Source organism: Dasypus novemcinctus, chromosome X, assembly GCF_030445035.2.
Source record: "Dasypus novemcinctus isolate mDasNov1 chromosome X, mDasNov1.1.hap2, whole genome shotgun sequence".
NCBI classification, from domain to species: domain Eukaryota; kingdom Metazoa; phylum Chordata; class Mammalia; order Cingulata; family Dasypodidae; genus Dasypus; species Dasypus novemcinctus.
The window spans coordinates 109690418-109978775 of record NC_080704.1 but is presented as its reverse complement, the minus strand read 5'-3'; the positions used below and the strand labels follow the sequence as shown (position 1 = coordinate 109978775).

The 288358-nt window shown below is 41.5% G+C and overlaps 4 protein-coding genes and 1 non-coding gene across 17 annotated transcripts; 4 read left to right on the top strand and 1 right to left on the bottom strand.

Annotated features, from left to right (window-relative positions):
- Positions 1-44424: 44424 nt before the first annotated feature.
- On the top strand, positions 44425-44528 carry LOC111764160 (U6 spliceosomal RNA). The gene has a single exon (XR_002796847.1). It is a non-coding gene; the product is annotated as a U6 spliceosomal RNA (small nuclear RNA).
- A 17638-nt stretch (positions 44529-62166) lies between these two features.
- On the top strand, positions 62167-76156 carry RAB9B (RAB9B, member RAS oncogene family). Its single transcript, XM_004458588.5, has 3 exons — positions 62167-62405; positions 70938-71010; positions 72687-76156. Exon 3 carries the CDS (start codon positions 72729-72731, stop codon positions 73332-73334), a length of 606 nt encoding a protein of 201 aa, XP_004458645.1. The 5' UTR covers positions 62167-62405; positions 70938-71010; positions 72687-72728; the 3' UTR covers positions 73335-76156.
- A 50712-nt stretch (positions 76157-126868) lies between these two features.
- On the bottom strand, positions 126869-247944 carry PLP1 (proteolipid protein 1). 13 transcript variants are annotated; one of them, XM_058292003.2, is made up of 13 exons: positions 247668-247732; positions 155765-155928; positions 153804-154485; positions 152259-152334; positions 148833-148909; positions 144756-144907; positions 142073-142216; positions 134431-134617; positions 133522-133678; positions 132171-132339; positions 131643-131716; positions 130122-130187; positions 126869-128966 (listed from the first exon to the last, which is right to left on the bottom strand). In XM_058292003.2, the coding sequence occupies exons 7-13, from the start codon at positions 142074-142076 to the stop codon at positions 128895-128897; spliced, it is 729 nt and encodes a 242-aa protein (XP_058147986.1). In that variant the 5' UTR covers positions 142077-142216; positions 144756-144907; positions 148833-148909; positions 152259-152334; positions 153804-154485; positions 155765-155928; positions 247668-247732; the 3' UTR covers positions 126869-128894. The 13 variants fall into 13 exon arrangements, with proteins under 13 accessions (XP_058147986.1, XP_058147988.1, XP_071069116.1 ...); XM_058292005.2 differs by having other exon boundaries at positions 247672-247726; XM_071213015.1 differs by lacking the exon at positions 155765-155928 and having other exon boundaries at positions 154113-154485; positions 247668-247757.
- LOC101447780 (glycine receptor subunit alpha-4) lies at positions 214263-233908 on the top strand. Its single transcript, XM_004469647.4, has 8 exons — positions 214263-214390; positions 214673-214740; positions 215363-215586; positions 215726-215808; positions 217290-217430; positions 220225-220439; positions 224645-224794; positions 230387-233908. Exons 1-8 carry the CDS (start codon positions 214312-214314, stop codon positions 230675-230677), a joined length of 1251 nt encoding a protein of 416 aa, XP_004469704.2. The 5' UTR covers positions 214263-214311; the 3' UTR covers positions 230678-233908.
- A 421-nt stretch (positions 247945-248365) lies between the features above and the next one.
- Positions 248366-259498, top strand: MORF4L2 (mortality factor 4 like 2). The gene is made up of 4 exons (XM_004469649.4): positions 248366-248475; positions 249779-249874; positions 256457-256575; positions 257949-259498. Exon 4 carries the CDS (start codon positions 257973-257975, stop codon positions 258837-258839), a length of 867 nt encoding a protein of 288 aa, XP_004469706.1. The 5' UTR covers positions 248366-248475; positions 249779-249874; positions 256457-256575; positions 257949-257972; the 3' UTR covers positions 258840-259498.
- The last annotated feature ends 28860 nt before the right edge of the window (positions 259499-288358 follow it).

Genomic DNA, 288358 nt, shown 5'->3' with positions numbered 1-288358 from the left:
CGGGGGACGCGCGGTGCAAGCAAGAACACCACGGAGACAAGGTCTAGGCACAAGTCTACTTTACTGTTGAAGGGGACATGGTTTTATAGGGTCTAGGGATACGTAAAGGGACTTGATTGGTGCCGGCAGGTGCTGTTGCTTGCGTAGGCGGTTACTGGACAGTAGGCGGTTACTGGACAGTAAGCTGGCTAAGAGGTTAGGAGCAAGGGAGGGGAAGGGGAAAGTGTGGGCTGTCTAGATAACGGCTAGGCGGAAGACGGAGAAGGGGAGAAGGAGGGGCAGCGCCGGCTGCCAATACTGGGCGGGAAGGAGACGGGGACACCCAGTGTCTTATTTTTTTTTTTTCATTTTATCTTCAAAGAAGCTTTAGTTTACAGAAAAGTCATCTACAGAATATAGGGGATTCCCACATACCCAACAACCTCCCCCTTTTCCCCTTTCCCCTAATAATAACATCTTACATGTGGGTGGTACATTTGTTACAATTGATGTACAAATATTGAAGCATTGTTACTAACCATGGTCAATGATTTACATTGTGGTTTACATTTTGGACCATACATTTTTATACATTTTGATGAAATTTAGCATGGCCTGTATCCATCATTGCAGGATCAATGACATATCCTTTTAATTCAAAACAATCTTTAAAGCAAAATCTTGAAAGTTTAGCAAGCAGTATTATGACAGGTGTAAAACAGTTCAACTTTCTTTGGGGCAATATTTCAAAGCACATTCATGCATTCTAAGCCAACAATATAAAATTTTGGATCACTAAAGTTAATTTTAACATATGTTCCAAACATGCACACACATTCATTCATTCTCTCCTTCCCTCCTCCTTTCTATTCTCCTCTTCTTCTCTCCATATACACACATATAGAAAGAAAGAGTATACATGGAAGAGCAGACACTCAAAACCTGTCTGTAGAATTTTTAAAAAGATATAAAAACCATAAAAAGCACTTACTTCATCAGCCACCATAAACCTGCCATCTCTTCTGAAGGCAAAAGAGATTCCATCTTTCTGGAAAGGAAGGAGCTTTGCTCTTCCTTTGTCAGGTAAATAATCCGGCTGTTTATCAGATTCACCTGTCAAAGATGAAAAGTGAGGTTTAAGAGACTTTTTTATGTTATGAACACTAGGCATGTTGAACCTTTCTCTCTATATCTTCTCTTATCTGTTAGGGCTGTGAAAAGGGTTCACTACGAGCTTTGACAGCACTCTGTCCAATTTTTCTCTTGTTTAAGCCCTTAAAACTTTCTTTCCTTGTTTTCTTTTTCCTTAATATATTTTTATTGACGTATACAATTTGTACTCGAACATGCATAAACAATACGTTTATACTAAAGGTAATGAACTTACAAAATAAACGTACATAACATCATACAGGGACCCCATACATCACTTGTCTACCAACACCCTGCATTTTTGTGAAACGTTTCTTATAAACTATGCAAGAGCATTGTCAAAATATTACTACAAACTATACTCCCTATCTTACATTTGGTGTATTCCCCCCCCCAACCCACACTATTTTTTAAAATATATTTTTATTACAGAGGTTGTGAAATTTACAAAACAATCATGCACATGTGTAGAATACCCATACAACACCCCTTCACCAACACATCACACTGTGGTGGAATATTTGTTACAGATTATAAGATAATATCATCAGGCTATTACCACCAGCCATAGTCTATAGCATACATTTGGCAAACTTTTTTCATACACCCAATTATCAAAGTCTTTGGCATTGATGCAAGAATATTATAGTGTTGCTGTTACTACTGTCCATAGATTACACCAACTAGCTTTTCCATGCTTCTCCATATTCCCACCACCCTGTAATAGTGATATGTATCTGCTGTAGCTCACGGAAGGACACTCTTGCATCTGTACCATCAACCACAATTCTCATCTACCTCTGGGTTCACTGTGTTATTTATTTCCTGAATTATTCTCTAGCTTTCTTTCAATTGATAGTTACTACCCCAGACTATGCTTTTCAGCCACAATCCTATTTATAAACCAGCTGCTACTCATTATAAAGTGTTATCACTAACTTTACCCATTTCCACACTTTTACATTCAAGTTAATTAAAACTTCTACATATATTAGTATCAGTAGTTCTTCTCAACCCTCCTATCTCCTAATAACCTATACTTTAGGTTTCAACTCCATGTGTTTATTTTTCATATTCAGTTCATATTAATAAGACAATGCAATATTTGTCCTACTGTGTCTGGGTTACTCTGCTTAGCATAAAGTCTTCAAGATTCATCTATGTTACCACATGTGTCCCAATTTCATTTATTCTTACTGCAGCATAGTATTCCATTGTATGTATATACATACATCCATTTATTAGTTGATGGACACTTAGGCTATTTCCATCTTTTGGCAATTGTGAGTAACACTGCTATGAACATCAGTGTACAGATGTCTGTTCTTCTCATAGTTTTTAGTTCTTCTGGATGTATTCCTAATAGAGGAATTGCTACATCTTACGGTAGTTTTACCTGAGGAATCATCAAACTGTCTTCCTTTGAGGCTGCAGCATTTTACAATCCCACCATCAGTGAAGGAGTGTTGTTATTTTTTCCTCCAGATCCTCTCCAGCATTTATTGTTGCCTGTTTTTTAATTAATGGCCATTCTGTATGGTGTTAGATGCTATCTCATTGTTGTTTTTATTTGCATTTCCCTAATAGGAAGTGATATGGAACATTTTTTCATGTGCTTTTTAACCATTTATATTTCTTTTTTGGAGAAATGTCTATTTAATTCATTTGCCCATTTTAAAATTGGATTCTTTGCTCTTTCATTGTTGAGTTGAAATCAACATAGAATGGAATTCAAACCCTTATCGGATATGTGGTTTCCAAATATTTTCTCCCATTGAGTGGTCTGCCTTTTCACCTTCTTGATGAAGTCCTTTGAATCACAGAAGTGCTTAAGTTTGAGGAGACCCCATTTATCCATTCTTTCTTTCATTCTTCATGCTTTCAGTGTAAGATTTAAGAATCCACCACCTACCACCAATTCTTGAAGATGTATCCCTCCATTTTCTTCTAGAAGCTTTATGGTTCTTGCATTTATATTTAGGTCTTTGAGCCATTTTAAGTTGATTTTAATATAAGGTGTGAGATAGGCATCTTTTTTCTTTCTTTTGGCTATGGATATCCAGTTCTCCCAGCACCATTTGTTGAATAGACTGTTCTGACCCAGCTGAGTTGGTTTGACAGCCTTATCAAAAATCACTTGACCATAGATGTGAGGGTCTGTTTCTGAACCATCAATTCTGTTCCATTGATGTATGTGTCTGTCTTTATGCCAGTACCATGCTGTTTTTTAACCACTGTAGCTAGGTAATATGATTTAAAGTCTGGAAGTGACAGTCCTCCAACTTCACTTTTCCTTTTCAAGATGTTTCTGGCTATTTGCAGCCTCTTACACATTCAGATAAATTTGATAATTGTATTTTCCTTTTGTTTAAAAAATGCTGGTGGAATTTTTATTGGCATTGCTTTGAATCTGTATAACAATTTGGGTAGAATTGACATCTTAGTGATATTTAGTCTTCCAATCCATGAGCATGGAATATTCTTCCAATTATTTAGGTCTTTTAAAATTTCTTTTAACAATGCATTGTAGTTTTCTGAATTCAAGTGCTTTACACCCTTGGTTCAGTGTATTCATAAATATTTGATTCTTTTACTTGCTTTTCCCCTTATTTCCTCCTCAGATTGTGCATTACAATTGTATAGAAATGCCACTAATTTTTGCATATTGATTTTGTATCCTGACACTCTACTCAAATTGTTTATTAGCTCTAGCAGCTTTGTTGTAGATTTTTCAGGACTTTCTAGATATAGGATCATATCATCTGCAAACAGTGAAATTTTTTTTGTTCCTTTCTGATTTGGATGCCTTTTATTTCTTCTTGTCTGATTACTCTAGCTAGAACCTCTAGCACTATATTGAACAACAGTGGTGACCGTGGGCATCCTTGTCTTGTCCCTGACCTCAATAGGAAAGCTTTCCATTTTTCACCATTGAGTACAATGTTAGCTGTGGGTTTTTCATATATGGCCTTTATCATGTTGGACAGTTTCCTTCAATTCCTATCTTTTGTAATATTTTTATCAAGAAAGGCTTTATTTTGTTAAATGCCTTTTCTGCATCAATCGATAAGATCATGCGATTTTTCTTCTTTGATTTGTTAGTGTGTTGTCTTATGTTATTATTTTTCTTGTGTTGAACCACACTTGCATGCCTGGTATAAAACCCACTTGATCTTGATTAATAAGTATTTTTATGTGTTGCCGGATTTGATTAGCAAGTATGTTATTGAGGACTTTTGCATCTGTATTCAGAAGAGAAATGTGTCCGTAATATTCTTTTTTCATAATATCTTTATATGGCTTTGGTTTTAGGGTTTTCCCTTCTCGTCTCCTTCTGGGACACCCATGACATGTATGTTTGCATGTCTTTTGCTGTCATTTAGTTCTCAGAGACCCTGTTCAATATTTTCCATTTTTTCTTCATCTGTTCTTTGTACATTCACTTTCGGAGTTCATGTTTTCAAGTTCACCAATCCTTTCTTCCTCCACCTCAAATCTGCTGTTATCTGCCTCCAGCTTATTTTTAATTTCATTTAATGCACCTTACATTCCCATAAGATCTGCTATTTTTTTGTGTATGCTTTCAAATTCTTCTTTGTGCTCACCTACTGTCTTCTTAATATCCTTAATCTCTTTAGCTATCTCATTGAATTTATTAAGATTTGTTTGAACATATATGATTAGTTGTCTCAACTTCATGTCATCTGCAGGCTTATCTTGTGCCTTTAACTGAGCCGTATCTTCCTTTTTCTTGGTATGGATTGTAATTTTTTGTTGGTGTCTTGGCATCTGTCTTACTAGATGTATTTACTCTGGATGCAGTTTCTCCCTTTAATTTAGTGTTTTCTTGTATTCTCTCTTTTGCTCATTGTGTAGTAGGAGTCAAGGATGTAGTTAGTGCTGTAAGCTATGGAGGCTGAAGCTGCCCACATTGCACCAGGAATTGATGAGTCTTCTCCCATCTTTCTCCTCTGTTAGGCGCAGGGACAGTGCAGCAGCCATGTATAATAATCAAGTTGAACAGGACAAGACTGTCTGTAGTTGCCTGAAGAGCCTAATGAAGCTTCGCATCCCTTCCTCCCCTACCTGGGGCAGGGATGGAACTGCAGTTGTGGGCAGAAATCTATGCCACGTGGGTCCAAAATGACGACAGTTGCCCACTTAAATTGATTTAGCACCAGCCTCCCCTCCCTGCTGGGGCTGTGGAAGGAGTACCCAACATTCTGTTCTTTGTGGACTGACTACAACTGCAGTTGTCCTGAGAGGCTGAGGGAGTACTGACCATCCTGCCCTTTAGTGGGTAGGAATGGAGCCACTGACGCCCAACATTTCAGTCCCTGTAGGCCAAAAATACCTGCCGTTGCCTGGAGAGGTTGAGAAACACCAGTCCCCTCCTATCCTATTACAGCGTGGGATTGGATTCACAGGCACCCAGCAGTCCCGTTCCTGTAGGCTGGAAGAACCCAACATTGCCCAGAGAGGCTGTGGAGACACCAGACCCTGCCTATCCTATTGAGGGTGTGGGAGGGGCACAGGCATCCAACAATCCAGTCTGTGCATGCTGAAAGTGTCTTCCATTGCCTGGAAAGGCTGTAGAAACATCAGCCCCCTCTTTTCCTATTGAGGGATGGGAGTGGATCCCCAAGTACCCACTAGTCCAGGCTGTGTGGGCCAAAAGCCCCTGCAGTTACCCAGGGAGGTTGGGAAAACACAGTCCCTCTCTTGTCCTACTAGGGATGAGGATGGAGACACAGGTGCCCAATGTTCAGGTCTGTGCAATCCAAAAGTGCCTGCAGTTGCCCTGAGAGGCTGAGTGAACACCAGCCCCCTCCTATCCTATGGGTGAGTAGAAGTGGAGATGGCCTTGAAGGCACTCAGCAAACGAGTTCCTATTGACTGAAAATGCCTGCAGTTGGTGGGAAAGGCCGAGGAAATTCCACTCTTCTCCTATCTTATTGGGGTGCCAGGATGTAGCCTCAGGCGTCTGACTATTTAGTCTGAGCTGGCCAAAGGCACCTGCAGTTGCCTGTGAGACTGGTGCAGGTCCTGCCAGCTCCTCCCTGTCAGAGGTTAGGGCTGGAGCCTAGGCTAGTTCTGCAGCCCAATCTTAGTGGAAAGAAGCCAGTCCCTAACTTCCCTGATTTTCAGTCAGCCAGGCTTCCCCTCATACCAGAGGTGGAGTAAAAATGGTGGCTACCAGCCTCTTTCCAACTTGGACAGGTTCAAATCGTAACTTGCCAGCTGAGTCCACCAATCAGTAGCTGAAGTTGGTGGACAAACATCTCTTCCTCCCCCATTTATGGAAAATGACACTTCTAAATCCAGCCACAGAATAGCTACTGAGGCAGTTTTTTGTGCCCCTAGAGCAGGATGGGCACTGGCCTCTGCTGTGTGACTTGCAGTTTCCCAGAGAGGTGTAGGTCTCCCCAGGTTCCTCCCTGCCAGAGGTGGGGCTGGGGTTTAGGCTAGAGCTGCAATCTGATCTGGGTGGAAAGAAGCAGTCCCTCCCAGCACTATGATTTTCAGTCAGCCTGGCTTCCCCTCATGCCGTGGGCAGAGTTAAAGTGGCGGCTACTGGCCTCTTTCTTACTTGGACAGGTGTAAACTTTAGCTGTTTTTAGGATTATACTTTAGCTTGCCAGATTTACTAATCAGTAGCTGAAGTTGGTGCCACACTGTGTCTTCCTCCCCAGTTTCTGGGAAATGGAGTTTCCAACTCCAGCCATGGACTAGCTCCTGAGGTCATGCTGGGGGCACCAGCCTCTGCAGCGTGGAGGGCTCTACTCTACCCATAAATCCTCTCTGCAGATGGGTAGTCTATTCCTCATTCCTTTCTTTCAAGGATGTTGCAGGACCCTCTTCTGGTCTCCTGGGGCACCCAAACAGGTGCTTTAGATAGCTCTAGGTGATTACTAAATACCCTGTAGAATGAACTGACTCTTGGAACTCCTTACTCTGCTGCTATCTTGGCTTCTTCCTGCCCCCATCCCATAAGTTTTGATATGTTGTGTTCTCCTTTTCATTTATCTCAAGGTATTTACTAATTTCCCTTGTGATTTCTTCTTTGACCCATTGATTTAGAGTGTGCTGTTTAATTTTCCATCTATTTGTGGATTTTCCAGTTCTCTGCCTGTTATCAATTTCCAGCTTCATTCCATTGTTGTCAGAGAAGATGCTTTGTATAATTTCAATCTTTTGAAATTCATTCAGACCTTTTTTGTGACCCATTATAACCTGAAGAATGATCCATGTGCACTCAAAAGCATGTGTATCCTGCTGTTTGGGGGTGCACTGTTCTGTACTTGTCTATTAGGTTTAGTTCACTTATCATATTATTCAAGTTCTCTGTTTCCTTATTACTCTTTTGCCTTATTACTCTTTTGATGAAAGTGATGTGTTGAAGTCTCCAGATATTATTGTAGAGATGTCTATTTTTTCCTTCAGTTTTGCCAGTGTTTGCCTCATGTATTTTGGGGCACTGTGTTTAGATGCATAGATATTTATGATTGTTATTTCTTCTTGGTGAATTGGCCCTTTTAGTAATACATAGTGTCCTTATTTGTCTCTTATAACACTTTTGCATTTAAGATCTATTTTGCCCGATATTAGTATAGTTACCCCAGCTCTTTTTTGGTTACAATTTGCATGGAATATCTTCTTCCATCCTTTCACTTTCAACTTATTGTGTCTTTGAGTCTAAACAACATATAGTTGGATCATGCTTTTTCGTTCATTCTGCCAATCTGTGTCTTTTGGTTGGAAAGTTAAATAACATTTAACTTTATATTCAGTGTTATAACTGTAAAGGTAGAATTTACTTCAGTCATTTTGTCCTTTGGTTTTTATATGTCTTATAATGCTTTTGTCTTTCTTTTCCATCATTGTAGCGTCCTTTTCTGTATAGTTGATCTTTTGTGATGTATCTGACTGATCTCTTTAAAATATACTTTCTTTGTGGTTCCCTGGGGTTTGTATTACAAAACCTACACCTATAACATACTAATTTGAAATATACCAACTTATCTTCAACAGCAAAAACATTTTCTGCTCCCATATCTCTCCATTTCCATACTTTGTTATTTCATTCCCACATTACCTCTTTATATTTTGCATGTTCATTATCAGGAAATATGACTTTCTTATTCAATTGTATTTAACTCTTACAGGAATTAAAGAACAAAGTTATGTAATGAGGATACAGTACTACTGAGTTTTGTATTTGCCCATTTAATTACTTTTACTGAAGGTCCTCACTTCTTCACATTGCTTCAAGCCTGTCTTTTCCTTTCAGCCTGAGGGGCTCCTTTCAGCAATTCTTGTATGGCAGGTCTTTTGTGATGAACTCTCTCAGTTTCTGCTTATCTGTGAATGTTTCAAATTCTCCCTCCTTTTTGAAGGACAGTTTTGCCAGATAAAGTTTTCTTATTTGGCAGTTTTTCTCTTTCAGTACCTTAAATATATCATACTATTGCCTCCATGGTTTCTGATGAAAAACTGGCACTTAATCTTTTTGAGGATCCTTTATATGTGATGACTTGCTTTTCTCTTGCAGCTCTCAGAATTCTCACTTTATCTTTGGCATTTGACATTCTGATTATTATGTGTCTTTGAGTAGGTCTATTAGGGTTTATCCTGTTTGGAGTATGTTGCAATTCTAGGATTTGTATATTTAAGTGTTTCATAAGAGTTGGGAAATTTGGGGCCATTATTTCCTCAAATATTTTTTCTGCCCCTTTTCCCTTCTCTTCTCCTTCTGGGATATCCATGATGTGTATGTCTGTATGCTTCATGCTGTCACTCAGGTCCCTTAGACTCTGCTCAATTTTCTATTCTTTTCTATATCTGTTTTTCTGACTATATCATTTTGATTTTTCTGTCTTCTAGTTCTCTGATTATTTCTTCTGCCTATTCAAATCTGCTGTTGTATGCCTCTAGTGTATTTTTAATCTCCATTATTGTCATTCATCCCCATAAATATTGTTATGTATCTTTTAAAATTTTCTATTTATTCTTTTAGCTCACACATTGTCTTCTCTTTTCTAAAGGAAGTACTTGGGAATTACCCCCAGGACCTTATGCATGGGAAGCAGGAGCTCAACCACTGAATTACACCTGCCCCCCACATTGTCTTCTTAATATCCTTTAACCGTATATCCACAGTTAGTTAATTTCTAACCACATCTTCTGTGATTTTCATTTAGGAGATTTGTTTGAACATCTTTGATCAATTTTTCTAAAGTCTGTGTCTCTTCTGAAGTTTTAATTTGTTCCCTTGACTGGGCCATATCTTCCTGTAATTTTTTGCTGATATCTGGGTATGTGATTAATTTGATGTGATATCTCTGAAGGTCAGTTTCTCTCCCTTGCTTAGGATTTTGTTGTAGATTGGCCATATGTTAAGGCTTTTCTTTGATGCTTGGTGCAACTTTTACTGGACCTTTAGAGTAGCCTGTGTTTAACTTTTCAGATTTTCATAGTTCTTCTTCATCTGATTTTTTCTCTGGACATTTGGTACAGTTTTTTAAGATTGTCTTTTTATGTGCAGTTGTTTCATCACTAGGAGAAAGTGTACTTTCCTCTGTGCCACTCTGGGAATCCTGATCTGTTCTGTTTCTTTTTATGCAGAATTTTCTCCCTAGCTCCTAGTTTTTATTTAACTTCTCTTCCTCACTCAGTGCCCCTTTTCATTACACTTTTCAGTTCTGGAATTCATTCTGCCTTACAGCAGTTCAGTTTCCCCCTTTTTCTTCATGAGGCTTTTCTGCTTCTATTTACTATCCTGTTAGGGTAGCCAACCCCAGGGAGCAAGATGGAGTCAATATTTAAAAGGTCCATTTTTCAAAATTTAGGTGATCCAGCAATCAGAGATTGAGTTTGTACACCTCTTGCCCACAATTCTGCCACATTCTCTTTCATTTCCTGGGGGCACTTTTGTATGCAAGGGCTTGCCAGCTGCTTATGCTTTGCTGTGGGTCTCTGTGGACTTGGATTCTTGTGTTTGGATATTCATGGGGTTCTAACTTGCTTCTATCAGTAGCTCTAAGGTCTGAATCCATGGTAGGAGGTCCCCTTCTGTGATGTTTCTGTGTGAAACTCTTAAACTGTGCCAGACTGAATGAGGGTAAGGGTCCAGATTGGCAGGCCTGGGTCATAAATCTCCTACCATTTTTTGGTGTGATTTTTTTTCTTTTCTTCTTTTTTTTTAAGTCAGCTTTTGCATAGTCCTTCTCTAGTCTCTAGCATCGTCCAGAATTCCAAGTTAGTTGTTTCTAGGGGAGGCTTTTCCAGGGGGTGTGTTGCATCACTGTGTTAATTATGTCACTCCCTTTACCCATTTTTGTAGTGAACCCTTTAAAATCCTTTCTCATTTCTTTCTGTGCCTATTTTTTTTAATAATTACTTTGTGGTTACCATAGGGCTTAAATGTGACATCTTAAATCTATAACAGTCTCCTTTGCTTTGATACTAACTTAACCTCAATAGCATTCACACACTAAGTACCTATAATCCTCTACAGTTTTTAAAAAAATAGGGTTGGTACACATTACTCATTAAAAGGACCTGTATGGCCCTGAAGATATTTGCATTTTGACCCTTATCCTATGGTATATTCATATATGCATCAACTTACTGGATGAGCAAAAGCTGTCCCATGGGATCTCTAAAGCATAGCATTGGCAGTGGGGCTATAGCAGAGGCCACGTGACTAGGGCACAGGTATTGAACTGGACATTTTCATGTCAACTAAGGAAGCCACAGACCTGGACCAAGCAGCCAATGGCAATGGGTGCTTCCTTGAAGGAAGTAGTGAAGATAAAATTTCTGGTGGTCAAACAGTCTCCTGTAATATAAAGATCTAGAATCACAAGGAAATGAACTTAGCTTTGATACAGAAATTGGACATGAACAGAAAGTACCTGAAGGTGAACCTGAATATGGTTAAATTCAACATTATGACAATAAAGGGAAAGACGAAGCATATACACAGATTCTCAATGTTAGAAAAGGAAATGATTTTAGATTGTAGGCATAATTAAGTTAGAGGGCAAAAGAAATACTTTTTTTTTTCAAAAAAGGAAGTAAACTATTTTAAGACATTTTATCAGAACTTACGTATGGGGGATAGGATAGGGGTGCAGAATGAGGATACAAATAAAAATAAGAACAATGAAACATACAAATCCCCCAAATCAAAAAGTATGCTCATCAGCACAATGAAGGATGCTATCTTGAGAAGATTAGGAGTGAGATCAGGGGTGCATGTGGACACTCATTTTCAAAATGAAAAGATAACCAATGAAAGGACAGGTAGCTTCCAAACCGTGGAGCGGCATGTGAAAACTGGAAATGAGACAGATCGTAGAAGCAAAGCTAATCACATGTGATGGTGGTTGAAGGAACTGGGGAGAATGGAGGGGGCACCAATCAGTGGGCTTTCCATGATCAAGTTATTTCAACAGGGCAAAGATTTCCAGCCTAGGTGATAAGTGTGTGCACATTGTGCTATGAGGAGGAGTATCTCATTCTTGACTTCTCAATTGTCTTTTATTCCTCTGATTTTAAAAGGCATGCAACTTTTAAACATCTCTGGATATTAAGTCCTCAGAAAATGTTACAGAATACTGAAAATTACCTATAATCTCACCACCTAGAGGCAACATTGCTAACATTTTGTCACATGCCCTTCCAGTTGTTTTCACATGAACCTTTGCTTATCTGGTATATTATTTTAAGCAACAAGATTTTCAAATTTAATGTTACTTAGTTGGCATTTCTTCATGACATAAAAACGTTGAACATTTCGTTCTCACACAGAAAGAAAAAAGGCTCTTCTTCCTGTTATTGCCTTCCTGATCATGGGATGCATCAAGACAGGGAACCAGCTGGGATGGTAGAACTCCTTGATAACCTAGTGCAAAGGTGAATTCAGGAACGAATAGGAGAGATCAAAAACATTAAATGAATTCTCAACCTTGGTGTTTTTGAGGACCACTTGAACATTTTCTTTTAATATGAAAAGGCCAGTAAATCAATCAATGGTCAATGCACTGTGTGTTCTAGGCATAACTAACAAATTGAATGTAAACAGGTCACTGGAACTTTGCAATAATAATAGTAATAGCAACAATAAAAATAACAACAATAATAATGCTTTCTGGGAAGTGGACTTGGCCCAGTGGTTAGAGCATCCGTCTACCACACGGGAGGTCCGCAGTTCAAACCCCAGGCCTCCTTGGCCCGTGTGGGGCTGGCCTATGCGCAGTGCTGATGCGCGCAAGGAGTGCTGTGCCACTCAGGGGTGACCTCCGCATAGGGGAGCCCCACGCGCAAGGAGTGTGCCCTGTAAGGAGAGCCGCCCAGCATGAAAGAAAGTTCAGCCTGCCCAGGAATGGCGCCGCACACAAGGAGAACTGACACAAGATGACGCAACAAAAAGAAACACAGATTCCTGTGCCGCTGACAACAACAGAAGCGGACAAAGAAGAATATGCAGCAAATAGACACAGAGAACAGACATCTGGCAGGGGGGAAGGGGAGAGAAATAAAATAAATAAATAAATCTTAAAAAAATAATGCTTTCATTTTCTATGACGGCTATAACAAATTATCACAAACTCAGTGGCTTAAAGCAATACAAAATTTTATCTTGCAATTCTGGAGTTCTGACAGATATCACTGAGCTAAAATCAAAATGTCAGCAGGACTGCATTCTTTTAGGAAGCTCTAGAGGAGAATCTTTTTCCTTGCATTTTCTAATTTCTAAGAGACTACCCACATTCCTTGGCTTGTGGCCCTATCTTCAAAATCAGCAGTGGCCAGTTGAGTCTTTCTCACATTTCATTATTTTGACACTGACTCTTCTTCTGCCTCTTGCTTCCACTTTTAAGGACCCCTGTAATTACATTGGGCCTACCAGGATAATCCAGGATGATCTCCAAATCTTAAAGTCAGATGATTAGCAAACATATTTCCCCTTTGCCATGTAACATAACATATTCACAGGTCCTGGGGATTAGGACATGGACATCTTTGGGGACCACTATTCTTTCTACAACAAATAGTACTTATATATCACTTACTATGTACTAGGCACTATTCTAATACACACACGTATGCACATGTGCATGTACACACATTGCATTTAATCCTCACAACACCCTATGAGATAGGTAGTATTATTTCCATTTTACAGAAGAAGAAACTGAGACCCAGAGAGGCTAAGTTTCTCAAAATTGCACATCTCAAAGGTGGAAACTTTTAGTCAAAATATATGACTTATTGTCATCCAGAGCCACCGTGCTGATAAATTGTCAGATAGCCAGGTGTTCTACACCCATAAAACTTGTTTTTGATAGAATCCTGAAAAGCAAAGTGTTTTAGTTTGCTTAAAGCTCCTGGGAGCAATATGTCAGAAAAGTGTTGGTTTTTACAATTGAAATTTATTAGGTTAAAAGCTTACAGTTCTGAGGTGAAAATGTCCAAACCAAGGCATCATCAGAGAAGCTGTCTCACTGAAGGTCAGCTGCTGGTGATCCTGGACTTCTTCTATGTGGTAAGGCACAATCTCTGCCTTCCCCTAAAAGCTACTTTCTCCCCAAGCTCAGCTGTGGGCCATCAGGCACATGGTTCATCTCTCCCATCTCCTCCAGGCCTCTCTCTCAGCCTCTTTCTGTGCCTCTGTGCTCTGCTAATTCTAGCCTCTGGCACCTGGGACCCCTCATTCAGCCTCTCAAGGTTTCTATGTATCTGCCACTTTTTTCTGTGTGTCTCTTCTTTCAGTCCTTTGTTTATAAAGGACTCCAGCAAGAGGACCAAGGCCCACCCTGGGTCATGCCTCACTGAATTAAGGCCCCCCAGCTGAATCTAATCTAACCAAAGGGTCCCACACCCACAGGAATGGATTGGCCATGAGGACATGATTTTCTGGGATCCACCCAGCTTCAAACTGTCACACAAAGACTGAAGAGTTTCATTTCTGTTATGGGATCATGGTTGGAATCTGGAATAAAAACTAACATTTATTTGATTTTATTTGTGTAGAAAAATACTGGAAGGATACACAAGAAACTCTAAGATTGTCTGCCCAATATAGTAGTCACTAGCCATATATGCTGTTAATGAGGGCAAGGGAATATGGTGTAAAGAAGGAAGAGTGAGGGAAAACGGACTTTGGCCCAGTGGTTAGGGCGTCCGTCTACCATATGGGAGGTCCGCGGTTCAAACTCCGGGCCTCCTTGACCCGTGTGGAGCTGGCCATGCGCAGTGCTGATGCGCGCAAGGAGTGCCGTGCCACGCAAGGGTGTCCCCCGCGTGCGGGAGCCCCACACGCAAAGAGTGCGCCCGTGAGGAAAGCCGCCCAGCGTGAAAAGAAAGTGCAGCCTGCCCAGGAATGGCGCCGCCCACACTTCCCGTGCCGCTGACGACAACAGAAGCGGACAAAGAAACAAGACGCAGCAAATAGACACCAAGAACAGACAACCAGGGGAGGGGGGAAATTGAATAAATAAATAAATCTTTAAAAAAAAAAAAAAGGAAGAGTGAAAGCAAAACATATATATATTTATATTTCATATAATTCTGACTTTGGGATCATGTAAATCAGGGGTTCTTAACCTTTTTTGTTCCACAGACCCCTTACTAAGTCCACCCTATATTGTATATTATTTGATAAATATATCACACCTGCACCAACACATCCCCACATGAATAATGTTTTTTTAAATTTCAGTTCAAGCTCATGGACCCCTTGTTAAGAATCCCTGATGTAAATGTATTATCTACTCAAGATTTTGATCAAAATGATATCTTAATAATTAAGCAAACATTACATTGTTGGGGATAGCAAAATGGAATTTGAAGTGGAAACTTATTTCTGACAGGTTTACTAATGTCTATTCCATCCTCAGCCCTTTTAATGGATCAGGTCATTATGCAGCATACTGCTGGGAGGATGTAAAAGCACTCTTCTCTGTTGTTTGCAAAGGCCAGTCCCTTGCTTGGCTATTTTGATGTATTTTTCCTTGTTTTCATCTACCCTGGCTCTGTACTTTGGCTACTGACCTCAACCTCCCCTTGTTTTGGAATGTGACATGTTTGGGCATGCCTTCCCCACCTGACCTTTGGCACTCTCTCTTAGACAGGATTCCACAGCAGCTGTACTCACACACGCACAGTTGAGGATGAGGTGCCCTCTTTGTTCCACAATTGCAGGGGGAGATTAGACAGCAAATTAGATGAAGAAGATAAAGGAGCTTGTGGAAAATGATACAATCAATATTTATTGGGGTAGGCAGCATCACATATGGGAGCTGGCCACCAAAAGGAGGCTATGGCTGACTGGAGAGAAAGTGTCCCATCTAAAGGTGGCAGCTATCCCTCAGCTGCAGTCAATGATTGCCATGTGGGACTGTGATTGGCTGGCCAGATATTCTTATTATTCGAGAGAAACTGGAAATCTGGATTTATGTTTTATTCCCTAAATGTTTAATACTGGCAACTAATTCAATTTTTAAAAAATCTTTGGCTAACATTTTGCAATCTCTAAATTACTGAGATTTTTAAAAAGCCAATGACATTTTCCCATCCAAAGCAATTCTTATCATTTTAAGATTTTCACAATGGAAATAGATTTCCTATTCTTTCTGGTTACCAAAAAAATGTTCATTGTAAAAACAAACTTACATTCATACCATCCCCAAGAAACCATTTTAACCTTTTGATGTATTTCCTTCTTGTTTTTTCTGTGCATTGAGATAATGCTATATATAGTTTTCTTTATTTTAAAATTATTTAATGAGCATTTACTCATCTTAGTAAATATACATCTACATCATTATATTTAATAACTATATGGTATTCTGTTGTGTGTTTATATCACACTTTATTAATCCAATTGTCTATTCATGGATATTTAGGTTGCCTTTTTACAAACTATACTCCGGTGCGCATTTTCCACAACTTTTAAAACAGTTTCCCTATATATGATGGAGAGATAAATTTGATCATAGTGTTTTGGGTTTTTTTAGAAGATTAATTTATTTATTTATCCCCCCCCCATTGTTGGTGCTTGCTGTCTGCTCTCTGTCTGTTGGTTGTGTGCTCTGTGTCTGCTTGTCTTTTTTTTTAGGAGGCACTGGGAACCAAATCCAGGACTTCCTTGTGGGAAACAGGCCCCCAACTATTTGAGCCACATCCACTCCAACAGTGGTTTTCTTTTGTTTTGTTTTGTTTTGCAGAGTAGAAAAATGTGGAAGTCAGTCCTAGGATCCATCTTAGTTCATACTTTTATAAAAGGCTTGGAAGAGAGAGTGAACATGCCATTATTGCAGTTCATGCTTTCAAATAGAAAATGCTAAGTCAGCAATAAAATACTATAGAAACATTTAATGAGTGGGCAAGAAAGTAGAAAATGAATCTTGCTGTGGGAAAGCCTATGGTAATGCATTTAGGGAAACATGAACCATACTATGCAGAGGAGTATTTTAAGATTAACTCATTGCACTCCTTGCTGCCACACCAGAGACATGATTCTGTTCCAGTGGAACATTTCTTAAGTTCTTTTATTATGTGTCAACTAAGTATAGCAAATTTGATAATGGTAACATATGTTGTAAATGTGCAAAATTAAGTGCATGGAGCACTGGATTAGGAATCACATCAAAGATTAGTACAACCTCAGCAGCTTACTGTGATTTTGAGAAATTTGATTAACCCCTATGAGTCTCAGTTTCCTTATCTGCATTACCTTCTTTTCAGGGTTATTATGAAGATCCAATAAACTATAAATGAAACTGTTTGCTTAAAGAATGTGATTGTGTTTGTCACAGGTTCTCAAGGAAAGTTGAAACGATAGATCCTTCTACCTACAGAGTAGGTAGGACAAAGAAAGGCAAGGCCAAAACCTGATGATAAGTCTTTTCAGATTTAGACTGTTTACTGCTTATATAAGCAATGATATATATATATGTGTGTGTGTGTGTGTGTGTGTATGCATATATATATATATATATATATATATATATATATATATATATATAATTTACTTAGGCAATGAAGGAAAGAATAGCCAAAGGTGCCAGCTACAAGTGGTCCCAGTCCTACACACCAAAAAAGACAAAACCAAAACAAAGGGGACCAGATGGCAATGCAAATTGAGGCCAGGGGCACCCCATTGCTGAGGGAGGGCAATATGATGCAGAAACAAAACAGTTTTATTGCCTGCAGTTGTACCCCATTGGAGTGAGATGAAACACCACATGTCTTATCAGAACCAGGAAAATATGAGAAACTGACTCATGACAGCCTCCTTGGAAATAAGGAGGCAAGTGGAGATGGCCTCATAGCAGCTCCTCACAAGCCTCCCATCCTCTGCTGCTCTCAGAGGATCACAAGGCACTCTGCCAATACACAATAGCTGAAGTTCAACCCTTGCCTATGTTGCCTAGTGCATCCATGCAATGTCACCAGGACACTAACCTGGAGCCATTCCCCTAAGTGGAGCAAAAGTTTAGTTGCTGTCTGACATGGGTTGATAGTATCAGGATTTTAATAGTTTCCAATGTGATAGGCAAAAAAAACACAAAAGGGTGTTTCAGTGATGCTCTATTATGACTCTATTAGTGAAGCTCTAGAAGAAAGTTTGCACAGGTCTTAAAGTCAGAGCTACCTGAGTTGAAATCCTAAGACCACTTAGTATTTACATTGTCTTAGGCAATTTACTAAATATTTCTAAGCCTCAATTTCCACATCTATAAACTAGGCACAATAAACCTTGTCCTAGGGGGTAATTATGATGTTTCAATGAGATGATGTATATCAATTCAATTCTATGTACCCAGTCTTTAAAAAAATTATTAAGTGTCTGACATAGTATCAGGGTACATAGTAATATAGTTATCTTTTATTTAATGTTTAACTATTATCATCTCCAAACCTTGGGATAAACAGAAACTGAGAGTTTGTGAACAAGAGGCCAGCCCTACAAGAAATACTAAAGGGAGTTCTGTGGCCTGAAAGGAAAATATAGGAGAGAGAGGCTTGAAGGAGAATGTAGAAATGTAGAGTAACAGGAAGGGTAAGTAAAAGGGTAAAAGATAGACAAAAATAAGATATGACATAGGAAAGCCAAAGAATAAAATGGGTGAATTAAGTACTGCCTTTACAGCAAAAACATTGAATGTTAAAGGGTTAAACTCTCCAATCAAAAGACAGACTGATAGAATGGATTAAAAATATGAGCCATCTGTATGCTGTCCACAAGAGATGCACCTTAGACCTAAGCTACAAATAAGCTGAAAGTGAAAGGTTGGAAAAAGATATTCCACGCAAACAGTAACCAAAACAAGAGCTGGAGTAGCTATACTAGTATGGGACAAAACAGACCTTAAATGCAAAACTGTTATAAGAGACAAAGAAGAGCATTATATATTAATAAAAGGGGCAATCTGCCAAGAAGAAATAACTATAATAATTATTTATGCACCTAATCAGGATGTCCTGAGATACATGAGTCACACACTGGCAAAATTGAAGGTAGAAATAGGTGTCTCTACAATAATCATTGGAGACTTCAATACACCACTCATCAATAGATGGAACAACTAGATAGAGATTGAAAAGGAAACAGAGAGCTTGAATAATATCCTAAATGAACTAGAAGTGGTGGCTTCTGCACCAGAAACATAGAGTCCTTTACTTTGTGCCCAGTTTATGATAATGAATGTGTTACCGTGAGCAGTATGGTGGTGGACCCAGGCAGCATTTGGTAATCTGGTCAGTGCAGATCTGATCAGAAGCTTGATTCCAGTCAGTTCGTCAGAGAATGGGCCCTTATGTGGGCAGTTACATACGTGATTCTGACCATTTGATCAACAGCCATAACTTGTTTCCACAGTTTGCAGTCCCAAAGAGGACACTCTTCAATCTGTAAGTCTTTAGTTTTCAAGTGGCGATCAAACAACTAGGCCATTGGCAATAGTAAAAAATATAACAAGTTTCATCAAGAAGAATATAGGCCAGAGATACGAGATTGGATTTGAGTTCTGCCCTCTGAGAAGAATGATCATGTCCGTAATTGGTACTGCATAGCTGATACTGAGGTTGAACAACTACCACTATCCATTGGTTTCAGATTAGCCTAACCATCATTGAATCGGGCTTAAGCATTTAGGACATAACTCTGTGAATTGGGGGCTCCAATTAAATTAGCTTTGTCTCAGGTGGCAGAATGGAGGATACATGTTATCCCAAAGGGACAGCTGACACTTTTTCACGAAAAGAAAAGGCTGCAATTGTAAATGTAACATTTCTAATTGAAAAGTGAAGCTGATTGGGTCCTTTCCACCTTATTAGTCATTGAGTTTGCGTTGAGTCACCTCAAAATGGAAATAGCAGACTGGAGAATCACAAAGCCTCCTTGGGTCAGGTGTTCAATTTTGACAAAGGACCCAACAGCAAGCTTACAGCTGCTTTTCAAAAGGTCTGTATCAGGGAGATGATGAGTCTAAAACCTCAAATACCCCCCCAGGTGAAGGTCATCTCTCTTTGTTAGAAGGTCTGATTGACAAAATCATCAGACACAGAGACTTGTAGCTCAAAGGGGTCGTTATGATTGTGGGAACCGAAATATAGAGTGTGCCATAGTTTGCTAGACAGGGCCCAACTCAGCCTGTTGGTTTGGGCCCCTTCCAAGGGATGCTGATTTATGGGCTAGCTGATATGAAGTACAAGTAGAATGTCCAAGTGGCACACATACTATCTGTAATACCCAAAGAGTCCAAAAATGTCTTCTTCTTTATGTGTGGGGTTAAGAGAACAGTTTTTCCTTGACTGCCAGAAGGATTAAGCATTGCAAATCTGCCCTCATAGTTTCAGGAAGATTTTCTTGGCAAGTAGACCGACCCCTGCATCTTGTTTGGGTTTACTAGCCTCCTTGCTGACAGAAGTGTGGTAACACCATAGTCAGAGCTGTTGAGACTGAGGTTTTCTGACTTGCCAACCAACAGGACATCATCTAAGAGTGAAAGCTTTGAACATCAGTGGGTAGAGGCACTTGTGCAAAATTCTGATCCACTAACTGGTGGCAAATGACAGGGGAGTTTGGCTATTCCTGGCAAAGTATGACAAATGTGTTTTGGAAGCCTTGTTACATAAATGCATACTTTATCTTGGAACTCAGATGCGATTAGTAGGCAAATAAAGCATTGGCAATGTCTGAGACAGCATACCAAGTGTCATCATTCTGTGCAATTGATTGGATTACAGTCACAAAGTCTGGAGCAGCCAGGGCTATGGAGCAAAAACTGAATTCGTGTAGCTGAAACCTTCAGCTCCTGCTAGCCTTTTTCACTAGCCACACAGGACTGTTGTGTTAAAATATTGTATCTCCTACTACCCCTGCTGCCTTTAAATCCTTAAGAGTATTCCTTTTTTTCTTCCTGGGATTTTATATTGTTACATTTGGACCATCCAGCAAGGGAGAGGGAGGAGTGATGGAGAACAATTTATGTATCCCACTAGCACTTCTCTACATATGGCTTTTTCTGATTGAGAGAATCCTTCCTGACAGGATGGGGAAGTACAAGTATATGACACATGAATTGCTATTATACGTTCAGATATAGAAGCAGCAACCATTATACACTGAATCAACCCAAAGGGCTCCACTCACAAGCTCATGTAAGCTTCCCTTTCCAAGCCTTGAGCCTTGCCCAAACCCCATTAGTTAAATTCGGACACCTTTTCCTTCCCTGGATCCTGATAGGATAGTGATATGGGCATCCATAATTGAAAGAACAATTAAAGCTTCTTCCAAATTCCCCAGCATACTTGTTAAGTAGGTATGGCCTTTGATCCCCTTTGAGGCTAGTCCCACCTCTGATCATTTTTATCCTTACAACAGCTGAGCTTGGGGTGGAGGGATCTGGCACAGGGAAAGAGCAGCTCTGTGCCTTTAAATAAGGTTTTGCATTTACTTTCAGTTTTCAAAGGCAAGGCAACAGGTCATGACAAAACCAAATGAACTTCCAATGATTTCAGCCTGTCTAATGCTCTGTTGTGTGGCAAGGACCTCATGGCTGACTTCTATTTTAGCTTTGAGAACCCAGTGACTCAGCAACCACAGCCACATTCCTTTTTGGCTGGTCCTGTGGAGTTTGCACCCTCTGGCTGACTCAGGCTTCACTTACACTGTAGCAAATTTTTTGAAGAGTCCACTTTAGTCTGGGGCATCACCTGCCCCATTGTCATGATTTTTTAAGTTTTAGATCAGTTTCAGCATAAGGGCTGGAGGAGTTTTCTAGTGCAGCAGGACTGCTTGCATGAACTTATCTGTATTTCTATGGGTCAGTTTCTCATTATCCAGTGGGTATCCTTCATTATGCATGCCCAATCCAGGGCAATAAGAGCCAGAATACCAGTCAATGCCTCATAGATGGTTTTCTTTTGTTTTTCCATGTCTGCCTCCTGAAAACCTCCCTGAGAAGGTGCAATCAGCCTGGATCTAAGGTTGAAATGATACACTGAGGAAGGGGTTGATCTGTAAGATGGCCCAGCTCTTGCCATTCTTCCTTAACAAACATTATGCTCTCCAAAAACTCCATCTCCTAAGTGAAGCAGCAAAGTTTTACTAAATCCCTTGCTTGCTAGTCAAAGAAGTTGTGTAGCTATTGTCTGAAAGGGAGGGGAAGTGGGGACTTCTTCACATCCAAGATGAATCTTAGTGCTAGTTGTTACAATAGGAAGGATTTCAGTGTGACCACTAGATTGGTGAAGACATCCTCTATTCTGTAGGAGAGCTGACAACAGTCATGGCATCGTCCAGGATCCTGTCTTTAAACATATTTCTCAGTTCTCAGCCTGCAAACTTCTCCCCAATTTCTCATTAACCGGAAATTTAAAAGTGCCATTTTTTCCTAGGTTGACCATAGAATCAGGTTGCTACCAATTCTCACGGACTTCCCCATGTAGTAGGGCATAGTCCTAACATGGTCTGCCACTTTTCCCTGGGACACACAAATACATCCTATGCCAGGACCAGACGAGTCTGCCTGGTGAGATAAAACACAATACCCTGTAGTTAAGGGAATTGACAGTGCATTCCTTCCCCTATTGTCCTTAGCATAGTCATTCAAAAAGAACATCTCCCTGCCTCAACCAGAGATTAAGACCTACTGGGTATGGAGAACTGATATCCACTAGTGAAGTTGACTACTCTGTCTCTTCTCTATGTGGTTAAAACATTGTTCCATTCAGTGATGTGTGAGTCACGTTTCTGATGGTGACTCCTTCACCTGTACTGGAGTGAGTGAACACTTTTTTAGGTAGCTCTCTTTCTGACCAACACCCCAAAACCTGTTCATTGGCCTATAAGGCCCTCATCCTTTCTTTTCCAGAAAACTATGACTTTGTTAGTAATATTGCCACTGTGCCACCATCTCATGGCTAAAACTGTCAACCTCTGTGAAGAACTATGAAAATTAGCTTGCCACAGTTTTGTAGGTGCTGGTAGAAGATACATCTCTGGGTCAGAGATGAAGGACTGTTTGTTACTTATAGCAATAGCAGTAGAGTATCAGCATTTTTGCATCAGTTTCCTGAACCCCAGTTCCCACCAGATGACACGAAACTGGCAAGATGACACCTTCACTCATAGTGGGCTGCCTTGAAAAAGAGGAAACTTTGGATTTAGAGAATGCAAATTTTTTTATTGGGAAGTAAGCATGTCTGCATTTTGCTCCAGAGGAAGACATTATCTTTATTATGCTAGACAGGAAGTATGCTTCTGTTCCAGAGGGAAGCATTCTCTCTATCTTCCAAGGCTTCTCCCCATTCAAATACCCTTGAAAGGATAATCCTGATAAGGGCAGTCAGTACCTCCCTTGTAAGACATGCAGAAACTTGAGAGACCCCCCTGGAGAATTATCTCCCTGCACGATTTTTTCAGGGTCAAACAAGAAAATGTAGACTGAAAATGCTATATACAGGTTATAATTCATACACAACATATTGAAGTCTTAGATTAATTTTCGCATACCAGTGTTTCAAATGGGCATGAGGGAAAGAGGAGTTATTATGAATCTATTGAAAATCCACTGTCTTTCTGATGTGGTCAGTTAAAATGTGTTTCTAAACGAAAAATAGTCAAGTTGAACAAATTAGTATGGTCTTTGAAAAACTGGTTATGGGGCAGGTTATAAAATTTCAAAATATAAAATAAAACAGCTCTTTGGTGTCACAAAATACCATTCTCCAATTAAAGGAACCAGGACTTCTTGGATAAAAGACTGATTCTACAACTGGAGCCGGAAATATGTAAGGTGATCCTGGAGCACTTTGTAGAGCAAGAAAGGAAGTGCTAAAAAAATAAAACCCCACAATGATGGGGCATGTTGAAAGGACATAGGAGCCAACTGAAAGAGCTATCAATGACTAAAACTGGAACAATTTGAACAAGAAAATAAAGTAGTATTGAATTATAACCCAAATTTATAAATATTCATGAGTCCATACTAAAAATATAAATGATTGGATAAATAAATAAATGGATTGGAGGGAGAAGAGACAAATTTCCCAAACAGAAAAATTAAAAATACTTCGTGCAGATACTTTGCTGTCAAGAAATTGGAGCATACCTCCCCATTCCTTAAGTCTGGTTTGTACTTTGTGACATCCTTCCAAAGAAAAAGTAGGGAAAGAGCAGCTTTACACTGAAGAAATCTGCCGCATATTACCGCAGCCAGCTGATCAAGGTTAACATCAACAAGGGTAAATAATGTTGACCATATGTACCCTGTATTAGTCAGCCAAAGGGATGCCAATCCAAAGTATCAGACATCAGTTGGCTTTTATCAAGGATATTTATTTGGAATAGAAGCTGACAGTTACAAGGCCCTAAAGAGTCCAACTCAAGGTACCATAAGAGGTACTTTCCCACCCAACTCAGTTGCCATGTGTTGAAGTAAGATGGTGGGCCTGGTCTCTCCTTCCTTCTTCCTCTTAAGGCTCCATGGGCCCAACTTCCTCTGATTTCAGCAGGAAAATGGCTCATCTCTCTTCCCAGGGCTTTAACTGTTTGAGCTTTCTCCTTTCTATCACATGGCAGGGCAGAAATGACCAAGTTCTCTCTTCTGCCGTATCTATGGAGCTCTTTTTCTTCCTGTTCCTCCTACTGTGTCTTCTTGAGTGAGTGCCTGTTTATATCATTCCATCAAGGGGGCAGGGACTTAACTTGAGATACACCCTACTGAGGTGGTCGAATCAAGCCCTAATCTTAACATAATTTAATCAAAGTCATCTCAGCTGAAGCTAATACAATCAAAGGATATCATGCCCAAAGGAACAGACCTCTCTTTTTGGAATTCATAAATTATCTCAAATGCCACAGTACCTGTCGCAGTGTGGGCTCGCCCGGAGGGCCGTTGCAGGGGCGGTGTGGGCTCGGGCGGAGGGCTGCAACACACGGAGGGGCCTTCCGAGAAGGCGCTCCGGGGCCGGCAAGGTGTGGAGGACGCGCGGTAGGAAGAAGACTACCGAGGAGACCAGGATCTGTGCGCAAGTCTGATTTATTCAGGAAGTACAGCGGTTAATATAGGGCGAAGATGGGGGAGGGGCAGGGGGCGTGGCTGGGGGGCGGCAGACGGCTGATAGGTTCGTGCAGGGGTGCATCACTGGTTGCGGGCAGAAGACGGGGTAGCCAGGGTTCTCGGCGGCAGCGAGGCGGGGCTGTCATGGCGCGGCGGTGGCCCTCGGGGGAGAGGCGGGGTTAGGCCACCGAGGGGGAAGCGGGCGCAGCTGGGCAGAGGGGTGGGCAGTACGCCCGAACCCCAAGCAGAGGGCCTTAACGCCTGTTCCCGCCACCCGGGTCCGACTCGCACCGGCGCCTGGAGATGAGCCGACCCTTGCTGTCGCCGCGCTCCCACACGGTGCCACCCTACAAGTACCCTTGATGTGATGTAAGGAAAATAATCTCTCTTTTTGGAATTCATAAATTATCTCAAATGCCACAGTACCCTTGATATGATATAAGGAAAATTTTGCCTCTGCAGTCTTCCTTCCAAAAAAACATAACCCCAGTCTAATTATGAGAAAAAAAATCAGCTAGGCTTAGAGCTGCAGGGTGCCTAAGAGTTACCTCCTGAGAGCCTCCATGTTGCTCAAATGTGACCACTCTCTAAGCCAGACTCAGCATATAAAAGCATTACCTTCCCCCAGTGTGGGACATGACTCCTGTGGATAGGATCAGCTTCCCTGGTGCCGAGGGATTACTACCAAGCACCAGCTGGTGATGCAACTAGAAAAAGACCTTGAATAAAAGGGGCAAGTGTAAAGACAAATGAGTTTATATGGCTAAGAGACTTCAAAATCAATTGGGAGGTCACACACATCTCAGCAGGACCTCAGAGACAGGCAAAGTAGATACAACCCCAGGTAGTGGTGCTCCTGAGGGCTATGGAGACACCCAGGTCCTACGGTCATGGCAGATGGCTCTGGAGTTCAGTGCCTTGCCAGTGGGCCCTACTTTGGAATTTGGGCACCTGAATGTGATGGGAGTTGGACTCAGATGTGACCTTTCTACACATGCCTCTTCTGTCACTTTTACTGAAACTGTGGTTGGCACTGGGGTTGGTGTAGCCCTCAGGAGCGCCACTACCTGGGGTTGTATCTACTTTGCCTATCTCTGAGGTCCTGCTGAGATGTGTTTAAGTGCAACCCCTCTGGTGACCTCCTGACTCATTTTGAAGTCTCTTAGCCATATAAACTCATTTGTCTTTACCATTTCCCCCTTTTATTCAAGGTCCAGCTGGTGATTGGTAGTAATCTTTCAGAACCAGGGTAGCTCATCTCCAGGAGTCATGTCACAGGCTGGGGGGAAGGTAATGCATTTACATGCTGAGTTTGGCTTAGAGAGTGGTCACATTTGAGCAACATGGAGGCTCTCAGGAGGCAACTCTTAGGCACCCTGCAGCTCTAGGACTAGTTGAAATTTCAGGCCCTACTACAGTTATCTGTGTGAATCTCATAGCTTTCTTATTGACTTATAAGTTCTTAGAGGGAACAGAGTGAATCTTTAATTCAGCAAACATTAATTTAGTGCCCAGTGCATTCAAGGCACTCTGCTAGGGCTTAAATGATAAGAGGATGAATGGGATTCTTCCTGTTCTTAAGGAACTCACAGTCTAAAGAGGGACATGGAATATACAAAGTTATAGTATAACTCACACTCTGGCAAGTACTATATGTACTAGGCACTTTATATGCCTTCCTTCATTTAATCTTCACAACAATATGCTAGATAAGCATTGCAATTCCATTTGTGAAAGAGGAAATAGAGACTCAGACTAAATAACTTGGCAGAAGATCAGAGATTCAAACCCAGGTGTATAGACGTCCAAAGCCTACATTATGCCATGATTTAACACAATGCTTGGCATCTAGTAGGTGCTCAATAAATATCTGTTGAATGAATGAACAAACACTAGCATCCACTAATCTCTAACTATACATATTAAATACATACAATATATAGAATCATTTAAACAAGAAGGCTAAATTTGGTAGTACCCACTCATTAATCCTCAATTGCTCTCCTTCACTACCTAATATGGTCTTTCAATTATTGATAACTCACCTTGAAGCCTACAGTTTCCTCCATGTCAACAACTCTGGATTTGCTGAAGAGCTGTGATCTCTTACATCAACAAATAAAGGATGGAGGAATAGAGAATGGATTAGAGTGGACTTAACTGATGTTCTAATATCGAACTATTGTGATTAGTAATGAAAGAATTTCGGAAGAAATTATAGCATTGATGTGGAGAAAGTGGCTATGGCAGCTGCTGAGGGTAGGGAGAGGGAAGAAGAGATATGATATGGGGGCATTTTCAGGACTTGGAGTTGTTCTGGGTGGTTCTGCAGGGATGGATGCTGGGCATTGTGTGTCCTGCCATGGTCCACTGGGTGGACTGGGGGAGAGTGTGAACTACAATGTGGACCACTATCCATGTGGTGTAGCAGTGCTCCAAAATGTATTCACCAAATGCAATGAATGTGCCACAATGGTGAAAGAGGTTGTTGATATGGGAGGAGTGGGGTGAGGGTGGTGGGGTGTATATGGGGACCTCTTATATTTTTTGAATGTAACATTTAAAAAAAATGGAAGGAAGGAAGGAAGGAAGGAAGGAAGGAAGGAAGGAAGGAAGGAAGGAAGGGGAGGAAGGAAGGAAGGAAGGAAGGAAGGAAGGAAGGAAGGAAGGAAGGAAGGAAGGAAGGAAGGAAGGAAGGAAGGAAAGGGAGGAAGGAAGGAAGGTTGGTTTTCTGCAACTGTTCCCCTCAACCAAATCTATCTGAAGGTTTGGTAAAGGCAACTAAAGACTTGTAAACAAATAGTTAAGAATTCTTTCATTTATTTCATTCATTTATTCATTCATCCAACAAATATTTATTTAACACCTCATTTGTGGCATAATACTCTGCTACAAACTCTCAGGAAAACAAATTTTGATTACTGCATGATTTTTAAGCCATCATTCTATCCAATTCCTTCAGACCTTAAATCCCTGCAGCAACAACTTCATTAGTCAATAGAAAAATGCAAATTCAATACACAATTAGATGCCACTACATATCCACCAAAATGCCCAAAAAGAAAAAGATTGATAACACCATGTATTGGCAAAGATGTGGAAAAACTGCAACTCTCATACACTGCAGGTGGGAGTGTAAATTGGAACAATCCCTTTGGAAAACATTTGGCATTATCTACTAAAACTAAGCATATACCAGTGATCCAGCATTTCCACTCCTGAGCTTATACCTAAGAGTAGTTTGTTTTATTATTCATGATAGTTCCAAGCTAAAGCAACTCAATAGTAGAACAGATAAATAGATTGTAGTATATTCACTTAATGGAAGTAATAAGTAATAATAGTAATAGTAATAAGAATGACCAATTGAGATTCATCAGCAAAATGAATGACTCTCTCAAAAATAACGCGGAGGGAAAGAAGCCAGGCACAAAATCGCACGTAGTGTTTCACTCCATTTACACAAAGTTCAAAACAAGGAAAAATAATACATGTTTTTAGAAATGAGGGTAATGGTTACCATTAACCACTGGTAATACTGGGTTGGGGCACACTTGGGAGCTTCTAGGGTGCTTTGTTTCTTCACTTGGGTGCTGATTACCTAGGTATGTTTGCTTTCTGAAAATTCATGGAGTGATTTGTGCACTTTTCTATATGTTTGTTATGCTTCAATTTTAAAAAATAAAGCTTTTCAAACAAACCCTCCAGCAACTTCTGTTCTTGTAGTAGTGTCTCCTAAACTTGCCTGATCATGAAAATTGCTTAGGGCCCTTGTCTAAAATAAAAATTTCTAGTCCTCACTCTCAGACCTACTGAATCAGAATCTCTGGAGGGATGGGAGTACTGAGAATTGACATTTTAAAAATGATCTTCTAAGGATATTCTTTTGTTTTTTAAATCCAGTAACTTTAATGGAATGGCTACAAAGCACAACAGCAGGATCACTATTAAATTTAGCATTTCTTTTAAGAAGTAAACTTGCATTTGAAAGTGATTTGTAGCTTTGGTTTTTCTAGTTTTGTACTTAGAACTTCCCCTTGCCAAAATGATTCCAGAAGCTATATCACGAAAGTCTCTAGTGATTTTTTTTGTTTTGTTTTTGTGGCTAGATAGGATGTCCAGAAAGGGTACGGGTGACCATGTTGGGGGCACTTCATCTGCTTAGGGCAGACTAGTCAGAGGGAACAAAGGAGAGCTATTTCTTGTTCTCAGAAACAAGAGAGGACCGTTGCAGCAAACACTTACCTGGGGCTCTGCTAAGCAGGGGCAGGGTCCCATCAGCTAGGCCAGGCAGTTCAAATGGGCTGCCCAGGAGCCCCAATAGAGCATGGATGCCCCCGACTTGAAGCTACAGCCCTGGCAGTCCAGAGTCCTGGAGAAGCTAATGCTGGCCAGCCTCAGGAGCCATAAGAGACTTAATATCTCTGGGTTCCAATGCTGAGTCAGTGGATTTCAGGCTCCATTTTCTCATCTTAGAAATGGGCACAATAGTAATCCTAAACTCTTAGGACTACTTTGGTCTCATTTTCTCCAACTGGCCCTCGCAACTAAGCATTGGCTCAGCCCTCACACACCTGGACCTTTAACCTCCATCTCTAGTATGGTCTGCAGACTGACCCCATAGGGATCTTTTCTTTTTTTTTTAATTGAGGTGAAAATCACATAACATAAAATTAACCATTTTATTGTATTAGATTCAGTGGCATTTAGTATATTCACAAGGTTGTGCAACCATCACTTCTATGTAGTTCCAAAACATTTCCATCACCCCCAAAGAAAACCCCAAACCCTTTAAACAGACACTAATTATTTACCCCACTCTCTAGTCCCTGGCAAACACCAATTTACTTTCTGTCTCTCTGGATTTACCTATTCTGGATAGTTCATATAAATGGGATTATACAGTATGTGAGCTTTCGTGTCTGGCTTCTTTCACATAGCACAATGGTTTCAATGTTTATCCACATTGTAGCACATATCAGTACTTCATTTCTAAGGATATTCTTGGTATGTGGCAAAATTTAAAGCCTTGTGCTATGTTATTTAGGAGTGTTTTGTTTGACTTAAGCTTGCTCCCCAGGGTCCAGCTCTGCAGTTCAACTATCCAGTCTTCTGTTGTTACAGACTGACTAGAAGGTCCTGTAGAGAGTCTAGTTTTCAGTCTTCTTTTTTTACAGGGTAGGAAATGGAGACCCAAGATAGCTAACTTTCCCAAGATTATAATAAGAATTGTAAAAGCTTAAGACATGGCAAGAAGATATCAGATAAAGGCTCTGTATTTGAAAACATAAAAGATCCCTGAAAAGGATTTGAATCTCTGAACTGACAATGTGATAGCCAGATCCTGAGCCTCAACAGACTCCAGCACCTACAATCTGATTTATTGGACTTACCACACTCAGCTAAGATGGAGGTGAAGAAGGACAACCACCACACCATGGAGCCTAGAGTGATTACAACTGAAAATGGGAGGATTGCATCCAGCATCCAGGTGGAATCTGAGCCTCCTCTTGACATAAAGGAGCAATGGACACAACCAATCCAGTGTCCACATAGAAGAGGTGGCATTGGATTGGGAAAAGTGGACATAATGGACAAAGGGTATGGGGAAAGGCAGGAAGAGATGAGAGGTGGAGGCGTCTTAGGGACATGGAGCTGCCCTGGATGGTGCTTCAGAGGTAATCACCGGACATTGTAAATCCTCACAGGGCCTACATGATGGAATAGAGGAGAGTATGGGCCATGATGTGAACCAATGTATATGAGGTGCAGAGGTGCCCAAAGATGTACTTACCAAATCCAATGGATGTGTCATGATGATGGGAACGAGTGTTGTTGGGGGGGGGGAGAGGGGGGGTGGGGGGGTGGGGTTGAATGGGACCTCACATATATATTTTTAATGTAATATTATTACAAATTCAATAAAAAATAAAAAAATTAAAAAAAAAAAAAAAAAAAAAAAAAAGATCCCTGAAAAGATCTATATAGGGGAAGTATAGTCTTTCTCCAAAAGACCGAGTATTTTCAAAAGACTTGGAAAAAAGAAATAATCAATATGATCTATTAAGCCAAATGGTTAACATTAGTATGATAAAGGATTGGAAAAACTGATTGAAATAAATTCCTGCCATTAACCCAGTCTATACTTAACCAAGAAAAACAAGACCTATACAATTGATAGTATTTATGTGAAAGAAGCAATAGATGTCAAGCAAAATGAAATGAAAGAAACCATCATTTCTGATCTTGCTGCAGCAAGAACCTAAATTAATTTATTAAAATATTGGAATATTAGAAGAGGTTTATGAAGGCTAAACAAATTCCTACTATTAGGGAAATTAAAGTGATTGATGGCATATAAACCCTGTTTGCCTTTCAAGATGTCAGAAGAGAGTGTATACATCTGTTTGCATGTGTGAATGTGTGTATTTAATATGTATGTTGGGAGGTGGTTAATGTAAAGCTTATTCTCAGGGAAAGGGTAAAGCCAAATTTTTTTTTAAAGATTTATTTTATTTATTTCTCTCCCCTTCTCCTCCCACCCCACTGCCCCATTGTCTACTCTCTTGTGTCCATTCGCTGTGTGTTCTTCCATGTCTGCTTGCATTCTTGGTGGCACCCGGAATCTGTGTCTCTTTTTTGTTGTATCATCTTGTTGTGTCAGCTCTCCATGTGTGTGGCGTCACTCCTGGGTGGGCTGTGCTTTTTGTGTGGGGCGGCTCTCCTTGTGGGGCGCACTTCTTGTGCGTGGGGCTCCCCTATGTGGGGGACACCCCGGCGTGGCATGGCATGGCACTCCTTATACGCAGTAGCCTGCACATGGGCCAGCTCACCACATGGGCCAGGAGGCCCTGGGTTTGAACCCTGGACCTCCTATATGGTAGGCAGATGCTCTATCAGTTGGGCCACATTCGCTTCCCCCAAAATTTTTAAAAAGAAAAGAGTTTCTTCCCTTCTGTACATCCAAATAAGAAGGGATATAGGAAAGATAAAGAAAGAGGAAAGAATGAAGAAGGCAAAAGTAATGTACTATCTGTAGATCTCCTAGAGCCTGATTTTCAAACTTTAGTGTGCATTAAAATTACAAGGCCCTATGGAGTTTTGAAAATAAAGATACCTGTACCCCTCTCCCAGGATACTAATTTAGCGTGTCTATGTAGATCCTAGAAAATGGCATTTTAACAAGAACACCCCCCACACACACACACATATCACACCAAGGAGTTTCTGATATACACTAAAGTTTGAGAACCACTAAGCCGTGCTATTGCCTTGAGAGTATGGTGAAACTTTAACTAATGAAAGACCACCAATTCCATCTGTATCCACTTCTTCCATAGTCAAAGTCCTGGGAAGGAGCTTCCTATTGGTTAAATCTAGATCATGTGACTGAGCCTAGATCATGGTGCATATATCCTAGCTGGGAGGAGGGAGTAGGAAAGTTTAGCTCCCCCTTGACTTCTGTAGTGAGATGTAGAGCTCTTTCTCTCACCAAGATGAATAAAATGGATAACTCTTCCCAGGTTTCAAGATGCTGTATAGTGGTAAAATGAGTGGCAAATATTTTTACGAAATTTCACAACAGACGTTACCTGTGAAAACTTGAACAAGTTGTTAAAAAGAACTGTTCTTAGGCTAGATGACTTCTTTGCTGAGCCATTTTGAGATCAGTAAATGTTGGTATTTCTAGATATGTAGACCAGCAATTGTTGTGAATTTTACAGTTGAGCACACAGGCCCAGAGAGTTTAGCCTGACTCACTGAAGGTCACCTAACTAGAAAGCAGCAGGACTAGGATTAGCTATACTTTATGGAGGAGGGAGGATTTCTTGTGGAATTCAAGTGAAAGGGAAGATTGGATTTAAACTAGCAAAGAAGAAGATGGGATAGGGATGGTGAAGAAAGTCAAGGCTTGGGGGACCTTTTGAGTAGATGGATGAGATACGACTCATCCAAGATGTATTCAGGGAAAACTGAGTAGGCCTGTTTGACTTGATTTGAAGGTTTAGTATAGGGGAGAAGTTGGAGCTAAAAGGTTGATAGGCACCAGATCCTACAGAGACTTGGATGAATGTTTTAGGAAGAATAATCTGACAATAGTATATGGTTTAGGGCCTGGATGCAGAGATACCACCAGAGTGGGGGGAAATGACAACAACAACAACAAAATAACATAATGTTTAGAAGCCGAAGCTCTAGAGTCAGCAGGGTCAAGGGCAGAGCAAGTTACCTAACCTCTCTTTGCATCATATTTATACAACTGTAATAGTGGACATAAAGGCCTAATGAGTGCATTAGGCAGGGTACTGGCAGAAAACAAATGGCACACTTAAATTAGGTAATTTAAGAGAATTTAATAAGGGACTATAAACAAAGATGCAGGCAGGGTGTAGGGAAATCACAAGGAATAGTACAATACTTTGGGGCAAATAATGTTAGGATTATTACCACCCATAGTCATCAAGCAGGGAGGAGAGGTAGAAGTTACTTGATTAGAGATAGAGAGAGAGAAATAGAGAGAGAGACTGAATACACTATCTGGTACTATGAATTTAGTCATCCCACAGCAACCCTATAGGAAGGGAAGTAGGTGAATAAATACCCTGGACTCACTCTCTTCTCTCCTTCAGATCTCCTGTCAGGGTTTCTCACTAGTTGAATTTCAACAGGAAGCCAGAATGTAAGAAAACCTGTTAATGATGTCCACATAGGTCAGTCTCCTGGGACACAAAGCAGTAGAGGGAAGGGGGAAGAATGAAGCTGGAGACATAATAAGTAAGTGCCTAATAATCAATAGCAGTATGGTTCAGATTTCAGGTCCTGCATGACCAAGCCTTCTGGCTTGATGGGGTCATCGTGACCTTTGAGATTTAAGTAAAAATTAAATGGGTACTCACATTCCAGCATCTCTCTCAATAATTTAGATTCTGAGAAAGGTTTGATGTTCGTGTTTCTTCTGGTCACTTTTGTCTGAATTTCTGCCTCCATTGTGCTCTCATTTTCTTTTCATGCCTCCTGGGTTTGTAGTTTCTTTTTTGCACTATGTCAACTCCCTGGTCACTCCTTGATAACTTCACTTCCCCATATACTAGCCACAGCAGATTTTACTGACGGATGGGGTACTCGTGTCTTTGGTACAATAGGAGACAGCTTCAACTTAAATATTAGACATCCCTGGCCTTAACATTTTCTAAACCATTCTATTAGGGCTTGAATTTTCCCCATGTTGTCCAGTTCTCCTCTCTCTTTCAACCTTCTCCCTACTTCCCATCAGATCACTAATCTCCAAACCGTGACACTACTGTTAGTTTCTCAAGCAGAGCAATCTATCCATGCCCCAAGGGTAATCTTTGAGCAATCAAAATGACCCTTCAAGGTGCTGGGCTTAAACACAGATCTCTTCCCCTAAGAGGAAATTTGACCAAGTTTGCTCTTAAACTAACACTTTTATTTTCTCCCCATTATATTAGTTGGTGTTTTTTTTCAGGCATGAGTTGATGAGTACCTTTTCTAATATGTGGCAAGAGGATTGAAAATATAAGGACAGATGTGAGGTGCATTAGATGAGAAAAATTAATCAACAGACCATGATGACTAACTAGATATGGATGAGAGCCCAGGAGAGGAAAGGAGACCATCCAACAACAGGGTATGCAGCCTGGATGACTGAGAGTCATCATGCTATCAGTTTCTCAAGCTAATGATTGGTTTGGTCACCATGAAACTTTGGATTTTGACACATATCCAATGCTAAGGGATCAAAGAGGCCGGTTAGAGGGTGAATGTGAGGAATAAGATCCCAAATCCAAAGCCATCTGTCCCAGAACCTCAGCTAGAATTAGTGAGGCAATAGAAAGCAGCTTCCCTGTGTGTGTATGTTTGTGCATGTGAAGGCAGTGAATTTAGCATGAAATGAGGAAATTCTTGTCAGGGAAGCCCTAACAGCAAGATCTACCTATCCCTTTCCTTGTTCAAATTTGTACTTTATTCATGCTTTATCCCTGTTGGAAAGAGATTACTATCAAGCTGATTTCTGGTCCCCTACAAAGACAGCTGAAAGTTCTATGATCTCACCTGTTCCATCATTTTAGGGTAAGGTAGTTCTAATCCCAGGCTAGGCCTCTTCTCTTTGGTATCCTTTTCTCTATCTTTTCCACTTTTCCTTGATACCCACTATCCTCTACTCTAGTTTACTGTCCTTCAGAAAGCAGAGAAGGGAGTCAGGGCCATAGCCACAGTTGGTTTTATCCACATCCCATCTTCCATAAATCACCCACACTAAACCATATTCCGTCCATGTGGAACAAACCTGATTTCTTACCATTGATCCGAGCAAGGGACTAAATATACCTTTATAAAACTAAAAACTTTATTGAGATATAATTCACATCATAAAATTTACCCTTTGAAAGTGAATAATTCAGTGGTTTTTAGTATCCTATTTCACCACAAGAAGAAACCCCGTAACCACAAAGCAGTCACTCCCTATTCCCTCATCTCCCTGGCCCCTGGAAATCACTAATCTATGTTCCTTCTCTATGGATTTTTCTCTTCTGGTCATTTCATAAAAAATGGTATCATACAATAAATGGCCTTTTGTGTCTTGCTTCTTTCACTTTGCATAATGTCTTTAAGATTCATCCATGTTGTAGTATGTATCAGTACTACATTCATTTTTATGACTGACTAATCTTCCATTGTATGGCTATACCACAATTTGTTTACCCATTCATCAATTGATGGGCTTTTGGGTTATTTCCACTTTTTGGTTATCATGAATAGTAGCTGCAATGAAGATCTGTATACAAGTGTTTGCACTGACATGTTTTCATTTCTCTTGGGTCTCTTATCTATGAGTGGAATAGCTGGGTCTTATAGTAATTCTATGCTTGACCTTTCGAGGAATTATCCATCTCTTTTCCAAAATGGCTGCACTATTTTACATTCCCATCAGTAGTGCACATGGTTCCTATTTCTCCACATCATTGCCAATAGTTGTTATTGTCCACTTCGTTGATTTTAGCCATCCTGTGGGGGCGGTGCAGTGATATTTCATTGTGGTTTTGATTTGCATTTCTTGTATGATTAATGATGTTGAGCATTTTTCAAGTGCTTATTGACCATTTGTATATTTTCTTTAGTGTAATACTTATTCAGATCCTTTGACCACATTTAATTGGGTAATTTGTGTTTTTACTGATGAGCTGTAAGAATTCTTTATATATTCTATATATAAGTCCCTTATAAGATTTATGATTTGCAGAAATTTTCTCTCATTTTTGGGGTGTCTTTTAATTTTCTTGGTGGTCTGCTTTGAAGCACAAAAGTTTAAATTTTGATGAAGTCCAATTTATTTATATTTTTATTTTGTCACATATACTTTTGGTGTCATATCTAAGAAATTACTGCCTCATTGAAGGTCATGAAGATTTACTCCTATGTTTTCTTCTATAAGTTTTATAGTTTTAGCTTACACTTAGTTAGGTCTTTGATCCATTTTTAGTTAATTTTTGTATGTGGTATGAGGATGGAGTCCAACCTGTTTGAACCTCTCAGGGTTCCCCAACTAATGCTGCAAAACAGGTTGTCCTACTTCTCAGCTTCAGAACTTTTGCTGGTAGTCAGCTATTCCATTCATGCCTGTCAGATTCTTACTGCACACAATAGGCCGGTTCTCACTACTGGCACAAAATCCCTTTCTTGCCACTTACTTGGGAAAAATGACTCAAGTAAAATCTGGTGACCTTAGGTTTCTTGCAGGGGTAAAAAAGAAAAGAAAATCCCTTGAAGTCAATTGGTGCCTCAGCACCTTTCCATTTGGAGGAGAAATGATAATTATACAGCTTACTGCTGCCACCTTCTGACAGGCACAGTTCAGGCAGACAATTGTTAGTCCCAGAAGTGAACAGGGCTCCCAAATTTAAATGCTTCAGGAATAATTGGGAGGTAGTCTAAGAGTGAGTGAAAGGTTCTTGTTGGGAACTATGCTGAACTGGCTAACACAAGCTTATCCAAGGGAGGCAATTCCTCACCTGCAGAGAATGATTGTTACAGGGGAACACTGGTCCAGTAAAGTCAGATCTTGTGATTTTTTCCCCAGGATAATCCATAAGTAGTTTTTTGAGCTCACTGTCTGCTTTCTGTGTCCATGTGCTCTGTGTTCCTCTGTGTCTGCTTGTCTTCTCTTTAGGTAGCACTGGGAACCAATCATGAGATCTTCCGGAGTAGGAAAGTGATGCTCAATCTCCTGCTCCACCTCAGCTTCCTGGTCTGCTGTGTCTCTTATTATCTGTCCCCTGTGTCACTTTATGTGGCTCATCTTGCTGCACCAGCTCTCCACCTGAGCCAGCACTCCTGTGTGGGCCAGCACTCCTATGCGGGCCAGCATGCTACATGGGCCAGCTCTCCACTCACACCAGCTTGCCTTCACAGGAGGTCCCAGGAATCAAACCCTAGACCTCTTATATGGTAGATGGAAGCCCAATCAATTGAGTCAAAGCCACCCCCCACCCTGCTGTTTTTGCTGTCTGTGTCCGTTTGCTATGTGATCTTCTGTATCTATTTCTCTTTTAGTCTTCTCATTTTTCTCCTCCATGATTCACCGGGATTCAATCCTGGGGACCTCTGATGTGGAGAGAGGTTCCCTGTGACTTGTGCCACTTCAGTTCCTGGTTTCTGTTGCACCTCGCCTTGACTCTACCCTTTGTCTCTCTTTTGTTGAGTCATTATCTTGCTGCATGACTCACACAGGCACTGGCCTGCCATATTGTCACTGGCTTGCCGTGCAGGCACTCGGCTTGCTGCATGGGCACTGGCTTGTTGTGCAGGCACGCTTTTTACCAGGAGGTCCCAGGGATTGAGCACAGGTCCTCCCATATGGTAGGTGGAAGCCCAATCACTTGAGGCACATCCTCTTCCCTCCATAGATTTTTAAAATGTGAACTTTCCCAATTTTCTTTTTTGACAGAGTGGGGAGCTTTTTTCCTCAATTGTTTTAATTTTTTTTTCATTTAAAAAATGTATCAAAGTGTATAATTCATATATAAACACACATAAGCAATAAGTATATAGTAAAAGTCATGAACTTATAAAACAAACATGCATAATATCATTCAGGGTTCTCATACCTCACCCCACAACCAATAGCTTGCATTGTTGTGAAACATTTTTAACAAATGATGAAAGAGCATCCTCAAAATATTACTAACTAACCACAGTGTTAGAGAAAAAAAATGGTGCTCACTGGGACATGGAGACTGACATGATTGCAAGCAGAAAGTTTATTGGGAAGCTCTCCCAACTAAGGGTGTCTGAAAATTAGACTTCACCAAGCCTCTAACAGATGTGGTCATGAATTTATATAGTACATCTATAAGCAGGAACATGCTTAGTTAATGAGAAGAGATTGGGGCTTGGATAAGGCCCAAGGGTCAATAGGGATGCCTAGGGGGTGGTGAGCTAAGAGTAGTGAATTCTAGGGGTGCGGGAAGGGTTGGTGGTGTCATGTGGTTTCTTTGTCTATTCCTGTGAGGAAATGAACTGTGTCTGAACTTGTAGTTTCTGGATGGGGAGCTGTTCTATGTCACGGGAATACAAGTTACTGTTTGATAACCATTGTAAACCTTGTGATCAGTTATTCATTATAAAACTTGTAAGGGAGAAACCTCTAACACAAAGTATCTTACCTTTGGTGTATTTCTGCCCTCCCCCAACCCACCCCATTATTATTATTTTATATCATTCATACATGAACTTACATAAACAGTAAGTGTATACTGACAGTTGTGAACTTACAAAACAGAAATACATAACATCATACAGGGGGCTCATACATCAACCCACCACCAATACCTTGTATTGTGAGACATTTGTTACAAATTATGAAAGAATATCGTGAAAATCTTACTACTAACTATAGTCTGTATCTTACAATTGGTGCATTTCCCCCCCAACCCATCCTATTATTATTTTTTAAAATACATTTTATTACAGAACTCATGAACTTACAAAACAATCATGCACATGTGTAGAATTCCCATACAACACCCCTTCATCAACACACAACACCATGGTGGAATATTTGTTACAGATTATGAGATAATATCATCAGACTATCACCATCAATCATGGTCCATAGCATACATTTGGCTCAATTTTTCAGTACTCCCCCATTATCAACACAGCGCATCTTTGGCATTGATGCAAAGAATATTATTACTGTTAACCACAGTCCACAGGTCACTCCAGTTGTATTTTTCACATGCTTCTCCACATTTCCATCACCCTGCAATAATGACATACACTTGCTCAAGCTCACAAAGGACACTCTTGCATCAACCACAATTCTCATCCACCTCTAGGTTTAATGTGTTATTCCATCCCTTGATTATTCTATAGCTTTCTTTCAACTGACGTTTACATTCATATGCTACCTTTTTCAGCCACATTTCCATTTATAAACCAGCTGTTACTCACTATAATGTATTACCATCAATTCTATACATTTCACACTTTTAAAGTCAAGCAAATTAAAACTTCTACATACATTAAGTATCAGTAGTTCTTCTCAGCCCTCCTCTTTATCTCCTTCAAGAATCCACCACCTACTACTAGGTCTTGAAGATGTTTTCCTACATTTTCTTCTACAAGTGTTATGGTTCTCGCTTTTATATGTAAGTCTTAGATCAATTTTGAGTTAATTTTTGTATACGTTGTTAGATAGGGGTCCTCTTTCTTTCTTTCTTTTGGCTGTGGACATCCAGTTCTCCCAGCACTATTTACTGTTTTGGCCCAGCTGGGTGGGTTTGACAGCCTTGTCAAAAATCACTTGACCATAGATGTGAGGGTCTGTTTCTGAACCATCAATTCAGTACCACTGGTCTGTGTGTCTACCTTTATGCCAATACTATGCTGTTTTTACCACTGTAGCTAGGTAATATGATTTAAAGTCTGGAAATGAGAGTCCTCCAACTTTTCTTTTCCATTTTTATATGTTTCTGGCTATTAGGACCCCTTAACCTTCCCAATAAACTTGATAATTGTGTTTTCCATTTGTTTAAAAAGTGCTGGTGGAATTTTTATCGGAATTACATTGAATCTTTATATCAGTTTGGGTAGAATTGACATCTTGAAATTTTGTCTTGCAATTGATGAGTATGGAATGTTCTTCCAATTATTTCATTTAAAATTTTTCTTTTAACAATGCATTGTAGTTTTCTGAATACAAGTGCTTTACATCCTTGATTAAGTTTATTCCTAAATATTTGATTCTTTGTTGCTGTTATAAATGAAATTTTTTCCTGACTTCCTCCTCAGATTGCACATTATTAGTGTTTTTTAAAATTTATTTAATCTGATATGAGTATTGTTACTCCATCTTCTTTTTTTTTTTTTTTTTTGGTTACTGCATGTGTGGAATAACTTTTTCCAGCCTTTCACATTAAATCTATTGGCTTCTTGGGTCTAAGGTGAGTCTCGTGCAGACAGCATATAGATGTCTCATATTTTGTTATCCATTCTGCTAGTCTGTGTCTTTTGATTGGGAAATTTAATCCATTAACATTCAATGTTATTACTGTAAAGGCAGTTCTTATTTCACCCATTTTGACCTTTGGGTTTTATCTGCCATATTTTATTTTCACCATTCTTTTGAGACTTTTTGTTACTTTTACTGATATAGTTTCATTTCTAGACCCTCTTCCAAGTGTATCTCTCCTGTCTTTTCTTTTCAGAATGTAGCACACCCTTTAGTATTTCCTGCAAGGCCAGTTTCTTTGTTATAAACTCTCTCAGTTTCTGTTTATCTGTGAGTATTCTAAACTCACCCTCATTCTTGGAAGACAGTCTTACTGGATATAAGATTCTTGGCTGGAAGATTTTCTCTTTCAGTATCTTAAATATACCATACCACTGTCTTCTTGCCTTCATGGTTTCTGATGAGAAATTGGTGCCTATTCTTATTGGGTATCACTTATATTGCTTTCCTCTTGCTGCTCTCAGAATTCTACCTTTGTCTTTTTGGCATTTGACATTCTGATTAGTATGTGTCTCGGAGCTGGTCTATTCAGATTTATTCAGATGGGAGTATATTGTGCTTCTTGGACGTAGTTATCTACGTCCTTCAATAGGGTTGGGAAATTTTCTACAATTATTTCTTAAAATATTCTGTCTGCGCCTTTTCCCTTCTCTTCTTCTGGGATACCCATGACATGTATGTTTGCATGTCACTTGCTGTCATTTAGTTCCCTGAGACCTTGTTCATTTTTTTTTTCATTCTTTTCTTCATCTGTTCTTTTGTATGTTTGCTTGTGGAAGTCATGTCTTCAAGCTCACCAATCCTTTGTTCTGCCTCCTCAAATCTGCTGTTATATGACTCTGGTGTATTTTTAAAATTTCATTTATTGTGCCTTTCATTACTGTAAGATCTGCTATTCTTCTATGTATGCTTTCAAATTATTTTTTGTATTTATCCAATGACTTCTTAATGTCCTTAATCTCTTTAGTCATTTCATTGAATTTATTAAGGAGATTTGTTTGAACATCTATGATCAGTTGTCTCAACTACTTTGTGTCATCTGGAGACTTATCTTGTACCTTTAACTAGGCCATATCTTCTTGATTCTTGGTATGGATTGTCATTTTTGTTGGTGTCTTGGCATCTGGCTTACTAGATGTAGCAGTTTGATATTATTGATGAATTCCAAAAATAAATAATGGATTATGTTTGTAAACTGATCTTTTCCTCTGGGTATATTAGATTATATTGGATTCATAGATTTACTTGATTAAGTAATTGTGTAAACCTCTTATGCCTGTAGGTCATTGAGTCCCCACCATTTGGTGTATAGGGACTCACAGATAAAAGGCATGGCAAAGGACAGAGTTAGGGGTTTTTGATGTTGGAGTTTTGATGTTGGAGTTTGATGCTGAATCCTTAAGCTGGAGCCCCAGGAGGTAAGCTCACAGAGGAAAAAGAAGCAAGCCATGGAAAAAGAGGAAGCCTGAACCCAGAGAGAAGCAAGAACCTGGAAGGGAGAAATCCAGGAAGCCTGAACCCTCACAGACATCAGCAACCATCTTGATCCAACATGTGGAAATAGACTTTGGTGAGGGAAGTAACTTATGCTTTATGACCTGGTATCTGTAAGCTCCTACCAAAAAAAAAACCTTTTATAAGAGCAAACTTATTTCTAGTATTTTGCATCAGCACCCCTTTGGGTGAGTAATACACTAGATTTATTTATTTATTCTGGGTGTATTTTCTCCTTTTTGCCCTTTCTCCCTTGCTGGTTGTGTAGTAGAAGCTGAAGATGTAGTTGGTGCTGTAAGCAGGGGAGGCTCAAGCTATGCACACTGCCCCAAGGACCAATGAAGCTTCTCCCACCTTTCTCGTTTGCCACAGCTGTGTATAAAAATCCAAGTCATGCAGGTCAAGAATGCCTGTAGTTGCCTAGAGAGACTGATGCAACCTCGTGCCCCTTCCTCCCATGCCGGGGTTGGGGATGGAGCTCCAGGTGTGGATGGCAATCTATGCTGTGCAGGTCCAAAATGACTTCAGTTGCCCAGGTAGACTTCTGACTTCAGTCTGTGCTAACTGAATGTACCTTTAGTCACCCAGAGAGACTGGTGCAGGTACCCCCAGCTTTATCATTGCCAGAGATAGGGCTGAAACCTAGACAAGGGCTGCAGTCTCATCTGGGTGGAAAGAAGCCAGTCCCTACAGTCACTGCAGTTTTCAATCAGTCTTACTTCCCTTCATGCCAAGGGCAGAATCAAGATGGCAGCTACTGGCCTCTTTCCAATTTGGACGGATTCAAACTTTAACTGTTCTTAGGGTTACACTTTAGCCAGCCGAATTTACTAATCAGTAGCTAAAGTTGGTGCCCATCCGTCTCTTCATCTCCCATTTTTAGGAAATGGAGCTCCCAATTCCCACCATAGAATAGCTCCAGAGGTGGCTTGCTCCGCCAGTGGAGGATGGGCCCTGGCCTCCCGGCGTGGAGTACTCTACTCCTCAATCTTCTGTGCAGATTGGCAGTCTTCTTCCATTCTTTCAAGGAGGTTGCAGGATGATCTTCTGGTCTCTTGGAGACCCCAAACATGTGCTGTAAATAACTCTGGGTGATTACTAACTGCCCTGTAGCACGAGCTGATTATTGGATCTCCTTTACTCTGCCACTATCTTGCTGATTTTCCTGAACTCTCCCAATTTTTAACTGACAATTAAAAAACAGTTAAGTGCCATGAAAACTGTCTGACTTAGTTTCGAACCTGAAGACCTAGATTTCCTTGAGGTCAGGGATCAAGACTTCTGCATGGTTATATCCCCATCTGTGAGTGCATTGCCCTGAGTGAAGTAGGTGCTCAATCAACACAGGATGGATAAACAAGTTTGTGCTTTAACCTTGCTGTAGAATAGCTGTGTGTGATCTTAGGTGTCTGATTCCTCATGTGTAAAATATGAGTTGTGAGGCTTTGTTTTTGTGAAAGTGACTTTTTAAAAAGTTATTTATTTATTTACTCTCCCCTCGTTCTTGTTGTTTGCACTCCCTGTCTGCTCTCTGTTTCCATTCCCTGTGTGTTCTTTCAGTGTCTGCTTATCTTTTCTTCTTGTCTTTCTCTTTAGAAGGTTCTGGGAACTGATCCTGGGACCTTCCAAGGTGGGAGAGAGGCACTCAATTACTTGAGCCACCTCAGCTCCCTTTTTATTTATTTATTTTCCAGTTTTTTTCTCTATTTTTTTAAAAATGTTACCTTAAAAAAATGTAAGAAGTCCCCATTTGTTGCATCACCTTGCTGCGCCAGCGCTCCATGGCACAGGCTGTCAACTCTCTGCAGCATGGGTCCTCAGCTCTTTGTGGCATGGGTCCAGCCTGCCTTCACCAGGAGGCCTCAGGAATTGAACCTGGGGCCTCCCATACGGTAGATGGGAGCCCAATCCCTTGAGCCACATCCACTACCCTGAAAGTGACTTTGTTCAAAGGAAGTTAAAAAGGTAAAAGACAAGCTGAATGAAGAAATGTTTAAATTCTCCAGGAAGTGTGTCCTGAGCATAATCTGAGTTAATCGCAGCCCAAAGGTCCTCAGATTCCAGGGAAACGAAATCCATTCTAAAAAGAACCCTAATGAAAATCAGCCTTGGGGAGCTGATGTGGCTCAGTGGTTGAGCACCAACTTCCCACATATGAGGTCACAAGTTCATTCCCTGGCTCCAGTACCTAAAAAAAAAAATCAACCTTGGAACAATCTAATATAGACTGAAAAGATATAATATTTCAGTTGAACACAGATTAAAGTAGATGTGCAAAGGTAAAAAACAATTTTTAAATCTTCTTCAAAAATCCTGTAGCTAATTAATTTTGAATTACAGATATTTCCAATCTTTAAAATGTTATAAATTGTGGTGCTTATGAGAGTCAAGTACATTTGAAGAACATTCTTGTATTTGTACTGTTAACCACAATCCTCATCCAGCACCGGGTTCACTGTGTTATTCAATCCGTAAATTATTCTCTAGCTTCTTTCAATTGACATTTATATCCTTAGACTACCCCTCTCAGCCAAAATCTGCTTTATAAGCCATCTATGTTAGTGAAAATATAATGTGTTATCATCAACTCTATCCATTTCCACACTTTTACTAATTAAAAATTCTACACACACATTAGGCATCATTACCCATTCTTAGCCCTCATGCTATCTCCTAGTAACTGTGCTCACTTCAGCAGCACATATACTAAAACTGGAACAATACAGAGGTTAGCACAGCCCCTGTTCAAGGATGACTCACAAATTCGTAAAGCATTCTTAGTAACCTATACTCTAGGCTTTAACTCCATGTGTTTATTCCTTGTAGTTAGTTCATATTAGTGACACCATACAATGTTTGTCTTTTCTGTCTGGCTTATTACACTCAGCATAATGTCCTCATGGTTCATCCATGTAATCATATGTGTCCCAATTTCAGTTCTTCTTACAGCAGCATAGTGTTCCATCATATGTAAATACCACATTTTGTTCATCCATTCATCAGTTGATGGACACTTGAGTTGTTTCCATCTTTTGGCAATTGTGAATAGCGCCGCTGTGAGTATCAGTATGTAAATGTCTGTTCGTGTCACTGTCACAGTTTTCGGTTCTTCTGGATATATTCCTAGTATAGGGATTGCAGGATCATATGGAGCTTCCATATTTAGCTTCCTGAGAATCCGCCAAACTGTGTTCAACATAGACTGCACCATTCTACATTTCTACCAACGGAGAAGAAGTTTTCCTATTTCACCAATCCTCTCCAGCAATTATTTTCTGTTTGTTTTGATATATTTTTTTCAAATAATGGCCAATATATGAGATGTGAGATGACATCTCATTGTAGTTTTGATTTATATTTCCATAATAGGTAGTGATCTTGGACATTTCTTCATGTGCTTTATTACCATTTATATTTCCTCCTTGGAAAAACATCTATTTAAGTCTTTTGCGCAATTTAGAATTAGATTTCTTGCCCCTTTATTGTTGAGTTTCATGATCGCTTTATGCAGTATGGGAATCAAACCCTTATTGGATATGTTGTTTCCAAATATTTTCTCCCATTGGGTGGGCTGCCTTTTCTTGACAGAGTCCTTTGCACAGAAGTGTTCAAGTTTGAGGAGGTCACAATTATCCATTTTTTCTTTCATCAATAATGCTTTCTGTGTAAGGTTTAGGGAACCATCAATTACCACAGGTTTTGAAGATGTTTCCCTACATGTTCTTCTAGGAGTTTTATAGTTCCAGCTTTTATATTTAGGTCTTTGGCCCATTCTGAGTTAATTTTTGCATAAGGTGTTAGATGGGGCTCCTTTTTTATTTCTTTTGGGTATGGGTATACAGTTCTCCCAACACCATTTGTTGAATAGACTGTTCTGGTCCAGCTGGGTGGGCTTGAGAGCCTTGTCAAAAATCACTTTACTGTAGATGTGAGGGTCTATTTCTGAACCATGAATTCAGTTCCTATCATCCATAGTCTATCTTTATGCCATTACCATGCTGTTTTTACCACTCTAGCCAGGTAATATGATTAAAAGTCTGGAAGTGAGAGTTCTCTAACTTTTTTCTTCTTTTTAAGATGTTTCTGGCCATTCAGGGTCACTTAATCTTCCAAATAAATTTGATAATTGTGTTTTCCATTTCTTTTTAAAAGGTTCTTGGAATTTTTATTGGGATTGCATTGAATCTGTATATCAGTTTGGATAGATTGACCATCTTAATGATATTTAGTCTTCCAATCCATGAACATAGAATATTCTTCCATTTATTTAGGTCTTTTTTTATTTCTTTCATCAATGCATTGTAGTTTTCTGAATAAAGGTCCTTTGTGTTCTTGGTTATGTTTATTCCTAATATTTGATTCTTTTAGTCGCTATTGTAAATAGATTTATTTCCTGACTTCCCCAAATTTCTCATGACTAGCATATAGAAACACTACGGATTTTTGCATACTAATCTTGTATCCTGCCACTCTCCTGTACTCTAGTAGTTTTGTTGTGATTTTTCAGGTCTTTTTAAGTATAAGATCATATTATCTGTGAATAGTGAAAGTTTTACTCCTTCCTTTCCAATATGGATGCCTTTTATTTATTTTTCTTGCCTGATTGCTCTAGCTAGAACCTCTAGCACTCTACTAAACAACAGTGGTGACAGCATCCTTGTCTTTTTCTTGATCTCAATAGAAAAGCTTTCAGTCTTTCACCATTGAGTAAAATGTTAGCTGTCGGTTTTTCATATGTAGACTTTATCATGTTGAGAAAGTTTCCTCTTTTCCTATCATTTGTAGCGTTTTTATCAAGAATGGATGCTGTATTTTGTCAAATTCCCTTTTTTTGCATCTATTGAGATGATCATGTGATTTTTTTTCTTTGATTTATTAATGTAATGCATTACATTGATTTTCTTGTGTTTAACCACCATTGTGTGCCTGGTATAAAACCCAGTTGATCATGATGAGTAATTCTTAAAATGCATTGTTGGATTTGATTAGTGAGTATTTTGCTGAGGAATTTTGCATCTATATTCACTGGGGAAATAGGTATTTAATTTTCTTTTTTCATAGTAATTTACCTGGCTTTGGTCATAGGGTGATATTGACTTCATAGAATGAGTTTGGTAGTGTTCCTTCCTGCTCAATTTTTTGAAGAGTTAGAGTAAGATTCATATTTAATCTTCTCTGAATGCATGGTAGAATTCAGTTGTGCAGCCATCTGGCCCTGGGCTTTTTATTTGGGGGATTTTGATTACTGTTTCAATCTCTTCACTTGTGATTGGTTTGTTGAGGTCTTCTATTTCTTCTAGGGTTAATGTAAGTTACTTTGTATGTTCCTAGCAATTTTTCCAATTCATCTACATTGTCTAGTTTGTTGGTATATAGTTGTTTATAGTATTTGCTTATGATCTATTTTATTACTTGTAGCCCCTCCCACACCTTCCCACATGAACCACATCCTTCATTAGTGTGGTACATTTATTACAATTGATGAGCACATATTGGAGCGTTACTACTAAGTGTTGATTACAGTTTACACTGTAGTTTAAACTCTCTCTTGCACAATTTTGTAGGTTATGACAAGGTATATAATGGCCTGTATCTGTCATTGCAACATCATTCAGGACAATTCCAATGTCCCAAAAATGCCCCCATATTACACCTATTTTTCTCCTCTCCCTCCCCTCGGAATCTCCAGTGGCCACTGCCTCCACATCAATGGTAAAAGTTCTTCCATTGCTAGAATTACAATGTCTAAAGTAGAACAACAATATGTCTACTCTAGTCCATTGTTCATTCCCCAATCCTGAGGATTCTGGGATGGTGATGCCCACTTTGTCTCTAATTGAAAGGGGGCTTAGATCCCATGGGACAGATGGATGGGGCTATCTTGCTTTGCAGTTGTAGACTCTCTCTGTTCCTTGGGATGGTCATTGTCCATCATCATTTCCATGTTAGTTGTCCTAGGTGAGCTGAATGAACTAGAGAGAAGATATTGCAACTCTGTTGAGATTCAGGGCCCAACTGGAACATGGAAAACCAAAGATTTAGGTCCCTTGGACATAAACCTATCAACCTACTAACTATAGGTTCAAATAGAAGGAATAGAAGAGCCATGTGTAGGGAAACCCACAACTGAGTCCAACTCTATCACAATGGAGAGCATAAATTCCAAAGTAGGGTCCACTGGCAGGGCACCAAACTCCGGAGCTGTCAGCCCTGCCTATAGTATCTGCTTGTCTCCAGAGCCCTCAGGAGACCTGCTATTTGAGGCAATATTTACTGCAGCAGTCAATGGCTTTATTTATTTGCATCATTTCATTTTTTTGTCAGTCTAGGTAAGGGTTCATCAATTTTTTTAATCTTCCCAAAGAACCAACTTTTTGTTCTGTTAATTCTCTCTAATGGCTTTTTGTTGTTCTCAATTTCATTTATTTCTGTTCTTATCTATGTTATTTCATTCTTTCTGCTTGCTCTGGGAATAGTAGCTGTTCTTTGAGTAGTTCCTCCAGCTGTGTAGTTCAATCATTGATTTTAGCTCTTTCTTCTTTTTTAATGTACGCATTGAGGGCTATAAATTTCCCTCTTAGCACTGCTATCTCTGCATCTTATAGGTTATGATATGTTGTGTTCTCATTTTCATTCATCTAGAGATATTTATTGATGTCAATTGCAGTTTCTTCTTTGACCCATTGATATTTAATACCGTGTTGTTTAATCGCCATATATTTGTGAATTTTACCTTTTTCTGCCTGTTGTTGACTTCCAGCTATATTCCATTATGATCAGAGAAAGTGCTTAGTATAACTTTGATCTGCTTAAATTTATTTGAGATCTGCTTTGTGACTCAACATATGGTCTATCCTGCAGAAAGATCCATAAACACTTGAGAAGAAAATGTATCCTGCTGTTTTGGATTGCAATGTTCTGTAGATGTCTATTAGGTTTAGCTCATTTATCATATTATTCAAGTTATTACTTTATTGATCCTCTGCACAGATGTTTGATGCAATGATAGATTGGGGTATTAAAGTCTCCAACTATTATTTTAGAGACATCTCTTTTTCCCTTCAGTTTTGCCAGTGTTTGCCTCATGTTATTTGAGGCATCTTGGTTAGGTGCATATACATTTATGATTGTTATTTCTTCCTAGTTAATTGCCCCTTTTATTAGTATATAATGACCTTTCTTGTCTCTAATAATAGCTTTGCTTCAAAAGTCTATTTTATCTGATATAATAAGTATAGCTACTCCAGCTCTTTATGGTTACTGTATGTGTGGAATATCTTTTTCCAGCCTTTCACTTTCAGTCTATTTGTATCCTTTAGTCTAAGGTGAGTCTCTTGTAGACAGTATATAGATGGCTTATATTTTCCTATGTATTCTGCCAGTCTATGTCTTTTGGTTGGGGAGTTTTAATCCATTAACATTCAATGTTATTACTGTAAAGGAAGTTCCTACTTTGCCTATTTTGTCCTTTGGGTTTTATCTGCTGTATGTTATTTTCACTACACTTTTTACACTTTTAGTTACTTTTGCTCTTATAATCTTCATTTCTAGAATTACTTCCAAGCCTCTCTCTCCTGTCGTTTCTCTTCAGGCTATAGCATATCCTTTAGTATTTCCTGCCAAACTGGTCTTTTGGTTAGAAACTCTCTCATTTTCTGTTTATTTGTGAATTTTATCAACTTGTCCTCATTTTTAAAAGACAATCTTGCCACATATAAGATTCTTAGCTGGAAATGTTTCTCTTTAGTATATTAAATATATCATACCACTGCTTTCTTGCCTTTATGATTTCTGATGAGACATCAGTACTTAATTGTATTGGGCATCTCTTGTATGTAATGAATCACTTGTCTTTTGTTGTTTTCAGTATTCTCAGTTTTGGTCATTTGGTATTAAGTTCAGTATGTGTCTCAGAGTAAGTCTGTATTTATTTTGATGGGACTAGATTGTGCTTCTTGGAAATGGCTATCTATGTCTTTCAGAAGGGTTGGCAAATTTTCTACCATTATTTCTTCAAATATTCCTCTTTCCCTTTATCCCTTCTCTTCTCCTTCTGGGACACCCATGGGATGTATGTTTGCATGTTTTTTGCCATCATTTAGTTCCCTGAGACTCAGCTCAATATTTTCTATTCATTTATTCTTCTGTTCTTTTGTATGTTCACTTTCAGAGGCCTTCTTTTCAAGTTCGCTGATCCTTTCTTCACCCTCTTCAAAACTGCTGTAATATGCCTCCAGTGTACTTTTAATTTCATTTATTGCACCTTTCATTCCTATAAGATACACTATTTTTCTATGTAGGCTTTCAAATTCTTCGTTGTGCTCACCCAGTGCCTTCTTAATACCCTTAATCTCTGTAACCATCTCATTGGATTTATTAAGGAGAGTTGTTTGCCTATCTATGATTAGTTGTCTCAACTCTTTTATGTCATCTGGAGTCTTAGTTTGTTCCTTCAACAGAGCCATATCTTCCTGTTTCTTGGTATGGATTGTAATTTTTTTTTGTTGGTGTCTTGGCATCTGATTTACTAGGTGTATTTATTTTCTGTTTATTCTGGGTCTTTCTATTTGATTGGCTTTGTGCTGCAGCACCTTAATTTGTAACTTTATAATGTGTCTTGCTTAGCAAATCTGAATAATTTTCATTTCATTTTCATCTGTTTTTTTGCCCTTTCTCCTTTTCTGCTTTCAGAATAGGAGCCAAGGATGTGGTTGGTACTGTAAGCCTTGAAGGCTGAAGCTCTATGCATTGCTCCCGGAACCAATGAAGCTTTTCTTACCTTTCTCCCCTGTCAGAAGTAGGGACAGAGCTGCAGCTGTGCACAGTAATCTAAGCTGTGCATGGCAAGACCATCTATAGTTGTCTGGAGAGACTGATGAGGTTCCATGTACCTTCTTTCCCAGTCTGGCAAGCATGGAGCTACCGGTGTGGACAGAAAACTTAGCTGTGCAGGTCAAAAGAGACCACAGTTGCCCAGGTAGATTGATGAAGCCATTGACCCTCTCCTTCCTTGCCAGGGGGAGAGATGGAGCCACAGTTGTGCACAACAATCTTGTCCAAGTGGGCTGAATGTGACTGCAGTTTCCTGGAGAGGCTGAGGGCACACTGCCCCTCCTCCTTCCTGTCAGGATAGGGGATAGAGCCACAAGATTCCCAACAATCTAATCCATGTAGGCTGAAAGCAGCTGCAATTTCACAGAAAGGGTGAGGGAGCACTATCCCTCCTCCTGCTCTGTCAGGGCTGGGGATGGAGCCACAGATGTGTCTAATAGTCTAGCTTTTGTAGGCTAAAAGCAGCTGCAGTTGTCCAGATAGGCAGAGGGAGCACTGTTTTTCCTCGGCCCTGTCAAGGGCAAGGATGGAGCCACAGATATGTCCACCATTCTAGTCCATGTGGGTCGAAAGTAGTTGCAGTTGCCTGGAAAGAATGTAGGAGCTCTGTCCCTGTTGACCTGGTAAGGGCATGGATGGAGCCACAGGATTGCCCAACAATCTAGTCTGTGTGGTCCAAAAGTGGCTGCAGTTGCCTGGAGAGGTTGAGGAAACACCACCCCCTCTTGTCTTATTGGGGGTGTAGATGTAGCCATAGGTTTCCCCAACAATCTAATCCTTGTGGATTGAAAGCATCTGCAGTTGCCCAGAGATTTTGAAGAAACATCCCCTCCTCTTGTCTTGTCAGAGGTGGGGATAGAGCCACCAATATCCAACAATACAGTCCATGCATGCTGAAAATGCCTGCAGTTGCCCAGAGAAACTGGTGCAGTTCCCCTCAGCTTCCTCCCTGCTGGCCTGCCATCTAACCTGGGTGGGAAGAAGCCAGTCTCTACTGTCACTGTGATTTTCAACCAATCCCACTTCTCATGCTGGAGGTGGAGTTAAAATGGGGCCTACCAGCCTCTTTCCAACTTGGACAGGTACAAACTTTAGCTGTTCATAAGATTGGACTTAAACCAACCAAATTTACTAATCAGTAGCTGAAGTTGGTGCCCGACCATGTCTTCCTCCCCCATTTTCTGGGATATGGAGCTTCCAATTCCAGCCAAGGAATAGCTACTGGGGAGTATTGTGCTGCCAGGAGGGAATGGGCACTGGCCTCCATGGTGTGGAGTGCTCTACTCATGAATATTTACTGCAGATGGGCAGTCTCCTCCTATTCTTTCAAGGTTGTTGAAAGATGCTCTTCTGGTCTCTTGGACCCCAAACAGGTGATTTAGGTAGCTCTGCACTGTAGGATGAGCTGATTCTTGGAGCTGCTTGCACTGTCACCCTCTTGACCCTTTTTCCAAATTGTTTTCCTGTAGAGTTCTCCTTACACACACACACACCCTCACCAGAACATCAAATCTGGATGCTGGTGATTGCATTCCTGTGATGTTATTTAAGATTTTTAGTTCAGATTCAAGTTCCATTTCTTTTCGGCAAAAATACTTCATAGGTACTGTTCTGTTTTTCTGTCAGGATACAAATAATTACTGAGTATAACCTTTTGTAATGTTAACAGACATTGCCTTCATCCATTAATTCATTTATTAGGGGTTGTAAAATTCCATCATTCTCTCTTAATTTATTAGCTGAAAAAACATATAAACATTGTGATGGAGTTGGACTCAGTTGTGGCCTCTCTACACATGCCTCTTCTGTCACTTTTACTGAAACTGTGATTGGTTTGGGGGTTTGTGTATGATCAGGAGACTTGAATCTCTGCACTGTCCATGTGCCAGCTGGGCCCTGAGCCTCAGCAGAGTTGAAACACCTACTCTCCAGTTCATTGGATGTACCCAGGTCAGCTGATGGGGAGGTGAGAATGGTCAACCACCACAACAGGGAATTGAGAGTGTCTACAACTGCAAGCAGGAGAATTGCATCCATCAGTCATGTGGAATCTAACCCACCTCTCAATTTACAAGTGGAGTGGACATCACCATCCCAGGATCCACAAGATGGAGGAATATAATATGGATTGAAGGGGACTTGCTGTATTCTACTATAGAACTGTTGTGACTCTAGCAATTGAAGTAATTGTATCATTGATGTGGAGACGGTGGCTACAGGAGTTGCTGAGGGCAGGGAGAGAGAGGAAGAGTTGTGATATGGGGCATTCTTGGGACTTGGAGTTGTCCTGAATGATATTGTAGGGTCAGATGCAGGGCATTGTTTATCCTGCCATAACCCACTGGATTGACTGAGGGAGAGTGTGAACTACAAAGTAAACTATGGTCCATGCGGTATGACAGTGCTTCAGGGTGTATTCACCAAATGCAATGAATGTGTCTTACTAATGAAAGGGAATGTTGATGTGGAAGGAGCGGAGGTGGGGTGGGGAGTGGGGCATATGGGAACCTCATGTTTTTTAATGTAACGTTTTGTGTGATCTATTTATCTATTTTTAAAAAAGCATAAAAACATTTTCCTTACCAACTATTTGGTAACACTAAGGAGCAGTTAGTATAAAAAAGGTGTATCATTCAAGGTTATCTATGGAAACAGAATTGACAGGAGATATATGTATATTATAAGATTTTTATAAGAATTGGCTCACATGACTGTAGGGATGGGGAAGTCCAAATTCCATAGGACACGTGGCAAGCTGGTAAGTCTGATAAAGGTTTTTTTGTTTTGTTTTTTTTCATTTATGTTTATTTTTTTTATTGACTTTGTAATAATATTACATTAAAAAAATATATATATGAGGTCCCATTGAACCCTACCACCCCAACCCCACCTCTCCCCCCCCCCCCAGCAACACTCCCTCCCATCATCATGACACATCCATTGCATTTGGCAAGTACATCTCTGGGCACACCCGCACCCCATGGTCAACGGTCCACACCATGGTCCACACTCTCCCCCGTTCCATCCAGTGGGCCCTGTGAGGATTTACAATGTCCGGTGATTGCCCCTGAAGCACCATCCAGGGCAGCTCATGAATTCCCCAAGAGAAGCTGGCTGGCTGAAGTAGAGATGGAAATTCTCCCTTCTGACTGCTGATACTATCTCTTCTCCTTTTAAGTTCTTCAGCAGATTGGATGAGACTTCTCTCATTGTTGAAGGCAATCTCCTCAGTTGAGTTTAGATGTAATCAGTCATAGATGCAATGAATTTACTGAAGATTTAAAGCGATGAAATAGCCTCACAGTAACAATCAGTCCAATACTTGCTTGACAAAACAACTGGACTCCATAACCTGGCCAAGTTGACATATGAGTGTAACCATCAAATTGATAAATTAACCCTTGTCAATTTGGTATCCATACACATCTCCTTAAACCATACTAAATCTCTAAACAAAAACAATAACAGTCATATTTTCACCTAAAAATACTCAAATGTCCTGTGTACAACTGGAAATGAACTAACTCTCCCTAGAAGAGGATGCAAATCCTTGGATAATGTTCACTCTTAAGCCTGATATCCTATAACTTAAATACTGTGACATGAAGTTAATAAAACTTATGTCATATGATAATGGAATAATATAAGAAAGAAAATAAATATATTTTGTCTATATATATATACAAACATAAAAAAACAAGGAAGAAATATTCATAACCATTATAGTCCTCATTTCTGTAGCTGGTCACATGGTTGTATCTCACATGTATAAACACCTTCTTCCCTTTGCACTCAGCAAGCATCTCAGCTGTCCAGGTTTTATGCCTGGTAGGGTGTAGTAGTTTGATATTATTGATGAATTCCAAAAAGAAATATTGTATTACATTTGTAAACTGATCTTTTCCTCTGGGCATATTAGATTATATTGAATTCAGAGGTTTACTTGATTAAATAATCAGGTAAACTTCTTGTGCCAGTAGGGCATTGAGTCCCCTTGGTGGGTGGGTACTCACAGATAAAAGACATGGCAAAGGACAGGGTTGGAGAGTTTTTGATGTTGGAGTTTTGATGTTGGAGTTTGATGCTGAAGCCTTAAGCTGGAGCTTCGGGCAGTAAGCTCACAGAGGAAACAGAAGCAAGACCCTGGAAGAGAGGAACCCAGGAAGCCTGAACCCTGTCAGATGTTGGCAGTCATCTTACTCCAACATGTGAAAATAGACTTTGGTGAGGGAAGTAACTTACACTTTATAGCCTGGTATCTGTAAGTTCCTACCCCAAATAAATACCCTTTATAAAAACCAACCAATTTCTGGCATTTTGCATTAGCACCCATTTGGCTGACTAATACATAAGGTGACCCAGACCTTCATTCCTGAAGTTTCCGGGTCATTAGTAGTCCTAAATGGATTGGATTCTTTCAGTTTTCCATTGATTTTAATCACTGGACATGGTAATACTAAGAAATGCCCTAGGGGATCTCCTGTATTGCAAGCAAACTCTTCTTTACCTTCAATGTGTAAAGAATCAATCACCCCAACCAGGACAGTAATTCCTTTCTTTGCCTGTTGATTTAGAAGCATGAGGAGCCCAAAGTGGCCAGGTGACAGTCTTAACTTCCAGTCCAATGGAATTATTGTTGTGTTCCCTGGTGGAAGTGCTCCTCCTTCTGGAAACTAAGTTCCATAGACCAGCAGAGCTTAAGGTTGTAGGCACAGGAAACAAAATTTTTTATAGGGGATCACCAGGGGTAATAGTGAATGGTGCCACTCCCATTTTCATCCCCTTGAGTCCTTTGAATCCTGGCTCTGTGAGAAATAGCACCATAGAGTGGATGCTGATTTAGAGCACATACAGCATCTGTATGGCTCTGTGAGAAATAGCACCATAGAGTGGATGCTGATTTAGAGCACATACAGCATCCTGGAGAACATTGCCCCAGCCCTGCAATGTATTGCCACCCAGTTGGTACCATAATTGAGTCTTTAAAAGGCCATTCCATAATTATCCATCATTCTATCAAGCCACCTGCTTCCGAATGATGGGGAACATGGTAAGGACAGTGAATTCCACAAACATGTGCCCATTCCTATACTTAATTTGGTGGATTTCTTGATTGGAAGCAATGATGTACAGACATGACATGGATAAAGCATTCTGTAAGTCCACAGATGGTAGATTTGACAGAAGCACTGTGTGCAGGGAAGGCAAACCCATATCTGGAGTATGTATCTATTCCAGTTAGAGCAAAATGCTTCCCCTTCCATGATGGAAGTGGTCCAATGTAATAAACACGCCACCAGGTATCAGGCTAATTACCTCATAGAATGGTGCCATATTGGGAGCTGCATGTTGGTCTCTGCTAGCAGATTGGGCACTCAGCAGTGGCTGTAACCAGGTCAGCCTTGTTGAGTGGAAGTCCGTGTTACTGAGACATTACATAACCTCCACCCCTATCACCATGGCCACTTTGTTCATGAGCTCTTTGGGCAATGACAGGAGTGGCTGGGGAAAGGCTGACGTATCCATAGACAAGTCAACCTATCCTATCCACTTGATTATTGAAATCTTCTGCTGAAGTCACCTTCTGGTGAGCATTCATGTGGGACACAAATATCCTCATGTTTTCTGCCCACTCAGAAAGGTATATCTACCTACCTCTCCTCTAGACTTCTTTGTCACCAATTTTCCAATCATGTTTCACCAAAGTCCCTGACAATCCAGTCAAACCACTGGTGACAGTCTGTGAATCATTATATGAACAGAACTCTGAGCATTTCTCCTTCCAGTCAAAATGAACAACCAAGTGCACTGCTCAAAGTTCCACCCACTGGGAGGACTCCCCTTCACCAGTCCCTTTAGGGCTGTCCCAGAAAGGGGTTATAGTGCTGCAGCTGTCCATTTTCAGGTGGTACCTGTATGTCATGTAGAAACCAGTCACAAGTTTTCACTTCCTCTGTCAACTTATCATAAGGAACTCCCCAAGAAGCCACAGCTGTGGACTGTAAAAGAGAAGGTAATGTGGCAGAAATGGGGGCCATGGGCATTTGGGCCCCTTCCTCATGTAGCTTACTTATGTCTTCAGGGCCTCCTCGAGCCCTATGTCGTGTATATACCATTTCCACTCCATTATGGAGTACTGCTATGCACACCCAACTTTATGGTTTTGTGGGTCAGACAATACCCAGTTCATGATAGGCAACTCAGGTCTCATTGTGACTTGGTGGCCCATGGTTAAGCATTCAGTCCTACTAAGGCCCAGTAACAGGCTAAAAGCTGTTTTTCAAAAGGAAAGTAGTTATCTGCCAAGGATGGCAGGTCTTTGCTTCAAAATCCTGTAAGTCTGCACTGTGTGTCACTTATAGGGGCCTTCCAAAGGCTTTAGACAACAACTCTATTTGCCATGGACACTTCCAGCACCCTTGGATCTGCTGGATCAGTGGGCCAAGTGACAGAGCAACTTGAATAGCAGCCTGAACCTGTTTGTAAAGCCTCCTCTTGTTCTGGTACCCACTCAAAACTAACAGCTTTTCAGGTCATTTCGTAAATGGGTTGTCCCCAAAATCAGAATGAGAACTGTGTTGTCCCCAAAACCAGAAGAGGCCAACTAGGCATTGCACCTCATTTTTGGTTGCCAGAAGAGCCAGATGCAACACCTTATCCTTCACCTTTGAAGGGATATCTCAACATGCTGGAAATGTTGAAATTTTACTGCAGCAGTAGGACTGTGAATTTTTTTTGGATTTCTCTTCCAACAAGTTGATATATCTCTGAGGTAGGACAGTGATGGTGTATTGCTAGCCTTGCCAACTGAAAACAACTGTTTCTGGTGGTCTTTACTAACAGAAATTGAGAAAAAATATAAGCATTCAATAGCTGTATACCAAGTACCAGGGGATGTGCTGATTTGCTCAAGTGATACCACATCTGGAACAGCAGCTACCATTGGAATCACTGCATGGTTATGTTTACAATATTCCACTGTCATCCTCCTTGCTTTCTGCACAGGTCAAATAGGATAATTGAAAGGGGATCTGGTGAGAATATTGGACATTTCTTGCCATAGCCCTAGAATCAACTATTTCTCTAAGGAAGCCTGGTTCCTTTCAGTGGGAAAAGGTGTTTAGAGTCTCAATCTGTGCTCTAGAGGTGTTCTTTGGCACTGGGTTTTTCATTGTTTCTAAGAATTTTCAGTGGCCAGAGCTAGAAAATATGTGTGTTTTGAAGATAAAACTGAGTTCACTTGAAAACATTATGCTGAGTTAAATAAGCAAACATAAGGAAAATATATGACTTCACTTAAATGAAATATCTAAAAATAGCAAATTCATAGAGACAGGAAGTAGTTTAGAAGTTATCAAGGGATGGGAGGAAGGAGGAAGGGGGAGTTGTTGCTTCATGGGTATAGTGTTTGTAAATTTTGGAGATTAAAAAAAAAGTAGTGTGCCTGAAAATTTTCATTGCCCCATTATTTAAATAGAAAAAAAACCTGAGTGCCTACTGATGATTTCAATATTTGCATGATCTTAAGGGATCTTTCCTTCAGGCTATGGAAAAACTTTCAAAGTATCCCTATTTCATAAGATTATCCACGTCTCAAGTGATAAAAATAATGTGTCACCAGAAATAGTGACTTGCTTTTAGACAAAGGTGGATAAATATTTACAACTCTTACTTTTCAATTTCCTTTTTATATGCCTATGTCTACCACATTTTTTAAATTAAAAAATGAGATTGTCTGATAATTATTATTGTACATATTGGGACAACAGAACAAAATGTTGGAAATCAAAAGCATCTGGAAAATACTCATAGAGTTGCCATATAAATACTCTAGGTCAAGGATGGCAAACACATTGCCTCATCCATGGCAAACAGCACTAACTCTTTCCTACTGTAGTAATTTGATATGGTTATGAGTTCCAAACATAGATATTGGATTATGTTTGTAATCTGTTCCATTCCTGGGCATGATTAAGTTATGATTAGGGCTTTGATTGGGCCCTGTCACTAGGGCATTTAGTCCCCATCCCTTGGTGGGTGGGGACTCAAAGATAAAAGGCATGGCAAAGGACAGAGTTGAGGGCTTTTGATGTTGGAGTTTGATACTGAAGCCTTAAGCTGGAGCCCCAGGAGGTAAGCTCACAAAGGAAAGAGAAGCAAGCCCCAGGAAGAGAGGAACCCTGAGCCCAGGAAGAAGCAAGCCCTAGGAAGAGAGGAACCCTGAACTCAGAAGAGAAGACCCTAGAAGGGAGTAATCCAGGAAGCCTGAACCCTCGCAGACATCGGCAGGCATCTTGCTCCAACATGTGAAAATAGACTTTGGTGTGGGAAGTAACTTATGCTTTTTGGCCTGGTATCTGAAGCTCCTACCCCAAATAAATACCATTTATAAAAACCATCCAATTTTTGGTAGTTTGCATCAGCACCCCTTTGGCTGACAAATATACCTACTAAGCCAAATGCACCTTGGAATTCTTCATAGCACCATTCTCCAAGAAGCCACTACAAATCAATATGAATTGCCATAAAAATGACATTTATCACCATTGATGTTCAAGACAAACCAGGGTCCTTCTATTGCCACATAATAACTTTGTACAATTAGTTAAGATAGCTATTAACAATTTTGGTTCTGAGGTCTGCTAGTCCTGTTAATAGGTGTTCCATAAAATAAAAGAAATTTGTGGTCACAGAAGTTTAGGAAACGTTTGTTTAAAAAAGTAAATAAAGCAGTTTTCTTTACTGCAGGACTCCAAGCGCCTCTAATGTGCTAATATGCATTGTGACTCTCTGGGAAGGCAATTGACATGCTTATAAATGTATTAAACTATGGAACACTTGTTCATAAGAATCTTGTGAATGCTGGACAAAGCTTTTCTTTTATATTAATTACATTCCAATTATGTCTTCTTAAAGCCCAGGTCAATATATTTCAAAATGACTCTGAATTGGGCACTTTGGGAGATAATTTTGTTCATTGACTGTTGAACTTGCATGTGTGTCTCTCTCAGAAGATATCTTTATTTCTAGTATTTTAAGGCAATCTTGGTGTAGGTAAAGTTTCTTATCTACTAACCACATTATGATTCTATTTTCTGGAGAAAAGTGTACATGTGTATGTAACTGTGTTTCAAAGATAAAATTCTATTGTTTCAATGTGTGTGAAGCATGCCATAGTCTGATATACTGATGTGGGCTATGGGTGGGAAGCTCTTTGTCTCTTCAGAGCTAACCTAAGCTATCTGACCTGTGGGTGTGAAACGGTAAGAGGCTGCAGTCCTGCCCTTGATCACCATGGCAATGACTCCAGTCCCAGGAAACAGTTTAACAATGTAAGGTCTATAAACTTTAAGTATTCAGGAGAAATACAAACCAAATATGCTAAAAGCTTATCTAAAATGTCTGAAGTCTATGCTAAAAGCTTATCTAAGATGTGGAAGATATATATGCTAATTCAAGACTATTGAGAACTGAAACAAAAGGACCGGTTAACCTTTCCTCTCTGTATAAAAGAAACTGAAGAGTCTTGTTCCAGGCTGGGATTTGCAACAGGAAGCTCCCGAGTTGGGCCGACCGTCAATAAACCATTTTTCCTTCTCAAAATCATTCCTGAGACCTGGCCTCTCTATACGCAAATAATTGAACCTCTCTCAAATTCTACAATACCTCAATGATGGATCTTTTGGAATAGACTCATCTGAGATCCACAAAATCACCCAGAGCTGTTACTTTGAAACTTTATGCTATTCTTTCATAACAATAGTCATGTTGCTGCTATTGCCAGAACATGGTAGTTGCTTTTATTTTATTTTTTTTTAAGATTTATTATTTATTTTTTTCTCTCCCCTTCCCCCCACCCCATTTGTCTGCTCTCTGTGTCCATTCACTGTGTGTTCTTCTGTGTCTGCTTGTATTCTTGTCAGTGGCACGGGGAATTTGCGTCTCTTTTCCGTTGCATCTTCTTGCTGCATCAGCTCTCTGTGTGTGCGGCACCACTCCTGGGCAGGCTGCGCTTTTTTCAGGCAGGGCGGCTCTCCTTATGGGGCACACTCCTTGTGCGTGGGGCTCCCCTATGCGGGGGACACCCCTGCATGGCACAGCACTCCTTGCGCGTATCAGCACTGCGTATGGGTCAGCTCACCACATGTGTCAGGAGGCCCTGGGTTTGAACCCTGGACCTCCCATGTGGTAGGTGGACACTCTATCCATTGAGCCAAATGCTTTTAATATAGGATTTTAAATTAGGGGCCTTTAGGCTAACAAAGGATTTTTGCTTACCCCTATGGATTCCAATATTCTACAAATGTGTGATGCTTTCAGCAGTTCTAAAATCTGACAGCAGATCTAGTTACCCAAGCCTAATTACAAGGTCCTTAAACCTTTCAAGTAAGTTTGGGACATTTAAAGATGATTTAATCTGTTGGAGCATTTATGAGGAAAGGACAAAGTAGTATCAGGAATTGTCCTAGGCCCTAGGCATATGATGGCGACCCCAAACAATCACAGTCCTTGAACTCACGGTACAATATATTTTCCTGGGAAGGACAGCTGTCAATCAAATAATCATATATTTAAATATGAAATAATAAATGGATAAATATAATAGAGGAAAAGTATAGCAGGCTATAGGGGCTACTAGAGGAAAAATTGGGGCACCATCTCTATTCTTGGGGTATGTGTAAAGGTTACCCTGAGGAGGAGACATTAAATTTGGGACCTGAGAGATTGGTTGAGTGGATGACTTGCGAAGAGTTAGAGGAATAGGGGCCTATCTAGGCCATGTGTGAGGGCCCTGAGGGAGCACATGGAGAGTGAAGGACAATGTCACACAGGCACAGGATCTCAGGCAGGAGGGAAGCTTCAAAGATGATTCTACCTGACAGAGAGATAAAGCTCAGGCTAAATGACCCAGGAGCTTCATTGTTTTTTGATTCCAGGAAAGAATTACAAACAAGTCTGAGGTACCAGAGGGCCACAGGAGGCAACAAGAAGGGACTGGCTGGGGGGCTTGGTACAATTGGGAACATTAAATTCTAAATTCTATCCCAGCAGCAATTCCAGAACTGAGGGTAATGATCTCTGTGTGCCCAGAAGGGAAGCCAGGAAGGGTAAAGGGCAGTGTAGGTTCCCCTCGGAGTTACAGGTGTGCACTTTCCATTTGAATTGCCCTGAAAATTTCATTAGCTGTAGCCAGCTAAAAGGCCTGGTAATATGTTGTGATCAGGCAATTTCCTGAGTTATTTGAAACAAAAGGGTGTGTGTGTCAGCCCTTTGGCAGATGTGGAAGATCTGGAGGTAAAATAAAAGAGGCAAGTTGGAGGGTAAATGCAGGAAATGGGGCAGTGGCCATTCCTGGCTTAAGGCTCAGGCCCCAGGCTGAAGAGTAGGTAAGTGGGAGAGCAATTATTGGCGGTCCATTGTCGCTGTGTCTCTTAATCGGTTAGGAGAGGGAAAGAGGACAAGGGAGACCAGGGGTGGGCTCTGAGCATGAAAGATGAGCGAGCGAGCGAGCGAGGGGGGGTCCTGGACACCAAAGAGCAGCAGGCAGTTGAACCGGGTCCCAGCGCCAAGAAGGGGGCACCTGGAGGCGGCGCGGGCCCCGCCCCCTCTCCTGGCGGGCGCGGGCGCGGGCGCGAGACGCTGCGCGACGGCATCGGCGGGAGCGAGCGGCAGCTTTCAGACCACCGAGGTCCAAGCTGTACTTGGTGCCCCACTGAGGATGAGGCAGCAGCAGTAGCGGTGGCGGTGTCGCTAAGGAGCTGGACTCTGGGCATGCAGAGCTGACCGGCCTGGCACACGCGGCCTCTCCTATTTCCTTCTCATTCTATTGGGTAAGGTGCCTGTGCGTGGGCAGGGAGAGGGGCTAGCGACCCACGGACTCGGGCGGCCGGTTGGTGGGGGCTGTGCAAGGAGGGAGAAAGCGGGGCCTACGTGGCCCCCGGGGCTACTCGCCTCTTAGGAACGGGGCCTAGGTGCTGCCGGTGTCGGACTTGGGGGTTGGGGCGGGGGCGATAAGTAACGGTGGAGGAGAGCATTGCTGAGTAATACGAAGAGGCTGCCGAAGCCGGTCAGAGGCGAAGGGCTCCGTGGGGAGCGGGTGTGGCTCAGTGCGCAGGCGCCACAGCCGACGCGCTCTAAGACCTGGGGGTGAGGTGAGAGGACCTGGGTTAAAGGTAGCTGGTACTAGGAGCGCATCTTACTTTCTAGGTACCCTATGCTATCAGTTCCCCTGTTTTAGAGATGCGGGTATTCCCGGTGTCCTTAGGAAGCTTCTTTTTCTGCCCTGCTAGCTAGCTTAAAGTCACCAACTCTCACGTACCTATTTGTCTTAAGGCAGGCTCTTTCAGAAGCAATGGCCTGGGGTAGTGTCAAATTGCTATCTAGTGTGCCTTTGGCTCATAGGCCCAGAGCTGTTGTTGTGAGGATGAAAGGTTAGAAGTAAAATTACATATTGTGCTCTTCAAATTGTATATAGGATATAAATGTGGGCATAAATGTGAAAAATGACGTTTTAGTAGCATGATAATTGTGGCACTGGATAATTTCTTCTCCTACAAAATGTATCCAGTGCATCAGAGTCCCCACACTAAGCCTCAGGTTGAATTGGAAACAACCTGCACCATTTAAGTTACAGAGCCTCAAAGATCCAAACATTTCTTATTTGTGTTGATATTTACATATTAAAGAAAGCCCTGCCCAGTTCTCCACTGTAGTATTTCCAAATATTGTGCCATGATTCAACAGTGAGTTGGATAGGCCCAATCAATGTGTGACCACAAGATGGGCTTTCCCCAGGGTTCCAACCATGGCTCCTCCCCTGTATATACTGCCACCAGGGCCACTCATCTATTGCCTAGCCCTCCCCTGCTGCTTTTTCCTCACCCATCCCTGCAGTACACATCTCTCTCAAGACTCACTCCGAAGCAATCAGCACTACTGATGCTGAGCATCATTCTACACCGTGGCAACCGAACTTACGTTAGCAAATTTATTTTCTCTTATCTCCATCATCACACTAAAATGTACTAAGCCCTCTCTCGATATAGAAGCGAAGTGGACATCACCATCCCAGGGTCCACAGGATGGAGGAATAAAATATGAATTAGAGTGGACTTACTGGTATTCTACTATAGAACTATTGTGACTAGTAATGGAAGAAACTGTAGCACTTATGTGGAGAAAGTGGCCACGGTTGTTGCTGAGGGCAGGGAGAGGGAAGAAGAGATGTGATGTGGGGGCATTTTCAGGACTTGGAGTTGTCCTGAATGATATTGCAGAGGCAGATGCTGGACATTATATATCCTGCCATAACCCACTGAATGTATTGGGGTACAGTGTAAACTGCAATGTGAACTGTAATCCATGCGGTGCAGGAATGCTCCAAGATGTATTCACCCAATGCAATGGATGTGCCACAATGATGAAGGAAGTTGTTGATGTGGGAGGAGTGGGGGTGTGGGGTGCGGGGTATGTGGGAACCTCTTATATTTTTTAATGTAACATTTTTGTGATCTATGTATCTTCCAAAAAAATACAATAAAAAAAAAATCCCTTGACCAAAAATATGAAAAAAAAAGTCTCAACCTCTTTCTCTTCATTGTACTGCCCTCTTCCCACCCCCAAACACCTCCTAACCAAATACAATAATTTTAATCAGTCTGTATGAGTGAATCCAGAAGGTTTCAAGTATGTTGAAGAACAAAAAAAGCCGGGGGTCATTGGTTACATGAATTCCTAGTTTGCTTTACTGTCCAAGACTGAGAACATTAATTGGAAAAAAAAGTAGATAAACTATTCTTAGAGAATGTTTGTTAATCTATATGGAGAGGGACTAGGAAAGAGGAATTGCATCTCTAGGATATTTGAGTCAGTTAAAGCCAGATCTGTCTTTGAATAGGTCCAAAATCAAAAACATTTCTGTCCAAATCCTAAGCTTAGGAACACATAATATGAATAAGGGATTTGACTTTCCTGTTAAATGTATTTGGAGTTATAAAATAATTCCATTGCCTACTTACTGCTACCTTATTTTAAATTTTGGCTTAAATTTGGCATATTTGGGAAGAAAAAAATAATTTCATATGCTTTGTACTGTGCTGTTTCTTTCTAATTTAAGTAATAATGAATGATACTGGGGATGCCAGCACCCACTGAAAACATATAGTGGAGATAATTATTCTGTTCTTGTTTTCAGTGGGAATGGAGAAATACATATATTCATTTTAAAAATCGAGGGTTAAGGGAGGGAAACTGCAGCATTTTCATTGACTTTCAACAGGTGGAATTCCTGTTAAGTTCCATCTGGAATATGATCCAGAAAAGTCCACAACCTTTTGTTCTTTATTCACCTTATAAATAGTAGTATTTGGACATCTTATAGAACTGTGAATCTATTGCACTTTGGCATCAATTCAAAGGCATTAATTCTGGGCACCTACATAATTAGTCAACTCCTCAAAAAATATTTATTGATTAGCTCTGTGGAGGACCCTGCTGCATGCCGAACGGGCCCCAAAGGCATATACAAACAAGGGCCTTACTATCCAGAAAGTTAAAATCCAGTTAGGCATAGTTAGATACCACTACATACCCAGTAGAATGGCTAAAATGAAAGAGTGAAAATGCCAAGTGTTGGTGAGGATGTAATCAACTGGAACTCCCATACATGGCTGATAGGAGTATATATTAGTACAAACCCTTTGGAAAATTGACAGTATTTACTAAACATGTGCTACCCTATGACACAGAAATTCCATTCCTGGGTATATACCCAAAAGAAATGAGTCCATATATAGTCCCCAAAAGACATGCACAAGAATGTTCATAGCAGCTTTGTTCAAAATAGTCATTTGGAAACAACATGAATGTCCATTGACAGAGGAATGTATCCATAAATTATGGTATAGTCATCCATTGGAATACTAAACAGCAATAAAAAAGAACGAACTACTGCTACATATAACTGCATGGATGAATCTCATAAACATAATGATGACCCAAAAAAGGTGCGTGCATTTACATGAGTTTCAAGAACAAGCAAAACTAAACTATGGTGGTAGAAGTAAAATTAACAATTACCTGTGGGGAGGGATAGTAACTGGAAAAATATACAAGGAAGCCTTCTGAGATACTGGAAATGTTCAAATGATGTGGGTGGTAGACAAACACACAAGCATGTATCCATAAATATTAATTGGGTTTTAAACTTTTTAATAAAATATCTGGTTATGTAGAAAAGACGTACTTAGAAAAAATTGCTAACAAAATAAAGTGGTAAAATAATATGATTTCAAGTGTAAACCATGAGATCTTAAGCTTATATGTTGATCTGTAAATTCAATGAAGGCAAAACTGTCTTAAACATTTATGCATCTCTAACAATGTCTATACCCAGTGGATGTTCAGTTGGTGAAGCTTTGTAAAGTAGATTGGATGGGGACAGACCAAGGCAGGGAGAGAAGTCCCTGGAAACTTTGGCAATAGATTAGATGGGAAGAGATTCCGGCCAAAATGAGGATGGTAGCAGAGGACTAGAAAAGGAGAGTCAGAGGAAAAATCACAGGGTTTAGTGACTGAAGGCAAGAAGACAAGTCTAAATTGTATTCATTTCTACTTTTAGCAAACAAATGGTAGTTGAAGATGGCGGAGTAGGGTGGAGGGTCTCCTTAGTTAGGACACAGCACACAATAGGCACTCAAATGTTTGCTCAAGCATCAGTAACAGGACTGAACCAGAAGACCCTTAAGGTCCCAACAATGCTCAGATACTGTGCCATATACAGATGCTCAAGATTGTTGGGGAACAAGGAATTCTCAGATATGGAAGAAAGAGAAAAGGAAGAATTATTATCCTCCCACTGGCAGGTCCCTTTGGAGAAAGGTTAATACAAGTCACAAGGGCCCCTACCAGTGAATGAAATAAGTAGAGACACAAGAGGAACAAAAATCTCAAGCTAAATTTCTCAAGAAATGCTTATAAATCTTCACCAACTTAGTAAGTTACTCATCCTCCCTCAAATCCTGTGAGTTAAGTAGGGCAGGAATTATCAGCTCTATTTTTATGTAGAATCCACCCAACTTCATAAAAATAGATGAATGTCATAGCAGTGATGAAGATCCCGGGCTCTTGATTGCTGCCCGCTCAGAACTCTTGACACTAAACCCCATTGCCTTTCCTCTTGTTTCCCTAGTATAGAGCCTATGTATTCAGAAGTTACACATACACATAACCTAAGAAGGAATGCACAAGCAACTGCAGCATTGTCTAAGTTGTTAATACTTCATCATCATTCCTGGAGCTGACCATATGGTTTCCATATTCACTCAGTTCTTGACTGATCTATCGAATTTATCTACAGCCAGGAAGGTAGATTTAGTGAGTTCTTTAATGATGTTAACTCCTCTTTTCTAGGAACTTATGGAAGTTCATTTGCCATGGGCTCTCCCTGCCCCCCCCCCCCATTACCATTGTTATTTTATTACTCCAGTTCTTTCATATTTTACCATAATTTTCTCATCTTTTTTCTTTATTTTTTTAATGTTACATTCAAAAAATATAAGAGGTTTCCATATACCTGCCACCCCCCTTAACACTAGCAGCTTTGTGCCCACGTTTTTTTTAAAGATTTATTTATTTATTTCTCTCCCCTTCTCCCCCACCCCCCAACCCCAGTTGTCTGTTCTCTGTGTCTATTTGCTGCGTCTTCTTCTTTGTCCGCCTTTGTTGTTGTCAGTGGCATGGGAATCTGTGTTTCTTTTTGTTGCATCATCTTGTTGTGTCAGCTCTCCGTGTGTGTGGCACCATTCTTGGGCAGGCTGAACTTTCTTTCGCGCTGGGCGGCTCTTCTTATGGGGCGCACTCCTTGCGTGTGGGGCTACCCTATGCGTGGGACACCCCTGCGTAGCAGGGCACTCCTTGCGTGTGTCAGCACTGCCCGTGGGCCAGCTCCACACGGGTAAAGGAGGCCCAGGGTTTGAACCGCAGACCTCCCATGTGGTAGACGGACGCCCTAACCACTGGGCCAAGTCCGCTTCCCTGTACCCACGTTTGTAATTATTTTTGTTAGTTTTCAAGTGAAAGTTCAAGAGTTCTGCTCTGTAAAATGATCCAACAGACCAGTTTAGAAAAAAAAAAGAAGTGTGCTAACACTTGTTTAATCTCCATTTAAAGAAATGTTTGTTTGCTTCAGCTAGTTCTAAAGACAGCCATTTGAGAACAGAAAAAAAGAAGAGAACAAAAATCAGGAATTGTAGGAAACTTGAGAATTCTATAGAGTAGATATAGACCAAAAAGGAGGATATAGCTTATCATAATTCCTGATTTGGATCTCCAACGGATCTCTTATTATATGTTTTATCTTTATTTGAAAAAAATTAACATGAGACTATTGAGCAGCAGATTTTTTTAACATTTACTTATTTTTATTATTATCTGTTTTTAAAAAAGATAAATAGATCACACAAAATGTTATGCTATAAAGCATAAGAGGTTCCCATATACCCCACTTCCCATCCCCATCCTGCTCCTCCTGCATCAACATCCCCTTTCATCAGTAAGGCACATTCATTGCATTTGGTGAATACACCCTGGAGCACTGCCACACCGCATGGACCATAGTTTACATTGTAGTTCACACTCTCTCCCAGTCCATCCAGTGGGTTATGGCAGGATATATAATGTCCTGCATCTGACCCTGCAATATCATTCAGGACAACTCCAAGTCCCAAGAATGCCCCATATCACAACTCTTCCTCCCTCTCCCTGTCCTCAGCAACTCCCTTGGCCACCGTCTCCACATCAATGATACAATTACTTCAATTGTTAGAGTCATAACAGTTCTATAGTAGAATACAGCAAGTCCCCTTCAATCCATATTATATTCCTCCATCCTGTGGACCTTGGGATGGTGATGTTCACTCCAGCTCTAAATTGAGAAGGGGCTTAGATTCCACATGGCTGATGAATGCAATTCTCCTGCTTGCAGTTGTAGACACTCTCAGTTCCCTGTTGTGGTGGTTGATCATTCTCACCTCCCCATCTGCTGACCTGGATAAGTCCAACAAACCAGAGAATAGGTGGTACAATTCTACTGAGGCTCAGGGCCCAGCTGGCACATGGACAGTTCAGAGAGTCAAGTCTCCTGAGCATCCACAAACCCCAGCACCAACCACAGTTTCAGTAAAAGTGACAGAAGAGGCATGTGTAGAGAGGTCACATCTGAGTCCAACCCCATCACATTCAGAAGCACACATTCCAGAGTAGGACCCACTGGCAAAGCACTGAACTCCAGGGCCATCTGTCATGACCGTAGAACCTGTGTGTCTCTGTAGCCCTCAGAAGCACCAAACTGGGGTTGTATCTACTTTGGCTGTCTCTGGGGCCTGCTGAGACATGTGTAAGCGCAACCCCTCTGATGACCTCCCAACTCATTTTGAAGTCCCATAGTGATATAAACTCATTTGTCGTTACCATTTCCCCCTTTTATTCAAGGTCTTTTTCTAGTTGCATCACCAGCTGGTTATGGTAGTAATCCCTCAGCACCAGGGAGGCTCATCCCCAGGAGTCATGTCCCATGGCGGGGGGGGGGGGGGGGGGGAAGGTATTGTATTTACATACTGAGTTTGGCTTAGAGAGTGGCCACACTTGAGCAACATGGAGGCTCTCAGGAGGTAACTCTTAGGCACCCTGCAGCTCTAGGCCTAGTTGATATTTCAGGCACACAGACTCTTAAGCATAGTCATCAGTATCAAGGGCCCATCATTGGACCATCCTTCTTCACTGGTCTTTGTTCTTGCACTTGGGGGGATTGTTGCTGTTCCATAGGAGAATGCGACAGAGTTCCCCAGGGAAACTCAGCACTACTTCAGTTGTCATGTGTAACTCTACCCACTCTGACAATACCCAACAAACATCCATATATATCTACATACCCTATATGCATGCCCTAGAGAACTCCCTCCCACCCATGCATCCCCCATCAATGATACCCCACACCAGCGCTCCTCCCCTCCCATAGTTGAATCCCTCTGTGATCCAAAACTTCTTCAAAAATGAAGCCTAATATATTGCCAAATTCAATTAGTAGGAAAATAAAATTGTTTTGACAGGTTTAAAGATTAGAAGTAGAATACATAATAATTTAGAAAAAACAAATTGGGGTATTCAAAATGAAAAATATCAAAAAACTTTGTTTTTGATATTTTGCCTTACATCACAGTAATAGGTGTTGCCCTGCATGTACAGTGGCAAGGCAATCTCCTGCATTCCTTCCTCTGTGTCTACATCCTTTTTTTAAAATGTTGTCTTCTAAAAAGTTTTAGACCACAGTAAAGTCACATATGCAAAATAGGGGACTCCCGTATACCCAACATAAAACCCTTTTCCCACTTCCCCAGAAATGATAATTTTACAGCTGTACAGATATTGAAACATAGCTACCAACCATAGTTCCGTTATGTCTTACATTATGGTTTATATTTTAGACTGTATACTTTTCTAAATTTTTTGGTTACATTATGGTTTACATTTTAGATTATACATTTTTATAAATTTTTGGTGAAATTTAACATGGCTTATATCCATCGTTGCACAGTCCTGTGGAACATTTCCATAAGCAGCAGATTTTTTTAAGTTTCTTATTCCTCAGTGAGAAAGAACAATCAACAAATCTAGAAACTGTTTTCTTTTTAGGCCAGTACTCTTGATGCTGCTTAAATAATACCCTTGCCATAATTTAGTAAAATATTAAGTGAAGATGTGGTTGAATTTAATAAAGCCTGCTCAACACTAAAACCAGTGTTTAAGACAGATGTACTAAATTAATGAATAAAATAATTTGTTAAGAGGGTATATGTGTAAAAGGGCATCCCCAAACATTTTTTTTTCTTCTCTGATTGTGTGGAATAAATTAGAGGCAACTTCGAAACAAATTGGCAAGTACACTAATAGCTTTATTAGAATGGGATCTTTGGTATATATAAAGGAAAGGAGTTTCATGTTTGATTTAGGATTTAAACATATCTCTGTGGTTTCTCTTCACCAAATATCATTTACTGTGAATATCATCTACTTTCTTTGATTTACTTTTATTTTCAATGGAGAGTTCAGTGGAGAGACAATATAAAACTTAGAAACTCACATAAAGTAAACTCAAGTTATGACAAGTTAAAGTTCTTGCAATAAAATTCTTTTGCTCATATTAAGCATTTGTAGCATTTTGAATTCTTAAGTATATTTGTGGAAAGCATCGTATATAGGTAAGTTGAGTTTGTTTTTTTTTATCCTGATTGAGTGTATTTATATATACAACCTTAACTTTGTTTCATTATAGATTTTAAAAAATAATGTTTCCCCATCTGTTGTAGAACCCTAAAAAGAAAGAATAAAACAACAACAGGAAAAGGAAAAAGTATAAAATTGTGACAAAGACCCAACTGGGTAGGTATTTCATTGGGGCACTCTATTTTTAAATTTTTCCTCTTAAAAATGAATAGTTAGAAAAATATATATATAGTTAGTACACATGCACACCAAAATAGTTTTATGGACTATTGGATTTTTAAGGACTATATATCAAGCATATGTGCCTCAAGAAGAATGGGGTCCTTTGATTAGCTTTTTATCACTTTGGATCTTTTGCATAAATAACACCTGATTAACATCATCATTGTTGAGTTTCCACAGTGGACCTAGTGTGAAAGTACCTAATAGAATCTGGCACAAAGTAGTTGCACAGTCAACATTTGATCTTTTTATTTTAATATGCATTCCATGTATAGACATAGAGGTAACAAAAAAGTGTATATTTAATAGCACTTTAGAGTTTGTGTAACAAGGAGAGGTGAAAGGGGAGGGTAGTCCCTCCACCCCAATTGCCAAACAGACCCCCCAGCCCGTGGATCTTCCTTCTCCTTCCACCCCTGAGAGTTCTGGCCTACCCAAACTGCTTTTGGTCTTCTGATTCCTCTGGGCTGAAGCAGACCAAGTCCTCCCCCACCTCCCAGGCACCCCAGTTTGGGAGGACCTGCATTTTTGTGATGACTGACACCCCATAGCTGTTCCTTCCTCCTTCTTCTCATGCTGCCAACTTTTAACCGCAATAGTGACTCTGTCCTTATCTGTTTAGTTCCAAGTATAAGTGGAATGTTGTGGAGATGACCCTGCCTTATGCCTGCCCTTCTCCTCCTTTTCCCCTGGTCCTGGCTCCTCAGGTGAATGCAGGACCAGTAAGGAACACTTAGTTAAAAACAAAAAGACAACAATAAATAAGCTGATGAATGTGAAAATGTTTTCATATGTATGTGTTCATATGTTGCTATTAGGAAATTAGAACCTAAATCCTCAAATTAATAAGCTAGTAAAGATTTTCTTCCTTAACGATAGGCGTTATATTGGTATCAGTCACCTATCATCATCTTACATGCCACTGTTCATGAAGAAGAGATGATAGGAGATTCTTTACTTATGCAGCTGCCCATAGCAATACAAGGATAATGGGGCAAATTCCTGGAAAGACTTGACCTTTTTCCTCTCCCCCAAACTCGAGTCCAGTCTAATTCTTGTCCATGACTCTATGGACAGAATAAAGAATCTAGCTCATATAGCTTTCTTGCTTCAATAAGAAGCATTCAAGGTCACTCAGGAGCAGACTTCAAACCCCAAATCAATTTTACACCACTTGCCTCTTGTTGGGAACTGTCCAAACCAGAAGGTAATACGGTTACACATTCGAATGGCATTCTTGTTCTAGGCTCTCACACTTAGAGTAGGGTCAGAATGGAACCAAATTATAGCACCAACTGCTAATCCATTTACCCAAGTCATTCAGCCATTTTCCTGGCACAGGCAAGCAACCTCAGAAAAATGAGACCTTTTTTCCTTTTGTGCAGTAAAAAGGAAATACCCTAGAAACTGCTATACTATATCAGCTAATGAACATGAATCAAGGGAAGTTAAATTAGAAGACCTCATAATTCTGCTATACTATATCAGCTAAAGAACATGAATCAAGGGAAGTTAAATTAGAAGACCTCATAATTCAGAGAAATTTACTATGAAATTGATTTCAGTTTTAGGTTTAACTGTTTTCCCTCCACTTTTTCTTTTCTTTTCAGGTTCTCTTGGTTCCAAACTCCTCCCTATCTGCTGCTGCAGCAATGAGTGGGAAATCCCTGCTCTTAAAGGTCATTCTCTTGGGTGATGGTGGAGTTGGAAAAAGCTCACTTATGAACCGTTATGTAACTAATAAGTTTGACTCCCAGGCTTTTCACACCATAGGGGTAGAATTCTTAAACCGAGATCTGGAGGTAGATGGACGCTTTGTAACCCTTCAGATCTGGGATACTGCAGGGCAGGAACGTTTCAAGAGCCTTAGGACACCCTTCTACAGGGGAGCAGACTGCTGCCTCTTGACCTTCAGCGTGGATGACCGACAGAGCTTTGAGAACCTTGGCAACTGGCAGAAAGAATTCATCTACTATGCAGATGTAAAGGACCCTGAACACTTCCCCTTTGTAGTTCTGGGTAACAAGGTAGACAAAGAGGATAGGCAAGTGACTACTGAGGAGGCACATGCCTGGTGCATGGAGAATGGGGATTACCCTTATCTAGAAACAAGTGCCAAAGATGATACTAATGTGACAGTGGCCTTTGAAGAAGCTGTCAGGCAGGTGTTGGCTGTAGAGGAACAGCTGGAGCATTGCATGTTAGGTCACACCATTGACTTGAACAGTGGCTCCAAAGCAGGATCTTCATGTTGTTAAAAGTAGGGAACCTTTGGTAAATGTGCCCCAAATTGGTCAGATAGTAGTGTAAGAATAACTGTGCCCCTCTAAGAGTGCACACACACACACACACACACAAAAGGGTAAGAGATAACGTGATTTTGAATCCAAGCCTGTGAAATTGAAGCTGTAGAATGATTTAAAAAAAAACTTCATCAAACCAAGTATATTTTGTATTATTTCTGCTAATTCTTTTTCTTGGGTGTATCAGGACACATCAAAAAGCTTTAGTCCTGAGAGATACAGATATTTTTCAAATCACAGTTTAAACCCAAAACTCAGCCGCATGAAGGAGTTAAAGAGCTACAGTTATTCCTTAAAGTGTTCCATTAATCAACAAAGAATTGTCACCATCACACTTTTGCAAAGCTGTTTCTGACATTTCTGCCAAAGGGAAAAAAAAGGACTCTGAGTTATACTATAATAAAAAATACAATAATGCAAACAGGGTCATCCCAGGTTTGAATTATAAAGTGGCTGTAATGATTAGGAGTGCAAAAGTATAATGATGTGCACTGCCTTGTTTAATCCTTGCATATAGTTTGCCTCTCTCTGGGCTTTAAAAAATAACACCTCAACAACAGATACACTAATGACATTGGAAATTGATTGTACTCTTGATTTTAAAGTGACAGGGTACTAGTAAATGGATTATGTTTAAATATGCCAACCACCCTCACAAATAAATGGTTGGTTTGCTTTTACTTCATAAGTCTACTTTTGCTGTATAGAGATGTTGCTTCTCTGACAACCTCTTATCAATTTAGCGATGGATTTGGGTGAAATGCTCTCTGCTTGTAATTTAGATGGTTCTTTTGTCCACCATGCTGGGTTCACAGAGAAGGCTTCAGAAAAGATTGGGAAATAATGGGATTTTCTCACAAGATTCCTTAACTCAAATACTTGTTGTAGAAGAAGGAACTGATTTCTTCTTTGTTGCACTGTATGTTCATCCAGCCAAATTAGGACATTGAAAATGGTAAGAGAACAGACTTTAAACCAGTGTTATAATGGACTTTCTCATAATAAGCATTTTCCATCAGTGGAATGGACTGCCTTAATAGTGAGCTCCCCTCCATTGGAAATATTCAAGGAGATGATAAATGGCCATCCATTAAAACAGCATAACAAGAATTTCTGTACTGGGTAGATATTCATTCTAAGGTCCCTTCCAGCTCTAAATTCTATGACTCTATAAACTCTGTTCAGTGCCATGGATAGTTAGATATTTCTTAAGATAACACCTCAAGCTATGAAGAGGGATTTTAAAAATTTCAAACTATTCTGTGATCAGCCTTTAACAACTACATAGTTCTTCACTTTGCTTTTGCACTGGGGCAGGAAAAATTCTTGAGCTCTGAGCAATCTTCATGTGCCCTGATGGAAACAACTTAAAGATAACATTAAAATGCAAAAATGACTTGTCAATTTTTTATTACTATGATCACCAGTTATATACTATATTATGCAGTCTAGTTCTTGTTGGTTGATCTTTTTGTCCAGCATAGCTTTTAATCTGTACTTTATAACATCTATGATAAAAAAGTGACCCAAAATAGTGAGGAACAGTTAGAAATGACCCCAAAAAGAGACCTAGGCCAGGAAGGGGGTGGAAGCTTTCACAGGAATACAGACTAGAATTCTCCATTGTAGCCACATATGGAATCAGCCTTACATGTGGGACCTTATGTGCATTAAGAGCTCTGGGACTTTTTGGCCACATAGACAAGTGTAGAAAGGTATTACAACTCAATCATACCCAATATTTTCAGTTAAGATATAGCCCTGATCTCATTGATCAACTAACTTTGATGCCAGAAGTCAAGCCAGAACTGGGACCCCTTAGCTCTTAAGTATAGGTCCCCATCCTGCCTCTGCCTATAGCCAGTCACAATGATTTCCAAGTTCTATGATCATTTTGCTACAATCATGTTAAGATGAAAATCTGTACATTTCTGTAGTCAAAACTGTTAAATGCTAATGTTTTTAAGTGCATGAAACCTGGGGCCTTCTCTTTCTACTTGCACTCTGCTTATAATAGTTTCTATTTGTAGATCTCAGGCCTTCATAAAGACCACCAACTCATAAAAGTCTTTGTCTCTATTAGAGTGGCATGTAGTCATTTGAATAACAAGTCACATGAGTATTCCATTCATTGGCCTCCTGTCCACCCAAGACAAATGTTAATTTTATTGGCAGGTCAACTGAAACCCCTTTCCTCTTAGGTATAGCCTTTTTTTTTTTCTTTCTGCCAAATCACTACACAGTATCTTCATGGAAATATTTAACATGTCAAAAAACAGTGGCATTTTGGTTAGTACCATGCAATAGGGTGCTGACATATAGTTTGGGTAAGATTAAAAATCACCAAATGCTGAAATCTGAGCACCAGAAACTGTGCATATGTGTTTAGAAATTGACTGTATACCCTGGAATGTGCAGTGCAATGTTGTAGGTGGTTTTTGTTTTCTTAATGAACACTAAATTTTTCACATGAGCTATTTCTAATTAGAACTATATTCAGTTTTTAAATGGCCCAGTAAATCATATAGAATTTTAATTTAGTTTATTTTATGTATTGGGCTAACATCCAGGGGGCCTCAGATTCCATGTCTTCAGTGGCTTGGTGAATTTCAGGTTAATTTGTGCCTGCCTCAGCCATCTCTACTTTATCCTGAGGTATTCCACAATCCTCTTGTTGCAGGTGCTGCTAAAAATCTCAAAATTGTGTAACATATTTTGTTTCAACTGTTAAAAAATCATGTGCTAAAGTGAATAAAAAGTGTGTTTTGAATAACCAATATACATTTGTGCATCTTCCCTCCATTTCTCTTTTTGATTAATTGGTGATATGACAAACAGTACTTATCAGTCAAGTCACTTTGGCTGCATTGGATGTGGCCTCCAGATCATTTTTCAAGTGGCACTCCTAGCAGCCACCACTTAGTGATCAGATATTGTTCTACTAATTGGGAAGCAGACTCAAAAGATTGTAGTGGCGTGGTGTCTTTTATTTTATGTCACTTTCTAATGCATGAAGAGGATTGGGACTGGAAATTGGATCTTGACCCTCTACTTTCTTCATTATAACTTAAAACAATTGTTAAACAACCACAAAGTATAAATATAATAGACGTATTTCTTTATTTTTTTGACTGGTAAATTGTCCAGACCTTAGGAAAACATCAAAATACAGGTGAGACAAATCAGAAAGCAAAGGATAATTTTAAAAATATTCTGTTCTCTTTCTTCTCAAATATTGGATTTTAGAGATACTTGCATTAGCATAGGATGGCTTGAATATACATAATGGTGAATTTTAAATTAGAGATACAAGTATCTCCACAGTACCTAATTTCTTTACTTAGATTCTGTCTGGCACACATTTGGGCCTCTTCTCCTTCTACTTGGAACTTTGGACAATTGAAATCGTGGAGAAAAAACAGATTTTTACACGTATATCATTTCTGGGGATTCTCATTCAACAAATTATCAGACCATGAACCCCAAATCCTTCTGATTAAGCTATAATGATGCAACTCATAAGCTACAGAAGGTCACCAATTTATTAGCCTCTTAAAAAGGATTTTCTCATCCAAAACTGATATTTTAAAAGCAGAAAACTAGCTTTCTGCCTTTGCTATTTTTCTGCCTGATTTATCACACAGTGAGAAATCTTTTTCTCTTGATGTCTTAGGAAATAGTATAAATTCTCATTTTTTGAAATGGTTTCACTATGGTCCTTCCAGAAAGGGGAGGGTGTGGCATGGGTGGTTTCTCTTCAATTCTATAATCAAATTTTTACAACACTAGAAAATTGAGGCTTTGATTTGAGTAATTTCAGAATGGGAATTTGTGTGCGCATCTCTACTTTCATTTGAATAAACTGAAGTAGTTTTAATTGCAGCATTTTTTAAAACCTCAATGATGGTGATAATCTCTCTCTGCTATGAAGATGCAGGGTAAGTTACAGGGGAGTGCCTTTCTTGCACTTAACTTTAGGCCAGGTAAACTGTGACACATCTTTTGATAAAATGAAAATGAATGTGCATAATTTATGATCCTCACTAATGTTACCTTTTCCAAACTGGCCTCTTTAATTCCATCAAGTTACCATAACCAACAGAGCCCTCATTCTTTACTCCTTTCTTTTTAAGAGAAGGAAGGGATACCGACAGAAGGTAGGCGTGCTTACAGAATTAAAGAAAGGTTATCAAATATCCCATTATTGATATGCAAAAACTGGTGAAGAAGGATCTGTCTTTTATTTTGATGGCTGTGGTGGTGATGTTTTTATAAGGTGTTTTGGGGGGTTAGCATGTTTTCCCAGTGAAAATAAATGTCTTCACAGCTCAAGATGAGAAGTAGTTGTCACCTTTAGATGTGTAGGAACTGCTGCAGTATTCTGTGTGTCTTCATAAATTGATTTGTCTTCTCCAAGGACACATAGAGAATTCTTTTTCAGCCATACAAATGTCTTTTTAAATGGTGGGTTTTGTGTATGCAAGCGTGTGTTTAGTAATCTGTCAATTCCTTTCATGGTCTATGAATTATGGGTAATTGTGTAATGAGTCTCACTGTAGCACTCTGGGATTTTAACCAGATGTGCCAAGCTGTGATTCTTCTACCTAACTGATTGATTTAAAAAGGGTTAAGAAAAGAAACACTGCCTTAATGAAAAGAATCGTTCTTAATCCAAACTTACCTGCACTAATTAAAGTTAAAACACAAATCGTGCCTTCCTGTAGTGCATTCATGAGGAAGAAAAGGGAGGCTCATATCATCTCCTTTCCTTAAAATTGTTCCTGGCTGCCTTAGAAACAGCATATCCAAGTGTGTGTTCTGTAATATATTGTTCAACATAAAGTATGCTGATAGATAAACAAGTGCTGGTTGCCTTTGAATCTTTTCTTTTTCCATTTGGTCCCAGCCGGAAAACTTTGAGTGACAAGGAAACATGAAAAATATGATTTCCCCCCCTAATTAGAAAAGTTATACACATCCATGGTGGAAAAATAAGGGAACAAAAGAAATGGAATAGCAAGATAAAGAAAAATAAATGATATCTATAATTCCAGTATCCTGACATAACCAGAATTTAACTTTTTAGTGTATATTTATATAATTTATATATATAATTTATATAATTTAGTGTATATTTATATAATTTTTTAAAATTTTAGTTTTAATTTTTAAAGAAGATTTAGATTACCAAAATGTTACATAAAAAATGTAGGGGATTCCCATATGCCCCATCCCCTCCCCCTCCCACACTTTCCCACATTAACAACATCCCTCATTAGTGTGGTACATTTGTTACAATTGATGAACACATACTGAAGCATTGCTACTAACCGTGGACTATAGTTTACATTATAGTTCACACTCTATCCCGCACAATTTTGTAGGTCATGACAAAGTATATAATGGCCTGTATCCGTTATTGCAATGTCATTCAGGACAATTCCAATGTCCTGAAAATGCCCCTATATTACATCTATTCTTCCCTCTCCCTCCCCTCAGAACTTCTGGTGGCCACTGTCTTTATATCAATGATTATAGTTCTTCCATTACTAGTAACTAATAAGTCTATAATAGAATAATGATGTCAATTTTAATCCATTGTTCATTCCCCAATCTTGAGGATTTGGGGATGACGATGCCCTCTCTGTTTCTACAATTGTTATCATACTGACACACACTGATTGTAATATTTTTTCACTTAGAATATACTGAATTTTTTTCTAAATGATTATATATTCTTCTAAAGATTATATTTAGTGATTGCATAATATTCCATTGAAGCATTTACCATCAAACCATTATTGCTAGATGTTGGAGTACTTTTCCAGCTGTCTCCTTTTTAAAATAAAGCAGCAGTGAACAGCCTTACTATTAATCTTAATTCACATCTCTGTTTATTTCCAAAAAATGAAATTTCTAAGTCAAATTTCTATGTATACTTTATGGCTTAAATATATATATATGTCAAATTGTGCCCTAAAAAGTTGTCCCAAATTACATCAACAATTATAGTAGAATAAGAAGAGGCCTAATTTTCCAAACACTCACACTTATGGAATATTATCTTCATTTTTAACCACATTTGCCCAATTTGACAAATGAAAAATGATCTCATGTTTTGATTTGCATTTCTTTAATATTGAATTGAAAGTAAGTAGTTGTTCATATATTTAATTGACCATTTATTTTTTCTTGGCCCATTCTGGTTCTTAGTCCATTTTTGGGTGGGTGGGGGACATTCATTTTTATTTCTTATTGATTTCTAGGAACTCTTTTTTTATACTCTAGGTAGTAAACTTTGGTCTTACCTGTGTTGCTGGTTTTCTGCAACTCCCCAACCCCAACATATCTCTTGCCTTTTAATTTTATTTATAGTATTTTTCACATATTGACATTCTTGAAAGGATTGTGTTCAGATAAAATAGAAAACACAGGTGGATGGGAGAGTGAAAAAAGCCTATTTGATCCATCTTTTGCTCTTGATCACATACCAGACTATATGTAGTTATTTTTGTTTAGAAAGATTATGAACTTAAGCTTGTGTCAGCATTATAAAATAATTGGTAGAAAGGAAAGCGAATATAGCTCAAGCAGTTGGGCACCCGCCTACCACATGGGAGATCCTGAGTTCAGTTCCCAGTGACTCCTAAAAAGAAGACAAAAAGGGAACAGACAGATCAAACAGTGAGGGAAGTGGGAGAAATACATTTTAATCTTTAAAAAATTTGGTAGAAAGCAAATTATTATTCATCCTTCCGGCTACATTTTCTGCAGGATGTCAAATGGGTGGTTTGATTTGGGCCTACTGTCATTGTAATGTACAAATTATTCTGAAGTCTTGTACAAATACAGTCATAGTAACAGTTCAGCTTTCACCCACAAGGGGGAAATGGAGACCAGCTAGTGTTCTGTCCTAGACTTAAAGCACATTAAACTACAGATTGTCAGAACTGAAGTGGGGCACGGAAATCATCCATCTTGTCCACCTCTCCCTTATTTTGTATATGGAAAAACTGAAGTCTGTGTAGGTTAAGCAACTTGTTCTAGGTCGCAGAGCTGGCCAGTCAGAGAGCTGGATTCTAGGCCCTTTCCGGTTTATCATATTGTGATTTAGTTAAAATGACACAAACTATAAACACATATATTTTAATCTCTTGGATTCAAATCCCAGTCCATCCACTTGGTGGGTGTTATCTTATTCCACTGATGTAAACTTGCTGAGCCTCAGCTTCTTGTATAATTTTGTGTAAGGGAGATAATGATGTTTTCCTTATAGGGTGGTTGTGACGATTACCAGAAGTAATGTGTACAAGTGCCTAGCAATGTGCTTGGCACAGAGTAGATAACAGATAAATTTTCTTTCCTCTAAGATTTTATTCAGTTGCTTGCCATCTAGTATAAGACTAATTAGTTCACATCAAGAATGAAACTTCATAGATTCCAGAGTAGATTTTTTTCATTCTCTTGACGATTGCCACATTATTCATATTGAATTTTAAGTGTGCTCATAGATTAAAAATTATTAAAAAGAACATAGTGGCATAGTTGGCAAAGGATTGCAGTATTTAATAGCTGCAAAGGCACTCATTAAAACAAACAAGTTTCTTAGAGATGTTTTGAAAAAGGGAGGGTGATTCTAATTTAAAGGTTAGGACTCAGATGGGATCTCTTTTCACAAGACTTTCATGCTACTTTACTGGAATTGTAGTTGGTGTTGGGGATTAAGATATATCTAGGGGATTTGAATCTCTGGACTGACAGTATGATAGCCAGGCCCAGAGCCTCAACAGACTTCAGCTCCTACACTCTGATTTATTGGACTTACCCCACTCAGCTAACATGGAGTTGAAGAAGGTCAACCACCACACCATGGAGCCTAGAGTGCCTACAACTGAAAGCAGGAGGAGTGCATCCAGTATCCATGTGGAATCTAAGCCCCCACTTGACATAGATGTGCAATGGACACAACCAATCCAATGTCCACAGAGAAAATGTGGCTTTGGTGTGGGAAGGGTGGCCATGGTGGCTGCTGGGTGCGGGGAATGGGAGGAAGAGATGAGATGGGGAGATGTTTTCGGGACTTGGAGTTGTCCTGGGTGGTGCTTCACGGATAACTACGGGACATTGTAGATCCCCCCAGGGCCCACTGGATGGAACGTGGGAGAGTGTGGGCTATGATGTGGACCATTGTCTATGGGGTACAGTGATGCCCAGAGATGTACTTACCATGTGCAATGGATGTGTCATGATGACGGGAGAGAGTGTTGCTGTGGGGGGAGTGGGGGGTGGGGGCGGTGGGGTTGAATGGGACCTCATGTTTTTGAATGTAATATTTTTTTTAAAAATGAATTAAATAAAAAAATTTAAAAAAAATAAAGGTTAGGTACAGAAAGCATAGTGATATGTATGCGATTTTAGGTCAAATGTTGGAACAGACTCTAAGGATGTATGGTCCAATCACCCCATTTTATAAATTAGAAAACTGAGTAACAGAACAGTTAAACAAATCACTGAAGACCACACAACTAGCCAGTGACAGACCAGGTCTTAGAACTCTCACCTCCTGCTTCCAGTACCAGGGCTATTGTTATAGAATATTCATGTGTGGAGCCAGGATTTTAACATTGTAGTTTGACAGGCGCAGGACAGATAGGGATGGGGAGGAACCGAAAGCAGAAACGCAAAGAAAAAGAAGGGGAAGGGAAGCAGATGTGGCTCAATTGATAGAGCATCCGTCTACCATATGGAGGGTCCAGGGCACAATCCCCAGGGCCTCCTGACCTGTATGGTAAGCTGGCCCACATGCGGTGCTACCGTGAGCCAGGAATGCTGTGCCATTCAGGGGCACCCCTGCGTAGGGGTGCCCCATGCACAAGGAGTGCGCCCCACGAGGAGAACTGCCCCGTGTGAAAAAAGCACAGCTCACCCAGGAGTGGCTCCGCACACATGGAGAGCTAAAGCAGCAAGATGATGCAACAAAAAGAGATGCAGTTTTCCAGTGCCACCTGACAATGCAAGCGGACACAGAAGAACACACAGTGAATGGACACAGAGAGCAGATGACAGCAGGGAGGGGAGAGAAATAAAATAAAATTTAAAGAAAAGAGAAAGGTAAGTTTTTAACCAGAGCATGGTTTAGGCTTTAGACAGTGGAAGGGGCACAGGCAAACAGTAACAAGCAGCTCTTCTCTGGAGAAAATTTCCTCAGAGTTGGTCATTTTTTTTTCTCTCAAGGAAATAATCCTAGGAACTACTGAGAGTCTGCCTCCCCAATAGCCTTTGCCTTATTGAATAAACAAAAGTTAATGAAAATTGTTGCTAATAAAATCAAAGCCATTGCTTTTGGTTAGTGCCCCACATCCTTAAAAGTCTAGTTAAAAATCACCCAAATGACTCTAAAATCTAAATGTCCCCACTAAACTGAAGAAGGGAAAAGAGAGCAGATACATGCCAGGGAGGCTCACCAAATTCTTGTATCTCAGTCCCACATTCTGCTCGTTTCTTTTATTCAGAAATAAATAAGCATTGGCAATTGATTTTGAAAATTCTGTTTAATTAAGGACTATGAAATAGTTATTTTATTAGCTATATTTCAGTCATATGAGCTTTTCAATCTGTATTATTATTCTTTAAATTGTCATGGCTTTTTCTCCCAGTGCAAACTTTTTTGAGCATGCTAAATTGATTGAGCTGGAGTGTCACTGTCTCTCTGTAGGATGCACTTCCATATTGTTTTTGTCTAGAATATTTCTTTCGTTTACAGTAGTAAAAACTTGTTTAGCCATTATTCTGGCAGAGATCTTTCTTAAATGGTATCTCTACACTTCAGTATTATGACAAGAATTAATATTTATAATGATGACCCAGGTTCATTGCAAGAGCCCAAATCACTTCCTGGATCATGAAAAAGAGAATAAAGGGTATTATATGTTTGGACTATTCTATACTATAGAAAATATTCATTTCCGTGTGTGGTGTGTATGGTAAAAAACTAACCACAATACTCTTTTTCCCTGGACAAATGGATGGTTTATTTTATGTCCTTCTCTCCTTCACCTTTAGTTCTCCACAGAGTGCTATGATTTCAAAATTGATAGGTTATTTCTTCCAAATTCCACCTAATGCTTGAGTATTCTCACTAATATACCTGCCAAGTGCTGATAGAACCAGTGCTAGAATATCTCAGATGGCAGGGAATTTACCATTTTCCAATGGAGATTATTCCATCTTTGCAAAGTTCTGTTAGAATATATTTCCTTATGTTGAGTTGAATTGTGACTTCCAGATTGGACCTAGAGATACTCAAAATAAGTATAATCACTCTTCAACAGGACTCCACTATTAAAAAATTTGAGCACAGTTCTATTTACATACTTATTAAAATTTGAAGATAGTTCTATTTACATAGTTATTATTTACATGAATTGAAATATCCTCAGACCTAAAGTGATTCCTCATATAACATATTCAGTTTCATTATCCTAGTCATTAAATATTTGTCAAGCAATGACCCTGAACCAGGCAATATGGGAATGAAGACAGTAATTGGAAGGTGGGCAGGAGTGCTGGGGGGGGCAGAAGCAAAAACATAAAGTGCTATTTATACCATATTGAGGAATGTGGACTTCATTTTGAAAGTAATAGGGAATAACAGAATGGATTTTTTTTTGTCTTTAGTTTTTTAATACATTCAAAAAATATGAGGTCCCCCTATACCCCCCACCCCCCTCACCCCACTCCTCCTCCCATAAGAACAACCTCCTCCATCATCATGAGACATTCATTGCATTTGGTGAATACATCTCAGAGTACTGCTGCACCTCATGGTCAATGGTCCACATCATAGTCCACATCATAGTCCACACTCTCCCATGTTCCACCCAGTGGGCCATGGGAGGACATACAATATCCGGTAACTGTCCCTACAGCATCACCCAGGACAACTCCAAGTCCCGAAAACGCCCCCACATCTCATCTCTTCTTCCCATTCCCTACCCCCAGCAGCCACCATGGCCACTTTCTCCACACCAGTGCCACATTTACAGAATGGATTTTGAGCAAAGAGGTGGGATGCTTAGGCTTGTGTTATAGAATGATTATTCTGGCAGTGATGTGGAAGATGGAATTGTGGTGGGAGTGAGAATGAGAAGCCGAGGCCGATGACCAGGTAGATGGCTTTAACAATAGACAGGAAAAAAGGCAAGACCAGGCAATTTATGCTATGGCATTTAGACTCTATCCTGCCAATGCTTCCCAAGAATGATACACAGAGCAGCAGAACCCATGTCTCAGAACCACCTGGTGGCCTTGTTTAAAACGCATATTCTTGAACCCCTCTCCCGATCAGCTTAGCAAAATCTCTGGGGGGACATGCAGCCAAGGAGTCTCCTTTTTATCATGTCCCTAGGTGACTCTGATGCATGGCGTGTGGGGGGAACTAGGTGGCAACACTCAGAGTTTGTTAGACAAGTGAAGGTCAACAGGCCTCCAGGCCTGAGAGAGTCTGACTCTGCCAAGGCCAAAGGGTGTGGAAATGTGCTGGCCTTGGGGCAGGGACTCAGCTCACCTCTCCTGTCTTCCTGCCACTTGTTGCCTGCCTGGTGCCTTCCCTTCCTTGGGGTCTGGGCTAATCATCACCTCCTCAGAGTTCTTTCCTGGCCTCCTGCTCTATCGTATAGGCACTCACAACAGCTTGTTCTTTGATTTTATTGTGCTTATCACAACTGGTAATCTCCAAATCACGGGTGCTAGACCGTAAACTCCATAGGTAGAGGCCTGTGCCTGTTTTGCTAAGTGCTGTGGACCCTACGACACCCAGCACAGTGGCAGGCACATGACAGGTGCCAGCTAAATATTTCTGAATGACCACATGAATGAACACATGAATGGGGAGGCCCTGGTGCGCGCCCCAGCTGGGATGACGATGCGGGGTGCAGTGCCTCCACGGGGCGGAGGGGTCGAGTCCTGGCTGCTCCGTTGGTATGATTGCTTGCCACACCACTGCTGGTCTACACGGGCACCAAGGTGACCAAGGAAGGACCTGGGTTCCAGTCTCTGGGCAGGGTCCTAGGTCACTCCCAAGCTGGAAGGCAAACAGAAAATCCAAGGCAGCCAGACCAGAGCCAGGTTTCCAGCTGCTTGGTGCAACGCAGAGGCCCAGGGGAGAGAGAGGGCCTGGGACCGGCTGCCTCTTCCCCTGGGTCTACCTTGCAGGGACCCTGCCCCACCCCAGGCTTCCTGTCCTCCTGAGGGCTCAGCCCCACTCTATATCCCACCCCTGCTGTCTGCAGAGTCATGGACAGGGGTGGCGGTAGCCCTGGAGCATTGGTCTCCATGCCGGGTTTCCATGGCTGCTTAGAAAAGGAGGAGGGCCACACATGCAGCTGCACAAAATCACATACAATCTGTACTGATCTGCATACATTCTAAAGGGCGGCTCAGGCAACCTGCAAACCACATCCTCTCGTAGCCAGTATGTCATGTTCCCTCTGGAATGAAGAGTCGGATCCCAGTGAACGAGGACCATGAAAAACTACAGGCCTGAATGTTCACTGTTCACCAGATGGGACTCTGGGGAGCAGGGGCTTCTGATGAGAGGCAAAGAGTTATCACTATTGTTTATTAGAGCAGCATGCTGACTGTGTGCCTGCGTTTCCAACAACCTTTTGAGGGTGAGAATATTGTTGCCACTATTTGTCAGGGGCTTTGTCAGACTGAGTGGTTTTCACAGTCACCTGTCTGGGGAGAGGCAGAGCTGGGACCTGAAGCCCAGTAATCTGGTCCAGAGCCCCTGCTCTTACTTGCTGCACTGTGTACGCCACCTCCCTCATACATGGGAGGAACCTCAAAGGGGAGTCAAGCCATGTGGCCAGGCTCACATAGCAAGTTAAGGTGAGAGCTAGAAGGAGAAAGAAGGTCTCCTCTCCCCACTAAGTCCCTCTTCCCCTACGTGGCCCCAGCCCTGCAGGTACAATAGGGATCCCTGGCCCCTTTTTACCCCACCAAGCAGACTCACCGTGGATTGGACAGAAGGCTGAGGTCTCTCCAGCTCCATGAGTGGATTTTCTTTGACTGCTCAGCTCTCCAGGAAGCATGACGGGAACAGGCCTTATGTGCTGGACCACAGCGTTTGGGAAAGATGCCAGAACCGAGGTCACCCTTCAGTGATGAGTCTCCAATCTTCCATTCACCCTCCTGGGTCCCTAGGTCTCACAGATGCCCTCTCACAGGCCCTTTGGTGGAACCTCCCATCCCTGCCACTGAATCTCTTCCTCTCCTTGGCTTTCTCTCTGACTCCTTGTGGGGGATGGGGGTGGTAGGTCACTCCCACCTGGGGCACTTTTGGGAAAAATTTTTCTGTCTTCTTTAAAAAAGATATATAGATCATGCAAAATGTTACATTAAAAAATATAAGAGGGGAAACGGACTTGGCCCAGTGGTTAGGGCGTCCGTCTACCACATAGGAGATCTGGGGTTCAAACCCTGGGTCTCCTTGACCCATGTGGAGCTGGCCCATGTGCAGTGCTGATGCGCGCAAGGAGTGCCCTGCCACGCAAGGGTGTCCCCCGCGTAGGGGAGCCCCACGTGCAAGGAGTGTGCCCGTAAGGAGAGCCGCCCAGCGCGAAAGAAAGTGCAACCTGCCCAGGAATGGCGCCGCCCATACTTCCCATGCCACTGATGACAACAGAATCAGAAAAAGAAACAAGATGCAGCAAATAGACACAGAGAACAGACAACCAGGGGAGGGGGAGAATGAAATAAATAAATAAATCTTTAAAAATAAAAAATATAAGAGGTTCCCATATACCCCACTCCCCACCCCTCCCCACTCCTCCCACACCAACCTCTTTTATCAGAGTGGCACATTCATTGCTCTTGATGAATACATCTTGGAGCACTGCTACACTGAATGGATTATAGTTTACATTGTAGTTTACACTCTCCCCCAGTCCATTCAGTGGGTTACGGCAGGATATATAATGTCCAGCATCTGTCCCTGCAATATCATTCAGGACAACTCCAAGTTCTAAAAATGCCCCCATATCACACCTCTTCTTCCCTCTCCCTGCCCACAGCAACTCCTGTGGCCACTGTCTCCACATCAATGCTACAATTTCTTCCATTCCATTCTTCCATTGCTAGAGTCACCATAGTTCTACAGTAGAATACCAGTAAGTCTACTCTAGTCCATATTTTATTCCTCCATCCTGTGGGCCCTGGGATGGTAATGTCCACTCCGCCTCTAAATCAAGAAGGGGCTTAGATCCCACATGGTTGATGGATGCGATATTCCTGCTTGCAGCCGTAGACTCTCTGTTTCCTGGTGTGGTGGTTGACCATCTTCACGTCCCTGTTAGCTGACCTGAGTAAGTCCAACGAACCAGAGAGTAGGTGTTGCAACTCTGCTGAGGTTCAGGTCCCAACTGGCAGATGGACAGTCCAGAGATTCAAGTCTCCTGAGCATTTACCAACCCCAGTGCCAACAACAGGTTGAGTAAAAGTGACAGAGGCATGTGTAGAGAGGTCACATCTGAGTCCAACTCCATCACACTCAGGGGCACAAATTCCAAAGTAGGGCCCACTGACAAGGCACTGAACCCCAGAGGCATGTGCCATGACCATAGGACCTGACACTTGGGGCTTTTATTGAGAAGTTTAGTCATGCCCATGCCACAAGGATGAATAATTCAGTGAAGGAAGCCCAGGAAATGTTGTTCTTTCAGAGAAGGGTCCCTTGACAGTGGAGAGAGGCAGAACATGAGTGCATCGTATAATGAGGGGAATGGAGGTGGGGGTTACAACAGCAACGGGAAGGAGGAGGCGGACGGCTACAAAGGAGTCACTAACAGAAATCTGAAGGATCCTTGTCAAAGCCTCTTTGCCACTTAGAAGGTAAGCCTATTTGGGCTAGTATAAAATCGCCCATAATTTGTTGGTTTTGCATCATTAAGCAGTGATGTCTTTATGACCAATGCCTACTTTCTGGACAGCAGTGTTGTGTTCTCTAGGAGTGGTGACCTGTTTTCTTTATTCATTGGACTTTTTAAATGATTAAGAATGCTCTAAGTGTAAAGAGGACAGATGGAAGGAGGGAGTGACATGTATTCATCATTTTTGTGCCAGGGGAAAAGAAACAAAGCTGCAGAAGCAACTTGACGACTTGTGGTGCATCTAAGCACATATCCTTCTGAATTGAGGAAGGGCACAGCCCAGAGAGGTTAATTCTTAGACAGCAACTCTGAGCAGGAGACATCAAAAAGCTTGCCTTCAAGGCAATGCGGTCCTCCTGAAACTGCAGGAGATCTATGCTCTTCCCAATCAGCAATTTGAGATGTAGCACTGGGGCCCTTGTCTGAAGAGAAGGCAATAGTCTTTGAGTGGGAATTGGCATGTGACACAGAGAAAGATTTCTAATGCTTTATGTACCAAGGAGACACCATGGCTTATGGTCTAGGGTTCTGGAAAAAGAAAAGAGTGAATTTTGGTCCAGGCTGTTATCTCTTCTTGGCTGTGTGACTCTAGGCAATTTGTATAATCTTCCTGAGATTTTGGTGTCCTTGTCTGTAAGGTGGGTAACTAATTAAAACTCCTTCATCTGATTGCTGTGAAGATTATAGGAGATATAAAAGTGTTTTGTAAACTACAAAACTTTGTCCTTGGGTAAGGGATATTTTAAAGTGGAATGGCACAATTAGTAACCTATTGTCTCTTACCTGGCCCCATCTGAGAAACTGATTTGCCAGGGTTGGAATGAAGAATGTGGCCTGGGAACTCTTTCTATGCAAAACTAACTGGCATGTCAAGGAACCAAATAATGACCTTAGTCTCAATGGCACGTCCCTTTTAACAGAAGTATAGAGAGGCAGGCTTTGGAGTCCAAGGGAACTGGGCTTGGTACAGGTGCTGCCATTTACTAACCATGTGTGTTTGGGCAAATCACTTAACGTTCTAGAGCCTCAGTATCCTCATTTATAAAGTGAAATTAATAGTAGTTTTACCCCTCAGAGTTGTCATAAGGTTTAAATGAGAATGTGCATGTGACGTATTTAACATAGGCCCTGGTACATATTATAGTTCTTCAATAAATTGACGCTTTAGTTGCTGCTGTTTTTTCTTTTTGTTTGTTTTTGTTTTTTAAAGATTTATTTATTTATTTAATTCCCCCCCTCCCCCGGTTGTCTGTTCTCTGTGTCTTTTTGCTGCATCTTGTTTCTCTGTCCGCTTCTGTTGTCATCAGCGGCACGGGAAGTGTGGTCGGTGCCATTCCTGGGCAGGCTGCACTTTCTTTCGCGCTGGGCGACTCTTCTTTACGGGTGCACTCCTTGCGCGTGGGTCTCTCCTACGCGGGGGACACCCCTGTGTGGCACGCACTCCTTGTGCGCATCAGCAATGCGCATGGGCCAGCTCCACACGGGTCAAGGAGGCCTGGGGTTTGAACCACGGACCTCCCATGTGGTAGACGGACGCGCTAACCACTGGGCCAAGTCCGTTTCCCAGTTGCTGCTGTTTTTTGAGTGATCAACAAACTCTGAGATTATACACATAGTAGGCTTAATTTTCAAAACACTTCACCGAATAGCCATTAAATGCCAAGTAGACACTGATGACACAAGGGTGAGCAAAGACAAACATGGCACCCGCCCTCAAAGAGTTAAACTGGTGACTTTTCAGCAAATGTTTGGTGAATCAGTGAGTAAGCAACTGAAAGCAAGACTCCACCTCAGCTCAGGAGTATTAACTCCACGTTATTAAGGCCTTGGAGGTAAGGGATGAAGGGGAGATGATTATTTTTGCAGACTCTAGGACACAAATATGCACTAAGGGAATGGGGAAGAGTGTGGGGGAGGGTTGGCCTTCACCAAGACCTCTGAGGGTTAATACAAGAGATTAACACACCTTCCCAAGAGGACTCCTCAGAGAAGCTGCCTAATGGATACTTAGTCTTCCTCACCTCAGTGTTCTCTTTCCTCTCTCTGCTGCTTGCCCCGTCCTTCGACTTCCACATGTCCCCAGGACCAGTTTAATTTGCCCAGTATTGAAATCATCCCAGGCAAAGCAGCCAGCCTCCACTTCTCAATAGAAAACTGGATTGAGGACTGAGGAGGCCTAGAGGCTTACTGGTTGCTTTGGTGAGGTGTAGGTCCTGAGAGGATTAAGGAAGTGGGAGCTTGAGGTGTTTTGGTTTGTTGGTTTTGATGGGTTCTGTGTGCTTTTTCCCCCCACTCCCCTTCCCCTCCTTTTCCCTCCAGTCTGCCCTTCCAGAATCTCTCAAACCACGAAAGCAGAAGGTACTTAGTAGGAGCAAAATCACTCCTCCTGCAGCCTACACTAAATACAAGCTGCCCTACTGAGGATAATTGGAAGGTCCTTACCGATGCAGATTCCTGGGAGGGTCAAGTTTGCATTGCAAGATGTTATACCTTTTTGGCATGATGCAGCATCCTGAGGCAGAGGGGACAATGGGGGAGGAGAGTGCACTGAAGCTCTCTGAGGGCCCAGGAAATGGTATTCTTTCAGATAAGGGTCCCTGGACAGTGGAAAGAGACAGAGAATGACTGCATCATACAATGAGGGGAATGAGGATGGGGGTGACAGCAGTAACGGGAAGTGGAGGAGGATGGCTATACAGGAGTCAGTAACAGTGTACGCTTTCAGTAAAGAGGTTTAAATAGAACGTGACTCAAGGATCAGAACTGCCTTTCTAAAGAGTGGTTTGACTTTAGTGAGGAAGATAGGTCAGATTTGGGGCTAAAATGTAGGCAGGAAGAGTAGAGAGGAGGATATTGCAGTCATTAAGATTTCAGTTGTAATGATAAGCAAAAGATAGAATTGACAGGGCTAGATGTGGGTCGTGAAGGAAGAGTCTAGGATGTTTCTGTTGAGCACTTTCTTCTGAGCAGACATACTATGTTAATTTCTGTGGCAAAATTTATTGTTTTAGATGTGTTTTGAGTACCACAGAGTAAAATGAGTCTATCAGCTTCTCTCCCCACCAGCATAGGATCTATTGACAGCCTGTGTCCTGGCACATAGTTGGGTGGATGAGGCAGGCTTTGGACCAAGCAGAGTCCCCACTGCTCCAACTAGTCCTCCAGGATCTTTATTCCTGTGGATTTTTCTCAAAATATTCAACCTCAGTTAATGCAATCTGAAATTACATTAACTTTCTTAGCAGCTGCAGCAACCTTTCTCCTTCCCCTTCAATAGCTATTGAGGGAAGTAGATTTGGCTCAACTGATAGAGCATCTGCCTACCACATCTCCTGACCCATGTGGTAAGCTGGCCCATGCACAGTGCTGATGTGTGCAAGAGTCCCATGCCACGCAGGGGTGTCCCCTGCATAGGGGAGCCCCACACGCAAGGAGTGTGACCTTCAAGGAGAGCCACCCCATGCAAAAAAAAACATACCCTGCCCAGGAGTGTCTCCATACACACGGAGAGCTGACACAGCAAGATAACACAACAAAAAGAGACACAGATCCCGAGTGCTGCTGACAACAATGCAAGTAGACAAAGAAGAACACACAGTGAATGGACACAGAGAGGAGACAATGGCGGGGGGTGGGGGGAGGGGAGAGAAATAAATAAAAAATTTAAAAAGTAGTTATTGAGTGCTTACCATGTGCCAGGCACTGGGCAAGGCATAAGGAACTCATTATTAATTAAACTCCTTGGGTGATTTTCTCATGTGCTCAACATTGTACCCCCATCCTGTACTAATACAATTAATTTGAAAGAGATAGGGGTAGAGACTACTACTATGACCAGTGTATGACACTTAGAGCTGTATGAATACATTTATCCCTGCTAAATCGTGTCTTGTTAAAGTCAGGCCAAAGTCACAACCTGTCAAATGATTTCTTATCCTAATTTGGCACTCGCTTTATTTGCTATCACTCTCAGGTTTGGTCATCCACAGAGTTAATATGCAGATCTTTTTATCTTTGCTTAAGTCACAGATTGAAAACTTGAACAGCATGGACAAGGACAGAACCCTTCAGATTGACATAAATTCACTAGTTAGCATTTTAGGGGCCACACATGCAACTTATTACAAACCCACCTAATTATATCATCCAATAGCTGATGTATCTTCTAACTTATCCTCAAGACTATCATGAAGAGACCTTGTTAAATCTCTTCATGACTTCTGGATACATTGTCTTATCACTTTGGCATATATAGGAGCTGAGCAACCTTTAAGAATCTATCCCTCTCTCCCACATAGAAATGTACAACACAAACAGTGAACCCTATTGTAAATGATGGACTATAGCTAATAGAACAATTATAAAAAAGTTCCTTCCTGAATTGTAACAAATGTACCACACTAATGCAAGGTGTTAATAATAGGGTGGTATACAGTACCTCTGTATTTTATGCATGATTTTTCTGTAAACCCACAACTTCTTTAATAATATACATATACATATACATATATATATACATATATATATATACATATACATATATATATCCCATGCTGATAGCCTGTGGTGTGAGTTTATTGTTATGCCTAATTGAAAAGAAAAGCAAAGGCAAAGAAGAGCTTACTCATATCCTGTAAAGCAAATGCTTACATCAAGTCTGGTTCCCACACAGCGCCTATCAGGTTTTAGTCCTGCTTACTCTTGAGATGTATCAGAAACTCTACATACAACAAGAGAAATTATGAGTGCCTCAAGCACAAAGGATACCATTCTGAAACAAATGTTTGATTCCTTGTTTGTTTAATTTGGAACTCAGATAGCTGAAAATTGAGTTGATCATATTCTTCAGTTCTTATATACTTTCATTGTCATTTTGGCAAGACCCCCCCCCACCTTCTTCAATGACCTCTACTCCCACCCTAGGCACCCACTTCTAATGTGTTTAATATAATCCTTAAACGTACAGGTATCCTAGTAAATTATGTGCTGGTGTTTTCTGCAGAATTTATTTTTCAATTGTTTATTTTTTAATAAAACTTGTTTGATATTTTGTGGCTACATAATTTCCATAATGGTGTTTATGCTGTATGATTTTCCCTCATGAAGGGAACGGGGTGCTCCAAGATCTGATTAGCCTGTTCTGACATTCCACATCCTGTTCCCACTAATCTCATTCTGCCCTTGATATGACTTCCTCCTCCAATGAACAGGACAGTTTTATTATATAAAATGTTTTCCTTAATTTTCAAGTCATCCTCCACTATGGCAAAATGTTTTCCTATGCAGGGAGGACCCTAGAGTAGTGAATAAGTACAGAGACTCTGGAATCCAACTACCTAGCTTTAAATCTTAGCTCCACTATTTGTCAGATTGTAACATTGAGCAAGGTACTTAAACTATCCCTGCCTCAGTTTCTTCATCTGTTAAAGTAGGATGATAATAATAGCACTCACCTCTCAGATGTTACAAGGCTTGTATGAGTTAAAAGTGTACAAAGCATTAAGGACAATGCTGGAAAGGGAGGGTATGTGGCTCAAACGTTGGACACCTGCCTCCCACATGGGAAGTCCTGGGTTCAGTTTCCAGTGCCTCCTAAAGAAGACGAGCAGACAATGACAGAGAAAACAAGCAGAGACAACAAGCAGACACAGCAAGCAGACAGCGAGCAGACAGACGAGGGAGCCATCTTGGGGGGCAAAGAACAATGATGGCAAATAGTAGAAATTATATATATTTTCTCCTTATATTTTAAGATTATCAGTTTATTCACACCCCAATAGAGTGGGCAAGTGCAGAAGCTAGGTCCAAAAGTAGAAAAATCTTCTAGAGAGGTTCAGGCAGGTTGGCAGTGGTTATTGGGAGGCCTGTCACCAGGTAACAGGAGTAGAGTAACTACCTGGGAAGGCAATGGGTCATACTGTTAAGAGAAAGCCAGAGCCAAACTCCTAGGAAGGGACTAGAATAATAAGTGATTGCTGTAGAGATTCAAAATGGGGACAATCTTAACTATACATGATGGAGGTGGGAGAATGGGATGCAGGAACACTATAGAGGAAGGGCCGCAGGTATCTACACAGGAGTCACTGTAAAGCCCAGTCAGAGGGATATAATTGTATCAACCTGTAAGCCCTGGAAGGCAGAATCAGAGGGAATGAGGCAGAGCCTAAAATGGGACCACTTTTTTGGTAACTCTGCTTTAAAGCGATAATCTTCAAATATTTTAGAATTGAAATGGATCACTTCTTTCATTTTAGTTTATCTTGTTCTCTCTTCATAAAAATGGATGACATATGTCTTTAAAAATTGAGTTGCAGAGAAGCAGATGTGGCTCTAGCAATTGAGCTCCTGCCTACCACATGGGAGGCCCCTGCTTTGATACCCGGTGCCTCCTAAAGAAGATAGAGAGCTGGCATGACAGGGAGGTGCAGCAAGCTGACGCAACAAGAGACACAGGAAAAAAAACACAATGAGAGACACAACAAAGCAGAGAGCAGAGATGGCTCAAACAATTAGGTGCCTCCCTCCCATATCAGAGGTCCTGGGTTCGGTTCATGGAGCCTTCTAAAGAAACAAAGAAGATGAACAGGCACAGCAAGTCCAAACAACAAGGGGGTGGGGAGAAATAAATAAATAAAATAACTTTTTAAAAAATTGAATTTCATTAAAATCTTATGGGTGGAAAGTGGACTTGGCCCAGTGGTTAGGGCATCCGTCTACCACATGGGAGGTCCGTGGTTCAAACCCCGGGCCTCCTTGATGCGTGTGGAGCTGGCCCACGCACAGTCCTGATGTGCGCAAGGAGTGCCCTGCCACGCAGGGGTGTCCCCCGCATAGGGGAGCCCCACGTGCAAAGAGTGCACCCCGTAAGGAGAGCCACCCAGCGCGAAAGAAAGTGCAGCCTGCCCAAGAATGGTGCCGCACACATGGAGAGCTGACACAACAAGATGACACAACAACAACAAAAAGAAACACAGATTCCCGGTGCCGCTGATAAGGATAGAAGCGGTCACAGAAGAACACACAGAGAGCAGACAACTGGGGTGAGGGGGGAAGGGGAGAGAAATAAATAAAATAAATCTTCAAAAAAATCTTATGGGTATAATTTTCCTGATATTTTTGGAACAATTGGAGGTACCCCAAGATGTTGAAAACAGCCCTGGGCATAGCATCCTAGGATTTTACAATGGGAAGGAGGAAATCAACACTATCAACAGTTTTCCTTACCTGTGAAAGTAAAAGCTTTTGGCATGGGGCCATTTAAATTCAAATTTATATCTATTTCTTGAAGTGTTTGCCAGACAGGACATCTTCCCCGTTGTTCATTAAAATGTATCAAATATGTCTTTGTGTTTTAACTTCCTAGCTGCTAAAACAAATACTGATGTGGGTTATGGGTGGGAGACTCTTTGTCTCTTCAGAGATAACCCAAACTATCTGTTACTTGTGGGTGTGGGATGATAAAAGGCTGCAGTCCAGCCCTTGGTGAACAGGAAACAGTTTAACAATGCAAGGTCTATAATCTTTAAGTATTCAGGGGAAATGCAAACCAAATATGCTAAAAGCTTATCGAATGCCTGAGGTCCATGCTAAAAGCTTACCTAAGATGTGGAAATATATGCTAATTCAAGCCTATTGAGAACTGAAACAAAAGGACTATTTGGCCTTTCCTCTCTATATAAAAGGGACTATAAAATCTTGTTCGGGGCTCGGGATTGAAACAGAAAGTTCCCGAGTCCGGCTAGCCGTCAATAAACCATTTTTCCTTCTCAAAATCATTCCTGAGTCCTGGCCTCTCTATACTCAAATAATTGAACTTCTCTCAAATTCTACAACAATACCACAAAATGGATTGACTCAACAACATGAATTTATTGACTCATGGTTTCAGAGGCTAGAAGGTTTGCTTCCATCCATGGTCGATATCCTCTGGCTGCCCAGCAATCTTTTCCTTCCCATGGTAATACACATGGCAATGTCTTTTCCTTTCTCTTCTGGGTTGCAGAGACTTCCAGGTTCTGGTTGTTCCCTATGGCTTCTCTCTGTGGCCTTCTTTGTAAGGCGTCCAGTAATAGGATTAAGACCCATCCTAGTTTAGCTGGGCCATACTTTAACCAAAGTAGCCTCAACAAAAGGGTTCACACTCACTGGAGTGGATTAAGAATAAGAACGTGTTGTTCTGGGGTACATAACTCCAAGCCACCACAGTCTGGTTTTGAAAACATATTAATTTACCATATATTAACTTACTAACAAAACCACATCTAAACCCAATGTCTTAAAGGTTTCCGAATTCTAGAGTTTAAAGTGAGGGTTGGGGAAGAACAGACCTAGAACTATTTTCTTTTTTCTTCTTTCAACCCTTACCACTCTGCCCACATCAACAGAAATGAAAAAACAGCAAGAACAAGAACCTGACAAGGGGCAGAAGACCGTGGGACAATGGCAGAGTAGAAAGCTCCAGGAATCAGTCCCTCCATGTAAACAACTATTGGACTAGCAGGAACTACCGAATCAAGCACTTCGAAAGTCCAGAGTCTAGAGGAACACTGTGCAGCATCTAAGGAGGAGCTGGAGAAAGAGGATGGTAATTTACAAAAAAGACCGGTGAGTTTCACCGTCCCTGAGGTGGCTACCAATCATTTGTTCCAGCCTCATGGTTGGCAGCAATGGGAACTGGAGCTCCAGCTCCTGGTTTAGCTCACTGGTGCCAGGTTTGGACATAAAAAAAATTAGTATTCCAAACTCCAAATATATGTGACCTGATCCTGGCTACTTCAGATCAGTGGGGGCCAGCTCTGAAGTCAGCCATTATTCTAATCTCCCTGAGGTAAAGGCAGCACAGGAATCTTAAAGATATTAACCTTCCCCAAAACTACAGAAAACATTTAAAGGGCTGTATTAACCAGGCAAGTGCTGAATTAAGAAAACGCAGCTTCAAAAGCCATAGATGACACTCCTGGTGCCCTTGATGACCACTCCCCCATTTTCTCTATAACACAGGGTGGAACTAGCTTGTGCTCCCATTGTGGGTTCCTGGTCCACTCCAGAGGGAGCAGAGTGGCCCCTTTGGGCATACTGGGGTGCATTTATCTATTGGGTGGAAGTTTGGGAGACAGCAAGAGAACTTGTTTTGGGCTCACCCTCCCAGAGTTTGTCCTGAGGGCAGAGTAGCTCCTTGCAGATAGGTGGGACTGTGTGAGGAACAATTAAATTGCAACAGCCTGTGGCAAAGGAATACCTGCTTTAAATCACTCAAAATAGTACCCAGGATGGGGAGGAATTCTGTTCCAAAAGGATTAGAGGGATGTTCACTCTAACACCTCTGGTTGTAAAGGAGGAATTTCTGGGGCCTCTAGCTTTCACAGATCCAGGAGCAGAAGCAGACTCCCTGGCTCCAGCTCCAAGCAGGATGATATAAGACAGAGACTACCCTGCACTTCCCATTCACCTCAGGCTGATCTGCTTGATAGGGGGGTTAAGCTCTGAAGGATGTCACCAGCCAAAGCAAAGCCAATTTGCAAAGAGGTTCTTTTTGTCTAGGTTTGTTTCTTTGTTTTCATTAGCTGCTGGCATTCAACAAAATATCTGTCATCACAAGCTGGATACAAATTTAAAGGACAGCCCAGGGACTAAATCCCAGAGACAACATTTAAAAATATGAAAATGTGCAGTGAGCAACAAAAGATTACAAGACAAACAAACAAACAAACAAAGTAAATGATGGCCCATCCAAAGGAACAAGATAAAATATAGACTCCATCAATGAAGAGGACCAGACTTTGGATATACTGAACAGTGACTTTGAAATAATGATCCTCAATATGCTCAAGGAGATAAAAGAAAACATGGAAAAAGAACTAAAGGATATGAAGAAAACAGTGAATGAACAACATAGGAATCTCTCCAGAGAAATACTGGAATTGAACACAATAATGGAAATGAAAATTTCTATAGGTGGTTTCAACAGCAGATTGGAGGTGGCAGAAGAAACAGTTGGTGAACTTGAAGACAAGATAACTGAAATGATTGAATCTGAGGAACAGAAAGTTAAAAGAATAAAAAAGAATGAACAAGGGAGCAGTGTAGCTCAGTGAATTGAGTGCCTGCTTCCCATGTATAAGATCCTGGGTTCAATCCTGTACTTCCTAAAAAAAAAAAAAGAATGAACAGAGCCTAAGAGCCTAAGAGATGTGTTGGGGCACCAACAAGTATACCAAAACAAGCATTATGGGATTCCCAGAAGGAGAAGAAAGAAAGGGGCAAAATCAATACTTAAAGAAATAATGGCAGAAAACTTCCTAAATTTTACTGAAGACATGAATATGCACATTTAAGAAGCCCCAATGAACCTCAAACATTATATCCAGATACAGTGATCAAATTGTCCATTGCCAAAGACAAGGAGAGAGTTATAAAAGCTGCAAGAGAAAAGCAGTGAGTAACATACAATGGAATCTCAGTAAGATAAAATGCCAATTTCTCATCAGAAACTATGGAGCCAAGAAATCAGTAGTATAAAATATTTAAAGTGCTGAAAGAAAAGAATTTTCAGCCAAGAATTTTATATTTGGCAAGACTTTCTTTCAAAAATGAGGGAGAGATTAAGACATCCCTAGAGGGGAAACGGACTTGGCCCAGTGGTTAGGGCGTCCGTCTACCACATGGGAGGTCTGCGGTTCAAACCCTGGGCCTCCTTGACCCGTGTGGAGTTGGCCCATGTGCAGTGCTGATGCGCACAAGGAGTGCTGTGCCACGCAGGGGTGTCCCCCACGTAGTGGAGCCCCATGCGCAAGGAGTGCACCCCATAAGGAGAGCCGCCCAGCGCAAAAGAAAGTGCAGCCTGCCCAGGAATGGCGCTGCCCACATTTCCGGTGCCGCTGACGACAACAGAAGCCAGAAGCGGACAAAGAAACAAGACGCAGCAAATAGACACAGAGAACAGACAACCGGGAGAGAGGGGGGAAATTAAATAAATAAATAAATCTTAAAAAAAATAAAAGACATTCCTAGATAAAAAAAGCTGAGGGAAGTCATCACTATACCTGCCCTATAAGCAATACTAAAGGAAGTTCTTCAGATTGAAAGGAAAAGACAAGACAGTAGACAATGGATCAAAGCAGCACGAAGAAATAAAGACCTCTGGTAAAGGTAATAATCATATAGGTAATTATGAATGCCAGTACAATTGCATTGTAATTTTTGTTACATAATTCCACTTCTTACTACATACAGGTGCTAAAATGCAAATGTATAAAAAGTATGATAAATTGATAGTTTGGGACATAAATGTACAAAGATATAATTTATACAAGTGCAAAAAAGGCAGGGGGATAGAGTATATGTACAGGATACACCTATAGGATACAAGAACAGTGTATGTGTATATTATTAAAGATAACTTGGTATCAAAGCAATTATGATTATTTTATATTTAGGATGGTTAATTTTAAACCAGTGGTAACCACAAAGAAAATATATGAAAAATACATTCAGAAAGAAACAAGAGTCTCATAAAAGTACAATACAAAATACCAAATTGGGAGTATTGGGAGTATTGGGAGTAAGCTAATGGAAAAATTGTGATTCAAAAAATGACATGACTTACAAACACAAAAAAACAAAATGGCAAAAGAAAGCCCTGCATTATCAGTAGTTACTTTAAACGTACATGGATTAAACCCCCAGTCAAAAGGCAGAGATTGGCAGAATAAATTAAAAGGCATGACCCATCTATTTGCTGTTTACAAGAGATTCACCTTAAGTTCAAAGACATAAGTAGATTGAACACGAAAGGATGGAAAACAATATACCATGCAAGTAAAAATCTGTTATGAGGGACAAAGAAGGCCAGTATATACTGACAAAGGGATCAGTTTAACAAGAAGGTACAATAATTATAAATATATTTGCACACTTATTTTTCTCCTTGTAACCCATGTGCCATATGCATGGAAATTTTAGCTCAGCATTGAGAGAATAAAATGTCACTACCCCTCAACTTATGAATAGGATAATATAATTATTTAATAGCTAAAGGTTATCTATTGATGAGAATTTTTAAAGCATAGGTAACATTTCCAAATATGGGAGGAAAGGACATAGGTTGTATTAGTCAGTCAAAGGGGTGCTGATGCAAAATACCAGAAATCTGTTGGCTTTTATAAAGGGTATTTATTTGGAGTAGGACATTACAGTTACCAGGCCATAAAGCATAAGTTATTTTCCTCATCAAAGTCTATTTCCATGTGTTGGAGCAAGAAGACTGCCAAAATCTGTGAGGTTTCAGACTTCCTGGGTTCCTCTGATCTCAGCTCCTCTGTGTTCTCCACAAGGTCAACTGAAGACTATGAGGCTCTCTAGGCTTTGCTTCTCTCCACAAGGTCAGCTGTAGACTATCAGGTGAATAGCTCTGTTTCTCTCCCTGGAGGTCCAGCTTCAGCATCAAACTCCAAGATCAAAACTCCAACATTAAAAGCCCTCAACAGGAAGCAGACTTGGACCAGTGGTTACGGCATCCATCTACCACATGGGAGGTCCGCGGTTCAAACCCTGGGCCTCCTTGACCCATGTAGAGCTGGCCCATGCGCAGTGCTGATGTGTGCAAGGAGTGCTCTGCCACGCAGGGGTGTCCCCACATAGGGGAGCCCCACACGCAAGGAGTGCGCACCATAAGGAGAGCTGCCCAGTACAGAAGAAAGTTCAGCCTGCCCAGGAATGGTGCCGAACACACGGAGAACTGACACAACAAGATGATGCAACAGAAAGAAACACAGATTCCTGTGCTGCTGACAACAACAGAAGTGGACAAAGAACATGCAGCAAAATAGACACAGAGAACAGACAACTGGGGTGGGGGGTGAGAAGGGGAGAGAAATAAATAAAATAAATAAATCTTTTAAAAAAAAAGCCCTCAACACTATCCTTTGCCATGCCGTTTATCTGTGAGTCTCCACCCACCAAGGGGTGGGGACCCAATGCCCTAATGGTGTGGCCCAATTCAAAGCCCCAATCAAAACTCAGTCTTGCCCAGACCAGATTACAAACATAATCCAATATCTGTTTTTGGAATTCATAACCATATCAAACTGCTACACTCCATCCTCTGAATTCCAAAAAGATATTACAATATTAAAAAAAAACTTAAATCAGTAACAATGCAAGTACCAAAGCATATCACAATCAATTTAAAGAAATATAGTTTGTCTTGAGGCAAAGTCCTTTCTGCTATAGACCTCTGAAACTTACAAAACAATTTATCTATTTCCAATACACAAATGAACAGAGGATAAACATTTTCATTACAATAAGTAGAAACCGGGAGGAAACATAAGCCACTGGTCCTCTACAGTTCAGTAAACCTGCAGGGCCTCCTCCATTTGATTTCAGTCTGAGAGTCATTCTTAAGAAGATTGGACTTCTCCTTGGTGCCTTAGGGGAACTCACTCTTTCCACATGCTTGCCTGATGACCATTTTCTTAGTTCCACCATTATCAAGCATCTGGGTGTCCACCAAGTTCCAGCCCTCTCCCTCCAAGAGTGTTGGGGTGATTGCCACACATTACCCAATCTTTGGGTTAGAGTCTTAACCCCTTAGTACAGTGATGTGAAGACAATATTCCCCCTAACCTTTGGCATACAGGCTCAACCCTCTCAGAGCAATGAGTTGACCACCTGGCTTTCCCTAACCTTTGGGGGACAGGTCCCCCCCTCTCAGACCTGAGGGGTGCTGACCTTAACTGCCCTAATCCTTGGGGAATGTGCTTCACCCTCTCTGTACTCTGGGGTGGCAAAACTCTCCCCAAACATTGGGTGGAAATATCCACCCTCTTTAACTGCTGGTGCAAACTCACCCTCTCTGTACACATGGGTGGGGTTCCTCTCTTGGCCCAAGGTGATGTCTTAATTCCAGATTTCAGCTTCCATGGTTTTCCTCTTAAAGCTTTCTCTCCTTCAGTGTCTCCTTTCCATGCCCCTTTTAGTCCAAGCTGACAGCAGTTTTGTTCATACAGCTCTCTCAAAAAGCTTGTTGGTTTAGTATGCAAGAATCAGGTGTCCAAGCCATCAGACATTAAGACTTTCCACTAGGCTTTCTGAAATGACTGTATCTTCCATCCTGATTTACAAGTTCCAATTTTAGTTAAGTACTCCAATGGGATACTTTCTTCTGGGAGCTCGATTTCCAGAATCAGTTTCTGGTTACTTTGCACCCAACAGTTCAGTCCTCAGCTTATCTCACTCATCTAGCATTTTGCTATAGGCTGCAAGCAGAAGCCAGGCCACATTCTCCAGATTTACTTTGGAAATTTCTTCAGCTAAATGCCCAGGCTCACCATTTTCAAATTCTGCCTTTCAGAAAACAATAGGAGTTAATCTTGCTAAGTTCTCTGCAGCTTTAAAACACAGATCGCCTTGCCTCCAGTTTCCAATAATAGTTTCATCATTTACTTCTAAGGCATCTAAAAAGTCTCCTTAGGGAAGCAGACATGGCTCAACAGATAGAGCATCCATCTACTATATGGAGGGTCCAGGGTTCAACCCCCAGGGCCTCCTGACCTGTGTGGTAAGCTGGCCATGTGCAGTGCTGCCATGTGCAAGGAGTGCCCTGCCATGCAGGGGCGCCCCCGCATAGGGGTGCCCCATGCACAAGGAGTGTGCCCCACAAGGAGAGCCACCCAGCATGAAAAAAGAGCAACCTGCCCAGGAGTGGCGCTGCACACAGGTAGAGCTGACACAGCAAGATGACGCAACGAAAAAGAGACACAGTTTCCCAGTGCCTCCGGATAACGCAGGCAGACACAGAAGAACACACAGCAAATGGACACAGAGAGCAGACAAAGGCGGGGGGGGGGGGAAGAAATAAATAAAATAAATCTTTAAAAAAAAAGACTGATAATCTAAGAAAACTTGGTCATAAAAAAAATCAGATTGAAACCACTAAAACATGGTCTTTCTCTCTGATAATACAGAGCAAAAACCTGAGCATCATTTAAACTTGAAAGCTTCTCTTCTAACATTATTTAAATTCCAAATACATTCTTTCAAGAAAAAAATTTCTTTTTTTTATGTTGTATAACTTTTAACCTTATTTCGAAAAAGTGTGACTTGGAATAGATATTCATTACATTTCTGAAATGTTTACTACACTGAAACAAAGATTAGATGACTGGTGATTATTGCCTTTACAGAAATTTCAGAGAATTATCTAATTTTTAAACCAATTTTTAAAAATTGTTTTGTTTTGTTTTGTTTTGTTTTCTAACATGTTCTGTTTGACAGAACAGTAAGCCCTTGCTATGTAGCATTCTTGGAGTGTGTTATGAATGTGATTTTAAAATAATAAAAAAGTAAGAGATCGTTTTAGGAAAAATATATATGCATCTAACAGCAGAGCCCCATAATGAAGCAAATATTGACAGATTTGAAGGGAGAAATAGACAGTTCTACATTAATAGTAGGAAATTTCAATATACCACTTTCAATAACAGATAGATTATCTAGAGAGAAGATCAATAAAGAAATAGAAGATTTGAATGATACTCTAAATCAGCTAGACCAGACACATATAGAATACGTCAACAAACAGCAGCAGAATACATTCTCCTATAGAGCACATATATCATTCTCAAGGATATACTATAAATTAGATTATAAAACAAGTCCCCATAAATTAAAAAATATTGAAATCATACAATGTATCTTCTCAACCAAAATATAATGAAGCTAGAAATCTGTAGCAGAGGAAGAAATGGAAAATTACCAAATATGTGAAAATTAGACAACCTATTGATCAAAAAAGAAATTACAAAGGAAATTAGGAAATATGTTGAAGTCAATTAAAATGAAAACGTACCAGAATTTTTGTGATGCAGTTATAGCTCTAAATTCTTGCATTAAAAAAGAAGGAAGATCTCAAACCAGAGAACTTACCTTAAAACTACAGGAGCTAGAAAAAGAAATACAAACCCAAAGTGAGCAGAAGGAAGGAAATAACACAATTAGAGTGGAGATAAATGAGATAGAGAATTTTTAAAAAATAGAAGGAATCATCAAAACCAAAATTTGGTTATTTGAGATGATGAATAAAATTGACAGATCTTTAGCTAGACTGACAAAGATAAAGAGAGAGAACACAAATTATTTAAACTGGAAATGAAAAGGCAGGTATTACTGATGAACCCATAGAAATAAAAAGGACTATAAGAGGATACTATGAACAACTGTGTATTAGTCAGCCAAAGTGGTGCCGATGCAAAATACCAGAAATTGGTTGGTTTTTATAAAGGGTATTTATGTGGGGTAGGAGCTTACAGATACCAGTAACTTATATAAAGCATAAGTTACTTCCTTCACCAAAGTCTATTTTGTGTTGGAGCAAGATGGCTGCCAGCGTCTGTGAGGGTTCAGACTTCTTGGTTTCTCCATTCCTGGGACTTGCTTCTCTCTTCTGTGTGCTTACTTCCTGGGGCTCCAGCTTAAGGTAACATAAAAATCCCTGAACTCTGTCGTTTGCCATGCCTTTTATTTCCGAGTCGCCAACCACCAAAGGGTGGGGACTCAATGCCCTAATGGCACAAGGGGTTTACATAATTACTTAATCAAGTAAACCTATGAATCCAATATAATCTAATATGTACAGAGGAAAAGATCAGTTTACAAACATAATCCAATGTTTATTTTTGGAATTCAGCAATAATATCAAACTGTTACAAACTGTATGCCAACAAATTGGATAACCTAGATGAAATGGACAAATTCTGAGAAATACACAAACTACCTACACTAAATGAAGAAGAAATAGAAGATCTTGACAAACCAATAACTAGAAAAGAGATTGAATTGGTAATCAAAAACCTCCCAGCAAAGAAAAGCCCAGGATCAGATGTCTTCACAGGTGAATTTTACTAAACATTCCAAGAATTAACACCTATCCTGCTCAAAGCCTTCCAAAAAATTGAAGAGGAAAGAACACTCTAACTCATTCTATGAAGCCAACATCACCCTCATAACAAAGCTAGATTAAGATACCACAAGAAAACTACAGACCAATACCCCTTATGAATATAGATGAAAAAATCCTCAACAAAATGTTAGCAAACAAAATCCAACAGTGCATCAAAAGAATGGTAAATTATGATCTACTCAAATTTATCCCAGGTGTGCAAAGTATCTGAACATAAATTCAATACATGTAATAAACCACATTAAAAGAAAAAAGGGGTGGAAAAGCACAAGATCACCTCAATTGATACAGAAAAGGCATTTGACAAAATCTAGCACCCTTCTTGATAAAAACACTTAGAACATTAAGAAGAGAAAGAAATTTCCTGAACATGATAAAGGACACATGAAAAACCCATAGCCAACACCCCACTTAATGGTGAAAGACTGAAAGCTTTCACTCTAAGATCAGGAACAAAATAACTATGCCCAGTGTCACTGCTTTTGTTCAACATTGTGCTGGAAGTTCTTGCCAGAACAATTGGACAAGAAAAAGAAATAAAAGGCATCCAAATTAGAAAGGAAGAAGTAAAATTTTCCCCATTTGCATATATATGATTCTATATACACAAAATTCTGAAAAATCCACAACAAAATTTCAAGAGCTAATAAATGAATTCAGGAAAGTGGCAGGGTACAAAATCAGCACCCAAAAATCAGTAGTGTTTCTATACAGAAACAATGAACAATCGGAAGAAGAAAGCAAGAAAAAAATTCCACTCCCAATAACAACTAAAAGAATCAAGTATATAGGAACAAATGTAATCAAGGATGTAAAGAACTTATATGCAGAAAAATATAAGACATTGCTAAAGGAAATCAAAGAAGAACTAAATAAATGGAAGGACATTTTGTGTTCATGGATTGGGAGACTAAATTTATTAAGATGTCCAGAGTGATTTATAGATTCAATGTATCCTAAATTTATTAAGATACCCAGAGTGATTTACAGATTTAACATAATGCCAATCAAAAATTCAACAGATGTATTTGCAGAAATGGAAAAGCCACTTATCAGATTTTTAGGGAAGGGTAAGGGGCCCAAAATAGTCAAAGCCATCTTGAAAAAGAAAAACAAAGTTGGATGACCCACCACACTAATGAAAGATGTTGTTAATGGGGGAAAGTGTTAGTGGGAGGGGTGGAGTATATGGGAATCCCTATTTTATTAAATATTATTTTTATTGAAGTATATCATTCATATATGAACATGCAGAAACATTAAGTGAATAGTAAAGATTGTAAACTTACAAAACAAACATGCATAACTACATACGTCACCCCTCCACCAACACCTTGCATTGTTGTGAAACATTTTGTTATGAACTATGCAAGAGCATCATCAAAATATTAATACTAATTATAGTCCCTATGTTACATTTGGTGTATTTTCCCCCAACCCACCCTATTTTCTTAAATGTGTTTTTATTACAGAGGTTGTAAACTTACAAAACAATCATGCACATGTGGAGAATTCATCAGACTATTACCACCAACCATGGTCCGTAGCATACATTTGACACACTTTTTCCATGCACCTCTATTATCAAAACAGTACATCTTTGGCATTGATGCAAGAATATTATAGTATTGCTGTTAACCACAGTCTATAGGTCACACCACTTATAGTCTTCCCATGCTTCTCCACATCCCTACCACCCTGCAATAATGTACATCTGCTCTAGCTCACAGAAGGACACTCTTGCATTTGTACCCTCAACCACAATTCACATCCAATTCTGGGTTCACTGTGTTATTCAGTCCCTAGATTATTCTCTTTTTTTTCTTCTTTATTTTCTCTTAAATGTTACATTAAAACAATATGAGGTCCCCTTATACCCTCCACCCCACCCATCCCACCCCTTCCACATCAACAACCTCTTCCATCATTGCAGCACATCCACTGCACCTGGTGAATACATTCTGGAGCACTGCAGTACCACGTGGACAGTAGTTCACATTGTAGGCCACACTCTTCCCCAGTCCACCCAGTGGGCCACAACAGGACACAATGTCCAGCATCCATCCCTGCAGAACCACCTAGGACAACTCTAAATCCTGAAAATGCCCCTACACCAGGTTCTATGGTCATGGCAGATGGCTCTGGAGTTCAGGGCTGTGTCAGTTGGTCCTACTTTGGAGTTTGTGTTCCTGAGTGTGATGGAGTTGGACTTAAATATGACCTTCTACACATGCCTCTTCTGTTACTTTTACCAGACCTATGGTTGGCATTTGGGTTGGTGTATACTCAGGAGACCTGAATCTCTGAACTGTCCATGTGACGGCCAGGCCCTAGGCCTCAGCAGACTGGCAGCTCCTACCCTCTGGTTTCTTGGACTTATCCTGGCCAACTGACAGGGAGGTGAAGTGGGTCAACCACCACACCAGGGAGCCAAGAGTGCCTACAGCTGCAAGCAGGAGAATTGCATCCATCATCCATGTGAAATCTAAGCCCCCTAGATTATTCTTTAGCTTTCTTTTGATAGATATTTACTTCCCAAGACTACCCTTTTCAGCCAGGATCCTATTTATAAACCAGCTGCTACTCACTATAATGTGTTACCATCAACTCTATCCATTTCCATACTTTTACAGGCAAGTTAATTAAAACTTTGACATATGTTAAACATCAGTAGTTCTTCTCAAACTTCCTCATATCTCCTAATAACTTATACTCTAGGTTTTAACTCCATGTGTTTATTCTTTGTATTTAGTTCATATTAGTGAGACCATGCAATATTTGTCCTTTTGTGTCTGGGTTACTTCACTTAACATAATGTCTTCAAGGTTCATCCATGTTACCATATGTGTCCCAATTTCATTTCTTTTTACTGCAGCATATTATTCCATGGTATGTATATACTACATTTTATTTATCCATTCATTGGTTGATGGACATTTGGGTTGTTTCCATCTTTTGAAAATTGTGAGTAACACTACTATGAACATCGGTGTGCAGACGTCTGTTTGTGTCATAGTTTTTAGTTCTTCTGGATATATTCCTCATAGAGGAATTGCTGGATCATATGGCAGTTCTATATTTACTTTTCTGAGGAACCGCCAAACTGTCTTCCATAGAAGTTGCACCATTTTGCAATCCCACCAACAGTGAAGGAGTGTTCCTATTTCTCCACATCCTCTCCAGCACTTATTGTTATCTGTTTTTTTTAATAATGGCCATTCTATGTGGTGTTAGATGATATCTCATTGTTGTTTTGATTTGCATTTCCCTAATAGCTAGTGATATAGAATATTTTTTCATGTGCTTTTTGTCCATTTGTCTTTCCTCTTTGGAGAAATATCTATTTAAATCTATTGCCCATTTTAAAATTGGATTGCTTGTTCTTTATATGTTAAGTTATATGACCTCTTAAAATAGAATGGAAATCAAACCCTTATAGGATATATGGTTTTGAAATATTTTCTCCCATTGAGTGAGCTGTCTTTTCACCTTCTTGATGAAGTCGTTGAATCACAGAAGTGTTTAAGTTTGAGGAGGTCCCATTTATCCATGTTTTCTTTTGTTGCTCGTGCTTTTGGTGTTAGGTTTAAGAATCCACCACCTACCCCCAGGTCTTGAAGATGTTTCCCTACATTTTCTTCTAGGTACTTTATGGCTCTTGCTTTTATATTTAGGTCATTGATCCATTTTGAGTTGGCTTTTGTATAAGATGTGGGATAGGGTGTTTTCTTTCTTTCTTTTGTCTTTGGATATCCAGTTCTCCCAGCACCATTTGTCGAATAGACTGTTCTGTCCCAGCTGGGTGGGTTTGACAGGCTTATCAAAAATCACCTGGCCATAGATATGAGGGTCAGTTCCTGAACCATCATTTTAGTTCCATTGATCTATGTGTCTATCTTTATGCCAGTACAATGCTGATTTTATGACTGTAGCTAGGTAATATGATTTAAAGTTTGGAAGTGAGAGTCCTCCAACTTACACTTTTCCTTTTTAAGGTGTTTCTGGCTATTCGAGTCCTCTTACCCACAATTTGATAATCATGTTTTCCATTTGTTTAAAAAGTGCTTGTGGAATTTTATTGGGATTGCATTGAATCTGTATAGCAATTTGGGTAGGATTGACATCTTAATGATATTAGTCTTCCAGTCCATGAGCATGGAATGTTCTTCCAATTATTCAGGTCTTTTAAAAATTTCTTTTATCAATGCATTATAGTTTTCTGAATACAAGTCCTTTACATCTGTAGTTAAGTTTAGTCCTAAATATTTGCTTCTTTAACATGCTATTGTAATTGGAATTTTTTCCTGACTTCCTTCTCAGATTGTGCATTACAACTGTGTAGAAACACCACTGATTTTGGCATATTTATCTTGTATCTTGACTCTCTACTGAAATTGTTTATTAGCTCTAGCAGCATTTTTGTAGATTTTTAAGGACTTTCTGGATATAGGATCATATAATCTGTGAATTGTGAAAGTTTTAATTCTTCCTTTTTGATTTGGATGCATTTTATTTCTTTTTCTTGCCTGATTGCTCTAGCTAGAATCTCTGGCACTATATTGAACAACAGTAGTGACAATGGGCATCCTTGGCTTGTCCCTGGTCTCAATGGGAAAACTTTCAGTCTTTCACCATTGAGTACAATGTTAGCTGTGGGTTTTTCATATATGGCTTTTATCATGTTAAGAAAATGTCCTCCAATTCCTATCTTCTATAGTTTTTTTTTTTTATCAAGAAAGTATGCTGTATTTTGTCAAATGCCTTTTCTGCATCAATTGGTAAGATCATGTGATTTTTCTTCTTTGATTTATTAATGTGGTATATTATGCTGATTGATATTCTTGTGTTGAACCACACTTGTATGCCTGCTACATGATCAGGCTGCATGCCTGATCATGATAAATAATTATTTTCATGTGTTGTTGGATTCAAAGAGCAAGTATTTTATTGAGGATTTTTTCATCTGTATTCATTAGAGAAATGGGTCTGTAATTTTCTTTTTTCATAATATCTTTATCTGGCTTTGGTAATAGGGTGATATTGGCTTCATAGAATGAGTTTGATAGCATTCATTCTTGTTCAATTTTTTGGAAGAGTTTATTTGAATGCTTGATAGGACCCACCTGTGAAACCATCTGGTCCTGGGCTTTTCATTTTGGTGAGCTACTTGATGACTGTTTCAATCTCTTTGCTTGTGATTGGTTTGTTGAGTTCTTCTATTTCTTCTAGGGTCAGTATAGTTTGCTTGTACATTTCTAGGAATTTTTCCATTGCATCTACACTGTCTAGTTTTTTGGCATAAAGTTGTTCACAGTATCCTCTGATGATCTCTCTTATTTCTGTGGGGTCAGAAGTAATGTTCCCATTTTCATTTTTTAGTACATTTATTTGCATCTTCTCTCTTTTTTCTTATTCAGTCTAGCTAAGGGTTTGTTGATTTTGTTAGTATTCTCAAAGAACCAACTTTTGGTTTTGTTAATTCTCTATATTGGTTTTTTTTTTTTTTTTGGTTATTGTTGGTCTCAATTTCATTTATTTCAGCTCTGATCTTTGTTATTTCTTTCCTTCTACTTGCTTTGGGATTAGTTTGTTCTTTTTCTATTTCCTCCAGTTGTGTGGTTGTGGTTAAGTCATTGATTTTAGCTCTTTCTCTTTTTTTAAATGTAAGCATTGAGAGCTATAAATTTTCCTCTCAGCACTGCCTTCGCTGCATCACATAGGTTCTGTTATGTTGTGTTCTCATTGTCATTCATTTCAAGTTATTTATTGATTTCTCTTGAAATTTCTTCTTTGACCCCCTGATTATTTAAGAGTGTGCTGTTTAATCTCCATATTTTTGTGAATTTTCCCTTTTTCTGCTGCTTGTTGATTTCCGACTTTACTCCATTATGCTCAGAGAAAGTGCTTTGTTTAATATTGATTTTGTTGAATTTATTGAGATCTGCTTTGTGACCCAACATATTGTTTATCCTGGAGAAAGATCCATGAGCACTTGAAAATAATTTATACCCAGCTGTTGTGGGGTGAAATGTTTTGTACATTTCTATTATGTTTAATCCATTTTTCATATTATTCAAGCTCTCTGTCTCTTTATTGATACCCTGCCCAGATGTTCTATCCCATGCTGAGAGTGGTGTATTGAAATCTCCAACTATTATTTTTTTTTCATTTTTAAAAAATTTTATTATTTTAAGATTTATTTATTCATTTATTTCTCTCCCTTCCCCCCCACCCCAGTTGTCTGTTCTCTGTGTCTATTTGCTGCATCTTCTTTGTCCACTTCTGTTGTTGTCAGCGGCATGGGAATCTGTGTTTCTTTTCATTGTGTCATCTTGTTGTGTCAGCTCTCTGTGTGGACAGCACCATTACTAGGCAGGCTGCACTTTCTTTCATGCTGGGTGGCTCTCCTTACGGGGTGCACTCCTTGCACTTGGGGTGCCCCTATGTGGGGACACCCCTGTGTGGCACGGCACTCCTTGCGCGCATCAGCACTGCACGTGGGCCAGCTCCACACGGGTCAAGGAGGCCCAGGGTTTGAACCGCAGACCTCCCATGTGGTAGATGGGCACCCTAACCACCGGGCCAAGTCTGCTGCCCCCTCCAAATATTATTGTAGAGATGTCTATTTCTCCCTTCAGTTTTCCAGTATTTGCCTCATCTTGGGAAATCCTGGTTAGATGCACATTCATTTATGAGTGTTATTTCTTCTTGGTGAATCATCCCTTTTATTAATATGTAATGTCCTTCCTTTTCTCTAATAACAAGTTTGTTTTTAAAGTCTATATCATCTGTTATAAGTATAGCTACCCCAGCTTTTCTTTATTAATTTTTATTGTCTTTTTTAAAAAAGATACATAGATCACAAAAAATGTTTACATTAAAAAGTAGAAGAGGTTCCCATATACCCCACGCCCCACCCCACCCCACCCCACCCCACTCCTCCAACATCAACAACCTCTTTCATCATTGGGGCACATTCATTGCATTTGGTGAATACATCTTGGAGCACTGCTGCACCAAATGGATTGTAGTTTACATTGTAGTTTACACTCTCCATTAGAACATTCAGTGGGTTATGGCAAGATATATAATGTCCAGCATCTGTCCCTGCAATATCATTTAAGACAACTCCAAGTCCTGAAAATGCCCCCACATCACATCTCTTCTTAATTTACTACATGCATGGAGCATCTTTTTTCAACTTTTCACTTTCAATCTATTGGTATCCTTGGGTCTAAAGTGAGTTTCCTGCAGACAGCATATAGATGGCTCATATTTTCTTATCCATTCTGCCAGTCGGTGTATTTTGATTGGGGAGTTTAATACACTAACATTCAGTGTTATTACTGTAAAGGCACTTCTTATTTCATCCATTTTGATCTTTGGGCTTTATCTGGCATTTCATTTTCACCACTCTTTTGACACTTTTATTTACTGTTATGATGCAGTCATCATTTCTAGACTCTCTTCCAAGCCCCTCTCTCCTGTCTTTTCTTTTTAAGCTGTTGCACTCCCTTTAGTATTTCTTAAAAAGCTGGGCTTTTTGTTATAAACTCTCAATTTCTGTTTGTTTGTGAATATTCTAATCTTGCCCTCATTTTTGAAAGATAATCTTGCCAAATATAAAATTCTTGGCTGGCAGTTTTTCTCTTATAGTATCTTAAGTATATCATAGCACTGCTTTCTTACTCCACAGTTTCTGATGAGAAATTGGCATTTAATACTATTGGGCATCCCTTATATGTTATGCATTGATTTTCTCTTGCTGCTCTCTGAATTCTACCTTTTCTTTGGCATTTGACATTCTGATTAGTATGTGTCTCAGAATTGGTCTATTCAGATTTATTTGGATGGGAGTATGCCATGCTTCTTGGACATGGATATCTATTTTCTTCAATAGGGTTGGGAAATTTCCCACCATTATTTCTTCAAATATTCCTTTTGCCCCTTTTCCCTTCTCTTCTCCTTCTGGGACACCCATGACACATATGTTTGCACATCTCTTTCTGTCCTTTAGTTTCCTGAGACCCTGTTCAATTTTTTCCATCCTTTTTTCCATCTGTTCTTTTTTATTTTCAATTTCAGAGGCCGTGTCTTCAAGCTCACCAATATTTTCTTCTGCTTCCTTCAATCTGCTGTAATATGTCTTCAGTGTATTTCTAATTTCATTTATTGCACCTTTTTATTCCCATAAGGTCTGCTATTTTTCCATGTATTCTTTGAAATTCTTCTTTGTGCTCTCCCAGTGTCTTCTTAATTTGCTTAATCTCTTTAGCCATCTCATTGACTTTTTTTAAGGAGATTTGTTTGAACAAATCATTTCTATTAGTTGTTTCAACTCCTTTATGTCATCTGCAGGCTTATTTTGTTCCTTTAACTGACCATATCTTCCTGTTTCTTAGTATGGATTGTATTTTTTTTTCTTGGTATTTTCATATCTGGCTTGCTAGATGTATTTATTCTGGTTGCAGTTTCTCCCTTTATTTTAAGGCTTTCTTGTCTTTTCTCTTTTGCTCATTGTATCGTAGGAGCCAAGAATGTAGTTCATGCTGTGAGCTATGGAGGCTGAAGCTGCTCATGTTGCCCTGGAAATTGATGAAGCTTCTCCAATCTTTCTCCTCAGGGGTAGGGACAGAGCTGTAACTCTGTATAATAATCAAATTTGGGCAGAACAAGACTGTCTGTAGTTGCTCAGAGAGACGGATGAAGCTTCACACCCCATACTCCCCTACCTGGGGTGGGGATAGACCACAGTTGCCGAGGTAAACTGATGTAACACCAGACTCCCTCCCTGCTGGAGGGGGAGAATGGACCCTCTGGAGTTCCCAACAATCTAATCTGTGTGGGCCAAATACACCTGCAGTTGCCCTGAGAGGTTGAGGCAGTACTGCCCCATCTGCCCTTTAAGGGGTGGGAATGGAAATACCAATGCCCAACAGTTCAGTCCCTGTAGGCTGAAAGTACCCACCATTGCCTGGGGAGGCCGAGGAAATACCAGTGCCTTCCTATCCTACTTTGTGGTGGGGGGTTGTAGCCATAGGCACCCAACAGTTCAGTTCCTGTAGGTCAAAAGTACCAGCTGTTGTCCAGAGAGGCTATGGAGACACAAACCCCTCCTATCCTATTGGGTGTGGGGGTGAATCCACAGGCATCCAGTCCAGTCCATGCAGGCCAAAAGTGTCTGCCATTGCCTAGAAAGGCTGTGGAAACACCAGCCCCTCCTTTCCTACTGGAAAGTGAGGGTGGATCCACAAGTACCCACAAGTTCAGGCTATGTGGGCCAAAAGCCCCTGCAGTTATCCAGAGAGGTTGGCCAAACACAGTCAGTCTCTTGTCCTATTGGGGGTGGGGATGGAGCCACAGGTGCCCAACGGTCAGGTTTATGCAGGCCAAAAGCACCTGCAGTTAACTGCCCTCAGAGGCAGAGGAAACACCAGACCCCTCCTATCCTATGAGGGGACAGAGGTGGAGATGGACTCGAAGGCACTCAACAAACCAGTTCATGTGGGCTGAAAATGCCTGCCATTGCCCAGAGAGGCTGAGGATACCTAACTCCTCTCCAATCCTATTGGGGTGTGGGGATGCAGTCCCAGGTATCTGACTATTTAGTCTGTGCCAGCAGAGAGCACCTGCAGTTGTCTAGAGAGCCTGGTGTAGGTCCTACCAGCTTCCTCTCTGCTGGAGTTGGGGCTGGAGCCTAGGCTAAACCTGCAGACCAACCTTGGTGGAAAGAAGCCAGTCCCTAACTTCCCTGGCTTTTCAGTCAGTCAGACTTACCCTCATGCTGGGGACAGAGTCAAAATGGAGGCTACCGGACTCTTTCCAACTTGGACAGTCTCAAATCCTAGTTGTTTCCAGGATTATACTTTAGCCAGCCAAGTTCACTTATCAGTAGCTGAAGCCAGTGGACAGTTCTCTCTTCCTCCACCATTTATGGAAAATGGAGATTCTAACTCCTGCCACGGAATAGCTCCTGAGGTGGCTTGCACTGCAAGAGTAGGATGGGTAGGAGTTGCAAGTCTGTTGAGGCTCAGGGCTTGGCTGTCGCATGGATAGCCCAGAGATTCAGGTCCCCTGAGCATACACCAAACCCCAGGGCCAAAAAAGGTCTGATAAAAGTAACAAGAGAGGCTTGTGAACAAAGATCACATCCGAGTTCAACTCCATCACACTCAGGAACACAAACTTTGAAGTAGGGCCAACTGACATGGCACTGAATTCCATCTGCCATGACCATAGAACCTGTAACTCCTACCCTCTGGTTTAATGAACTTACTCCAGCCAGCTAACAGGGAGATGAAGAAGGTCATCCATCACACCAGGGAGCCAAGAGTGCCTACAATTGCAAGCAGGAGAATTGCATCCATCATCCATGTGGAATCTAAGCCCTCTCTCGAGATAGATGTGGAGTGTACATAACCATCCCATGGTCCACAAGATGGAGGAATAGAGTATGGATTAGAGTGGACTTATTGATATTCTATTCTGGAGCTATTGTAATTAGTAATGGAAGAAAATGTAGCATTAATGTGGAGAAAGTGGCCATGGTAGCTGCTGAAGGTAGGGAGAGGGAAAAAGAGATATGATGTGGGGGCATTTTCAGGACTTGGAGTTGTCCTGGGTGGTACTGCAGGGACAGTTGCTGGACATTGTAGGTCCTGGGTGGACTGGGGGAGAGTGTAAACTACAATGTAAACCACTATCCATGTGATGCAGCAGTGCTCAAAGTGTATTCACCAAATGTAATGAATGTCCCACGATCATGAAAGAGGTTGTTGACATGGGAGGAGTGGGGTGAGGGGAGTGGGGGCTATATGGGGACCTCATATTTTTTTAATTTAACATTAAAAAATAATAAAGAAAAAAAGTGAAAAAAAAAAAAGAGTAGGATGGGCACTGGCCTCTGTGGCATGGCTTGCAGTTTCCCAGAGAGGGGGTGCAGGTCCTCCCAGGTTCCTCCCTGCTAGATGTGGGGCTGGGGTTTAGGCTAGAGCTGCAATCTGATGTGGGTGAAAAGAAGCTGGTCTCGACCATCACCGTGATTTTCAATCAGCCCTGCTTACCCTCATGCTGGGGGCGGAGTCAAAATGGCAGTTACCGGCCTCCAATCTGACCTGGACAGGCTCAAAGTTTAGCTGTTCCTGGGATTATACTTTATCCTGCCGAATTTACTAATCAGTAGCTGAAGTCAGTGCCACACCGTGTCTTTCTCCCCCATTTTTGGGAAATGGAGCTTCCAACTCCAGCCTTGGAATAGCTCCCAAGGTGGCTTGTGCCACGGGTACCGACCTCCACAGCTTGGAGGGCTCTACTCAAGAATATTCTCTGCAGATGGGCAGTTTCTCCTCCTTCCACACTTTCAAGGATGTCTTAGGATGCTCTTCTTGTCTCTTGGGGCCCCAAACAGGTGCTTTAGGTAACTCTGAGGGATTCTCATCTGCCCTGTAGCACCAGCTGACTCCAAGAGTGCCTTACTCTGCCACGATCTTGACTACCCGCCTCTGATGTGTTTCAACCTCTTATACATTTTTGTGTGTGTTCTTTTTTTTTTTTAGCAGATATGTAGATCACACAAAGCGTTACATTAAAAAATATAAGAGTTTCCCATATTCCCTACTTCCCACCCCCCACACTCCTCCCACATCAACAACCTCTTTCATCATTGTAGCACATTCATTGCATTTTGGGGGCATTTTTGGGACTTGGAGTTGTCCTGAATGATATTGCAGGGACAGATGCAGGACGAGTGTAAACTACAATGTAAACTATAATTCATGCATACTTCCCTATACTTTTGATGTAACATTTATGTAATCTAAAGCTTCTTTAAAAATAAGTAAATAGCTCATTACAAAGCTACAGTGGTCAAAACAACATGGTACTGGCACAAAGACAATCATATAGACCAATGGAATCAAATTGAAAGTTCAGAAATCAACCTGCATGTTTATGGCCTACTGGTTTTTGACAAGGGTGCCAAGTCCACTCATCTGGGAAAGAATAATCTCTTCAACAAATGGTGCTGAGAAAACTGGATGTTCATGTGCAAAAAAGTAAAGTTTGACTTTGTACCTAGCATCCCATACAAAATTCAAGTCAAAATGGATCATAGACCTAAATATAAAAAGAGGAACTATAAAACTCCTATAAGAAAAAGAAGGAAATTATCTTAGGACCTTATGTTAGGCAATGGTTTCTTAAAGTTTACACCTGAAGCACAAGCAACAACAACAAAAAAAGAGATAAATGGGATCTCATCAATATTAAAAGCTTTTGCACCTCAAAGAACTTCATCATGAAAGTGAAAAGACAACCTACTTAATGGAGGAAATATTTGGAAACCACATATCTGATAAGGGTTTAATCTATTTAAAAATGGGCAAAAGACTTGAATAAACATTTCTATGAAGAAGATATACAAATAACCAAAAAGTACGTGAAAAAATGCTCAACGTTGCTAGCTATTAGGAAAAAGCAAATCAAAACCACAGAGAGATACCATTTCACACTCACTGGAATGGCTACTATATAAAATAACTGATGATAATAAGTGTTGGAGAAGTTGTGAAGAAAAAGGAACCCTCATCATTGTTGGCGGAATGTAAAACGGTGCAGCCACTGTGGAAGACAGTTTGGCAGTTCCTCAGAAAGTTAAGTATAGAATTACTGTATGACTGTGCAGTCCCACTTCTAGGTATATACACAAAAGCACTTGAAAGCAGAGACTTGAACAGATATGCACATACCAGTGTTCATAGTGGCATTATTCACAACTGCCAAAAGAAGGAAGTAACCCAAGAGTCCATCAACTGATGCATGGATAGATAAAATGTGGTATATACAAATGCAATGGAATATTATTCAGCCATAAAAAAGAATGAAGTTCTGATACATGCAACAACATTGGTGAAACTTGATGTCATCATGTTGAATGAAATAATCCAGACACAAAAGGACAAGTATTGTATGATCTCAACAATATTAAATAATTAGAATAAGCAAACTCATAGGGTCAGTATTTAGAATATAGGTTATCAGGAGAAAGGGTTGAGGAGCAGAATGAGGAATTAATGCTTAAACTGTCCAGGGTTTCTGTTTGGGTTGATGGTAAAGTTTTGGTAACGGATGGTTGTAATGGTAGCACAGCATGGTGAACATAATTAACAGCCCTGAATTATTTACTTGAATGTGGTTGAAAGGGAAAATTCTAGGAATGTGTGCTACTAGAATAAAATTTTTAAAAATAAACATAGGCCTTTTTACAACACAAACAGTGAACCCTATGGTAAATAATGGACTTTAGTTAATAGTACAATTATAAAAATGGTCTTTCATGAACTGCAACAAATTTTCCACACTAAGGCAAGGTTTTAATATTAGGTGGTAAATGGAAATTCTGTATTTTAGGCATTATTTTTCTGTAAACATACAACTTCTCTAATAAAAAAGAGCCCTGCAAAGTGAATATTGTTTTAGCATGGTTTCAACAGCTCAGAAATGGATTAAATTATTAAAGTGATGAACATGTTCCCCCCAAATCCAAAATGCAACATCAGTAATCATATAAGAACCTGACTTACTCTACCATGCACATAAAACACAACAGTTTTTGATACTAAGCCTGAAAAGAAATTTCTCCTTGTAGCCTTCTGGATAAATATAGAATAATGAATAACACCCATAATAGCATGCTCATATATTTTTTTTTTTAATTTTTTTATTTTTTATTGACTTTGTAATAATATTACATTAAAAATATATATGTGAGGTCCCATTCAACCCCACCCCCCCACCCCCCCTCTCCCCCCCCCCAACAACACTCGTTCCCATCATCATGACACATCCATTGGATTTGGTAAGTACATCTTTGGGCACCTCTGCACCTCTTATACATTGGTTCACATCATGGCCCATACTCTCCTCTATTCCATCATGTAGGCCCTGTGAGGATTTACAATGTCCGGTGATTACCTCTGAAGCACCATCCAGGGCAGCTCCATGTCCCGAAGACGCCTCCACCTCTCATCTCTTCCTGCCTTTCCCCATACCCTTTGTCCATTATGTCCACTTTTCCCAATCCAATGCCACCTCTTCTATGTGGACACTGGATTGGTTGTGTCCATTGCACCTTTATGTCAAGAGGAGGCTCAGATTCCACCTGGATGCTGGATGCAATCCTCCCATTTTCAGTTGTAATCACTCTAGAGCATGCTCATATTAAACACAGCCACTGTTTTGTAGGACTTCTCTTTTAAAACGTCCCTCAATACAGATCACTGACATCACAAAATAGAGCAATTCAGTAAAAATAATTCCATGGGGAGCAAGATGATGTGATTCAAGTATGTTGCTACCTGTTGACCTGGCTTAATCCAGGAAGAGATTTTAGACTGTAGAATGGAGCGATTCCTATGCTGTGCTTCTCTGTCTTGTGTGGGTGAGGTAGAAAATGGAAGGCATTTCTGCAAGGAATCCCTATATTCATAGGAACACCAAGGATTGTCAGTAAAATGAATGAAAAATATGCCTTCATATTTATGAACATCAATAAAATGCAGACTCATTTTAAGGTATTACTGAATTTTGATAATTGTTGAAGCTGAGTGGTGGGTACATAGGCCTCATTGCACCATTCTCTTTCCTTTTGTACATCTTTGAAATTTTCCATGATAAAAAGGTTACAAAGAATATTACTAAATTGATGGTAGATTTTATGTGTTATTTTCAACCAATGGGTACTAAAAGTATAGCCATCATCATGGTAGAGGCCTGAGAAAATTTTTGACCCTAAAAAGAGATCTTTATACTCAAATGGTTTGGAAATACTGCTCCTAAGTATGGTCTTTAATGTGGGATGCCTGCACACTGTGGAGATTGCAACATGATCTATTAGAACTAGCCTTTGTATTAATTTTTAATTTTAAAGTAAGAAAGAAATTTACGTTTTATTAAAATCTAATATAAAGATGGACTCTGGTATCTTCACCGAGTCTATTTGTAGAGGCAAGACACCTTTTAAACAATGAGTGAGAAAGTAAGTTGTTTTTCCAAAAGAATTATGCCATAGAGAGAACACTTTGAAAATAGATGTCTAGAAATGCTTTTGTCATCTTGTGATTTTTCTTGCTGAAAATCATGTGTGTCACCTATTTGTCCAGTTTTATAAAATGTAATGGGATATTTTTACCTTGTATAGAACATTTTAACATAATAGCTTGAAATCATTTGCAGAAATATTTTAGTTTGCAAGAGCCACTCATTACTGTCAGGGAGAGTGTAAACTTAATAGCCAAATTAAAAACAAAAACAAAAAAAACCTTTGCACAACTGCAGAGTGGATGGAAAGGGTTTAATGGGAAATCTTGTGTTACATAGTTACCAGAGTTTTGTAAAAAGTTAGCAGTGTGATTTACTGTACACAGCCAATGTGGTACTGTGTTGATTTACATCTATGAATCTTTGTGAGGTATTGTTTTCAGTTCTGACATGCATCCAACCAAGTGTCAGTAGAAACAACTCAGTATTCCAAAATGTTAAACCATGATTTCAGAATTAATGAGGCACGGTCAATCACATTGTTCTCACTGAAATATGAATTATAATATGTTTCAAATAAAAGTCAGAAGTTTATATTTCCAATAAAATTTATTTTAATGTATCATTTATTTCATATTTATATCATACTTTTAAATGTTTTGCATGCTTCATAATACATATACTAGTACAGAAGTACATGAATATAATGTTAATTTTTAAACTTAAATGTAGTACACATTTTAATACCTTTTAGATAGCTATATAATACACATTTTAATACATTTTTATGTAGTTATATATAAAAACCTCAAATTTTAATGTGTATACAACACATTGTGGGATCCTATCAAAGTGCAGTTTCTGATTCAGTTGTTCTAGGCAGGGCCTGGGATTCTACATTTCTAACAAGTTCCCAGGAGATGATGATGTCACTTGTCCTCAGACACCTTGAGCAGCTAGGTTATGAAGGGTGTGGGCTCAAACATGATTTACTGATAGGGCTCCACAATCAAAAGTGTTTGGAAATGGCTGGGAAATGGACTATGCTTCCTTCAGGTTATCCTCCATAACTACTGTTTCTCTCAGTAAAGATTTTTTAAAATTTATTTTTTAATTGTCTTTATTTAAAAAGATACATAGATCACAAAAAATGTTACATTAAAAAATATAAGAGGTTCCCATACACCCCACACCCCACCCCACTCCTCCCACATCAACAACCTCTTTCATCACTGTGGCACATTCATTGCATTTGGTGACTACATTTTGGAGCACTGCTGCACCGCATGGATTATAGTTTACACTGTAGTTGACACTCTCTTCCAGTACATTCAGTGGGTTATGGCAGGATATATAATGACCAGCAGTAGGTCCTGAACTACAGTGACTTTGAGGTGCTGCTCCCTGATAAACACATGGATGCAGTTAATCAGCAGTCAGCTGAACTGCGACAGAATTAACATCCTCATTTGTAAACTAAGTTGACCAATCAGGGCACGTGATCCAGTATGGCACTGAGGGATAATAGCTGCTTCTGCCTCCTTGGACTGATATGAGGATTAAATGGGATAACACATATAAAGTACTTTGCAGAGTGCTCAATAGTGAAGCTATTATTGCTTTTGGAGGTATGGCTGTCTATGGACGGGGCAAGGTTATCTTTAGAAAACAAAGAGACAAATGGATAGTCAAAATCCCATATGGAGGAAGATGTGTCTCAAGCTGTTGAGCACCTACTTGCCACATGGGAGGTTCCAGGTTCAGTTCCCTGTGCCTCCTAGAAGAAAAGAAAGGAGAGAGAGAGAGAGAGAGAGAGAGAGAGAGAGAGAACAAGCAAAAAAAAAATTCAAAAAACAACTCAGGAGAGTTGATGTGTCTCAGTGGTTGAGCACTGACTTCCCACATACGAGGTCCCGGGTTCAATCCCCAGCCCCTCAGTACCTCAAAAAACAAAACAAAACAAAACCCGCATATCATAAAGCATGATTACAAAAAATTTACCTGGAAATATTTTAAAGTGTCTCTAATCCCATCAGCTATTAAAAACAAAACAAACAAACCGATGAATGGATAAACAAAATGCGGTATATACATATCATGAAATACATATTGCTGTAAGAAGAAATTCAGACACATATGACAACATGGATGAACCTTGAGGACATTATGCTAAATGAAATAAGCCAGACACAAAAGGACAAATGTTATATGGTCTCACTAATATGAACTTAATATGAAGAATAAACATTAAAATCTAGAGGATTTTAAAATCTGGACGTTATTAGGAGATGAGATGAAGGCTGAGAAGGAGTACTTATACTTAATGTATGTAGAATTTTTAATTAGCCTGACTATAAAAGTGTAGAAATGGATAAGTTGATGATAATACATTTTAGTGAGTATCACTATCACGACTGGTTTATAAATGGGATTGTGGTTGAAAGGGGAAGCTTAGGAATATAAATGTCAACTGAAAGAAAGCTAGAGAATAAACTAGGGACTGAATAGCACAGTGAACCTGGAGCTGGGTGAGGATTGTGGTTAATAATACAAGCAGAAGAATGTCCTTATGTGAACTAGAATGGATAGATGTCACTATTACAAGGTGGTAAGAATATGGTGATGCACAGGAAAGTACAATTAATGTAATTTATGGACTGTAGTTAATAGCAATATTGTAATGTTCTTGCATCAGTGTCAAAGAAGGTACTATATCAATGCTAAGGGTCAATAATAGGGGGGTATGGGATTTTTTCTTTTGGACTAAGGAAAATATTCAAAAACTTACAGAGACAATGGCTGCCCAACTCTGTGATGAAAGTGAGAACCACTGAGTGTACACTTTGGATAGATTGTACAAAGCATGGGACTGTATAACACGGTGAGCCATGTGGTGGAAGATGGACTCTGGTTAACAGTACAAATATGAGAGTATTCTCTCATGAACTCTAACAAATGCACAGTACTACTACATGGTGCTAATAATAGGGGGTGTATGGAAAGAATATACTAAATGTAAGCTATGGACCATAGTGGTAATAGTCTGATCATGTTCTTTCATAATCTGTAACAAATGTTCCACAACAATGTCAGATATTGGTGGAGGGGTGATGTGTGGGAATTTTGCACATTATGCATAATTGTTTTGTAAGCTCACAACTTGTCTTATAAGAATTTATGTATGTGTGTGTGTGTGTGTGTATACTAACAAACCAAAACTCAGCACCCATAAACTACCTGACCTGAAAAATTTAATTTACATGTTTGTCCTCCCAGAAAAACTAGTTGTAGCATCCAGACTGAAGTACTTGTTCTATGGGCTTGTTTACACTATTCACCAAGAAGAAGTTAGGAACATCTTTGGAAAATGAATTTATATTTTAAGAAAATCTATATGTAGGCTTACTTTACTAGGTGCAATTAGTTGAGCCATTTGTTTACTAAACACCACTCCTAGCTTGTGATAATGATATAATGACATCTGAATATAAGGGAATGCTTATGTTTCTACTCACAGTTTTTGTTCCTGTAGCCTGATTTTAGATTTTAAATCAAATGAGATTTCACCAAATTCGTATCTAGTACATTTTGGGAAATGGGAAGTAGTTTTGATTGCAAGGGCCACATTCTTTTTTTAAAAATCTCTCTACATTTGAGCTCAAATCATCAGTTAGAATTAATCCACCTGTAAAATTTCAAGTATCAGCTGGGCTCTTTAATTTTAATATCGTAATTCTCATAATCCAGCTTTGTCATTTTATTTGTTGATATTTGAAGGGTAGAATTCACCATAACATATGGAGTATCAATGAAATTAGTTTCTTTGGGACTTGGAGCTAGGTTACTTTCCACATCAGCCAACAAAATGTCCAAAGCCATTGAACATTTTGCAAACCTAAATACCAAAGGCACATCAATCCTCTGTCTAGGTACAGACTTACTTGCCTATATCTTCTTTTATGTGGCCCTTTGTGTCTCATAAGACTGTACAAGTTTCTCTCTGATTGTACCTTTTCCACATTTTCCTGTTGAAGGATGTTCGTCTCATTGTTTACCATGCTTCCTTTCTTCTTTCCTAGCCGTTTTTGTCTTTCGTTGAGTTCCATGAAGCGCAGAGACTATTTCTGTTTTATTTACTGCTGTATTACCAGCACCTAGTATAACACTTGACACAGAGAATCTGTTAAACAACTATATGTTGAAGGTTTGAATAAAATGTTAAGGTTGGATTTCCGTTGGTTATTTCATACTCTGAAAAACATTCCTGACTTTATTGTATTTTTCTTTCCTTTGGAATAAAGCAGATCAATTCAAGGAGTACCAGAGCAGAAACACATAGACACCAAACTTTGAAGGATAACAAAAATATTGAGGAGCCTGACTGCTTGTTTAAAAGCAAGTAATTGAACAAGGAGAATCTCCCCCAATTTGTAGATATTGACTTGAATTCTTTACCTGCTTATTGATGTAGGAAAAGGCCTGGTGTTGGAAATATTTTTAAAAAGAAAGTAAATATTTCTTCCACTTCTTACTTAATATTCATCAATCTAACTGTTACTGTCAAAATATACACACTGCTCTCAGGAGGAAATTTCATAGAGAAAAGGGCTTTGTATCTCATATTACCCTTCCTTGGCATCTAGGATTTAGCCTCAAAGGAGAGAAAAAGCCAAGCTGAATAGCCTGTGTTTATTTAAATCCTGATCCATGTGCCCTCTGACTCCCCAAATAACTGAGTGGGTGGAAGCACGCACATGCATTGTGCCGCTGTGTGCATAAATGCTGTCACATGTAAGGCAAGAAGCAGGGTGACAGGGAGAGCAAGTCACAAGTTATCAGGACTTTAAATTGGAGTTTTGTTTTTATGAGGACCTAGAAAGTCAGAACCATGTGAAGTCACGGCCCTTCACCACCACCTCTCCCACATACTGTGGGGAGAATTCTGGTGCCCATTACAATCAGCTGGTCAGATTGTGCCTTGTATGCTCCCTGCCTCTACTCAGGTATGACCTGGGAGAGTCATCCCTGACCCAAACTTGAGTCTCCCATCATTTAGAAGAAACCTAAGTAGTTATGCAGTAAATATTTGTAGAATGAATGAATGAACAAATGAATGAATGAAAAATGTTACCCTGGACAACACCGAAGTTTCCACACCCTGCATGACTGCACTTAGTACTGACCCTGAAGGTAGGAAAAGCAATAAAACTGATGCTGTAAGAAAATGTTGCTTATTTTCACTGCTGCATCTTGATCTTTGGTTGATCTAAGCACAAAGAGAGCTCTTTCAGTTCAGAGAAAGGGGGTTTATGGTGTGTGGGAGAGCCAAGAACAGTGGACTCACTTGATAGATTGGAGATGTTCGCAGCATCTAAGAGGCTCGAAACTCCATCTATAGATTGGCCCCAGAGGGCAGAGCCAAATAAGGGCAGATTAACACAGCTTTCTTGGGAACTGGTTTTTAGCTCCTCTGAGGCAAAAAATACATTCACTCTATAGCACCCTGAATCAATTCTCCAACATATGTTACCATGTCCTTATTTGCCAGTGTCTAAAAATGCAATGAATGTGCCACAATGATAAAAGAAGTTGTTGATGTGGGTAGAGTGTGGGGGGTGGGGGGTGGGGTATATGGGAATCTCTTATATTTTTTAATGTAACATTTTTTTGTGATATATATATCTTTACAAAAAGACAATTAAGAAAAATTTGCTATAAAAAATAGGAAAAATTATTCCTCGTCATATTTTTTTTATTTTGTCTTAAAGTTATCAAACCAGACTTGCTTGTGAAATATTAATTGTAGTGAAACAGAAATCAGGAGGCTCAATTGAAACTACTTTTGAATGAAGCTCCTTAACTAATGTCTGACTTCTCCCTCAGCTAACATCTGTCTCTCCAATTATGTTCCTTGCCAGCTGCAACTTCAGGACAAGGACTCTACAGCTAATTTTACATCAGCTTTCTGATCACCAGAGTGTTGTCTACGAGTGCCAAATTCTAGCCTAGGGTTGTGAAAGGGCTTTAATGCTATGTTGCAGGTTATCTAGGGGGCTGGTCATCCAAGGCAGTAGGTGTCTATGTTGCTAATTGATTTTAGTACTGCCCTGCCACAGCTCGTTCAAATTTATTGCATCCTTAATGTCTCTGGTCTGCCCCTACATTAAACCTTTTATACAAGACTTTCCAGATAAAACCAAATATCATTCATGTATGAAGCACTAAGTGCTCATTATTAGATTATCCAAACAATTCAAAGAAAGGGTAGCAATAACCCAACCCTAAATAGGAAATGAATTGGTATCAAAACACCTTAGTTCTAGTCCAAGTTCAGATATGCACTTTTTGGATTTCTTTGGGTAATTTCCTCTACCTCTATTTTTAGTGACTCCTGCTATAAAAGAAAAGCGATCTATTTCTCTACTTTTTATTTCAGAGCATTGTTGTTGAAACGAGTCGGATAGTTTGCAAGTACTCATGTACCTTGAACGAGGCACAAAGTAAGATAAAATTATTAGGGCTTCTTTTGTGGGGACACAAAACAATTCACTCAAAGGACATAATGATTGAGAACATTCTTAACTTTATTTTCTTTAATTTTATAAAATACATTTTGTAAGATAAGTTTCTAAAAGTTTATCCTTTATGCGTGTTAAAATTGAAATTCTTTATCAGAAATGAAGGAAACACTTTCAGTTGATTAACTCTTTTTGTGTGTGTATATGTGTGTATGTATGCATGTGAGATTTTCAGGGAAGGGTTGGTTACTTGTTATGTTATTAAATCAAAACAAAACACAAAGTATGGATTATTTCACTTTCCTTGATCTTGATTGGTTTCTTACAGAACCTTTTCCCTCTTTTCCCTCTATACAGCCTGGAAGCTTATTTTATCCATTAGTCTGGAAAAAAAATATCAAGTATCTTTTTGTAACGATCTTACATCTCCTTAAACTTAAACATTGCTGAAACCACTTTGGGGGAAAAACAAAACAACTTTTTACCCTCCCAAAAAAGTGCTACTCTCATACCCTTGAAATCTTTTCTTATATAAAAAGCAATCAGACTCTTTTTTAAAACCCACAATTAACAAAAACTGGAAGAGAAGACTGAAATGTGTTGAAATTCAGGTTTCAGACTCTTTCCACCTGCCCTTTTCCTTGTAATCTTACTAACTGAATAGCTGACGGCTGGAGCATTCTGTTATGTGATCTGTACCAGAAGAAAATAACCTTTATGTTAAACCTGACTCTAACATATCAAGATAACATTGCCAAATCATGTCACACTAGCTGGAAAGAGCGATCAAATAGGTTATTCAAATTGCGGTTTAAATTCACCAAATCTGTTTCTACAAAGGGCAAAATAATTTGTAGAAAATCCTAATAGCCAATTGTAATATCATATACTATGTTTAATGTCCAATTTTAATTTGTTAAAGAATCATAATCAAATAATCATTCTCCAGACCTTTATGGTACAACCACAAACAAGTGACAAACAAATTTGCAAGTGTGAAATATGCACCATTCTGAAACAAATCAAGATCTTCAAATCACGACTATGACTGAATCGACAATACTCCATGAAAAGAGCACCATTGTGAAGATATGACAGTGACTAGAATACACAACTGATTAACAGGGGAAAAAAGACATGATATCCAAGGAGTTATTTATCCTGTGTCTACCAGAGGGCCCTCTTAGGTTACACGGTTAGACACTGAGGACTGCTGCTCCTAGGTGCCAGTCTTTTTCATGTAAGCCAGTTTCCCTCTATTCTCAGTACCTTGAAAACCATGGGGTTGTCATGGTAGCTGTTATAAAGGAAAAGGGAATGAGAAGATGCTGACAACACCCTGTTTCTCTTCCCTAACAAGGTGTAAGGCCATGCGCCCCCTTTGTCTACACAGACACTATACTCCCTTAAGCTATAAGTAGGTGGTTGCGTTAAGGGTTAAATAGTCCATCGATATCAGGGTCAGTGCTCTCTTTCTGTCAGTGAAAGATCCTTGCTTTGACCCCCTTCTCCCAAATGCAACAGGCAGATTCGGGCAAATGCTCCTAACAGTTTTGCTGGCATTTTTTTCTTCTATCTTCAGTGGTAATAGGGAAAAAGGAGTGAGTTCTCTGTTTTTTCACAAGAAGAAGAATATATTTGGTCCCTACAGATCGTAAGAAGACCAGGTAAATTCCTTCTCTCTACCCGGGCGTGTTTCTTCCCACTTTGTTTTCCATCAAGTGGAAATGCCCTGTGAGAAGAAAGCACCTCCTGGTCCTCAGGAGATGCTTGAAAATTGAATTAAACCTCCATTTCTTTGTGACTTGCTGTTGCAGAGTCACCTTCTTATACATTTCCCATTTTTAGCAGGGGTGAGCTGTGAAATAAAATGACTAAAAGAGGCACATAAGAGGGGAGAGTCCACAGAGAGACATAAATCACTGAAAGACTCTCCTTTCTTGTCACACTTGTCAAGTAAGAAGAGAGCCAATCAGTGGCAAAGGCAAAGAGTTAAGATGGGAGACGCAGCATTGAAGGCTGTGTGGGGTTAGAGCCTCGCTATTAGAGAAAAGGGAATTTCTACAGGAGATCAGAATTTGGTGCCTCGACCCATGAGTTTAAGGACGGCAAAGTTGTAAGTGGCAGCAATCATGAAGGTGAGCTGTAGGGAACAAAAAGGAGAATATGTGTGAGAGTGGAAAAAGGAAGCTCTCCCTCCTCAAATGAGGAAGGTAGAAATAAAATCATAACTAAATAAAAGGAAAACCCCTGCTTTGAAAAAGTACCACATCCCAGGCTTTCTCCCTAAATACTTGACTAGAAGTTTCCTCTGAGACATTTCCTTCCAATGGCCCAGGCCCAGTGAATTCAACTGAACAAGGATTTATTCCATACCCCTGCTCAGCTGAGAACTGAGTTTTCCTCAGGGATGTGAACAAGACACAGGCTCCATCATCATCATATACACATGTCTGAGTGATTTGGAGTCATCCGGTGATGGTTGTAGACACGCAGGCACACCATGCAGCACAGCCCCTCCTCTGCTTAATGCATCCATTTATTTTACAAGGTGAGAAGCAACTCCGTTTTGTATAAAAAAAACCAAAACAGCCCCGGAGTAAGGGCCAGGAGTTCTTCAAGCTCATCCTTGTCTGTTTACTGGCTTATTAAATGACTTCAGATAAATCACTTCACCCTTCAGTGCCTTAGGATTTTAATCTGCACAATGAGCACACTACATTGACACTGAGCTACATCACCTTCAGTAGGATCCAAGGACCTTCCAAGGACCTTGAACTGCATGATAAGTAATAAAATTTCCAATAATGTTAGGAGGTCTTTCTAGTATTTCCATAAGAGTAACTAAATCCCTTGGAGAGGGTTCAAGATAGATCCATATTTATAATATATCAAATTCCTGGCTACAAAAAATCAAGTTTAGTGATGTGTTTCAGTGCTCTTGTCACGAATCTGACTAAAATGGGTTGAAAATTAACTGTAATTTATGACTGCAAGGCACTTGGTGATATTATATACTCTGTAAATGTGAAATGTTATCATTAATGACTGAATCTCTTACTTCCTCTTCCCTCATACGATTTTTTTCTTGTTCCTGTCTAATTTCTGAAGTTATTTTACTTTCAGAAAACCCAAATCCACTGATAGTACACAATGTCTATACTTTTGCTTTCTCCACCCAATAGCTTCTCTCTAGCATCCCAAGTTTGGAAGGAGTCTAGCCTCTTGCCTTTCTGCATAAATGTACCCAAGCTATCCCAGGACCATTTATTTGCCAAATCACTCAAAGACAGCTCACCAGGGAAACCAGTGTGGCTGCAGCTCCCACAAATGCAGCGATAAACAGGTGGAAGGTCATTTGGAACTGCAAGAAAATGCAAGAGAGAGAACTGTTTCTCACAACAGCAAAGATATGCTCTGATATAAATTGTGAATGTAGCTTTCTGAATGTGTTATCTTTCTTGTGTGTTAATTCTGTATCTCTAACTAAATTATCACTTCCCCAAATGTAGTTCTCCCATTCTTCAGTGTACACCATAGCACCTAACCCCACAGCACCCAGAACATTAAAAAATGTAATATTCCTAAACAATCGATTGGTTTCCAATAGTTTTACCCAGGGTCCCATTTTTAAAGTTTCTCCCCAGGATTTACTTTTATTTCCCCATCTTGCTTGGGTAAATATCTGTTCTTAAGAGGCCACCAAGCAGCTTTTGTGGTTTACCCTCCCCAGCAACTGGCCGCAATCTCATTTGCACCATTTTCTATACCAGACTTACTTGGCAACATGGGGAGCTCCTTACCCCTGCACAATGACATTCCAACTACCACCAGCCAGAAGGTACAGCCAACCCTGTTGATTGTTACAAGCAAGACCTTGGGTCCATTGGCACTGTCAGTAATAGAAGCCGTTTCTTGGGAAGAGGAAAGCCCTCTCCACAAATCTGCTTGGACTGTGCAAGTGGCACTTCAAAGGAGTCCCCATGCATTTGGAGTCCATGAACCAATGGGATTTGCAAAGTCACTTAAACAGTTCAGAATTGGTTTCTCTCTTCATATCCAATTCTGGTGCTTAGGAACAGGTACTCATGCAACTGCCCAAGGGCTCCACCTTTAAGGAAGGGAGCAAACCTGACCTAATGTCCAAAAAGGGGCAACCCTAGGTTTTTTGTTTTTCTTGTCTTTATTCCTTTTTTTTTTTTTTTTTGGCCTTCTGCTGGGTTTGTTTATAAAATACATATTCTGTTTAACCAAATATTAAAAATGGAAAAATCTTTACATAAATCTCCTTACTTGTCTGCCTGAGTTCTGTAATTACGTATGTAAAGGAAAAAAACTTCTAATATGACACTACTTCCAAAAAAAAATCTGTTCTCAAGACAGTGTTTTCCTTTTTCAAATGTATTTTTCACCTCTCATCAGAGATTAAGAAGCTCCAAATTGAAAGTGTTTCTGTAAAATCTATGAATGTGTCTGTGCACAGTTCATTTTCTTGATAAGTTTTTTTTAACAAAAAAAAGAAAATTTTCACTTGGGGAATTTTTCCCATTTAACTCTACCTTTACCTAAAGCTACCAATTTCTCTTTTAAAGGAAAATGTTTTGGAATGGAAGTCTTTATGCAGCTTTAGGGGAAGTAGATATTTTACCATCTTTGCTTATTGGCTCAGACATAGTGAGCCAATATTTTGTGTAGAAAGTAATCTGATAATGCAAAACCCAGCAAAGAGAAATTATAGCCCTTAAAATTCAAGTCCACGGGTAAGAGTTTGTATGGTACTAAACATACCAGTGTAAATTAACCTAAACAGCCAACTCACCTCAGCTGTTTTGCAGATGGACAGAAGATTGGAGCCACACACCTTGCCAGGGAAAGCATTCCATGGAAGAACACCTAAGCAAGACATACAAATGAACTAGGATAAGCTTGGTGGTGTTGCGGAGCCACATGGAAGCTACCCCCCACCCCGAACTCTTCTTGCATTTTTTATTACCCTGACTGAAAAGTTAGAGTCTTCCTACAATCAAGATCCTCTTCTCTAAAGATTTACAAAGAGAAGGTGGCATTGGAAAGTTGTGAAATAGGGTGTTTGTTATTGAAATGTGCTGCTTCTGGATTGAGAGCAGCAGTCAATTAGAGTAGAGCAGTGTGAACAATCAAGAAAATTCCCACAACTTCCAAGAATTTCCCTTTCCAGGGAATAAACCTCTCCAGTTTCAGTGAAGAATCAGTGAATTAAGATCCAGATATCCATAACCACCACCCTCCTTACCCTAGGAAAAGAACCAAATATGTAGGGATTCCACAAGGGGGTAGAGGGAGCCAAGACACCCATGTTCTAACTCACCATACATTCTGGCATCAGCACAGAGACTGCCTATGCTGGCAGAAGTCTTGCTGGGGAAGGCAATAGACTGGCACGTGGTCCAGGTGTTAAAGTAAATGTAAACAGGTACAGCAGAGCAGGCAAACACCAGGAGCCACACAACGGTCAGAGCATAGGTAATGCCCACAAACTAGAACGATTGACATGGGGCAGTTAGAGATCAGCATCAGCTTGCAGACATTAAAACACAAACTGGAAGATCCTGGAGTGGCATGTGCCAGACACGAAACCAGATTCCAGGGATCTCCACCAACTGAATTAGTGAGCAGGGCATCTCTGCCAAGTGTCCCTGGCAGTATCTACTAGAGAATTGGCCCCAAGTGTGAGGAGAATTGGGGGGATGGGTGGGGGTTGGGATGAGGAGGATCCCTGGGTTAGAGAGGCTTCAGGGGATTTTCTGGGCAGATGAGGTGCAAAGAAATCAAAACAGATCTTAAAAGAAAGTAGTGCCATTTCATGCCTCAGGCTGAGCTAAGAAAATGTTCCCTGTCACAGGATTGTTCTTCCCTAGTTTTTTAGCAAAGTCAATTGGAAATGTAAATTTCAGACATGGAAACCTTTCTAAGCCAACTGCTGGCCACATAAAGAAAAAACATCACCATAACCCACACATGTTGTTGAATCCACCAAGATCTTAAACTCCACAGTCTGAAAACTGTGTGCCTTGCTAGAACCATGGAGTAACCCTTGGGTGAAGGCAGAACATTAAACACGCTGGTCTACTCTGGTTCCCTCTGGGAGCTCCAATAATATAGGACCCAGAGTACTGTGAATTCCACTTTGGAGTCAATTATTTAATTTCTATGATCCACCCTCCCTCTCAGATTAGATGCATAAGACTCAATCCCATGAGTAGTGCTTTTATTCTCTTGTGCAGTCAGACCCACCCTTGTTGTGGTCTCTGCTAAGAGAGGAGTAGAGGAATACCAAAAGATGGCTTAGAAATGGTCTGATTGCTCAGAGCATTCCACAAAACTCATGATTTTCATTTTGAGATGAAATTCTCTAGGGAACCTTTGAATGGTGAAGCTAAGCCAGCTGGGCACCACGTTCTTCCTGACCTTTTCGTTCGGCTGTAGCCATCACTTCCTCACTCAAAATCCAGGTCCCTTGAGAGGACCCAGTCTTGGGTGGGGTTGAGGCCACAGACTCACGCCCAATTGTCCCCCACCCCTTGTTATTGCCACAAAATCCTGAGGATGATCACCTTGTCGGGATGTCCTAGCCATTTTCCCAAACAATGACACACCCGCTCCAAAGAATGAGCTTGATGTTGGCCTCTGGAACCCCTCCCCTTCTGGCCCCCTGTTACCGTTGCGCTCAGGCCCTTGCCGCAGATGGTGGTCTTGTAGTCGCCAAAGATCTGCCTGACTGCACCCGTGGTGTAGAAGCCCTCAGCCAGCAGGAGGGCCCCATAAAGGAAGAAGAAAGAGGCAGTTCCATAGATGACATACTGGAAGGCGTGGATCCTGCATTGACAGACAAAAGAGATCAGAGAATTTTATTAATTGAGAACCCAGCTCCTTTTCTGTACTCGTGAGGTAGACACCTGAGAGGGCACCTTAACAAGGCTAGGGATTCTTTAGAGGACTCTTCAGGGCTCCTTCCTCCTTGCTTTCACCTTACCTTTACTGAAGTATAGGAAGACAGAGAGCATATGGCCACCTCACCTTGATTACTCAGGGACCTGAACAACTAGGGCCCTACTCTCCTTGCCTGACCCTTCAGAGATGATACCTCAGAAGTGAGAGGAGAGAGAAGCTAGTCACGAAGGAAGAGGGCCCAAGGAGCAGGAACCTAACTTGCTCTAGGAACAGGAGAGACATTAGCATCTGGACCTGAGCACACTCAAGCAGTGTGTCTAACCAAGAACAGTAACCATTCATTGTGCTTGCCCTGAATTCTCCATACTTACCATTGTGGAGGCTCCAACTCAGTCAATATTAATCATACCTAGCAGAAGTTAGACAGAACATGTGTGAGAAAACAAGGAGGGGTGGGGTCGACTTGCAAGCAGGCAAACCTCCTTTCCTGAGTCTGGCACTTTCCCCTTATTTAGGGTTTCAGATGTGGCAGAGGTGGAATCCATACACAGTGGCAAGATTCAGGAATCCTGTCTGCCTTCACACCAATCCTCTACTAGTCACTAAGGTGCTGATGAGTTCGGCATCTCCAGGAAAGGGAAGAAGAGGTGTGTTTGCGTAAGAGAATAGGTACTTACACATTGATGAGATACTCATAGTCCTGGTAGTTTTTGGAGAAGTAGGTCTCAATAAGTTTTTCTGTGCCAGTGAGGGCTTCATGTCCACAACCACAGAACAGTGCCACCCCAAAGAAACACAATCCAGTGGCCACCAGAGAAGCAAAGGGGGCCCCTACCAGACATCTTGCACAGCACTCTAACAAGCCTGGGAAAGAAGGACGAGAAAGAGATTTACAATAGGTAGCTCACACTGCTCATGCTACTCTGCCAGACCATCCAGTCCCTGTGTTCATGAGCACGGAGACCTTGGTCACCCCCAGAGTCCAAAAGTAGGAGAGTCTGGAGGTTTGGGTTTTTGGAACCTTGGTGGACCCACAATATTTACTTAATTCCCTTCTTGAAAATAAATCCTTGCCTTTAATTCCCAGAATTGATGGTTTTTTAAAAAATAATTCAGTAATCCAAGTAGCAAGCTAGAGAAATTTGCCATCAAAATCCTTTCTTATCAATCTGGTTTGTTTTGCTTATTTGTGTCATTCAGCAATTACTTATGAAGTGCTTACTCTGTACCCAGCATTGTGTGATGTGGAATCTGAAGACATAAAGATTAGACTCTGCTATATGGGAGAGTTTAGTTTATTGTGGAAGAATTATTTATGTAGATCTCATATTGTCAATGAACAATTCCAGTCAGCCACCTAAGTGGTTATAGAGGGTAAATGCATTTTATCTATATAAAAATTTATATGCCTATAATTTGTAAATGTGCTGGGTAATCTGCTATTTTGGAATAAGCATGTAGCAAGGACATAAATTAAATTAATTTTTTGAGTTCGGATTTTTTTATTCAAGCATTTCTTCCTGTCAGACTTACTTATCTATGTCAAGGAATAGGGGAGTCCTTTGCCTGGCCCTCTTAATACTAGAACAGTTTCTTTTCAGCCCCAAATACATTAGCACATGGTGATTTGTATGGCTGGATTACATCAATGTGAACAGTTTTCAGAGGACCAAATTATCTCTATCATGGGAAAGTTGAGATAGAGTCATTTGCCTTTGTTCTCAGAGCATGTTACCCATCACTGCCTAAAATGATAACCCTTTCCTGGAACTCAAAGAGCATATTTATTCTTCAAAAATCCTTGTATGTCTCACCATAGAGAAGACTTGGAAGCCCAAGCTAAGCAAAGTAGCTGAAATTTACAGCAGAACTGCACACCTTTCCTATTCCAAGAACTGCAGCACTGCTGTCAGAAAACTTGGCCTCTATGGGAGGCAATCATTTCTAGCTGTGCTGCCATAAGTGGAGGCTGAGTTTACTCAGCATGAACTTTGTGAGAGTGCTTGGTAAGAGTGCCTCAGCAGAGCCGGCCCATGGTGTGTGTGTGTGTGTGTGTGTGTATGCACATGTGTGTATGTACAAGTGCAAGTGAGCACATACACACATATGTATAGCAGAGAGAAAAACACAACTACTGAAATTGATCGTTGCTCTCAAAAAATGATTCAGAAATTGAACTCCTTCTTTTGCAGCCAGTGAAGGTACTATATACACCCTGTAAGTCAAGAAAAGTAGCTTAGAAGTAAACAGTGCTGACATTTTCCTTCTCTGCCTATCCAGCTCCTCCCCACCCCCAAACACTTAGACTCTTCTTGTTAAGAATAGCTCTGAAGCCTGGAGGGTGGAGGGAGGAAAAGGTCAGTGACCCCAATGTTCCCTTTCTCCCCAGCACAGGGTCAGGGCTTGGACAGAACCCTCCATAACTCCCCCCAGACAAAGGAGCCTTGTTTTTTTCCTAAGATCTCAGGAACCTCATTGGTATTCTGCAGGAGCCCCCGGTTCTGGGGGTGGGGAGGGTGTCAGACCCAGGAACAATGGCAGGACTGTTTGTTTAGCCCAGGGTAAAGGGAGCTAATCCACCCCAGTAAGTGGCTGTCCTGGTCCCACTCACTGCCCCCCCACCCCCGGCCTTTTCATTCTGAGAGGAGCTAAATGGTGGTGCAGGTGTGATCAAGGATGGATGGACTTGAACCCTTGCTAACCAAACCGAGAATTCCACTCTAAGCTTTAGCTGATGCCCCTCCAAGGTTGTATATATGAGAAAAAAAAATCTTCTTTAGGTTATTTGATCCCTAACCAGAGTGTCATATGTAGTGTTCTTACTGGATGATAAAGACTAAACTACAGAAGTAACTCTGGACTCACCCACTGATACTCTTTTTTCTTGCGTCCAGTTTTCCTGTATTTTACTAGAGCCCAAATATCTTAGCACACCTTTTTTTTTTTTTGCTCTACTGCCACTCAAAGGAAAGGACAAAGAGAAAATAGGCTTTAATGAGTTTCTAATGTGGAATATGAAATAAATTGTCTTGGATAAATCTATCAGTTGAGCTATAAACAGCTCAACAATATCAGCAAAAGCATCAGATGTCCATTTCTGTCACAATCGACATGAAATGTTTGCTCTGAGGGCTTATAAATTCAGCAGAAGTGAAGAATCTCAGGCTGTCCACGCAAAAATCAAATTTCAGATTCCAACTTGGGAAAACTTAGGAACATGCAAGAAATTGTCTCTTCATCAAAGTAGTTGACAATCAAAGCATTCTGAGAAAGGTCTACTGGGTTTGTTTAGATTTTTCACAGCCCAAGAAATGTCCTTGGGCATAAATGAATAATAGCTTAAAGTTACAGGCTCTCCATTTCAGAACCCCTCATGGTTGAAAGGATGTAATTTGATTCAGGAATTCTACGAAGGATTCCAGAAACGTTCCTTTGCTCTCTCAAGAGACATCCTCACATTCCCAGGCTAAATACAGACCGTGCTGTGGTAGAATTGGCACAAAAGAACTCTATGGTAATAATATTGCCCAATGCAACTTGATTAGGTTAAACCACCTGACTATGATGAGAGGTGATAGAGAATAATGACCTGCACCAGTATTTTCCTGTCATTTCTCTTTATGTGGATTCAGTCCAAGTATTAAGTACTTTAGCTCTAACTTAGACACTATGGGAAACAGAAAGGAATTATAATTTCTTCAGAGAACTTGGAGGCTTGTTGGGGAAAGCAAACCTATGCATTTGAATCAAAGATCAAAGCTACTTATACTCAAGTGTTAAAATGGATATAACCAAGTCCTGAGGACAAAAGGTAAACAAAAGGGAAAAATCAGTTCAGTGTTGGCTGGATTTATCTGAAAAATCCCCAAACTAGTCTAATCAATCTCTGATGGAACTTAAAACATTTCTCACTAACGCTCTTCACAGGAACCTGACAAAGTTCTACAGGGCCGTTGTGACTCTCACCCGCATCCATGTCCATCTAAGCGACTGTGTTGATCCTGAAGCTATCTCTTTAAGCAAAAGTCAAGAGCTCCCAAGCCCTCCTTTCTTTCCAATGCCCTGAGCATGTCTCAAGGACCAGCTCCATGATGAAAATGCAGTGTGAATCTGGGAGCTCATCAAAGGGAAGAGAGGAAGGGCTTTCATTGAAAGAGATGGTAGAAAGAGACTAATTGTGCCCTGTACAATTCCCAGCCTGTCCCTTGAATCCAGCTGACAAAGAGAGAAATAGAAGAACTCTATACAATAGAGCTAAACAACAGGCAGACTCATTGAGCGAGAAACTGGCCCCATCTCCCTAAGTCTCTAATCTGTACTACAGTCTTACCCTCCTCCCAGAACGCACCCCTTAGCCTCACCCCATGAACAGAAGCGTCCTTGATCAGGGCTTATGGCAGTTGACAGGGCCAAGATGCTAGAGCAGCCGTGACTGGTACTGGCAATGGATGGGGATCAGTGGGTGGGTTCTAGAAGTAAAACAACAATCATCAGGAGGTTCCAGAGACAAAGACTTGCTTCTGGCCTTCTCCTGTTCAGACAAAGCCCTGCCTATGATCTAGCTTTTCCTTCATGATATATTCAAGCACATGATATATTCAAGTGCTGAAAAAGCGTCCTGTAGGTGCTGAAGCCTGGAAATCCAAGCCCCACTGGACACTAAAGTCATGTGGACAGGGTTAAATAAAGAGGAGTCCCGGCCTCTTCTTTGGACAGATATTATTACTACTATGGCAACAGCATCTGGACCATCTTGTTTCCTATGCTCCTTGCTCCTCCCTAAGACACATTCACACACATGGGTGTACATGTGCACTCACAGGCATACCATTATTGCCCACAGACTGGAAGGCAGAGATAGAAACTTGATTGTTAAAACCTATCCCTTACACTCTGTTTCTGCCTTGCCCACTTATGGGAAGCTAAAAGAGAAGTTCCTGAGACTTAAGTTAAGAGACAACAGTTATCATACTGATTCCTTTGGTCAGTCTCCCACCAATTCTTCCTCTCTCCTTGGTTGCAGTGTGAAGCTGAACTGGGGAACCTTTTTCTCTTCTTTCAGGTGTCACTGGCCCCTCTCCAGGGCCTGCTTGGCAGGTAGCTCAGAGGTGAGCACAGACTTGAGAGATCATCCTTAGGGCCATTTTGGAATAGCCAAGAAAGGATTGACCAATCAGTACCTGCAGAGCTTTTGATGTAAGTTTGGCCCTGGGTAGGGCCTGGCAGTGGCAAAGGAAGGGAAAGCTGCTTGGCTCACCTGCCCTGGCCAGTCTGACCCATCTTGATCATGTCAGCCCCCACATGTCCTTCTCTGAACCTGAATTACTATGTTGCTTTCTTTCAAGATCAAGAGATATGCCCCAGATATGGATTTTAGTGCTTCAAGATGATTCACAACACAACTATTATTATACACTTATTGTTTATGCATGTTTATGTATGAGTGATATATTTCAATAAATTAATTTAAAAAAAAGATAATTCACAAAAAGGCAACAGTGGAGTGGGGGCAAGATGCCACTGACTGGGGTTCTGCTTTCATGGGTTTGGAGGCCACATGTCCCCCTCCTGCCCATCTCCCAGGGGTTTCTTGGGCCTTGTTACAGCTCAGATAACTAGCTCTTAAACAGCAGCTCTAGCTGTCAGGCTGTTGAGTAAACTTCTCACTTTCCTAGCTCAGAGCCAGGAGGAAAGAACAACCGAAGTAGAGCAAACCTTTCAACCTGCCTAACTCTCCAAGAACCCCTGTCTCTGTAGGGCCAAGAAGAGGAGTGGGGTGGGATCGGCTGTCCTTGATCATTTTACTCAGTATCTCCAGAAGGAGAAAATGAACATGCTGGTTTGGATCTGGTTTCTTATAAGCCCCTGGCATTCTTGTGGTATTCTTGTGATCTTGGTGGGATTCACTTAGTTCTTAGAGACATTGTAAAACTGTCTGCTCTGCCTCCACCCTCTTTGCCTGGGCTACATTCACATACTTCTAGCCAACCAAAACTAAACTGCTCAGCAGCTACCTTTGGAGAGAAGCATTGCAGTCTGGTTACCAGGGCAACAGTCACTGTTCTTAGACAACAGTCTTGTAGCTTGTAGGAGCCAATGTTTTGCTGTTTACTAAGGGCATTGTGTTACTGAGCAGAGGGAAATCAGCTACTGCTCTTTGGTTCTTTTCTGGTTCCATTGTTATCCCAAAGACGCATTTAGAACACCCTCCATCCCAAAATGGGATGATGTTTAACAAGCTAGCATTTCTCCATATAAATCTTTTGTGCTGACACTATTGAATTCAGTGTTCCTCTTTACTTCCAATCCTAAAGGATTCTATATGGTTGAGATAGTGAGCTCCTGTTCCTGGAGGTGATCAAACAGAGGCTGTGTATAAATGGCTGCTGTAGAAGGAAATCCTACATTGAGGGTTGGCTCAGACAACTTCTAAAGTTCCCTCCAATCATGGATTCCATGATATAATTTGTCTACTGCAATTGTTCAGCAGCAACACACTCCAAAACAGAAATTGAAGCAGTTCAGTACCTTATTAGTACTTGAGATACCCTGCTATTGGATAGCTGAAAACTCCATGGCCTCTCCATCATGTGTACCAGGATGGGTGGGTTGTCCAACCCCAGGATCTGGGATCCAATACATGGCCTCAATGGTGCCCTCATATATACCCATCTTCCCTGGAGGAAAGCATGCAGACTCCATAATAGGAAACTGTCCCTATAGTCATCTCATTTGTTCCTGCCTCTGCCTTGGTGCTCCCATCCTCTGAAGAATTACCACACAACATCCTTCTTTACCCCCTCTCTCTTTTAAATTTGCAACATACCCAATCAGCTGCCCTGGCATTATATAGGGTTCCTGATGTTACCCAGGGCAGGAGTTGAGTTCCTCTAGCATTCACCTCTCACCTGGTCACGCTTAATTGGTCAAATAATCTTTCCCAGGCACACTGAGCACACACAAAGAAAACCCACACATCCTGGAAAGATTAAGAGTCAACCTGTATACAAGGTATTGCATAATAATTGGAATTAACATGATTTACAACCATTAGAGAGTTTGCCCCTTTTCAAAGGATTTCCACGCCATTTTTATTTGATTCTTACAACCCTTAAAGTATACAGAGCCATTCCTTATTCCCATTTTCCTGATGATCAAATGGTTATTCACAGTTCATAAATGGCAGATCTGGGATGCAAACCTGGTTGATCTGACTCCTAATCCAGTCCTCTGACCTCCTAACTATCCTATCTGAATACACTCTTAAAAGAACGCTCTCAGTATTTCAGGATGAAACAACCTAAAAGCTGACTCTAGATCAATTATAATTGAAAACCTATCTCTGTGGATGTTATGGGATCTACTGGGTACTACAATTGATGATGAATGCATGGGGCAATTGAGTCTCATTTTATTTAGGATATATTCAATCTACTATCCTACTTTTGCCAAAAGTGAGCAGAGTCTACATGTCTCTGTGGCATCCCGTATGGAAAAAGACAAAGGTGTTTTGCACACCTCGCTCTGAGTAGAAACTACCAGAGACCAGAAACTCATAGCTCTCTCTTTGTTCATGGAACCCAGAGAAGCCCTCTGTACTCAACCAACTCAACAAGAGACTTAAGGTTCCAGCAGCTTCTCTGTCACAAGCAGGGATGCAAAGTCTGAGTCACGCCCTCAGGAAGACTGTCTATGACAGTTGCTAGAAATAGCCATCCCTGTGTGCACAGGCACACACACACATACCCCTACACATATCTTTCCCCCAATGATAAAGCCACTGAGGACTTTGTTTTCATTTCCTGAGTTGGTCTCCTCTGACATGGCCAAGGCTGAGTTCAGATTGCCTTGTTCTGCAGATTCTTACTGATGCCAGACGTCCAAGTTTTATATCAAGCAAGCAGTTATTCTATATTCCTGAGAGCTAGCCAACATGCATTTGCCTCCAGCAGAACCAGGGATGCCAGCTGACCTGGACATTCCCAGGGGCCTTGAAACCAGAAGAAAATAATCGGTAGAGGGAAGTGAGGGGGTAGGAGAACACATGACCACATCCATCCTGCTGGGCACACTCTCCAAGGATCTCTGGGACTCTCCACATGCTGCTGGCATTCTTCGGCAAAAAAAAAAATCACATCATTCTCAGTACAGCAGCAGAGAAGGAGTTAATCTAATTAAGTGCTAAGGAACTGAAAAGGAAAAAAGTACCAAAACACAGTTCATTCAAACCATTGGAAACCCCAAACCCCAAAGCTGGAAATTCTCTTGAGAATTCCTGTGCCTGCTTGAATCTTCCATGCTAAAGTTTTTGAAACTCACCCATGTCTTTGGGGCTCTGACTCCAATTGTAGCTGGCTGGCTAGTCTGCTTTGCAGCTAACTTTGTTCAGCTGGAAGGATCCTGGTCTCTCCAGTCTCCTTCTTCAGTCCTTTACTTTTTCTCTCTGAGTATCTTTGTCCTCTTCTGCAATGAAAAGGGCTTTCTGATTGACAGCCAACCCCCTTAAAGGGACAGGCCAGCTTTCCTCCTCCTCTCCTCCTCCCCTTCTCCTCCCCTTGTCCCCACCTCCTCAGGGATACTCCCTTCTCTAAGGGTTCCATCTTCTCTTTCTGCCTCTCACTGCCAATTGTTTCATTTTCTTTTTTCTTTTTTTCTTTTTGTCTTAAGGATTGCCTGTGTGGAATTTCACTTTACTTCAGAGACATCTGGAAATGTGGATTGACGGTGGAAGTAAAATGAAGAGGTCTTGGAAGCCTCTGGTGATCCTTGGGTCTATTTGGAGTGGGATGTGGTAGCACAAGGGTCAGAAGCCATGGAAGTGATAACCCTGATGGGAACAGGGTCAAAAAACCCAGATGCTATCTCTCAGAGTCCTTCAGCTCTGTACCAACTCCATCCCTCACTCCTAGCTGCCCCTGGCCAGGTCCACTTTCCCCTACCCCAAATTCCTGGCAAATAAGCATATCCTTCCCCCAAACTAGCTTGAGAAATAGAATGGAAAAGAAAATTTTGTCTTTTAAAATAGATTCCTCCAAACCTTTCTTGGTTTCAACTGAATAAGGACAAAATGCAAGCTGTTGATTCCTCTGAGAGATTGTGGCCAAGTCCAGGGAAGCTAGAATTGTAATAATTTTATAGATAGGATTTCAGAAACCTACAGGAGGGGTGAGGCCTGTGCAAGTTCACAGAATGAGCTAAAGAAAATGCCAGTATTAAGAAGGCGGGTAATTTCCAAGGAGGATAATTGACTTTGAGACAGGTCAAAAAAACGTTCTGGGAATCAGGTATTCAATATCACATCCTGAGAACATATTGTCTTTACCAGAGAGCTGAGGCCGGGCTGGCGAGAATCAGAGTGGGTTGGGGTGAAGCAGCAGATGGCGATGAGGGTGGAGAGGAGGAGAAAAGAAATATAGTCTTTGCCTCAGAAAAAGAAACACTAAGAAAAAAAATGGTCAAGCTGCAAAATCGGGAATAATATATGAAACCTGCTTAACCTATAATAGTTATATCTAAAGTCTACGAAGGATACTAGAGATATTTGAGTGCCCTGTGCTAGGTGGGAGTATCTTGGGAAGGCATTCTAGAAGAGGTGAATCTATATGCGCTCCTTATTAATGTTTACTCTCCCTTCAAGAGCCCCAAAGAGGCACAGCTCTCTTGAATTTGAGGCCAGCATCCTCCCATGTATGATAGCCTGTAAGGAATCTGGTTGGCACATAACTAGAGGAGAACCTATTAGAATACTCTAAGGAAGGAAGGTATGACCTCCCAGAATTGTTCCTATGACTTTGTCTTGGGTTTAGGGAGGAGAGGAGGGAGGTGATGAGCAGAACCTGGAAGCTTCCTGTTGGGGAAAAGAGGCAAGATTGTGTCTTAACAGTTTTCAATTTGGATTTTGGTCTTAAATACATTTCTGGCTTGGGCTCTGCTATTAGGAAATAGGTGGTCTTCTGCAGTTGCCCCTGGGGGTCCACCGTACTGCCAAGTTCTGCAATGACTAAGGCTTGCTCAGGGTCCAAGAACTCTGTCGCCTTTGCTCTTATACTAGTCCTAAGGAGAAAGGATCCCTGCAAGAGCCACCCCTTTTGCAGAACGGTACAGTAGTAGCTGTCCAGAGCATATATAACTAATGCTAGAGAGTCCCAGGATCCCTGCCCTCTCCAGACCTGCTCTCCAACCATAGGCTCTGCCTGGTATGGAAGCTGTGTTGTAAGATTGTGCCAACAATTCACTTCTGGATGGTCCTTGTCAAAATGGCCTGGGGGGTGGGGGGTGGAGCAGCAAGACCAAGAACAAAAAGTCCCCACACTTGTGCCCTTAGCTCATTAGATGGCAGGAGAAACTGAGTCCAAACATTGACGATACTGATTTAGGAGATGAGAGAAATGGTTCTTTAAAGCTCAAATAGGTAAGACAGCTCCCCATACAGGGGAAATCTCTGAGACTGAGACCCCTCACAAATCTTCCTCTGGATTCTCAGCAGTGGCTCTGGAGTCTGCTAGGTTACTTGGAAGAATATGTGTTTCCCATAAAATTGCAGATCTCACTTTATCAACCACAATCCTAACATACATTTCTTATCTCCTTTCCTCCATCTCTATTTCCTTACTAATTTTTTTTTGGTTTTGTCTTAATCTCTCTGTGTCTCTGGCTCTGTTTCTGTCTGTCTGTCTGTGCTCTGTGGGTCTGTCTCTCTGTGTGTCTCTGTCTGTCTCTCTACTCTCTATGTTTCTTTCTCTTTCTCTCTCCACACTTCTTGACGGAGCATGTCTTCCTATCTCCAACTTCTTATGCCCAGGGCTGGCAAAGAGGTTTGACAAGAGATTGTGTCATGATCACTTTCCCCATTGCCTTAAGGTCCCCAACAGCCCAGTAGCGAATGTGTTTTGACACTCTGCCCGGGCACCCATTCACCATCCCTCTCCTGAGCCCTCCCCACAGCCCTCGTAGGGTTTCTTTCCAGGTCCCCAAGAGGGCTTTTCTACTCAGCCACCCTCACTTTTTTCTGTGATTCTGCTTCCATTGTTTGCTTTAAGTGCCCTTAGCAAATTTATTCTCCTTAGAACAGCTGGGCTCCCGTCAGTGCCCAGGCATTCCTCAAGAGGGCACTGCTAGCCTTCTTGGTGGTAGCCTGCTGCTCGCACTGGGTACCTGTGGGAACAATAAAGGATTGTATGAAACTAGTGAACAATTTGCTTCTTGCAATTCTGATGGGACTCAGAGGCTCTGGGCCCTCTTGATCATAGCTTGGTTTGGTATTACATCTTTTTTGCAAAGATCTCCAAAACACTTGGACATGACTTCTACCCTGCTTTGTAATCCCATAGGACCAGATTCTTGAAGACTACAGGACAAGTGGGTTCTCTTCACGTCACTGTGTAAACTGAACTCTGAAACTCAGAGAAGTCCAGTGAATTTCTTCCAGGAACCTAAACAAAGACTTGAGTGCCCAATCTAATGGCCCATTCTTCCATGCCCATGTAGAATATCATACAAGGGAACAAAGAAAGTACAGCATCAATGAGAGCCTGGGGTAACCTGCTGGCATTTGGGCTTCTGGAGCTGAGGCATCATTTCTCCTCTCCAAGATAATGTCCTCCAAGACCAACTTTGGGAAGACAAGTGGCTTCTTCCTACAGCTTGTCTAGCCCTGGCACCAAAAATTAGCTGGCTGGCTGGCAGTATATGATGTCCTGTGTACTTGCAGCCAGATCTTTCCATACCTGACTTCATACCAATTGGCTTGGCCATGCCTTTCTGACTGCTCAGAACTGAGGGTTGAGGAAAAGAGATGCCACATACTTTGAGCTACCAAATGGTAGGGGGAAGTGGGGGCTGCTCTTCTGCTTCTCCTGATGATTCAGGGAGCAGTGCAAGTTTGGATAAGGGCAGGTGATAAGTTGGATATATATATGTGAGAGGGAGATGCCTGTGGCCTGGGAATGGAGTGAAGAGTAATCTGGAAGCCAAAATAATCAGATAAGTAAGCTCAGGAAAGTAGTACCTGAGGCATACCAAATAGCTACTAGCAATCGAGAGAAACCAGCTATCCATCTAACCCATCTAGATCAACATGAGAGCTCAGCCAGCTGTGGCAGGGTAGCCCCTGCAGAAAGCCTGCATGTTTGAGGCAATATCTGTGCACAGCAGAAATAAAACTGCTATCCTTGGCTGTCAAATATACACCTGATTCTTGGGGACCAACACTGTTTCATTTTACTGACAGGGTGCAAAGGCAGCTTTCTCGATGCTAACCAGCAGGCAAGGAACAGAGCCACCTCTAGAGAATTCCTCTCTCCAGACTCTTATTGCAGTTACTTGGAAGATTGTTCTGCTCTGAAAGAATGTTTTAACTGAGAGCCACTGCCCTGAGCCAAAACGCACAGGGGAAGGATGGACAGGTTTCAGGCATTGTGGCCCAAGAGTCCAACGCTCTATACTTGTTAGGCTACATAGCAGGACCATGTTAGAAATGCAGGGCAAGGGCAAGTATGGTGTGGTTGTAGGATCTGTGGAATTCAGAATAGTGGGAACTAGATGATTTTAAGGAATTTTTGTTATATTTCTTGAGAACAGTGATAATAGCATGGCAATTATGGTGTTTCTTTAAATTTTTTTATCAGTGTCACATGTTACTTAGTAAACGTAAGACAACAACTGCAAGAACAATAAATCTGCTTAGTCAGCAGTTACACTTCCCCCTAATTTTTGTTCATTTCTCAACCTTGTGGGATTTGGGATGATGTCCACTCTGACTACTTCAGCCTGAGAAGGGACATAGATATTATGGGGCAGAGTAATGGAACTGTTTTGCTTGCAGCTGAAGAACTATAATGGAGTTTTATTATACTATTTTTTCTACTTTGTGTACGGTTGAATTTGAGGTCAGAAAAGAGGAGGCTTTTGAGTGAAGATTCAAACTAACTCAGGTGAAAAAAGAAAACATATCCAAGAGCCATCTATGATATTTCTGGGGAGGAGGCATATAGACTGGCAAGAGTGGCTGCTTCTAGGGAAGGGGATTGGAGTTAGGAGTGGGTAGGAGACTTACTTTTTACTGTATGCCCTTGGGTATGGTTGGAATTTGCAATTACATGCATTTCTTACTTTTTCTATTGAAAATCTCATTTGAAAAGTCCTTCAGGCTGGGTTGAGGGACAAGAGTCTGCAGGCCCCTCAGTTCTGCTCCACTGTGGCAGGGAGATCTTGAGAGCGAAGCCTTCGTTGGCGTGATGTGTTGGCAAGCCTCCACCCCCTTCCCCTGCCTGTGCCACTGAGACTCTGACCTATTCTGAAACCTAGGTTATTTCCAGCCACAGCAAAGGGCTCACAGGAATACTTCCGAAGGCACAGCTGTGTGTAGAGGAGGAGTGCTGCTTTTGCCCTGCTTCCCATGGGAAAAGAGGAGCAGAGCCCTGGAAAAGAAAGGCCCTTAGCCCAAAGGCTAGCTCCCTCTGTCCTCCAGGGGAAACAAGGCCCCTCTTGCCCTCTGCTGAACTCATGAACAACACTGACAGCCAGATATACGAGGTAGCTGCTCAGGCCTCCTCCTTTCAAAGCCATTGCCCAGCGCTGCCTTCTTAGAGGAGCAATTTCACCCCCTTTGAAATAATAATAATAATAATAATAATGAAATTTGCTGGGTTTTTTTTCCAGTGAAGCCAGATGAAGCCTTTTGCTGACTGTTGGCTGGGTAAGAAGAATCACCTTGGGCAGGGTGCAACACCTCAATTTGAAGCTGGACTCCTATGGAGCCTCTTTTCTAAACTTGAGGCTGCAGAGGATTACCTGTTCTTGGGAAACCAGCAGCAAGGATGGAGAATAAGGGGAGCCTTAATTCTTTCTACTGAGAGCTGCACACTCCAGGTAAGCACAGATCATGGAACCAGAGCCTGGAGCAAATATGCCATGCAGGGAGACCTGCCCTGCCTAAGCCTCTTAGCTAAGGTTTGCCCCTCCCGCCCCACCCTCCTGCTCTGGCCAAGCCTAGGAGAAGGCCTGGGCAGCTGCTCTCCTCCCCCAGCATGGGCTCAAGTGACAGCCTATATCCTGACACACAGAGGGAAGAGTCCCACTGCTTCCTCCTATCTCTGAGTAGGGTGAGGCAGGCTGTGAAACACCCACCAGGATGCCCATCCTCCATTATCCTTCCCCTAAGATCTCTGTTGCTGTGGGATTTTCTCTGTGATAGGTAGGAGGGCATGAGGGGCACTGGGTCCTGGAGCTGAGGTTGTTGACAGGCTCGGCCCAGCTGCTGCTTACCCCCATCTCCCATGGCAGGGAGGGGTTAATGCACTCGTCCATCCTGGCTTGCTTCACCCTAGGCCCTGGTTACCCTAGCCCTCAGAGAAAATGGTTTCTTTTTTTTTATAGCACAATGAGTCCAAAACCAGAAAGTCTAAGAAGCAATTCCCCTGGAGGACCCTCCAAAGAAGGTTTTATATGCTCCTTGGGTTATCCTTGAAAATGCTTGAAAATTTCTAAAGCACTGTAATTATTTCCACAAACTAAATCCAGCAGTTCTTGGAAGGGTTTCAAAAAGTAGAGTGGCAGCAGTTCCCTTAGCCTCTTCCAACCCACCCCCCCCCCCGCCCCCGCAGCAGAAACCTTCAGAAAAAAGGAGCTGTCCTCTCTACTTTGGCTCTACCACTGCTGCCCAGCCACAGAGTTCAGTTCTCTGCCCAAGGGACTTCTCCCAAGTTGCTGGTCCTAAAGAGAGTCATGCACCTAAGCTACAGGCCTAAAAAGCAATAGGGTTCTCCATTCTGGGTCAGGAGCTGCCAAACTGTACACAAATTCCTTCACTAAAGGGGACATAAAGGTGGCTGATGGATGCTGGGATGGGGAAAAGCTGAGTGAACTCAAACGTTAAAGGTGGGTATGGGGAGAGTGGGTATCCTGGGTTTTCTGGGACTAGCCATCCTTTCTCCAATGATAACTGATCAAAAGGGAATATGTTAGTATTGCAGCAGGAAGGTTTTTAGCTAGACATCAAGTGGGCCTTCCAGATGATCAGGGCTCCCTATGAGCAGTGCAGTATAGTGGATAAGGACATAGACTCTGATGTGGGACACACCTGGGCTTAAATAGCAGCTCTACCAATATCAGCTTTGTGACTTTAGGCAATGGTTTAACTTCTCTGGTTTTTCATCCCTGAAAAGGAATAATAATAGTAGTGACCTCACAGTATCATTGAGAGTATTACACTAGAAAATGAACATAAAATACCTAACACAGTGTCTGGGTTAAGTTACAATACCAATGATAATAGTAGCTAGGTAAGATAACAATATATCTTTCTTTGGAAATGTTTAATGAACATACAAACAGGATGAACTTACTGATCTCTATAACTAACATCTTTCAGATCCAAGATTCCTAAACTTCTCTAGAACCTCAGTCTGCCCAGCTTTAAAATATAGCTGAGGAAATGTGCTTGGAAAAAATACTGAGGCTCTCTGAGACCCATGTAGCAGGTTCACCACACACTTGTTATCTGCCAACATCCCCAGCTCCTGAAGGTGTGCCCAGAACTAGAGTGACCAATTGTCCCAGGATGCCAGGAGAAAGAGGTTTTTCCACGATTTGAGAATTTCAGTGCTAGGACCAGGCAAGTTTTGGGAAAGGTGGAAAGGGTTGGTCAGCCTACACCAGCACTGGAGTGCTGCAGTAAGCATTGTTCTTGAAGAAGTTCCCTCAAGGACTACCAACAATAGCAGGTGTTAGGTTCCCCGTGCTGAAGCCACTAAAAGGGAAATTCCAAAAGTACCCCATTCCTCCACACTCAGAAATATCATGCTCAGGCAAGTAGGGTAGTCAGATAAAATACATGATGCCCAGTTAAATTTGAATTTCAGATAAACATACTTATACTAAAAATTATTCATTGTTTATCTGAAAGTCACATTTAAGTGGATGCCTCATATTTTTATTTGCTAACTCTGGCAACCCTACAGGCAAGGGCTGTCTGCCATGGCAAGACAAACTGGCTTCTGGGGAGGCAGCCAGAAGAGTTGTTAGGCAAACCTCAAACAGAAAGCATGACTCCCTGTGGAACACACCTTCTACTCTGCATTTCAGCCCCCACTTCCTTCTTCTTGTTGGCCTACCTTGGGTACACTGGCCATAATTTGCTCTATGGAAGATCGTTTTGAACAAGGGAAGATGAGATGGGTTCTAGGGTAGGTAATGCAATGGTTAGGAGTTTGGGCTTGTAACCAGCCAAATGGGTTCATATCCCATCTTAGCCTAGGATATAACTCAATAAATGGCAATCATTGCTAGTACTTAGAGCCTAGCCTTTCTGCTGTTTATCTTTTCTCTTCCCTTCACTCTTATCCTTTATCCAGCACTTTGCCAGACACTGAGTGGAATACAAAGAAATGGCTGGATTTCTGGACATAGCCCTGTCACCAGAGAGCTTACAGCTTTGTCTGTAAATACATTCAAGACATTAACAAAATGGGGATTCAGAAACAACTAACATTGAGCCCCTACCCAGTGCTGGACTGCAAGTGTAACATGTAAACCATAGACCAACAGAGGCTCAGTCCGTCCTTTCAAAGTCACATAAAATTGGCTCAAACCCCCATGGTACCCCTTGTTTGGGAAACCTAGTGTCTTCCTCAAGATTTCTGAGAATTCTGAGGGGCTCATGATCCCATGACCAATTCTGTTTCTGAATTTGGCCTCCTAATAATCTCCCGCTCTCACACCCAGTTCATCTTCCATTTTCTATTTTGTGTCATACCATATTAGGAACATTGTTCTCTATCATAAATTTCTATATAAATTACTCACATGAAGGATTTGTGCAAGTAACCCCATTTATCCCAAAATATGTAGATGGATGGTACATATGTTACAGCAAAACAATTAAAATTTGATTACTAACAAAAGAGAGAATTAATAAAGCTAAAACTTGTTTCTTTGAAAAGATCAGTAAAATCAATAAATCTTTAGCTAGACTGACAAAAAAAATGGAGAGGACAAAAATGATTAAAATAAGAAATGGAAGTGGGGACATTACTACTGACCCCACAGAAATAAAAAGGATCATAAGAAGATACTATGAACAACTGTATGTCAACAACCTAGGTGAATGAACAAATTCCTAGAAACACACAAATAACCTACTCTGACTCTGAAAGAAATAGAAAATCTCAGCAGACCTATAACTAGTAAAGAGACTGAATCAGTCATCAAAAACCTCTCAACAAAGAAAATCCCAAGACCAGAGGACGTCATTGGTGAATTTTACCAAATATTCAAAGAAGAATTAATACCAATACTGCTCAAATTCTTCCAAAAAATTGACCAGGAGGGAACGCTTCCCAACTCATTCTGTGAAGCCAACATTACTCTCTTGTCAAAGTCAGATAAAGATATTAAAGCCAGGGAAGTGTCAGATTCCTCTAGGTTCTTGGCTATGTTGCATAAAAGAATTTAAGAAAAATCCAGTTTAGTTAGACCGGTAAAAAGAATTTATTGGGTAATGGGGGGAGCAACAGAGCTTGCTGAAAAATGGAAGGGAAGGATGGAAATATGCACTGAGATGTGATGTGGGCTCCTCTAGGCATGGAGACAAGGCTTTGGCTTGTGTGGTCACCTTTTAAGCTCTTAATTATTTCTCCCCTTGCTAATGCTAAGGGGAGGTACCCCAGCTGTTATTGATTACCCCATCAGTGATGGGGGCTGATGGTGGAACTGTTTGGAATACCCGGAGCATCCTCTTATCCCCAGAAAGAGTCCCAACTGGGACCTCAAAGTTGAGGGCAAGGTCTTGGCTGGGTCTTGTGGCCATATTGTTTGTTGGTCATGTTGTCTGTCAGCCATGTTGTCTGCTGGGCCAGCTGCCACCCCCTTTCTCAACTTCCCCCTCAGAGAGTTCAAGCCCTTATTCTTAAAGTGGTGCTGAGGGGCAATGGTCATTCTTTTGCAGTTACTTTCTGGTGGTTAGGATATTAGTCTCTGCCTAACAGGGTAAAAATCTCTCCGGCTATCCTATTGTGATTGAAGAAAGATGGGTCTGGCACCCTGGTTGGAACTGGATGAAATCCCTGCAAAACTAATAAAGTGTTGATTCTGTAAGAAATAAACTTAATTAGAATTTTGAAGATATATGGTCCTACTAAAAGGATAAAGAAAATGGTAGTAAGCAGGCCCCAAAAGGATGCCAGCCATGACATACTAGACCGTGACAATGAGAAAGGCCAGGTGCCTTCAGAGGCTGTATCCTCCCAAAGTTGATGGGAAACAGCATTCTTCACTGAGTTCTTTTATGCTATTAGTTAACTTAGGGAGAAATTGTGGTAGACCTGCTGGATTTGGGTTTAAACTGCCAACCCCAGTTCCCACAGCAGTAGTTACGCTTACAACAGCTAGGAGAGGTATGGAAAGGCACTGACCTAGACATAAACTCACAAAGACAGCATAAGCAACAAGACAAGTATATGGAAACAAAATAAAGACAGTACTTAAGTGAGTCATTCCTTTATCTTACAGGCATGATCATTAACTTCTTAGAAAATTAAGTTTGCCAGGACTTTTCACATGTTCAATATCCCTCTGCTTACGATCTAGAATAGAAAAGATATCATCATAATCATCAGGCATATAGGTGCAGTACTTAACACTAATCAATGCACAAGTTCCTCTTCCAGCTCCTTTGCAGTTAATACATCTAAGTTCCAGGTTTGCAATACTATACATGTTATCTCTCCATGGGAGCAGTCTATAATGCCAATTATGTTTGTTCAAATTCTACTCACAGTACTCTGGTAACTGTTGCTCTGCTGGGTATGTCCTTCACACAGCCAGCATGCTGCAGCACAGTTGATCCCAGAGAGAGACTAGGAAAGTAAGGCTCCAGTGTTTCACTGGTCTGGTGCATAGTGCCCTTCAACATTATGAAACACAGCCAGTCTGGAGGCAATGTCCATTGTACATCTGGCCATATTGAGCCATTGCCAGCTGCTGCAGAAACTGCTATGTATTCTCTATCCACTCAGGAGCATGTCCAGAGACTATAGTTTTTTTAGGGGTCAGTGACCAACCTAGCCAGTAACTCAACTGGAGAGGCACCATGCAAGGTATTTGGGTCTGGTTTGAATGCACAAGAGAATTTGACAATACTGAAGTCTAGCTCTTTTGATATTTTTTTTTTTATACACTTAAACACTTCCAATGCAATATATAACATATCAAATGACTTAACTATTTTAGTACTTTACTTTTTACTTCTACACCTTTATCATGATGATGTTAATTAACAGGCATTCTACTTTTAGCAGTACAGGAAAAGCTACTATCTCAATCATTTTATGAAAACCGAAAATTCCCAATGGAATCAAGATTATCTTTCCTTACGACCACTTTAACATGCAGACTGAGGTGGCCATTGATGGGTTTCCCTATTCTGAAGTTACTTTTTGTTATTACTGTCAATTTAGGTTTCTTATTAATAATGGCTTCCTGAAATTAACCATTCTAATGATTCAGTTTAAAAGATGTTTTTACAAACTTCTTATAATTAACTAAAAGTTACTTTACCTTTAAATAAGCTTATTAAATTACAATTAGCAACCAATGAAATTTACCTTTATCTTTATTTCATTAAACATGAACTTATAATTTTCATCATCTTAAAGATTTAATACATACAATGTTAATTCATTTAATTGGTATTCCGTAAACCTAGAGAGATAACACCCAAGCTAAATAAAATTGAAACCATTATAATTTATGCAAGGAATGTTCCTTTTCCTTCCTTTACAGGAGGCTAAAACCTCTTTTCTTAAATAAAATTCTAAAACTGTGAGTAATCTTAAAAGCATACTGACTGCTAGGTCCTAGAATATATTACCGTTCTTTAATTTTTTTATTTTTTTATTTTTTTAAAGATTTATTTTATTTTTTATTTTTTATTTTTGTCTTTTTTTTTTAATGTTACATTCAAAAAATATGAGGCCCTCATATACTCCCCACCCTCCTCCCCCCACTCCTCCCCCCACAACAACAACCTCCTCCATCATCATGAGACACTCACTGCACTTGGCGAACACACCTCCGAGCACTGCTGCACCCCATGGTCAACGGTCCACACCATATCCCACACTCTCCCACAGTCCACCCAGTGGGCCATGGGAGGACATACAATGTCTGGTAACTGTCCCTGCAGCACCACCCAGGACACCTCCAAGTCCCGAAAATGCCCCCACATCATATCTCTTCCTCCCTCTCCCTACCCCCCCGCAGTCACCATGACCACTTTCTCCACACCAATGCCACATTTTCTTCAATTACTAATCACAATAGTTCATGAATAGAATATCATTAAGTCCACTCTAATCCATACTCTATTCCTCCATCCTGTGGACCTTAGAATGGTTGTGTCCACTCCACATCTATATCAAGAGGGGGCTTAGATTCCACATGGATGCTGGATGCAATTGTCCTGCTTTCAGTTGTAGGCACTCTTGGCTCCCTGGTGTGGTGGTTGACCTTCTTAAGCCATTTTTTTATTCAGTATACAATATCCAAAGTCTGTTGTCACGTGTAGGAGCAAGATGTCTGCAAGGATTCAGGCTTCCTGCTTTCCTCTCTTCTCTGGTCTCAGCTTCTCTGCTCTTTCCCCTGGTCCTGTAGACTCTGTGACCCATGTCCTTACTTCAGAGATGTTTTAAAGAAAGAGCGCCTTTCATCTTTTCTTTACCAGGTCTTGTCATGTTCTGGAATACATTAAACAGTCACTGCTTTCTTAGCTTATGGAGTTATCTTTCCAACAATATCCTAAAGACAGATCTGACTGTCGAGAAGGAAGGAATTTATTTTTAGTCTTGCAAGAAGGGGCGCACAACCAGAAAACATGGCCGGCGCCCCTAACAAAGAAAAATGACACAATTTACACCCCTAAGCCTAGCACGCAAGCACTTCCTCTGTTTCTCCATAGACTGGATACTTCAGAGGTTACAGCCTATCCCAAGAAATCTCTATTCTATTTTATTTTATTTATTTATCACCCCCCCTTGCCACTTACTCACTGCCTGCTCTCTGTGTCCATTCACTGTGCATTCTGTGTCTGCTTGTCTCCCTTTGTTGTGCCATCTTGCTGCTGCAGCTCTCTGCGGATATGGGCTTGGGCGTGGGCCAGCTTGCCTTCACAAGGAGGCCCTGGGTTCACTTCCCAGGGCCTCCCATATGGTAGACGGCAGCCCAATCAGTTGAGCCACAGCCACTTCCCTTTAATTTGTTTAAATTATCATTTTAAAAAAAGATCTTTCCATAGCTTTCAAGGACTTTTCTTTACTGAAATTTGACAACCAGATTATTAACCACCCTAATTTTAAGGCTGGTAAAAGGTTTAAATTGGGGAATTACAGTGCAAACCCGTTCTTAATTTCCCAGCCTGGAAGATATAGCTTTAATCTGCCACACCTAGGCCCTCCCTCAGAGCTCTTGCAAAGGGAAGGCCCTGGGGGCTGGGTAGGTCAAAGAGCTCAGGGAAATCTTTTCCCTTTCCTAATAGTTTCTATATTCCAATTTCTATATGACCTTTCCATCCTGCTTAGATTAATTTGGGCTCTAGGAATATTTATTCATTCATATATATATATATATGTACATATTTAAATTTTAACAATTTGAATAGAGCTCTTTTAAGAATTTTCATTTGTTAAATTGATATTACCGTCACGATGTATGAAGACATACACTGAGCAAATAGACAGACACAAATAGAGAGACACAAAAACACAACTCACCAAAATTACTTAAAACTTTCATTTCTTTACAAAAAAAGTTTAACTGTAAAATAGCATTTAAAAGATTTCTTTGAAGGCTATTTCTAATTACTCTAGTTTGCACTGTGACCATGTAGTTTTGCACAGGAATTTTGTTACTTTTAATTATTGGCTTTAAAATACAATTTTCCTTTACTTCAGAATTTTTTTTCCCATTTTGACTTTGGCAGACCTTGGATGAAAAACACTAATTCCAGTATATACTCACTGAGGTCATTGAAATTTCAGGGAAACCTGATTTTTCTCATGAATTGCTACTTTAGGAACATCAACAGTTGAGGTGGGAGGCCCCCCACTCCAGTCCTCGGCTGCTGGACTGGAAGATTGGACGTCTAACTCTGAGGGTCAAGAATTCCACCGAGTAGCACACACCTGGAGTCATGAGAGAAAGCAGGGTCACTAATATCAGTGGTAGGACAGGAGTCAGGGGTGTCTTAAATTTGCCATCCCAAGCCATATGGGGCAGATGTCATGAAATAACCATAAACAAAAGCAAGGGATGAGGCTAGATCTGAAGTAAACATAAACAAAAGCAAACTCAGTTTATATTTATGATTGCAATAGCTGACGTCTAAGGCAAATTGTGAAACTAGTCACAAAACAACCATAATCAAAGTTAAGTTTAGTTTATAATTACCATTACTATAGCAAACACAAGGTAGACCAGAAGTAGTCATAGACAAAGGCAAATTAGTCTAAGATTAGCATTACAATAGGTTCTAGGCTAAATCCACCCAGTTACAGCAATTTCAGATATTATCTTTCTGCTGGTTTATAATATAGTCATATATATAAAGACCTTAACACTTAGTTACAGTTTCCAGTAAGTACAGTTTTTTCACTTTAAAAACAAATTGGGGGAGCCGATGTGGCTCAGTGGTTGAGTGCCAGCTGCCCACATGCAAGGACCTGTATTCAATCCCTGGCCCCGATACCCCAAAAATAAAATAAAAATTGGGCACTTTTGGGAAGCGGATATGGCACAAGTGATTGAGCTGTCTACCATATGGGAGGTCCAGGGTTTGAGTTCCAGGGCCTCCTGGTGAAAGCAAGTTGGCCTGCACAGTGAGCTGGCCCAAGTGGAGAGCTGGCCCAAGAAGAGTACTGGCGGGCGCTGGAGTGCTGGCCTGTGTGGTAAGCTGGCCCAAGCAGAGAGCTAGTGTAGCAAGATAACACAACAAAAAGAGACACAAAAGAGAGACAGTAAGAGACATAGCAGACCAGGAGGCTGAGGTGGCACAGAGATTGAGCACCTCTTTCATACTCCCAAAGGTCCCAGGATCAGTTCTTGGTGCTGCCTAAAAAGAAGACAAGCAGACACAGAAGAACACACTGTGAATGGACACAGAGAGCATACAACGTGGGGGGGGGGGGCAGGAAAGAAATAAATATTTTTTTAATTGGGCCTTTTGTTTATTGATTAAACAACTAAAAGAATTTTATTAGTAACAACTTTGCTAAGCTTTTCTGCTTTTTCAGCAACTGAATTAATTCTACTTGTGATTTCTTCTTTTGTCTTTATTTTCTTAAATGTTACATTCAAAAAATATGAGGTCCCCATATAGCCCCCACCCCCTCACCCCACTCCTCCCACATCAACAATCTCTTTCATCATCATGGCAGATTCATTGCATTTGGTGAATACATTTTGGAGCACTGCTACACCACATGGATAGTGGTTTACATTGTAGTTTACACTCTCCCCCAGTCCACCCAGTGGGCCATGACAGGACCTACAATGTCCAGCAACTGTCCCTGCAGTACCACCCAGGACAACTCCAAGTCCTGAAAATGCCCCCACATCATATCTCTTCTTCCCTCTCCCTACCTACAGCAGTTTCCGTGGCCACTTTCTCCATATTAATGCTACATTTTCTTCCATTACTAATCACAATAGTTCCAGAATAGAATGTCAGTAAGTCCACTCTAATCCATACTCTATTCCTCCATCCTGTGGACCATGGACTGTCCCCTCCACCTCTATCTCGAGAGGGGGCTTAGATTTCACACGGATGATGGATGCAATTCTCCTGCTTGCAGTTAAGAATTCTTGGCTCCCTGGTGTTGTGGTTGACCTCCTTCACCTCCCTGTTAGCTGGCTTGAGTAAGTTCATTAAATCAGAGGGTAGTAGTTGCAGGTCTGTTGAAGCTCAGGGCTTGGCTATCACATGGACAGTCCAGAGATTCAGGTCTCCTGAGCATGCACCAAACATCATTACCAACCACAGGTCGGGTAAAAGTAATAGGAAAGGCTTGTGAACAAAGATCACACCTGAGTTCAACTCCATCACACTCAGGAACACAAACTCCAAAGTAGGGCCAACTGACATGGCACCGAACTCCATCTGCCATGACCATAGAACCTGTGGGTCTCTGTAGCCCTCAGAAGAACAATACCTGGGCTTGTATCTACTTTGGCTGTCTCTGGGACCCTGTTGAGGCAGAATTCTTTTATACATCAAATTCAAAAGCAAGATAGTATTGACATTTAAAGACTGATTTTTAGATTACCTTTCACCATTATCCAATTTGTAACGGGACCCTAAATCTGATTTACGGGTTCCTAGGCACAAGCAGACTAACAAAGTTAAAGCAAGCACAGATTAGAACAGGAGAGTATTTTACACACTTAGGAAGGGAAATACTTGACTTTAGAATCACCTAGATGCAAAACTCCTAATGTCTGTCCATGGCAGAAACTTTGTGCAGGACCCTCCAGCTTAGTTCCTTCAGGAAAATCCCTGGGCAGCTGTTATAAGTATGGAGCTAAGGGATCCAGACAAGCCCTGCCCCCAATAAGACATGAATTGGGGCTGCATCTTATTAGTTACCTCCTGCAAAGGGTAAAACCCCACAAGCTTTTTTCACTGGAAGGATTGGAGTGTTACAAGGAAATAGGGTGCTAGGAAAGCCAGGAACCTTTTAATCTTAATTTATGACACACAAGGGGGTTCCCTATTCTACAGGGGAGAGGTTTAGGAAAAGGAGTGTATTTCCCTTTAAGGAGACATAGCTACATGATCAATGGCCCTCAGATCTATTTGTCCTTTCCTTCTCTCTTACACAGGTTTAACTGGAATTCAGTTTCCCATACAGAGCCCCCTCTCAGTCAAACTGCAGCCATGTGGTGTGGCAGGAAAAGATTGCCTCTTTCTTTTTAGACCATCAGTAGGCAGGTTTTCCCAATTTCTGAGAAGTCACCACAATGGGGAGTCTGCTGGAATGCTGGAAGAGCCACCCATTATCCTAGCGGAGGATAAAATGCACTCATCAGTCTGGATGGCATCCTACACTAGACCTGACTGAATGAATTGCTTGCTGAGTCAGTATCCTGGAGATCAGGAAACCCTACTTGCTGTCCCCATGTTCTGGGAATCAGGAGCCTTATGTCTCTGGGTGTTACCAGAGCTTTAGAGGTCTTAGGGGCTTCTGGGTCCAGCTCCCAGACCTAACACCCAAGCCAGGCTGACCCTAGGAAAGGGTCTTTTGCTTACTCTGCAGAGGGCTACAAGTGAGCTCATCTCATGGAGACTCCTAGGGTCCAAGTTCTGCAGTTAAACCTGAGATTATAAACTACAACATAAACTATAATCCATGCTGTGTAGCAGTGCTCCAAAATTTACTCATCAAATGCAATGAATGTACCACACTAATGAAAGAAGTTGTAGATGTGGGAGGAGTGGAGGGTGTGGGGAGTGGGGTATATGGGAACCTCATATTTTTTATTGTAACATTTTGTGTGATTTATATATCTTTTAAAAAAGATAATAAACAAATAAATTTAAAATATATATATATTTTAAAAGGCCATTAAAAAAGGGAAAAACTAATTGTCCTGTGACTTGCCAGCAAACAGCCTCAGGGACCCCCTGAGACAATCTCAGGGCCTTCCCATGGCTGAGAAGGAACAAAGCCTCAGGTCACTACCGAGGGTTGGACTCATGCAATTTCAGTTTCTAATGCATTCTAAAGCGTCTCACAGACCCAAAATGTGGACAGTAGTTAAAAGATCAAAGGCACTTCTAATAAAAGGAGCTAACTAGTAGTCTGAGGAAATGGTACAATGGGTGACAGCGATTCTGAACTCACACAGAGAAGGCTTAGTAAACTGGCAGACTCCTGCTTGACTTAGGCCACATAACCAGTCAGGTCTCAAGGATGGTTTCACCCACAGCCTAGAACTTCTTTGGATCTACATAGTATAGGACTCATCCCTACCACCTCCGAAAAGGGAATTGGAAGTCTGGGCAGACCAAGTTTATGTCCTGTGGGAGTCTATCCAGATACCCATTCAAAATAGCAGACTAAAAGAGGGCACAGACAGGCCTTAATTAAAACTCACTAGTCTCTGTTGGGGGTCTGGGAGGGTTTCCTGCCTTTAGACCTCCTTGCTAGCTTGCCAAAAGAAGCTGGGGAAGGGTTGGATTCCTCTAGGTTCTTGGCTATGTTGCATAAAAGAATTTAAGAACACACAAAGATGTGGTGCAGGCACCTTTAGGCAGAGAGCAGGCTTTGGCTTGTATGGTCACCTTTTACGTTATTTATTATCCCTCCCCTTGCTAAGGGGAGGAACCCCAGCTGTTATTGGTTACCCCACCAATGGTGGTGGCCAATGGTGAGGTCTGTTTGGAATATCCGGGGCCTCCACTCAACCCCAGAAAGCATCCTAACTGGGACCTCAAGGTCAAGGTCAAGGTCTCTGCAGGGTCACACAGTCATATCTAATGGTCATGTTTTCTGTTGGCAATGTCGTCTGCTGGATCAGTCACCTTCCCCCTTTCATTATACTAACCTGTCTCAACTTCACAGGAAAATTATAGATCAGTATCTCTCATGAATATGGATGCATTCATCCTCAACAAATAATATCAAACTGACTCCAACAACACATTAAAAAATTATATACCATGATCAACTGGGATTTATCCCAGGTATCCAAGGGTGGTTCAACCTAAGAAAATTGATTAATGTAATATACCACATTAATAGAAGGAAGTGGGAAAAAACACCCTGTGATCATTTCAATTGATGCAGAAAACACATTTGACAAAACTCAGTACCTCTTCATGATAAAAAAAACACTCAGGAAACCAGAATAGAAGAAAACTCCTTGACATGATAAAGGACATATTATGAAAAACCCACACTAACATCATACTCAGTAGTGAAAGACTGAAAGTTTTCCAAGATCTGGAATAAGACAGGAATGCCCACTGTCACCCCTTGTCTGGCTGTGAAGCTACAGAACAGGTTCTGCCAAAGTTTGGTGGGCACTTGAGACTGAAAAATCAAGCAGGTCACTCCATAAAGCAAAATAGTGATACCAAGCAAAAGCGGGTTCTTTTCTCCTGATACATCTTTAAAGCCAATTCCTGAGACACCAGAGTTTCAAAGAGAGGAAAAGTTTGTTTGCACAAGCAAAGGAGCACAGTATGTCTCATGATCCAAAACTGCCTTTCTAATTTTCAGAAATTCTAGTATATTACATCAGGATGCTAAGGAGTAACTGGGGTGGAGTTTGTACAGGTTCTTTCATTAATAAACATTAGGGACTGAACAAGATGGAGGTGGGTACTGACCAGGGGTGAGTTACAAAGTTAGAACCATTATCAGAGATCAAGGCATCCTGGAGAGATGGATATCAAAAACAAAGGTAAGCTACAAGATTTTTCATATGGATATCAGAGGAAGGTGGAGTGTTCACCTTTTCAATAGAAATGTTCATATACAAAGGTAAGATCCTTCTGGAGTAATCATTACAATGGCAGGTCTTTAGTTGGAAATGGCCACATACAAAGGCTAAAGTCAGTCCAGCCAGTTTCTGTAATTTTAGATATTATCCCTTCTGGTTAATTTAATAAGCATCTCTATCATGTTTCCTAACCTTCAGCTACAATAGCGATAGTTTATTAGGGGATATAGAAACCAGGAACTGGTCCTGGTCAGCCTCAGGTTATTCAGGTTGTACTCCAAGCCACCCAGGAGGTAACAATGCCTTAAATGGGGTAAGAGCAAGGCATGCAGAAAGCCAAATTCAGATTTTCAAAATTGTAAACATGTTGCTTTGAAGTTACTGGTATGTAGCAGGAGTGGTTCTAGTATAGATAGCTATCCTGCTTAACAATATATACATGTGCTTTAAGATCCACTTATAGGGTTTTGTGGGGTGTGGGTTTTTTTTGTTGTTTGTTTGGGTTTTTTTTTTCTTTATCTAGGAATTTATGGTTCTCTGTTTTTTGGCCTTGTACTGCTGTTGTTCAACATTGTACTTGAAGTTCTAAACAGATCAATTAGCAAAAAAAAAAAGGCATCCAAATAGGAAAGGAAGTAGATAAACTCTTCCTACTTGCTGATGATATGATCTTACAGAGAGAGAATTCTGAAAAATACACAACAAAACTACTAGAGCTAAAAAAACTAATTCAGCAAAGTGGTAGGGTACAAGACCAACAGACAAAAATCAGCAGTGTTTCTATACACTGGTAATGAACAATTCAAAGAGGAAATCAAGAAAAAAATCCATTTATAATAGCAACTAAAAGAAACAAATATCTAGGAATAAATTTAATCAAAGATAGAAAATGACAAAAAAATATATTTGAAAGAAACCATGGAGAACCTAAATAAATGGGAGAACATTCCGTGATCAGGGATTAGAAGACTAAATATGATTAAGGTATCAATTCTATACAAAGCAACATGCAGATTCAATGCAATTCCAATAAAATTCCAACAGTTCTTTGAAAACATAGATAAACCAATCATAAAATTCATATGGAAATGTAAGCAGCCCTGATTTACCAAAACATCTTGAAAATGAAGGATGAAGTTGGAGGACTCATACTTCCTGATTTTAAAATCTATTACAAAGCTATAATAATCAAAACAGTGTTGGGGTGAGGATGTAGCTCAGTGATTGAGCACCTGCTTCCCATATATGAAGTCCCATGTTCAATCCCAGGTGCCTCCTTAAATTTTTTTTTAAAAAACACAAAACAGTGTTATACTAGCACAAGGACAAACATATAGACCAATGGAATCAAAGTTCAAAAAGAAACCATTGCACCTTTGGCCAACTGATCTTTGACAAAGGTGCCAAGGCCACTCAGCAGGGAAAGAATAGTCTCCTCAACAAATGGTGCTGGGAGAAATGGATAGCATATGCAAAAGATTAAAGGTGAACCCCCTACCTCACACCATATGCAAAAATTAACTCAAAATGGATCAAAGACCTAAATATAAGAATGAGGAACTAAAGCCATAAAACTCCTAGAAGAAAACATAGGGAAACACCTTTAAGACCTTGTGATATGTGATGGTTTCTTAACCTTTACAGCAAAAGCATGAGCAACAAAAGAAAAATAGATAAATCAGACTACATCAAAAGTAAAACTTTTTTTAGGAGGCACTAGGGATTGAACCCAGACATTGTACATTGGAAGCAGGTGCTCAACCACTGAGCAACACCTGCTTCCCAAAAGTAAAACTTTTTCTGCATCGAAGGACTTCATCAAGAAAGTAAAAAGACAATGTACAGAATGGGAGAAAATATTTGAAAGTCACATTTCTAATAAGTGTTTGTTTTATTGTAAGAGGTACCAGGGATTGAACACAGGCACTCATACATGGGAAGCAGGCAGTCAACCGCTTGAGCTACATCTGCTCCCCCAATAAGGGTTTAATCTCTGGAATTTATAAAGATCTTCTACAACTTAACAACAAAAAGATACACAGCCCAATTTAAAAAAGGAAAAAGACACGAATAGACATTTCTCCAAAGAAATATACAAATGATGCTCAACATCATTAGCCATCAGGGAAATGCAGATTAAAACCACAATGAAATACCATCTCACAACCACTAGAATGACTACTATTTTTAAAAATAGAAAAAAACAAGTGCTGGAGAAGATGTGGAGAGATTGGATCACTCGTATTGTTGGTGGGAATGTAAATTGGTGCAACCACTTTGGAAAACAACATGGCGATTCCTCAGAAAGTTAAGTATAGAATTACCATATGACTGGCAATCCCAAAAGAATAGGTATATAACCAGAGGAATTGAATGCAGGAACTTGAACAGACATTTGCCCACTGATGTTCACAGTGGCATTATTCAGAATTGCCAAAAGACAGAAGTAACCCAAGTGTCCATCAGCAGATGAATGGATAAATGAAATTTGGAATATACAAACAATAGAATATTATTTGGCTGTAAAAAGGAATGATGCATGCTACAACATGGATGAACCTTGAGTTCATTAAGTTGAGTGACATAATCCATATACAAAGGGAATAACAGAGCTCGAAATAAGCAGAATAAGCATATTAATGAAGTAAAAAAACTAGAACACAAGTTACCAGGGGCCAAGTGGGGGAGGAGAATGGGGAGTTAATGTTTAATTGATATAAAAGTTTGTTTGGTGTGATGGAAAAATTTTGACAATAGGATGATGGGGATGGAGTCATAATTTTGCATTTGTAATTAACACCACTAAATTGTGTATTCGAAAAGGGAAAAAAGGGAAAAAAGGGAAATTTTAGGTTGCGTGTTAAGTTACCACACACACAAACCCCACAGAACTGTACAATGTATTGTAAATAGCGCAATAAAGTTAATAGCATAATTATAACATTGTTTTATGAATTGTAACAAAGATACCACACTAATACAAAATGTTAATAATAAATATGGAAAACTGTGTGCAAAGGGAGTATATGGGAACTTTGCACTTCATGCATGATGTTTCTATAAATGTACAACTGCTCTAATAAAAAAATTTTAGGTGCATCTCATTCTGCAGCAAGACTGAGGTCCATACTTCAGACCATGTACTTCTCTTGTTTTCGTGTTTCTTAATAAACTCTTTACTCCCTTAAAATTTTTAACTAAGTTTTTAAAATTGATTACTAGACTTTCTTGTATTTAAAAGTCTTTTGTCTGCATTGCCACTGTGAATTTCTCTACAAACTCCAACCTCCTACCATGAATTCCCTCTTGCTCTTTTTATCTCTCCCTATTTCCCCTTTTCTCTTTACTGTCCCAAATTCATATTGATTTCTTATGAAGAACAGTTTCACTGCATATGTATTCTTTCCCAGTCCTTTCCATCAGAACTCCTTTCCCCATATTGGCTTATCAAGGTATTTTCCATTTTAAAAAAAAACAACAAACTGCTGTCAGCTAATGAAAATAATCATTTTTATCCCTCCACTTCTCCTGTACAAACATAATCCCTGTTAATCTTACAATATGTGAGGTAGGGTTGCTTATACCCATTCTATACATGAGCAAGCTGTGGCTTCTGAAGCCCACAGCACTGGAATAGCTTAGATTCAAGCCCATTTCTTCCAAATCCAAGTCTGATGTTATTCCCCCTACCCAAGGCAGAGAAACTATATATCAGAAAATGCTAAATTGTGTAGTACAGACAGTAGAGAACAAATACACCAAGGATAGAAGTTGGAGAAATTGCTCTAAGGTGGAGGGCTCTCTTCCTGGGGAAAAGGGCTTACTATGGACAGCAAGCCTCTCCATGTCGACAGCAAAATCATAGGTCTCCAGATTCACTAGGCCATAAATTCCTGACTTGGTTATTCTTGGGGCCACTAAAGACATGACCTGGCTATTACATTTTGTTTTGTTTTTAAACAAATTTTATTTCTGAGTCTTACAGCAGTACTAGAGGACTTTGACAGAAATGGAGGAATACCAAGATACAGCTGAAGCCTTCACTGCCTTGGAACCAGATCTTCCATTTAGTAATAGTAACCACATCTGAGACGCCACGTGTCTACCTGTTTGAGGAAACACCCTGTGCATGTTTGGGAGGTAAGGTCACACTGAATTGGGAAAGGAGTTCATGCTGAATTGAGCTCTGATATTTCACTGGAGCCCTTCCCCACTGGGTTTATTTTGTTTTTTCTGGAAATGAGCTCCCTTGAGATTTTGTTGTTGTTATCTGATCAAATTTGTATTGTTCTCTATGAAACTGTTTTCTAGCCTGCTAACAGGCACTCCTATGGTCGGTCTGCTTGCCTGCTGTCTTTAACATTGCTTGTCTACAACAGGATAAGTCTTTAGGGAGAGGATGGGCATAGGTCAGATAAGTTTGTTCTTGACCTGGCTCTGGAAACTAAGGAGTTCAGGTCTCCTCAGACCGTGTTTCATAAACAAATTTTGCCTCATGTTATCATAGGGTCGGGCTGGGGTGCACTGTCCATGGAACTGGGGGGAGGGTCGGGGGAGGGAGCAGATGAACTCTGGGGATTTGCTGGTATATGGTTGAGACTACAGTGTTAGGAATGGGTTTGTTTTTTGTTTGTTTGTTTGTTTTATGCTAATATGATGGAGAGGGTTACTGGTTTAGGGTGTTGGATGTGGGAGGCAAGTGGGACAGAGTGTACCTGGGGTAGGATTCCAGGGAGTATGGAGTATGAGAGTGTTCATCCTATCATATTGCATTGTATCAGTGGGTGGAGACCCATACAATGAACGGGGAGGTGTTGCACTCCCAGCCTGGGGAGTCCTGCTATGTTCTCAAATAGAGGGGCAGGAGTCTCTCAAGAGCATAGGCAGTGCCTAATAGGGGAGGACAGGCCAGTATGTCAAGCCCTCAATGTTACTGCAAGTAACTATGAATCTTGTTCTTCAAGAAGTGAAGCTTGGTGGTTGCAATGGGTCCTGAAGGGAGGTGGAGGGTGGAATAAAATAGACGGAACATGGGGCATTTGGAGGTATTGGAATTGTTCCACATGATCTTGCAATGATGGATACAGGCCATGTTAAACTTCATCAAAATTTATAAAACTGTATGGTCCAAAATGTAAGCCATAATGTAAATCATTGACCATGGTTAGTAGCAATGCTTCAATATTGCACATCAATTGTAACAAATGTACTATCCATATGTAAAATGTTATTAATAGGGGAAAGGGGAAAAGGGGGAGGATGTTGGGTATATGGGAATCCCCTATATTCTGTATGTGATTTTTCTGTAACCAAAAGTTCTTTGAAGATAAAATGTAAAAAAAAGACACTGGGAAAATAAATGGAACAAAATGTCACTGTACATACAAGACAACAGATCTTACAGTAATGAAAGACATAATGCCAAAATTTATTTATTTTATTTTATTTTTATATTTTATTATTTAAAATTCTTTTTAAATTTTTGTATTTTATCTGACATTTTAAAAACTATCATTATTGTTTCATTTTCCTATTAGTTTTATTCATTTATTTTGTTGGCTTCATTTTTTATGAAGTTTTGGATCAAAGAAGGGTTACAACTGTGACAGGGAAGAATCACTGGTGCAGGGTATCAGTGATGGGGGATACATGGGATGCGGTTCCCCTGGGGCATACCTATAAGGCATATGAAAGAGTTCAAGGGTTTATGGGGCCTTGTCATGGTGGGTGGAGATTCGCACTATAACCTAAAGAATATCCAATTCCCATCCTGGGGCGTTCTGCCAAATTCTCTAATGGGACAGCAAGAATCCCCTGAGTATAGGGGCAATAACTAGTGTAGGCAGATGGACCATTGATGGACTCTTGATATTGATCACTGTACTTATGAAACTTTTGTATTTGAAACTGTAACTTAGCCTAGTAGTATAGATTGCCTAAGAGCTACCTCCTTGTTGCTCAAATGTGGTCTCTATGTAAGCCAAACTCAGTATATAAATGCATTGCCTTCCCCTAGGTGTGGGACATGACTCCAGGGTATGAGCCTCCCTGGCACCAAGGGATTACTACCGAGCACCAACTAGCAATGCAACTCAAAAAAGACCTTGATGAAAAGGGGAAAGGTAAAGACAAATAAGTCTATATGGCAAAGAGACTTCAAAGCAAGTTGGGAGGTCATTCCAGAGGTTACGCTTATGCACGTCTCAGCAGTATCTCATTGACTGCCGCAGTAAATATGGCCTCAAATAGCAGGTCTCCTGAGGGCTCTGGAGACATCCAGACAGTATAGGCATGGCTGACAGCTCAGGAGTTTGGTGACCTGACAGTGGGCTCTACTTTGGAATTATGTGCCCCAGAGTGACAGAATTGGACTCAGCTTTGGTCTCCCTATACATGGCTCTTCTGATCCTTCTATCTGAACCTATAATTAGTATTAGAGTTGATAGGTTTATGTCCAAGATACTTAAATCTTTGGCTTTCCATGTGCCAGTTGGGCCCTGAATTGCAAGTGAGTTGCAAAACCTACTTTCCAGTTCATTCGACTCACCCAGGACAACTGACAAGGAAATGACGATGGACAATGACCATCCTAAAGAACAGAGAGTCTACAACTGCATGCAAGATAGTCTCATCCATCTGCCTCATGGGATCTAAGCTTCCTCTCAATTAGAGTCGGAGTGGGCACCACCATCCCAGAATCCTTGGGATTGGGGAATGAACAATGGACTAGAGTAGACTTACTGGTATTCTACTATAGATTTATTGTGATTCTAGCAATGGAAGAACTTTTATCATTGATATGGAGGCAGTGGCCACCAGAGGTTCTGAGGGGAGGGAAAGGGGAAAAATATATGTAATAGGGGGGCATTTTCAGGACATTGGAATTGTCCTGAATGACATTGCAATGACAGATATAGGCCATTATATATCTTGTCATAACTTACAAAATTGTTCAGGACAGAGTTTAAACTATAATGTAAACTATAATCCATACTTAGTGGCAATGCTCCAATATGTGTTTATCAACTGTAACAAACATACTATACTGATGATGTTGTTCATGTGGGAAAGTGTGGGAGGGGTAGGGAGTGGGGCATATTGAAATCCCCTACATTCTTAAGTATCATTTTTGAAATCTAAGATCTTTAAAAAAAAATTAGAATTAAAAAAAGAAAAAAGCTGGAAATTTAGCATTATATAGATAACCTATCTTTGGAAATCTCATGACTAAAAAAATCCTTAAAATTGAATTTCCATAATGAAATATTAAGTTGCTCCAAATCTTTGATAAGGAATTGTACAATGCCTTCTAATATGGTTTAAAACACTGCTGTTTTTTGAAGGTGATGACTGTGCTATATTACAATCTATTAAATTTATAATTTTATAAATATGATATAAGAGGCAATTTTGGAGCCTTTTCTGAGAAGTACATAGCAAACCTGACTGTATTGTTTTGACTGAGTTATAAGGTGTTATTCATGGTATTTATTCAAAGGTTAATTAAATGTCTTCAAAATACGCCCCCCCCCAAAAAAAGAAAAACCTTATGAAGGGGGAGCCAATGTAGTTCAAGTAATTGAGCGCCTGCTTCCCATGTATGAGGTCCCAAGTTCTATCCCTGGTACCTCCTAAAAACAAACAAACAAATGGAAAAACCAACTCTCAAGACCAGGGTTAATGTTCTCATGATACAAAGTTCCTGAATTCCCTACATTGGTTTTCTGGGTTCAATGATTTACCACTGTTTCCATAACTTTTTTAAAATTAAAAATTATATGTGTAAAATTCTATTTATTTTAATAGAATAATAGTAGTGGGCATCTTTTCAAAGGGTTTAATTTTATGAAATCCTTTCAATGCTAGAAATCATAAGGATTTATAGCTAAATTGTAATTTCCAGATTCTTAGCCTACTTTAAGACATCAGACTTAACTAATGAATAATCTTTGGCTGGCTGTACAGTTTCTAAAAAAAGAAAAAAAAACAGAACAGATTCAAACATAGGTTTACCTTTATTTCTTAAAATGGCAATCAACTAACAAAAAATGCAAAAGCCTTTGCCTCCTAAAACTATTAAAACGATATGAAATGACAGCTCATGGAGAAAAAATAACTAAGCAATTCTTGATTTTTTTGTTCTCCAGTTTTCCCCTGTGTCTGAAGAAGGAAGGCTGATTACTTTGGTTAAAGATAAGAATTAATATAAATGAAAAAAGAAAATAAGAAAATAAATAAATAAGAATATAAATGGTTTATTACACTAGGTACTATAATTACAGAGAAATAGAAATATGTATACAAAATTATGGTTATTAGTTTATGTTTGCTTAAGAAAGTTGCTATAGTTCATTCATATGATAAATTTAATATGGTACATTGTTTTAATTAATATACTGATAAGCAATTACATTTTAAAGATATAGTTAAAAGTTTGAGATTACTACCTATATCTATATATCTGTGTATATAAATAAAAAGGTATATTTTAATAAATTCTTCACTGCAAATTGTTATATGAGCAATGTATTAAAGAAATAAAATTGTCATTGGGATCTTTTTACATAGAATGACTATATTATTTTATGCTCAAATTAGTAGAGGTCTTTGTCACCAGCATTCTGTTAATTTTCAGTGCTTTTTTATTTACTCTTAAATCATTTTTAAAAGATTCCTTCAATTTAAAAAAAGCTATTGCTGTTTATTGCTAGGTGATTTTACAATGTTGATTGTAAATATTTCTTGCTTTAAATACTTACAATTCTTACCTTGTCCCCTCTAACAAGTATTCTTTTTTTTTTTTTTTAATTTTTTTATTTTTTATTGACTTTGTAATAATATTACATTAAAAATATATATGTGAGGTCCCATTCAACCCCACCCCCCCACCCCCCCTCTCCCCCCCCCCCCAACAACACTCGTTCCCATCATCATGACACATCCATTGGATTTGGTAAGTACATCTTTGGGCACCTCTGCACCTCATATACATTGGTTCACATCATGGCCCATACCTAACAAGTATTCTTGATTTTGCTTTTCGCAAATTCAGACTAATACTATTAAGATGCCTTTTCTGCCTAAACTGTCTTTGGGTTTCCTAAAATTGTCACTAGCTAATGCAAAGACTTGCTCTAACACCCTGCAAAAGAAAGGACAGTAAGAAGAATTAGGTTTGTCTAAATTTCTCCAACTCTTAATTGTTGAACTGTGTCAAGAGCTTTTTCCTACCAAACTTAGTATTAAAATAACTTGACAAAATAAAAATAGAGTTTACTTTCCTAGTTAATTATATGTAAGTAACATATGCTAATATAAACATCTTTCAATGACTGGATACTTTTTGATTTAAAAGAAACATACTCATATTTAAGCACAAAGGCTGATACAATAATTGTCTACCAAATGATTTTTGCCGCATTCTAGATTAACAAACTCCTTTTCCTTTTATGTTCATAAAGTTTCTGGATAGGCATTAGGGTTGCTGACCTAATTCCATGGGAGTAGTTAGAGGTCTGGTGCTTAATTCAGTCTTTCATTAGCTCCATTATCCAAGACATATTCACCTCATCTAAGAACTAAACCCACAGAACATGTGCAACCTTCAGTTAGCTTAGTTCCAGTTTGCCACTAAACTTATCGGTGCCCCATACTGTATAAACTCCTCTTTTGACAAATAGCACTTGCTACTTTTCAGCTAGTTGTCTAATCTCATACGAAATATTATTGTTTTCCCCTTCATGCTGTCCATTGCTGCAATACTGTAAACCCAGTCACTCTTCTTCATTTACTTGAAGAAGGAAAAACAATTGCTTGCTTCTTTTAGGGAACTTACCATGCCCTGCACCAACCTTCAGAGACACTTCAGCCTGCTTTTCAGGAACAGTTAAACTCTACTCAATTTTTTTTGCTTAGAGGAACCCAAAATTGGCTCACTCCTTCTGCAATAAATGATATTTTTTTACTGCCAATATAGTGCCCCACAGGGCACTACTTCTTATGTGGACATCTTATGTGGACATCAGGCATCAGTGCCACACCCTAATTTATCCTATGAATTCAGGATAATTTTCAGAGACTTTCAGATATTGAAAATCACTACTCCTCCAGAGGAATATGTTATATAAAAATACCATTAAATCTGCAAAATGAGGTACACACAGGTTGCTCTGGAGAATTCCTGGAATGGATAACTGATTGCTTCTTCCTCACATATTATGTGAGCTCTGATTCCCAAATCAGGAATAATATAGCTGGCAAAGATGTTTCCAAACAAAAGCTACAAATAACATAATTTCTACTCTGAAAGCCCAACAGTCTAAATTCATAGCCATGGTTATTACGGACAATCACATAGCCCTTGATTTCCCCTTGACTAGACAAAGGGAAATTTATACTATAGCAAATACTTCTTGCTACACCTATATACTACAAGATAGTTAAAAGAGACTGTGACTAAGGTAAAAATGCTGCTTATTCCACAGACTAATAAATTTAGTTTCATTTAGTTTCTGATCATTGTTAGCATTATAGTTGGTTGACGTTTCCTGTCCAGAGTTTCAAATGTACAGTTATTGTCATATTAGAGGACACAGCAACTCATCCTGCAATGTAATGAGCAGGATAAACAAACCGTTGTCCATCTACAGGCTGCATTCTCTAAAAAGCCTGATCAGCAAAACCTTGGCAATGGTAAAAATCCGGCTATCACTGATTGATGCCCTGCAGCCTGACTTCCTCTGCCCTTGGTTGTAAGGAGGAGGCGAGGAGGATTGAGGAAAATGGAAATCAGCCCCTGAAAGCTAGGAATTGGCCTGGAACTATGAGTTGGGCCTTGATGTTCTGTTAAAAATAAACAATTTTACAGAATATCAACATCAGATAAAGCCATCTGTAACCATGATGGATCAAGGCAAAACAAGACCACTCTGTAAACGGGTCTGAACACAGCAAAAAGCATGAATATTGTCCAAACCATAGAAATGACCAAAGGTCTCCCTATTCTGACTGATATGAGTGACTGCTGCTTCTTTAACTACAGCTTTATCTTCATTCTGATCTTCCTTCCCTATAGATAAGATGTATTGAGATTATAGAATTACCTCTATTTCCTGAAGGCATCCAATCCAGAGAAAAGGCCCATTTCCTCAAACCCTCCCCCAAAGCATTTAACACACATCCAAGTCGTATTATAAGTTATTCTTAACACTCTTACTGAGGCACCACGTGGCTCTGCAAGGTGTATTCTTCCACACTGCAATGAATCATACACACAGTACTTCACTTTTACCCCACAAGGAATGAATTATCACCCCCACTTTACAGATAACGCAACAGAGACTCTGAGAATGTAGAAACTTTCCCAAGATTATCAGCTAGTAAGTGGAGAAACTAAAACCAGAGTTAAAGACTTTCTCTTTGCTCTTAAAAGAGTAATTAAAAAGGAAGATTCCACTGGTTTCCCAGCAATTCCTCTAAAGACTATTTCATTTCCAAATAGGCTACATCTTACCCTTGACATGTTGACTTATCATCTCCTCCACAAATCACTTCGGCTACTTTGAAAGCACTCATTAACCATGCACACAGTATTTACTCATTAAACTGTGTGTGTGTGAGTGTATATCTGTTAGGAGTGGGTGAGCTGTGATCTTGATGTCATACGATTTGTCCTGGGGCTGGCCCCTCATTACTAGAATCTCCCAAACATATCTACACCAAACACCACCAGGCAAACCTCTTTCTTCAGGCCCCTTCCCTACTGGCCCGAATAGAAATGAGGAGCTCAGCAGGCTGGCCGAGCCAGCCATGGTGAGACTGCTAGCTCAGCACAGCAGTTGCGTGGGAGCATGAAAGTAGCAGCCAGAGCTGCAACTGCGGAACTTCCAATGAGACTACAAGACCATGTAGTGCTGACAGAGGAGAATCAGTCTGTCAGTCACCCAGCAAGGATGAAGTAAGTCCTTACTCCTGTCCTCCTCCAGCTTACCCAGCACACACTCTGCTGAATATAAAGGGTAGATAAGGAAGTTCAGAAGGGGTATAAGATATGGTTTCTGCCCTTGGGGATCTTACCTTAGCCTCCCCTAATGAGACTGCCTCCTGTCTTCTATCCCTCCAATCAGGTGCCAGGTGTTAAGATGCTAAAGGAGGCACTGGGTGGGGGAGGGCAGTGGTGACTGATATAGGCTGACTGATAGTTTTTGAGAGCCCTGAGACAAGAACTGTGAGCATTCATTGGCCTGGGCGTGTCAGCTCTGTGATAATTACCAAGTAAGAAAGTCTCAAGTGGTGCAGTAAAGAGGCAGTTGACAAAGTTCCAGCCATTTTTATGCAAAAGGTTCTGGAAGACAGTGATCTGGAATGTGTATTAGGGGAGTAAGGGAATTTGCCTTGAGGCAGCATTTACTTAAGTATACTTTACTTGGATTATGCTATTATTTGGGGTGGCTTGGTAAACCAATGGCAGCTGACTGCAGCAAGAGTGGAGCTAAAGCCGCTCCCAGCAACCCCTGCTTTCAGGTTTAGTGAGAGGGGCTCCTTCCCAGTGCCAGGCAGGCAAACCAGGAATGATGGCACTGAAGAGGAGGAAGTGGAGTCTTGAGAAAAGGCTGACAGGGGCCAGACAATCTCAGATAGAATGGCTCCTTCCTGAGAATCAGCTAGGATAGTGTCTGCTATGGGCCCTTTCCCACAAGGGCCCTGTGGCTGGCAAGGGCAGAGGGTGTGCTAAATATAACTTGTGTGTAAGGGCCATAAGGACCAGGTATCCTCTCCTACTTCCCTCTTTCCACAAGGCCCTGCCTAATACAGTGCCTTTTTCATGGCTGATCTTTATTAAATAATCAGACAATATTTCCCCATTTCTACTCATAGATACAGGAGTGGAGTAGAATCATTGCAATTGATGCATGGCATTCTTGAGATTTGATCCTCCAGGTTTTGATCTGGAAGGTTAGCAGGGAGGATACACTTGGTCCATCTGGGCTTCCATCCTGTTGTTTATCAACCGTAGCCACCATAGCCACCAGCTCAGCTTCTGCTACTCTTTTTAGAAAGACCCCACCCCAACAACGACACAAAGCCTTTTTCCTTTGGTTTCAGCCCTTCTGACACAGGCTGGCATTTTGAAAAGAACCTCCCACCACCCGGCCCCCAATGAGGAGATAACAAATAAGGAAGAAAATATCAAGAGCGATAAATGGAAACATGTCCAAAGCACAGAAAAACTTTATCAGTCCCTCACTGGAAGGGCAGCAAAATTTCTCAGTCTGTGTCAGAGAATGCAAGTTCCACTGGATGTTGAAAGGTGTAATGTGAAAACAGGGTTCTGCAGGCAAATATGTCCAGGAAAGTCTGGTTTAACCAGAGTTAAACAAACATTAAAGTGTCTATTTTGAGACTTCTCAGAATCTCCAATGAGCTCATGTGCATTATGGTCTCCAAAAGATGAAGGGAATAGAGTGCAGCTATTTATCAAGACTTTGCCATTTATCAAGCACTTGCTCTATCCTAGGCTCTGTGCTAAGTGCTTCACATGTATTAATTCTTATTTAATCCTTGTCACATAAAATAGATGCTACTGCTATCCTCATTCTACGGATGAAGAAATCAGGGCACAGAGAGGTTAGTAAACTGGCCAAGATCACACAGCTAATAATGAGCATAGCTGATACTTTCACCGGTTGTACTATAGAATATTTGATCATTGAGGCAGAAACTGTATAGATGCTCACCAAACCCATTTACTCTCTGTACAGGGCCCACCACTAAATTGCATTTCCCAAGTTCCATTGCAATGAGATGGTCAGTCTTAACCTTTGGAATATGAGCAGAAATGATGTGTGTCCCCTCCAGGCTGACGTAGTTACGAGTGGAAATGCTTTCTCTGCTTTCTCTCTTTTCCTTCACTTTTTGACAGAATGCAGAGGATCCAGTAAAGGACTCCAAGGACATAAAAGATGGCCAAGCCACACTAGGAAGGAGCCTGAGTCCCTGAATGACTGCCCAGTTCCCAGCCTACCAACTAATCCTATTCCCACTCTTTCCAAGCAGCATTGGACTGTGACATGGATAAGAAATAATGGTTTATTACATTAGGTCACTGAGATTTGGGGGGAGGGGACTGTTTGTTACAATAGTATCCTATCCTATCCTGACTAATACAAACAGGGAATTTTTCCCCTATAACATCTGGTACAAAGATTCTGAGGATTTTATTCTCAGAAATAGCTGTGTAGTATAATGAGCCACAGCTTCAAAGTCAGTCAGAACTAGATTCAAATCTCAGTTCTGCACCAGTTGTGTAACTTCGGACAAGTCACTTAACTTTTCTGCACTTCAATTGCCTAATGTCAAACTCACAGATTATTTGTGAAGATTAAGTGAAATAATCAACATCAAGTGCCTGACACACAGTAGGTACTCATAAAATGGTAGCTATTGTCATTACATTGGAAACTCTGACACTCTGTTTGACACATAATAAGCATTCAATAGATAGTTCCCTTTTTTTAAATTCCTTCCCCATTTCCTGTAGCCTGAGGGCTGGCTTGTCTTGGTAGCACTTTGTCTGGCTTCCTGCCGACTCCCTCCTGGTCAGCCTCTTGGCAGTACCTTACCTTACTTCACCCTCAGTAGCTAATAAACACTCCATCATCAGCCTATTCCAAGACAAATGCTAAAGCCCCAAATGAAGCCTCCTCTTTCTTAAGGACCTGCCTCTTAAGAGGGCTTTGTGGAAAGAGTGATGTCCATCTTCCAGACTCAGGCCTTCAGTTCCACCCTCCTCTAGAATCCTCTGAGCTGACTCTGATGGCTGAGATGTGCCAGCGCAGTGCTGCTCCCTCCATTCTCTGGGTCTCAATCTAATGCTACCTTCAATGTGCAGAGACCAAATGCGAACTCTCCAAGCATCTACCAGTGTGGTGCCACTGAGTCCTGCAGAAGGATATGCCCAGGCCCTGAGAAGACCAGCTGTGGGCAGAGGGCTGGTGAGGCAGGTATCCACTGCAAAGAGAATTTTGGTGCCAAGGGGATTCTTTATCTGGACAATGTGTGATGACTCTGGGCATTGATCCAGGAAACTGCATTCACACCATACCCACATCTTCCTGGAGCAGACAGAATAAATGTTTCTTGTGTCCTGTCCAGCTCCAGAGGCTTTCTCAATCACCCCAACAGAAGAAAAAAAAAAAGATTAAAAGCTCAGGTATTTTTAATTCTCTGCTTTTGCAAAGTTGGCCTGGATCTCTCAAATGTTTTTCCCACTTGCCTCTTTGCTGGAACTTTCATTGATTTGAAACTCTTTTATTCCCTTAGGCCTCTGTTGATGAACCTTCTGAGGTAATCTTTATGGTGGGCTATATTGGTGGGTGTTGTTGATGCATATGCTCTACCTGGGGCTTGGGGGGCCTTCCCTCAGCCTCTGCAGGTCATGCCTACCTCCCAGCTCCCTCTGGTTCTTTCTGCTGTTCTTGGCTATGAGGCTCAGGGGCATTTACCACCAAACCCCTTCCCTAAATCAAGACCAGCTTGTTCTCTATATGAAGTAGACTACTGAGCCCAAATCCCTCAAGGAATCCCAGGGTTGCCACCAACACTCAGGAGGCACTTCCTAGAGGACTCCAAGGCTTTAGAGCTGATCACATCACACTGAATCTGAGCCAAAGACCCCTGGAGAGAAACTTTTAGGAGGTGCAATGGCCGCTCATCAGGGCAGGCATCTAATAGGAGACCTTAGCAGCTTGGGAGTTGGGAACTAATTCTTCTGAGCCTAAGAAGCAGACTAGAATGACATCAATAGCAATTTTCAATGGTGGGGAGATGGGGGTGCAATGAGAGGAGGGACAACACATCCCCAAAGAGTAGACAAGCTCCAGCCTGTGAAGGGCATAGCTGGCCAAGAGGTGAGTAGCCCATGGTCCACTTCATCCTACCTTGGTTGTGGCTGGAGGTTGGAGAAGGGAAAATAATAATTATAGCTAATGGTTATTGGATACTTAAAATATGTCTACCAGTGTTCTTACCACTTCATATTAAATAATGCACTGAATCTGTAAAACATCCCTATATGGAAGTTACTAATATCCCCATTTTATAGGCAAGAAAACAGGCACAGAGAGGTTACATGGCTGATAGGTTACAGAACAAAGGTTTGAACCTGGACCATCTACCTGCCAATCCCACGCTCTTAACCATTATGCACACCAACTGGCTAGTGTGCCTGTGTGCATATGCACTCTTTCTCCTGCCTTCTGCCTCCTGATTTAGTCCCTCTCCACTCAAGACCTGGTTCTAATGCCTTGGGGCTTCTTATACCTCAGGGATAGTCCTAGTGGTTTGCCATAGTAGGGCCCCAGGTCAGTGTTGCCTTAGGGAACAGAGCAGGGAACCCCTCCTAGGCATCTAAGGAGAGCCAGGAAAGGAAAGGAGGGAGGGTTGCAACATCAGATATGTGGGGAAGAAGTATCTAGGAAGGCAAATGGAAGGTGGGAGAGAATCCCTTCCTCTCCCCAGGCAACACAACTGCTCCCTCAGCCTTCCTCCACACACACACACATACACACACACACAAACACACACATACTCACATGCACACACTTCTGTGTTCAGTTATTCCAGCAGGAGGGCAAAGCAGGACTACCAGAGCAGAGATTACTTGTTAGTGATGGGAGCTTGGTGAACATGCCCTCCAATTCTGCTTTTGAAGAAGGCCAGAGCATTGGGGGCTCAGTTCCCTGCAGAACTCATGGGGCTCACAGAGCACTCCTGGCCGAGGGCAGGAGCTGAGAAAGACAGTTGGTTGCTCTGCAGGAGTGGCTTGTTCAAGCCTCTGTGAGCAGAGCTTTATGGGTAACTTGCCGGACCCCTGACTAAACCCTAAAGCTCCATTTTGAACCTCTGTAAGGGAGGTTCAACAGGGATATCCAGAGGAAGCCCCATTACCTTAGAAATCTACTTATTCTGAGGGACCCTCTGCATCTTCTCAACTTCTGGACTACCCAAAAACAAAGCTCAGATCCCATCAGTTCCTTAGGCTTTGACTCCTCTGCATGCAAACACAGCCCTAATGAACCCCTAGATTCCAGAGAATAAGCTATCAAATCTCAGAGCAAACCGTTCCCATGATACTTCTCTCCCAATGGCTCTCACCTATTGTCATTAGAACCTGTCCACCTCACATCATCAGATATTTCTGCAGTTGTCACCTACTGTTCTATTCTTACTCTTCTCTTGCGATTACAGGCACATGGTCTCTACTGTACTTAAATGACTTATTTTACTCATCTGTAAAATGAAGATGACACTGCCCTGCATATGTACTAGAAGTTTCGAGAATCTGATGAGATAAAGTTCTGAATGTCCTTGTAAAGTACACAAAGTGCTGTATGCAATAGGATGTGACATGTCCGTCTTACCTGCCAGGCTATGAGTGTCTTATCTACCTGATTGTTCCTTTCCTGGTGCCCATCAGAGTAATTTGCACATAGTAGGTACCCAATAAAACAGTGCTCCATGAATTCAAGGTATGACTGGGTGCATGCTATTTTAGGACTGCAAATGACTGTCAAACCTCTGTCACTGTGAGTTGCTTCACAGCCCAAGCCTTGGACCAGGTCCTTCCTATAGGCCCCAGGGGCAATATCCAATGACAACAAGTGAGGCCACCATTACTCAGTCCAATGGGATAGGGCAGTGCTACTGGGCTGTAAGGAGATTGGGACACTGACACAGTCTCTCCCTGCATCAGTGACAATGAGATGGGAGTGAGAGTAGTACCTGAGACCAACACTATGGTGGTGGAAGGTATAAAAGAGGACAGTAGGAGACATGATAGATCACTGGACATTGTTTGGGCTCTGGGTCCTTGTTTGTTTTAAACCATTTCAGACTTAGCCAATGTGAGTATAGTGAAGGAAGAAGGCTGAATCAGACTACTTCACTCTAGCAGCAGCAGATGACCTAAGACTTGAGAGAGGGGAAATGATCACAGAACCATATAACATCAGAACATCAAGTTTTCCTCCTTCATTTTACAGTCGAGGCCCAGATGCCTGATGTAATTCATCTAAGATCACAGCGCTAGGAAAGGACACAACCATGACTGGAACCCAGACAGCCAACTCACAGGCTGGTGTTCATTCTATTACCCACTGTCGCACCATTGGGAATGTTTTCTTATTCTTTCATAGCCCCTAAACAATTTGATCTTCATGGAAATCCTGGGAGTTGGGCAGGACAAAGATTGTCTTTCCCATTTTAAACCTGAGGTCAAGAGATATGTTTGCATTAGTAACCACACATATTGGTGACAGGGCCAGCAACATAACCCAGTGCTCCTGACAGGACAGCAGAGTGGTTAATGGCACCACATCTGGAGTCAGACAGACCTGAATTTGAATTTCAGCTTCACAATTTAGTGTCTGTGAAACCTTTGGGGAAGTTACCTATCCTCTTTGGACCCCAGTTTGCTCATGTATAAACTGGGTAAAGATGATAGTCCTGGGGAGTAGGTGTAGCTCAGTGGTTGGGCACCTGTTTCCCATGTATGACCGGATTCAATCCCTGGTGCCTCTTAAAAAAAAAGGTGATAGTACTGACATCACTAAGTTGTTGTGAGCACTAAGTGTAGCAAAGTACATATAGTTCCTGGCATGGCTAGAGATAGAAAGTAAATGCTCCATCACTCTTACTGATTCTTCCTTTCACTCTGAACTGTACCAGCAACCTCAGTGTCTCTCTCCTCAGGAGTTCAGTGGGAGGAGGAAGAGGGCCAGTTTAGCTGAGAAAGTGAGCTTTGGAACACATCACCAGGAGTGTTCTTCCCCTATCACTTGGCCCCAGTCCCTCCTCTTTCCCTCCCTCATCCTGCCAAGGACATTGGACAAAAGAGTATCTGGAGCAGACTGGCACAGCCCACGCCATTTGTGTTGTTGGGCAGGCAGCCTGCAAAATCTTTAAATATAAATTTTTAAAAAATTAAATCAGCAAATCCCAATTGCCTGACCTTGGAGGCAAAGAGACAGACAGATAGGCTACAGATGTAGAGGAATGAGCCAGGAGGACTGAGAGCCCCAAAGCTAGGTGGTGGGGGAGGAGGTGGAGACAAAGATGAACTGAAGGCAAGGAGAAACATGTGCAAAAATATGGATGCTCACCACATGGCTGAGTCCCTTTCCTCCCAAACAAACAAACAAACAAACAAAAAGCTTTGTGGGTTGGTAGAACAAGGCCACCATCTCCCTTAGCACCACCAAAACCAAGGTCAATGTCAGTTCCAATAAACATCCTAGTTCAGAGGAAATGGAGAGGAAATAATAATCAATTGCTCTTTCTAGAAGCCCTTTCCCTTTATGCCCCCATGTACACTTGTCTGTCCCTTTCCCATCTGTGGTGCTTTGGAGCTGTATGTACCTCAGAAAGACATGTTCTTAATCTTAATCCATTCCTATGGGTGTGAACCCATTTCATTGCACATAGTACCTTTTGATGAGGCTGCTGCACTTCAGGCGTGGCACACATCAATCAGGATGGGTCTTACAGGAGTCCTTTATAAACAGAACGAAACTTAGAAAGAGAAAGCCACAGAGAGCAACCAGAAGCTGAAATTGAACGGAACCCAGAAGAGAATATAGAGGCCAAGAGAGGCTTTCATGTGAATTACTTCTTCATTATTTTTTACTATTTTTAAAAAAGCTTTGGCTTATGTAAATATTACATAAAGAGTATAGGACTAAGTAATAAAATATGAATTAGAATGGACTTACTGGTATTTTGGTATGGAATTATTGTGACGCAAGCAATGCAAGAAATTATATCATTGATGTGGAGACAGTGATCACAGGAGTCGCTGAGGGCAGGGAGAGGGAAGAAGAGATGTGATATGGGGGAATTTTCGGGACTTGAAGTTGTACAGAATGATATTGCAGGCACAGATGCTGGACATTATATATTCTGCCATAACCCACTGAATGGGCTGGGGGAGAGTGTAAACTACAATGTAAACTATAATCCATGCTGTGTAGCAGTGCTCCAAAATGTATTCACCAAATGCAGTGAATGTGCTACAATGATCAAAGAGGTTGTTGATGTGGGAGGAGTGGCAGGTGTGGGGAGTGGGGTATATGGGAACCTCTTATATTTTTTAATGTAACATTTTTTTGTGATCTGTGTATCTTTTTTAAAAAGAAAACAATAAAAAATAAAAACAAAACAAAACAAAATATAGGAGATTCCCATATTTCCCATCCATTTCCCCTCCCACACTTTCCCACATTAACAACATCCTTCATTAGTGTGGTACATTTGTTCCAATAATGAACACATATTGAAGCTTTGCTACTAACCATGGTCTATATTTTACATTGCGGTTATGCTTTGTACCACACAATTTTATAGGTTTTGATAAAATGTACAATGCCCTGCATCTGTCATTGCAGTGTCATGCAGGTCAGTTACAATATCCCAAAAATGCCCCCATTTTACACCTATTCTTCCCTCTTCCTCCCCTCAGAACCTCTAGTGGCCACTGCCTTTATATCAATGATAAAATATCTTCCATTGCTACATAATAATAAGTTTATAATAAAATAATAGTAAGTCTACGTTAGTTCATTGTTCATTCCCCATGCGACAGAGGAGCTAAGGACCAAGGATTGCCAGCTACCAGCCCCTGAACAGTAGCCTTCTTGGAGAGAGCATCCCCTTACTGATGCCTTTATTTGGACTTTCTTTTAGCCTCCAAACCATGAGCTAATAAATTCTCATCGTTTAAGCTGACCCATTGCATGATATTTGCTTGAGCAGCAAAGGAAACTAAAACACCATCTATACCATAATTGTGGTTCTTAGAACCCTGCAAGAATTAAGGTTCGTGGAATGTTATTCCCCAGCTAGAAAATGGGTCAAAGCCAGACTGGAGATCTGAGGCATTCCCAGGCCTACATTGTCAAGATTCAAGATCTCACAGATTACTCTTTCTTTCTTTCTTTCTTTTTTTTTTTTAGATTACTCTTTCTTAAACCATGCTTTGGGATCAAAACATTTTGTAGCAGGTTCCTGAAGGCTACTAACTCTAGAACTGGCCTTGTTTAGGCTGAGCCAGGCTGGCCTAGGCTGATCAGTCTCCAGCAGGAGTCAAAGCTGAGGTAGTGAAAAGCAGGTTTTCTGAGTACCTCCCTGCTTTGGATCCTTCAGCTCAGTGTTTCAACTGCTTCAACCAAATGCTGGGCTTGCCTTTGGATTAAATTTCTGTATCCCTTCAGGTAGAAGCAGTTTCCTTAAACTAGCTGCCCAGTGTCTTGGCCTCAGGTTCCTGGCCCATTTCTCAGAGCAGCCAGGTGATCTCTAGGAAAGTGTATTTTTGGCTCAGTCAGGAGAAGAAATAAAGCTTCTCCTGGCCCTTGAGCAAATGGGAGGCTAGTCTCACTGAATTCACTATGGTCAGACTGGAAACCCTACTGATTGGGCTCTTTGGTACAAGGAGAGAACATGAGAGGAAAAGGGAATTCACATCCCAATGATACATATTTCCCTGATGGTCTCTAACCAGGTGCCCTCATTTCACTTTTGGTGTCCTACAGAAGGTTTACCTCCTCCAGGTAGACCACTTGACATGAAAAGACAACTCCAAATGTCCATGAGTTTGACTCCTAGGCCTGTAATCTTCCCTAATCACTTCCTCTTCCCTCCCAGAGATGAAAAGGATGAAGCAGGAAAGAAGGAAACTCGTATTTGTTGTGAAAGTATTGGTTGACAAACATTGTCTCAAGCACTTTCCTATATCTTCTCCCATTTCTTTCTTTTTTGTGTGTGTGGATATATGTGGGGTGGGTGGGGGTGGGGTTGGGTGGATGCGAAGAATTTCATTGACTGGAATTCTGTTAGAGTCACTATCACCATTAGTCCATGCATGACCTACTTTGTTTTATTTCTTTTTTTTTTTTCACTTTATTTCTTTCCCTCTTTACTGGCTTTCTTTTTTTAAAAAAAGATTTATTTATTTATTTATTTCTCTCCCCTTCCCCCTCCCTGCCCCAGTTGTCTGTTCTCTATGTCTATTGGCTGTGTGTTCTTTGTCTGCTTCTGTTGTTGTCAGCAGCACGGGAATCTGTGTTTCTTTTTGTTGCATCATCTTGTTGTGTCAGCTCTCTGTGTGTGTGGCACCATTCCTGGGCAGGCTGCACTTTCTTTCACGCTGGGTGGCTCTCCTTACAGGGCGCACTCCTTGCGCATGGAGGTCCCCTACGCGGGGGACACCCCTGCGCAGCACGGCACTCCTTGCATGCATCAGCACTGCATGTGGGCCAGCTCCACATGGGTCAAGGAGGCAAGAGGTTTGAACTGTGGACCTCCCATATGGTAGACGGACGCCCTAACCACTGGGCCAAGTCCTCTTCCCTTTACTGGCTTTCTAATCTCATTTTTTTCCTGATGGATACCCACTTGAGTTTGATTTACATAAATGTTATTATTCTATATAGCTTGTTCTGCCTCTTTGTTTCATGTAATATTACAATTATTGAGAGCTAATTACATTGATATTTACAGATCTAGGTTTGCATTTTAACTCCTGCATAGTTTTCCATAATGTGATTTTATTTATCCATTCTCCCTTTCTTGGACATTTAGGTTGTTTCCAAATTCTACTACAATATTGCAATGAACATTCTCGTACAATCCTTTTTGTATAGCCATGAGAGCAGCTCTTGAGGGGTATATACCCAGAAGTGGAATTGCTCTGTTATAGGGTATCTACAAACTCAATTGCTCTAAAACTTCAAAATTCCTCTTTATAGTGGCTACATCAATTTGCATGATCCCTGTTAGGGTACAAGGATCCTTGTCTTCCTATATCATCACCAACACTCTTTTAAAATTTTTTGCCAGCCTGATGAGTATAAAACTGTATTTTGCTGCTGTTTTAACTGTTTATAATGAGGTTAACCATTTCTTCAGATGATTTTTATCCTCTTATTTGGGCTTCCCCTTTTGTAAGTTGCTTATTCATACATTTTCTCTTTTCTCTACCAGGTTTCCTGTCTCTCTTTTGCCCTATATATTCCTGATATTAATCTCTCTTGGTCACATACCTCACAAACATTTTCTCCAAGTGTCACCTGTCTGTTAAATCTGCCCATTGTGTTCTCTATTAAACAGAAATCTTTATTTTGATGTAATACAATCAAATCATTTGCCTTTTCCTTTATGATTTGTGTTATCTTTGTGTTATTTAAAAAAGCATTCCAGTCCTTACATTTTCTACTGCAAAGATAATCTCCTATATTTTCTACTAATTGTTGTATAGTGCTGCCTTTTTAAAAAAAAGATTTATTTATTTATTTAATTCCCCCCCCTCCCCCAGTTGTCTGTTCTTTGTGTCTATTTGCTGCGTCTTGTTTCTTTGTCTGCTTCTGTTGTCGCTTCTGTTGTCATCAGCGGCATGGGAAGTGTGGGCGGCGCCATTCCTGGGCAGGCTGCACTTTCTTTCGCGCTGGGCGGCTCTCCTTACGGGTGCACTCCTTGCGCTAGTGGGGCTCCCCTACACGGGGGACACCCCTGCGTGGGGCGGCACTCCTTACACGCATCAGCACTGCACATGGGCCAGCTCCACACGGGTCAAGGAGGCCCGGGGTTTGAACCGTGGACCTCCCATGTGGTAGACGGACGCCCTAACCACTGGGCCAAGTCCGTTTTCCCAGTGCTGCCTTTTATGTTTAAGTCTTGAACACCTCTAGATTTTACTTTGTCTATGGTATAAGATATGCATTTAATCTTATTTATTCTATATAATAAGCCAATTTTCCCAATATCACTCTATCATATCTGCTATGCATACCATAGATCTTTGCATTTACTGAGCATCTATTGTGTTCAGAAGCCCTGAAGAGGAATTCCAGCGAAGTTAAGGACACAAAACCTGACAACAGGAAACATGCCATCAGAAAACATACCATCAAGCTGGGAAAATAAAACATCCATACGGGAAAACGATTTGAGAGCATACACAAAACAACACCAAAGCTAGGATAAATAAAGATTCTGGGAGCTAGGAATACAGGTTGGAAGAATTAGAAAGGAGGCTGGTGGTCATATTCCCAAGTTGGGATGGATAAAAGGGTTGGACTAGGAGTATGGACGCACTACTTGATACCTTCACTATGAGATACACATTCAATCACGCTAGCTCAATGCACTTGTCACAGAATGGAAGAGGGAACTTCACCATTTGCCATGAGCTGGCCCTGCAGGTGCCCCCGGGGTCCTCTTTGCCTGCCCTTCAGCCTCAGAGCACCAATGAAGAAGGAAGCAAAGTCCTTTTTGACTGGGAACAAGGCACACTTTCCACAAAATCTTCCTTAACTAGCTGTCTGCCTTTTTGGGACAATGGATTGAGTTGAAAGGAGCTACTTATTAAAAAAATAATTAGAGTACTAATTATAATAATTCCCCTCATAGACTTCTGGAGCCCACATTTTCTCTGCATATCTGCTCCGCCTTGGTCACCAGTAGGAAGGGAGATAGCTGATTCATGGAGATTTTGTGGACAGAGTGCCTGGACTTTAGTCAAAAAGGACATTTGGATGTGGTAATGACAAAACAGGAATTCCCTGATGGTCAGGACTGAGCTGCCTCCCTTTATCTAGAGGCCTCACTCAGTCCAAACTCTTGGCTTTTAATTCACCTATGCCTTTCCTATTATGCGGCCAGAAAGGGAAAATTCTACGGAGCCTTAGAGAGCTTCAGTGCACTCTCCTCCCCCATTGTCCCCTCTGCCTCAGGATGCTGCAACATACCAAAAAGGTATAACATCTTGCAATGCAAACTTGACCCTCCCAGGAATCTGCACTGGTAAGGACCTTCCAATTATCCTCAGCAGGGCAGCTTGTATTTAGTGTAGGCTGCAGGAGGAGTGATTTTGCTCCTACTAAGTACCTTCTGCTTTCGTGGTTTGAGAGATTCTGGAAGGGCAGACTGGAGGGAAAAGGAGGGGAAGGGGAGTGGGGGGAAAAAGCACACAGAACCCATCAAAACCAACAAACCAAAACACCTCAAGCTCCCACTTCCTTAATCCTCTCAGGACCTACACCTCACCAAGGCAACCAGTAAACCTCTAGGCCTCCTCAGTCCTCAATCCAGTTTTCTATTGAGAAGTGGAGGCTGGCTGCTTTGCCTGGGATGATTTCAATACTGGGCAAATTAAACTGGTCCTGGGGACATGTGGAAGTCGAAGGACGGGGCAAGCAGCAGAGAGAGGAAAGAGAACACTGAGGTGAGGAAGACTAAGTATCCATTAGGCAGCTTCTCTGAGGAGTCCTCTTGGGAAGGTGTGTTAATCTCTTGTATTAACCCTCAGAGGTCTTGGTGAAGGCCAACCCTCCCCCACACTCTTCCCCATTCCCTTAGTGCATATTTGTGTCCTAGAGTCTGCAAAAATAATCATCTCCCCTTCATCCCTTACCTCCAAGGCCTTAATAACATGGAGTTAATACTCCTGAGCTGAGGTGGAGTCTTGCTTTCAGTTGCTTACTCACTGATTCACCAAACATTTACTGAAAAGTCACCAGTTAAACTCTTTGAGGGCGGGTGCCATGTTTGTCTTTGCTCACCCTTGTGTCATCAGTGTCTACTTGGCATTTAATGGCTATTCGGTGAAGTGTTTTGAAAATTAAGCCTACTATGTGTATAATCTCAGAGTTTGTTGATCACTCAAAAAAACAGCAGCAACTAAAGCATCTATTTATTGAAAAACTATAAATGTACCAGGGCCTATGTTAAATGTTTCACATGCACATTCTCATTTAAACCTTATGACAACTCTGAGGGGTAAAAACTACTATTAATTTCACTTTATAAATGAGGATACTGAGGCTCTAGAACGTTAAGTGATTTGCCCAAACACACATGGTTAGTAAATGGCAGCACCTGTACCAAGCCCAGTTCCCTTGGACTCCAAAGCCTGCCTCTCTATACTTCTGTTAAAAGGGACGTGCCATTGAGACTAAGGTCATTATTTGGTTCCTTGACATGCCAGTTAGTTTTGCATAGAAAGAGTTCCCAGGCCACATTCTTCATTCCAACCCTGGCAAATCAGTTTCTCAGATGGGGCCAGGTAAGAGACAATAGGTTACTAATTGTGCCATTCCACTTTAAAATATCCCTTACCCAAGGACAAAGTTTTGTAGTTTACAAAACACTTTTATATCTCCTATAATCTTCACAGCAATCAGATGAAGGAGTTTTAATTAGTTACCCACCTTACAGACAAGGACACCAAAATCTCAGGAAGATTATACAAATTGCCTAGAGTCACACAGCCAAGAAGAGATAACAGCCTGGACCAAAATTCACTCTTTTCTTTTTCCAGAACCCTAGACCATAAGCCATGGTGTCTCCTTGGTACATAAAGCATTAGAAATCTTTCTCTGTGTCACATGCCAATTCCCACTCAAAGACTATTGCCTTCTCTTCAGACAAGGGCCCCAGTGCTACATCTCAAATTGCTGATTGGGAAGAGCATAGATCTCCTGCAGTTTCAGGAGGACCGCATTGCCTTGAAGGCAAGCTTTTTGATGTCTCCTGCTCAGAGTTGCTGTCTAAGAATTAACCTCTCTGGGCTGTGCCCTTCCTCAATTCAGAAGGATATGTGCTTAGATGCACCACAAGTCGTCAAGTTGCTTCTGCAGCTTTGTTTCTTTTCCCCTGGCACAAAAATGATGAATACATGTCACTCCCTCCTTCCATCTGTCCTCTTTACACTTAGAGCATTCTTAATCATTTAAAAAGTCCAATGAATAAAGAAAACAGGTCACCACTCCTAGAGAACACAACACTGCTGTCCAGAAAGTAGGCATTGGTCATAAAGACATCACTGCTTAATGATGCAAAACCAACAAATTATGGGCGATTTTATACTAGCCCAAATAGGCTTACCTTCTAAGTGGCAAAGAGGCTTTGACAAGGATCCTTCAGATTTCTGTTAGTGACTCCTTTGTAGCCGTCCGCCTCCTCCTTCCCGTTGCTGTTGTAACCCCCACCTCCATTCCCCTCATTATACGATGCACTCATGTTCTGCCTCTCTCCACTGTCAAGGGACCCTTCTCTGAAAGAACAACATTTCCTGGGCTTCCTTCACTGAATTATTCATCCTTGTGGCATGGGCATGACTAAACTTCTCAATAAAAGCCCCAAGTGTCAGGTCCTATGGTCATGGCACATGCCTCTGGGGTTCAGTGCCTTGTCAGTGGGCCCTACTTTGGAATTTGTGCCCCTGAGTGTGATGGAGTTGGACTCAGATGTGACCTCTCTACACATGCCTCTGTCACTTTTACTCAACCTGTTGTTGGCACTGGGGTTGGTAAATGCTCAGGAGACTTGAATCTCTGGACTGTCCATCTGCCAGTTGGGACCTGAACCTCAGCAGAGTTGCAACACCTACTCTCTGGTTCGTTGGACTTACTCAGGTCAGCTAACAGGGATGTGAAGATGGTCAACCACCACACCAGGAAACAGAGAGTCTACGGCTGCAAGCAGGAATATCGCATCCATCAACCATGTGGGATCTAAGCCCCTTCTTGATTTAGAGGTGGAGTGGACATTACCATCCCAGGGCCCACAGGATGGAGGAATAAAATATGGACTAGAGTAGACTTACTGGTATTCTACTGTAGAACTATGGTGACTCTAGCAATGGAAGAATGGAATGGAAGAAATTGTAGCATTGATGTGGAGACAGTGGCCACAGGAGTTGCTGTGGGCAGGGAGAGGGAAGAAGAGGTGTGATATGGGGGCATTTTTAGAACTTGGAGTTGTCCTGAATGATATTGCAGGGACAGATGCTGAACATTATATATCCTGCCATAACCCACTGAATGGACTGAGGAAGAGTGTAAACTACAATGTAAACTATAATCCATGCCGTGTAGCAGTGCCCCAAGATGTATTCATCAAGAGCAATGAATGTGCCACACTGATGAAAGAGGCTGTTGGTGTGGGAGGAGTGGGGAGGGGTGGGGAATGGGGTATATGGGAACCTCTTATATTTTTTATTTTTAAAGATTTATTTATTTATTTCATTCTCCCCCTCCCCTGGTTGTCTGTTCTCTGTGTCTATTTGCTGCATCTTGTTTCTTTTTCTGATTCTGTTGTCATCAGTGGCATGGGAAGTATGGGCGGCGCCATTCCTGGGCAGGTTGCACTTTCTTTCGCGCTGGGCGGCTCTCCTTACGGGCACACTCCTTGCACGTGGGGCTCCCCTACGCGGGGGACACCCTTGCGTGGCAGGGCACTCCTTGCGCGCATCAGCACTGCACATGGGCCAGCTCCACATGGGTCAAGGAGACCCAGGGTTTGAACCCCAGATCTCCTATGTGGTAGACGGACGCCCTAACCACTGGGCCAAGTCCGTTTCCCCTCTTATATTTTTTAATGTAACATTTTGCATGATCTATATATCTTTTTTAAAGAAGACAGTAAAATTTTTCCCAAAAAATGCCCCGGGTGGGAGTGACCTACCACCCCCATCCCCCACAAGGAGCCAGAGAGAAAGCCAAGGAGAGGAAGAGATGCAGTGGCAGGGATGGGAGGTTCCACCAAAGGGCCTGTGAGAGGGCATCTGTGAGACCCAGGGACCCAGGAGGGTGAATGGAAGATTGGAGACTCATCACTGAAGGGTGACCTCTATTCTGGCATCTTTCCCAAATGCTGTGGTCCAGCACAGAAGGCCTGTTCCCGTCATGCTTCCTGGAGAGCTGAGCAGTCAAAGAAAATCCACTCATGGAGCTGGAGAGACCTCAGCCTTCTGTCCAATCCACGGTGAGTCTGCTTGGTGGGGTAAAAAGGGACCAGGGATCCCTATTGTACCTGCAGGGGCTGGGGCCACGTAGGGGAGGAGGGACTTAGTGGGGAGAGGAGACCTTCTTTCTCCTTCTAGCTCTCACCTTAACTTGCTGTGTGAGCCTGGCCATATAGCTGACTCCCCTTTGAGGTTCCTCCCATGTATGAAGGAGGTGGCGTACACAGTGCAGCAAGTAAGAGCAGGGGCTCTGGACCAGATTACTGGGCTTCAGGTCCCAGCTCTGCCTCTCCCCAGACAGGCAGCTGTGGAAACCACTCAGTCTAACAAAGCCCCTGACAAATAATGGCAACAATATTCTCACCCTCAAAAGGTTGTTGGAAACGCAGGCACACAGTCAGCATGCTGCTCTAATAAACAATAGTGATAACTCTTTGCCTCTCATCAGAAGCCCCTGCTCCCCAGAGTCCCATCTGGTGAACAGTGAACATTCAGGCCTGTAGTTTTTCATGGTCCTCGTTCACTGGGATCCGACTCTTCGTTCCAGAGGGAACATGACATACTGGCTACGAGAGGATGTGGTTTGCAGGTTGCCTGAGCCGCCCTTTAGAATGTATGCAGATCAGTACAGATTGTATGTGATTTTGTGCAGCTGCATGTGTGGCCCTCCTCCTTTTCTAAGCAGCCATGGAAACCCGGCATGGAGACCAATGCTCCAGGGCTACCGCCACCCCTGTCCATGACTCTGCAGACAGCAGGGGTGGGATATAGAGTGGGGCTGAGCCCTCAGGAGGACAGGAAGCCTGGGGTGGGGCAGGGTCCCTGCAAGGTAGACCCAGGGGAAGAGGCAGCCGGTCCCAGGCCCTCTCTCTCCCCTGGGCCTCTGCGTTGCACCAAGCAGCTGGAAACCTGGCTCTGGTCTGGCTGCCTTGGATTTTCTGTTTGCCTTCCAGCTTGGGAGTGACCTAGGACCCTGCCCAGAGACTGGAACCCAGGTCCTTCCTTGGTCACCTTGGTGCCCGTGTAGACCAGCAGTGGTGTGGCAAGCAATCTTACCAACGGAGCAGCCAGGACTCGACCCCCCTGCCCCGTGGAGGTACTGCACTCCGCATCGTCATCCCAGCTGGGGCGCGCACCAGGGCCTCCCCATTCATGTGTTCATTCATGTGGTCATTCGGAAATATTTAGCTGGCGCCTGTCATGTGCCTGCCACTGTGCTGGGTGTCGTAGGGTCCACAGCACTTAGCAAAACAGGCACAGGCCTCTACCTGTGGAGTTTACGGTCTAGCACCTGTGATTTGGGGATTACCAGTTGTGATAAGCACAATAAAATCAAAGAACAAGCTGTTGTGAATACCTGTAAAATAGAACAGGAGGCCAGGAAAGAACTCTGAGGAGGTGATGATTAGCCCAGACCCCAAGGAAGGGAAGGCACCAGGCAGGCAACAAGTGGCAGGAAGACAGGAGAGGTGAGCTGAGTCCCTGCCCCAAGGCCAGCACATTTCCACACCCTTTGGCCTTGGCAGAGTCAGACTCTCTCAGGCCTGGAGGCCTGTTGACCTTCACTTGTCTAACAAACTCTGAGTGTTGCCACCTAGTTCCCCCCACACACCATGCATCAGAGTCACCTAGGGACATGATAAAATGGAGATTCCTTGGCTGCATTTCCCCCCAGAGATTTTGCTAAGCTGATCAGGAGAGGGTTCAAGAATTTGCATTTTATTTATTTATTTATTTTTGGTGCTTAATAAATGTTTAATGAATAGTTAAATACAATCTGTTTTGCACATCCATTTAAAATCCAGACAAATAGGCAAAGGTACATTAGTTGGACGTAGACATTCTGTCTGACTTCATGGGGTCCCTCTAATGACTAGGAGTAAATCTTCCTAACCATAGAAAACTGGAAAGTTGGTAACTGTTTCTTGCCCCCCCCCCCACATTTTTGAGTGCCTTCCCTGGAGCTGTGGAGGATGACCGAAAGGGTAATAAAGGGGGCAGTTGAGGAGGAGGAGGTGAAGGAGGAAGAGGAGAGCTGGGGAAGTGGCTGCTTCTGGGCGTAGTGAGATGTCTCTAGTCAAAGCCAAGCAGCAGCAGAAGCAGCAACAGAGAAGGGTCTGTGTTACTAAGAGGACTTTGGTCTCCCTTTCTCTCTTCCTCTCATGGCCAAAGAGGAGGGTGGTGGGGGCCCGAGAGGGAGGCAAGTAGAGGGGTGAGGGAGTAGGAGTTGTAGATGGGGGGTTTCAAAGAAAAAACACCTTCTCCTTCTCTCTCAGGCTCAGTGTCCCTCTCCAGGCTCAGGGTTGGAGGGTGGGGGAAGAAACTCAAATGCCTTCCCCCATCCCCCTCAATTCAAGGTTGAAGTGGGGTAAAAACGAGTGTCCTGACCCTTTAAAAAGAGAAATAAAATGTGGCCGCCCTCTGCCATTGCCTCTCTCTTCATCATCATCATCATCAGCTGCTGCTGCTGTTGCTGCTGGGTCTCTCTCGAATTTGCATTTTAAACAAGGCCACGGGATGGTTCTGATGTTCTTGGAAGTTGGAGACCCTTTTTACAGACCATAGCATGTGGGAAATGGGTTGGCAGGAAAAACCGGTAGGTAAATTATTGCTCATATTTATGTACCTGAGTTAGTGAATTTCTCTCAAGGACCCCCTGTGGGTCCCTGCATGTGATTTTTCTAATGCCAGACTCTGGAAAGGGGGAAGTTTTTATCATGGACTTTCTGAGAGGGTTTTTCCTAAGGTTGACCAACCCCACCATGTCCCAGAAAATTCTTCAATCTTGGGCAGACCAGTATGATTGGTCACCACAGATTCTTAGAAAAGCACCCTCTGAGTTCTCCTTGAAAAAGGAGTGGCTAAAGGTCTCCCCTATCTTCCCATGGCCAAGATGCTGCCTACCTGCTAAACTTGCCTCCTCATCTGTCTGGAAATAGAGAGCTTCTCCCCCAAGCTCCCCAGCATGCACTCTCTCCTTTTGCTCTCTAGACAGGTATCATATCCAAAAGGAGCTATGGCAACCAGCCAGAAGGTTCCAGGTTGTGATGTGTGTATGTACCCCAGAAAAAGATGATTCTAAACTTTATCTGTTCATGTGGGTGTGAACCCATTGTAAATAGGAACTTTTGATGAGGTTACTTCAGTTAAGGTATGGCCCACCTCAATCAGGATGGGCCTTAATCCCGTTACTGGAGTGCTTTATAAGCAGAACAAAATTCAGACAGAGGGGGAAAAAACCCACAGAGGGAGCAATCAGAAGCTGAATATCAGCATAACCTGTTAGAGAAAGTAGAGCCCAGGAGATACTACCATGTACCTTGCCATATGACAAGCTAAGGACCAAGCATAAGCCAGCAGCCAGCCCCAGAACACCACCATCCTCAGGGAGAAAGCATCTCCTTGCTGATGCCTTGATTTGGACTTCCTTTTAGCCTCAAAACAGTGAGATAATAAACTCCCATTATTTAACCCAACCTATTTCATGGAATTTGCTTGAGCAGCCCAGGAAACTAAAATACACAGCATAACCAAAGTGCTCAAGATGGAAAAACCAAAGCTTCACCAAGGGCTAAACCCTGACCCTAGAAACCAGAGCAGAAAGAAACCATCTGCTGACAAATTCATAGGGTAATAGAAAAGAAGATATATAGCATCACCATGGCAACCAGCTTTCAAAGGCCCCCAGCACCTGCTCCATTCTACACAAGATTTCCTCAAGCAGGGATATTTCTTACTTCCTTGTTTTTTTTTTCCTTTTTCAATAAAGATGTTAATTTTATTTCCCCTCATTTGTGCTTAATGTTCCAGTAGCAATTTACCTTCTCATCAGCTTTCTGAGGCCCTCCCTGTCTCCCCAAAACCTTTTCTTCCCCTCTCTCCCCATCCTTCCTTTCCATTCGATCTATGTCCTCTGATCTCTGTCTGTCTCCATGACCTTCTTGACCTCTAACCCCTCCCCTCCACCATTGTTTTTACCCATCTCTGCCTTCCTAGATTTAAGCCTGCATTCAAAAATTTTTATTGGCTGCAGTTCTGATGGCCTAGTAAGCATTGATTTTTGTTTTGGGTGGGCTCTATATGATACTTCCTCCAAAGCCCACTATCCAGGTATCACCTAGCTGGTGGGAGGGGCACGGTGCAGTAAAACCACCTCAGCCCACAGAGCAGATGAAGGAAAAGAAGCACTCTCATTATCGTTTATTGTTCACTTACTCTGCACCTGCCCTAATGCTTGAGTTTTGCATCTATTATCACGTGAAATCTTCCTGACAGCCCTGATGGCATTATCTCATTTAACAGATGGGGAAACAGGGACCTAAATTGTTTAAGTCACTTGTAAAATGTCATACAACTAGTAAGTGGAAGAGCAAGGATTTAAACCCAATCAGTTTAGCACCAAAGCCTGCCCCTTTTACAACAACTTTCAAAAGAGTTTTGGGGAGAAGATCCTGACTCATTGAATGGGGTCCAGGCAAACCTTTTTTTAAAAATTTTTTTTAATTCATTTTTTAAAAAATATTACATTCAAAAAATATGAATTCCCATTCAACCCCACCGCCCCCACCCCCCACTCCCCCCACAGCAACACTCACTCCCATCATCATGACACATCCACTGCATTTGGTAAGTACATCTCTGGGCATCGCTGCACCTCATGGTCAATGGTCCACATCATAGCCCATACTCTCTCACGTTCCATCCAGTGGGCCCTGGGGGGGATCTACAATGTCCCGTAATTGCCCGTGAAGCACCACCCAGGCAAACCTTTTAATCAACATTCTTTGGGGAATGCCTGCTCAATAAAAAGATCCTAGACAATAAACATATATCTTTTTGCTTAAGTCCATGGGCACAGTGGATTGGAAAGGGGAGTGATAGAGTTGAAGAGCACTAACTGTGAGCCCCTTCAGTCTTCAGACATTAGTTCATGCATTCACTCATTCTTTCATTCATCCAACAGACATTTAGCAAGTATTTCCTATGATCCAGGCTCTGCTCAGGCCGGAAGCACTTCTACATGGGAACGCTAAACCTGAAACAAAGAGGGTGGTATTGAATCCTCCCAGAGTTGGGAGGACTTTGGAGGTGCTGGGCCCCATACAGGCTCTCTCAAAGCAGAGAAACCCAAGGCTGCCCACAGTATGCACTTTCCCTTTGGAGCAGACAGTTTCACTCATTATGGATTGCTTACTTTTTGTGGTCAAAGAAGAGACTCAGTGCTCTGTAGAACATAGAGTTTGGCTTAAACACCAATCTTCTGTGCTGACAAGGCCACTGGATAAAGAAAGGCACTGCTGAGACCACATTATTATCATCATGATCATTATTATAGTGGGACAATGTGTGCCCAGGGGTTGCAAGGGAAGGTGGATTCCCTGTTCAGCCATAAGATAATGGCCCTACAGGACAGGGATTAAAGAAATGGTCTGGAGAAGGTAGGGGTGGCAGAAATTCTAGGGAAATTCATTCATTTCTGTTTCACTAGCTCCCTCCTCTTTTCCTCTTCTCCTTTCATCTTCTCAGCTCTGTTTTTGGAAGAGAGAGAGTTATTGAGTAAATAGTGGAGGAAGCAGCTTGTGTGTACATAATTTAGCTGACATGTGGCTTAATATAAAGGGACCCCCTTGACCTTACTGCTGAACCTTGGCTGCAAAATAGGGACTTGGGAAGGCCAGATTGCCTGGGCCTGTGCTCTGCCAGGCAGGGCTCATGGTTACAAGGTGCATTGCAGAGTGCAGGTACATATAAGCTTGTTTTGTGGAGAAGGTATAGGGGAAATGACACAGAGCACAAAACAAAGGACTGGTTTGGGCTTTTGGTGGAAGGCGGCAATGTGATTTGGGAGTAGCTGGTTTGGAAGCCAAAGTGTCAGAGACCTAATCCAAACTCTGCACTAGATTGGTGGATGACCTTGATCCTATCATTTGACCCTTCTGGTCCTTCCAGAGGTCTTCTGAAGGAGGTTCTTGGATTTGATCTCTAACATCCTAGCCTTTTCTAACATTCTTTGACTTGTTCGTTTTATGTGAAATATTGAGGACCATGGGGAATTTTAGCTTTTCTTCTTCTTTTACCCCTTTGCAATCCTCTCTTTTTCACTTTTAGTATCCTTCCCACCTTCTTCACTAAAACAATATACTTCAAGTACTAAATGGAAGCCACAAGGCAATGCTAAACAGGGGAGTCAGGGCTGCTGCCATATCTGCTCATGGCAGGGCTGGGCTGAGCTACTGCACAAACACTTTTGGAGGAACTTGAGAATTAATTGCATCTTCCTTCCAACTCATCTCAGGTACAGAGGGGGGCTGCAGAGAATTGGTGGTGGGGTGGGGGTGGAGGATGGAGCAGAGGAGAATCAAGCTCTTTAGGAAAAAAAAAGAGGCTCTACTATATTCATTTAATCCATATTTTACCTGGTGACTGAAAGGATCCTATCACTAGGATGGAGACAACTCCACCACTAACCACAGCAAAGGCCAGGTGGGGGACAGACCTCCCTGGCTTGATGGCCAACTTATATGACTTTTTGGAAAAGGACCTATACCATGACTGAGCTCTGTGGAATGGAGGCTGGAGAAAGTTCAGTTTCCTTCTACAGAAGCCTCCAGAGTGGATTTCGATGCCTAGGAAAGTAAGATACTTATCATTTCTCCATTCTCCATTCACCTTGTAAGACCAGGGGAAGCAGCAAGGCAGAATCAAGTTCCATGATGAGTCAATCATTCTGTACTTCCTTTCCCCATTTTCTTCAAATGAAGGGACCAACTCTGACTCTCACTGGGTATCAGGAGTCTTCAGTTCATCTCTCGCAGATGACCCTGAACATGTACAAGGGAATAGGGGCCTGAGTGGGTGCAGAACAGTGAAGAGGCTAGAGACTGGAACTGGAATGTGAGATAAATGCCTAAACAGAGGGATGCGGGGCAAAATGGCATCTGAGTGAGTGCACCCTTGTCATCTCTCCTGCAAAGGATCAGCTGAGTTGGGATGGAATCCTGCCCAAACGGGCAGTTTTGGGAACCTACAAAGCAGGAGAGGTCTGGATGTTGATCTGGAGAGACAGCAATAAGGGTAGTGCTTGTTCAAGGTAAAACTGCAGGTTTCTGACACTGAAGCCAGAAGCTGTGGGAAAGCAAAACCCTTCCCCTAGGGCTGAGAGCTGCAGCGTTCCCTGAGCATTGCTGGTTGCACAGTGGCATTCCTGAGCCCCATGTTCCCCAAACGCATGATCCTTGAACCTGTGTTCCCTGAACTTCATGTTCCCTGAATTCCACATTCCCCATAACCCACTTTCCACAAAACTGCATATGCCAAGCCCGCATTCTCCCAGGCCCGCATTCCCTGAACCGAGCACTCCCTGAACTCTGGCATTCCCCTAGGCCTTCAGTCTCAGACAAACTCTGGGAATGGGAGGGTTTTGGTGAGGGGTGCAGAGGGGCCCAAAGAGTGCAGGTTCAATTTTCTGGACCCCCCCCTTTTTTTCAAGCTTGGAGGAGCATACCAGCTGGCTTGGAGAGAGGCTAGGAAGAGAGGATAGGTGAATCTGCTGAGAGAGTCTGATTTACCTAAAAGCTCAGGGATAGGGAAACTTGGTCTGGGAGAAGGTGGAGTCATAAAATTAACTGGCCCCCCATAGCACACCTAAGGGAGAGGGACGGTAGGATATGCTTTGTAGGCTTGCAGTAACATATTTAGGGTTCCTTGCAAGGTGTAGGTAGTCTCTGTCAAGAAACTAAGAGTCATTATCTTCTGTGGTGAGTTGGTTCACCAGGGTCCCGTTTGAATCTCTAAGGGGAGCCCTCACATAGCTGTCCTGCTGCCCTGGGAGAGAGGGAAGAGTGGAAGGGAGAAAGGGGGAAGGTCAGACTGCTAATGAGTTTGTACAATTGCAAAGAAGAGTCCTTGCTTGAGGCCTTGTTTGGTCTTTTTTGTTCATTTGTTTTCTTATTTTACCTTTCTCTTTATCCCCCCATGGCCCCTTTTTCTGCTTGCTTGCTTATTATTTTTCCTTTCTCTTTTTCCTTTTTTTCTTTCCCCCCTTTTTTTCCCTCTCTTTTTTCTTTTTTTTTCTATTAGGTGCCACAAGCATTGTTTCTTATTTGCTGTGCTTCCTCATCCTTGATTTCCTCTTTTCTATGTGTACTGATTTTGGCTACCAATGCTATCCCTTCCTTTATATCTTTCTATCCTCCATCATCAATTGTTTCTCTCACATTCCACTTCTCCTTGTGTAGCCCCCAAGTTTTCTGACTTTTTATTTGTAACACCTCTATTCTATTTTCTATCTTTTACTCACTTTTTATATTATTGTCTTTTCATTTCTCTTTCAATCTCTCCTGACCACACTGGCCTTTTAATTCATACTATATTCTTCCCCATCTCATTGTAGGTACTCCACTTTTTTACTGTTATAACTCTACACAGCTTACATGAGTTTAATATCCATTCTCCTAGATCTTACATGGCTCTTCTAACATTTACTATCAATACTACTATTACAGTTTTTCCTTTCTTACCCCTTTTGCTTTCCCTTGCCCTAATATTTTCCTTTAAGGGAACTTAGACAACAAAAAAGAAAGACAATAAGAAGAACAAAGTGTCAAAGAGAAGACTTAACATGCACACAAAAATAAAACCTAAACAAACCCCAAGACTAGACGGAGAAGCTGTTCAACTGAATAAACCCATCAAGATAAAATGATGACCAGACAGCAACAAAAAATTACAAACCATACCAATAATCAGGAACACATGGCCCAATCCAGTGAACAAACTAAAAACCAGGAAGAGGAACAGAACATTGAACAAATAACCAAAGCTCTCAAAACATATATCATGGACCAATTTAATGAAGTGAAGGAAGAGATTAAGGATATTAAGAAAACACTTGGAGAGCATACAGAAGAAATTGTAAACATACACAAAAAGATAACAAATATGATGGTGATGAATGGCACAATCCAAGAAATAAAAAACACTCTCAGCAAATAACAGCAGATTTGAAGAGGCAGAGGAAAGAATTGGTGATGTGGAAGACAGTACATCCAATATAAAACAGTAGTAGAATTGAATGATAAAAAGATAGAAAAAATCCAGCAGGGACTTAGGGACTTGAATGACAATGCAAAATCCACAAACATATGGATTATCGGCATCCCAGTAGGAGAAGAGAGGGTAAAGGGGACATGCAATGGTTAGGCTTTTGTGTCAACGTGGTCAGGTAATTGTGCCAAGTTGTTTGGTCAAGCAAGCACTGGAATAACTGTAATACAGGGCACTGATGGACTTGAGTCACCATTGACTTTACTGCAGTGGTAAATCGTAGATAGCTGGTTATAATTACATCAGTCAGGGAGATTGCCATCAGCGATGAGTGATGGTTAACCCAATCAATTGAATACCTTAAAAGGGAAACTGAATCTAGCATTGAGGGAGAATTTGCCAGCTTGTTTTTGGACAGCCAACATCTTCCAGAACTCATCAAGAACCTTCATTGGACTTTAATTGGAGCTCTGGTTGCAGCCTGCCTGCAGAACCTGGACTTATTCATTCCCACAGCTGTGTGAGAGACTCTAATAAATCTCTTACTATTGATAGATGTCCCTTCTTGATTCTGTTTCCCTAGAGAATCCTGACTAATACAGGACAGAAGGGGTGTTGGAGAAAATAATGGCTGAAAACTTCCCAAACCTATTGAGGAAGATAGATGTACATGTTCAGGATGTACACATCCCAAACAGTAAAAATCCCAAAAGGCCTACCCCAAGACATATACTTGTCAAATTATCCAATATGCAAAACAAAGAGGAAATACTGAAAGCAGCAAGAGAAAAGAAAACCATCCATAAGAATATTTGCTGATTTCTCATCTGAAACTATGGAGGCAAGAAGGCAGTGGTATGACATAGTCAAAGTACTAAAAGAAAAAAAAATCCAACCAAGAATACTCTATCCAGCAATTAGCATTGAAAAATGATCGAGAGTTCAAAATATTCACAGATAAACAGAAACTAAGAGAGTATGTCAACAAGAAACCTGTCTTTCAAGAAATACTAAAGGGAGTTCTACAGGAGGAAAGAAAAAAAACAGGAGAGACAGAGTTGGAGGAGAGTGTATGAACAGCTAAAAATACAAAAAGAGAAAACAACAACAACAACATATGACAAACACAAATCCCAAGAAAATATGGGTAATATAAGTAATTCCTTGAAAGTAATAACACTGAATGTCAATGGATTAAACTCACCTGTTAAGAGACACAGATTGGAAGAATGGATAAAGAAATATGACCCATCTATATGCTGTGAGCAAGAAACACATCTCACACTCAGGTATTCAAGGAGGTTGAAAGTGAATGCTGGAAAACAATCTTATAGGCAAACAATAAACAAAAAAGGGCAGGAGTAGCTGTATTAATATCAGACAAAATAGACTTTAAATGCAAAACTATTGTGAGAGACAAAGATGGACACTACATATTAGAAAAAGGGGTAATCTTTCAAGAAGTACAAACATAAACATTTATGCTCCTAACCAGGGTGCCTCAAAAGACATGAGGCAAAAAATGGAAAAAATAAGTGAAGGAATAGATGCCTCTACAAATACAGTGGGGGATTTTCATACACCGCTATCATCATTGGACAGAACATCTCAACAGAGAATCAATAAAGTAAGAAAGACTTTGAACAAGATATTAGAGGAGCTGGACTTAATCGACATATACAGAACATTACACACAAATACAGCAGGATATACATCCTTTTCAAGCACACATGGATCATTCTCCAAGACAGACCACATGCTAGGCCACAGAGAAAGTCTTATATGAATTCAGAAAGATTGAAATCATACAAAATAATTTCTCTGACCACAGTGGAATGAAGCTGGAAATCTTCAAGGGCCAGAGACCCAGATTTGGCAACAAGATATGGAAGTTAAACAATACACTCTTAGACAAACAGTGCATCAAGGAGGAAATCTCAAAAGAAATCAGTAACTACCCTGAAATTAATGAAAATAACAAAACATATCAAAACATATGAGATGCAGCAAAAGCTGTACTGAGAGGGCAATTCATAGCCATAAATTCATACATCAAAAATGAAAAAGAGCTAAAATTGAAGACCTAACTGAACACTTAGAGGAATTAGTAAAAAACAAAAAAACAACAGACAAAACTAACACCAAAGGAAGGAGAAAAAAAGAAATAACAAAGATCAGAGCAGAACTAAATGAAATAGAAAATAAGAAGGCACTTGAAAAGATAAACAAAATCAAGAGCTGGTTCTTTGAGAGGATCAATAAAATTAACAAACCCTTAGTGAGACTAACAAAGAAAAAAAGAGAGAAGATACAAATACACAAAATAAGAAATGAAAAAGGGGATATAACAACTGACCCTACAGAAATAAAGATTATCATAAGAGGATACTTTGAAAAACTGTATTTCTACAAGAAGGACAATTTAGAGGAAATGGACAAATTCATAGAAACATATAAGCAATCTACATTGACAAAAGAAGAAATTGATGATCTCAACAAACCAATCACAAGAGATAGAATCAGTCATTAAAAACCTCCCAACAAAGAAGAGCCCTCAGCCAGATGACTTCACAGGTGAATTCTACCAAACATTCTAGAAATAACTAACACCAATCTTGCTGAAACTATTCCAAAAAATAGAAATAGAAGGAACATTGTCTTATACATTCTATGATGCCAACATTACCCTAATACCAAAGCCAAACAAAGACACCACAAGAAAGGAAAATTACAGACCAATCTCTCTAATGAACCTACATGCAAAAATCCTCAACAAAATACTTGCCAACCATATTCAACAACACATTAAGCAAATTATACACCATGACAACTTGATTTCATTCCTGGTATGCAAGGATGGATAAAACATAAGAAAATCAATTAACAGATCAAAGGAAACAAAATCACAAGATCATATCTATAGATGCAGAAAAAGCATTTATCAAAATACATTACCCTTTCTTGATAAAAACACTGCAAAAGATAGGAGTAGAAGGAAACTCTCAGAACATGGAAAAGGGTATATATGAAAAACCCACAGCTAAAATCATTTACAATGGTGAAATCCTAAAATCTTTCCCTCTATGTTTGGGAACAAGACAAGGATGCTCACTATCACCCCTTCTATTTGACATTGTGTTAGAAGTACTTGCTCAAGTGCTGAGGCAAGAAACATATATAAATGCATCCAAATTGGAAAGGAAGAAGTCAATATTTCACTATTTGCAGACCACATGATCCTATACATAGAAAGCCCTGAGAAATCTACAACAAAGCTTTTAGAACTTGTAAATGATTTCAGTAAAGTTGCAGGTTATAAGATCAATGCACAAAAATCAGTAGCATTTCTGTATATCAATAATGAGCAATCTGAGGAGGAAATCAAGAAACAAATACCATTTACAATAGTAAATAAAAACACCAAATAATTAGGAATAAATTCAACTAAAGATGTGAAAGACTTATGCACAGAAAACTATACAACACTGTTCAAGGAAATCAAAGAAGACTTAAATAAATGGAAGAATATTCCCTGTTCATGGATAGGAAGAATAAATATCATTAAGATGCCTATCCTACCAAAACTGATCTACAGATTCAATGCAATCCCAATAAAAAGCAGCACAGTATTTCTTTATGAACTAGAAAAACTAACTATGAAATTTATTTGGAAAGGAAAGTGGCCCCAAATAGCCAAAGACATATTGAAAGAGAAAAATGAAATTGGAGGAATCACACTACCTGACCTGAATACATACTACAAAGCTATAGTAGTGAAAATGGCACGGTATTGGCACAAGGATAGACACACTGACCAATGGAACCGAATTGAGAGTTCTGATATATATCCTCATATATACAGTCATCTGATATTCAACAAGGCCACTAAGCCCACTCATCTGGGAGAAAAAGCCCTCTTCATCAAATGGTGCCTGGAGGCAGCAGACTTGGTCCAGTGGTTAGGGCGTCCATCTACCACATCTGCGGTTCAAATCCCGGGCCTCCTTGACCCATGTAGAGCTGGCCCATGCACAGTGCTGAGGCCCACAAGGAGTGCCCTGCCACGCAGCAGTGCCCCCCGCATAGGGGAGCCCCACGCGCAAGGAGTGCACCCGTAAGGAGAGCTGCCTTGTGCGAAAAAAGCACAGCCTGCCCAGGAATGGCCCCGCACTTATGGAGAGCTGATGCAGCCAGATGATGCAACAAAAAAAGAGACACAGATTCCTGGTGCTGCTGACAAGAAAGCAAGTGGACACAGAAGAACAGACAGCAAATGGACACAGAGAGCAGACATCGGGGGGAGGGCAGGGGAAGGGAGAGAAATAAATAAAAAATAAATCTTTTTTAAAAAAGAGTGAAAGAATAGGAAAGGCCTTTTGAGTTCATTTGAGTCTATGGTGGACTCAGTTCCACACTAGGACTCAATACAATCAACATGTGCTAAGACTCCCCAGGCACTGGAATTTTTAGCACTGCTTAACAGCTTCTTCAGGATTTGGTCTCTAATCTGAGGCATCTGTCTTTAGTTTAGCTTTCTCCGGCATCTTCCTTTTTTTTTTTTTTTTTTTTTTAAAGATTTATTTATTTATTTAATTTCCCCCCCTCCCCTGGTTGTCTGTTCTTGGTGTCTATTTGCTGCGTCTTGTTTCTTTGTCCGCTTCTGTTGTCGTCAGCTGCACGGGAAGTGTGGGCGGCGCCATTCCTGGGCAGGCTGCTCTTTCTTTTCACGCTGGGCGGCTTTCCTCACGGGCGCACTCCTTGCGCGTGGGGCTCCCCCACGCGGGGGACACCCTTGCGTGGCACGGCACTCCTTGCGTGCATCAGCACTGCACATGGCCAGTTCCACACGGGTCAAGGAGGCCCGGGGTTTGAACCGCGGACCTCCCATATGGTAGACGGACGCCCTAACCACTGGGCCAAAGTCCGTTTCCCTCTCTGGCATCTTCTGACTGCTGCTGGTTGCTACTTGCTATTGAACAGAATCTCAGCAAAGCTTTTGCCAGAATTTGAACCATCAGAAAAGAGCCACTTTAAATTCTCTCCCTCCAGTAGCTCTGGACAGGCTGAGCTTCCCTGCCCCTGTTCCAGATTCATGCTGGATGCTTCTCTGAAGTGCTAAAATGTTCACCCACACTCAGTGAACATTCTAAATCATTCTCTTCTACTCCATCCTACCATTTCTTTGATCTGATTTTATACATGGAAAACAATTTGATCTTGCAAGTATTTTTTGCTTAAGGTGATGCAACCAAGCAGACTCCCCTGGCCCTTTGCCACCACTTGCCTGAAAATGTCAAGATCTCAGCATCCTGTTTGTCTCTTCTGAAACTGGACCATAATCGAGGCTGGTTGTACTGGGTTTGCAGTTGTTAAACAGCATGTTCCTTTGACTCAGCAGTGGGCACACTGCTGTGGACTATGAGGGGATTATCAAACACGTGGGATGTAATGCACAGCAGAAAGGCAATGTGAAGTTTGCAGAATGAAACTAACAATGGACAGGAAAGAGAAGTCAGAGTTCTCAAAGCAATGCTCTCTCGGTGTCTGGAGATGATGTTGCTGACAGTGCAGGAGATGGTGGCAGCAAAAGCTGGTGTGTGTGACTTGCTGAGGCCTGGAGTAGCCTATTGTCAGATAAGCATCTGTGGTTACTTTTGGGGAGTGCCTGCCATTGATTAGAATCTGTCAATTTGGGCCATATGCAGCATAACTTCGCAAAATGTATTAATCCACCCTGTACAAAGAGCAGTGGTTCAATTTGCCTCCTTGTTTAGGGTTTCCAATTATTCTGTGCAAGTGACTGTGGCTAGAAGGGCTTCATTAGTACAGTATATGTAGAAGTCACAGCTACAAATCAAAGAACAATTTCCTCATGCACTCAGGATGAAAATGACTACTCATCACACCCCAACTTCTTCAACTACAGGCAAACTCCCAGATAATAATCGCTGGCAACAGGGACATCATCTTCAGATTATCACGGAGATATCTATGTATGTTTCTTTGTGTGAACACTTGTGTGTATACTCAGATGATAAATACTACAGGAATGCAAGGTTAAATAAGTGCATCATTTATAATGTCAAATGTATAATTCTTGGCATATAATATTTGCTAACTTAAGTATAACTGATTAGTCTTATTAATGTAAATTCAGCTTTCTATGTAATACAGTGTAATTTACCAGCCAAGCCTTTCCTTACCTCAGCATCCAATGTCCTACTGAAGCAGACATTGAATTTATTCATGGTAAAAAACAAAAAATAAAGAGAGACAGAAGATGAACATACAGAAAGACCAAAAGACAGACTGAAATAAATACTGAAGGAGAGAGGGAAAGAGGGAGGGAGGGAGGGAGGAAGGAAGGAAGGAAGGAAGGAAGGAAGGAAGGAAGGAAGGAAGGAAGGAAGGAAGGAAGGAAGGAAGGAAGGAAGGAAGGAAGGAAGGAAGGAAGGAAGGAAGGAAGGAATCCTAAATAATTAGAGACAACTTAGAAAAACACCACAGCAAGAGTGTTTAGAATCCTGTTAATCCCTCCTAACTCTCCTAAATGAGAAAGATAATTTTAGCAGTTGCAGATATATATGCACCACCAAGATAATCATGGGACTTAGAAATATGAGTTCTGGATTATTGGATTGTTGGTTGGCTACTTGAGAGGGTGTCTAGCAGATAATGATCTGTGTGATATGACTAGCAGACAGATCCTAGGATGAATAGAAATGAGACCCATTCCTGCCTGCTGAAAAGTACCCCCCTTTTTTTCTAGGAGATGTAGTAAATGCCCTACCCAAACTCTGTGAGAGACACTCAGGTCCTGGGGCAGTGCTGATGATTGATGTAGGAGCCTTCTTTGGGAAGGAATTATACTAATACCCCACTAGAATATAAGCTGCATGAGTTCATGGACTTTACTTTGTTTGCTGTTTTATCTCCAGTGCCTAGAACATTGGGCACATGATTTGCACAGTAAATACTTGTGGAATGAATGCATGAATTAATGGGAAGGAGATCCATTCCACACAGTATATATTTATTCATTTTTCCCACTTCTATTGCTTTTATGTTATTTAAGCGTTTTACAGATTACACAGGATGGATTATTAAAATCCCTAAGTGAATGAAATAATATATTCATGAGCATGATCACAAGCAAAAACCAATTTACCTTTGTGGAGAGACATGACATGGTCCTATCATCCCCGAACAAGAATGTTTCAAAGTTATGAGAGCCAACAGACAAAGAGAGTCAATGTAAACTCTGTGGGAACCTTAATGAAGCTCCTCTGCACATGTTGTGAATTGATCTCTCAAGAGGCTGATGGAATGAGTAATGGTGTTCGGCAGGAGAAAAAGGATGCATAGCTGGGTGGTAGTTAATGCACCTTCCCTAGCTGGAGTCCCACTTCTCCGTGGTCCTCTGGACACTGAACATAGAGTCCAGCAACAGAGGCAGGACCAATGCTCACTGGTGCCTTCCTGGTGTTGATACCTGCTCTGACTTTGGCCACTGGAAGGAGCTCAGTTAGCCTTTCCATGAGCTGCCCCCAAAGCCAGACACCCCAGGTTTTGTCTGCAAAACCACCTGAAATGTTACATTTTTTAAAAAAGGAAACCTAATCTTTGAAATTTTGGACTTGAACCAGTCATTCTCCAAAAGTCAGGAGGGCACTAGCTGACACCCCCACACTATGCATTGTCTCCTTAAGTCTGAAGGGCTTCCTGCCTCTGCCAGCAATGCTCCCTTAGAACCAGAATTTGAGCTCCCTCTTTCAAGTAAACTCTCACCTCCTTGCAAGTGAAAATAACCCTGAAAAGGAACAGTCATACACAACAAAAAGATGCAGCCCTACTCCTCAGATATCCAACTGAAATGCCATGGTCCTGGTCAACAAATTTTTGAAAAAGGTACCTGGCTTTTATTTAAACACCACCTCCTTGACTCACACAACTTCTTACTCCACTGCTTCTGAAATGTAGCTAAACTTCTAGAAATGTCCTCAGACTGGGGCACAGCCTGCTTTTAGAGGTAGCCCTCAGCCCACTTTCTACTTCATTAAGTGGCATAGGCAATATGGGGCCATAACCTCCTGGGTAATTGGAGCTAGGTCCAGGAAGGGATACCAAATGATTTTCAAATTTAGCCCCCAAAATTCAGCCCTAGAAGTTACTGAATTTATCAAACAATACCATCCCAACACAAACATGCTGCTCATCAGACTGAGGTTTCAGGAAGCCTACTTGTTAGGAGGGCACAATCACAAATTTCCCTGCATAGAACCAAAATGTGACAGATCTTTCTTGGAATGAAACATTTATAAAAATGTGCTTACTCCATTTTTAGCAGCTCAGTAGTTTTTTCATGACAAAATATCTTTCATCTTGGAAAACACTGGCATATTCCAGTGTCTACATAGTCTCAGCACCGAAATACAGTCAGTTCTCGGGCCAATGTGCCAAACAGCCAATCACAAAACAGGAAAAGGGTGTGATATATTCGGGAACATGGAGCTTCATATGCACCATAGTTTTGTAATGAGAACAGAAAGAGGACATGAGATGAGGCTGGGCACAGTTTTGTACCCTTCCCAGACCAGAGGATGCCAAGTTCATCTTCAGAGAGTGTGGTTTCCAGTTAGTACCAGGAACTCTTCGAATGGGCATCTCCCCTGCTGCTTGACAACCCTAGCAGCAGCTTCTCCAGTTCTTTGCATCCATTTCCTGCCTTCTTCACCTAAAGAGTCTGCTTCCACCCCATAGGAAAGCTGTATCTCTTCATCCTGCCAACCAGACATTTGGTCATTGTTCCAGCCTTTCATAAGATGGGATCTTTCCTCCCAAGAAGCTAACCCCGATATACACTCAGCACTCAGTGATGCCAAAGGAAACACAAAAGTTGAGACCCAAGACAATGGACTGGTCCCCAGGGACCTATGCTTTCCATTATCCAAGAATTTCAGAAGTCTGAATGTGAGGACACCGGCCTAATGTTAATGAAAACTTTCTTCATTTCTCCGTATCACCATTACCTCATCCTGGCCTTCTCTCTGTGTGTCAAATTTATCATTCTTGTTTGACAGAGAGAGATGCCGGTACTGAGTTTAAGGAAGAACTGGTGTGTGCTCGGGTTGCATCTTTTAAGAAACATTCACCAATTTCTTATATTGGGCTATGCTGGGCCAGGCCACAAGGATTTGAAGGGATAATGTGTCTCTCTTATTATGGAGTTTATGGTGTAGTGGACAAGAGAGACACTGTCACAGAGTGTGACCTGTGCTGTGAAGGGGGAAGGTGCAGGTCCTGTGGGGACACACTGGAGGGTCTTTTAACCCAGACCTGGAAGGAGGGAGCAGTTCAAGCAGTCTTCCGTGAGAAAGTAACAACAGAGCTTAGTCCAGAAGGATGAGGAAAAGTGCTTTGGGTGTAGGGAACAACATGTGAAAATACCTGAAAGCTAGAGAGACAGAACTGGTAACTCTAGATGCATCAGTGGGAGGAGCACAGAGGGATCAGATTATGCAGGGCTTTGGATTTCAGCCTAAAAGCAATAGGGATCTGTTGAGGCAGGGGAGGTGACATGATTGGGTATGTCAGAGGGACTAAGTTAAACAGAGTGGAAATGTGCCCTCCTCACCCATCCCCTACCTCTGCCCTGGGAGGTTCTGTAAGGCTCTCTTTGTGCTTGTTTCCTATGGAGTGGGGTTTGTGACTCTTGGGTTAAGTGACGAGGGTGGGCAGGCGAAGGGGCTGCTAAGGGTGTCTTTAGGATAAACCATGAGTATTTTGTAATTACTGGGCACATAGGGGTTATCTGAGACTTGTAATGCTCCCCATTCCAATTCCAGAAGCCCTGCTCCCCCATCAATAGTTTAGTACATATTAACATCTTTCATATGTGGTTTGGAAAATTCCAATTCTTTAATAATAGCACAGCCAAAAGGGAGATGCAGCACAAATTCCACCCACCATGGCCTTGGTTATTAATCCCTTTAAGTAGCCAATGGGCCTCATAGAAGAACTTCCAATCCCCTCTCTGCAAAGGCAGGGGAGGCCACAGTCAGTTCTGGGATTGACTCATGTAAAGTGAGGCAGAGTCCTTCCCCTAGTACATGCTCAGAACTCAATACAGCTGGCAGAAGAGTTCCCACAGAAGAAGAAACAAATACCCTGGGCTTCTCATTGTTGTAATTTAGGAGGAGAGGGTGAGAGAGTGAGGATAGAGGACAGGTTGCAAGAGAAAACAAGGCTGGAGATAAAATGAGGGGAGAAGAAAATGAAGACAGGGAAGGTGAGGCATAAGAAATGGGGCACAGATTCGAAGACAAGGGGAAAGACATTGAAATGGAAAGAGGATAGATGAAGGGGAGTTTCAAGAAGAGGGGGAGGAAGAGTGGAAAAAAGAGAAGAAAGAGGTGAGGAAGAGATCCTTAGGGAAGTCCGACAGTTGTTTAGATGAGGCATTGATAAGTTTGGGGAGAGGTGGGCAGGGAAAAATGGAGTTGCTGAAGCACCTGGATTCTGTAAGCAAATAGGAAGTAAGCAAGGGAGAAGACACGGCCCTCCCACGCTCCCTGCCTCCCTTCTCCATCTGACTAAGGACCTCCTGGGTTCTCCATGGGAAAGCTACTTATCTAGCTCCATGGGAAAGCTACTTATCTAGGGCTGTCATTGAGGTTCGATCAAGGCTTTTTGCTACCCTTGGCTCCTCTGAAGCTGGAAAAGTATGCTGAGTCCCAGCCCCGCCCTGCTTCTGAAAGAGACAGCTATCCATTCCCACTGAGCCAGGCTGGGGAAGGGGTGTTGGGGTGTGGGGTGCATTTTGAGAGCAACAGAGAACAGGTCAAGCTCACCAGAGACAGACAACCTCAACTGGGGGTGGGGAGAACTTGTAGGGAAATGAATGCACAGCTACAAGGATGAAGGGGTTGGGGGCAGGCAGACTGACAGATGGACTGACATGCAAGCAGACCACATGTGAGAAGGGCTCTGATGTTCCTCTGAACCACAACCATGCCTCTATCCAGAGGGTGGGGAAAAGGTGCCCCTGCCCACGGCCTCCTCCTCACCTTCTTTCAGACTGAGGCTGTCAGCTTGAGAATACCCAGTGACACTACTCAAACCCTCTGAGATCTTTCCCCCTCTTGTAAAAATCATTAGGACTTTAATATTTGGCCCCAGCTTGGCTCCAGGTTAAAAGGAAAGCTGTTGGGAAAGAGGGAGCTGGGCAGCCTGCATGCAGTCCTTCAGCTCCAGAGTTATAATCTGGACAGAACACCTCACAACCTCCCCAAGCAGCAGCGGCATCCCAAGCTCCTCCCCGGCACACAGACACACTCTGAACCCCACTCCAGCTGCTGGTGACTGTGCCTTTAAATTGCTGCTTTCAGAGGGTGCATCTGGGGGAGGTGAGAGGGAGGGAAACATCTTCCTACCAGGCTCCCTCTTCCCTCCCCTCCAAGACTCTCCAGGGTTTAGAGAGTGACTGCTGCCCAAAGATAATCTCTTCCAGCTCCTGGCCCAGCCAGCTGAGGCCCTCCGGGAGCCTGAGGTGAGCCTAGGCAAGTAGGCTTATCAGTGTCAGGATCATTTCCAGGGGAATAGTTCTGGCCCCTGACTGGTAAAGACAGGGCAGAGGATACGCAAGCAGAGGAGGAAAGAGAACGTGCGCAACTCCTAGCCTGGCCCTTGGGGCTCCGTGCAAGCAGGCTCTGTGCTTTGGGCGTTTGGTGATATCCCCCCTCACCTTGCAGCCAGGCTGAGAAAGGGCTCCAGGGTCCCCGCAGAATGGCAACTCTTGCTCCGGCAACCCTCTCCTTCCTTCTCCTCTGGACCGTGCCAGGGCAGGTCCTCCTCAGGTGAGCTGAGTGCATGTGAACACTAAAGTCTCCTGGTGGGGGGTAGCTGGGGGCGTACGGCACAGTTACCTCTAAGTTTCCAAAAAACCCACAGCCTGGAGGGCTCCAGGGGAGAATATCCCTTCCCCAATAAGGACCTAGGAGATTTTCACTAGGCATGTTGAGGCTCAGCGCTGGTGGGAAGGCTGCTGCATGGGTAGGAGCTTCCTGAGCTTGGGTAGGGGCTTGGTGGCTGAGCCCAGGAAGAGAGGCCAACTGTCCTGCCACCCAATCCTGTCTCCCTACCAGCTTGGCCACACTCTGCTCAGCTCCCTAAAAATGACAGCAACACCTGCCAGCTGGCTGCCTGAGAAACTTCAAGTAGCAGGGTTTACCTAAAGACCACATCAGGATGGAGGTGGACTGGCTGAGCCTTGGCCCTCTGCAACTACCCTGTCCATGAGCGCCTGGCTTCTAGCTGTCCCTAGAGGAGCACTAAGTAGCTATCTTTTCCAGGGCTTGGAGGCAAAATATGCTTTGGGTCCCCTGTAAATGTCTCAACCATTCTGACTTTCTTATTAGACCAGGAGGCAATCTAAGTTGGCAGTGTGAACTGAGGAGGGAAGGATACCTGTGGACTGGGCAAGGAGTGCCTCCCGGGGTGGGGGATGTTGTAAGTACCACTGCAACATCCTCCTCCTCTTATGAATTCAAGGAGTATACCAGAGCTGCTTGCCTCTGGGAGCCTTCTGCCCCACGGCTTATAGGCACATTGGCTGGCCGGAAAGTGGGGATGCAGTGTGGGGAAGTAAACTTCTTAAGTGAAAAGCAGCTCAGAGTGGAATGGCCACTCTGGTGGTTGGTCAGAGGATACGGGTGGAAGGGTGCACTCAGGTGGGGCTTGTTGGCCCTCTTGGAGGGGAGGCTGCGGCATTCCTGCTTGAGTTTGGAGGCTGGATGGTGGTCAGAGCAAGAATGGCCCTTAGACAGTCTTGAGTCCAAATCCTTTATTGTACATACGGAAACTGAGGTTGAGAGAAGGCAGTGACCTGTCCAAGGTCACTCAGGTACCCACAGTGGCAGAATCAGAGTACTCCCCCCACCCCTTCCCAGGGCCTTGCATGTGCAAGATTTTTTCAGCTCTCTGTAACCTCTCAAGTCCTATCAGTGTTTGGGACATTCCAGGAATGGAAGAGAGGAAGGAGTGGCCATACACAGCGACATAGCTTTCAGGTCCTCAGACAAGGCAGCCCCTGGAGAAAGGGGCTGCAGCAGGGGTTGGGGCCCAAGACAACTGAACCCACAGCCTGTCCCAGGGTCCTGGGGCTGGGCTAGCGGGAGAGGACAAGGTCATTGGGGAGGGTCCAGGTGCTCCATGCACAGCACATGCACAGTGGGGACAAGGTCATTGGGGAGGGTCCAGGTGCTCCATGCACAGGACCATGTGGCCTTCCTGTGGGCAGGGGCCAGGTGGCCAGTAACAATAGCACCTGGCCGATGTGGACGTCCTGGGGAGAAGTCACTGACTTCTGCTTGCCCCAGCATCACGACCAGCCCCCTCGGACTTTCAGAGGCTGCTTAGGTCACCTGTTCTGGCAGCCTGGGCCTGCTCCCCTGCTTGGGGGCAGAGTAGCCTCTGTTCCCAAGGTAAGAGCTTCCTCTTGCTCAGGCGATTCAAGGAAGCAGGACTCTTAGAGGTCAGGGAGGGGATGCCGCTGACCCCCCCCCTCTATTTCCTTCTCAGCCCACCCTGTGCTCCTGGCATCATGGTACTGGGGTAGATAGACTTAGTTTCAAAGTCCGATAGGACTGGGGTTCGAATCTTAGCCTTACCACTTCCTGGTGTATGATCCTGAACAAGTCAGGATAATAGTAATACTTACCTGAGAGGCTTGATGTGAGAACTAAACAAGATAAGGTACGTAAAGCATTTAGCCTGGTGCCTCAGTCTATCTGACGGCATCATCGTCTTTGGTGTGTCACTTCACCACACAGGGGTCTGTGCCTCTCTGCACCATGCAGATCTGGGGCATCTTTTTTTCTTTTATTACCAGGAAGTCCAGGGGATCGAACCCAGGTCCTCCATATGGTAAACGGGAGCTCAACTGCTTGAGCCACAGCTGCTTCCCCATGTATTTTTAAATTATCACTGGTCAATGCATGGATTTACTGGGAAAGAGAGGCCTGTCAGAACACAGGTGACAAGGACCCATGACAGCAGTCACCCTGTCACCTACCTAGCTCTACACAGCAGCAGCAGCAGCTGTGGTAGTGGAGGACCTGGCTGGGGTACATGCCGCAGTGGTGATGGCAGGATAGAGCAGAGGCACATGGCCCAGGCGGGAGCCCAGCCTGAGCTCTGCCCCAAGTCCTGCCCCCTTCCCCCAAGTCTTTGCTGAGCTCCTGCCTGATCCCTAGTCTACCTGTTGGCTGGTAGGCAGATAAGTGGGCTCATGGAGGAGGCTTTACTGCTCTGTAAAGGAACACTCTTGTCAGGGGAGAAGGGGGCTGGCTTCTAGGTCAGACCAAAGCCTACCAGCTCGTTCCTCAAAATCCAGTTGTTAGGGAGATAAAGATGGGAGTTGACCTTCTCAGCATAGCCATCTTGCTAGGAGGCTTTCCCGTGTTCCTAGGGTTCTGCTTTCCCACCTATTTTGTTTTCAAAGCACCTTTATGTGCCCGCAGCTGCCATGGCCCTGAACTAAGGTCCAGCTCAAAACATAGCTTCCTCCTGGAACAAATGCCAGAAGCCAAGCCTTCCTCCCCAGAAGGTGGTTCCTAGATCCTGAACAGTCCAGCACGATGCCCAAACAACTGAAAGCAATTCTCAGGGATGTAAGTGTTCCTTCAGCCCTTCCCATCCTTGACAAGTTCAGATGCTCAAAATGTTGCTGCAGCCAAGTTTTTTCCAGCAAGACATCACTCCTCTTTGAGTGCTTTCAAGGCACCTTCAGAAGGATCATACTAGATGAGGCTTTGGACCTGGGTTTGAGTCCTGACCCGATCACTCACTAACTCTGAGAGTTTGGACAATTCACTCCTCTTGAGGTCTCAGTTTTCTCATCTGTAAATGGAACTATCAGTCCTCACCCCCATCACACTGAGAATTGTGAGGCTAGAAAGACCTAACAGATGTGAAAACATATTTCTAGGTCTAACTAGTGAGCTACAGTGTTGGCTTATGTCCATTTTTGTTCTCATTTTGCAAATGGGCACCCAGAGATCCTCTCCTGTCCTCCTGCATGATGGGGAGATGGTGAGGTTGGAGGTAGAAGCAACCTATGATAGATACAGAATGCAACTGTACTCAGGCTTCTTTACCTCTCCTGTCCAGAGTGGCCTTGGCAAAAGAGGAAGTCAAATCTGGGACCAAGGTGGTTCCTGAGCCCATGTCCCCCTCTGATTTCCTGGACAAGCTTATGGGGCGAACATCTGGTTATGATGCCAGGATTCGGCCCAATTTTAAAGGTAAGAAAAATTCATCCTAGACAAAGACCATCCTTCCCCTTCCCTTTTGGAGACACAATATCCAGTCAGCCTCTATTCCTTGCCCCAAGGAAAGGAGGCTGGAGGTACAGGACTAGCTGTGGCAGCTCAGAAGGAGCCTCTCCTCCCCATTGCCCATGGGCTTGTGTTGCTGGACTGCTTTCGCCAGCAGTGCCCTGCCCAGAAGCTCTTGGCGGGAGTCCTGAAGCCTCCTCCCAGCATCCTGGAATGCCCTGCCAATGGGCTGTGCTTTGCTGCCTTTAGGCCCTCCTGTGAACGTGACCTGCAACATCTTCATCAACAGTTTTGGCTCCGTCACCGAGACCACCATGGTAAGGGGTCTCCCTGTCCCCTGCTCCCACTCAAGTTTGAATGGGAGAAGCCTACCAGATAGCAATCATTTCCTCCCTCTGCTTTCCTTTCCCTGTTTTGTGGTCATGACCAAAACACTGGGAAGACACCTTTCCCCAGCCCCAGGTTTCCATGACTAAAGACAGAGAAACCCAAGCAGTTGATAGTGAAATGCATGAGGTAGCTTGATCAGGAGCACAGGCTTTGGAACCAGACAAATCCGGGTTCGGTCCTTACTCTACTATATAATAGCTCTGTGAGCTTAGGCAGGTTACTTAAATCTCTCTTTGTTTCCTCATCTGTAAAATGGGGATCTTTGCAGCGCTGTCCTTGCAGAGTTGATGAGCAATTTAGATGAGATGATGCAGATGTGGAAAGCACTTAGCAGAAGGCCTGGCACACAGCAAGGGCTCAATAAATCTCTTTTCCCTTCCCATCATTGCCATGCGAGCCTAAGGCAAGCCCCTTCTCCAGTGGAAAATGCCCACTGATTCTGAGAGTTGCTCCCAACATTTCCTCCTCATAGCTCTCCTGCCCACGTAGGCTTGCTGGGCCCCTGGGAATAGCATTGCTTCTGATGGGCCCATCTCTGCAACCTCCCAGGACTACCGGGTGAATGTCTTCTTGAGGCAGCAGTGGAATGACCCACGCCTGACCTACCTAGAGTATCCTGACGACTCACTGGACCTTGATCCTTCCATGCTGGATTCCATCTGGAAGCCAGACCTGTTCTTTGCCAATGAGAAAGGGGCCAATTTCCATGAGGTGACCACAGACAACAAGTTACTGCGCATCTTCAAGAATGGGAATGTGCTCTACAGCATCAGGTGCACCTGATGGTCAGCCAGGAGAGTTTGGGGCAAGGGAAAGATGCCAGCCAGAGGCTGAGGGTTGGGGTAAGTATCTCCTGTACTGAAGCTGGGCCCCAGTAAGCTGATGCCACTTCTTTCTTTCTTTCCCCATAAGGTTGACTCTCATTTTGTCCTGCCCAATGGACCTCAAGAACTTTCCCATGGACATCCAGACCTGCACGATGCAGCTGGAGAGCTGTGAGTGCCCCTAGGGAGTCACAGGGGTAGACTAGAACATCAGCTAGTTATTCCCATCCTCTAATCTTCCAAACAAGAAAAAGGGGAACCCAGAGTGCAGAGGGAGTTATGCAGGGACACACAGCTGGTTCTTGGCCCAGGTGAGACTAGGAGTTAGGGCTTCCTAATGCCCAGCGCAGTTTATTTTTCCATCTCTGTACTATTTGCTGGTCAGGGTCAGGGGGTGGGAAGACACCGACCTTTCATAAAAATGTTCTTGTGCTGGTTGTAGGGGGCATTTGAGGGATACCTCCACTGCCCCATAACATGTTCCCTATCACAGTGCCTGCAGTAGTTTTACCTTTACTCCCTCTGAATTAAGACATTGAAGATGCTATAGAAACGCCAGTATTGGCAGGGAAGGGAAACTCTTTGGGCCCTGATTACCTGTGAACACAGATAAACTTTATAGAGAGTTGGGAGAGGGCAGTTCTAGGCATAGGACAGTGTCAGTGGTGGAGAGGTCAGCCAGGGGGTAGTCTATGGCCTGAAGAGGATGCCTAAAGTACAGAGGGGTTAAGGGATGACAAGCCTGGAACATCGCCTATTTCCACTCCCTCTCCATTTCCTGGGTGAAATGTGACTGTGAGATCAGAAGATAGATGCTTGGTCCTCAGAGAAGATGACTCGTAAGGTTGCTCCAGCAGACAATAACAATGATGAATAGGATATGCCCTGTGTGATTGGCTCTTTGGAGTTAATAAACTGCTTTCACACCCAGGCTCTCATCTCCCCCTCACAACTCTGAAAGATGGGTAGAACAGGTACTAGTACCCCCATTTTACAGATGGGGAAGCAATTTGCCCAAAGTCACACAGTTACCCTGGGTCAAGGCCTTAAACTGGACATCTAGGAACCTTGCCACTGCTTCTCCCATGTCTCCCTGACATATAAGAATATGGTTATATACGTGGCATGAGCCTTGACTGCTAGCTATCTGTGAGCAACCTGCCATGTTTGATGTGAGCTCTCAATTTGTCCCAATTCAAGGCCCTGGATAGGAGTTTGTGCTGTGCATATTGTCCCATGTAAGACTGGCAAGGTATAAATAGCACTCCTTGCCCCAGGGTGAGGCTGGCTCAGCTCAAGACATATAGTCTGTAAACATGCTTACTCCCCTGGGTTTGAGCTATGGCAGGAAGTTCCCAGCTGGGTTCCTTGACATCTTTCCAACCCTTTTGATCTGCTTTCTAGGTCCACCAGCGTAATTTCTCCTTTAGTCTTTCTCAAGCTTGAGATTTGGGTAGGAGAGAAGTTTGGTATCTTCCTGGTTTATCCACTGAGAGATGGGCCCCTGAAACAATCAGCTGAGTACCCTCTCTGGAAGAGTCTCTTTCTAAGATGAGCATGAAGCTCATCTCTCCTGCCAGTTATGAACCTCCCCCCTGATCTCTACCCAAAACCCATGCTCTGAAGCCCTCTGCCATCTCTGTCACTTTCAGTTGGCTACACCATGAATGACCTCGTGTTTGAGTGGCTAGAAGATGCTCCTGCTGTCCAAGTGGCCGAGGGCCTGACTCTGCCCCAGTTTATTTTGCGGGATGAGAAGGATCTAGGCTACTGTACCAAGCACTACAACACAGGTAAAAGCCCAGGATCTTTACTGGCTGTGAGATAGGAGAGAATGCACTGCTGGGAGGGAAGGGGTATGGAAGCCAGCCTCTACTGAGGGTCCATTCTGTGCCAGATATGGTGCTAAATCCTTCATGTATCTGATCTCATTTCTTATATACCATAAATTTGTAAGGGAGGGATTATCAGCCCCATTTTTCATAAGAGAAAACTGAGGCTCTAAGAGGTTACGTCGATTGTCCAAGATACACAGCTAGTAAATGTTAGCTTTAGAATTCAAATCCAGGTCTTTCTTGCTCCAAAGCCCTATTGCAGGCTGCAGAGCAAATGGGCCTGTGCCAGTGAATAGCAGGGAGTGTCCCACATTTCCTGGGGCCAGTTTCACATGGAAGTTGGGGATTCTGCATCTGGGAATAGTTAGCCAATGGCTGAGCAGAACTGGGGAACTGGCTTATTTTCGCAGGTGGGTAATGTGGGTCAGCAAGTGGAGAGAGGCTGCTTTTCTAGCCTGAGCATCTGCCCCCTGCAGCTTTCCTAGGAGCTGCTGATTTCTCATTTTGTTTGGTAATTTGGCTAGTAGGAGCTATTAACCTGAGAAAGGGCAATAGGCTAAAGAGGGGAGATCTTAGGTTCTTTCTATGGTGCTCTGATATGCTTTGGATGCTGCCCTCTGAAAACATACGTGTGTGTAAGTGGAGTTGTGAGGAGTGGGAGAGAGGAATGGAACATGGAATTTAGAAAATGTGGGTGGGAGTGGAAGTTGGTATAAACTTTTAGGGAAAAAGGTCGGCAATTTGTATATAGGTCAGGGGTTTTCAAACTTTGGTGCTCGTTATATTTCCCCGAGAAACCTGTTAAAATATTGATTCCTAGACTTTACCTCTCAGAGATTCTGATTACCTACATTTAAAGAGATGCCCAGGGATCCGCATTTTAACAAGTATCCAGAAGTTTCTCATGCAAGTGGTCCAGGGAGCATACTTGGAGAAACTTTAGTATAGAAATTAGAATTTTTTCCTTCATGTTGATCCAGAATCCCACTCCGTGGAATTTATTATAAGAAAATATTACAAAATATCAAATTGACTTTAGACTTTCAAGATGTTTCCTGGGTCACTGTTTATCCTAGCAAAAACTTGGAACTTTTCTAAATATTGACCAATAGGGCAGGGGTTAGGCAAATTACATAGTGCATCTGCTGGGTGAAATATTACATAGACCTTAAAAAAGGATGCTTGCAAGGGTTTATATCAATATGGGAAAGTGCAAGTGAAAAGGGGGCAGATTCCAAATTGCATACACAGAATGATTATGTTGCAGTAAAAGAAAAAACCAAAAACATGCCTGGAAAAAAAATAGCACTAAATGTTTCTGAAATAGTGTGATAGAGTGGAAAAGATCAATAACTTTGGAATCAGATGGAGTTGAGTTTGAATTCTGCTCCACTATTTACTAGTTGAGTGTACATGGGGAACTTAACTTAATTTCATTGAGCCTCAGTATCCCTATCTGTAAAATGGGGATATTACCTATCTCAAAGAGTTGCTGTGGGATTAAGTGAGATAAAGTATATAAAGTGAGGGCACATAGTAGAGGCTTGATAATTGTGAGTTAAGAATATTATTCTTTCTCTACTTCTCTTTTTTCCCTATACTAAATATGTGTTAATTTTGTAATTAAAAATAAAACTTCCATGGAAAAAACAAGAAAAGAAAGGAAGGAGGAAAGGAGGGAGGGAACGAAAATATGGGTACCTAGAAAAGGCACATTGTAGCAAAAAAAAAACAGGGATGGGGTGAGGTAAAGTAGACTCAAGGAACTGTAGGAGACCACTGTGTCATACAGCATGTCAAAGCCATAATCAGTCACGGATGGAATCACTGACCTTGAGGAATCAGGTAGGTCAGATAAGAGCACGCCTAGGCCAGAATAAAATACCAATATACATATCCTTCCCTTTTTGCTTTGGTTATACTCTCAGTCTGCTTCTGGGAGAAGTTCTGAGCGTGTGTTTTCTTAGCTTCGGTACAGTGCAAAGCAGGGGAAAGTGAAGATGGATGGCAGAGGAGGCAAAACTATAGTACCTGTGCCTGGGGCCAAGGCACTTTCTGTCGATGGAATAGAATGCGGCTGCCCGCTGCTTTATGAAAATCAACTGCCTGCTGTCCAGAGCTGGTCTCTGTTGGGCATTGTTTCCAGATGTTTGCTATCTGACTGTTCTCACTTGGTCATGACACAGGCAGCGTTTATTTCAGTGAACTGTTGTTTCTGGAGAGCTCCTGGGGTACCAGCAAGCACAAGCAAGGCTGCTGAGATCTGAGTTGAGTCTAAGCTAATTGCTTTGTTAATAAATGATAACAATAGTAACAGCACCTCAAAATACATAATCTCCCTTAATTCTTACAATAGCCCTGTGATGGAGGTGATATTATTATTACTCCATTTTACAGGCAAGGAAACTGAAGCTCAGCAAGTTGAGCTATTTTGTCCAAGGTCACACAGCTAGTGAACAGATGGTCCAGGGTTCAAGTTCAGGCAGTCTGGCTCCAGAGTCCTCCCACTCTTGATTCTCTTGTTGTGCTGTCACTTGGAAAGCCTTCTGCTGGAAACTAAAGTGCTGGGAGCATGAGGCCAAGTCTTGATGGCTGTTCTAAGAGCACCCTCACTATATACCTCTGTACTACCAGGGGTAACCTGAGGTACCCTGAGGGTGGCCAACAGAAATAGTGCTGCTCCGGTCCTGCTCCTCAGGCTCAGCTGTAGGCTGGGGGCCTGGAGCCTGATACATTACCTCTTTCCTTGCAGGGAAATTCACCTGCATTGAGGTGAAATTTCACTTGGAACGGCAAATGGGTTACTATCTGATCCAGATGTACATCCCCAGCCTACTCATCGTCATCCTGTCCTGGGTCTCCTTCTGGATCAACATGGATGCTGCCCCTGCCCGTGTGGGCCTAGGCATCACCACTGTGCTCACCATGACAACCCAGAGCTCTGGCTCCCGGGCCTCTTTGCCTAAGGTGAAGAGACACACAATGAATTTGCTTGCCATAGAGCTCCCCATTTCCCATTCATCCCATGCTCCCTTCTGCTCACTCTTTACCTAGGATTTAAGATTGAGAAGAGACTATGGGCAAGAACAGGTATCCTGCATTTTCTCTTCCCCCATAAGATACTGCTAAAAACATTGATAACATTGTGGTGGCTGGGGTTGGGGGTTCTGCCTAGCTAGGGAATGAGTGGAGACAGTGCCTGACTTACTTTTGACGTTGTTCAGGAAATCATAGGATATCCTCTTAATATGTCAAAAAATCAGTTACTGTTCCAAAGAACTCTAAAGACAGTGTCCATTCTTCTGGGATGAGAAAATCTGAAGGTAGAAAATAGCAATTAAGGTCAGTGGACTCTGATCAGCTGGGGCCTGGTGATGTTTTGATTACTCAGAGAAATTTGTGCTGATGAGACTGGGCCCAGGATCTCCCTGCCTCATGTCTTCATGCAGGGAATTCAGAGGTCACCTCAAGGTACTTCAGCCAGTAAGGCTCTAAGCAGATCAGGGAACAAGGCTATTCATTCATTCAGTACATATTTATTGCGCATGTACTATGTACCAGGCACTGTACTAGACCATGGAGAAATAATGGGAAGCAAAAGCAACACCGTTCCTCATGGACCTTACAGTGAACAATTCCCTCTTGCTCTGGTTTATTGGGAACCAGGCTTCGTGATCTCCCATCTCCCAGTGCTTGTTCCACACAAAAACTTTTACTAAGGACTTAAATGGTGGTAAACTGGGTCATCCACAGTGATTCTATGATTTTGCTAAATGGGGGCAGTGGTGGTCAAGGGTACAGAGTAGGAGATTACAATCAGACAAATTTCAATTTAAATTCTAGCTTCATCATTTACTAATGGGATAACCTTGGCAAAATTCCTTAATGTCTTCATCTCTTCAACTGTACCATGCAAATAAGAATATGACCTCTTCCACAGCATTGTTGTGAGAAATAAATAATATATAAACATACAGAACAGTGTTTGGAACATAATAAATGTTTACTGAGCAGTTATTATTACAATGATAATAATTAGCTATTGTAATTATTATTAGGTGTCAGGATAGAAAGAACTGAATGATGGACCTGGGGCTAAAGCAGCTAGTGTTATTCCAATTAGTTCTCAGTTGCAGGAAACATTAGAGGTAGTCCAAAGTCCCATAGGGATAAAGCAGTGACAAAGCTCAGATTAGGATCAAGGGTTCCAGGAAAAGTAGTCAGGGCTCATTTCCAGGAAAATGTGCTTCCTGGATGGATCAAGATATTGGCAAGACTCTGAGAGGCAGGGTCGAGCATGGCTACAGAACCAAGTTGGGCTGTGATGGCCATATTGTGGTAGTAGCCTTGTATTAAGACCAGAGGCAGAAAAGAATTTCAAGTCTAAGATCCCTACCCTAGTTTCTTGCTGCTGCCACACATGGAGATTCTTCTCTAACTCAGGAGGTGCTACAATCTATGCCCTATTCTTGCCAAGAGAACTTCCTTTTCTGGTCCCCTTCTGTGAACAAGCACAATCCATCTGCTCCTAGGAATCACTGAGTTTCCTCATTTGGAAAAAAAGGTCTTTGTTGGAGAGTTGTTTTATTGAAGCATTTGGTGCCTTCTTGTCAGATTTGAATGACTTTTGCATGGCTTCATTGGTCAGTAAGCAAAATGCAAAGGCACGTGCCCCAATCTAAATAGCCTTATTAGCCAGCTCCATAGGGCAAGGGACCAAGTAAGCCAGGAAGCTTCTGCTCACTGTGGAATTCCTCCAACATTAAATTTAGTGGAAACCTCAAGGAAAAAAGGTAGGGCCAGACCACGGGCTGCTGAAAGCCACACCCTTCCCACACCCAATATAACTCTAGTGTCCAGGATGAGAAAGGTAGAGGACTTTGTAAGCGAACTCAGATGGAGTGACCATTCCCCATTTTTCCAGGCAACCACTTCATCTTTGCTCCTATGGGTGCTTGCAAAGGCACTGATCACTGTCAGTTTGCCAGATCCTTGATCTACAAAACTACAGGGGGCTCAGAGCAGGTTGCTGTCGGGGCAGGTAGTGGAAAAAGAGGACAGCAGAACAAGCACACTGTCAAGCCATCCATCCATCCATCCATCCATCCATCCATCCATCCATCCATCCATCCATCCATTCAACAAATATTTACTATGTGCCAGGCACTTGGCCTGAGGATAGAATAGTAAACAAAGATAGAAACAGTCCCTGTCATCTCAAAGAGCTAATGGAGGAAACAGCCAAGTATGTGTGATGTATGCTAAGAAGGTGTAACTTGAACACATATAACAGGAGCAACCAACCCAGACTGGGATTATCAGGAAAGGCTTTCCAGAGAATATAGGAACTAAAGTCAAAGCTAAAGGCTAAGTAAAAATTATCCAGGTGAAAAAAGGAGGGAGAAAGAGAAAGAGGGAGAATCTGTGTGTGTGGTTCCTTGGGGAAATACTGAAACAGTTCACTATAGTAAGGTCACAGATTGCAAGGGGAGAGATGAAATTGAAGGGGTTTGTAAGCAGGGGAGTGATATGATCAGATTTACATTTTGAAAACAAAACCTGGCTGCTGTTTGGAGAACAGATTGGAGGTGACAAGATTAGATGCAGGGAGACTATTTAGGAGACTGCTGCATTCCTTCAGATGAGCTAGGATAGTGAGTAGATGGATTCCAGAGATATTTATAAGATGTTTTATTGACACTCAACACTAACAAGATCCTTAATGTGTCCTTTCCCTGTGATGGTCCAAAGCCCTTCATGGAACTCCCTTGTCATTAATTCATTATTGATCTTTCCAACAGTTACTAGGATGGTGAAGAAAATAGGCTGCCCTTTTAGTAGGTATAAAAGTGGAGACATGGAGGGATGCCTAATCAGGGTTCCCTAGAAACCCACCACCAACACCTCATTGGAATCTCCCTAAAGGAGGTAGCTCTGGGTTTCTCAACCTCAACACTATTGCCATTGTGAATGGATAATTAATTCTTTGTTGTTGACCAGGATGGGAGTGCCCTGTGCATTGTAAGATATGTAGCAGAGCCCCTGGTCTGTACCTGTTAGATGCCAGTAGCACCCTCCTCCCAAATTGTGAGGATGACAAATATCTCTAAACATTATCAAATACACTTGGGAGCTTAAATTCCACCCATGCCAGGGAGTAGTATGGGATGAACTCAACAACTTGAAAGTATGCAGGTTGTTGATCTGGTTGAGGAGATGAAAGGACCTCATAAACCTGAGTTCTGTGTCCCCTCCCTTCTTCACCCAGAAGCAACCCTGTTCCAGGAGAGAGGTGAGTGTTTTAGCCTTCCTTCACAAGGGGAGTGAGAGAGAAAGTACTCCACCTTGCAGAGGCTGCCAATGCCGGCAGTGAGAGGAGAGCACCAGGGATTGGGTGGGTGGATGCCAACAGTGTCTTGCAATTAGAAAAGTGTTTATAGCAGAAAGTGGGTATCGCTACCTCAGAGCCCCGCCCTGATCTCATCTCTAGCTCACTACTGAGTTTGATTTCTCATCAAGGGTTCTCATGGAGAGCAGCAGGAAAAACCACAGGGACAAGGGGAAAATATGGGTGGAGGAGGGAAAGGAAAGAGTTCCTAGCCTACCAGTGAGAACTGCAGCCTATATAAATAGCAACGCCACTGACCTGAAAGCCCAGAATCCTCAAATCCTAGTGCTGCCTTATCACTTGAAAATCTTGATCTAGACCTTTCCTCACTGGGCTTTGAGTGACCTCTTATTTCCCATAATCAGCCCTGCCCAGGCACCACAGTGATTGTGAGATCCTCGGAGATAAGAGGGCAAATAAACCCAATGTTCACGTTCATTGCTGTTTTATTGAAAGAAAAGAATCAGAAGAAGATAAGAATGAAAAGAATAAGAAGCAGAATTACAAGAAGAATAAAAAAAGAAAGGAAAAGAAATGTAGGGAGGAAAGGCAGATGAAAATGGAGGGCAGAGAGTGCAGAGAGGTGAAGAAAGATGGGTAGTCCAATCTCTTTGACATGGGCCTGCAGACAGTGGGACATATCGTGGAAAGCTTCTTTAAAAAACAGAAAAAAATTCAGGATAAAACTGAAGAACAGCAGGCAATTGGTATGGACTGGCAATCCACTGGATATGCCATGGGAGGACTCCAAGAAGGCTGACTGCTCTGTGGGTGTATGTTTCAGGTGTCCTATGTGAAGGCAATCGACATCTGGATGGCTGTGTGCCTGCTCTTCGTGTTTGCTGCCCTGCTGGAGTACGCTGCTGTCAATTTTGTCTCCCGTCAGCATAAGGATTTCATGCGACTTGGAAGAAGGCAGAGGCGCCAACGCATGGTGAGTACAACTAAGGAGGGGCCCACTTCTGTTCTCCTTTGGACTCCTTCCTCCTTACTCCTCTTCCCATAAACCAAGACCCAACCTATGGCTGTCAGGACTATGAGTAAAGTCAGGCTGATAAGGAACCCTGGATTCTGGTCCCAGGCTGGTCACAGATAAGCTAAGTAATGAAACCTCTGATTCTATTGCCTTCTCTGTCCAATAGGACAATAACCATTGTAGGGGAGTGATAAAAATTTGAGGCCTAGTAAGCCCTGAAATAATGTGCTTATTTTACATTAGGACATTATCAAGTTAGTTTACACAAGATTGCTTTGAGAATTAGTAATGGCTGCACCTGACTCTTCCTCCACCTATAAGGAAGGTACCCCAAATTGCCATACCAACTGATTGCTAGTTGAGAATTCAAGAGTTGGGCATTGGTCCCCTTCTAGGGAAGCATTGTAAAAGGGTCCCCATAACGAAGTTGGAATTGAAAAATAACTACTTGCTTCTTCTGGCTATTGGATTTCTTCTCCTTGATCTTTATTGGGCAAATCAGAGTTTTTGGGTTTGAGCTGTTCTTCTCCCTCACTCTTGTTTGTTAACCCTGTTTCTCCTACAGTAGTGTTCATCTGGGGAAATATAATAGGAATCCTGTCGTCATGACAACAGAGATAGTTTACCTCCCATTGCCCAGACAATAGGTGCAAGGTAAGTTGTCATGACAACAGAGGAGCCTGAGCCACTTTCACTGGGAGTAAGTGCCCAATTATGACAAAGCTGAAAGCCCCTGCTGAGGTACCTACCTGTTGTTTAACCATTAGAGTTCTGTTTGTTTTGAGCTCTGGCTCCTTGTTTATTGCCTAATCTGGAGGTTCCAAGGCCAAAGAGGCAAACACATAATGACTATCAGAAGGACAGGAAATAGTGACCTGAGGCCACTGTTAAAATTCAACTCTAGCCTGTCCAGGTCACACTAGCGCTGGGGCTCCTCTCTTCCTAAAACCCCACTCCCCACCTAAGCTGCTTCTGGGGAATCCCTACCATATCCACACTAAAAAATATCTTCCAAACTATCTCTGTTGCTTCATGTCTATTGTTAAGGTCCTTTTCTGCTGAGAACAGGGTTTCTGTCTCCTCTAGCGATTCGTCCAAATTTATCAATTCTTACCTCGCTTTAGTCCTTTAGTTGGGCCCTGGAAAGCCTGCCCTCTAGTGGAGTGATTCACAACTGCATCTCCTTGATTAGAACTCATTCTCCAGACCTAAAACACTCCCTTTAAACGTTCAGATCCCAAACCGGAGGTTAGGAAAAAAAAAATCTAGACTTGGCAGAGGGTCAGGAAAAGAAGGTGTACCCTTTTCTAAGCTAGCTGTCCCTACCTGCTCATTAGCAGTGTCATAAACCAGTGCCTGCAGGTACAAAAATTTTCTATTTAAAGGGATTTTGATCTCGATGGCTTCTCAAAGCCTACCTTGGAAAAAAGAGCAGGCTGTCAACCAGCTCAGAGTCTGTTTGCCAGCTAAATTGCCTGCATGGGTGTCCCAGCAACAAAAGATGACCTCAATTACTGTAGAGGTACCCCAGGGTGACACTAGTCCCACCTCCTTCCCGTACAGGGAACCCCCAACTACCCACAGCTTGTCCCCTCCTGCTTATATATAGTATGTTTATCCTGAGCTCATAATGGAGTCTGTCATAACCTGTGCTTCATTATTACAAAGTTAGGACAACAGCCTGGGCCCTGCTTAAGCTGCTGGAGCCTGCCCGAAAGTGGGCTGAGGCTTACTGTTGATGTAAATAAAACTTGGAAATCAAAGCCTGTGCCATTAATCATGTCCCTTCTTGAGTGTCCTAAAGCCATTGCCATCCCAGTGGAACTGTACAGCAGGAAACCTGGAGACACCAAGCAAACTGGTAAAGTCGATGAAGAGTTAATCCATTTCTAGAATCTCTCTTGGTCATACTTTTTCAGCTAGAGAAGCAGAAGTCCTTACCCTGAGAGGAGGGGGCAGGAGTGGTGAATCAATAGGATTATCAGGGAACTCTTAGTCAAGAGCAAGTTAGGAGTATCTAGGCACCAGCCAGGCACTCATCCTGTTCCAGTCTTAATCCTGTTCTCTAATCTCTCTTCAACCACCCATCCCCACTGTGCGGGGTCCTTCTTCCATGTCCCTGTGTAAAGTGGCTTAAATTTCTCCATGGATTTCTGCTTTGTCTTCCCAGCTAGTCTAAAGTTTCCCAGGGAAGGGTCTGGCTATCTCTCCCATAACCTCAACAGGCCCTAGCACTAGATTCTGAGTCCAGCAGCCATACAACTCAGCCCACTAACTCAATTTCGCAGGCTGATTGGCAACAGCTCTCTCAAACTGGGCAGAGAGAAAGCCTTGCCATTGTCAAAAGAATAACTTGAAAACTGGATGAAATTTCAAAATAGTGCCAAGTTCCTTCAGGGTCCTGGTCCCAGAATGCTACTTGTCTCCATCCTCTGACATATGTCCCCCTATTCTCAAACGTCTTCCAGCCTTTCTCACATCAATACACGTCACTCCCTCTCATCTCCATAACTCACCTCCTACACGGTGCATTCCCTCCCAGCTTGATTTTGGATACACTTTCCCCTCAACCCCCCCCAAGAATCCCTTCACTGTAGATAGCTACAAAAAAAATATTCTGCTTCAACAGCTGTGGAAGCCACAAAGTGGTATTTAAGTCTCTGTTGTCTCTCCCAACACACGTACACACACACACCTCTGAATTTGGCCTAAATAGATAAATCCAGGACCCCTCACTCTTGGATTTCAGGCCTACCATTTTTGGCCCCCTGACTACAAGAGGTATAACATTTAAAACTTAAAAGAAACAAGGGCAGATTAGTCCATTTGCCACTTTCTCTCTTGTGAGAAATGGCTCTTTCCAGCCTGGGAATATTTCCCAATAACTCCCTTTAGATTTACTGTGATGGTAGAAGTGAGGAAATAATTGGTTCTAGAGAATAAGAATCAGCAGTTGTTTCCAACTTTCTCTTTCAGAAGTTTTACAAGCAAGTCTATTCGTGCTTATATTCTTCCAGCTTGAGTGCAGAGGGAATCAGGATGAGAAGTGGGGAACAGGTGTGGTTGAGGTACCCTGAACTGGAAAGCAAGAGAGAAAATAATTTTCCTTACCACCCCCTTTGTCAATTATTTGAGACCTATCTTGTTTGCCTCTGGATCTCTAAAATGAATGCAGCACAATTTCCCTTGTAAGGGTAGCATAAAAATGAATTAGAAAATACATGTGAGTTAAGCCAAGACCTTTGGTGAGAATGGCTATAGAACTAGCTTTGATCAGAGAGCTTAGACAGACCCATTTCCCTTCTTTGGACCCACGGCTGCCCCAATGTAACAACTCAGGATCCAAGCTCAACACAAATAGTGAATTGCCTCTGGCCTACACATGTACAACTGTCTCCACAAAGACTCAACAAAATCAAGGCTTGGCCAGCAAAGCTCTTTGGTAGGCAGCCTTAGATTCTTTCCAAGGGTGCTACTTTCCTTCTAGAGGCTGAAGGACATCAGGCCATTGTGTGGTGTGGGGCAGGGAGTAAAGGTTTTTCCTGCCAAGCACTTTGTAAGTACAATTCTCTTCTGAATAGAATCTTCAGTTTGACACCCTGAGAGGACACTGGATTCAAAAGAACACAAAACCATTCCCTTCATACATTCTGAAGCATGTGGCTCATCAGTTCATTCATTCCTTCAACAGATATCTATTGAGTGCCTACTAGGTGCCAAGCATTCTACTAGACCCTGGGGATATGGCCATGAAGAAGACTGAGGAAGTTTTCCCAAGGGTGTACCATGAACCCATAGGAACAGAGAAAGAAATGTGATACATTGTTGAACCTCTGGCCTGAGCTTGCCCACTCTTGAAGCCTAATGCAGCCTCTAGTGATATAATAATCAACGGTGACTAGGACCCCACCATACCAACATCTCATCTACAAACTTCCCTTTTTAAGGTGTTAACCATAGCTGCAGAGGACCTATTTATAAAGGCCCTATGGTGTATAACTACACAGAGCATGGAGAATCTACTTCATCCATATATTGTATATTTCTATGCCATAGCCATACAATCTTCATGTACATGTTGTGTGATCTATACTAAATGCCTCATATAGCTGTAGGGTAACAAACTCATCCAAGTTTGCCTTGGACTTTCCCAGTTTAAATACTGAAAGTCCTGTGTCCCAGGAACTCCTTCAGTCGGGGCAAACCAGGCTGGTTTATCCAGGACACTCCAAGTTTTGAAATTGAAATCCATGTCCTGAAAATCCCCTCAGTTGAGGGCAAACAGAGATGTTAGCTGGCATCATCCTGGAAGGGGGCATTTCACTTCAGTGATTTCTTAGATAGCTGATTCTAAGTATATACTTCCCTGTCCTCTGTCTGAATTCCAGGCTATGAACCACCATTTATGATAATCAGTATGTCCTTTAGAAGTACATAAAATCATGACTGGGGAGCAGATGTGGCTTAAGTGATTGAGCTCCAGCCTCCCACATAGGAGGTCCTGGGTTTGGTTTCTGGTACCTCCTGAAAAAACAAAACTGAACAACAGGCAAAACAAATGATAAAACCAACCAACTCAGTGAAGCCAATGCGGTTCAGTGCCAGCTTCCCACATATGAGGTCCCGGGTTCAATCCCCAACCCCTGTACCTAAAAAAAATAAAACAACAACAAAAATGTTTGTTGGGTTGTATGTAAAATAAGAGTAATTAGGATCTGAGTCAGGGACTGCGGACCAGTTATGTTTTATTTTTACTTAAGGTTATCAACTGACTGAATATTGGATAAATGAACTTCCTGTAGTATGCTGCATTACTTAGTACTTGTATAAATCCACTTCCTCAGTGTTAACGTGTTCATCATAATGCATGTGTTGTTTATGAATGGAATGTGCATTGGGTAATAAATGCTACCCTGGGTATACTGAACCACTATGTCAAAATCTGTTTATTTTCAAAGGAGCACACACGTCTGCAATAAAGTGATCACCTTTACCCTTTTTTGACTAACCTACATTAGGGTCGATTAAAGCTTTTAGAATGTTCAGCTTTGAGTTGAGAGAAACAATTTTTAAAAGATATCAGGTACAAGGAGAACTAATTCTGCAGCTTTTAAAGGTCATTAAAGTCAAGTTCACTGAGTAAATGTCTCAACTGTGCTGCCTAATGACTCCAATGTTCTGTCTATTCTGTTTATCAGTCAGAGATAACTTTACATTGAGATGTCTGTAAGCCCCATCTCACAGTGGGTTGACACTTCCCTTGGATTTAGATTGCACTAAATGATGTTATGCTTTTTTTAAAGGTAGGCTCAAGGCCTATATGCTAGTGAAATCATAATATATACCACACATATGATGTATAGCAACTTAGAATATCTCTATCTCATGAATAGTTTTGTGGCCATAATAAAGAATTCAGTGGGCTAGTATACTCAGCCATCCTTTCTACTGTGCATCATCTATGAGACATTTGTGTGTGGTATGGTTTCTTATCCCCTATGCCTTAGAGCTGTGACCTCAAATTCTGCCTTTACTTCCCTGTAATTCCAGGAGGAAGATATCATCCGAGAAAGTCGCTTCTATTTCCGTGGCTATGGCCTAGGCCACTGCCTGCAAGGAAGGGATGGAGTGCCAATGGAAATTTCCGGCATTTATAGCCCCCAACCTCCAGTCCCTCTTCTAAGGGAGGCAGACACCATGCGGAAACTCTATGTGGACCGAGCCAAGAGGATTGACACCGTCTCACGGGCTGTCTTCCCTTTCACTTTTCTCATCTTCAACATCTTCTACTGGGTTGTCTATAAAGTGCTAAGGCCAGAAGATATCCACAAGGCACTGTGACTAGGGTGGGGACTACCGAGTCCAGCTATTACTGGTTTCCTGTTTCCTCTTGGATGGGCTTTCCCCCTCACTAGATTCCATCAGGGGCTTGGACAATTCCTTCCTGATTTCCCACTCATAATTTCAGCTACCAATCCCAAAGCTATATGGGCCTACACTGCATGGTGCCAATGGGGGCTTTACTTACAAAGATGGCTTATCTACCCCAATTCAGATTTTCTCCATGCTTTCCCATTTCTCATGAGATTAAGGCTTGGCTATGTTCCTGGGGACAAGATGACTTTATGCCTTTGCTGGGGCCTCTATGTTTTCCAGTAAATCAGTGGAGAATACTCAGACCAACTGCTACTAGATTCTGACTTTTATTATCTTAATCTGTACCACTCCTCTCCCAGCCACCCCCACCTGGATACTGACCCGGAGTAGAGCATTGCTATACAAACCAAAGTGAGGTCTTCAAGTCTCTTAGGAAGCCCAACACTGTCAGAATGGGGGCAGGAACTCTGAGCTTACTCTTCCAGATCAACTTGAACTTCCTGGTCTCAGGAATATTTGTTCTATTCCCTAACCAACTACATGGTGACAGGGTCTGTTAGGCTGCAGGAAAATGTAAAAAGAGAAAAGTTCTCCAAGGAACTTACTTAATGATGCCAGAAAACATTCAAGAAAAGTGAGATCTAAGGCAGTAGGACCCAGAAGGAGTATAATACAGAAACTATCCTCAGAGAACCTTTTGTTGGTTGTGCTTTCATTTAATTTGTTTTTCTTCCAAGCCTCTTTACTTTCCAATACCCCTCATTCCTAACATGCTCCTTCACCTCCTTTTGGTGACAAAATAACACAAGGTGCCAGGCATTAGAGTAGGCTTCAAGGTTCCTAGGGAAGGCTGTCATATAGAGTATAGCTATCCTGAACAAACATTTAGTACTTTTGAGAATTTAAGAGTCATAAATTGACTCATAAATTTATTCATTCTCTCATCTCCCTTCTTCTTCGACAGTGAAGAGGGGTATCAGCCAGTTGAAGCTACCAGAAATGTTAAAGTAGAGAGGACTGGTGTGGAAGAGTTCATTTCAGGGCTCAGATACCACTGGGACAGGGGTCAGCATGGGCTTGGTGGGCTAAGTCCTTTGAAATGCTCCTGTACTCTGTAGAACTGAAACCGGAGAGATTAATTTGTAGTGCTCCCAACTGAAAGAGGTGATTAAATGATCTTTTATGCATCTTGTCCTTTTCTCTGGACCTAGAATAAATCAACTGTGTGAGTCCAATCACTTCCATTTTCTCTCTCCCTTTCTCTCTCTCTCCTTCTCCCTCCTTCCCTCTTCCTCTTCCATTTCTTTTCCTCCCTTTTTTCTGCCCCCCTCTCCCACATGTTGTTCAAAATTGAAAATCAATAAATACAATGACCAAAACAGATCCTATAGTAAAACCAAGAGCTCAACTTTCTTTCCCCCTTTCCTACTGAGCTTGTCCAATTTTTCTTGTTCACTGTGATACACTCCTCTTGTCTGTCTCTTGGCTTTGGGGAGGGCATTATGGGCTGACCAGGGTAGCTGCTTCAGAAATTAACTTTAGTAATATTATAATTCTACTGCCAAGGAGATGCAAAACAAAAGAACAGACTTAAGGAAGAAGATGGAATTGAGAGGGCAGAGAGAGCCCCTGTTTTCCCAGTTCTGCCCAGGTAGCACCAATCAATGAGAGTCCACAAGCAATACTCTTTTGAAAGGAGCAGAGAGTATCTCTTTGATATTCTGCCTGGTGGGGCTGGGGTGTCAGGCTGCTGCAGCCCGAAGGCGGGGATAGCAGCAGGGGGTGGGGGTGGTGTGGACTATGGAGATGAGCTTATTGCACAGAGCTCTACTTGTTATAGATCTTGTCCAGATGGGCCAACCACACAAATCTGCCCTGTTGGAAGTCTCAAGAACAATGCCCTGGAGACAGCTACACCACTGAGCAATAGTGCTTGCCCAACTGAGACTCAGCTCAGGACATCAGCTGGTGCTGGGAGGCAAAGGAGTCAAAGTACCAACCAACATAATAGCCCAAAGGAGTTCACAAAGCTACTCAGAGGCAATGCCAGGTGGAAGGTACTGTCCCTCCCCACCAGAACTCCCAAGTGGAGAAGGGATATGTATGGTGTCAGAATCAGGTACAAATGGTTTTCATTTTCTTCACCCTTCCCACATGTGTACTGTGGGGTAGGGTGGGAGTGCTGCATCTCACTGGGAGCATCTGACACCTAGCAATCCATTTGATCATGGAATTATTTTTGTTTATTAGAGAAGTTGTGAGCTTACAAAACAATCGTGCATAATGTGCATAATTCCCATACATCACCCTTTCACCAACAACTTACATTGTTGTGGAACATTTGTTACAGATTATGGAAGAATGTGATCAGACTATTACCACTAACTGTGGTCCATAGCTTTCATTTGGTATATATTTTTTCCATACACCTCCCTATTATTAACACCATGTATTAGTATTGTACATTTGTTAGAGTTCATGAGAGAACACTTTCATATTTGTATTGTTAACCAGTCCTTCTTATTGATCCCAGAATTATTCTTGAACTTGGACCCTTCTTATCACAGTAAATTGGCAGGAGGTGATACAAGAGGCTTATTTAGAGGTCACTTCCATTTCTCCTCATTTTTGTAGCACTCACCCCTCCAGAGATCCACAGTATTTTCTGCCTAGATCACTTTATGAAGTGATTTTGAGTTTTAAAACAACATATTTTTTAATGGCTAAATACTTCCTACATAAAGTATTTCAGGTGTTTTTATTAGTTCAGTTTTTTAATTTTATACTTAATTTTTTCCAGAGAAAGGACTTTATTTATTCAGTTGTCATTAAGGCTATCAGCATGTCCATCTTCCCGTCAGTTACCTCTGCTCTTTGGAAAAACTCTGGTCTGTGTTCCTGTTTCCTCTCAATCCACGAATAAGTTCTCTTGCTCTCCAAAAATTTATAGTCAAATATAAAAACAACTTTTGTGTGGAAAAAAAAATGTACTGTGTTAATAATAGGGGAGTACAGGGGGAAATATACCAAATGTATACTATAGACCATAGTTAGTGGTAACAGTGTAATGATATTATCTCATAATCTGTAACAAATGTCGCATGTTGGTGGAGGGGTATTGTATGGGAACTCCATACATGTTCAAGATTGTTTTATAAGTTCACATGCATAATAAAAATATTTAAAAAATTAAAAGATAGTGAACAAAATTTATCACTTTCATTTTCTCCCATAAGCCTTTTTGTCCCTTCCATTTATTTTTTTTATTAGAAAAGTTGTGAGCTTGTAAGAGAGACAAGGGGAGAGTCAAGGTGAAGTGCAGCAGAAACCAGGAAGTAAGGTGGCGCAATTGTCAGGGAACCTCTCTCCCCATCAGAGGTCTCCAGGATCGAATCCCAGTGAATCCTAGAGGAGAGAAAATGAGAAAAGAAGACAACACCGAAAGCAAAAACATCAGGACGGGAGGAGGGGAAAGGGGGAAAATAAATAAATATGTAAATCTTAAAAAAAAAAGGACATGTCTAAACTGGGACACACAATCCACAACAGATCCCTTACAGGTCTATTTTCCTGTGATTAAGAAATTAATGGAAAGAGAAGAGTGAGTAGAAATGTAGTATGTAATAAAGCAAGTGAGAATTCATGCTTTCATTCTTCTTATACATGTTGAGTATTGCTCTGTATCAGAAGCTGTGCAGGCTACACATTTGTAAATGACACAGTCCCTGTCCTCTAAGAGCTCATTCTACATTTCTTCCATTAAGCAAGTGATAGTACTGACTTCTTAATACAGTGGTTGTTCCCATGCTTGGTTGATTTATCTTTCATCATCAATGCAGCCGTCTAGGAAGCTCTTTAATCTAAACACAGTGAATTTGAATTTAGGATTTCAACAGACAGCAATGATTAGATAATAATAATAATTACAACATTGATAATAGTAAACCGAGAGTGGAGAGTGGCAAGTGGGGACACGTATAGCTATTACCAGGAGGTGAAATGTTTTGGAGAAGATCGGAGCATATGCACAGCTCAGGGAAAAGAGAAAATAACTAAGTGTCACTTGAGCATTTCAACTCTCAGAGTGTCAGTTCTTTTGTGGAGTGTAAGGCAGACAGGGACAAAAGGCTTATGGGAGATACTGAGTATATACTTTGGATAGAATGTACAAGGCATGGGACTGTATAACACTGAACCGTGTGGTGGAAGATGGATTCTGGTTAACAGTACAAATATGGGAATGTTCTCCCATGAACTATAACAAATGTATGATACTAATACATAAAGTTAATAATAGTGTTATTTGGAAAAAATATACCAAGTGTACACTATGGATCATAATTAGTGGTAACAGTCTTTCATAATCTGTAACAAATGTTCCACAACAATGTAAGGTGTTGGTGGAGGGGTAATGTATGAGAATTCTGCACATTATGCATGACTGTTTTATAAGCTCACAACTTTTCTAATAATAAATAAATAAATAAATAAATAAATAAATAAATAAATAAATAAATGGAAAGGACAAAAAGGCTTATGGGAGAAAATGAAAGTTAACACTTTTCTGTTCTAATCTTTCTTGACTTTTCTCTCTGTAACATTTGTCAAAGCTCTCCACACCATCTTTGAAATTCCCCTTGGCCTTCACTCTCTATGTTCACTTCTTGTCTCTCTGACAATTGTTCCTTGGTCTTCTTCCTATTCTCCAGGAATTCATCTCTGGCTCTCACCTCTCCTTATTGTACATCTACTGCTTGGCTATTCTCTACTATTTCCATGGCTGGGATAACCTGTATGCTGATAATTCTCAAAATTCTATCTCTAGCTCAGACTCTACAGAGGTCTAGTCCCATATATACAATTCTCTGTTGAACAGTTCCACCCGGATGTCCCAAAGTACTTCAACTATAACATGTCTAGAACAGAAAAACTCATGTTCTCATTAAAACTTCCTCCTCCAAGTGGGACAGAGAGGTGGTTGTGAGGGGCCTCAAATGTCAAGCCAAAATCATGGAGACTAGCATGGCAGAGTGAACAGGATTTAGGAGTAAGTTATAAAGAGCATGTTAAAAGTGCCCTCGCATGCATTAGCCATGGATCATACATCAGCTCCATGGGAGGCTGTTTTTGTCTCCATTTTTCAGATGGAGAAACTGAGGCCTCAGGTCTCTCACACACACACCTAGTAAGTGTGTTTGTGACTTAAGACCTGGGTCTTAAGTCCAGGTAACACAGCACAGCCATCTTCAGAGTCACCTGGATTAAGGATGCAGCTCTGCTGTTAATTTAGGAAAGTCCTTGCTCCTCTCTAAGCCTCGGTTTCTCCACCTTGTTGATGACTGAAAGGCCTTCCAGGTCCTAAAGGAAAAAAAACATTCTTACACAGTCCTCATAAGAAATCAATCACCAAGCCCTGTTCACCCTTTCTTTCAAATATTTTTGAAATCTCTCCATCCTTCTCTATTCTCCACCTTATCTTGGTTCAACTTCTGACTCCACTGTGGTTTCCCATTTTCCACACTATTTCCAATCTGATCTTCCAATAACACAGATCTATTTGTCAAACTTTCTCACTTTGAACTAAGCTTTTAATAGCTCCCCAATGATTACAGGGGATAAAAACCTAATTTCCTTAGATTGGCCTACAAGGAATTCTCTGCTCTAGCCCCTGCCAATGCCTCTACCCTCTTCTCTCATCTCTCTCCTCACTTCCCTAAATGCATTCTGCATTTAACCATATTGATCTACCCATAGTTACCTAAACCCAACAATTCATCCCATCTAATGTTCTGTGCCTTTGCACATGCTATTCCTTAACCCTTAAATGCAGTTCCCTGACCTCTTTTACGTGTCAAGACTCCGGCCAAGTACCACATTTTCTGTGAAGCCTTCTCAAATTCCTTGCTCCCCAACTTCTAGACAATATAGATTTCCAATAATGCCCTGTACAAAATTCTACATTTATACTTGTAAGACTATATAGTGGGGTTTGGGGCCTCTTTCCCTCATGCATAAATATGAGTTTGAGGTCAGAGATTATAATGAATTTATCTTTGTATTCCTCATACCAAGTCAATAGCATAAAATGAATTAATGTTTGCTGAATAATTTTTTAAAGTAGCAAGGACTATAGATCTCAATTTACTTTTCAACCACCCATTTGCAGCACTAGTTCTCCCCAACTATACTTTGCAAGGGTTGTTTCATGATGGACTATAGTATCGAGGTAACATGCATCTTTTATTTTTTTCCTTTCAAAGCACATAAGTGGCATTTCATCCTCAAAGCAAATCTTTGAGGTAAGATAACCGTCTATCCTTGCAAGAGATGAGGACAATAGGCTCAAAGAGGTTGAATGACTTGCCCAAGTTTTGCAAAGAGTTAGTGATAGGGGCAAAACCAAAACCCAGGTCTCCTATTTCTCAGTTCCATGCATTATTTACTGGGCAAGGGATTTTCAAAGCCAGCTTCCACATCTAAGATTTCATGGGAAGGAAGAACAGGTAGCCACCACACACACACACACATTTCAATCAGAGAAATGCCACTTTCAGCTTATATATTCAGCTTCAACATAAGATTTTGTGGGAAGCGGACTTGGTCCAGTGGTTAGGGAGTCCGTCTACCACATGGGAGGTTCCATGGTTCAAACCCCGGGCCTCCTTGACCCGTGTGGAGCTGGCCCATGCGCAGTGCTGATGCGCGCAAGGAGTGCCCTGCCACGCAGGGGTGTCCCCCCCGTAGGGGAGCCCAGCGCCAAAGAAAGTGCAGCCTGCCCAGGAATGGCACCGCCCACATGAAGAAATGACACAACAAGATGACACAACAAGATGACGCAGCAAAAAGAAACACAGATTCCCGTGCCACTGACAACAACAGAAGCAGACAAAAGAAGAAGACGCAGCAAACAGACACAGAGAACAGACAACCAGGGGTGGGGGGGGTTGAAAGAAAGAAAAAATCTTTAAAAAAAATTTTGTTTGGGGTAGTGGCAGGGGCAGGGGTGGGGTGGGGTGGGGAGGGGAGTAGAGAGTTTACTGCTGCTTTGAAATATTTGAAAAACAGAGCTGCATTATCTACAACTTTCAGAGATAGGCTATTTAACAGGTACAGTCAAGGGGTGTTAAAACTGTATTATTTGGATAATATTGTAGGAATACCTGGGTTTTTTAGAATTAATAGGCAACCATGACAGAGAATCAAAAATTGGGCTTCTTTCTGACTGTAAGCCTCTCTTCAAATTATCAGCCTGCAGAAGTTCTGAATAGTTGTCCACACACACACACACACACACACACACACACACATACCCCAACATACATTACTGACTAATCTCAGTTTTATTGATCCTCAATTTAATGCTAATTCCTAACTACTTCAGGTAATGAGCTTCATTGTTATAAAAACAGTCCTTATCATCAGAAGGGCAAAATTGTTTGGGATCACTGGGTGACACATTGGCTCTCTTGACTCTATTTAACTCTCACCACCATTCCTACACAGAGGGACAAACAAGTAACTCTTTAAGAAAAGTAATGGCTCATGGGATTACCCATAAGGCAACTGAGTTAACGGTTCACAATTTCTTATAATTCTAGAACCTGGCATAATAGAGCCAAAGGGCCTTCCCTGATCAGTTAGTCTCCTCTACCCCTCAGATAACATGGGAACACCAAGGGCCTGAGTGGGCAATGCATAGGCCCAAGGTGTAACCCCATTTTCTTTCCCAACTTAGTTGAAGCTGTGAAAAGAAAGAATAGAATAGAAAGTGAGGGACTAGAGTGGGTCATCACTTATTAGCCCCAAAAGCTCACTTCTAGGACTGCTCCAACGTGGAGACTACAACGGATTCAAGGGCAAAGGTAATCTGCCGCTGAAGCAACCATTCCTGTGCTGACCATTCGGTCCTCAACCTCGGCCATGTTTGCCTTTTGGCTGATACCCATCCATATTAGATATCCCCAGTCCCCATAGGAATGGGATAGTATGAATCTTGGCAACAGTTAAGATAATATTACAGGTGTAAAATGGTCATGCCAAGCTCCAAATTAGAAATTCGGGATTTCCGACTCCAGGATTTCTATGTGAATTTGTGAATCCCTTACATTTATACTTCTTTTAGCCTTTTCCTAATAGAAACATAACCTATTTTCACCATCTAATTGGCCTAAGTTTCAGGTTGGTCTCTCAAGGAAGAAGACAATGTCGTTTCTGGTTTATATATTGTCATCCTTCTAAGAAATACAATCCACTGATTTTGAGGTTAACCCTCCCTGTCCCATCTCACTGTGGATTTTGAAATCTAGCTTTACGTTCCCTCTTCACTGAAGACCACCTAACAAAGAGAAGAACAATAAGTCATGGAAATTAATCTCATTCGAGGCTATCTTCTACTTTTGTAGTCTCTCTCCCTAAGATCCTGGAGGTATACTCAAGTTCAAGGTAAAAGACTCAAAGGGAGAGAGGGGGTCCAAACTAATGATGAATGTCTTCCAAGTGTCACTAATACTATGTCTGGTGTTATCCTTCAATCAAGAAACACCTAGTTAGGACTGCAGTTACAAAAACAATATTCCTTTCTTCCTTTTACCCTTCCATAAGTTGAGAATTGGGGGGAAGGGACACTGCCCCTCTGACAGCCCCATTTGCTACCTCCCTAACCACCTCAGAGCTGAATTTAAGAAACCAGCTCCTGGCATTGGTGGTTACCCCTGGGTGAGGGTGGGTGCTGTCTGTCTTTGGAAGTTTCCTTCAAGTTACATTCTTGTTTCAGGCCCCAAAAGGAAGGAGGAAAATGCCTGTTTTTATTGGGAAAACCAGTTCCTTTCCCTATCATTCCTTGAGTTCCTTCACCCTTCTCTACTCTGTTTGCCTTATTAGGCCCAGCCTAATAAAGTTAAAGAATGGCTACCTGAACACCCTTTCAGACATTCTCTACCCTGCCATTTAGCCTCACTGCAGAAAAGTAAAAGTCCAGTGTGGATTGGTAAGAGCATCCATTCACTGAGTCCCACTAATTCCCCAGCTTTATAGAAGACTTATCCCTGAGAATGAGGCCTTCTGCAGGTTCTACTGCCATGAAAAGTCTTCTGCATTAAGCATAGGTAAGGCAAAGTCCTTCACCAGAAATTTGAGGCTATCAGGTGAATGACCAGTGTGAGGGCCTTACCCATTTAAGAGCTCCATGAAGATAGGGAGGTCTCCTTCAACTATAGCTAAGAGCACAGTGCTTGGGACAATGGAGGTATACAATAAATTTCAGCTGAATGAAAAACTGCATGTGTGGAAGTAAGTGCATTTGGCTCTACTGTCAAATCTCTCTGGTGTGAAGGAGCAATGAGTAAGTCTCTTGTGTTTGTATACTGTTCGGGGGCCGGGGAGCAGGGAGGGAGTGAACATGAGTCTTCAAGATAATTTGGAGGCTAGGGTTTGGGGTGTCCTGAGGCTGGAGTTCTCTGATTATGTTTGTTGTTGTTGTTGTTTTCCAGGAGTCAGCATTCTCTCATGATTTCTTCCTCTCATAATTGAAAACTTTTCAAAGTTTCCCTTGGCCCATAAGTGTAAAGCCAATCTCTTCAGGCTGGCTTTCATTTGCCAATATTGCCTCATCTTCCCTAGATTCATTCAACCAATTTTTGTGGAGTACTTACCATGATATACCAAGCACTATACTAGGAACAGAGGCTACACAGTGAAGAAGAGATATAGCCCTTGCCCTCAGAGAGCTTATATTCTTTCAGTGGAGACAAGCTACAATCCAAGTTATTGGGGAACAGTAAAATGGAGAAAATTTGGATGTATATAACAGGGGACTTGACCTAGTTGTGGTAGAAGTTGGAGGAGGGGATATCATGGAAGGTTTCCCTGACACAGAGACATTTAAGATGCAACCTGAAGGGAGAATAAGAGGGAGGGAAGCAGGAAGGACATAAAGGGAAGCAAAGGAGAAGGAAGGGGTTAGAGGCAAGAGAGTTTTAAAGTAGGAAGTGATGTAACAGATTTGCATTTTACAAAGCTCATTCTGATTGCAATGTGAACAAACTGCAGAGAGAGAAGGGTAGACCATCAGGTGAAACTGGTCGTGGTTTAGAAAGGGGAAAGTAGTGAATGCTAGGAGGACGTAAAGCAAAGGTCCTTAATCTGGTCCTACAGATCAAGAAGGCCTCCCTGAGGAAGTGGCATTTGAAGTGAAACTTGAAGGCTTTGTTATCCACGGCCTGGAGGGTGAGTGAAGGGGTGGCACACTAACCTTTTGTTTTAGCCAAGGCAGGCCTTGCTCATTCCCATTTCTACATTTTTGTTAAAAATTTGGCCCCATCTTGGAATGCCTGCTGCCTTTTCCTCCCAGCCAAACTGTGCCTATCTTTCTAAACCCCCTCCAATCTTACCTTTTCTCATCAAGGCCAGATACAGCTTCTCTTGCCTCTGAACTCCTACTGCATATTTGTCACATCACATTTAAACATGTAATACTAGTTAGTACTGTTACTTTGCTTAAACATATCCCCAAAACTCCTTCAATTTCTGAGCTGTCTTCTATTACTCTGGTTCACCCAGGGTCTCTAGCCCTGTGATGGACACGTAAAAGGTACTCACTGAATGGATAAATGAGGCACTAGTGCCCATGCAGGTTTCCTTTAGTGATTTGCTATCATCTGTGAAGTTGACAAGGAAAGGGGTCTGCTTTCCTCAAAAGATTTTTGCTACTTGTGGCCAAAGACCTTAGATGTGAAATTCGCAGCTCCTTCTCACTGATCCCTGCTTCTCACCCCCTTCCAATTCTGCCCCCGCCCACCTTCTATTGTCTCTTCTGTCTTCTGGTCGTTAGCCAGTATTAGAAAATGGTCTAGCTGTCCTCAGAGACTTACGCCAGCCTGGACTGTTCTGCAGTGCCATGAAGGGCCAGGACTTTTGTTTACAGCTGGGACCATGGTGAAGCGGTGAGCACAGCTGACAGCCCCACTCTGGAGTGAACATCAATCTTCCTCTGTCCTCACAGCCAAGTTTCACAGACCAGCTCTATTGAAAGTTGGCTGCACCCGCCTGGGTCTCACTGACGTCCCACCCACAACTCAGGCCTGGGAGCTGCTGGGTGAATCTCAGCATTGTACCTTTGAGGAACTGCCTTTGCTCTATTCTCTGTCCCCAGTTTCTAATCATTTTACCTCAACTTCAAGATCTTGAAAGAGAATAACCTCCAAGGTCCCCAAGCAGTGCCCCACCTCCCCAACCATGTCCTTTCACTCCTAGCAGTGTACAAAAGTCCTCATCTGCTCAGTTGCTCAGCAAAAACATCAACAACAGAACAAACCCACACAGTTTTCACTGCGCACCTTAAGGAATCTGCCTTTCCAAGCTGAGCAGTCAGCTTCCAGGTCCCTGGAGGGGAGTGTGAGTGTGTGTAAAGTCTTTGCCTTCAGGCAGTTTGCTTACTGTTTTAAAACCTGCAAATCAGATGGGGTCTGGGGCCTTCAAAGAATATCCTTTGAGGTCCTGAGTGAGGGTCTCTTTCCCACATGTTCTGCTCCCTGCTATCCTCCTTCCTTAACAGTTTTGCCCTCTCCAGCACTCATCTGGTATGAGAATGAAGCCCTTCTGTGCTCTAGTTCTGTCTTGAACTGTACTCCCCAAGACTCGTTTTGCCTGAGTTTCTCTGTCTGTTGGCTAACACAGTTTTCACCAATTAGCTGAGGCCCGTTTCCATGATTTTCACCCTCCCCCTTCTTCCGAAACACCCAAGGGATACATGCACTATTTTCAATAATAGTGCCATACTGCAGACATGCTTCTTTAAGTGGTCTGGTGGAGGGTACTGCAGAAGGAAGGAGATTCTTCTTCTAGGTGTCCTTACCGAAATTTCTGGTGAAAAGACTTTTTCAATCTACAATACCTGCCTCCCCAGATTTTTATGTCTCTACTAGAGAGGTGTGTGTTCTACCCACCCACTGGTAGAGAGGTATTCCTCTAAAGAGAAATCCGTGTGTGTTCTCTTCCCTAGGATGGATGAAGCACTTAAAAAAAAAGATTTTATTTTGGAAACCTTCGAAAACACCAAGTTACAAAAATGCACAGAGGTAGAAAGAATAGTATAATGAACCCCCCTGTACCCATCATTAAGCTTCAACAAATTGGAGGCAGCACTTTAAGTATTACCCATTTATTCTTTTAATAATATGACAGCTGATATTTTCAAAAGGCATAGATTTTATCATTCCCAGTGCAGTGGGGACTCTAGGTGAAGGTTATAAGCATAAGCAAATATATCTCTGGAAAAAAATGGTTCCAGGCATTCTCTTGCACCAATGTGCACATTATGGGAGCCAGCACACACTGGTGGGAATCAATCCTCATCTTTGCTGGTTGATGTGCAACATGGATGACTTTACGAGATTATTTCAAATGAAGCTTGTGGTTCTAAACACCACAAATTCAGGTAAATTTCCTGCTTAATTGACCCAGGATAAGGGGAAACCAAGGGATTAAGAGCAGGTCTGGCATCCCAAGAGCTACATTGATTAGCTTTAGGTAGCGATTTTAGCGTTTTCTGTCTTTTGAAGTAAACTCTTTCTGCCAAAAGCATGTAGTCAGGGGGGTTTCATTTACAGAAGGAGAGAGGAGCTAGAAGAGCATAAAAACCTCTAAAATGATTACACTTTCCCATGACTATCCTCATCTTCTGCTCTGTCTGTCATAGGCTAGCAAACTAGATAAATCCAGGCTAATTTTCTGAATTGGTTTTATGAAATCCTTGGAATGAGGCAGGTCTAATCAGATAAACAAAAATATCTTTATTAACGAAATACCATTTTACTTCACCTTTAATATTAGGTTTTGCTTTTAGGATGTAAGGTAAGTGAATACTCTTTTTAAAATCATCCAATAAATTAGTCAAAACCAAATGAAAGGAATATCAAATTATACTTGGGGTGGACCAATTTCCTTTCCTTCCCAGAAACCATGGGGGTGTCCCTCCCAAGCCTCTGAGAACACACTGACCCTTCACTTCCAAATCTAGGAAGGCTCTCTTAGCCACTAGGCAAGACAAGCAATGCCAGCAGACACTGTTGGGTAGGTTGCACACTGAGCAAAGGTACCCAACTGAGAGGGCACAGGTGGGGGCTGAAATTCATCCTTTGAGGCCCTAACGGAAGTTGTAAAATCTCAGAGAGAGAGAAGTATTCTTGTAATTGTTCCACTGGAGTGGACACCCTTCTGAAATTTGTCACTAGGTGGCACATGTTTCTAATTAGCCCAAAGGTATTGTATGAGCTAATGGTGGCCCTGAAGATACACACAGGGTTCTTGGAGCTATTGGGTGTCCTGTGAAGGCTGAGACCATAGCCACTGTCTGGCCTTGGGCCTTGGAGCCATACAAACATTAACCAATGCTCTTTTCCCTTCCAGTTGGAACAGATTCAGCTGTAAATTCAGAAGAGGACCTGCTAAGAGTCAAAAATCTGCGGAAGCTTTATCCCACCAGTAAGTGGAGGAGGCAGGACAGCATTCACATTTGAGAGGGTAGCATGGCCTAATGGGAAACATATGGGTTTTGGAGTTAGACAGAGAAGTCTGAATACTTGCTCTGCCGTTTATTAGCTGAGCAACTTTGCGTGAGTATTTAACTTCTCTGGGCTTCAGTGAGGATTCAGGAAGATAACAGAGGTAAAGAGCTCAGCACATTGCTGTCTGGCACTTAAGAGGCATTCAGGTCCCAAGCCTTTTTCTGCTATCATCCTGACTCCAAAGTTTATTCATGTTATTCACACCCTTGGCCTTGAAATCTCAATGAGTAAAGCATAAGTGTAGGTCTGCTAGACAGAATATTGGATCAGAATCAGAAGAGGTGGGTTGCAATGTCAGGCACATCCCATCACCGAACCATAGGTAAGTTATTCCCCTCTTCTGACCCCATCAATAAAACAGAACACCCCAAGCACTGACTCTGAAAGGAAAGAGCAGAAGAAATCACTTTTCTTGGGTGCCTGTCTTGAGACATGTGTCATGCTAGGCCCTTTTACACACCTTATATTCTCTAACTCAGTGATATCCAATAGAACTTCCTGTGATGATATGAATGTTTTGTATCTATTCTAATACTGTAGCCAGCAGCCAGACATAAGTAGCAATAAAGCCCTTGAAATGTGGCTAGTGCAATTGAACTGAGTTTAAAATTTTATTCCATTTTTATTTTTATTTAAATAGCCACTATTTAAATGAAAATGAAAATGGAATAAAATTGGCTACTCTGGCTCCAAGATTATAAGCAGGAATATTTGTTTTCATTTAATATATGGTGAAACTGAGGCTCAGAAAAATTCAAGAACGTGTTGAAAGTCGCTTAAATAGTAAGTATCAAAACTAGATTCAAAACCCTGGAGTAGAAAGTTTAGTGGAGTAGCAGGGTCAGATATACCTGGGATTATCTAGGCTTCACTATTTACAAGTTGTATGACCTAAAAATACTTAGTCTCCAGAATTTACTTACATCATTTGTAGCATGATGATTAACGGTCACCTAATTTACAGGCCTACTGTTGGGATCAATGGTTATAGAGCTACATACAGCGAATGGCCTCATAGCAGACTTTCAACAATTCATTGTTTCCTCACCACCCTGATTCTAACCTCATTCACAGAAGAGACACAGACATAAACTAAAAAAGATAACTGAAGGGTATAGTGAGTATTTGGGAAATATAAAAGCAGGAAGGGAAACACTCATGAGCTTTTATGTGACTTCCTATTATAGAATGGAGATGAGGGAGGGTATGAAAATCATCAAGATATTTCCATTTACTTGGTTTACCTTCATACCCTCTTCTTGACACTTTAGTTAACATTAGTCAAAGCAGGGATCTTCGTATCTGTAATGTGTTTTGAGGCCCAGAAAGCCAAGCTATTACAGTCAAACAACAGTGTATTGTTAAAGGCTATACAAATCCTGGTTCCCATACTTGTGTGCACTTGGGAAAATAATTTTGACATCTCTACACATTAGTTCCTAATCTGTAAAATGGGGTTGGCAATATGCAGGGTGCACCAAGAAAATATATACATCATTTATTATTTTGCTTCACATTCTGTAGCACCCTCTAGTGGTGTATACAAAAAAACAAGCACTGCATTTCTGCCCTCTAAAGCAGTGGTTCCCCAACTTCAGTGAGCACCAGAATCGCTTGCTATAACACAGATTGCCAAACCCCATTACAAGAATTTCTCATTCAGTAGGTATGAGGTAGAGCCTGTGAATTTGAATTTCTAACAACTTCTCAGGAGATGCTGACATTGCTAGTCCAGGAAACACCCTTTGAGAACCATTGCTGTAACCCCCCCCAAACACATGTATTCATACATATGTATGTATGTTTATATGATTGATAACTGAAGATGCATGACTTTTATTGTTTGATTTTGTAGTAACTTGCCTAACAAAGATTTTATGAGGCATAAATGAAACTATCCATATGAACACGACATCTAAAATATAGGAGGCGTGCAAAACCTGAGGACCACAGAGCATAAATCATTTGTCCAGTGTCACATGGTTAGTAAGTGGTGGAACAGTTTTCAAAACTAGATCTCTAATCCCAAAGATATAATAGATTTTAGCAGCACCGCTACAGAAAATAGGGTACAAACAAGCCTCTTTGGAAAAAAACTTCAAGAGGAACATCAGTTTTCAATGCCAGAGTCCAAGTTTTTTACCTCAGAGTTATCTGTCTTTACTGACTAAACAGCCATCTGTATTTTCCATTTTTTGGGGGGGAGTTGTGATTATAATGAAAAGAAGGTGAAGAGAAGGGGATAGGTTCTTCATCAACACCAGTACCTGGGGTCATTCATCAATTCTTTGACGAAAGAAGAAAGGAAGAAATAAGAGGGAGGGATGGAGAGGGGACATTTTTTTAAAAGGTACAACAGGAAAGAATCAAGCAAAAGCATTTGGATCTTGGGCCACACAAAGGATGACTTCATATTTCCCTAGAAACGAAAGATATCATCACTACAGATGATTTGGTGAGTTCGGCAAATCAAAAGGGGGGGGGTAAAACCCCATAATTTCAGGGCTCCAACAGCCAATCCTTTGCTGGGATTTGGCGGCATCTAGTGGCAGCCTCTAAAGGTATAAATCTCACCTAGAGAACTTTCTGGAAAGTTAACTGACCGTGTACTTGCCTGAGGGTCACTGTTCTTGGAGTCAGGACAGAAGGGTAAGAGAGCCTCAACCCCCACAGAAATCCGAAATCCCTAGTGGAGGGGGAGGCTATTGTATGGGGATATTCCCAACATAAAATTATACTTGTGCCAAGAGAATGGCACGGAACTTTCCAGACCGGGCAGGGACAACCGGAAATAAATACTGAGAAAATGAAAGAAGCTACCCCTTAGAGTTTCAATTTGGGAATGGAAGGGCTTGGCTTTTTTTTTTTTTTTCAGTAACATATATATATAACCTGAAATTTCCCTTTTAATCACATTCAAATATATGATTCAGTGGTGCTAATCACACTCACCATCACCACCATCCATTACCAAAAACTTTCCATCTCCCCAAACAAAAACTCTGTACCAATGAGGGTTTGGATTTTAACCATGGGAGAGCTGTGGTTTAGAATAGGATTTTGTACCGAGAAAAACGTGAAGAAAGTGTATTGTTAGGGTCTAAAACTGAATCGATGGGGCACACTGAAATACTTCTATATAAAAAGGCCCTTTTTTTGTTATCGTCTGCTTAATTATTTTTTTCATTAGAATAATTTTCAAACATATACCAAAGTAGAGAACGACCACTATAATCACCCAAACGCCTATTATCTAAATTTAACAGTGTAAGAAAGCAGCTCACCTACATAAGAAACACGCACATAGACACACATCGCTCATTCAGGACTAGGCGAGCGTGCTTCCACACACACTCACACACACACACACGCGCGCGGTCAAGGACACATACCGACCCCAATGCCACGGGCGCGCGCACCTCCACCTCCACCGCTAACGCCATGAGCGCATGCGCGCGCGCACACCCGGCCGCCAAAGCCACGCGCGTCGGTCCGCGCACACCCACAATCCTCATTCGCACGCACATCAAAAATCCCAACCCGCTTTTTTTTTTTTTTTTTGCATACATAGTTGCGCAAGAGGTTCGGGGGTGTGGCCCCAGACTTGACCTCCCGCTTGGCCACCCGCGGGAGCCTTAGCTCATTTCCGCCCATCCCGTTTCCGCAGGCCACGTAGACACTTCCTTTCCCAGTGTGAGTGTGTCTGTGGGGGGGAGCTCATAATCCCTCCCTGCAGAAGAAAAAAAAAACAAACCTTCTGATGAGGGGAGCTCTGGGTCGTGAAAATAGGCCACGTGAACACCCTGTCCTGTAGACTTATGACCCAACGGCTGTCGCGCTTTTGGAAGGTGGGCTAAGAACCTAAGAGGGCAGACGTGATTGGCCGTAGCCCGCACTAAACCAGAAAGATGATTGGTTTGCTTCAGGCCTTAACCGTGAAGAAGCGGTTGCTAGCACCCCCCTTTACTGCGGCTAAGTGTCATTGCTTACGTGGTGGTAATTGTCCAATCGTTTGGTTATAGAACATTCTAAAACTTAGGCAAGACGAATGTGATTGGCTGAAGGACGTAAGCCCGCCTCCAGGGTGACGTGTCTGCCTATGGATATCAGTTGCCAGAGAAACCTGGCTTTAGTATGGCGGTTGGAGGAAAGGCGGTGATCGCACGTCGGTTGATGGGAAGAGCTGGATTCTCGTTTCAGGTTTCGGGGTGGGGGTGGGGAAGAAGGGTTGATTATTTTCCTTTATCTTCATATATAGAGACCAGAATAGCTAGTGGCTTTACGATCGGGCAGAGCTGGATTTAAATCCCTGCTCGCCAACGCCCAGCTTAGGCAAGGATTCTGTTCTTTCTGTGTCTCGGTTTCCATCTTTGTAAAATGATGATAATCGTATCTACCTCGGGGATGTGTACTGAGAGTTAAGTATAATAGTGCATATAAGGAACTTAATACGAAGCCTGTCTTCTAAGGATATTAGCTAATATTATGGATATAAATCCCCATTTAACAGAATGAGAAAATATAGTATAAATTATGCAGATTTGCTCATTATAGTGCCTTCCCTGCCCATCAACTTCTTCCCAAGAAGAAATTGAGAGATACGAAACAAATCGATCCTTACCATTAAAATAATATGCTACCTGAATTTGCTCCACAATAGTGGGGATTAGGATTTTCCATATTGAAAATTTAAAAAGAGACCGAACAAGAGGGAGCTGGGAATCAACCACACGCGATGTGTAGGCCTTGTTTGGATCCTGATTCGAACACACCAACACTAATAGATATGTCAGGAAAAATATATCGGGAAAAATCGAACACAGATTCGATATATGATAGTTTTTAAAGGAATTGATGTCAATTTTTTAGGCGTTATAGTGGGATTGTGGTTATGTTTTTAAATTGTCTTTATCTACGGAGCTATACACTAAAGTAATTACGGATTAAATAATGTGTCTAGGATTGATTCAAAAGACGTTGGTAACTAGGATTTGCTTCAAAATAATCTCAGTGGAAGGACGAAGTGGAGAGGGGTAGAGATGAAGCAGAATTGGCTCTAAATATTTGTTTAGGCTGAGTGATGAGCATTTGGGATTCTTTATATTCCATCTAATTTAGTATATTAAAAATCAGCTGTTACATGAGCTTAAAAAAATGGGGGGGGCTGGTGGGTGGGGTTATAGATGAAACAAGATGGCCTTCATTTGATAATTTTTGAAGCTGGAGGATGGAATCTTGTGAGTTTGTAATACTGTTCTCTCTAAATTTGTATCCATTTGAAACTTTCCTTGTTAAAAAGAATTACTTTGTCAAAAAATAGGATAAAAATACTCAAGGAAAATTTGAGATTGTGACCATAAGGGAGAAAAAAGAAACATTTGTATATCATCTACCTCTTTGGTGTCCTTTGTGTGATAAAACTCATTGATTGATGGAGAAGAACTCCATCATCTCATATCTTTTTGTTTTGTATCCTTTCCTGTTCCCTTGTTTGACCTTCTAGGTCACCATCTGAAAAGCAAAGTTCACTGTACAGTAAGGATCAGGCTATCTGATCCAGATTGCAGAACCATCCTTGATTCCTGATTGCTGAATCTTGGTAAGTGCTTCCATTCTCCTGGCCTCAGTTTGCAAACAAAATAATACCACATAGCCTTCCTAACTGTCCAGGAATATTTTGAAGCTTAATAAGTTCCTATCTGGGAAAGCACTCTGAATTCTAAGGAGGAAAGGATGGAGCTAAGTCCATCGGTGCTTCCAGTATAGAAAGTGGCTATAGAGGCCTAAACAACAGAAGGCTGTAGTTTTACATCCCTTGATTTAAAAACAAAAAAACTATAAATGATGCCCTGTAGTTAGTTCTGCAAACCCATATATTTGTCATATTTTTCTTATTTTGGGGCATCCCATATTCAGCATAGTTTAGTGGTTAAGAGCAGATACTGACTTCCTGAATTTAAATCTTGGCTCTTCCACTTACTGTGTTCCTGGGCAAGATGGTTTACTCACTCTTTACCTAAGTTTCCTCATATGTAAAATAGAGGTAATGGCATTACCTACCTCATTAGAACTGTTGTGAAGATTAAACATTAAGGACCAGGACAGTGCCTGGCATAATAATGTTTACAGCTCTATTAGTCCTGATATATCCTGTTTTACACACACACACTCTTAAACATACTTCCAAAAGTAGTTGATAACTCTCTGGAATTGTGAAATAATTAATACTGTTGGTTTCTCTCCTGATTTTTCAGAAGCAGCAGTTACCACTAGAACTGAATTCTGAAATTATAACTTCTGGCTTGTCCTAACAATCTAGAAAGGTTTTAATTGTATTGGTCATATTTATTTGTGAGGGAATTTCCAGGAGCTATAATTCTAACATAAGTGGAGAATAGCAAATCACCATATTCAGTCCACTAACAGCTTTTTTATATCATTCCCCCTTTGTCCTCAGTCTCAAAAACAACAAACTGTTTAAACATGAAGGAGATGTTCCAAGATCCAGATAAGAGAATTGATATAATTGTAATTGACATGGTGTGTGTGTGCACATTTAAAGGTTTATTCCAACAAATGAGATGTTACACTCACTGTGACACACGCATACACAAAGATGTTAGCATTTGGAGCCTGCATTCCTGAATGACCCATCACAAACATGAGGTCATGAAGGAAAGTTTTTGAGTCTTTTGACAGCTTCATTTTCTCATGGAATCACTTTATTTTCCTTATTTTTCTCCATTCCTAAAGTTAGGTTTCAGAAAAGGGCACTGAACTGGTTGAAGAGATGTAGATGAGTAGGCAGAAAATCCCTTTATAGGAAGCCATTTAGAAAGTGCTTAAGGGCTAAAGGGTGGGGGGTGCACTGTCGGGGCCAGTGGGAGCTCCAAGAAGGCAACTGCCAAGGTGGCCTCAAATCTCAAAGAAAAGTCAGAAAAGCATTGTGAACTTTAATTAGTTTTTAATCACATAATTGATATGTGAATACATTCTCCTTATAAAAAGCTTAACCATTACAGAGTAGACTTAGGTTTCCTTTTCTCACCACTCCCAATCCTCTTATTCTAGCCAGAGGTAACCACTATTATCAGTTTGCTCTATCTCCTTCTAGGTCTCTAAATTATGTACCTGTTTAAAAAATGTATATGTATATATATAAAATATTGTTTTGTGTTTTTTTTTTACACAACTATGGTATCACACTCTAGATACTATTTTGCAGCATGCAATTTTTATTCAGTTCGTCTTGGATGTCTTCATGTCCATTCATAGAGTTCTATTTGATTCATTTCACAGTGGTATTCCTTTAAATAGCATGATATTCCATATTATGGATAAACTACATTTTATATATTTTGCCAAATCACTATTGATAGCCATTTAGCTTGATTCCAGTGTTTTGCTACTTCAAATAATACTGCATCAAACATCTCTTGGTACACATTTACAAATATTATTCTAGGTAAACATTTATGTTTTTAAGCTATGACAGTGAAACCCATGTGATACTGGTATGAGAATAATCAGGCATCACTGACAGAAGACCAGAAACAGTGATATCTTTAAGAATTTAATAATCAAAAATCACTGGGGATATAGGAGATCCATATAACTCTGGGAATATAAAATGTTACAACATTTCAAATCAGTGAGGAAAGGTTGGACTCCAATAATATTAGTAAAAGTTCGTTATGTATTTGGAAAAAACATTATGATTTGCTAAGATAAATTCCAGATGGATTTAAATTTAAATGCTTAAAAAAACATAAAAATTACAAGAAATAATACAGGAAATGGTTCTTATGATATTAGTTTAAATTTGGGGACATTTTCCCTAAGCATGACACAAAAACCAAAGGTCACAAAGGAAAAGACTGAAAGATTTGTCTGTTAAAAAAACTGTGTGTGTGCGTGTGTGTGTGTGTGTATGTATGTATGTAAATTCTTACATAGTAAGATACCATAAGCACTTAAAAATAACAGTTGGGAAGAAATATTTCCAATATATAAAAAAAGGTTAATGTGTAACAGAAATCAGTAAGAAGACAACAGTAGAGAAGGGCAAAAATATTCACATAAGAAGAAAGATGCATATCCAATAAACTCTTGAAAAAATGTTCAGTAACACATAAATTCAAATTAAGAATAGCTTATTACAGTTTAGACTGGCAAAAACAATTTTTTCAAAAAGATATTTATCCAGTGTTGAGGGTGTGAGTAAAATAAGCTACATTTTCTGGGAATACAAAATGAAATCGTTCCTTTTGTGGTTTATTTGGCTCTATCTTAAACTTTCAAATAAGTGTATTTTTTCACTGAATAGGTTCCACTTCTGGGAATATACCAGAAATAGTGAACCTAATCTCTAATATATCTGTACACAGATGTCTTACCATATATTTGTAACAGATACTAGGAACATAAATTAATGTGAGACTGGTTAAATTATAGTACATGCAAATCATAGGATACGATGTACAATGTGGCTGTTTGAAAAAATGAGGTAGGTATGTACTGACATGGAAAGATACCCATGATACTATAGATTCACATCTATATATAATGTACACATTTGGTTTTAAAGGTGTATTTTTAGTTTATGTGTGTGAATATGCACATAAAAAGATTTGAAAGAATTCACACCAGTTCAGTGGATACCTCTTGGATTGGGGTGGGGGTGGGGGTGAGGGGAGAATGCCCACATCTTTACATAGTTTGATATTATATAGTTAACATAAAGGGAAAAATATGCAATAAATGGTACCTCAAAATTGCTTGGGGAAAATCAGATTATTAGCTCATACCTAACAAAATTCTAGTTGGGTTAAGGAATTAAAATGTAAACAAAACCCCCAAAATAGGTCGTAATTTTAAAATCTAAAACCAGTAGAAGAGAAAAGTATATATCTGACCATATGAAACTTTTGAAAAATCCTTTAGCAGATACTATAGAAGAACATACTAGGGGAAATACTTTCTTTTTTTTTTTTTTTTTTTTTTTTTAATTTTTTAATTTTTTATTGACTTTGTAATATTACATTAAAAATATATATGTGAGGTCCCATTCAACCCCACCCCCCCACCCCCCCTCTCCCCCCCCCCAACATGAGAGGTGGAGGCGTCTTTAGGGGAAATACTTTCAAAGGAGATTGACAAATCTTAATAAATACAAGGAGTTATGAAATCACTAAGAATTCAGTTAATGGGAAAAGGACGAGCTCAAATATAAATGGCAATAGACATGTTTTTAAATGTTCAAACTATAAAAGAAATTATACATTTTCCTTACCAATTTCACAAATTTTTTATTAAATGAGGCTATCCCGTGTTGGTCAGGGTATGAGGTGTAAAAGTCATTTTTGCACACTACTTGTTGGACCAGAAATTGGTACGGCTTTGAAGGAAAGTAATTTGGCAAAATACAGTTAAGAGTCTTAAAAGTATTTTTCCTCTTGACCTACTAAATCTACTTCTGGCACTGTATCTCAAAGGAATAATATGAAATGGAAACAAATGACACAAAATATTTTAATTGAGTATTACAAGGTAAAATTGGCAGGAGGCAGAGAGGTACTGGATGTTTCCAGACAGCTAGTGGTTTAGTAAATTAAGATACGCCCATTTGATGGAATATCATCTAGCTCTCAAAAGGGATACACATGACCTTCATAAAATGGGATAGTGATTAGTTGTACTTTTTTTTAAAGACAATAGCTAAGATTTGATGCCATAATATGAGCCTCACCTCTGTAAATGTACATTACACAGATAAACATATAATTAACGGTGGGAAACAAAAGCATACCGAGGTGTTTTCTCATTTTCCGGCCAAACCTGGAGCTGCTCTGTAGAAGGGTACAAAAATATTTGGTGATTGTTATTCCAAATTTGTGCCCCTATTTTCTCCATGTGTTGAATCACCTCCCCACTTGGATTCACCAGTCAGTAGTTGTTACTATCTACTGGTACATAGATGTCAGGGAGCTAAGCCTTGTGGATGCTACAAAATAGGTATGAAACCTATGGCAAATTGAAATTAATGTAGTGCAATAAGCAAAATTAACACAAGGAACATTTAGATAAATACTAAGCTCTGGATTACTAGTATTAGCTTCTGGTATTGGAGATGGGAGAGAAACAGGCCAGAGCAGTGGAGAAAGATTTAGAAAGATGGGGCTTGGTTGGTATTACAATGAGGGAGAAAAAGGGTGGAAGCCTGATGAGAATAGGGTAGGGTATACCAGGAGTAAACAATAACCACCTGAAAACTCAGGATTAAAACTGGCAGCTTCAGTTTTAAAACAACTCAGAATAAAGCATTATTTAATGCTGACTTTATACCAGCTTTTCTAAATATATGCAGAACATCTGACCCCATTCATGGAGTCAGTGTAAGCTTCTGGGAATGGAGGTTTGAAGTGCAGAGACCTTAATAAAGCTATCCATATGCTTGTATTACTAGTAGCCAGACATATCAAAAAGTTGGGTCGGGTCTTCATTTGATATCTTCTGATTCTCAGTCGTGATTGCTTGCTTAATATGAAGCACAGTCAAGTGGAATTAAAGGTCACTGAGACAGTTCTTAAGAGGGGCTTTCCCTGGTTGTATTCATTCTGGGCACATAAACCTTGACCAATGGTGCAGGTATTTTAATAAAATAATGATGGAAGTTTCATTCAATTTGGGGCTGTGTAAGAGTGATAAGAATATGTGGAGGATGATTAATCTCACCCTCTAATGAGAACCAGGTAAAATTCTTTTTTTTGCAGTTTTATTGTGCATGAATACATGGAATTGGTAGTAAAGATTCTACTATCATTCTTGAAGTTCCTCCTCCCTGAGGAATTGCTGATTACCAATGTGGCTTCCAAAATAATTCTAGTCCAGCCTGGTGCTACTTCTCCTTTATACCATTTGGTCTGCACTGGGTCACCATGCTTGCGCTATATTGGCCCCAAGATGGCTCTTTGAATTTTACTTGTAACACTCGACAAAATTCTCTGACATCCTCACATACTATATCCCCTCTGTCCCAGTCAGAATGATCCCCTTTTTTTAAAAATTTGGAAACATTTTTAAAGCATGATAGCTTACAATATAAAGCCATGACACTGGCCGCTGTCAGTACCATCTGATCCTTCTCAGGATGTTCCTGTGTATCCCTGATAGCCAGTTTTCTGATCCCCACGGGGTCAGTCTCCATCTTCACTGATTTTGGTGCTTCCTGAGGATTAGCTTTGCTTTTTAATTCCTGCTCAGTGCTCTGTTCCCTTTCAGTAACATATTGTTTGCTTAATGAAAGTACTAGGACCCAGGCCTCTCTTCCCAATTAACTGGCTTTCCTGATTTAGGACTCTAGTTGTAAAATATTATTTCCGCTTTGAGGCTTCCCTGCTACCTGTCCACGTAGTCCTAAGGGCTAGGGATTGCCAGACGGGCTTTTTTCTGTGAGTGGAAGTTATAGTTAACAGAGAAGCCTTGTTTAAGGCCAATCCATAATCATCCCTTTCTTGCTTCACTTTCCAGAGATCCTCATTTTACCAGTCTAGTATTTATCTGCCTAGAATTCTACGCTTTTAAACCCACTGGTTAAAACTCTTGCAGAAGTTGGATCACACTGTTCATAAGAACAGGTTACTCCTTTTGTCTGAGGCAGATCCTTATTTCTCTATTTCTAGTGGACATGTTATGCCACCTACCTATTTACCTAATAATATATTTTGAGCGTGTCAGTACATAAATATCTGCTTTATTCATTTTAATGGCTGCACATTCTGCCATAGAGTGCAAATATAATGGTTTGTATTAACATTTCCCTGTGGAAAGATACTTAGGTGTTTACAGTTCCTTAGTATTACAGACAGCACTGCAGTGAACATCTTTGTATGCTGGATTAGTAGGTATTTCTTCAGTACTTGGCTAGCTGTTCGGCCACCTAAATTCTTTCAAAAACCTGTAAAGTGTAGGAAGGATTAACCACATTCTGTAGATGAGAAAACAGGCAAAGGGAACTTACATTCTTGACCAATGTCTCACAGCTGATAAATAGTGGAGCCAGACTGAAGTAGAGATCTGACACCATAACTCATGATTTTTTCTGATACCACGATTGTAAATTACATGGTCATTTATATGTATATTTTTTATATTATTTCATGAAAGTTCATCTTCTTTGCAGATACCTTGTTTCTAGGTTGTGTTTACAACCTCATCCTTCCAGATCTCCCAGAAGATTGGTAAGATTCCACCTGGGAAACCACTAGGAGTTCTTGGAAAGGGAAGAAGGAAGAAGATTATGTAAGTCAAAGGAATTGTTCATCTGTTGCAACATAAGAATAACACCACTATTTTATTCTCATCCATATCTTATTAGGCCTCTGCTGCATTTTAGATTGTAGAATAACCTTTTCCTTCTTGAAACTCACTTTTCTTTGGCTTCCAAAATAACATTCTCCTAATTCTCCTGTGGCTGCTCTGACCATTTCACTTTCATTTGTGGTCCCTTTCTCTGCTCAACCCTTAACATTCTTCCCTAGATTTTCCAGAATTCTATACTTGGCTGGTTTTTTTTCCCTCTATTCTTCCTGAATGATTTTGTTGACTCTCATAGTTTCCACTACCAGCTATGTGATAATTACCCTCAGATCTTCATTTCTGTCTCTGAGCCCTCGCCTGAGCTTTAAAGTCATATGTTTAACTGCATACCTCACACTTAATAGGCCCAATATTTCTTATTTTCCCTCTAATCCATTTTCTCCTCCTCTAGATGCAATTTCATTTGGTGATAATACTAATGGCCTAGCCACTCATCTTCAAAACCTGGGAGTCATCTTTGACTTATCCTTCCAATACTTATCACCTCCAATGAGCTATCACTGCAAATGGGGCTGTTTACCATTTCTTGTGTGTTCCCACAATATTTTGTGCTTATAACTCTCTTTGTACTAACCTTGTTATTTTATAATTATCTCTTTAGATATTTGAATCCCCAGCCCCAATCATATAGTACCTATCCTACAGCAGATATGCAGTAATGTGTGATGACTGAGTGAATGGATTCATGAACGGGTGGATCATCCGTGTTTTGTTATTTTATTACTGATCCCAAACTTCCAGTTAAAAGAGCAGTACTTTTATTAATTCATTGTATTCTTCAGTTTCTCCTGATTCCATTATCACCCTAGTTCAGGCCTTTATCAACACCTACTGAGACTTACACAAGAACATTTACTGTTGCTCATTTTGCCTCTAGTCAACTGAAGTAATCTTTATTTCCTTTATCTTATCATTTTTCCCGTTCAATATCCTTGAGTGTCAACTCTATTGCCTCCTATAGTTTCTTTCCCATTTCATTCATTCTTTCTCTGATATTATATTCCTGCCTTTTGAGTGTCATCAAAAAACTAAGTTATGGGAGATCTGATGAGAGGTTAGGTGAGGTGAGTGTAATGGGAATGGGTGGTAGTGGGGATCAGAGGGAGAGGGAGGAAGTAGAAAGTGGCTTATAAATGGCCTGAAATAGGATTTGAAAAATGCTAATAAAATTAGCATTTTGGGAACACTTATTCCAAAATATTTAGCATGTGTGGTGCTTTGATGGGCCTTTCTGAAGCATAGTATGTTAAAATTGCCATAGAAAACAACCAAGTAAAATACTTTGTATATTACAGTTGTTGGAATAAAAACAGGGTTGAATGAGTTCCAGAAAGCAGGGTTCTCAACCTCGTGGACAACAATCTGCAGAAGAAGACAACTTCAAAAAGCCAACTAGAGGAAACATGCAGAGAAGTAAGATGAGAGGGGCTTCCTCAGGAAAGAAGACAGCTGGTCCTCAGCAGAAGAATCTTGAACCAACTCTTCCAGGCAGATGGGGGGGTCGCTCTGCTGAGAATCCCGCTTCTGGATCTGTGAGGAAGACAAGAAAGAACAAGCAGAAGACTCCTGGAAATGGTGATGGTGGCAGTACCAGTGAAGTACCTCAGCCACCTCGGAAGAAAAGGGCCCGGGCAGATCCCACTGTGGAAAATGAAGAGGCATTTAAGAATAGAATGGAAGTTAAAGTGAAGATTCCTGAAGAATTAAAACCATGGCTTGTTGAGGACTGGGACTTAGTTACCAGACAGAAGCAGCTCTTTCAACTTCCAGCTAAGAAAAATGTAGATGCCATTCTGGAAGAATATGCAAATTGCAAGAAATCTCAAGGAAACGTCGATAATAAAGAATATGCGGTCAATGAAGTTGTGGCAGGAATCAAAGAATATTTCAACGTGATGTTGGGCACTCAGCTGCTCTACAAATTTGAGAGGCCCCAGTATGCTGAAATCCTCGTGGCCCACCCAGATGCGCCAATGTCCCAGGTTTATGGCGCGCCACACCTGCTGAGATTATTCGTGAGAATTGGAGCAATGCTGGCCTATACTCCCCTCGATGAGAAAAGCCTTGCATTATTATTGGGCTACTTGCATGATTTCCTGAAATACCTAGCGAAGAATTCTGCCACTCTCTTTACTGCCAGTGATTATAAGGTGGCTTCTGCTGAGTATCACCGCAAAGCTCTGTGAGGGTCTACTGACCACTCACTGTTATATCTGGGTATATCTGTAAACACTTTTGTCCCTAGTCTTTCTTGTACAATTGATGTTCTTCAAAATCGTTAATGTATGACAGGGCTTATGTTTAAATTTCTTTTCTGTTTTATTTTGAACAGAAAATAAAAGGAGTGCAAGCTCCTTTTCTCATTTCAAAGTCGCTACCAGTGTATGCAGTAATTTAGACAAAGAAGAAACTTCCAGTAGAATATTTTATTGCCTAGTTGACAACATTGCTTGAATGCTGGTGGTTCTATCCCTTTGACACTACACAATTTTCTAATATGTGTTAATGCTACATGACAAAAAAAAATGCCCTGATTCCTAGTGCCAAAGGTTCAACTTAATGTATATACCCGAAAACCCATGCATTTGTGCTCTTTTTTTTTTATGGTGCTTGAAGTAAAAACAGCCCATCCTCTGCGAGTCATCTATGTTGTTCCTTAGGTATTCTATCTTTGCTCATATTGTTGAAGGATGGTGGTTTGTTTCTGGTTTTTGTATTTGAGTCTAATGCACGTTCTAACATGATAGAGGCAATGCATTATTGTGTAGCCATGGTTTTCTGGAAAAGTTGATATTTTAGGAATTGTATTTCAGATCTTAAATAAAATTTGTTTCTAAATTTCAAAGCAAGTAATTTGAAGCGTGCCTTTAATGCTGTGGAGGCTCAGGAAGGATCTAGGGAGTATCACAGCAGAGAGCTCTGACTCCAAATGAAAGCATTCCTTTCCCCTGTTGAGTGTGGTAACCGGGAATATGCCCTTCTAGGCCAACTCCCATCTCCACCTCTCCCCACCCATCCCCTCCCCGCCCTATCAGTGTGGCTTCTCAGGGTGGGATTGCTGTCTAGTGCTGCTGGTGTAGTAGAGTCAACTTTGTCTCTGATGCTCCTTGCCCCTATGAGTTGGGTCAGTGAAGTGGGACATTTACTGGGTCCTGTAACAATCCCTTTCACTTTTATGGAACTTTGCTTTTTCGCATCAGAAGAAGCTTGGACTACCACCTCTCAGAAAGACCTATAGATTTTTGGCCAAGGATGGCAGCCTTCACTAGTTCTAGCACGGATGTCATTTTCCCTCTATTTTTATAATCCTTTGGACTTTGGAATTCTGGGCAGGGGTTCTGTGGAGGAGGAGGATGGTGTTAGATGCCTGTGCTTATAAATTTCATCTCACATGGAAATTTCCCAGTCAAACCAAAGATTTTTTTTCATGATGGTTTTTCAGTTCTTTAGAGGTTATTCATTTATTCCATGGTGTCTTAGTTTGCCAGGGTTACTGTAGCAAAGTACCACAGACTGGTTGGCTTAAACAACAGAAATTTATTGTCGCTTAGTTCTGGAGGTTAGTAGTCAGAAACCATGGTGTCTGCAGGGCTTGGCTCCCTCTGAAGTCTGTAGAATTGTGGTGATATCTTGCCTGCAGTCCATAACTCAGTCTCTGCCTCCTTCACATGGTGTCCTCTTCCTCCCTCCCTCCCTCCTTCCTGTCCCCCTCCCTCTAGATCAGGGGTTCTTAACCATGGGTCCATGAGCTTGAATTGAAATTCAAAAAAATAACATTATTCTTGTGGGGATGCATTGGTGTGGTTATGATATGCTTATTAAAGAACATGCAGTACAGTGCGGACTTAGTAAGGGGTCTGTGGTTTTCACCTGACTGGCAAAAGAGGTCCATGGAACAAAAAAACGTTAAGAACCCCTGCTCTAGATCCAAATGTCCTCTTCTTATAAGGAAGCTAGTTATAATGGATTAGGGCCCACCCTGATCCAATTTGGCTTCATCTTAACTAATAACATTGTCAAAGGTCCTTTTAACAAATAAGTTAACATTCACAGGACCAAGGGTTAGAACTTGAACATGTCTTTTTTGGGGGGACCCAGTTCAATCCAGAACACATGGTTGTAGAAATTTTGGAAAATACAGCAAGAACAAATATGGAAATAAAGCTGCATATAATCCTACTGGATCAGTCAGGGTCCCAGAGTATTTAAAATAGATGATTTGATTTGAAGAGAGTTTAATACACAATTTTTTCCAAGTTGTCAGCGGGGGTGGGGGGTGGGGAGTAGGGTCAGGGTGTTACTACTTCTAAGCAAAGGAGAATAGGAAGAGAGGGAAAGGGAGTGGGGTGAGGGGGAGGGAGAAGTTACTGGAATGGTAGACAGCTGTATGAAAAGGACCACCTGACAGCAGCTGTTGATCTTCAGAATGCATTCAGCTCCCAGACACCCTGCAGAGAGTACCAGAGGAGGGGAATAAATACCTGATTTCACTCTCTTTCCTCCTTTCTATCTCCTGTCTGATATTCCCCTTTGACCAAACCAGAAGCCAGAGGGCAAGGAAGACCTTTGATGTAATCCTTATTGGTAAGTCTTAGGGACACAGAGCAGGGAGACAGTAGACCAGGGGCCACAAATGGAAGATAGCCAGTGAACATGTACCTGACAAAACCAAAGTGATTTTGCCATATATTCTTAGAATTATTATACAAGTGTATATATCTTTGTAATAAAGATCATACAATCGTTTTTAGAAAATTGGGATAAAATTATATATATATATATATATATATATATATATATATATATATATATATATATATGGTTTTCCAAGCCTTTTTTCTCCCCAAATTAATATTCAAGGGTAATTCAAGCCTAAGAAAGCCAGTTTATTTTTAAGGGACTTAATGAATGTCAAATATAAAAGTAGGAAAATTCTGAATAAGATTAAGGAGGAGTTGCCAGATAGTGAACTTTTAATAAAATGATAGTTTTAAAACAGTTATTGGCACCAAAATAGAGCAGAGGAACAGAATGGAAAGATCCATGTTTGTGTATATATATTTAGTATATATGTTAAAGGGAACATTTAAATTAAGTAATGAAACAATGGATTAGTCAAGAAAAGTTGTTGGGAAAAATATCTGGGGAAAAGTTAGATTTTTTCATTACACCTTATCCCAAAATTTAACCCAAATGGATTAAAGATTTACATTTCATAAATGAAACCATAAAATTGCTTGCCTATAATGAAAAGATTTTATAATCTTGGCTCAGGGATGACCTTTCCAAATATAAAACTATTGGCAGAATGCCTAAGGGAAAAGTTAGTTAGATATGTATATGTAAATATTTAAAGTAACTTTATGAAGATAAAACAACCTGAAGACAGTTATCAGGCAGACAACATACAGAGTAGTCATAGCATATATACATATATAATATATATAGAAGACAGAGTAATATTCTTACAATGTAAAGGTTGTTTTACAAATTAAAAGGGACTAGGAAAATGGGCCACACATAAAAATAGGCAATGTTTTTAAAGAAATCCAAATTGCACATAGACATATATAAAATAGATTCATTTGCCCTAGACATCAAATATCTAAAAATTAAAATTAGAATATTTTACCATCGCTGCTGCAACCAGATTGGCAAAGAATGCTAATATCCCTTCTCCCACACTCCTTGAGATGGGTGCTGATAAAGTCATTTATCTGAAAATTCTTTTAGGCGTCTAGCCAGTGTATCATGTCAGATTAGTAGAACCCAGCCTAGGTTCTAGGCTGTGGCTGCATTTGTGACTCTGGTATGCATTGTGTAGTGACTAGATCCCTCATGATCTAATTCCTCCTCAAATTTTGATGTTTTGGTTGAGGGGTAGACTTAGAGGGGAAGTGGCAGAAGGAACCAGTGGAAAGAAAGAAGGAGTTTTGATGATAATCACATGTAGTCTATTGATTACTGTACCTAATTTTCAGATCTCTCTAACTCCAGTGTTTAGCCCTTAGAAGTTGCTCAATTAATGTGTATTCGATGAAGACAGGAATTCTTGAACTTTGTGTGTCTTAGTGAATACGTCATTCAGCTACACGAATTTCTGGTATAGGATGACTTAAATGATTCAAGTTTTGCATTGGTGATTGTTGAGTGACAAGATGGGCAGGCTTTGGGAGACCCCTCATCCTCCTGTCCTCTGTGGGATCTAGGGCCTGGCCAATTAGATGAGTTCTTAAGAACAACTCCTACACCTTCAAAAGAGAGTTGTAAAATAGTTTGAGGCACTCGTGAAACACCCCAAAAGAAGGTATGGGTTTGTTTCCTTTGTTATTGAAACTTTGATCAAGAGTCCTGTCAAGCAGATAAGAAACCTAGCTCACATGCTTGAGCATGTAAGAGATACCACATTTTAAAATTGCCTTTAAGTAAACATAAATCTGACCCTGAGGTCCAACCTTAGCCAGTTCGTGGGAAATCCACTTCAGTTATTATTACGGATTCCCCATCTCCATTGCAAGGATCCCCTATGGTGTTATCTAACGCCACAGCCTGAGGAGTGCCTCCACTGTCATTAGCTATCTGTCCACACTGATTAGGGATGAGATACTTACTTACTGAACTGGCCTGGTATCTTCAGATCCTTTGTCTCTGCTGATTTCATCCAACACTCTGGGTAGGAGAATTTTTGGCAAGACTAGGTGGCCATCTTCCTTGGGCCACCACAGAGTTTCCCTTGTGATCTGATATGGCAAAATACTTGTATCTCTACCACTAGAAGCACCTATAGACCCTGACCTCTCCATGCCATCCTCAAATGCCCTTCACTGTCATCCAGGGACATCTGGCTTGATTTTGTCAGTGAGTATAATCCTTTTCAAAATATGAGAAAAGCCACCAGCTTCAAGCAATTTCTGTTTCCAGCTCTGCCACAAACCTCTATTTTCTGGCTTCCTGCTGGAAATGGGAAAAGAGAAAATATAAGTAGAACACAACACAGTTGTTAATACCTCAATGACTGAAGTAGTTCAGTATTTTCTAGTTAAGTTCATGGTGGTTTCTTTTTATTTTGGCTGATTTCTTCCTTGTTATTTGTTTTGTTTAAAAAAACACAACACCTTAATAATAATCATGAGAGGTTTAAAGTACTTTATTAGGGCCTAAACCGGGCCATCCTATTGATAAAAAATGGGGGCAATTATAATAAGTATATCCAAACTCTTACTCAAATCACTGTTGATTTAGCAAATTTCTCTATTCTGAAGCTACATAGATATAGGCTAGATGGCTTCCTTTCTAAACTTGAAGGGTCATTTTGAGACTATATTTACCTCAAGAGATTCAGTGCCCAGCTAACTTGTTAGGTCACTTTATTTTATTTTATATATATATACATATATTTTTTAATTTATTTATTTTTAATGTTACATAAAAAAAATATGAGGTCCCCATATACACCCCCACCCCCCTCACCCCACTCCTCCCATATGTTGGGTCACTTTAAATCACAAATCAAGCCTCAATTTAGTGGCAATCCGCATCCCAAATAATAAAGTTCCCTCTGAACTTGATTTAGAGTTAAACCTTCTCTCCTCCCTCGGCTAACACAAAGTTCAGGTATGAAGGTGGTGTTAGCTCCCATTTCTGGGGAGAAGGAATGTGCTGGGCTCCTCCTCACTCCGTATCCTCCTTCTCTTGCTTGCTAATTTTTACTTCAGGAGTCTGCAGTTGAAGTGAAGGGAGGGAGTAAGGGAGAAAGGAGCAGAAAGTTCTTGAACTGGTCCTATAGTAAGCTTGCTTCCTGCTGTCTGTGTCTAGCTTAAGCTTAAAGCTGACTCTTTTTCATCAGAGGTTCCCCTGTTGCACTTCCTGTCTCAGGAGTGAAACCTTCTATTGCTGTTTCCCGTACAGCTCTGGGTTTTCCAGTTGTCTGTTCCATACAGTTTCTTTCCTGGATCCATAGCACTCCCCAACAGTCCTTAGGTAGGAGTCAATACCAAGCAACTTGCTCTCCTGCATGGCCTACTTCTGGTAAATGGGGAACACCCATATATCTTTTGCCTCCAACAAACTGGGAATGCAGACAGATCATAATATAGTCACTTCTCCTATGCTCCCACCATCACCACAGCCACATTCTCAGGCCCATAAGATTTCTCATGCTGGAGTCAGAATCCGTTCCACCATGCTTCCACACTCTAGGAGATACCAGGGGGTCAAGTTGTAGTCTTGGGGTAGAAAGGGAAGCACCCGACTTTTCTCCCTCAGAAGCCCTCTCTAAAGAAATCTTCACAAAAATTCCCACTCCATATCTCCTCTCTCTTGACCCTTTTACTCCTCCTTGGATATGGTAGAGTTGCTTGGTTATTTCCTTTGAAAACCTGGCTTTAGAATTTCATATCTATTATATATTCGTGCCTAAGAGAAAACTTCCAATTTAACATCCTGCCATGCACATTTAAATCAACCAGTCCCCCAGTCCTTGGGAGGTCACCATTTAAAGTTTAAAAATAAATAAAAAGGTAGCATGGGGAGAGTATAGACATTGGAGTGTGACAACCCTGGGTTAGAATACAACCTTTGCAATTTACTAGATTTAGTGTTTTGGAAAATACACCTACCCTCTCTGAGTTCTGGTTCTTCATCATTTAAGAGAAGTACTGCTTCCTACCTGCAGAATTATTATGGGAATTAAAGAGAGAACTGAACTGACATAAAATACCAAACACTGCATCTGACCCTTAGAGGGCATGCAGTTAACGTGAATTTCCTGTCCACTCTGCCCCTTCCCATCCTTGAAAGACATACCTCTGACACATTCTACCATAAATGTAACAACAAGAAGGGAAAAGCACAAGTATGATCTTTAGTGCCATTTCTATGTTCCAGAATAAGTTGATTGATGGAAACAGTACAGGAAAAGCAACATTATTTTACACCATTTCCATTTTTGGAGTTTTCTTTTCAATAGTGTTAGAGGTGGGGGACGGGAGAAAATCACTGTGACATTTATCACTTTCATGTGTTTTTCTGAACCTTAATTTTAGCTACTAAGTTAAAAATCAATAAGCCATATGTATTCAGAGCCCCTGAACTTCAGATTGAGAGTTCCAGTGCTAAACTCATCAATATCTATAGGACATGGTAAGATAATTTCCTCACTTTCGACTTCATCTGTCAAAGTTGGTAAAACTAGCTGATACTTATCCAGCATTTACTATTTCAGATACTGTTCTAAGTGGTTTATGTAATAATTTATATAAACTTCACAATAACCCTAAAAGGAAATAATGTAACTATCCTCACTTTACAGAAGGGGCACAGAGCTCAAGAACACACAGCTAAAAGTGGCAGACCTGAGATTAAAACCCAGTTAGTTAGGCTCTTAACTATTATCCCATACTTTAGTACTTACCTACTACTGTCCTGACTTTCTGAAAAGTAGTACAGGTATTGAGAAATTGAAACTTGAGATTCCATCTGGGAAAGCACCCTGACTCTGTGTCAGTTCAGACCCTCTTAGAAGCAGCTGCCAAGACAAACTTTGACATGTAAGAGTTTATTGGGGAAACGCTTATGAAAGATAAAGAGGGAGGGAGCAGAAGATGTGGGGTAAGCCTTCAGACCACAATGAACATCTAATACCTGTGAAATAAGAGAGGGAAGGCAGGAGGATTGGGCAGGAAGAGCTTCAGACTGCAGTGCAATAATGAGGCCAATGGGGAGTCCCTGAGAAAGGTCTAGAGGAGTTCCCCTTCGGGCAGAAATGGCCCAGCTCTAGCAACACAGCTCTTCTGAGTCATAGTGTGGGAGCACTCTGGGGAAAGAGTGGCCTTGGCATGATTTTCAGGGTACATCCAAAGGTTCTTTTAAGTTGATGTTTGGACTGTGTGACTCCAAGGCCACTACTGACCTGGTGACTGTGTCATGGCCACCGTCTACCTACCTTCTGCTGATGGGGGCCTGAGCATTTTGCAAGGACCCTGAGCCAGAGTCCTTCCATGCTGCCTCTCCAGAGGGGATCCCACTCTTTAAGAACTGTCTTCTAAGAGTCCAGGGATGCTGGATAGCAGAGGGCTCTCTCTGCAGAGTCCTAGACCCTTGATGCATTCTGCTCTGGAGTTTACTAGGCAAGATGCTGCTTGGATATGTGATTGAGATACCAAATCTCTATATGGGCACAGAGGTAGGTGGTGAGGGGTCCAGAGAACCAGGCTCTGGATGCTGCTGATCATCTGCCATCAATGCCTTAAAAAGGCATCCTCATATCGATTCATATCTCGTCTGCCCTGGCCTCCAAGTCTGGGCTGGGCCTGCAATGCATGTGGGTGTTCAGACAGGAAGTAACACATCTTTTTTCCTGAGTGGTAGGACCACATGCCTTAGCAAGCTCCCTGTGCCTCGGGTCTCCTGTACTTGTGGGCCTGGGCTGACTCGACCATTAGAAGCACTGAAGCAGCAGACACAGAACTGACATCAATGCAGGACCACCAAAACAGCCAGGGCCACAACCGAGGCCCTTCTGGGAGTCTGGGCAAAGTGGGGGGGGGGGGTGAAGAAAGGTCTTGTCCACAAAATAACCCCATTTTCGTCCCAATTGTTCATGGGGCTACTTCACTGGATTCTGAAGGAGGGGTGGGACCCTTCTGCTTTAACTCCCAAGTTAATCTGGTGAGACCCACTTCAGACAACTGCTTGATCAAAGACTATGACAACCAAGGTTTCTAGTTAGGAAGCTTTGGGTTTTATCTCCTCCCATATAAAAAGCTCCCAAAAGAGAGAGGGAAAAGGTACAAAGGCACAGTGTTCTGATCTGCAGTGGAGCCAACCCTCATTGTCCAGGCAATTATGTCCAGAACAGCCTGGCCATGAGCCTAGGTGGGTCTGGTGCCTGCTGCAGGCTGGAGCAGAGAAACCAAAGTCAGACCCATCCTGGAAAGTTGTGTGACTTGGGTGAGCCATGTCCATGTCCTGCCTGAGCTCCACCCCTCTGAGCACCAGCGGGGGGGTGGATTTATCCTATTTTGTAAAACTGGGCATAGTGAGCCCCAGGAACCTTATCTCACTCCAGCTAGAATTCCATGAGTACCCATCAGGCTGCCACAACCTTGAAGAATGGTCTGGAGACATTGATAGCTCCCAAAATAGCATCATAGAGAAAACAAAGAGCCAAGGGCACAGGCTGGCTCACCATTTTGTGAGCTGGTTATGAAAGAACTTTGAAGTTCTTTCTGATACATTTCATTCATATTGGAAGGAGAGAATGAACAATGCCATTTCACCAAGTTCAGAAAAGAGATAGGGAAGTGGATGTGGCTTAAGTGATTGGGCTCCTGTCTACCATATGGGAGGTCCAGGGTTCAATTCCTGGGGTCTCCTGGTGAAGGCAAGCTGGCCCACACAGTGAGCTGGCCTGAGTGGAATGCTGGCCTGCACAGGTGTGCTGGCCTGTGCAGCAAACTGTCCCGAGCACAGAGCTGATGCAGCAAGATGACACAACAAAAAGAATGCAGAGGAGAGACAATAAGAGACACAGCAGACCAGGGAGCTGAGGTGGCACAAGAGATTGAGCACCTCTCTCCCACTCCAGAAGGTCCCAGGATCAGTTCCTGGTGCCGCCTAAAGAGAAGACAAGCAGACATAGAAGGATGCACAGCAAATGGACACAGAGAGAAGACAAGGGTGGGGGGAATAAATCTTTTTTAAAAAAGATAAATCTTAATATAGTACACTGATAAATTTTCTTATACTTGTCTCTATGAATTTTTTTTTGCCTTAGTGCTTTAGAAACACATCCCCCCTTGAATTATTATTTGCTTCTAGTTTCTTTTCCTCGCTTTGTAATTTACACTTAATATACTTAAGATCATATTGTGGAAATTAATTGTAGCAGACACAAGTATTAGTACTTGCCAGTATTGGGTTTTCCTCTCCCTTTGGGCACACAAAACTATACTTCCTAGCTCACTTACTGTTAGGTAAGGCCAATGACTAGTTTTGGCCAATGATCTGTGAGCAGCAATGACTCATGTTACTTTTGGGCTAAAGTATAAAAGAGTATAGGTGAGAGATCTCTGTGACTCTCTCCCCCTGCCACAATGACCAGTGATGTTCCAAGTTGTGAAGCCTGTCAGTCTGGGTTCTTGAATGTCTATGGGAGCAAAGCCCCCATCGCTGACCTTTACCAACACATGTAAGATAAATATTGTGAGCTACAAATACACTTTTGCTGTGCCAATCCACTGAAATTTGGGGATTGTTACCCCAGCATGAGCTTAGCCTAACCTGACCTGCACAGCAATGGCCCTCACAGTTTATACTGCAATACGGTCATCTGGGAAACTTGTTAAAATGCATTTTGTGTGACAAAAATATATTGGGGGACAGACAAGGGAAATGGGTTAATGGTGGGAGAGAACTATTCAATTATCAGCTAACTGACAAATCTTTGTGTTTTTTTTTTTTACCCTTTTTTTACCTTGGCTTCATTACCAGGTAATATATATTCTATTTGGAAAAAATTAGAAAGCACAAGCAAAAAGGAAAAATTGAAAAAAAAAACCCAACATAGTGGGAATTCTGCCATTTAGAGATATTTATTGTTTACCTTCTGGTGTGTATCATGTCAGGAATTTACAAACACACACACACACATTATCCACACATGAGATGATACTCAATAGTCTGCTTTTTTAGCTGCTTTTTTTCGATTTACACTGTGTATTGTAAACATTTTTTCTTCCAAATGATGACTCCACTATTAAAAAACAAGATTCATTAAGCCAAAAAACAAAATCCAATTATTTCCTAATACCTGTAACGAGATACCCCCCCCCCAAAAAAAAACACACACAAAAGGTTATAGGAAAAAGAATGGACTAAAGAATATCAGAATGCAGATGCAGCTATTTCAGTAATAGCTTTTTTAAAAAAAAAAATTCAAGGCCTGAGATAAGGATAATATCAAGACTGTGTTTGAAGATATACTACCCCCAAATTTGTTTCTTATTCTCCTTGTCTCTTCCAGAACCTTTTCCATGACACTGAAAACTTTTATTTCTTCATCATTCATCTGCCTATCCAGAATGCCTTCCTTATGCCCCTGGGAAATTTGCAACTGCCCCTGTTTGAAAAATACTTCTGCCTACTTGCATACATAGACATCTCCCCAAAGTACTGTTCATTAACAGTACTCTCTGGCTTTCTTTCTTTTTCTTGGTGGTTATTTTTCATGTTGAAATTTTTCTTTGTTTTTCCTCCTTGAACACAATTACACTTAGGAGATAAGAAGGAAAATAAACTTTTTCCAGTGCTGAAATGGGAGGGGGGCGGGAGCGATTAAGGCTCTGAGTATCCCCAAGTTGGGCTCTGCCCTCTGCCACCCTACCCACCTATACTCTTCAGCAGTTCCATCTTCACACTGACACGTAGAGATCTGCAGTACTTTTCTTCCTTGCCCTCGGAGGTTTGCGGTACTCGTGGAGGACACATAAATCTGCAGACAGATGGGAGATTCCGAGACAGCGCTTGAAGGGGATACAGTTCCTTCAAGATTATGAACCTTGGTTTTTGAGGTTTCTCACTTTCTGGTTCCCTCCCCAGGATTCCTCCGATGACTTCTCTCCCCACCCCCACCCCGCAAAGACCATCTTTTCCCTACAAGAGAGGAATGGGAGAATATCATTCCAAAGTACTCCTTCCGAGAGCTCCGGGAATTCTTCAAACCGTGCGCGCGCGCGCGCACGCGCACATACACGCACACACACATACCCACACACACTCTCACCAATGCAAAGTCCACCATTTTTTTTTTGGTCATTTTGCAAACGGACTCGGGAGCGGGAAAGTGTTGCAGAGAACGCAGCAGTCTCGGAAGGATCCCGCTATGGCTCTGGTGTTCGTCCGCTCCCATGCCGGGGTGCTACCGGCAGCGGCTTCCCTCACACCCACTTTCAGGGAACCGGAGTGCATACTTCTCTCTGTCTTTTGCTCAACACGCCCACATCCTCCGCAATAGGAAGCTGACACCCACGCAAGAGTTCCCGCCCATCTCCTCAGCACTCCTCACTGCCCACCATTTTCGAAAGCAAAATGGACAGCGGGCGTGACTGTGGTGTGGGAACTGCAGTCCAGGACTCGCTGTTGTGTCTGCTTCCCCATGTTTTTCCATCTCAACGGTTTGCTGGTGGTGCCCACGCTCACACCGACTTGCAGGGGATCCTAAACATTTTCCTTTTCCATTTCCTTCCCTGAACCCAGAAACCAGCTTGCTTTCAATGTAATAGGGAGCTGGTACCCAAACCTACTATCTCCTCCCCGGATCCCTCCCCCAAGTCCACTATATATATCTTTAACCCCAAAATGGGTCCGAGTTGGGACAGGGAAGGGGTATAGGCAATGCAGTCCTGGACCTGTTTTGGTCTTCGCTCTTGCCGCCTCCACTTTGGATATCCTCAGCTCATTCAAACCGCCCCAGATCCGGGACAGGCAGTGGTGTCCTCTTCAGCGTAGTAGCCAGAAGTGCGCCCGCCCGCCTGGGAGGTGATAGGGAGCTGTCAGTCAGGAAAGAGGACTCAGACTACATAGTTCCTTGAATTCATGTCAGTCCTTTGTCACTCGAGGCCCGGCTCAAAAGCGAGCTCCAGTTCCTGATTACCCCTCCCACCAGCTCTGCCGCTGGAGCAGACCTGCCACTCCCCACTCCCGTCCGCCACCCCGCTTGATACTGTTAATCTTTATGGTCTTTGCCAAAGACATTAGACGTGTATCATCTCCCCGAGATTTCAATACGCTTTGTTCAGACCAGCAGGGAGGATCAGCTTTTTGTGGATAATAAACCAAGACTCCTTTTTTTTTTTCTCTTCTGCCCAGAAGTCCGCCCCTCTTCTCTGCCAAGAACCTAAGGTTTACTTCTCTCTTGCAGTCCTGTTTAGGCACTGAATGGGGCCCAGGAAAGGAGGCTGGGAGTAAGAATGAGAGGTTTTTACTAGTTCTTTTTAATATTTGTTCTATTCCTTATGGTTATTATTATCACTATTATTCTTACTATCAGTCTGCATCTTATCTGTCATTAGAAAGTAGAAAAGAGTTACCTGTTTTCATTTAGGAAATGGGAGGTGGGTTCAAATATGTGCACATAAACAAATAACCCAGCCACCTGTTTTCACTGCTCAATGTTAATACAAATATAGACCCTCTAGGCATCTACCTTTTTTGGAAATTTGAAATGTACAGGTCATCTGGAAGCTCCCCTTGTGAGGTACCCCTATGTATGTGAGGCCTTTCCATGAAGTAAGCCACTGAGGGCACATAATTCCACAGCACAAAGTATACCTGGAATTTTCAGATCTTAAAAACCGGTCACAATGTCCTGGTCTCCACAAAAATTTTTTTTGACTCACCTTCTCAATTGCTATCTTTCCTTACTTCCTAACACATCTGCATCCTTATTAACCCTTTCCAGTTGCAAAGAAAAGGCTTCTACTCCTTACCACTTCCGGTGCAGATTCAGCTTTTGTGGGGCCTGAAACACAATTTGGGGGACCCTCTTTAAGAAAAAAAGAATACAAAGAGTCTAGGCAATGCAGGCAATTAGGTACAAAAGTTGATATTTATTTAGAATGAGCAAAGAAATCACAACAAATTACAAGCATGAATAGCTGTCATACACGACAAATCTCCCAAATTCCAGAAAATAAGATATTTATTAAATAACTGCCTGGCACACCCTGATAGTGATTTTCCCCCAGTAATTGTGGCTACAAGCTATTTGATCCTTTCTTCTTATGACAATTTTGTAATGCCATTTTCACTAGAGAGAATAAATACATAATTCAATCTTTCCTTTGGTATGATCAATCATTTTCTAAATTATTGTTGATGGAAAAGTTTCCACTTTACACCTCATTATTAGAAAATTTTTAGTATTGTCAAGACTACTAATTCTCTAACATGGGCTTAAGATTTCAGGACTTTTCAAATTTCTTGTGCAGATAGAAGGCACTCATGACCAGTTTGATGCCAGTGTTCTCATTATTGTGATGTATTTTGTTTCATGGTATCTTAATCAATGCCAGTATTTCATGCCAAGTCACCAAGAAATTAATATAACCTGTGTAGATATTAACGGGAAGCCACAAGCATAGTTGGTCTAGCAAAGACCAGGAGTCCCTTTCCCATAAATCATAATTTACTTACAGGGCACAGTGAAAGCTAAGAATAGAAATGTATGTTGGAAACAGGTAGGGAAGTAGAAATAGTATCAAATGCTGGCAAGTGGCTTGTGATAGACCATTATGCTTTTAAATTGAGGTATAAGGTTTATTGATAGTTCACTAAGTATACGAATGGCAACAGAGTGTAGAGTTCAGCTCATTAGCATTAGACAACCCTAGTGTGAATACTAGAGCTGCCACTTAACTACCCTGTGAAAACTTACTAGTAATTATTTAACTATACATGGAAGGGACTGAGAAACACATTAGTAAAATATCTAACTCAGCCCAAACTAAATGTAATCCAAAATCAACTTCTCCTTAATTTAGTCCCCCAATGCCCTTATGCATCTCATCACCAACAGAAGGGCAAGTCAGAGTAGAAATTGTGGTTTATATTCTTGTTTTAGTGAATTTTACAAAAATGTATGACACATAGCTACAGCCCCTTTATCATTCTTTGACTGCTGTGTAACAAAATGCTATAAACTTAGCAGCTTAAAACAACCCATTTATTAGCTTGCAGTTTTGTAGGTCAGAAGTCCAGGCATGGGATGACTGAGTTCTGTGCTCAGGATCTCATTAGGCTAAAATCAAAGTGTCAGCTAGGCTGCATTCTCATCTAGAGCTCAGGACCCTTTCCAGGTTCCTGTGGTTGAGACCAAGTTCAGTCCCTTGTTATTGTAGGCCTGCAGTTCTACATTCCTCCTGGTCATCAGGCAGGGGCCACTGTCAACTATTAGAAGTCACCCACATTGCCATTTGGCCCCCACTATCTTCAAAGTCAATATTGGAGAATCTCCTTCACATTGAATCTCTTTCATGCTTCAAATCTTTCTGACTTAAGGAAAGATACAGACCCCTTTAAGAGCCCACTTGATTAGGACAGGCCCACCCAATAATCACCCAATAATAAATTGAGGAACTTGATTGCATCTACAACATCCCTTTTAGTATATAATGTAACGTAATCATGTGAACAGTATCTCATTATATTCACAGGTTCCATCCACAGTCAAGAGGGATGAATTATACATGTATGAAATTCATTGGGGAATCATCTTAGAATTTTGCCTACCACAGCCCTTCCTAAGAGCCTTAGATGGTGCCCATGAAAATCAAGGGGCCCGAAGCTTAAGCATCATTAGCTTCAAGGTGAATTCAATTTTGAATCAACTCTGCCCATTGAGAGTTTTTCACTTCTTTTATACATCTGTTTTCTGCTAATAAGCCCTCAAACTTCACCCATACATAATCATGGAGTAGTTCTGACAATTCTATCAGAAGTTCCAAGTTGAATTGATCAACCCTATTTTTGCTATTAGGATTTTCAGTATGTTCCTAAATTAGGGGAGTGACAAGCGATTTTGTTTTGCTTTTGTTTGGGAGAGGAGTTATTTAATTTTATCTTCTTTAGAAAGATTTGTCAAAAATTTGAATATCATAAAATTATAAAGAGGAATACATTTACATGTTAGTATGCTGTTCTCTAAGCTTGAGGTAAAATAGTTCCAGAAATCCTCCCTTCCAGACTAGATTCTAGATACTTGAAACCTTAGAACAGGGGTTCTTTACAAGGGGTTTGTGAGCTTGAATTGAAATTTTAAAAAATTATTCTTGTGGGGATATGTTGGTGCAGGTGTGATATATGTTTATTAAATAATACACAGTATAGTGTGGAGTTAGTAAGGGGTCCGTGGTTTTCACCTGACTGGCAAAGGGTTCCATGAAACAAAAAAGGTTAAGAACCCCTGCCCTAAAATATCTTGACCAAACAGCCTTGAACCCACTTTTAGGACTTATATGGACTTCTTTCCCATGCCTGTTCTCCTATGGATCCACATCCCAAGGCCAAGGGGAGGCTCTTTTCAGGGGGGTGTGAGTGGAACTTGAACACACAGATTGCTGTGTCTACTTAGGTGTGCATGAGTCCCCTCCGTGTGGGATGGAGCTAGGGATAGAAAGAGAAGGATTATGGACTGTGGGCAGCTGAGAAGTCTAAGAATTTTACATTTGAACCTGGCCTAACAGGTGGTTATGAAAGTATATTTGGGGAAGTGGATATGGTTCAAGTGATTGGGCTCCCATCTACCATATAGGAGGTCCAGGGTTCGATTCCCAGAGCCTCCTGGTGAAGGCAAGCTGGCCTGCATGGTGAGCTGGCCCACACAGTGAGCTGGCCTGTGAAGGAGTGCTGGCTTGCACAGCAAGCTGGTGCAGCAAGATGACACAACAAAAAGAGACAGAGAGGAGAGAGAATAAGAGATGCATCAGACTCAGGAGCTGAAGTGAATGCCTCTCTCCACTCCAGAAGGTCCCAAGATCAGTTTGCAGTGCCACCTAAAGAGAAGACCAGCAGACACAGAAGAACACACAGCGAATGGACACAGAAAACAGACAGTGAGCGCAAAAATGAGGGGGAGAGAAAGAAGTAAATCTAAAAAAAAATTGTATTAAAAAAAGTATATTTGTCAAAGAAGGAAATTGGAACAAGTATTATTTAACAATTTGTTAGCTTGATTTATAACGTTTAAATATTTAGACATATGATACATGGGTTGCCATTTTCTAATCTTGCTCTGGCCCCAAAAATGTGAGTAGTGGCCTTACTAAGGGTAAACAGCCAGTAAGTAGAAATGCCAGAATTTGAACTCAATTCTGTGCAACTCCAAGGCCTGTGAACTTCCCCACTAAAACATGTATTTCTTGAGGTTGGAGTCCCTCCAGGTTCCTTCCTAGGTCCTCTTCATCTAAGTACTAATGACTTACAAACATATCTTGAGTCCCTGCCTCTCTCCTGACCTCAGATGCTTTTTAAACTGGGTGTCCCATAGCAGCCTTAAATTTTGTACTTCCCAAACTGATTCACAGATTCCTTTTCATAGCTTTTTTCCCTTGACCCCAGACTTGCTTGTTTCTGTGCTCACTTTATCAGAGAATGACAGGAATATCCATCCAGATTCCCAAGTCTGAGCATTGTCTTTGACTCCACTCCTTTGTCCTCTCCAATCCTTTCCAATTCAATTAAAGATCAATACCTCTGATCTAACCTCCTAAATATCTCTGGAAAATGTCTATCTACTTTAATATCTATTGCCATGAGCCTAATTAAAGACACAGTCACTTCTCACTTGGTTTAGTAATAGCTTCCTTAGTGTTATTCCATTTTTAAGTATTGCTCCCCAAAGTCTATTGATCATTCCAAATTCTAAATATAAATATAGTGATCACTGGAATTAACCAATTTCATTCTCAAAAACATGTGTACAAAATTGTGTACAAAATTAAAAGAACTCCACATTTTGCAGAAACCATTTGTATTAGTCAGGGTTCTCTAGGGAAACAGAATCAACAAGGGATATCTGTCAATAGTATGACATTTTATAAGTCTCTCACACAGCTGTGGGGATGGACAAGTCCAGGTTCTGCAGCAGGCTGCAACCATGGGCTCCAATGAAAGTCCAATGTAGGTTCTTGACGAGTTCTGGGAGATGTTGGCTGTCCAAAGACTAGCTGGGAAATTCTCTCAATGCTGGAATCACTTCCCCTTTTAAGGCGTTCAACTGATTTTGTTAAGCAATCACACATTGCTGATGGCAATCTCCCTGACTGATGTGATTGTAATCTGCTATCTATGATTTACTATTGCAGTAAAGTCAATGGCGACTAAAGTCCATAAATGCCCTTATATTACAGTTAGCCCAGTGCTTGCTTGACCAAACAATTGGGAACAATCACCTGGCCAAGTTGACACAATAGTCTAACCATCACACCATTCAATCCTCCAGGATTAGGAAAAAAGGAGAACTTGATCCTGACATCATACTTATCATAGAGTATTTAGAATCTTTGAAGTAGAATGAAGAAATCAATGGGTTATGGCATAGGAGAATTAAAAAAACCATCATTTCCTTCTATTTCACTTGCTCTTCTGCCCCATTGTTTTACATTCTCAACAAACAAAGCACAGGTATATGAGACACAAAACACATTGCACTGTGATGCTGCTGCTTTCTGGACAGAAGGCTAGAGTCAGAAGCCCTCTCTTGGTTGCCAGAGACAGAACCATCATCACTAACTGAGTATCCCTGGGTTACTCCCAATGTATTGCCCTCACCTCTGAAATACACCGGAGGAAGAATAGAACCTTAAATCTTAGACAGTCAGTGAAAGGCAGTCACCATGATGTATTGCATAGTTACTGGGGAATATCAGATTGGGAGTGGATGGATTGGGAGAGACACGAAGGCCAAACACAAAGCCTCCAGAGACTCTACAGACTTCTGGGAACTTCGCCACTAATGAGTACTTGCCATGAGCTCAACACGGAACCAGATGATTTATGTAGACCAGTGGGCTATTTAAGATGTCCCCTCACCAGCCTGCAAGGTCGGGATTATTATCAAATCAATAAGAGTTTAGAAAAGATAATGGACAGTGAATATGTGAAATGACCAAATTAATCTACTGGATTTCCCTATTTCACCTTTTCATTCTCCCGTTTAAGGGCCTTGGATGGCAAACCCACCATGCACTGATCTTAGACAAAATCTTAGACAACCCGTCCTGGCATGTAAGGCTTTTCAGAATCCAGTCCGTCACACATTCTGAGCTTTGTCATCCATTTTTCCTCTTCCCCAATCAAAAAGAGACCCCCTCTCAGTGTGATCCAAACATGCTTTACAGTTTCCCCTCTGTGCCTTTGCTGGGCCAATCTTGTAAGATGAGTAATTCCCTCAGGGTCTGTATGACAAAAGTCTACATCACATAAAAGATTTGCTCTTTACGCTCTTTCAGGAGCATAAGAATAGACTATAGGGACTGAGAACTATTAGTAGCCAGCCCTGACAGCACAGGCTTCATACCACCATTGCTTCTAGATAAGAAACAGAATAGAGGCTGTTTTAGCCCATGCTAGTAACAAAGGAATTCTTTCAGAGCATTGTGAACTCAAAGCTTGGTTTGTAGTCTGTGTCTAGTTTCATAACTTGCCATGGTACATACAGATCTACTTTAGTTCACCTTGAACACTTTTGACCTCTTCTCCCATCCTTCCTTGTGCCTCCTCTTATAAGTTCATCATTTACTTTCCATTCACTATTTGAATAAATGTCCTAGGTATTTTCCTTTACCAGTCTTAGCATAGGTAGAAATATTCTCACTAAAGGAGATCATGGCAAGTCTTGTCCACAGAAAGCTCTTCAGGGGACATATATTATAAACTCCTTCCATGCAGAGCTAACACAGGAGAGACATTCCTGGTGCTGTCATAGAAAGAATGTCAAGGGTTAGAGCCTGTATGTAGTAGCCAGCCAAAGGGGTGCTGAGGCAAAATGACAGAAACTGGTTGGTTTTATAAAGGGTATTTATTTGGGGTAGGAGCTTAAAGGTAACAGGCCATAAAGCATAAGTTACATCCCTTACCAAAGTTTATTTTCACATTTTGGAGCATGATGGCTGCCAATGTCTGTGAGGGTTCAGGCTTCCTGGGTTCCTCTCTTCCAGGGTCTTGATGCTCTCTGGGTTCAGGGTCCCTCGCTTCCCAGGGCTCCAGTTCAGCATCAAATTCCAACATCAAAACTCCAACATTAAGAGCCCCCAACTCTGTCCTTTGCCATGCCTTTTACCTGTGAGTCCCCACCCACCAGAGGGTGGGGACTCAACACCCTACTGGCACAATATGTTTACATGATTACTTAATCAAGCAAACCTCTGAATCCAATATAATCTAATATGCCCAGAGGAAAAGATCAGTTTACAAACATAATCCAATATTTCTTTTTGGAATTCATTAATAATATCAAACTGCTACACTCCACTCTCTGAATTTCAAAGACATTACAATATTAAAAAAAAAAAACCAAAACCTTAAATCAGTTACAATGCAAATACGAAATCATATCACAATCAATTTAAAGAAATACAGTTTGTCTTGGGGCAAACTCCTGTCTGCTATAGACCTCTCAAACTTACAAAACAGTTCATCTATTTCCATTTCACAAATGGACAGACAAAGGATAAACACATTCTTTACAACAAGAAGAAATTGGGAGGGAAACATGAGTCACAGGTCCTCTACAGTTCAATAAACCTGCAGGGAATCCTCCATTTGATTTCAGTCTGAGAGTCATTCTTAAAATGATGCTTTCTTCTCCTTGGTGCCTTATGGGAATGCACCCTTTCCACATGCTTGCCCAGTGGATGTTTTCTTGGCTCCACCATCATCAAGCATCTGGGTTTTGACCAAGCTCCAGACCCCTCTCTCCAAGAGTGTTGGGGAGATTGCCACACCTTACCCAATCTTTGGGTAAGAGTCGTAACCCCCCTAGTAGAGTAACATGAAGACAATATTCCCCTTAACGATTGGCATACCGGCTCAACCCTCTCAGAGCAATGAGTTGACCACCTGGCCTTCCCTAACCTTTGACATACAGGCTCAACCCTTTCAGAGCAACAAGTTGACCACCTGGCCTTCCCTAATCTTGTGGGACAGGTCCACCCCTCTCAGACCTGTGGGGTACTAACCTTAACCACTCTAATCCTTGGGGAATGTGCTCCAACCTCTCTGTACTCTGGGGCAGCAACACTCTCTCAGAACATTGGACAGGAATATCCACCCTCTTCAACTGCTGGGACAAACACAACCTCTCTGTATCCATGGGTGTGGTTCCTCGCTTAGCCCAAGGTGATGTTCCAATTCCAGATCTCAACTTCCATGGTTTTCCTTTTAAAGCTGTTTCTCCTTCAATCTCTCCTTTCCATGTCCCTTTTAGTCCAAGCTGACAGCAGTTTTGTTCATACAGTTCCCTCAAAAAAATAGCATGCAGGAAGCAGGGGTCCAAGCCATCAGACAGTAAGACTTTTTCACAAGTCTTTCCTAGATAGCTGCATCTTCCATCCTGTTTTACAAGTTCCAAGTTTAGTTATGCCCTCCAGTGGGGCACTTTCACCTGCGATCTTGATTTCCAGAGGCTTGGAATTTCCAGAATTAGTTTCTGTTTTCTTTGTGCCTGACAGTTCAGTCCTCAGTATCTCTCTCTCATCTAGCATTTTGCTATAAGTAGCAAGCAGAAGCCAAGCCACATTCTCTAGGTTTACTTTGGAAATGTCTTCAGCTAAATGCCCAGGCTTGCCATTTTCAAATTATGCCTTACATAAAACATCATGAAGGAATTTTGATAAAGTTCTCTGTAACTTTAAAACATGGATCACCTTTCCTCCAGTTTCCAATAATAGTTTCATCATTTACTTCTAAGGCATAATAAAAAATGTCCATATTGTGTCCAGTAGTGTCCATATTGCTATCAACAGTCTCTTCAAAGTGATCGAGGCCTTTTCCATCAAGCATCTCACAATTCCTCCAAAAAATATCCCTTACCCATTTATAAAAACATTCCAATATTTCAGTAATTGCAAAAGCACCTCCCACTCCTTGGTACCAAATTCTGTATTAGTCAGCCAAAGGCGTGCTGATGCAAAATACCAGAAATTGGTTGGTTTTTATAAAGAGTATTTATTTGGGGTAGGAGCTAACAGTTAACAGGCCATAAAGCATAAGTTCCTTCCTCACCAAAATCTATTTTCAAGTGTTGGAGCAAGATGGCTGCCAACGTCTGTGAGGATTCAGTCTTTCTGTTTCCTCCCTTCCAGGTCTTGCTTCTCTCTGAGTTCAGGGATCCTCTCTTCCAAGGGCTCCAGCTTCAGCATCAAATTCCAACATCAAAACTCCAATATTAAGAGCCCCCAACTCTGTCCTTTGCCATGCCTTTTATCTGTGAGTTCCCACCATTTGGTTGGTGGGAACTCAATGCCCTACTGGCACAATAGGTTTACATGATTACTTAATCAAGCAAACTTCTGAATCCAATATAATCTAATATGCCCAGAGGAAAAGATCAGTTTACAAACATAATCCGATATTTCTTTTTGGAATTCATTAATAATATCATACTGCTATACTGGACATTATGCCTTGGTGAAGAGGCTTACTGAGTAGGAGATTTGCTGTCTTGGAGGTTAGTTTAAAGTTATTTCCAATAGCTGACAGGACTGGGGGATAAAAGCAATGAGCCAAGGAGAGGAAGGGCAAGATTGTGAAAAAAGTAAGGAGCTCCAAGAGTCCACTTGTCCTATAGGGCAGGTAGTAATCACCCAGAGCTATTTAAAGCTCCAGTTTGGGAGCCCAAGGAGACCAGAAGAGTATCCTGCTACATCCTAGAAAGAATGGAAGAAGGAGACTGCCCATCTACAGAGGAGATTTGAGAGTAGAGCACTCCACACTGTGGAAGCTGATGCCCATCCTGCACTGGCATCACAAGCCACCTTAGGAGCTACTTTGTGGCTGGAGTTGGGAGCTCCATTTCCCAAAAATGAGGGAGGAAGAGATGGTTGGTTACCAACTTCAGCTAATGACTAGTAAATTTGGCGAGCTAAAATATAATCCTAAGAATAACTAAAGTTCAAACCTGTCCAAGTCAGAAAGAGGCCAGTAGTCACCATTTGAACTCCACCCCCAGCTTGAGAGGAAGTGGGACACACTGAAAATCACAGTGATGCTAGGGACCAGCTGCTTTCCATGCAGACTGTACTGCATCCCTAGCTGAGGCATGAGCCCTACCTCTGGCAAGGAAGAAGCTGGCAGAACCTGCACCATCCTCTCCAGGTAACTGCAGATGCATTTTGCCAGCACAGACTGAATAGTGGGACACCTGGGGTTTGATCTCCACACCGCAATAGAATAGGAGAGGAGTTGTGTTTCCTCAGCCTCTCTGAGAAATTTGCAGGTGCCTTCAGCCCCTACAAACTAGTTTGCTGAGATCCTTCTATTCCATCTCCACCCCTCCTCCAACCCTATACAAGGATACAAGGGGGCTAGTGTTTCTTCAGCCTCGATGGGAAATGGCAGGCTCTTTCAGCCCCACAGACTGGATACTTGGGCACCTGTAGCTCCATCCCCACCCCCTAATAGAATAAGATGGGAGCTGTGTTTCCTCAGCCTCTCTGGGTAACTGCAGGTGCCTTCAGCACACACATACCGAATAGTTGGACACCTATAACTCCATCCCTGCCCCCGAGTAAGATAGGAGGGGAACTGTGTTTTCTCAGTCTCTCCAGGCAATAGCAGGCACTTTGGTCCTGCATGGCCCAGACTGGTGGGTACCTGTGGATCGACCACCACCCCCAATAGAATAAGAGGGGGCTTTTTTTTCCTTAGCCCCTCTGGGCAATGGCAGCCACTTTCAGTGTGTAAGGACTGGACTGTTGGGTGCCTGTGTATCCACCCCACACTCTAATAGCATAGGAGGGGGGATGGTGTTTCCTCACTCCCTCTGGGCAATTGCAGGCACGTTTGGCCTACAGGGACTGAACAGTTGGGCATTGGTGATTTTGTTCCAACCCACTAAAGGGCAGAAGGGACAGTACTCCTCAGCCTCTCAGGGCAACTGCAGGTGCATTCGGCCAACACAGATTAGTTTGTTGGGCAGTCCAGAGGGTACACCCCTCTCCAGCAGGGAGGTTGCTGGCACTAAGTCAGTCTACCTGGGCAACTGCAGTCATATTGGACACACACTTGCAGCTCCACCCTTGCCCCAGGCAGGGGAGGAAGGGGTGTGAAGCTTCATCAATCTCTCCAGGCAGCAATGGATATTCTTGAATTGCAAAACTTGTATTATTACTCATGGCAGGGGCTCTATCCCTACTCTTGGCAAAGGAGAAAGTTGGGAGAAGCTTCATCAGTCCCTGGGGCAATGCAGGCAGCTTCAGCCTCCACATCTTACAGAACCAACTACATCCTTGGCTCCTACTACACAACCAACACAGGGGAAAGAGTAAGAAAGTCTTAAACTAAAGAGAGAAACTGCATCCAGAACAAATTAATCTAGTAAGCCAGATGCCAAGATACCAACAAAAAATTACAATCCACACCAAGAAATAGGAAGAAGTGGCCGAGTTAAAGGAACAGATAAGCCTTCAGATGATATAAATGAACTGAGACAACTAATCATAGATGTTCAAACAAAATGTCCTTAATAAATTCATTGAGATGGCTAAAGAGATAAGGGATATTAAGAAGACACTGGAGGGGAAGTGGACTTGGCCCAATGGATAGGGCATCTGCCTACCACATGGGAGGTCCACGGTTCAAACCCCGGGCCTCCTTGACCTGTGTGGAGCTGGCCCATGCTCAGTGCCAATGCACGCAAGGAGTGCTATGCCATGCAGGGGAGTCCCCCGCATAGGGGAGCCCCATGCACAAGGAGTGTGCCCTGTAAGGAGAGCCACCCAGTGTGAAAGAAAGTGCAGCCTGCCCAAGAATGGCACCACACACATGGAGAGCTGACACAAGATGATGCAACGAAAAGAAACACAGATTCCCAGTGCTGCTGATAAGGATAGAAACGGTCACAGAAGAACACACAGCGAATGGACACAGAGAGCAGACAATGGGTGGGGGGGAAGGGGAGAGAAATAAAAAATAAAAATAAAAAGACTTTATTTAAAAAAAGAAGACACTGGGGAAGCACAAAGAAGAATTTGAAAGTATATATAGAAAAATAGCAGCTTTTATGGAAATGAAAGGCACAATAAATGAAATTAAAAATACACTGGAGGCATTTAACAGCAGATTTGAGGAGGCAGAGGGAAGGACCAGTGAACTTGAAGACATGGCCTCCAAAAGCAAACATACGAAAGAACAGATGAAGAAAAGAATGAAAAGACTTGAACAGGGTCTCAGGGAACTATATGACAGTAAGGGATGTGCAAATATACATCATCATGAGAGTCCCAGAAGGAGAAGAGAAGGGAAAAGGGGCAGAAGGAATATTTGAAGAAATAATGGTAAAATTTCCCAACACTATTGCAGGACATAGATATTCATGTCCCAGATACACAACATACTCCCATCTGAATAAATCCAAATAGACCAACTCTGAGGCACATACTAATCAGAATGTCAAGTGACAAAGACAAAAAGAGAATTCTGAGAACAGCAAGAGAAAAGAAATACATAACATAAAAGGGATACCCAATAAGATTAAGTGTCCATTTTTCATCAGAAACTATGGAGGAAAGAAGGCAGTGGTATGGTATATTTAAGGTACTGCAAGAGAAAAACTTCCAGTCAAGAATTTTATGTCTGGAAAGATTGTCTTTCAAAAATGAGGGTGCATTTAAAATTTTCACACATAAATGGAAACTAAGAGAGTTTATAATAAAGAGACCAGCTTTGCAGGAAATACTAAAGGGTACAGTCAGAAAAGAAAAGAGAGGAGAGAGGCTTGGAAGAGAGTCTAGAAAGAAAGAATTATATCAGTTAAAGGAACTAATTGTCAAAAGAGTGATGAAAATAAAATGACAGGTAAAACCAAAATGTCAAATGGGTGAAAAAAGAACTGCCTTTACAGTAATAATATTGAATGTTAATGAATCAAACTCCTCAATCAAAAGACCAATCCAATGTCCACATAGAAGAGGTGGCATTGGATTGGGAAAAGTGGACATGGTGGACGATGGGTATGGGGAAAGGCAGGAAGAGATGAGAGGTGGAGGTGTCTTTGGGACATGGAGCTGCCCTGGATGGTGCTTCAGAGGTAATCACCGGACATTGTAAATCCTCACAGGGCCCACTGGATGGAATGGAGGAGAGTATGGCCCACGATGTGGACCATTGTCTATGAGGTGCAGAGGTCCCCAAAGATGTACTTACCAAATGCAATGGATGTGTCATGATGATGGGAACGAGTGTTGTTGGGGGGGGGGAGAGGGGGGGTGGGGGGGTGGGGTTGAATGGGACCTCACATATATATTTTTAATGTAATATTATTACAAAGTCAATAAAAAAAAAGACACAGACTGGCAGAATGGATAAGAAAATATGAGCCACCTATATGCTGTCTGCAAGAGACTCAACTTAGACACAAAGATACCAATAGATTGAAAGGGAAAGACTGGAAAAAGATAGTCCATGCATGCAGTCATCCCCAAGAAGCCAGAGTAGCTATACTTATATCAAGTGAAACAGACTTTAAAAGCAAAACTGTTAATAGAGATATATTGTTAATGATATATAAAACTGTTAATAGATATATATATATATATAGTCTATATATTAATAAAAGGGGAAACTCACCAGGAAAAAAAAATCATAAATACATATGCACCTAACTAGGATGCCCCAAGATACATGAGGCCAATACAGGCAAAACTAAAGGGAAAATAGCTCTCTCTACAATAATGGTTGGAGAATTCAATAAACAGCCCTTACCATTGGATAGAACATGTGGGCAGAGAATCAATAAAGAAACAGAGAGCTTGAATAATATGATAAATGAACTAAACCTAATAGACATACACAGAACATTGCACCCTATAGTAGTGTGATTTTATTGATGAATTCCAAAAAGAAATATTGGATTATGTTTGTAAACTGATCTTCTCCACTGGGCATATTAGATTATATTGGATTCATAGGATTACTTGATTAAGTAATTATGTAAAACTCTTGTGCCAGTACTGCATTGAGTCCCCACCATTTGGTTGGTGAGGACTCACACATAAAAGGCATGGCAAAGGACAGAGTCGAGGGATTTTGATGTTGGAGTATGATGCTGAAGCCTTAAGCTGGAGCCCCAGGAAGTAAGCACATACAGAGGAAAGAGAAGCAAGTCCCAGGGAGGGAGGAACCCAGGAAGCCTGAACCCTCACAGACGTCGGAAGCCATCATGTTCCAACATGTGAAAATAGACTTTTGCGAGGGAAGTAACTTATGTTTTATGGCCTGGTATTGGTAAGCTCCTACCCCAAATAAATACCCTTTAAAAAACCAACCAATTTCTGGTATTTTGCATCAGCAACCCTTTGGCTGACTAATACAGAATTTGGTACCAAGGAGTGGAGAAGTGCTTTTGCAATTACCGATATGCTGGGTGGTTTTATAAATGAGTAAGGCGTATTTTTTGGAGGAATTGTGAGGTGCTTGATGGAAAAGGCCTAGATTGCTTTGAAGAGACTGTTGATAGCAATATGGATGCTAAAGAGACATTTTGTGATGTCTTAAAAGTAAATGATGAAACTATTATTGGAAACTGGAGGAAAGGTGATCTGTATTTTAAAGTTGCAGAGAACTTAGCAAGATTAACTCCTGGTGTTTTATGGAAGACAGAATTTGAAAATGGCGAACCTGTGCATTTAGCTGAAGACATTTCCAAAGTAAACCCAGAGAGTGCGGCTTGGCTTCTGCTTGTACCTTATAGCAAAATGCTAGATGAGAGAGATATGCTGAGGACTTAACTGTCAGGCACAAACAAAACAGATACTGATTCTAGAAATTCCAAGCCTCTGGAAATCAAGATCCCAGATGAACGTGCCCCCTTGGAGGACATAACTAAACTTGGAACTGGTAAATTAAGATTGAAGATGCAATTATCTAGGAAAGACTTATGGAAAGTCTTACTGTCTTATGGCTTGGACCCCTGCTTCCTGCATGCTAAACCAACAAGTTTTTTGAGACAGCTGTATGAACAAAACCACTGTCAGCGTGGCACAAAAAGGACATGCAAGGAGAGATTGAAGGAGAAACAGCTTTAAGAGGAAAACCATGGAAGTTGAGATCTGGAATTGGGACATCACCTTGGGCTAAGAGAGGAACCCCACCCATGGTTACAGAGAGCTTGTTTGTCCCAGCAGTTGAAGAGGGTGGATGTTCCTGTCCAATGTTCTGGGAGAGTTTTGCTGCACCAGGGTACAGAGAGGTTGGAGCACATTCCCCAAGGATTAGGGTGGTTAAAGTTAGTACCCCACAGGTCTGAGAGGAGCGGACCTGTCCCCCAAAGATTAGGGAAGGCCAGGTTGTCAACTTGTTGCTCTGAGAACGTTGAGCCTATATGCCAAAGGTTAGGGAAGGCTGGGTGGTCAACTCATTGCTCTGAAAGGGTTGAGCCGGTATGCCAAATATTACAGGGAATGTTGTCTTTAAGTCACTATATGAGGGGGGTTAAGACTCTAACCCAGGGAAGCAGACTTGGCCCAGTGGTTAGGGTATCCATCTACCACATGGCAGGTCCATGGTTCAAACCCCGGGACTCCTTGACCCTTGTGGAGCTGGCCCATGTGCAGTGCTGATGCATGCAAGGAGTGCCCTGCCACGCAGGGGTGTCCCCCAAGTAGGGCAGCCCCACGCGCAAGGAGTGCACCCCATAAGGAGAGCCACCCAGTGCAAAAGAAAGTGCAGCCTGCCCAAGAATGGCACCGCCCACACAGAGAGCTGACACAACACGATGACGCAACAAAAAGAAACGCAGATTCCTGTGCTGCTGACAACAACAAACGCGGACAAAGAAAAACATGCAGCAGATCGACACAGAGAAAAGACAACTGGGGTGGGGGTGGGGGGGAAGGGAGAGAAATAAATAAAAAAAGTTTTTTTTTAATTTATGAAAAGTAATTTTATAATAGGAAAACTTGGCAGCCAGCCTCCTCTGCCAACTTGTTTCTAAAAGACTGTTTCCAGTATTGCATGCTATTAGGTATTTGAAATAAAGAAAAGTTACATTCGCATATATCCAAATTGAATAATTATTTTGATAAGTTTGTTTAGTTTTGACAGGAATCGTATGTTGTCAGAGATTTGCTCAGAGACAGTTTCCAAAATCATTTTGGCAACTTATGTATGTAGAATGCATAGAATGTGTTTTTATTATTATGGAAACAGAAAATAATTTTGTCCCAAGATAAAATGATTGGTTATTAAGAAAGAATAAAATGTGGGACAAAACCTGAATGATTACAGAAAGTGCAGAAGGTTCGTGGAAAAGGAATTTTTATGGTTAAAATTGAGTAAGATTTGATGGGTCTATCTATAAAGTTTTAAAAGGTTTAGTGTCAAATAGTATACTAATACAAAGTTAAATTTTGTTATTTCTCAAAGTTTCTCAAGTCATTATTCTGTTTTAATAGACTTACCCCGGCCAGCTTACAGGGAGGTGAAGAAGGTCAACCACCACACCATGGAGCCAAGAGTACCTACAACTGCAACCATGTGGACTCTAAGCCCCCTCTCAATATAGAGGTGGAGTGGACATAACCATCCCAGGGTCCACAGGCTGGAGGAATAGAGTGTGGATTAGAGTGGACTTACTGATATTCTGCTATGGAACTATTGTGATTAGTAATGGAAGAAATTGTAGCATTGATGTGGAGAAAGTGGCCACGGTAGCTGCTGAGGGTAGGGAGAGGGAAGAAGAGATATGATGTGGGAGCATTTTCAGGACTTGGAGCTGTCCTGGATGGTACTGCAGAGGCAGATGCTGGACGTTGTAGGTCCTGCCATGGCCCACTGGGTGGACTGGGGGAGAGTGTAAACTGAAATGTAAACTATTATCCATGTGGTGCAACAGTGCTCCAAAATGTATTCACTAAATGCAATGAATGTGCCATGATGATGAAAGAGGTTGTTGATATGGGAGGAGTGGGGTGAAGGTGGTGGGAATGTG

Excerpts from the sequence above, each read along its gene's own strand:
- LOC101447780 (XM_004469647.4), top strand. The coding sequence starts at position 214,312 with ATGTCCCCCTCTGATTTCCTGGACAAGCTTATGGGGCGAACATCTGGT. Across the intron at positions 220,440-224,644 it reads CCCGGGCCTCTTTGCCTAAG|GTGTCCTATGTGAAGGCAAT; the intron begins GTGAAGAGACAC and ends TGTATGTTTCAG. Across the intron at positions 224,795-230,386 it reads GGCAGAGGCGCCAACGCATG|GAGGAAGATATCATCCGAGA; the intron begins GTGAGTACAACT and ends CTGTAATTCCAG.
- MORF4L2 (XM_004469649.4), top strand. The coding sequence starts at position 257,973 with ATGAGTTCCAGAAAGCAGGGTTCTCAACCTCGTGGACAACAATCTGCA.
- PLP1 (XM_071213012.1), bottom strand. The coding sequence starts at position 247,929 with ATGGGCGGAAATGAGCTAAGGCTCCCGCGGGTGGCCAAGCGGGAGGTC. Across the intron at positions 131,717-132,170 it reads TGCTGATGCCAGAATGTATG|GTGTTCTTCCATGGAATGCT; the intron begins GTGAGTTAGAAC and ends TGTCTTGCTTAG. Across the intron at positions 130,188-131,642 it reads CCATCTGCAAAACAGCTGAG|TTCCAAATGACCTTCCACCT; the intron begins GTGAGTTGGCTG and ends ATTTTCTTGCAG.
- RAB9B (XM_004458588.5), top strand. The coding sequence starts at position 72,729 with ATGAGTGGGAAATCCCTGCTCTTAAAGGTCATTCTCTTGGGTGATGGT.